The following is a 288,358-nucleotide window of genomic DNA, read 5'->3' as shown; positions in this document are numbered from 1 at the left end:
TGAGGAAGGAAATGTCTTCAGCTGGCACTAACAGTATTGGAAGATGATCATGCATTGCCTTATTGCAACCACCATTTAAAAATATGCTGTTAAAGACTTTAGCAAGGTGCAAGAAAATTTTTAAGGCAATTACTAAAGACAAACCTTTAGGCTGTTCTCTTTAGTTACTTCCAACCTGTGTGTGTAATTCATTGGTATATAAATTTAGCAGCATTGAATTGTAGGATACAGGGTGCAGGTGGTAATGAAAAAAATGGTAGTTTGGTTGCTTCACCTTCAACTATATAGGAGAAGAAACAATAAGGCATATCAAGACATCCCTTCACGTGATGAACAGAAAAATATCAAACATCAACTAAAGATTAAAAGTAATTGTCATATCTACTTACTTTTTGTGCTTTGATATAGACTGAGAAGAAGGCAGTTTAATCCATTTGTTATACTCTATATGACATGCATGTCTCAGAAGTTTGTTGTTTTGAAGCTGATTTTGGAAAAATAAAGAAAAAAAAGGCAAAGAGATTTCATCTACAGATAATATGCTAAAAGTGGTTATCAGAGAAGCCTAGAAAAAAGATATTAGTAAGTATGGGGCAATAGAGTTTAAAGCAATAAGAACAGAGGTCAACATAATAATGAAGTTTGGCCAGACAGGCGGACAGAAGTCTTTTTGCTATGTGACATTAATATGTATCATTCCTGCCTCCTGCAGAATTTTCTATACACTCTGATTTTTTTGTTGTGAGGATCTGGTGTAATATCATTTTGTTCTTAATCTTTTTTGACATGTCTATAAACTGTCCTTCCTTACTAGTGCTCTATTTTTAATTGTGTTTTATTTATTAAACAAACAAACAAAAATCATTAGTATATAGCAGGTCAAGCCTTGCATAAAATCTCTGTTAGAGTAATATATTAGACTACGGAATCTCTGACACAAAAAGAAGACCCTAGTTTGCTATTATAAAAATGTGGCCAGCTACAATTCACAGTCACAGCAAAAGAAAAACCGATGCTGAAAATTGGCACATTGAGATATTCTCACTGTTCGAGTCCAATTATCTCCTTGGTAACAAGTTCTTTCATTCATTACATGTTGTATTGTCAGTATAAACCATGTAATAGTGCTGTATCTGGGTCTGTTCTGTTTCTGCAAGTATAGAATATAGAAGCATAAATATGTAACCTGCTAACCAGTTTCTTATGCTTGCTGTAAAATTAAAATATCCCTGTTATCCCCTATTAAAAAAATCCAGATCTGTCATGCGACAGTGCTTTTCAGTTCTAATGTGTAACTTTCCTTTTAGATACAAGTCACCAGAAGTTAATGAGCTATAAGTTATTTACTGACTGGTGAAAGAAAAAGCTCTACCTCTCCATGTTTTAAAATCTACCTCTCCCAAACAGATTGCAATTTCACCATGCCTATTACCTCGTTCAACTGAACATCTTTTATATATTTAATGCTTTTGAAAAAGTTAAGTGGACTTTACCCGAAGTACAGATGAAATACGCTGAGGTGATTTACATGACACCTGAGACTTGACTTACATGGTTGCAGCTCTGTGTGCTGAAGGTTTTTTTTAATGTTGTTGATTTTTGTGGGATTTTTGTGTCTGATTCCAGCTGAACTGTAATTAAGATAATGGTTGCTGGGGGCTGAGAGTGGAAGAGGCAATTCATTCAATAATTATCAGGTCTAGTGTCAAGGAAACTGCTACGTGTGAAAAAGAACCAGGCACAGCTAGGCTATTACAGCCTTGTGTGTGCTGCTGTCTGTTTCAGGCCAAGATCCAAAAGCATTTCATGGTATAAAACAGTATCCAGAGATTTCAGCTGGGGTAGGAGCCTGTTTCTCTTTATTGCACAAGCACATAGGAAGAGATTTTCTGCCACCAAAGACTTTGCAGTCTTGCTAAAGCAACAGAGAGAAAAAGGATGGCATGGAAAGATGAAGGCAACTGGGACTGGAAAATGGCTTGCATATGGCTTTGTTATGGCATCTCTTGTGAGTCATGGAAGCAGTGAAAGAGAATATCAGAATATTCACCTCTCAACTGGTTCCTTCTGGACATTCAGCGGGTATGAAATAGTGTTTCTTGGGCCAAGGAATAATATCATACAGTGCCAGTACGGTTAGAAACCAAGAAAGACATCGTATAAGAGTGATGGCCACAGCTCCCTTGTGTAGGAGAGAATTATCATTTGTAGCAGGAGCTATGTGCCATTTAGGTTAGAGCCTGCCAGCCTACTTACATCCTGCTGCTAAGTTATTGGTATTAACTTGGCATGTTCTGTCAGTCATTACTCTGAATGTCAATCCTAAGCTTTACTTGGTAGTAGCAAAAGTGTGAGCATCAGGATGGACAGCACTTCTGTGCATGAAGTAAAGAAGAAGTCTGCCCTGCTCTGATAAAAGCCAGTCTCCATTAGACTGGTATCTGCTGCTGCTGCTAATGGCACTCCATGCAGAGCTGGGTGACTTGAAGGAAACAGTCTAATGTAGCCATATAGTTATCACAAAGTTATACATTTTTATATTGGTTAGAGAGGTAGTAAGTTGGGAAATGAGCCAAGGATGAGATACTAATATTATTAGGATTCACCTGATGGCCCAAGGACCAAATGTCTGAATATCCCAGAAAAAGCAGTGTCCCGCAAGGTCAGGTGAAAAGTCAAACCCAGTGCATATGTGGTTCAAAAATGCTGATGGGATCTAACCATATCAGCACAGTTACATGTGTGTGAACTCATGTACATGTGATGACTTCTTACAAAGCAGATTTCAGCAGGACTGCTATCATCTGTATTGCACCATACAGGTGATGCTTGCTTGAGCCCCACTGCATACAGTGCAGCTGACCCACGTCTAGATTTACACTGGCAAGTGAAGCTGTGTAATTTATAAGCACTCAACAACGTTCCTAGCCTGAAAGCTCTTCAGCTACATGCTAGATGTATATGTTGGCTGACAAATGCACACTCTGCAGTGTGTTAATGGTTACTTAGGAACAGTTGCACTTTTCTTAGCCAACTTCAGCTGGCATGTTGCCTGAACAAAGAGATCTTCCCAACTGCAGGGAGTGCCATGGTTATATGGGACAGTGGTCTCATGACGAAGAGACATAATTTTTGTATTGGACTCTCCAGAGGAAACTGCCACAATCAGCAATCTGATCTTGGACTCTGCCATTTTGGGTATTTCTCTTTTATTACTGACAAATGGGAAAAAATACACTAGCAGTGGCTGCATTCCTGCTAATCCTTTCCAAGTTTTACATCAGTGGGATTTGATATAGTTTTTTCATAATGACATGAAGAGAGAAGAGTTTCTCACTTACACATATTGGGAAAGTGTTTTCTCTTATCACAGAGCAAAAAGCTTCAGCCTAAGGAATAGATTTAAAAAGATCTGGGAAAAATCTTTTACAACTGGACATTGAAGCAATTTCTCATTTAAAAAAAAAAGGAAAAGGATTATTTCTGTAACACATTGATTTATTCTTACAGGTCCTGATTCCTGAAGTTCTCTGTTTCAGGATTACACATGCTGTCACATGGAGGAGAAGCATTAAATCAGTATTTATGAAATTGGCTTGAGTGATCATTCAAATACCCTTCCCCATATAACATTAAACATTCAGAGGATGCCAGAAGATGACCACACTCTACCCACTGGAGTCACAGATAAGAAACTGCTGATTCTGAAAAGAGAATGTTTTCATTCCCCAAGGCAATGATAATGCCACCTAAAATACCACTATATTTCTGAGCTTTGAGCTAGCTGCTGTCCTCTGTAACTGCAGGTGTATTTTAGGATTACTAGTATTGAATTTAGAAAGAACTTGAGGGTTTTAATACAAATATTAATGTCAAAAGAGAATTACAGATACACATATTACAGGGTGCTTTCACAAGATTCTGATACTGGAAGCTAAACAGAAATTAAAGTACTTCCAAAAGGAATTTGAATAGGGAATAGGGATTTTCCCAGCCCTATCACAAGTTTATGAAATCTGTTTGATGTGTGTTTTTGAGGAGGACAGAAGCCCTATGTCTAAGTTTTTAAATCATTTAGAGACCCAAGTAGTGCACTATTAACTTTCTACATTGACTTTCTTAATTGGTATTGGATCTCAGAGGCTTTTAACCATGGGTGAACCCTGTCTCCCACCATTAAACCACAGCAAAATTCTGATTCATAAAATACTGCATATCCACAGAAGGATTTAATACTAGGGCTGTAAAATCTAGGCAGATGGAAATTTATATTAGCTCAATGCTATTTATACAGGTATCTTTTTCATCATCCTAGATAAACACTGATGGTTCCTGGCATTAGTGGAGTTGGTCATGATGGGATTGAGGTTATGCTCTGAGGCTGACAAGAATGGTGGTTTCCGCTCTTTCTACTTTAGCTGCTTCATTCCATGTGGTATCGTCTCCCTAAATTGGCACTTTTCCTGTACATTACTGCCATTGCTCTGGACTTCCTTTAGTTTCATCAGCACTGGAGCTGCAGGATAGGTCTTAGCAGCTGACAATGTTTTAATTACAGCAGTGCTTGATCAAAGCAGACCTAGACTTTATAAACCTGCCTTTATTACTCACTCATTTCTTTCCTATGCAGGTCTTCTTTCTGTTGGTAAGTCCTGATGGTGAATGACAAGATTTACCCCAGTATAGGATCCATGACTGCAGGCTTTTTTTTTCCTTTGGAGCCTCTTCCTATGTATTATGCATGCTTGTGTGTTTATTTATTTAGAAATGTAGAAAACTTGTTTGATTGACCTTAGTTCCAAAGTGACCATAGCATGTATCTTTTGCAAGGTAGAGGTATCATGAAAGTATCATAAAAGACAGAGACTGCCTGGGGGCACCTGTAGTGAGATGGACATGATCGTAAAAGAACAGAGACCCATAGGAAATCTGTCTTCATGAGTTCTGCTGCTCATGTAATAACAAACAACAACAACAACAACAATAATATAATTATTGTTATTGAATTTCATCTCCTACAGCCTGGAAATCCAGTGCTTTTTAAGTTATAGCCTTTGGTAGGACAAATGTGTTTGAAAAAAATATGGAGAGACATTACATCTCCTGAAGCTGGGGACATTACTTACAGCAGTTCTTCTTCCCAGCTCATTATCTGTATGGCTCATTGTCCCAGTGCTGTGTCTCCCATAGAGAGTTAAAAAAGTGATAAACAAATAGATCTCAATTTAGCAGCAGATTCTTCTGGGAGAATATTTGTAAAGCTGTAATTTTTCCATCTTCCAGATTTCCTGGTGATTTTGTATCTGAATGTTTTTCAGATATGAAAGTCTTTTCATATCATCTTGACAGGAAGCAGTGCATACCACACTACTGTAAAGTACCTAGAGTTTAAAATGAGAGATGAACAACCTGGCTTAGCAGGGGATGCAGGAAGAATTGGTTCAGCCCTCAAGCCAAATCTCAAACCAATCCCAAACTAATTTGTGTCTGGCTGAATGTTGTCTTTGAATGTTATTTGTTCCAGGGCTCCCTGAAGGAAGAAGATATCAGTGAATTTTGAGCTGCCTCTAATATAGGGAAGCCCGATAACTCATGAGATTTGAAAAGAGCATCTGGTGAAAGCCCAGCAAGGGAGTGAAAAGGATGCATAAAGGACAGAAATAGGACCCAAATTTCTCAGAAGTTGTTTAACCTGTCTGCTAAAATGTCTCTCTGGCTGTTTCTCTGAGTCATGCCATGATAATAACTATACTCTGCACTATTACAAGAGTGGTTGGTGAGAGAAGAGAAAAAGTAAAGTAGTTCCCTTTGCTCTAAGGCACCCTTAGTGATAATACATACGAGTCTTCACATTCAGTTCTAGCTATCTTCAATAAAAGGATTGTTTATTTGCCACAGGGTAGAAGAACAAAGGTAAACCAAAGAAGAAATAATCAGAAAATAAAAGTTAAGCAGACTGTAAGCACAATAGACCAGATTACTTGAGGGATACATTTGACCCAGCTAAATATATTATCACAAAAAAAAAAACAACATTCAAGCTGAGCATGAAAGCTGACATCTTAAAACTCGTTTAGTGTTTAAAGTTAGGCACCTAAATCTAGATTGTTAGTGCTTAAAAAAAAAGAAGAAAAAAGAGAAGAAAAAATAATCTTTCCTAAGGTAGTCACATATCTGCAGTTCTTACAAATGTGAGAGGTACCTGAGGGGAACAGTGTTTTGCACCTTTACAATTCAACAGCTCCAGTTGAGACAACCCAGAACAGAGCTGTGGTGAAACCTCAGGGCATAGTGTCCCTTTGACATCCCTCTTCCCTGCCTTCCTGACCCTGGAGATGCAATGAAAATTCAGTAAAAGACACAAGCAGCCTTGTATCTGGATTAGAGCTTTGCTATAGGAAATGGGTATTTATAAACACTTACCTCCTGTTCTCACTGTGTTTGTTCTTAATTTGTAATATTTTTGCCTTTACAGTGTACATTTTCTCATCTCCTTTAGCTCCTGCCATCCTGCTTGCCTAAACATCCTATCTTCTCTGTGGGAATATGGGAATGGGCCACATCCAAGCAAAGATTGTGAAATATAAGCTGTCCCCTCCTTTACACGTATTGTATATACTTCCTTTTCATTTCTGGAGAAGTAGCTTCTAACTCAAGACCTCCTGTGTAAAGGATTCTATTGCCATAGTTCAGATCTTTCTAGTTGATTTTAGTGGGAAATTAGGGAGGTAACTAAGAGTTAGGAATACTTTCATAGACCTAGAGACCACATCTCTCCCAGTCAATCATGTCCAAGTTGGCTTTGTTATAACAAAAAAAAACATTTCTACTGTGAAATTGCCTTAGCAGATACTATGGAAGCCTCATGATCTGACCTGTGTGTTTCAAACACTGTAAAGCCCATTTTCCTCTCATTATTTCACATTCAGTTTTGGCTTACTCTGTATTGTTTACAACATTAACGATTTGCATTTAATCAAGTAATTCCAGCCCAGTTCCATTGTATAAATTGGTCCTCCAGGTGTTCACATAAAATCCTATTAAGTGTGTTTTCTCTCAGCGCATCTTGGGATACAATATCCCATTACTATGAAAATGGAAATAACTGTATTTCCAGGCAGGTGAAGTCTTGCATAGCGTAACTGCCATGCTACTAAATTTTAACACTCACATTTTCTTATACAATATAATTAATATCAGAAATGCAGGAGAGTGACTGTCACACATGGCGTGTGCTGTGGTTTTTTTTAGGCATTAGCAAAAATCAATCTAGCTGCATGAGCTGTGTGAGCAGGAACTCCCTCCCCCACCTCTTCCATATGTTCTGAATTAGCTGCTGCATTCACATGAGCAAAATGGAGCTGGAAATAGAAACTGGATCCCAGATCCTCCTTTGGTATAAAGTAATACAGTTACACTGAAGCTAAAGGGTATGAGTTGATGTAAACAAGTGAGGGTCCAGCACTTAAAATTTCACTTATTTCATTGTCTGAGCCACTAAAAAAAGATCATCCATGCTTTGCAGAATACAGGCTCACTCTTTTAAAAGACAGAAATGAGCATGTTCTCTTTGGAAGTGCTGTGCTATATATCTTCTGAAAAAGTCTTGGTAGAAACTTTAAGAAACCTTAGGTCATTAATTTTTAAGATCTTTATATGCTTTTACAATATAATTAAGCGTGCTCAGGCTAGAATATTAACTACAGAAAATAAGGAATCTCAGCTGTCTTTGTCAAAGTGTGCTTGAGTTAAGGACACCATGCTTAAGCAACAGTGAAACCCTGAGAGAACTCTGAAGACCACGAAGAGCCAGAAGGGGTTTACCAAAGGCAAACTGTGCTTGACTAGCTTTCTGTGGTGGAATGCTGGACTCTGTGGCTAAGTGGAAAGCAGTGGATGTTTGCCTCAAATTTAGCAAAGCTTTTGATATATTCTTGCAGAGTATCCACATAGCTTCACTGAGGGCATACGGATTGGATCTGTAGTAGTGATTAATGACTGGAAGTTTAACTGGCAGCAGTCTGGTATTCTTGGGAGGCTGATCCTGTTCATCTTTGCAAACAACAGCCTGGGTGATGGCCTGGCATGAATGAGTCCTCTACAAGGCTGTGGATGGCACCAGTCCTGGGGATGCCACTGGCATGCTGGAGAGCAGGGCTGCCAGGAAGGGACCTAAAAAAGCTGGATGAAAGGGCAGAGAGGAATCTCATGAACTTCAGCAAAAGCAAAGGTAAATTCCTGTACCATGTATAAGCACCAGCTGGTATTGACTGGGAAATCAGCAGTTCTTTGGGAAGCAAATTTGCAGTCCTGGTAGTCAGTTAAATGAACCAGCAGTGTGTCCTTGTGGAGAAGGAAGCTAACCACATCCAGGGCTGTGTTAACAAAAATATATCCAGCAGATTAAACAAAGTGATCTTCCCCTCTGCTCAGTACTCTGAGGCCACCTCTGGATTGCTGTGTCTGGTTTAGGGGCACCTAAAATTAATTGTTAGCAAACTGGAAAGAGTCTTGAGGGGGGCTGCTAAGAAACTGAGGAAACTGGAGGATGTGACATACATGGAAAGCTTTTTGTGTGTGTGTGTAATTGCGGTCTTCCATTACCTGAGGAAGGGTTACAGGGAGCACAGAGCTCTTATCCAGTGTGCACAAAAAGAAGATAAGGGACACCAGTGACAAGTTGCAGAAAGGGAAATTCTCACTGAAAAATTCTCAACACAAAGGTTTACATGCACTGAAGGCATATTAGCAAGGTCCATCCATCACTGATGGTGTACATCAGTTCTGATGATGAAAGCTATTTTGGGGGAAAAAGTGTAAAGGTAAAGAAGAAAAACCAGACAGACAGAAAGAAGACATAGAGGAAACTGTTCACTGACCAGCTGGGAAGGGAAGTGAGGAGCATCCTCCCTGCACATTCTCTCCTACACAGCAGTGTTCTCCCATAGTAATTTTCCCACAGTAATTCTATACTTTCCACCAGCTTTTTCTCAAATCCTTGTTGGTCATTCCCACTGAGGAACATTAGGGATTCCTGGAGCACACTTTGATGATCAGCAGATGTTGTCCACTGCTTGTTAGTTGAATTTTGTGCATGCATATTGTTCACCCCCTAATATAACCCAAATGCTACAGCTGAAGACAAAAAGGTAGAAGGCGTGATTGTCACACTATCAAAAAGTTGCTTCCCATGAGAATACCTCACAACAGCACTACTGGTGTTTGCAGGTTCATGAGAGGAGCAACATCAAGAAATAACATTAGAGCAACAAAGGAAAGATACCATGGCAAAGACTCTAGAAAACACTGCCGTGGCAGTGTTGATGAAAGGTTGCAAAGATGGTTGTGAAAAGGCACTATACAACATCACAGGCAGATGGTCCTTGCAAGCCAACAGGCTAAAGCATCTGAGACCATGCAGTGAGGCTTAGGGGAAGAATCCTTCACTGGGAGAGTGGTTTGGCACAGTAACAAGAACCCAGAGATCCTGTGAAATCTCCCTTCTTGGAGGCACCCAGTGCTTGACCTGATAAGGCCCTGAGCAACCCAACCAACATAGAAAGTAGCCTTGCTCTGAGTTCAGGGTTGGACTGTGTCATGCCCAGAGCACTTGTCCACCTTAAATTTCCCTATGATTCTCTGTAAATAGTGTTGTGTATTATCAACACTGTAAATATATTTCAACAGTACTGTAAATGTATTTCAGATGTGGTGACTGAAGCCTTAACATGTGGTCTAAAAATTCCCATAAGGAGAGAAAACAGAGCTCATGCTTACACTGACCATATTTTGATCTGCATAGGAAAGTTATTTTTAAAAGATCATTTTAATTGACTTTTTTTTTTTGACTTCATATTTTTTACTCTCTTTGGATTGTGACTTATGAAAAATTTAAAAGATGATTGAAGCATAAGTACCAAACACACTGAAGCTTTTGCAGCTATATTTGACTCAATAGTGACTTCAAGGAAAGCTATGATAATGAAGCGTTCTTAATGTCATGAAATCTCCTTAATAATACTATTCATAAAAATAAAAGTGTTTGCTGCTTGAGCTAAATGCCTCCCCAAAATTAAAAAATCATCTGCACATATCAGTTCTTCTATTTTCTTCTCCTGGCTTTCCAATAGATATTCTTGGAGAGATCGTCTTTGCTTAGGTTTATAAAAAGGAACAGGAACAGAACAATAAATTTATGTATAATATGCATCTTCAGGGAGTTATATAAATGAAATCTGGATTCCTTCTATTTACTATAAATCAAAGTTCAGACAAATGAGGCCCTGTCCATATTCTGGGAGAATTCAGTGGATCTGTGTTAGGATCAAATTTAAAACCAGCTTCCAGCAGAGTGACCAGCCACTGTGCAACCTATCCGGCTACATTACAAAACAGTTTCATCAGAGTTACAGTTCCTAACTAGCATTTGAGAACTGCAGGGATTCTTTTTATATGCCCTAGAAGGGAAAGTGAAGGGATAATGTGACTGATGTAATTCCTGTATGGGTGAGTGGACTAAAATAGTTGAGTGAGCTGGGAAGCTGGGATGGTGTTACAGCTCTAGTCTATACCAGATGCTGAAGAAATTCCTACACAGCGCTAGATGCAGCTGTTGAGAAAACTAAATGCATATTTTGCCTACTTAGAGCAAAATGTTCATCTTGGCAGTGCAGCCTGAAAGAAAATGTGTCTTTTCTTTATTTTCTTTAGCTGATTAACTCCATGGACAATCGAATAATTGATGAGTACAGACCACCCCATAAATTATCAGAATTGTATTGTTTTCTGATGGAGGGAATTATTATGTACAATTATTTATTTACAGGATACAGGGTGTCAGTAGTGGTCCCTACAAATAAATGCAAGGAAGACAAAGTAAACCATGGGAAATCAGGATTATACTTTTTCCACATTTAGAAGTTAGCCAAAGGGATTTATTCTGACGGAAATCCAGCTGTGTACCTTTGCCTGGAAGCATGGAGAAGGGAATCTTTTAAAGTACTAGTGGAGGTGTGTAGGCTGATCCTTAGGCCCAGGTATACAAGGGGTAGAACTATCTACTTCTGAGGTACCTGAGAAGTCCTTGTCCAAAACAAGAACCTGTGAATACCTAATCCTAGCTTCAGAGATGGGAAGAGGGTAGTAAAGATATCTACACTATTTTTCCTTGCCATTGTGTCTCCTGGTCTGCTGTAAATTAAACTACAATGAATGGGACTATTTCATTGGGTAGCAGTTCACAAAATGCAACCTTTAGCGCACTCACAATATTCCTGGACCCACTGGAATCATGCCATGGAGTCTGTTGCTTCATACCACTTGGGAAGAACACAGAAGTTCCTGGACATTAGGGTCCTCCTGCTCTGAGAGCCAGTTTCTAGCAGCCAATTGAGTGAAGGTCTATAGCTGCAAAATAAGGACATTGTAGAAGTTGGACTATTCACGTTGAATTAATCCTGTAGGTAAATATGAAATGCTATGAATGATATGCTTGAGTTTCATGCAAACTGAAAACATAATGTAAAAAAAAAGTAATAATCGGGAACAGAACCATGCAGCATTTTATCTTTGCACACTGCTTTCTTGATTATTCCCGTGTTCCTTTGCTGCTTACATTCAGAAGCAGTAAGACCGCATAGCGAACTGTGGAAAGCTAGATCACTGCTCACCACAGGAGGTATGTGTAGCTCAGGTGCTGGCAGTGGAAAGCATGACAGTACTGCTTACATCGTTCTGGTGTGTTTAGAGGGACGCTCTGCAGCCACCCTCAAGGTCAGACTGAACAGCAAGTCTGCAAGTGAAGTCTCCCATACAAGAGGTTTCCTTTCACAAAATTCAGACAGCCTGAGCATGCTGGCTGTCCCAGTGAGCTGCCCCATGGTTTATCTCCCAGGCCACCTCACCAGGCATGCAGAAACAGCCCAGCACTAACAGTCAAGTTTTCCCCTGCTTGCTTCTTCATTGTGGAGATCAAGAGGTGACAAGCTAATGTATTCTATTGTTAATTTGCCTTTGTAAGATATTGCTCCCTGAGCCTTGAGATAGAAGGGTATATCTTCTGTTGATCCAACCCTCTAGAGGCATTTTAGCAGCTAATCTGCTTGAATCAAATAATTCCTGCTGCATATGATTAATTTTGGGCCAATTTAATTTTTATTAGTCATGGGTTTCAGTTATCTGCAGTTGCATGACTATAATTGCCCTTGAGCACATGGAATTTCTTTGATTTGATTTGAAAATACATTGGGGTAGCCCCACCTCTGCTCACCTATTTGTGCTCTGCTAACCTTATCCTGCCTAGATTTGCACCTTCTTAAATCTAGGCTGGTAAAATAAAACCTTTAAAGATTAAATTGGTGAGTCAATTTGCCTTCTAATTGTGGGATTTCTCAAGTGAATTTAGTGCTTTAGAATTTGGTGCCTATGGCACCCGTGAAAGGATTAGTTTATGAGGGCCAGCTCTTAGAAACAGCCCAACAATAGTGCCTTATCCTCAGGATCACTTATCAGTCAATGGGAGTTTGTTCTCAGGAGGGCCAGAGCCAATGGGTAAACTCCTGTTTACACTAGCTGAGGAACTCTGTCTCGATGTTTGGATAAATTATCACTTTGTATCCTGTTGGAGATAGAGTAGTATGGGGAGTTTAGAGGAGTCTTCAGCTTTTGCTCACATGGCCTTGCTTCGGCTCGCTCCTGCCAGTGCAACAGAATACATTTATTTTCATGGGGAGATACATTGCTTCATCTTGTGCTTCCCCTTTCCCACCCGTAAATCTCCTCCAGTTGCACCAATGAAGCTAAGGTATTCCTGAGAAGTGCAAGGGTCTTATGGAGCATGGACAGCCTGGGACTTCGCACTGAGGAGGGCAAGAATGGTTCTGATGAGTGCCAGCAGGGATAATGATTTTTCTGCAGTGGACAGTGAAGAGAAAGCACCATCTCATTTCAGCAATGGTGCTGGTTTTGCCCAGTGCCGCCAGGACTGGTTTGGAATCAATAATCTGGAAAGGTTCCCAGTACTATTACACCACTCCCAGGTACCCAGCTGGCTTTTTAGGGCCAGGATTCCTGTGTGTCACTGCGAACATTAGGTCCTAGATAGCAGTGCTTGATTGGCATGACTTGAGGAACTGCTTCTTCTTTAACAAGTATAGTGTAAGAACAAATGAAGGGAAAACCACACTATCTCTTCTAATAACATTCTCTCTTTGCTAAAATCCCATAGAGATGTAGCAGACATCGGTGGTGTTAATATTATGTGACTTAGCTGATGCTAAGAAGCATTTGGGAAAACTTTGACTGACTGGCTCAGGCAGTTGCTAATAAGGATATCTCTGTTACACGGATATGGCAGAGTAAAGAGGTTTATTTCTCAGTATGCTATTGCCCCATCTGACAAATGAGAAGAATATTCAAGCAAATGGGAAACATGAGGGGTTGTAAACCTCTGGCCTGCCTCGGCCCCAATGACATGAGGCAGCTAATTGTAAAATCATAGAATCATGGCATCATGCAATCACAGAATGTTAGACTGGTTAGGTTTGAAAGGGACCTTAAGATCGTCTAGTTCAAACCTTCTGACGTGGGCAGGGATGCCTTCTTCTAGACCAGATTGCTCAAAGCCCCATCCAGCCTGGCCTTATGGTGTCCTCCTCATTACCTAAGCATGGTGTAGAGAGACGGTGATGCTGTAAACTGCAGCGTGGGTGTGAATGGAGGTGAATACCCAGGAGCAACCGCCAAGAGAGAATACAGCCAAGTGCTGCTTTCCTAGGCAGAGCTCAATTAGAGACGGCTTGAGGCACCCAGGTGGGCTCTCTGTGCAAAACACTCTCCCGAGATGAAAGCATGAAAGAATTGCTCATTTTAGAGACACTGAAAGTTTCAGGATATAGCTCTGCCTGCTTCTGAGGAAGCGACTCTTCACCCTTGTTACCCTTGAGACTTCTGGCCCACATACCCTTATTCCATTAGCCACTTACTTCTCTGTGGCTTCTCTGGGAGGAAATAGTTCTGCTTTTCTCAAAGCACAGGAAAAGGGATTTATTTATTTGTTTAGATGTTTTTCTTTGCTGTGCTTTTTTCTTCTGACAATGGAGGTGGTTGGAATGTGTGAATAGAGATAATGTGGACAGATTGATCTGCACTAGATGAATCTCCTGACAGCTTCTGTGAGAAACCTATTTGAAATATCTTTATTGTTTTACAAGAGAACTTCAGCCACAAGATTTTACCAAGAATACAGTGACTTCTTATGTTATGGACCTCAATAAACTTTGGATTCCAAAATACATGCAGCCACTATGAAATCACATGAATGAATTTTTCAGATTTATTCCCAGACTTGGAATGCATTTGCAAGTGTACAATTCTTAATAGTGTTCACTTAATAGAACTAAATTCTTATATTGTCATTGTAGGAAGTAATGTGGTACAAGGTTTAGTCCCATTGAAATTAATGAAGCTCTTTGTGGACTACTTATTATGGTCAAAATTGTTTTCACCCTGGTGTAATGCTGAATAGAAGTAATTGTTCAGAACATACGTTTTTCATTGTACACCTTTCCATGTACACTTTTCATGTATAACTCTCTCAAAAAGAGAGTTTTGCAAAAGCTGTGTTTTGAAAAGCAGTGGCAGATACTGTCTTTAGGGATCTACGTTTTTCCATCCAAAGAAAAAAAGAATACCCACAACAAAAGCCCATCTGCAAACTCAAGAGTTAAAATATTTCTGCATTTCTGATCATGCCCTTTGTGGTATCTTTCAGAAGGAGGGCAAGCATAACTGGAAACCCATAAGTACAGTTTATATGCATTTTAAATGGTCTGATATAACATTCAGTTTAATTGGAAAGAGTCCTGAATGCAAAGCAGAGCCTTCCCACACTGTAGAAATCCATATGTTAAAATGCATTATTTTTTTTTTATTTTTTTAGAATTTCACAGTGCTATAGCCAAGAGTTGCTAGAACAAGGTCCCTCTGCTATCCTGTTTTGAAAATAAACACATTGACAAATCTGTTCTTTGTGCCACAGCCACCAGTTCCTTGGTATATTTGCAAATGCAGAAACATAAAGCTGAATAATCTGCTTCTCCCAAGACTGCACATTAGGCAATTAAGGGGGTATGTTTGCAGGCAGGCACACTGGGCATTAGGCACACAACTATTAACAATAATAAGAATTGGGCATTTAATTCCCTTCATAGAGATGAAAATGTATCTCCACTGTTAAATGCAAGCCAGCATAGTATTACGTGATAAACATCAATAGAAAAGGAGTTTTAAATTTAGAATGCCATTCCTCTACCACAGAATTGGCAATAGAGACTGTTTCCCAGTAATAGAACCAGTCTACCTCTGCTGAGACAGGAGCAAAGTTATCTGAGGAAGTAGCAACAATGTCATTTATTTTAATGAGGCTTGTTCTCCAACAAATGCTGTTTCCGCACTCTCGGGAAGGTTCCAGTAATGCTATAAAAAATGAAAAAGTGCCCTATCAAATGCTTGAGCATGTCTGTGTTTATATAAGCCCAGATCACGGCAAAAAACAGGGCCCTGCATTCAGGCAGTAGCAGAGTTATCTAACCAGGTATGTCAGGGCTTACTATAATGTCTACCCGTGCTGGATATTCAGCATTTTAGTCCAGCTGATTAGCTGATTCTCACATATCCTTAAGTGATTCATCTGTTTGTTGAACACTAAAAACTCCAGATTCAAACATCTCCAGATGGATATTATAAAAAAATGTTGCTTTTAGGACATGAGGGTTTCATTATCCTTGGCCCTTTCCAGAGAATCAGGCTATATACCCTTCTGGCTTGCCAGTCCCAGACCTGACTGGAGGGGAAAAAAACCCCAACAAACTGGCTTTGCTGTGGGGTTTGCCAATGTGAGCCCAGGGAGAAAACCGAGCTGAAACTCGCACACAAGCTGCATTCAGTTTAAGCTTGTATTTCATCAGTCTAGCAAACCCAAAGAGAAACTTAATTTCTAAAACATGAACATTATTGAATTGCAGAATCTATATTTAGGTCAATCTCTTTATGCCAAAGTTATTAGACTTTATTAGGAAAAAATATATTACTGACTAAAAACGTATTAACACTACTTGTGTTAAATGGAATAACTATATTTTAATGCACTTGTACTTAATTCTGAAGACCCAGTGTCTACTTCTGACATTTTGAAAAATTCAAGAAGCTTGTATCTGGATGTTTTACAAGTATGTTCTTTAACAGGTAATCACTCAATCTGGGTTAGATAGATATTTCTATTAGGGGAATGCTCTTGACCATTTTTTTCCCCTGCTTGTGCTGCTTCTTTCTTCATGCTAGTGCAAGTGTTATGGTGAAGGACAGCTTGTTCAAGAAACTGATCTGGGAAAAATACCATGCAGAAAAAGATGAGGGAAGTTTAGAGAGTGTAAACATTTGGAAGCAGAAGAAAAATTATGCAATGGCATGGAACCAGTATAAGCATGTGGTGAAAATTTAATGTTCTTTTAGCAGGCATGTTTTTTTGAGCATGCTAGTTGGAGTTTCATTTACAGCAGTGAGTTATCATGCCTTGTCAGATACAAACTGTGGGTTGATTATAGATTAACTAGTGACATTTTTAACTTTCCTGAAGCAATTTTGAAGTGTAAGTTAGAGCAAAAGCTCAGACAATGTTTCTTCCATGAAGTGGTAACTGATGAAAAAGGATTTGATGAGTAAAAGAAGTGGTAGACCTTTCCTTGAAGATTAAATCCTATTCATAAAGAAACTTCATGCTACGTAGTTGGGGTTGTCGTGCTTTATGATTCAGAAAGAGTGGGCAATGCTTGTTGCAGTGTGAAAGGGAGCCTGAGCTCAGCAATAAAACCTTTTCTTTCAGTACACCAGCAACAACTCATTCCTGATGCCTCTAAGGAAGAAGCAACTTAAACTGGAAATAAAATCATAAAGGCACAGACTTTTCATGCAAAGCATAGCAAATTACACCTGTTAACAGTTGCATTTAATTTAGCAGTCAGTTTACTGTAGTCCAGAGTAAGTTCTCTTTTAGAAGAAGCCGTCTAAGATAAAGCATCATTGAAGAATTCTATGGTAAAGATGGCTATCAGTCATATTTTCAGTTTGTCACTTCTCTCCTCTGAGCTTCAAGAGAAGGTGATAAAATATCTTGCTGGCAAAAATGCTATGTTATGTGTGCTTTTTAATTTTTAAACTCTATTTTATAAATGAAAGCCTTGCTAAATATTAAGTCCTGATTTCACATGCTGACATGTGATGAAGCCTTAATATTTAGTTGTGGTATAGGTTTGTAGAAAGTCAAGCTGTGGTTTTCTAAGTCTAGTCTTAATATATATTCTATGGACAAAAAGGAGAAAAAACTTACAATAATAAAATTTTTTATTAAAACCATATCTTTATTTGACAATCTCAGTGTGTAAAATTCTCTGAGATAGAGTATCACCCAAGGTCAAGCCAAGGTTATCAGTGTAGTATTGGCAATTTATGCTGTGTCACCCTTTCCTGCACTTAGATAAACCCAGCGAGTATGCAATACGTGATTTTAAATATGTAGAATAAAATACCAATCGTGTTGTAGTTAGTGGAAGGTTTCTCCGAGAAAATACTGTGGCAGTAAAGATGCTACAGGGGATAAGGAAACCCACTTAATTGTTTAGACACCTAAGAGTCGATGGCTTAATGCAGAAGATATTCCTATTTCCCGTAGTAGCATAAGAGAGCTTTTTTCTATCAGAGGCAGTAAAACCAAGGTGAGGTATCTGTACAGGGGATACTGTAAAACATGAATCCTGCTGAAATTAGGTGTCCATACCTCACTTCTGGCAATGCATCTACTGCTATGACACTACAAGGAGGAATTAAGGAGCCCAGGCTGTTGTCCTGAGTGGTCACCTATCCTTGGCACTAAGAAACTGGTTGGTGTAAGCTAATGCAACAAAACAAAGGGAATTATCCTTCAAAAATAAAGAACTGATCAGATTCTTCAAATGCTCTTAGTCTAAAAATTAATGCCTTACCCAATCCTACAAATAGTCATGCCTAATTTTGTAATTCTTCTAAATTAGACTAGCCACATGCTTACTGCTAAGCTCAAATCTGTCTGCAGGATCTAACATATGTTAAATCATGTGTCTGATTCCCTGAAACCTATTCTGTAACTCAAAAATGAACCAAAAAGCTGTCCTGTATTTTCTACTTATCTACCAACAATAGAAAACAAATCATGACTGTGTTGCTGAAATTTTTGTGACCCAGGAACATTTTGCAGGAGATGTGTTTGTACAAAAAAAAACACCAAACCCAAAAAGAAGGGCAAATCTGTGTTTTAAGTGAGTATTTCACTCTTCTGGAAAAAGCAAAAGCCATAATGGAAATCACTTTTCTCACCACAGAAATACAGTCACCTCTGAATAACTATTTTTGGAAGTTCCTTGTTATAGCTGTAATTGACAGACTGTGAAGAGTCGCTTCTTTTGAACATGTTGAACCTTAGTAATTCCTTTTTTGATTTTGTGAAAATACAAAATGAAGTATGATTATTTAAGTGTGTACTCCATTTGGAAGGGAAGTGGTTTACGGCATATTGAAGCTAAGAAATAAAATTCAGGTCACATTTGTGAAGGGCTGTCCTGATTTCTTTACAGACAACTGATTTCAGCATGTAATATTAGGCACTCAGTTAATTTGCAGCTTGAATTTTTACTCATGGCTCCTTGACTTAAGCAGTTTTGTTTCTCCTGGATGCAGTCCCACGACACTTGGTTTAGTGAGTGGGGAAAGCTCTGTTGTGATGCTGATGCAGAACCCAAGTGAAATGCCTTGTAAACTGCCTAGCGTAGGCAGGCTTACCAGCCACTTCTTGTCTTTTTTAAGAGTTGCTGTCTGCATCAAGCTAAACCAGCTGGTAACTCAGAAAAACCTCAGACCTTGATTAATTCCAAAGTCAGCCATTGTGCAGCCCTTGAGTCAGTGAGTGTTAACTTCCCACACTGCCCTTTAATTGACCTCAACATTGGAATTCTGGAGCAAACACTGATAAGGGGTGAATGACAGTTCAGCTGCATGCAAGCTCTGAGCTGGGTGACTGAATCGCCTGGCCCTTGTGTTTCACCTTCTCTACTTGGGTGATGCTGTGGGCTGTGACCTTCATGCTGAAGGTGCTGATCTAAAAGCACTGAGACTGTATCTTTCAGTGCCTGGGTTTGCTTCCAGATGTCAGTGCTTTTGACACTTCCAATTGACAGGTCCAATGGGAAAAGAAGTAAAAAAAATAAAATTAATAACACCGCCCTCCCGCTTTTTTAGAGTAGAACAAAGTTCCACCAAGTGTACTCCACTGCAGAATCATGTGCTGCCAGTACTAACCCTCCCGTAATAAGTTGTTAGCTATCATCTCCCTGTTTGGATAGTTACTTCTCACCTTCTTAATCAAATTGTCATAAATAGGTCAGGAATTCTTGCTACTGGTTTTATTCAACAACACCTCTTTATCTCTTACTTGTCCTAAGTCCTATCCAATTTTCTCCTACTTTTCAATGTGCTCTGTCCTCATGACAATCACTTCTGTTTGATTACTGATACAAGGCCCTGATTGCAATTCTTCACTGATGAGAGAGCTCCAGTACTCAGGGGATTAGAGTTGTATTCCAAATTCTGCCAAAAACATCCTGATCTCAGTGCATTACGGAGACACATCCTGATACTTTTAGTCACACAGAATATTCATTTACTCTACGAAGAAAGAGTAAACAGGAATGGGGAGCATTAGTCCCCAAATGATTTTCTGTATTCTTGTACATCCTTGTCTCTAAATTGGAGAGACATCAATTTGATGGATGGACCACTTAGTGGATAAAGAACTGGCTGGATGGCCACACACAAAGAGTTGTGGTCAATGGCTCAATGTCCAGCTGGAGTGTTGTCCCTCGGGGATCGGTGTTGTGACCGGTCTTCTTCAACGTCTTTGTCGGTGACATGGACAGTGGGATTGAGTGCGCCCTCAGCAAGTTCGCCGATGACACCAAGCTGTGTGGTTCGGTTGATACGCTGGAGGGAAGGAATGCCATCCAGAGGGACCTTGACACACTTGTGAGGTGGGCTGATGCCAACCTCATGAAGTTTAACCATGCCAAGTGCAAGGTCCTACACCTGGCTCGGAGCAATCCCAAGCACAGCTACAGGTTGGGCAGAGAAGAGATTCAGAGCAGCCCTGCGGAGAAGGACTTGGGGGTGTTGGTTGATGAGAAAATGAATATGAGCTGGCTTCAGTGTGAGCTTGCAGCCCAGAAAGCCAAATGTATCCTGGGCTGCATCAAAAGGAGCGTGACCAGCAGGTTGAAGGAGGTGATCCTGCCCCTCTACTCTGCTCTCGTGAGACCTCATCTGGAGCATTGTGTGCAGTTCTGGTGTCCTCAACATAAAAAGGACATGGAACTGTTGGAACAAGTCCAGAGAAGGGCCACGAGGATGATCAGGGGACTGGAGCACCTCCCGTATGAAGACAGGCTGAGAAAGTTGGGGCTGTTCAGCCTGGAGAAGAGAAGGCTGTGTGGAGACCTCAGAGCAGCCTTCCGGTATCTGATGGGGGCCTATAGGGATGCTGGAGAGGGACTCTTCATTAGAGACTGTAGTGATAGGACAAGGGGTAATGGGTTGAAACTTAAACAGGGGAAGTTTAGATTGAAAATAAGGAGGACGTTCTTTACTGTAAGTGTGGTGAGGCACTGGAATAGGTTGCCCAAGGAAGCTGTGAATCCTCCATCCCCTGTGGTGCTCAAGGCCAGGTTGGACAGAGCTTTGGGTGGTATGGTTTAGTGTGAGATGTCCCTGCCCATGGCAAGGGGGCTGGAATTAGGTGACCTTAAGGTCCTTTCCAACCCTAACTATTCTATGATTCTATGATTACCTGGGAGAATTCATAGGTTATAGCTTGCAATCATTTTTCACTTGATTTTACCTGATACAATAATGCTTCTCTTGTGGGGGCCTGGAGGTGTATCTCTGTTAATGATGGTGAGATGGTCCATAACAAGCTTTCTGAGAACATGAATTTCAATCTGACATCAACCTGTAAGTGCGAATAGACTATTAGCAATTTTAGTTCATTAACAATGATCCACATGGGTTTGGTTTCCTTATTTCATCACGGCTTGGTTTTCACAGATTGTGTGTATTACAATAACATTTGTCTTACCCTTAGTAAAACCAGTGGCTTATAATTATAGGATTATACAGAATAGTTGTGGCATTCCCAGCTCTCCATTGGAATTCAGCTATCTTCCCTCACTGACTAAAAGGAGATGAGTTTTCTACTGGTTAATGTATAAGCCTGAGAACTGGGGAGTCCAGGCTTTTATTCCCAGCCGTATCAATGCTTTACTTAGGGATTTCTCAGCACCTTAATTTTAATAGAATAATGGTGTTAGTTACTGTTTGATAGGAGTCCTATGAATACCTCTTGATTGTTTGCTACTTCACTGAAAGATGAGGTTGCTTCACACTTACTGAGGGCAAATTAATCATTCAACTAATTCAGCAAGCAGTGGTTAGAGACATTGTGCTTGCACAGAAAGTTGCAATTTGTGTCTTGGTGTTTAGCATTGTGCATAAATTATCACTGTTGTCCCAGCCCTACTGGGTGCTCCTAGGCACTGGGTACTCCCAGGCTGCTGTGGCAATCTGAATACCTTGAGTCTGTGGGGCAGCACCTGATCATCTTTGAGCCTTTCTCAATTAAATTCCCAAGCTGTTTAAAGTCTTCCCATTGTTTTTATCTCCCCCTCCCCTTGCATGCATAAATACGCAAACATACACACTTGAACACCCCTAAGGTTGTCAACTTCTTTGTCCTCTTTGTTCAGACTGGCACACCTCCCAAAAAAAAAAACAAAACCAAACCAAGCAAAAAAAAACAAAAAAACAAAAATCCACCAGCAAAGGAAAAAAAACAAACCCAAACCCCAAATTGCAACAACTCAGGAATGAGGAAAGTTTTTTTTATAAACTGTCCCCTTCACAGATAAATTTTCTAAGGGATTAGAAATGAAAGGGCACATTTGCTTTTATTTGGGAGTGATATGATAAATCTAATTATTTGTTTTTTTTTTCAAACACCCTCTATGTATATTATTATGACGAGAGTAGGTGTCCAAAGTTTCCTTCTCTATAGTGAGACTCCTTAGGTATTTAATCATATTAAGATGACTAAGGAGAAAAGACAGCTCCCAAAAGTGTTTGGAAAATGCTTTTAGATTTCAGGAGCCTTTAGTCCTATATATATGAATATACATACATCATGTGCATTCATACATATATATACACACACATGATGTATGTATATTTATATATACACACATATATATACCGATACATATATATACACATTTATGTGTGCATGCATATAACTGCATCCTTTGCACCTCTCCGCCCGTACACCACAAAGGCACTGCAGTGTCCCTTTCACATGCTATTTTATCTCACAAAACATTCACATCTCCAAATGACCAGTTTTAACAAACATGACCTAGACTTCTCACAAGGTACAATGGAATGAGTATCAGAGACTGATTAATTAATTAGGCTACTAACAGGTTATACCTGCACTGCTCCACTGTGCATATTCACAGCACCAGCCATTGTTTCTGCTGTTCCATCTTTGTTGTTTTATTTTTTGCTTTCTGTCCTGCAGCAGCAACAGCGGCTCTGGTTGCAACAGCCAATAAACATGGCTGGAAGGGTGAGATGTAAAATAACAAAACCTGCAGTCTGGATAGCTTTGTGGATAATATGCTGCAACTACCAGCCATTTCCTGCCCATGGTTGTGTCAGCTGAGCATCCACAGTCCGTTTTGTCACTGGTGTTATTTTTTTTCAGTGTCTATGAAATCAGGAATTGGGCACAGCATGCTTGGCATTCGGCCAGTATCCTGTTGTGTTAGTAGAATGGAAAGAAAATAAAAAGTACACTGACCCAATTTCTTTGACTAAATATGATTGGGCCATAACAGCAAAAGCTATGAACGTGTTTATTCTTTGTATCTTTTTTCTGATGAAGTGGCTTAGGTCAAATGGAGATGGACTTTAGGCAGTGAAGCCTTCTCGTCAGGCACTTTATTAGCTTCAAACATCTCTTTACATCGAGGCCTCAAAGATTTAAAAGTAAGCTTCATTTTTTTTTCTTTCTGCTTTGTTTTGGTTTTTATTTTTTACCTAATTTCCTTTCACTGAAAGTTTCTGTCCACTTTGTTGTACCTGTTTCAATTAGAGATATTTGTTTGGTTGTTTTGTTTTAAGTTAGTCAGTGCAGTTTTATGTGATAATTACCCACATTTAGGATCTGGGGAGACTGTGCCCCTTGCTCTCTGGTGTGAACAGAAATGCATCTGGCTGCATCTGGAAGTGAGGAGAAATATAATAGCCCAATGTTAGTTTTTCAAATGCAAAGTGGAAAATGCACTTAAAACCTGATAATCATTGAAATCGAAGAGCTTGTGCCTACTTTTGGCTCCCCCACACCTGTACCATTCATCCTGCCATCCCAGGCAATGCACTGTTCCAGTGAGAAGTGTGCCAAGGGGCCAGATGCTTTATTCTTGAATCTGCATCCCAAGAAGGACAAAAAAACCCCTGTGATCTCTGTCTCACTTTCCTTATTCATAAAATGGGGACAATGAAGACAATGATCTGCCTCCCTCCTTGCAGAACACCTGGATATGTCTGAATGCAAAGTGGTGGGACACAATAGGAGCCAAGCAGAACTATTCTTGAGTGCCATATGGCCAGCCAGGTTGCCAGCATTCAGAGTTAAGGAAACCAGAGTAAATTATAACTCCTCCCTCAAAAAAAACCGAAAAAAAAAAAAAGACAAAGTAAGGGTTAATTAAGCACTAACAAACTAAACTCATTTCAGAAATGCCTGGCCAAATGAATGCTCCCTTGCAGCTCCCCACCTGTTAGTACTGCCATAATAATAATAGTACCTGCAGTATGGTGCACAGATCCTCCTCCAATGAGTACTTGCTTTTGTTGTCATCTTAAGACCTACAATATAAGGTCCTTATCTTATTGCCCTCTTGCTTTTCAGCTTTCCTTTCCAGCGACCCACCTAGAATGCAAAAAATCTGTAGAAAGAATTATGTGTTAGGAGGGAATGAGAGAAAAATGTAGCTGTTTCTGAATTTGTACTTGACTTGGGCCTGAGCTTTTGTCTAATTCAAAGATCATTCAAGTTGAATCCTTAGCTTGTTTTTGGCAGCATCTGCCCTCAGCATTGAAACCCTTTGTCATAGGGAGCACAGGGGCTAAGAACTGAAGAGGAGGTATCAAACTCCTGAGTGAGGGCTAGAAGGACATTCTGATTAAACTCATGGATGCGCCTGTCCAGAAGAGTTTTCCTTTCCCATATGACTGTGAGTGAGTGTAGGCAAAGGCACTTTAAGGTATTGTGTTTGACTTGCCAGAGAGGCGAGGAAGAGCAGTCTCTCCAAGACAATGGCTTGGGGGTTTCTGCGGGCAGATAGCCCAGGCTAAGCTGTGTGTTGGTATTACTCTAAGGTGCTTGAAAAGACAAAAGCAGGAATCACAGGATCCCAGCATTTTACAGTCTGGATCCTAGCAGTCCTTCAGAGCAAGGGTCCTCCATGCAGCAGTTTCACAGGCAACATTTGTTTTATAGAACATTCCTGTTAGCAGGGCCTGGGTGAGCAGAGCTAACAATACAGTGGTACAAGCAAGGTCTGGGCACTGGTTTCAGGCAAACATAGTTCTTTCTTTGATACATTTTTACTTTAAATGAGACATTTCATTGTATGTGAACCCCCAGCTGAAGTCATTTCATTGTAAGCACTTAGAGAAATACAACTAGGCGAAGGAAAGCAGATGGCTGAAACATGTTGAAAAAAAAAATCAATAGTCCCACTTCTGATGCATCAATATTTGGGTGTGGACACATTCAGAATTGATATTTAAATGTCAGCTGGGCCCAATTTGCAGCATTTCAAAGCTGCCTTTGTGTTTTGAATTCAGCAGGGCTGAAGGTCAGAAGTTTTACTAAGTGTTTGACTCCAGTGATACACTTTACAGCATTCATTTTTATTTGAAAAGATCTTTTATCTTGTTCCACTGGTAGTAGCCAAGGTGGAAGAACACAACTCAGATATAGGTTCAAAGCTTGGTCAAAGGACTACAGTTGCTTATATTATCTTGGCTTTAAACCTCCTGAAAAAATAGATAGCTACAAGTCTGATTTTTTCCAGTGCAGAATTATGTTATATCAATAAGTACTTTTTTGTCCAAATCTGTAAAGATACTGTGGCCAATAAAACTCTTCACTGAGTTGGTTGTTTTTGATGTGTATGTCTTTTGTAGTAGAAAGAAGACTGTGGGACTATTTAATAGAAAGTGTTGATGGCACAGAAAAGGAGAACATAAAAGACATGAATTTCCTTTTAATGCTATATATTTAAATTGCCAGAACTTCAGTTAGTACAATGTGTCAGTCTTTTTCAAAACTACCAGAAGTGTGCATTTAAAGCATCTAAAGACTTTGTCATGCACCTTAAAATGCAGTAAAAACAAGAGCGTTATGAAATTTAAAAAAACTAAAAAATAAAAAAAAAATCAGTCTTTCAACACCAATAGAATTAGTTTGGGTTTAAAATTAATTTAAAGATTTTGTTTCCTTACTTTGACATGGTTACTGAACAGTGGTTTGGACATGTAGAAATAATAATCCAGTTGTTCATTTCACAAACCTGAGTAAAGTACTCCCTTTATGTATAGTAAAGACTTCTGGAAGTAGTAATTGTAGTTTAATGACATTATAAATAGGATTTTGCTAGATAAATGCAAAGAGACAGTTTTAAATCCATTTACTTTATCTGAAGTAGATGTCAGTCAGAGTACTGACTGTGTGGGAGAATTTTGCCAAGCACTAGTGGTGGCGTTTGCTACGTGCTTTTCAAAGGAGCAAAAAACTGCATGAACAAGACTAGTCAGAATGGGCAAGTGAGGCTTTAGACTTGCCTGTTAATAGGCTACAGTTCCCTTAAAATTCATAGGACTGGAAGGTGTGCAGAGTTTTTGAAGACTGTGGCATTTATTTTCATTTCAGCTATGCTACTTATTATGAGTGACAGATATGCGGCAAAATCGAGTACTGAAATTTTACTTCTGAAGTTCTGAAGTGTGAAGATAGAAAAACACTCGCCACGTTTCAAAAAGTCTACAAAGGAAAATCCTAAATAGTTAATGGAGACACTAGAAGGAAACAGTATAGCCGAGCTATTAAAAAAGAAAAAAATCCACCTATATTTATAGCTGTAAAACAAGAAATCTTCAGAACTTTCTGAGAATAGAGGACAAGAATTATCTCAAAATCCCAGACAGAAAAATTAATTTGAAAGTGTGCTTTTTTTTTTTGAAGAAGAAAATCTTGAATATGGTCATGTTGAGCAGGAGAGTCTGCCTGTAAGGAAGGGGCTAGGAGGCACATCTTAGGAAAACATTCCCAGCTTGCATACACAGCCAGGATGGGTTGTCTGGAGGATCAGAATAGGATACAGTTAGCAAATCATCTAGGCATGAAGGTCAGCTTGTCCAGAAGTCATATCAACAAGACTGTGGTTAGGAATCAAGTGGGAGGCAGTTTAAAAAAACAAAGCAAACCAACAGCAGCTTCAAACCTCCTTGTAACAGAAACATTAAAAAAAATGACAGAATGTGAAAACCATTGTAAGGTTTGGTAGCTTGATATTGGACTAAAAGTAAAAAGTTGGAAATTCAGCATTCTCAAATATCTGTTTTAATCAAAGATGCAGGGGTAGAAAAATACCAAAAGATACTGTCTCTGAAAGGAAGCTGGTCTTTAATGCTACTGCGAATCCTTCAGTGAGGAACATGTACTTCATTTAGGAGCCTCCAGGAGTTTAAGGAAATTATGTGCCATGTTTTCCTTGTCTGTTTTATTATAACTTAGAAAACACAAATTATTTTTTTTTCTCTTCACTTATTCTGGGTAAAATGGAAGAATAATTCTGTAGAGCCCTGAATAACCAAAAGAAAACAGGACAAACTTTATGGCCACGAGCCCTGCTCATAGTGGACCTTAGAGGCACATTATATCTTTAATATTAAAGAAAACTTCATTCACAAATACAATTTTTACTTTCTTGGAGTGACATTTTACTTGCAGAGCTTATTAGGTTTGTAGGTTGGCTTGTTTGTTTGTTTGCATTAGAGCAGACTGCTAAGCATATTGACTTAAAACAAAAGTCACCTTGGTATCAATTGCACTAGTCCCACAAACAGTGCTTGGATTTGCAGCTCTTGCCAGTGCTGTGTTCTGCTAGTTCTGAAGGTGTTTAAAGGTTAAAGTTGAACCTATCCATAACACCACTAATCATGGACCTGCTTCTTGATCTTAGCTTTTTGAAACATAACATTCTCTGTGGTTTCTGTTCCAGTGTTTAAAAACCAATCTCATTGCCTATCCACATATTGCTGTTAGATTTTGTGATTGACAATCCATAGCTTTGAGTTTATGACTGTAGAGGCTTCCCATAGAATGGGAGTCTCAGTAATGCTGCTTACTCCACATGTGTATTCTGTAAAGGGGAGACTTCCTCCTTTGTTTAAAGAATCCTCCCCAAGATTCTTTAAATGAAAAAAATCTACCTTTTCAGCTAGCTTAACTTTGTCTAGACAGTAAATGCAGCCACATTTTATGTACCTGGTTTAGCCACCCCACCTGACTAAGCTAGTGTGAACATGATTCACAAAGGTTTTCTCTTTATCCTGTATTAGTCTTTCTAACTTCTCTGGCTGCTTATCTATGCTTGTACCTGGGAAACAAGGGAAAGTCTAAGCAGCTATCCCACGCCACAGGTTGCATGCCAATCACCTCAGCAGGGATATACTAGTGGTAAAATGAGACTTTGGAGAGTCTAATGAGTAACATGCAGTGCAGGTGATGCATTTTTCTTCATTTTCCATTTCAGAAGTTCTTACTGTTTCTTCATGTTTTATCTTCTGGCTGTAGCTTTTACAACAACAAAGTGTTTTTACAGCTCAGGATAGGTGTTTTTCTGCCTTCTTATTAATTTAAAGAAATAAATATCTTGATGAGAATGACCTTCATTATACCAAATCATTGCTCCCTGTGGACTCCATTACCTCAGTGAAAGCCATAGACAAAGTTCACTCAATAATTAGAGGGACTGGAGTTGTTCTGGTCTGGGAACCTGACACCCCTGCTGTGCTGAATGGCAGTGTACAGATGAGGGATTCGGGAACTAAGAGAGCAAACTAAATTAAGGCTGCCTAAGGTCTGCCTTGTGAATTAACTTGCAAATAAGGTGGAGGCACAACAAAAAATGAGTGATCCTTTTCCTAAGTAGTAGTAAATCATTCTCAGTTAGGATGTGTTCAGACAATTAGACGTGAGCTCTTGTGTGTGATTCAAACCTACAGTAACATGAGATAAAGACTCTATGTAATAAAAAAAAATGTTTTGTGTCCGCTGACAGGTCTAGTACTTATCCAACAAACTTGTTTTTCTGTGCAACCATCTATTTAGAAAAGAGATTATACGTTAGAAATTAATGTAATATAAAATATGTGTAAATGTATATATTTGCATACACACATGCACATAAATATGGATGTGTGCACATATCTGAACTAATCAGTGCATAGCAAGAGTTCTTAATACAAGGAGAATATCTTTCACTGTTAAATTCACAGACAAAATTCATGTGTTCAACAGCATTGCACTTCTACATTACCAACCACAGTGGGACCTACAGAAAGCTTGTCATATAGCACCCAGACATAAACCAGGTTAGGGGCCAGGGCAGCTCTCATGATAGAGAGTGGCACATCTACAGAGTTTGTCTGAGCACCTCTCAGAAAGACTGGATTAATCCTGGGTTTCCTAAGAAACTTAAAGCCATATATAGATACAACTGAGAACTGAGGCCAGATATGAATGAATATGCCTAAAATTAGACTTTGGTGGACTTTGCAATGCCAACATGCTAGTGGGTAACAGCCCACCTCTAGGTGTGATGTGCAGTGAGTGGTAGTGGTGGCTTTTGTGGCTTCTGTGGTCTTCCACACATGGTAGTTCTCTGGAAAAACTCTGCTTACCTTTTGGCTTTCTGCATCTGCTTATGGCATCTGGCCCACTTGCAATCCCAAAACAAGGAAGAGTTACTGCATGTGGAAGTGCTCTTGCTGTACACCAATCCATATCAGCTGTACAGGGCACTTCCAAAATGTGATTGAGGCCATTTCATCTCTAAAATGTGTTTTTGAGCATCCCACTTTCTCAAGAGTATATTAACAACCAAACCCTTGGTTAGGTGGCCCTGGGGAGGGGGATAGAACAATAAGGCTGCCTTTCATCTCTTCTTTTGAAGCAGTGCTGCTCTGCAGAAGGGAATGTCAGACTATTCCACCAACCTTCCTAGATTGTCCTTTTGAATCAGATTTCTGAGTGAGAGGAATCAACCATCAGAGGCACTCTTAGATGCCCAAGCAATGGATACCTGCATCCCCGGGCTCTCTGAAGAGCCCAGCCTTCCTTTGTCTGAGGGAGTGTGGGACCTGGGCAGGCAGGAGGGGTTAGTCGTGTGATTGCATCCACCTATTTTGGCTTTGCAAGGGGTTAGAGCGGAGTGCAGCAGCATCGGAGGGGGGTGTTACTGTGAAGGCATACAGGACAGAATGACAAAATCCACTTTCTAATGACAGTGTCATCTTAGCAATCCTCACCTTTTCATGATTTTTCTTCTACAACAGCCCTTCTTTTCTCTTTTATTTATGCTGGTTTATTTTTCAAGTTGGAGCAAATCCTGTATCCAGGTTGCAAGACACAGCAGTGCCAGGAGAAGTGAGGGTGTGGTGAGGAAAAATTAGCAGTAGGAAAAGGAAGGAGGTGGAGACTCCCAAAACCATGCTAAACCCCACTGCTGCTGAGTGAGCAGCTATTGCCAGAGGGTGCCATTAGCTGTTGCCATCATAACAGCAAATGTCTTCCTGATTCTCCACCTAGCTCTTTCTATATTTCCTTTTTCCTTCTGATGCTACGCCTTGGCTTTTCTTCCCTTCTCTTTTTTGCCAGCCTCTTTTTGGATCCTCTGCTCACAGATGTGTTTTATGCTACAGTCACCAGGGACACAGGATTATTTCTCCATTCTGTGTCTCCTTGGTTTGTTATATCAGCTGAAGGAGTCCTCTTCTGCCTTTGTTTCTTCCTGGCAGAGGTTACTCCTTTGTTTTGGTCTGTTTGGATTTGGTCTCTGACACACTCAATGCATTTGGGTGTTTAAGGGTCTCACCTGTTGGTTCTGTCTGATCTCCAAGCTGCCACAAGCCTCAACCTCCTCCCTTTTGTGTGACTGTGGGTGAGGCGAGATAAGCAGGATGTACAACGTGTTAAGAGGAAATTTATACCATATTTGACAGCATTACTCTGTTAATGGCTGCCAAGAATATGACTGGCATCATTTTCTTGGGTCTTTCTCTGAACTCAGATGTAAATTTGATACGTGTTCAGGCAAGCACATTTTTCAGAAGATTTTAAAAGAGGAATTTATTCCACATATAGCTGTATTACATGTATTTACTTTGCTGAATTGAACTCCAGCCATCTTTACGATTTCTCTTTGTTTAAGGTGAGTAATCATGATGTCACCTTTAATAGTGCAGTTATTTATGGGAATTGGAAATTAAAAGTCCCAAATGTGACCATTAAAGAAATTTAATCCCATGTTCCATGTTCATGTTAGGAAATGAAAGACAAACCTGTATAATTGTGGGTGAAAATAAGCCACCTGTGTTATAATCTGTGGTTGGTAATAGGAACACTAGAGGGTTTTTTTCTTTTTTAGTTCTAACACATGGTCCTGAGGTCCTACTGCAATTTCCCATTTTGAACTGAACATCTCTTCCCTGACTTGCTTTTATAAAGAACATCTCTACATTGTGCCTTCTAGATGCTAAATTTTCAAAATGCTGCCTTACAGGAATATAACAGCACAACTGCAGCTAATTCCTAAATATAGCGTGTGCTTGTAAATGCTTTTAACTTTTAAGGAGGAAACTTGAGAAGAAAGCAAAGGCATCTAGGTAGGTTGATAGGAATTACATATCTCTCTTTGCTTTTGTAAATTCCTTAGTCTAACATACCGTGGCATCAAATATACACACATTCTGTATTTGCAGTTTTCCATACGTGATATGTGGTTTGTTTAGGCAACTTTCTATATACTTGATGGAAGACAGAATATTTGCTTGGTTTAAGTACGTGTACAATATATTAGTGTCCATCACTGCTCATTTAACTGAAGAAGGTATAAACGACCTTACCCATGTATGTTCTCCAGACAACATGAAAGAATAAAAATAAAAAAATTACTTTGAAAACAGAGAATGAAACCCACAAAAATATCAAATTTGGATTTAAAAAAAAAGTATTAGAAGTTTTTTTCTTTGCAGAGCATGTGTGGCAATAAAAAAAGAGAGCAAAAAAGCAGTGGCAAGGGGAAATGGTGCCCTGAGCCCCTTTGCTACCATGTGTCCAGGTAAAAGACTGCTTTATTTTCTGGGATGAGGTCAGCTCCATTATTTGCTTTCTCTAAGTCAGAGATCAGCTGTTAGAAGTATCAGTGTGCTTGACAGAGTCAAAGGAACACAAAGCACCAGGGTGACAAGTGGCATAGTGTCTCCTGGACTGAGTTAACACATCACACAGGGCTTCATGACAGCATATAAAAAGGAAATGCAAGAGCTGCAGAGAAAAGGGGGCTTTTCACAGGACTAAAAGTCCAGTGCTTCTGAGGTTTTGTTAAAAATCATAAAATTATGAAGAAAAAGATACAGTAGCAGATAGCACTGAAAGTTCAAGGATTACTTAACTCCAAAGCTATCTCATTAAAAAACAAGATGAGACAGTGTGTAACATCCAGGGCTGGCAAAGGAAGGGTGGGGAAGCAGGGGAGGGAAGACAGATGAATGTGGATGACATCTTGCAGCCTGAGAAGAAACAAAAAACTATTGGTGCTTCCCAGTCAGTCACCAAGACAACAGCAGATTGGATTTGGAGCTGCCTGTAATAATTTATGAGTACTTTGTCTTGGTTGGCTTATTGTGTTGCTTTGCCTGCTTATATTGGATTCATTAGCTTGGCAAGAGCTTCAGCCAGAAAGACAAGGTAGAAGGAGGAGAAAGGGAGAATTAAAGGAAATTTGGATCTACAAAAGGGTGATATAAAAATGCTGGTGAACTTGAAAAAGGTTGTAAGTCTTGTTGTTTTGAACATCCTTTGTGTTTTGATTTCTTCCCAGTGGTAAGAGAGAGAGATGCACACAAAGAGCAGTGACAATGGAATCCCCTTGTTGCTATAAAAGAACCTTCTGGTCCCTGTTTCCGCTGCTGATCTCAAGCTCCCCAAAAGAAAGGTCAAAAGTATGCCTTGGACCTGACAGCCAGTTTGAAGGAGAATCATGGTGTTTGCACTCCTGGAGGGCAGGGAGGCAGGCCCAGAGCTTGGAGAGGTGGGAAGCATTAGAGAAGCTGAAGCGATGGTCCTGCCCAAGCTGTGTCACAGTAGCGTGGTATCTTTAGTAAACATAGAAACAACAGCAATAACAGGGAAGTTGAAAAAGCTGCCTGAAAACATCACTTAAAAAAGTAACCTAGCAGGTGCATATCAGATATGGAGAACTGTCAGGCAACATGCTGCACTTTGCACTTCAGTTGGTTGGAGGATGGAGGGATGAAGACTGGCTGTGAGGGAGGGTGCCCTTTCACAGCAGGCAAAACAACTGAGTGACAAAAATCCCGTTAGTCCATTCCTGCTGGGTTATCCAGACCTGTTAGAGGCAAAGATGGTAAAATGCTCGCCATATGTTCTAATTTCTCTTGGGAACAATGTGTGGCAAAAACTATCCTACAGCATGCAAATCAAGTGCAGTGTTACGGGTACTGGCTGTCCTGCACACTTTTGTTTCTGGGACACCTCAGAGGTATATTAAAACCTCCAAGCAATAATAGTAAGAGGGCATTAATGATGGCAGAGAAAACTCTTTTGTACCTCTGAGATGAATGCCAGAATTTAACTCCTGGGCACCCAAAAAGTGTGGAGGATCTGTCTGTTCTGCTACACCTATAAACCTACCTAGCTTCATCACCAAAATAACCACACTTTCACACAACTGTTTAAAAAACCCTGATTCCCTTCATTACATGCCTAAGTTTTATGGCTTCAGTAAAATGACAAATGTGAGGAAGGAGCAGTTTGGTATGTGCCATTTGCACATTGCACTGATTTTATTACCTGTAACATTTTAAGCTGACGAGGTAGAAAACGCCCTGTCCCTATCTATACAAAGGACCAGTTCAACATAGAGGTGTCTGAACAGTGGAAATTAGTGCACATTCCACACAAATGTATTTGTGGAAATAATTTTGCATTGTATCCTAACCATTTGAGTTGAATCATCCATTTATATGACTATTTTTCTTGACTTGTAGCTTTCCCTTTCAAAGACATTATGGCAGACCTGTCTTTTGCCCTGAGGTTGGGGCCAGCTTAGAATACTACTTTAGGATTACAATAAATAGACTTACAAAAAACATAAACAAGAAAAAAAAATGCAAATCTGAGCCATTCATAATTTTTCTTTCCCTTCTTTTTGCTCTCTACAGCTATTTCAGCAGCCCTTTGTGAACCCCAAATGTTCTTTGCTCTTCTGTGACAAGATCTTCGTGAATTGTTTATTAGCTTGGAAAACTGTTTCTGTCTCTCAGGACAGGCATCAGTAGAAGATATCTGGGACAAGTACTCTGTGAAGAAAGTACCTTTATGCCTTAGGAACTGATGAATGGTTCCAAATGATCCAGTGCTGTGAGCCATGCTGAACTGAAGACCGGCAAATGTTACCTCCCATCTCTTCTAGTGACTTTAGTGTTGTCTTCATTATCATCTTCTGTTCTCCCTTGCCAATTCACTCAGCAGTTTGCCTCCTGTGCTACATACCAGCTGACAGATGTATCCTTTTCATTTCACATACTCCTAAAGCCTTGGGCACTGCTTTCTGCAGATATTTATACAGATCTGGGACCCAGTTGCTGGAAAAGTATTTGTACTGAATATTTGTTACATGTTCTACAAGATCCCACACATTCTTACTTTGCATAGAATAAAACAACAACAACAAAAAATTGCTAATGCTTTGTATGTATTTTGTATGAAACTTAAACAGTATGCCTTGCTGTATTCTGACAGTCTTTCAAAGGTTTTCTTCATAACGTTATGACTTACATGAGAAACAATTTTCATATATACCACAGTCCCTTCAAAACTTATCTACCACCAAGTTTCTTCATTTCCTGTAAGCAGAAAGAGTGGGAGAATGTCATCCTCCTGCACATCACACGACACCTTTGTCCTCATCTCAAACACTGGAAGAGGAAGGACTATCTGCAGCAAAACACACTGCCGAGTCTGTTTCCCCAGAGAAGTCAGTAAGAGCAATCAGTCATGTGCTAGTCCTGCTGGTGCAATTTCTTCTTCTTATTGTTATTGGTATGGGACAAAGTACGGAACTGGTATAAAGATCACCTATTTTTATTATTTTTATTTAATTTATTTTTATTTTTATATTCTCTCTTTTCCTATTATGTATTTCATTTTTAGCATACCTATATTGGCTACCTGTAAACAGCTCCTGGCTCTGCTGCAAGAAGGTGGCAGAATCTAAAGGCTCTTTTGCTGAGTGTATTGCTGCTGTTCTCTCATTTAGATAAAAAAGGAATAAACACAGAATATTTGAAAAATGCCATAGCAGAACCCTTAAGGTAAAACAGCTGGCCTTTGCTTCAGTTTCTAGTGCAGCATTTTAATAAACATTAGTCATGGTGATTATGGAACATTTATCAAGGATACATCATTTCCAGCATTTTCCTGGTTTTGACTCCATATTAGCATAATAACTTGCATTATTAGTATAATTTGAGATGTTTAAAGGATATGGCTGGAGAATAAGGAGCTCAGGCTGGAAAGCATCTGATTGCCAGTTGCTTGTCTTGCTTGCCAGGGCCAATTAACGTATTCCTTCCATTTCTGCCTTTGTTTAACTTATCAAAATACAAATGTGCTGCAGACTTTCAGAATCACTTAGGTTCCTTGTTCAGGCTTTAGGGGCACATAGCAACACGAAGCACATTCATGCAGATTAAGTGCTCTTTGGAGTATTAGAAACCACTTAATCTGTATAAATATGCTTCAGGTTGCTCAGTTTTTACACCACCTTGAGAAGGAACTGCAGTGGTTCAGGAAAACGTGTGATGCATTATTTAAAAGAAGATATATAATCCATGATGAGTTTATCTTCCAAGTGACTATTGTCAGAATCATAGTTTATTTTTTTGTATTTTGTACTTCACTGTAGTGTTTTAATGCAAGTTACAAGGGAAATTTCCTATTATATACTCTATTACTTTCAAAATTCTGGTTTTATCACTGTTGATTTAAAAGATAAGCATGAGAGATATATAAGTACTGAGCAATTTTACTTTACAAATTTGTGCAGCAGGAAGGATTTACACTTTTAAACAGAAAAAGGTAAACGGTATTTACTTTCTCACCTAGCTAAATATGTTAGCCCATTCATAAAACCCCATACTTCTTTAGTTTCCATTGAGTCTAATTTTAATTTGCAGTATTGAAAAGAATGAGGTATGAGACAGGACTAAGAACATCATATTGGGATGTTACCTATTTTGCTTTCGGGGTTTACAGTATCATTTAGTCTAATAACTCTTTGTAGTATAGTCTAATTATTGCCAAAACTAGAAAGCATGGTTGAATTGTGCAGCTTTCCCAGAGGATGTCTTACATATCCTGAGGTAAATTTAAGACATATATTTAATATATGTGCAAATGCAACAGTGCCATATTCTGAAATCCCTTGTTATTCAGATGCTTGCAGCAGCTGTTTGTAAGCAGACAGTGACATGGACAAGACAGCATTCATCATAAGATGCTAGCCCCAAAGAGGTAACTAAGACTTTTGGAAACCGTATGCCCTCTGAAGAACAGAATTCAGTATACTGAATTCTAATTTTAGTGACAACTTCTGAGTTTTAATATCAATAAATCCCTATTATGGGAGAAAACCTACACTCTGCAGTCCATCTGGGAAGATTATTTAGTAAACATCAATCTCCCCTACTTGTATTTCTAGGGCTATTGGCCCCCTGAGTTGAAGTGCAGCACCCATTCCAGGTGTGGTCAGCGTGAGCTGCTAGAGGCAAACACCGTGTCCCCTGCCCTTCACCAGTGACGTCCTCCATTTGCTAAAGATGCAACCTCCTTGAGGTTTTCCTGCGTGGACTGTAATGGCCACAGTGGTTTAAATTCAGGCCCTGAAAGAGGGCTTCCCCTGACACTGTGATAATAATCTTACCACAGTTTTAACAGCTGCTGGCAGAGCGGCCATGTTTCCTGTCCTGGTACATGTGATGGAGATGGTGGGAGCAGGGGAATACTTATTTACATATTAGGGCAGGCTGAAGACTCCTTTGAGAGACATTAAATAACACAAATGGGATTTGAAGAGGGCAGAATGAGGACCATTTGCTGGGTGAGTTGAATTTTAGCCTTCTTTTGTTCCTTTCACATGAAATAACAGAGAATGTGACCTTAGTTGTGAAGGGAACAGTTGTGTATATGCTCTGGGTCATTTAATTGTCCCTGTAATAAAGTTCTTTGCTTCACAGAGATTTGCAGACTTAAATTTTTTTCTTGTAAGAATACCAAATGTTCTCTTTTGAAAAAATAAATTAAAAAAGAAACAAAAAAAACAATGAAGTTTTGGAAATTGTGATCCTTTGCTGTGATAAGCAGTGTCCAGCTGCAGTGAAATGGTGAATAAGGCTTCTCAAATAAATTCAAAATAGATTTTTAAAAAAGGTGAGGTAATTAAGGTAGCTTTTCTAACTTTTAACCAACTTAAGGCACAGGTCATATTGTTTGTGAATTGCACAAAAAGTGTAATATTTTTTCCACTATAGGCTCAGATTTAGTTCCCTGGGTTATATCCAGTGCAAACACTGAAATGTTAGAGGATCTGTATTGCACAGGGGTCCTTTGCCAGAAGCTCACTGCAGGAATGTGCTTTAATGTTTTTTTTTGCATTGGATTTTACTTTAGTGTTGGTTTTATCATTCTTGATCTCTGCAAATGTGCTTTATTGTCTGGATCATTTAATTTTGTTAGGCAAACGTGCTTCATTTTTTAATGGTAAAATGTTAGCATACTCTTCAATAATAACTGTTTTTCCTTTCAGAGCAACTGATGCATAAAGTCTAATCTTTTGTAGTTGAAGGAAGATGTTCTTTAAGAATTGATTTAGGGTCTGCCTTTGTCTCACTAATTTTTAATTACATGCGGTCAGAACTGATTAATCTGAATTAGTATGCAAAGCTCCTCTTTAGAACTAAATAAAATCAGATTAACAAGTAAAGGATACTTACAAGGATGTGTTATAAGGTTGGTTAAAAGTGAAATCCTTCTTATTCTTAAACATACAGACATTTCTCTCTGAACAGTTTATGCTTTCTAATTGGCTACACAATTTTGCTGTGTTACAAAGCTTTAATTCCTTTTGAATTTTGAGGGAAGCGTCTAGGCATCATAATAATATTATGCAATAAAATACCTTTGTAGGAGTTTAAAACTGAGCTTAACAACATCAGTTCAGCCAATGCCTTTATGAGCACAAGTGTGTTTAAAGAGGTGGCACTATGTTGCATTTTCAGAAGTCACTTTACTTGTGAACAGTGGCTAATGGAACCTGATACGAATTAAAAGCAGCTGTAATGAGGGTGAAGGCCCCCCTTCCCTCCAAGCTCTCCTTTCCTGGATGCTTGCTTATTTTGTATTGGCTTTGGTGCTTGTTGGAGCACAACACATGACCTCAGCTAACTAAAATGGCAAAAAATTACCTGGCAAAAGAGTGAATGTGATTTTTTTTTTGCTGGTAGAGCGAACAGTTTATCTAGGGGTCAGACAAGCACTGAAGTTAGTGAGATGGAGGGGAGAAGGTAAATGTGTAGTGAAGGGACAGGAAGGGGAGTGAAAGGAAGAAAAGGAAAGAGTAGGCAAAATCTCTGACTTTCAGACACTGTGGACCCCTTGTCAGTTCTGTCATAGTGTGGGACTGTGCCCTAAGGAGGCCAAAGTCAAGTCTGCAACTCAACAATGTACTTGAGCGCCTTCTTTATCTCACAGGAGCAGCCTTGCTGGATTTAAGTATGTGCTTTTAGCAGAGGTAGATTTGAAAATCAGCTATGGGCATCCAACTGAAATGGCTCCTGACTCTGCTCCTGCCTTGGTGAAGCATGCAGTTGTCATGCAGTTTAGTTAATAGGACCAAACATGTTCTTCTCTGGGCAGAGGCCCCAGGTATGCAGAAACCTCCTTAGATACAACTGTGTTTTAAAAAATGATTGAAGCCTATTGTAGTACTATGCAATTATTTGTATTTATTTATATTTCACAGTACTATAAGTCTGCATCTCATCTCTACGTCTCATCTCTGTTTCTAAAACAAAACGTGGCATGTTACACTATTAGCATTCTGTTGGAAAAAAGCATTAAAAACCTTCTCAAATACAATGGAAAAAGCTTCTCTAGCAGGGCATAAGTTATTTTAATTTGAAGTTATAAATACTCCTCTAGTAGAGGACAATAAAGGCTTTATACTTGAACAACTCATGCCCTATTTGTACTACATTTTGCCATGATGTATTTCTGTACTGTGTACAATAAAACACAAATGATTCAAATTCATCAAGAAGGGATTAATTGGCATATAATAGGGGCTCTGGCTACTATACTGGCAAGCTGCCAAATGAAAGAAAAAATAAGTTTGTGGGGAACGGAATGTAAAAATACATGTGAGTGCAAAAAGCCAGCAAGTATAGGAATAAGTCTATGTGGAAGCTAAGTCCAACTATGTGACTTGGCTTATATCAAAGAACAGTAGTGACATCATGGGACTCCCAACATGGAATTATTTCCATGGGTTATTCATATATTTCATTTTATTTAGGCTTAAACTGAATTGCTTGATTAGAAAAGTGAAGATCTGATATGGCTTTTTGGAAAGACAGAACCCAGATGAGCAGAAACCACCATGCTGGCATGCTGGTCATATCTCTTCAAGCTGAAAAGCTTAACACTGCAAATCCTTGGCTCTCTGATTAGACACTTTTCATAGCTGGGGCCTAAGTCAGAAAAATTCATTAGTCTTGTCTTCTGGTTTTTTTTTTTTTAATTTTGCTGTTTCTTATGGCTATATTCCCCATTCATTTCTTGTACTGCTGTAGATTTTCAACAATGATCACATTATTGGTCAAACCCAGACTCTCTTTCCCATCCCCTGTCAGAAAAAGAACAAACAGAAAGGCTATACAGCTTCTTAAAAATCTGCTGTTGCACTTATGAACTTTAGCTGTCAGGCACTTAGATGCGATACTTTTCAGGAGGGAATACAAATCCATCCATTTCAGTGCTATTCCGCTTGCCCTTCATTCTGGATAAATAAAAAGATTAATTCCCGCACATTCCTGAAGCTCTGCTTGGCTGTAAATTAGATCAAGTTAGGAGTTTTGCTCGTTACAGCTCTTCTTCCCTGCTGGCAGAGAGACTCTTGTATTTGTCACTTGTCTTCTGCCTGTCCTCCTGTCCTTACAATTGAATTGTAAACCACACATGACCATCATTCAAACAAAAAATAAACTATAGGAGCCTTTTAATGTGTTTCTTATTGTAAAACACGTATAAATAAATGCACATTATTGCCAGACAAACCCTTATAATGTTGTTAATAAAGTTTTAGATGCATAGAAAATTAAGCAACTGAAAATATGGTGAAGCACAAATTTTAAATGGCTGCTTACCTCAATAGAACAGCATTTCAGCATTTCAGTGTGCTAGAGTGTCACTTCAGTTTTGCAGGTCCTCCCCTTCAAGAAGAATTACTGTCTCTCCTCATGCAGGCGTATTCTGCAACAACAGTTCCCATTACGTTTTTAATACATATGTATATACATTTCAGATGCATAAAAAGCTATACATAGTATGAATCATCTGTTTCATAAACTTGACTATGCTGTTGTCAGAACTTACGAAAATAATGTGACAGGCAGATCTTAGCAGAGTGTCTATCCACCAGCTACTGTGAAGACAATCATCAACCACTTGCAGTCTTCATCACCTTGGCTGAAAACCTGTCCCTAGAAGCCAGAGGGAATACAGACATGAAGGAAGCAAAAAGTTTGACAAATCTGATTTTTCAACAACCAGGACTATGTGTTTCATAGCAGAGGTGTTTGAAAACAACTTGTCAGTCCCACCTTCATATTTATACTGAACAAGCTCCCGGCTGAGGAATTTTGCTGATTATAGCAGCACCAGTGAGACTGACCGATATGATACCATCTAGAAGCTTTGCTGCTTTATAAACCTTGCAACCTTTCTAATAGCTTCACAAAAGTTTGTGCAGTCTCTTGAAGTATGGTATTGTTTTATACATAGGCACACACACAGGAAATGTCTTGACTGCTTGCTGTTTTAGACAGACATAGACAAGCCTCACTGGAAGGATTCTTCAGTAACTGAATATGTTCATATTGTACTCAGTGAAGCCAGGTTGATATTGCTGAAGTTTTTGTTGTTGTAAAGCTAAACGACAAAGCCAAGTGGCAAATTATGTCAGCAAGTTACAGTCTTTTTTTCACCAGAAAAAATCCTACCTTAATCCCCTTCCAGGGGATTGTCCTTATGCATGTTTTTTTAAGAAAGGTGCTAAAATACCAGGACTGGTCTACACAAACTGGCCAAAACACATGACAAATTGGCTTTCAAAACTAAGCAATTAGTCTTGTGAATAAGGAACCAAGGAAACTATCTTAGCACTTTTCTATCCCCCCTGTAAAAGCGCTAAAATGATTTGAATGGTCACTGGACACAGGGATTTTGGTTATCACTAGATCAGTCAGATCACGTTCATTTTATCATCCACAAAAAGTGTAGGAACAGTAATAAAATAATCCCCATAGCACCTTTGGGAATTCATACAAAGCCTTATTTAAAATTACAGAAGAGAGAAAATAATGTTGAGTTCAGCTTTCAGAAAGTAAGACTTGTCTCTACTCTGAAATTATGTGTAGTTTTATGTGATTTTTTGTGATAAGGTTTATGATCACGTGCTTGCTAATAAGTCCTTCTATATTTGCACAGCTGATCAGAATTTCACCCAAGAAATTTGGATTTAGGTGAAATTAGCATGTTTTTATACTGAAATGCATTTAGGAATAAGAGCAAGAAACTGTACTTATCTTGCTATTTTTCTTGAACTAGCAAGTTCATTAAAGACATTTAAAAACAGTTTAATACATGCTTGACCTTAAGCCCTTATTTGGGCTTGACTTTAATGATGTGCAAGTTCTTATTTTATTTAGAGCACAGGTTGAAGCCTTTTCAAAGGTGGAGATAAATTTCCATAATGCAGACTTGTCTGAAATTCAGATAAGACACAGATAGGTGAAATGTGTTACATCATGTTGATATATAGTACATGGCTTTTTCTTCAAAATTGTCACCTGTCAACCCCTACATCATGGTTACTATATTCAGAGAGATGGGAAAGTTCAGAAAGGAATCATTTTCTTTTCCTAAGTTTCAAGAACCCCAATTCTGCCTAAATATGAGGCATAAAATTTGTCTAAAAGAGACAATTCATTTAATTAAGATACAGCTGTAATAAACATTTTGCTAGTATAGAGGCATTTGTGAAAGTGAAAAATGCATTTTTAATATAACACTTGTAAAGGCAGACAAGGAAGGTATAAGGGGCAAACTTCTGGTGAGATATACTCAGCCGTGTTTCTGTTTCATTAGTTCAGCACTGGAAGTCCCCTTGCTCTATTGAAAAACAGCTTGAACAAAACACTAATGAATATACATAGATGCAACAAATCCCGTACTGGCAGAGGAACAAATTTTATGACCTAATAGGTCTTTTCTCTCTCTAAAGGCTATAATTCTCTGAAAAATGAATCCCTTTCCATGGAAATATAGGTATCTACTGTACAAAACAATATTATTTTGCAGAGTGATGTGAGTTGATTATACCGTGTACAGCTCACCTACACTTTGATAAAGGATAAAGGTAGAAAATAAGCAGATAACCAAGCTTTTAACGATAAAGGCCCAGGAGCATAAATGATTTTTTTTTTTTAACTGCATTAAACAATTACCGCATTTCTAGGCAACCCAGCCTGTTGCCTGAATAGTTTTGTGTTTTCCATAATCCCACTAAAGTCTTACGCAGCCTTGCTGAATTTAATTTCTTCAGTTTCCTATTTGTATCCCTGTACTTTCTCAAATTAACCATTGTTCTAGTGATGTTGAGTTATACAGATCCTTTTGATTAAAGTCCTACCAAACACAAGGAACCTTCAATATAGCTGAAGTTTCCACAGGGATCAAACCAGCCTCATCTGCTTCTTTATGCAGAATTACAGAAACCATGTGACATGGCACACATTCCTCATCGCTTCAGCAATCTAAAACATTGTTTAAACAAGAAGGTACATTGGCACTGCATACAATTCCCAGAAGTACAAAGAAGAAAATTTCAGAGGGGTATGACTCAACAAAGAGCCTTAAAAAAAAAAGATCTACTTTCATTTCCTGTTGGAATCAGTAACAAAATAAATTCCCCCCCCCCCTTTTTTTTTTCTGACCAACATCAAATTAGCTCTTTCCAATGTGAGCCAAACTCAGCTGCTGTTCATTTGGTACTGCTTTCCTTTGTGCTTTAGGCTAGGCTATGCAATTAATTTTTACTAAGGTCTGTTGAGTAATTTTACTGAAGCCCACTAATTTTTACCAAAGCCCTCTGGATAATTTTATTCAGGTCTGCTCAGCAGGAAGCTGTTCTGACTCCAGCTCTGATGGTCTAGCCAAATGCTGGATACTGCACTCATATCTGGGAACAGTAGCAGCGCGCTGCAAGGGCTTCTGAAGAGATCAGGGCATGTTACAGATACAGTGGCAAGAACATGTCTGCAGCTCGGGTGAAATTTGCTCAGAACTGCTTTTATTCTTAATTCATCCACTGCATCTTGTTTGAACTGATGCAGTGTGCATTTTATACACCTGATATTTTTTTATCCCATTTTAGTATAATTCCATGAAGTTTACAGAATTGTTTTTATTTATAGTATTGCAAAGGAGGGAAGAAACAGGTACTTTACTCAGGAGTTTTTAACTTAGAGCTCACAATCTGCTATTTGTGACAGTTTAGCTGACAATGTTTTTTTGGATGCAATGATTATATTATTTGTGAATACATTTTGTCTTCCTTTTCCATAACAGGTTAAACTGCAGATATTTGACTTAATGAGGTCTTTCCTAACCTAGTAAGCACAGTTTGCTGATTCGCATGTATGAAACAAAAGATAAACACAGAAACTAAAAGATTTTTTTCCCCTTTCCTTTCCATGTAAATAATGTTTTAATAAAATTGTTGAGAAGTTGCATAGATCTGTGGAGAATAAAGGCAACTGAGTCATCCCCTTTATAGTCATGTATCTAAAAGCCATTCTGAAATCCATGGGAGCTGGAGGTACTACAGAGACAAACGATCAATCCTTTCTTAAGTATGAAAACCTCAGAAAAGATTTCAGTTGTCCAGAACATCTACTTTTGCCTCAAAGCATTGCTTGACATATTGATGTGTGTATTTTCTATATGTTCCCTTAAACTGACTGAGGAATCAGATGATGCAGGCTTTGCTGCAGAAAGCACACACTCCTTTTTGAATGTCAGGACAAATTGTTTCCAAAAATCCACTACATTACTTAGGAGCTATTATACCCCTAGTGCAGTAGATACCAGAAAGCTGTCTGCAGGAATGTTTTTCTCTTGTTCCTTGATGCTGCAATCACTTCCTGAATGTCCTTCACCTGTAAATAAGGAGTACAGAGGAGGTAAGGACTTCTGTCATTTGCATACCAGCTGAATCCACAAAGCCATTTAAACACTCCCATTGATTTTTATGGGATGCTGGTTCCTAAATGCTTTTGTGGATCTAGCAGGTCATGTTTTCTTTATTGAGATGAAGGCAATTATATGGCCAAATTCTTTCAAAATCCAAGAATAGCGTTGTCACTCTAACTTATGCTTTTTGATCAGTACTTGAAAACTTGTCAGTGTGCTTTACTGCTGTGCTCAGAATCATAATTACATGCTTTATAAAGTGTAATCAATAATAGCACACTAAGGTAGAGAACAATCTAGATCTCTTAATTTGTCTGCTTTCCATATTAATGCATTTTTCAGTATGTTTGGAAACATTTAGCAATTAAATGCCACCATGACTCAGAGAAGAAAGTGGGAACTGCCTGGGTCAGGTGTTCCAGTTCCTCTTGTGCTTCCTTAGAAATATAAAGCAACCTCAAATGGTGTTTAACTGACCCATCAGACTAGTTTTACATCTCTGTTCTATAGCTGGGGCAGTGCAGAGCAGCCAGAGCATGCTGGTGACTTTGGCTCATTAATTTTTACTAGACACTGGTCCTGAAGGTTGTTTAATACCTCTGCTACAGCTTTCTCCGCCTCTTCAGAGGCATGATTAATGCAGTTGGCAGCACTGTGCCTAGAGTGCCAGTCTTCTGACTAACGCTTCTCATAACCACACTAAAACACAGAAATGGATATAGCTATGCAACAAGTTAAAAAAATGTGTCCTTTCACCCTGTTATTTACTTGCTGCACTTCACGACCAGTTCGGTTTCACAAGTAAAATGCTCCATTCTTGGAAGACACAGGGAAATCAGACCCTGTGGGCAATAGTGGAGGAGCAAATCTGCTCTGTTTTGCACAGTAGTCCCCTGGGGGCAGTAACCACACCTATGAATCACTGAGGTAAGCTGCTATATTAGCTTCACCTTTACTATATAAGAGCAGTGCGTGGAAGAAATTGCATGGAGATCCTTAGCTGCTGTTACAAAGCTTTTTTAAGTATCTTGCAATGTCAAGAGTCAATTTGGCCCTAGTATACCTTTAACTTCAAACTTATGATCAATGGGCCAACCCTAACATAAAAATGAGGAACGTGGAATGCTATTGATCCAGAAAAGTACTATGTTTAATGACATATTACCTAAAATATATTGTCTACTGGTTTCAAAGTTAACACAAAAATATAACATGCAGGTGGTTCAGTCTGTGAAATAAGGTTTATGTCTGGAGGTGTCCTGGTTGTTGCTGGAACACAATCAAACTCTCTTCTACCCATAAATATCAGACTTTAGAATGATTCAGGGCAGGGCCAACTATAAAAAAAGCTCTTTGCTATTAACAAACTCAGTGCAATATCCAAATAAGATTAGGGAACTCTACGAGTTGGTTGTGAATACATAATTATACGATTTAAAAATTCTATGATTTTATGATTTCAGTAGAGGCAATATATGTTCTAATATTAAGAAGGCACCATGGGACTGAAGAACCTATCCTACTCAAATATCAAATCAGATTTCGAATATGTTAGACTCAGGATAAACTGAAGTCAGTTGGTACCTTTTATCGCCAATCTCCATTACTGAGATATAAACCAAAGTCATACACTTGGCACTCCAGGGCAAATCTCTAGCTATTAAAACAAAAATAGACCCCCCCAAAAAATAAACCCAAAACCAAACAACCCCCACAACAAACCAAAACATTTTTGCCAGCATTGGGCAGTCATGGGATTTCATAGGATGTAGGATCTCAGCCCCTCCACCATGCCTAGCCATTTCGAAACCATGCAAATATGTGATTACTCAAATCCTCCCTTATGACTAAAACTTCACATTTACTTTTCAGAATGGATCTTTTGTGTTCTTTCCCTCTTATTTTCTCTTACTAATTGAAAATTATCAGAAGTGCCCACCAGCCTACGGAAGGGATGAGACAAAACTCTTAACACTTCAATGTCCAACCACCTCAGAGGCAGCAGTAGCCCTCACTAGCCTCACCTGCCTCCCAGAGAGCCCATGGTAGACACCCACTCCCATCAATAGAACGTTTCGTGTCAGGCCCCTTTGTCCCAAGCTTACCCCTTCCTGTGGCAACTAATGGGGGAGAGATGCTATGCCCAGAGGCAGCTTCTTTGAATAACGCCCATTTAAACTGGTATTTTCATTCTTCTGGTCTTCACTCATTGTACTTTTTCTGCATGTCCTGCTCTCCCTTAAAGCTAAAAATGTAAGGTCCTACAACAGTTGACTTTCCCTATGCATTCATTAAGAGGGTGCGAAGAAGGTGAGCCTTTAGAGTTTCCCTTTATGGATGCTATTCAAAGAAAGAATAGGGGAAAATCGATGGGTACAGAAACTAACATAAAATTAAATCTTGTGAAACACACAATCCTACATGTATTCATGCTTATTTAACCTGTTAAATGGGGCATTAGCGGGCCATAACTTTTCCCAAATGTCTGCATATACCAGCCCTCACAGTGCTACCTCCTTAACACTTCTAGAAAAAGTAAGACAGCAAAGAGATTTAAAGTTCATTTGTAACTGGGTTCTGTGAGTAGCAGTGGCTGCCTGTTTATCAATGTGCCTTTCAGTCTTGGTAGTACAAAAGTGGATGTTTTCCTCTTACCATTTACCCCCTGTTAACAGAGCAGTGTACAATTGTCAGCTCCTATGGACTATTTCAACTGCTACAGGCTGAAAATTGGAGTCAAACAGAAAAAGGAAAACAACTGTTGACAACTGTGAAAGGGCACAAATCTCCCTGTTCACTTTGGAGACCCTGCACCTTGTTAGCTTTTTGTGGTGAGGTGGTCACAAGCCATAAGGAAAAACTGAGGCAGACATTTGGAAGAACACTTAAAAAAAACCCCATGGGCAAGCTATCAGCACAGAAAGTACCTTACTAAGCAATTACATTTTGGAGGGACTCTCCATGCATCCCAGGCAGCTTTGCTTGGTGTTTGTACAAACTTGCATCGGCTTCTTGAGCCGTAGTCTCATTTCTCTCTCTCGATGTTTGCATCTCTGCTGTCCTCACATACCCCAGCTTATAAGCTTTGTCTAGTTTTCTTAGGAAAAAGTGAAATAAAAAAAAATCAAAGGAAGAGAAGAACTTCTATCAGTACATAAAATGCTTCAGGCAGACTTTCATCTGGAAAAATATTAAGGAATGAAAGGGAATGTATAAATGAACTTCTATGAACAACAATAAAATGTAGTGATGAGAAAGTACATGCAAAATAGAGCTGAGCCATCAGCAGAAAGCCCACAGGTTGTTCCTGCAGCACACAAACGTCCAGCCTGACATTTGAATGCCCAAAACATTCTGTATCATTCGCTTCCTCAGCGCTCTGTGGGCAGTGTTCTTCAACAGTTATCCTAATAAATGGTTTGAGGAAACCACCCTCATATTTTCCACTGATATGCAAAATGTTTCCTTGGAGAAAATAAATGAAACAAGCATGAATAAGTTTAGGATCTTAAATCATGACATTCCTTACAAATGAAAATCTGGGACAAGAGTCAGCTAGATGCAATATCTCCTGAGCAAAACAAAACCTAAACCATCCAAACACACAAACCCCCCAAAATAAAAGAAAAAATAAAGCAAAAATCCCCAAACAAAACCTAACAAAAACCATCAAAACAAAAGTTGTGATGTAGATAAGAGCTGTGCTAACAACAATAGCAACAATTGTTGCTATAATAATAATAATAATAATAATAATAATACAATATTGTAGAACTGGCTCCATAAAGGACCCATCAACATCATAGCTGAATATCTTTTCAGTGCCGATTGATTAGCTGCTTCTCAAAATATCCTTCCAGGTTGGTGTTGCTGATTCTGTTCCATAAAGGAAGCTTAAGGTTATAAGGGAGCATAAGAAGGTCAATTCCCCTTTGTGCTGCTTATCTGCATCAACAGTCTTTGAAAGTATAAGTAGAAAAAAGAAGCAGAAAAAGCAGACTGTAACTAAAACCTCTAAACCCTATCAAAGGCGAGAAACAGATCAGGAGTCAACAGTGTCTAGGGTAAAAAGAGAACTTTACTGTGATTACTTTCTTCATGGAGATAAAAAGGACCAAACCGGGGCACTTAAATGTCTTCATTGCTCTGGGCAAATAACTGGCTCTGTAGTTGTGCCAGGTTGCAAGGTAAAGCCAGACTTCAGTCCTCCTGGCTTTGACTTCCCAACTGTGGCAAAGCGGCAAGCAGGCTTGTTTATCTGGTTTGAACTTGATAGCCTACACATGTAGTCACTGTAACTGACGGCTATCTTCAGTTATAGCCGACATATTCCTTCCCTCCCTCCTGCTGTGGCCCTTGTTTCGTGGTAGGATTTTGACAAAGCAGCCCTAGCTTGGCAGTAGCTGCTGCAAGAACCCATCCTGTGCGTGGAACCCACATTCTGTGCCAATGAAAGGGCTGTCCTCACACAACAGTAAAGTTTCCTCCTGTGTCATCAGCTGCAGTTTGCTAACCCTTGCCCTCCTGTGTTGGGGTGCTGGGAGCCTTTCTGGTGGGGTATGGGAGGCTTGTGGAGTTTGATCTCTGATTCCTTAGGAACCAAGTATCTACTACAGAGCAGTCAGTGTGGAGGGCTGGATTCAATGATGCCAGTGTACTCCTCCATGCTATCCTTGAAGAAACGTGGAAAATCATATCCTTTACATTTCAAGACTCAGTCTTACTCCTATCAAGGTTAATGGCAAAGCTGCAATTCATTTAGGTGGAAACAAGATCAGGTCCCGGGTGGCTGGAATTAGAGCTTGGAGCAGTAAAAGACATTGAAAATTAAGAAGGTGGTTGTGGTTACATGGATATTTTTCCATTGTCATGCTGGCTAAAACAAACCTGCAGGCACTTGTTCTTGCTCTCTTTGTTACACTGACCCCAGAGTTTTTACATAAAGTACTTTTCTGGGTGAAAAACAGTTTTGGTGTGGGTTAATGTTCAAATGCATGAGATCCCTTCATTCTGTATTCCCACATATGCTTTGCAGACACAATAGGAAGGCTGAAAGGGACAAGGAGCCAGTGAGGCTGGGAGTTGCTTAAACTACACTTAACACCATCTCACTTTCTTCCTACTGCTTTTCCTGTTCCCATTTCCAAGCATCAAGTGTAAGAAGCAAATGATATTTATCTATTCTTGTCATTCTGGCTGTCATATTCTGTCTTTCAGAGGTGGTGGCTGACTGGTAGTGCTGAGGGCAAGTTAAGGTAGATGATGTGTTAAAACTCTTAGCCCAGCTGGAAGTCACAAAGTTGGCTAACACCATCGCGAGTATTCAAGTTTTGTGTGAGTTAGATACTAGTGTGAATTACTGTCACTTAACAACCCACAAGCTTATCACTTGAAGTACAATAGCTGCGAACATGCGTGTCCTCAGGCAAATATAAAATGAGCTGGCTTGCTTAAGTGTCTCTTACAGAAAGCTTAACCAGGGCAAATTGCCTCAAATTTCCCGGGGCAGATCACTGTGCTGATGTATGGTGACCTGCAACTATACATGTGCCCTTAGTCCAATAGGAAGCACATGAATATTTTAAAGGATCTACTCCTAAGTATTAAGACATTACTCTGTACGTCATCAAACCACTATAGTATGATATTCCCTTCTGGGAAATGATATGCTGTAATTTACCCTGCCTTACAATTTATTTGCCTTCCAGGTTTGTTTTTTTTTTCCCTTTTGCCCAAAAACATTATTTCTAAACCTTCTTTTAAAAGTGTCATTAATTTTATGGCTCCATTGCCAGCTGCCGCTGCTTCTGTTGGTCCCTCCTTCCAGCTCCTCTGACTCAGCATTTCATGAAACCACACTTGGCAGGAAACACTTGTGGAGGGACCAACTGTAATTTAGACAAAAAGACCATTAGCTGCACTCAGCAGCAATGGCAAAACTACTTTTGTACTACTCTGTTAAAGCAGACCGAAGCCAGGAAGAAATACATTATTTATGTTTACTAAGTTTTGCATAGACAGCTTTTCAAAATTTACCCTGCTTCTTTTGCAGTATTTTGGTCAAACAGATTACAGGCTCTGATGAGAGATCCTGCTCTGTGGCAGTAAGCAGTTAAAGTTTAACAGCACCCAAACCACAAACCCACAGATGTTTCTGTGGGCACTTCAAAGGAATGTGGCATTTTCTAAACTGGGAAGACCACAGCATGTGACAACCAACATCAGCATGGTCTTTGATTCTGGTTCCTGCTCCCTGGAGACTAGATTCCCTCCAGAACTGCCTGTTTTCCTCATTAAGATAGAATTAACGTTTTCTCCATGGCCAACCAGCCACATACTCTGTATCTTCTCTTTCGGATGTCAAAGAGAGGAGAAGAGCAGAGGTAGTTATGGGTGATATATTTACTTCTTGCCGAGGGGGGATATTTCTATTAAAAGAGCAGAACTCTTTCCTGATACAGTCAAGGTCTCTTGGAGCTGTCAAGGTAGATACTCTTTTAAAATATATGGCTTCTGACAAAACAAAAAGAAGATTTCTGTGTGAACAGACTGGTCAAAAAGACTATTCAGCCTTTATTTTAGGCAGACTGTACAGTATTAGGGACAGGTCAAGGATAATGAGCTGTGATTGTAAGTCATGTATGAGAGAAAGATGTAGGGATGTGTCATTTCAATCAAGGGACAGCAGGTAGGAAGGGTATTTGTCTTCTGCCTTGTCAAGGAGAAATCTGTTTCCTCCTGCAGCATCCTCACCACCCTGCAGCAGATATTGGTTTGAACTGGCAGGTGCTGCTCTTGTTTCTGGACCTCTTGAGAAGGGGAAGAGCCCACTGTAGCTTTTGATCTGCTGCAAAGCCTGGCTGCAAAACAGCAGTCTGGGCATTGCAATGCAGTGAAATAAAAGCCATCAGCAATTAAACAGAATACTTTTGACAGTGATTGAAGATGACTTTATTTCTTGCTGCCTTTGTTTAAAGAATGTCCTTTCCATATACTCATAATGTACATGACAAATGACTACAGAGCTGTGGGGGAAATACATAGTGTTTTCTGTCTCCAGCCCAAGGTTGATCACCATATGATTAAAGCATCGTTGTTTAAGGTTATTCCCAACAAGGACCTGCTAAATTCTTTGTTATTGATGTTTATTTAGGCAATTATGTCAAAGTATGTTAAGTATGCAAAGAGAGAAACTTTTTAACAGTATCTGAATTCATGCATTTATGCATATATAAACATATCTATATATAAGCATTAAGTGTCTGACAAAGAAACAAGTATGGAAATTACCATGAGCAAATGCAAATGAAAATACTTTTTCTTTTTTATGAACAACACATTCACTCTCATTGGAAAATTTTAACCTATTTGCTAAATAAATTCTGGGAAAGGTTCAGGGTATTTTTTTTCATATATATATATATATATATATATATGAGAATATATATATATATTCCGGGGAACAAATATATATATATATATTCCTGGGAAGAAAGCACAAGCAAATGTGATCTGGCAGCACAAATAATAAAACCTCTAAATCTACAAAGCCCCGTAATGCAACAAGTTAGAACACCTCAATCTCAGGGGAAAATAAATGTTCACCGGTTGAAGTCTGCTTCCAGGACTGTTCTCCGTCCACAGCTCCTATGGATTTTATAATCGATTAATTTGAATAGGAATTTATAAGGAATTATCAAATCTGACAATCTGAGAATTCAGCTTTTTAGAACAACTCTTCAGGGCTGCTAACCTCTTTGTGATATATGCTTTCTCATCAAGTAAAACCCCAGTTATTTTAAAACAGAGCAGAACTAAAAGCACCATGGACAATCAACAGATCTGATTACAAATTTAATGGCCTGATTCACCCCTGCTCTGTTTCAATTTTGGAGCAGTATGAATCCAGTGCTTTTTATCTCCTCACCCCTGACACAATCTGGACTAGCACAGCAAGGAACAACTTTCTGGGAGCTTAAGCTTGTTCTGCTTTATTCATTCTAATATTTTTTTAGAGCAGCTGTCTTTTAGATTTGTGATCTTTTCTGAAAGTATAACTATAGTGATCATAAGGGCTTGGTGCATTTATTAACCCTACTTGATTAAATCCTCCTTTGACTCAATTTTGAAAGAATTAGTTCAAGAACACAGGTTTAGATCTCCTCCACCATGTATTTGGCAGCTGTAGAATGAGCTTTCTAAGCATTTTGTTCCTGCTTTGGATTCAAACAAGAAATAAAAAAATACATAGTGCAGACCACTAAAACTGCAGTTAAAACCTCATTGAAATTTCTTATTCCAGATCCTCAGCTTTAAAATGGATCATCTAAAGGTTCCCAGCTTCCCTTGCAGTCCAGGAATAATTGTATGACCCTGGCTTGACAGTTAAGTGATATTTTGAGGAAAGCAAAAGTCATTATGTGTTATCTATGAACAATATTTACCTGACCAAAAATCCTGTGATAAAAGGAGGTTGTATTTTAGCCATAGCATCAGATATTTCAGAAAAGAGATGAAACTTATGAGATCTCCCATGCAAAGACATCTAAGAGCTGAACATTTGGCTCAGAACAAACTCAACCTGAACTGAACCTATAAGCTGGGTAAATTACAATTTCATTGCATCTGTTTAGCTATTAGCAATGATGTCTTTTTTTTTCCAAATGTGACCAAACCTCTCATTTCCTTTTTTTGTTCCTTTTTTTTTTTTTTTTTAAGGTTTTATTTTCCACAGAAATCATTAAGTTAATCCTTGGTAATCCAAGACAAAAATAGAGGCCTTTTGTTCACATGCAAAAGTTCAAGCCCTTCTGCGTGTGTTTAGAAAAATAAGATAGAACTTCACTGTTAAAACTCTTAATTTTCTATCCAAATTCAAATAAACATTATATAATGTATAGCTCCTAAATGGTCACAGCACATAAATGGACTGCCTCTGGAAAGTCTGCATGGCTTGAGTGCAGCGTAATCTGACAGCTGTAACATGAATAGATTCAAAGGGAAGGGAAAAATTTCTTATGACATTTCAAAGCTTATTGTAGCACAGTACCTTCACCTATAATTGCCAGCCGAGATGTTACCACAGGACTGTGTATTGTTATTTAAAAGGCTTATAAGGGTTTTTCTTTCCTAAAAATAATGATGAAATTGAACTCTGTTGTTTGAAAACTTTTAAAAATATAGTCCTTCTCCCATTCAGCAGCATTGCCTGCTTTAGGGAGGTGAAGAGGATGTGCATGATTAGATGATGTCAGATGATATCCTAAATGACACTGTGTAGAGATTAAGACCTGGATTTTTCTACGTGTGTATTTTTGTGCTATATAAGGGTGCTAAAATGACAGAGGTGGAAGCTGAAGTCCCCTTTTTACCCAGTGGAGAGAAGACAGGGTCATTCAGTCTTTGCTTCATTCAGACCATTCTTCATCTGTCTCCTTCACCTGCCATTCAGTTTTCAATCTGCCAAAGTTTGCAGTAAGGATTTCTCTGGGCACTTCACAAATTAGATTAAAGGTGGAAGGCCACTGATATCTTTTACCTAGGACATCCACTACCAGTAGCATTTTTTTACTTTAATCCATGGTCTAGTAATCTAGAGGCAGAGACTAATTTTCTGTTTATCAACGAAATATTTAATTTCTTTGTTTATTTGCTTTCTGGCTGAAAATATAACATGTAAAGCCTTAAAGACAGGTTTCGATGTGAAAGTGTACTTGAGAAGAGGGAAGAAAGAGAGTGGAAACAATTTCCAGAAGTGAGGAAGCTGATTTACACTTAAACAGACTCTTTTCTTCAGAAAGGAAGTTTACCTGGGGTAAACTGCTGGGTGAGAATGTCCTTTGAAAGGATGTTAATTGTACCTTGGTTCAAAGAACTCATTGAAATTCCTGTAATGCAATTATGTTAAGTTAGAGGAAGTTAAAGGATTGTGTATTGGCAAAAATGCAGTTAGAATCCCAGTTGAAGTCATGTGTCAGAAGTGCTATTGATGATAACATTGACACTTGCTTCTGATGACTTCAAAGTCTGTTCCCTCTGTATGAGCATAAATTCACTAAGCTCAGCTAGCAAAAGGACAAACCAAGGCAGAGACAGCAGTCCAGACCTTCAAGAAGTGTAAATGTAGCTATGCCACTTAGCAGCGCATCAAAACCGAGCTCACCACCTTTTAAAAAAGAGGATACAATGACTGCGCTCTACCAAATGAAGCCCAACATCTGTAGACCCACAGCTATTAGTCTTAGACAGAAAGGGATATCTCTGACTCTCTGCTTTCTCCATCCTAGTAGAAAGAATGGAATTGCTCTGTGTGAGTTTCTGAGGGAAGATTGAGTGTAAAGGCTTCCACCTTGGTTTCTGAAGGCACTAAGTTTCTGAGTGTTTCTGATGTCTTCTGGGCAGGAGTTCCACCCTTGCAGTGGCTTATGTTCAGACAGAGTAATGCCAGGTTTTTTGTCTGTCCCACAAAGTGCTTCAGGAATAATGAACAAAGTCTGAACTAACTAATGTACCTAGAACTTAACCTTTAGAAATAAAACTCATTACTCTGTGTATCACCCAGGGTTCTGTAAGTGGCTCTTTAATTTAAAAAATATTTGTGTATTTTGAGTCTGTTTTGATATTTTCTCTTGTTTTAAACATAAATCAGGTATTTTATCTAATTGCTGCTCTGTTCTGCCCAGTCCTGTCAAGTGACAAGGTAGAGCCTAAGTATATCCTAAGATCACACCCTCTGGATTTGTTTGTATATGTGGAATAAGAGCAACTTATCAGAAGTCCAAAGAACGAGAATATGAAGGCACTATAGAACTTTGTAGGGAATTACAGATTTTAAAAATGAGGTGGTAAAGGTCTAGATTTTTCTGCCTAAAGCACTTCTAATTATTTAGTTCAAAGTTCTGCCCAGTCACAAAGCTTCTGCCTTTGGGTTCTGGTCCCTTGCTTCCCCTCTCTGAACAGCAACTGAAACATGCAATGCTTGCTACCTCAGTCAGAAGCATATTTCCTTTTTTTTTTTTTTTTTTGTTTTTGAGGGAATAGTAAATGTGCAAAGCAGTCTGGGTCTTCCCCAGTTTGGAGTTCTCATGCAGACAAGGCTCGCACAAAGATCTAGGAGCTACAGAGCTCTTCCAGTTTCCTTAGCAGAAATGCAGCCAACCCAAGCCCTCAAATATTATGGGAGCCAGGTCCTCCCTCTCCAGTTTCAGTCTTTTACTGTTAATCTCCTCAGTATTGAATTTTGTCTGCAGCATAATTTAAGATTAATAGCAGCTGTCTTCACATCAGAAAACAACAGTGGATTGCAGTGTTTAGAAATTTACAAGGGAAAATGCCCACCCTGCTCTCCAGAGGTGCTTTTGATAGGTTGTTAAAATGTATTCTCAGTCAAAAATCATATATGTGTGGTGAAGAGGAGAAAAAAAATACACCCCAAATGCTGTATAGTGTAAGTGAAAAATATAGAGTCATAGAATCCAGATGACAAAAATAGATTAATTTTTCATGTAGTGCACTGCGGTTAATCCTTGTGCTCACAGTCTACTTTATTTAGAATCACCGCAGAATTCCTCCTCTGATTTTTCTCCCTGAAATTAGCCTGTAGTGCTATGCTTCAGACTTCACAGGAGCCTAAAGGTATTTGATTTAATTTATATCTATGAGCTTTGTTCTTTGTTCATGTATTTTAATCACTGTTAGTTTTCTCTCCCTTTGACTATCCTAAGATTTTCGTTCTGATACATCATCAGTTATTATTATCTAAACTGTTTTCCACTGAATTCAGGTTCCCTAAAATTTCAAGTACAGCAATTTCACTTGAGAATGAGTATCATTAAATGAAACTGCAGGATTAAACTACCTTAGAAACAGAATGTGCAGTTATAATTTTTATATAATGTTTAGAATGGCAATTCCAATCATCATGCTAACACTTGAGTATTTTCTGAGGATCTTCAATTCATAATTATTAGATATAATTATTATTTTAAAGATTATGTAGATTTCCTAAAATAGTGAAATATAATAATGTGTTAAATTGTTTGGTTTCTTTTTTGGGGGGGTAAACATTATAAATGCACTGTTTCATAATGTGTTCAAAGTAGAACCAAAATAATTCACAGGAGTATGTAAAAATATTTGGATATTGAATCTTTAAAATGAACATGATCGATGCCTATTGCAAGAAAAAAAAATATAGCATATTCCACAAGTTGAAGCTGACATGCATTTGTGTTTACTTACATAGTTATCACTTTTCTGCATGCAAGTGCATTAATATTTTTAGATATTGTATCGTTTGACAGTTTGGTCCCAACAGTAGACAGGCAACAATGCCTTCAGGTGGGTCTCTGCCAGCTAAAAATACTGTCCTAGATAAGTACATAGAGCCTCCACATTAGTATTAGTGACACCCAGAAATAGATTGATGTATTGAAATAATTGAACTCCAGAGTTCTGTAGCTTGCCTGTTATTAAGCTGGATCCTAGCTTGCATATACATAATAGTATAAAGTTGAACAGAGTACATATCTGAAGGGTTAAGTTCTACTTCCATTAGAGAACCATAGTCTGTAACACCACTGCAGCTTCTAGAAATTTAGAAGCATAGGATACAGGTGAAAAAGGAGTCTCTGGGTCATGGAACCATGTTCTCACATCATGGTACTTTTCATGGACAATAAGATCTCATTATAAACTAAGTTCCAGCTTAAAATTATCATTTGCTTGGTGCTTACACTACAAGTAGGCTGCTTCAGACTGTGACTCCTCCAAAATTTGAAAAGTTGTCATTTAAAATTTAATCTATCATCAGTGAGTCACAGCTTTGTCTTAAACTCTGTGCTGGAACGTCTAGCATTGCAATGGAAGTTGGTTCACCTCTTCCCAAAGAAACATATCACAGGCTCTCCAAGCAGATGGTTGAAAACCTTTTCAGTCTTGATAAAACAGAGCAAACACAAAACCTTCTGGTTGCTGCCAGATAATCTCTCTAATCCAGCTGTTGGATCTCACTCTGTATGCAATGAATCTGATCTATAATGGCAAATAAAAGCCTTGTCAACATTGATGTGATTGATGAATTCATTTAAAAAAAAACAAAAGGATGTTTAAGTCTGTTGCATACCAGACTCTAAAAATGAGACAGCATTCCAGATGCCCTACTATTTCAGAGTTCAAAGACTTTAGATGATGTGACTGCCTTGCAGAAACAAGATTGCTAAAAAGAAAGGCTAAGATTTTGAGTACTTTTCTCTGTATTTTACTCCATACATCACATTTGCAAGTTATGCTCAGGAAAGGCACAAAATTGTAGGGCCACATTTTAGTCACATTGGGTTACTTCTTGCAGGCATTTTCATCTCCCTCTGCCTCTATTTAAACTATTACTCCTGAGAAAGGTGAACCTGTATTTGCTGTGCCAATATTACTGCTGTCAAGATTTTTTACTCTGCATCCAGAGAGTAATGTCCTGTAAGCAAAAGATGCACTTGAGAGTACTTCAGCCCTGGCAGTCAAAGGTTTCACCAACATTCCTTTACTGAGGACAAAAAAATTCAGCAGTAGGTGATTTGCAGGGTTTGTGAAAAAACTTTTTATTATGAATCTAGGGTGTGAGAACTTTTGCTTTTAAACCACTGTGCCAGGGAGTTGGAGTAAAAGATATTATAAAAGCATCATTTAATTATCTGGATTCTTTGAATTTCTCTGCTGATGTTTATAATGGAATAATCTGGTGCTCACAAAATGTGCTAAAGCCTTTTGCAGAAAGCAGTAGAAAGACATTTTATGTACCTTTTTACTTTTTACTTTTGCTTGATGCTAGGAAACAATTATTTTAAGTGGATTACTTCTGAATAATAACTTAATTTGATAATAAACCAAATACTACTTTCCCTTTAATTGATGAATCAAGCAAGATAATTGGATTTATTACTTCTGAATCTATGAGTAACCCTGTTTCCAAATCACATATGTGTTTCCTCCTCTGCTTTTATGTTCATCAGGAGATGATACTTATTTATTCTTTCTCTTTCTGGCAGAAATTTACTTTTTTTGAGTCAGGACAGCAAATCTTATGTACTGCTTCTGAGCTCAAAATAGAGCTAATTTATACTTCTGCAATATGCATCCTTGTTGAAGAAAAGTGAGCTTCAGTCATTTGGAGTAGCTAAACATACTAATTAATTAAAAAAGATCTTGCTTTAATATCTGTAATATGCACTGTAACAGTGGAATAGCTATAACAACGTTATGATGCTGTTTTGTACTACTTCACAGCAGGGACCTGGAAGCTGAGAGGCCCCTGGAGCATATATCCCAGCCTGGTACATAAGAGGTGCCTTTGATGGGCATATACCGCTGATCTGGGGAGTGGCCGTGCCAAGCATTATTGATGCTTCTCCTCCCTCTCCTTTTTAGCTTGATACCACAAATCCAGCACGCTGAAGATTATAGACGATTTAAGATTTAATAAAATCACTGAAGATTTTTCTTCTAAGTAAATCAGTATAGTATAATTTTTTAGCAAATAATTATTGTTATTCTTGTAGTAGCAATTTATACTCCTAAAGCATCTTTCACCTGGAGCTCTCATTTCAGTTTTCAAACATTAGGTAAACTTCTTAGACTCTGCACTTAAATACTTATTTGTTTTACAGGGGTGGTCTGCACCTACAACAGTCTACCAATATAGCTATACCACCACACTCCTGAAGAGCAGCTTCTATTAGAAAAACAGTTCCTTTTTTATGTACAGAGTGAAAACTGTTCCTTGAGGAACTATGTCTGAATATTCTGGCTTAAAGTGAGATTTGTTTTCATACCTCTCTTCAGCTCAGTAATGCTAGGAAAAATCTTAAAAGTAGATCAAACCATGAACTTAAAGTGCTAAAGAAGCTCATTTAAAGTTGGATTATTTTGTCACGCAAAGGGCAAGTGACCCTTGTGCTCAAAATACATTATTGATGGGATTCATTGATCAGTGTATGCCCTTGGTTCCATTGATAAAGATGCAAATCTATTGCACTCCCTTTACTTTACCATCTTTACTCTCTGCATCTGTGTTTTCTGCTTGCCTGATAAGGTTTTGCTCAGAAATAGACTTCCAGAGCAGGAAGAACATGTCTGTAGAGCTTGAATTGAATATCCAGCTTCTGCCATTTGGAACTGTAAAAAAAATTGCATCTGCTGAAAATCACAGTCCTGCTAGCTATCATGGTTTTACCATGGAACTGATAATATTTAGACATTTTTCGTGGTCTGCCAATGTCAGCTAGTGGATTATAATAATTCACTTGGAGTTTCCAGTATTTCCAGGCTACCAGCCCCATTGTGGTTTAAAGTTGAAACATTTCAATCCAACTTTTCCATTTGCACTTTTGTAATTTCTTTCAGACAAGAACAGAATGTGGTGTTTGAACTGAAATTACATTCTGGGGTAGAATAGAAGAGGGGAGAAAGAAAGACATTATTTGCTAAGAAAGGGCTTTGTGGTACTGTGGGAAATTTTGCTCCTGCTGAGTCTGCTCAGAGTACCAGATCCCACATCCACATTTCCCTCCATGTTTTCCTCTGTGCCTCCTTCCACACAGTGACAGAAAAAGCCAGATCTGTTTGACTAATATAATATACTCTTCTCTCAGTCTCTTCTGTCTCTTCCCACTGATCCCAGGAGGGAGGGACTATTACTGGCCATTTCAGGACTTCGTAGGTCTTTCTCACATCACTTCCAACGCATTCCTCACCTCCATTCACCCAGGAAGAATCTACTGTGTTTGATTTCTGTCTCAGGTCACTCGTCTCACAGCTATGTGCCAGGTCAGTGCCAGTGAGTTGTCTTGCATGGCAGAGCTTTGTTGTACAGGCTGGTGGGTCAAGTTTCACACGTTCAAAAGGAGTCAGTGTAAAGACAAAGAGAAACAGCATACCTTTCAGTGCCAGTAATGAATAAACTATTGCATCAACTACACAGCATGAATATCTGTATCCAGCTGTGTTTATATATTATTTTCATTAATTATAGGTGCTTCTAACACTCAGCACAAACTTTTTTTTCTTTTTCTGATAGGTTGCCTTCTTATTAATCTATTGTTCTTCCAAATAATAATATTTCCCCCTTCTCTCCCCCCACCCATTAACTTCCCAGTGAAACATCACTTTAAAAAAAATCTCATAATGCATCCCTGCAAACTAGTGTTCTTGGAATCATTACTTATGAAAGAAGGTATCTTCTCCTTTTGTCCACCATGAATTAAAATAAAATTGCTTACAATCCATCCTTTAAAGCCCAGTGGTCAAATTTATTCCTGGCATCACAGCACAGCAAAGAGCATAATTGCACCATGGATAAACTTAACTTAGTCGCATGAGTTTAGCTGTGATTTGAAAGCTTCTTGATGTATGTGTTATATCTATCATTTTTTCTTTTGTTTTGTTTTTTTAATATAAAGTCTGTTTGGGGGCTGTATTAGTAACATGAACTTTGCAAACACTGACTGCAGCAGAACCCTAGTGAAGCTAATGGCATTTTAGCCTCTGTCAAAGATTACGCCTAGTGTATAACCAGCAAAAAATTGTTATTTTTCAGAGAGCTATGCATTTTGAGGGATCGGAAGTACTTTTGCATTTATTGACTACAGGGAAGCTGTTTGAATTCAGACAAATGCATTTCATACAATTCATTTCAGGGCTGATTCATTTTATCTGTGTGTCTCCTGTGCCAAGTGGGAACATTAGGCCTCTTTAAAAAATGATGGAGGATAATAAATGCTTCAGGCATTTGTTTTGCTAAAATGAAGTAATGGCAGAGTAGCATATGGTGAAATATATTTTTAATTACTTTTCAACAATGTTAAATGTTTTTTCCTTATTTTCATATTTAATGTTCTTGATCAAGCTTGCTAAATAGGCAGCTCTTATGGAACACACCACTTTGTGCAATAACACATGACTAATTTTATGAGCAATATTATATATCCATGTGTATCAGCAACATATTAGCTGCAGAACTTTGTTTATGATGCTTTGTGCCATCCAAGGAAGCTGGGGTTGTGGGGGACTGTTTTGTTCTTGTTTTATTTTTACCTCTGAGCCCACAGCTTTGAACATCCTTGGTTTCATTTTCTTATATTTCTGTTTGTGTATGTAAAGCAGGAAATATGCTGCTCTTCTGGTAGACTAAACAAAAAGAAATCCACCTGAGACTGAGAGGAAACACTAGTCTCCCATTTAACAGCTTCAATCCTAAATCACCCTTCCATCTCCTGCCTTCATTTCCCTCCCTCTAGCATAGACTCCATGCTAAAGCACAGTGAACAAAAACAAAGGACACCCGTTCCCAGCCCTACTAAAGACAGAAAAGCAGCTAGTGCCTAAAGGCTAAAGCTGAGCTGGGCTGCACATATACCTGCGAAAGGGAAATATGAGCCTGTTGCACAATGACAGCAAATAACAACTGAAAAGTAACTTACAAGGAGGATGGTGGGGAAAATCAAGGTGCAATTATCACCACACATCTGCACCTATATATATCATCTTGATGGGATTTACACAAGTGTTCCTTCAGTACCGATTATTCAAAAAACAAGTAAAAAAAAAAAAAAAAAAGGTAATCTGCTGTCAACACTTACAGCAGGTGACCACACTCTCCCCTCACTTGTTACAGAGCTTGCACAAATTCTTTTTCTGCAGGCGTCACAATCATCACCAGTGTGAACAGAGGGATGCTTCTTGTAACATGCCCTGGAGATCAACAGGTCCAGGCTATTTCAGTAAGTCTTTTCCAGAGCTGAGAGCTCCTCACAGAGACTGCTCTGCAACCGTTGCCTTCTTTTTCAGCTTGAGTGGCTTTTCTTCTTGCAGTGTGGCAGAAAGGAGATGGGATAGCTCTCTTGCATGTCCAGCACTTCCTTTCTCACTGCTAGCGATTCAGAGGATTAAAGCAGCAGCATAGGAAGCAACAGATGGGGATTTCATTCATTCCCTGTGCTTTGAAAACAGGCTCTAAGAAATATATCCATTGTTATTACTGTGACCTCCAGCACAATGAATGCAGATTTCAGTTTGAGATGGGAGGGGGATGTCTCTGGATCCAGCACAGCGGAGAGAAACACTGGTGTTATTTTATGCACATTATTCAAGAAAAAGCCAGTTTCTAGCAAAGGTCAGTGCATCTAAGAAGTACAAGATACTCCTGTTTTTCTCCATCTCTTCTGCTTCTCGCAGGGAGCCTGTGCAGAGGAGGAGAAAACAGAGAGAGTAGCAGTGAGCATGAGAGGGAGCTTGAGTATGGCTCCTCTGATGAGATGCTGGACTCTCAGACCTGCCCCTGGCACTGGGAAAAAGCCTCAAAAAACAGACAAACAAACAAACAAGCAAATAGAAAAGAGGAGCAAGGAGTTGCTTGCGGGAAAAGGAAAGACATGGCAATCAGTGGCCTGGCTCCCATGCTGACTGAAGCTGTGGAGGGAGAACTGGCTCATTCTGAGACTAATTGTATGATTTTTGAGACACACTTTTGTGTCAGAAGAGCTAACTGTAGCTTTAACTCCTCTGATCCATGATCCAGGTTGCTTTTCAGAGGGCTTCCAGGGCGAGCATGGTGCTTCAGTCTCAGGGCAAGGGATGAAGGAAACAGCCTCCAGAAACAGCATCATTCTTGTTTTGACAGATATCAAAGAAAGATTAGTCCCAGGGAAGAGGCTTTTGTTTCTGGCATTCATAACCTGGGAATACTGTGAAGCTTCCAGAACCCAGACGTGATAGAGGACATTAGTTTTTCTAGAGTCTTTGATTTTAATCTCTCCATGTGAAGAATTGGGTCAATTGTTCATGGCCAGAGACAGCAGTTCCCCTTGCACTGTAGCTTTGTGTACTGGAGGTAACACTTTCTATAAATCAAGACAGGCTGTAAAAAGTGACAAAAACTGTGAAGTTCAGCTTGCCAGGAAACTGTTATCATGTATGTGCATTTTTCTTTTTTTTTAAGAAAAAAAACCCAGAACATTTAATATCCACATTCTATTTTGTCAATCTTTCAAAACCCCTGACAGAGATGTGAACGTTGCTCAAGAGCTATTGCATGTTGTGATTATAATTTGTTCTTTTTGAAGAGTGTGATGTCTAAGTTGTTTTTGATGATTACATTTCCTTGGTCTATATTTATTTGAAAGGCAATTTTCAAACCTGAGAATTGTTTCCAAACAGTATGCATAAATGATTAGTACTGCTTTCAGTTGTGCAGTTTGATCCTTATTCCCTTTAGATGTTAGTCTAGATGTAAAGACAGTGCCCTACCTGGTGCAGAAAGATCTTAACTCCTGCAGAAGCTGAAAGAGTTGAAATGGTTTAAAGATAGAAACAGACACTTCCTGTAGAATCAGTCAGAGCTCTGGGTTATAAAATCCACTGTCTACTTCACATGTGCTAAGGACGTGGTGTTTACTAGCAGCATGCTGTGTAAGCTACTAGTAAATGCCATGGCTTCAAACACACATTTCCTGTTTCGAACTTCATTCTATTGACTACATGCAACTTAGTCCTATTTTGCAGCTGCTATGCCACAAACACTGAATTATCTTCTTATTTTCCATATCCAAAAGAAATTCAGTCTATATAATTGTTCAATGCCACTCTAAAGAATTACATATGCTCGCCAGAATGAATACTTATTCCAGACATTTGCCTTTGAAAAGAAGGTTCTTCATCATAGATTTGTAGAATCATTTAGGTTGGGAAAGACCTGTAAGATCATGGAGTGCAACCATTAACTCAGCACTGCCAAGTCCACCACTAAACCATGTCCCTAACTGCCACACCTACAAGTCTTTTAAATACCTCCAGGATTGGTGACTCAACCACTTTCCTGGGCAGCCTGTTTCAGTGTTTGACAGCCCTTTCAGTGAAGAAATTTTTCCTGATACCCAATCTAAGCCTCCCCTGGTGCAACTTGAGTCTGTTTCCTCTTCTTCTATCATTTGTTACTTGGGAGAAGAGACTGACACCCATGTTGTTAAAACCTCCTTTCAGATATTTTGGAATCAGGGTTCACATGCTCTGATGCCAGGCTGGTACTTCCTCAGGAGCCTTCAGGACTGCACTGGTGAACACATTCATGAACATCTCCATCTGAAATATTCCTATCACTAGTGTAAATTTGGAGTCACAGGAAATGCCATAACTCATGGCAGTAAGGAAAATATTTTGTGAGTGCTGCAATTTCTTTTCCAGCTAAGTAACATGGTACGTTTAAGTTTGGATGAAAGAGGCATATATATTTTCTTCCTTTTTTTTTGTTTGTTTGTTTGTTTTTGGTTTTTGTTATGTTTAATACTCCATTATTAATGTCCTTCACCATTTGAAAACCAGGAAGGAAGAACCTTTCTTGAGAAAAGAGCTTTGGGCTTCCTACTTCAAATAATAAGTAACCACCTGACAAAATGTTAAAACTAAAGAATCCTTGTGTTTCAATAGCACATATTATGTACTGGAGTCTGAATAGCCCTCATACATTCTTGTGCATTTTAGACTTGTATTTATTTAGAAAAAACCTAGGGAACAGTCATTGTGCGAATTAGCCCATTCCAAAACAGGTGTATATAAGTAGAGGGACTAACTTTAAGGGTGCAACTATAAGATGCAAGTAAGATGAACACACACTAATTTTGTCTTTGTCTTCACTAGCAGCAGCCTAGTCTGATAGCTTTTATTGTCTTAGCTGTTTTTTTCTACTAGAGTCTTCCCTTCTACAGCATCTGTTCCTGCACCCCTTCTTTCTCCTCCTATATCTGATCTGCCACCTGTTTCCAAATTAGACAGATGTTCTTCTGAAATGCAGTAAAGGAGCTGGAATTTGTCACCTCCATTTAGTAACACTGTCTTGGAGATCATCTGATGTCTCCATCCTTATGTGGGCCAACTTGTGGCTGCAAAGCTGGAGGGAGGAAGCACATCTGCAATTTTACCACAGGAAGAAGAGAACAAATGTCTCAGAGAAGTACTGAGGGCTAATGCAGCACCATTATGCACAGAGATGGGGGATGGCACCGGTGGAATCATGCATGCAGTACCAGGTGGCGCTAAAGTATCTGTCTGGGGTTACTGTGGGAGTGGAGGGAGATGTTGATGTGACCTCTTTAGTACCCTGTTAAATCCATTCCTAGTCCTTCAGCCTTCTCCTTCCTTTGAAGAAACTAAAAATGTCTTTCAGAGGTCAACTGTTTATCTATTTAAAAATATTTGTAAATTTTGTCCTCAATTTGTACTTGCATCAGAAGAAGGCTGAAAGAAGCTATGAGCCAGATCTGTGAGACAGACCAGATAGAGTCTGTATAACATGTATCCCCTTAAAAATAGTCACTGTCTCCTAACAGCAGTAACAGAATATGAGTTGTCATCTTGATGTTTTTGCAATGTCAGTTTGTCTCTAACTAAGCTACCATTTAAGGCCAGTTTGTACATGGGCTAGGAGGGTTAAGAAAACAACCGATGCTAGCTGCTTTCATCCATCATTTTCCAGTGGATGATTTTCTATTTAATTCCTGCTAATGTTTATCGGCAATTTTTCCATGGATCTTTTTACCTTTTTTTTTGTAATTTTTATTTTTTTAATCTTGCTTTATTCTGACAGATTTGCTTTCTAAACAGACTGTTTAATTTCATGGGCCATGCTGGAAGAATGCCTGCAACTGCCCAGGTGAGGACTCGCTCTGAGTCACAATGCTTTTACTGTCAGCTAAAAAGCAACAAACGCACACCCCCAGAACTATGAATTTTAACGCCTCTTTTGGCAGTGCATGCAAGGCAGTATCATTTTTGAAAGCATAGTAGTATTTCTAAAATCCAATTAAAGACCTTACTTACAAGATATTTTATTTTCTGTTCCAAATAATGTGCAGTCTACAGTATAAATTTGTCATCCAGAAGAAAGCCTGAAATTAAGGGAAACTTTATAGGATCCTGGAATCTATTATGCATCTTTTTATTTGTTGAAGGCTTGCTGTAGAATCTGCTTGTTTCTAAGGCATGAAAATTGCTTGTTATCCCGGATAATGAAAGAGAATGTCGTCATCTATAATTGTTAGTTTAGGATACTTACTGTACCCTTCTATAATAAATGGGTTTGCATAAAAAAAGGTTCAGTAAAGAAAGCAGCTTTTAAAGATTTCCTTAAAAACAAGAAGTGGTTTGTTTGCAAGTGAAAAATATGTGATTTTGCTTGCAAAATGTATTGGAACAAGTTTCTTAATTGACAGATTGTAACTTGAACGTGAATACTATGAATGCAAACCATGAATATTACAGTCTTTTCTTCAATCATCATAGAAGTGTGCTTCTATATATACCAAAGTATATAAAGATACCCACCTGTCAATGTATGTCTGTGTATGTAGGTGTGTTGTATATGCACTTATTGATTGCTTTTTTTAACACAGAGTTTTGCCATATCTAGACATTTTTTTTTTCCAAGTATATTTCTTGTTTTATTTCCCTGATTGATTTCTTGCAAGATAATCTTTACAGGGTAAGAAGGTTTGCATTAACACCTTCTGCCTGAATATGACAGCTCTGTAAACAACAGCTGTATGGGGTCAGTCATGAGATCTAGAAATCAAAACTATATGGGCCATAGTCACAGCTCATGAGACAAACACTGTGTGCTGGAAATTGACTGCCAGCCAGCCTATATTTGATAAGTTGCACTGGACTGTATGTCACACTTTCTACAGCTGTCTTAGTTGAAACACGCACAAAAGTGCCCATACAATAAAAAAGGAAAAAACAAAAAAGAAAAAACCCAAAGAGATATCTACTCCAACTCTAGGAGCAGGATATTAAAATAAGGCAACTAGAAGGGCATTCTCAGAAGAACAAACGTTTGTGCCTAAAAGGTTAGAAAACCAGTTTAGACCTAACCCCCTGTGAACATCAGATATTCAGAGCTGTTAGCTCTTTCTGCAGTTGCAGAAGTGAGCTTTAAAGCTGTGACTGCAGTGAGCCACTAACAATTTATGCCTGCATGGGAAAAAAAAAAGCCTCAGTACTGAACTGCGAACCCAAAAAACTACAAGATGAAGAAAATGAGAACTTTTCTAATAAGGAAAAAAAATAATAAAAGAGAGTGTTAGAATTAGGATCAGCAATCAGTGGAAGAGTTCTTATAAAACTCTCCTCCTGCTATCACTCTTGGATTTTTCATCCAAGCCAAGATAGCCTTCATCCATCTCATTGACATATCCTGCCAGGCTCAGGGTAACTCAGCGTTTTTTTGGATATCATTGCAGGGATGTCAGACTTGAGGAGGCAAGCTGCAAAATGGTTGCAGTTCATTTCTAAGCACACACACGTGCAACTCCCCACAGTTAGCAGGTATAATGTGTCCCTGTGAGCAGGCAGGCACAGTTGGGTGCCAGCATTTGACTTCTGTTAGTGCCTAATTAAAATTATGCTAATTCTAACAATAAAATTATGACTTTGAAAAACAAAACAAAGAAATTGTTTACCACAATGCTATTTTATTTATCTAGTGATTCTCTACACCTTCTGACAGACAGTTATGGGAAACATCTGTAGCAAAACTGTCCATGACAGTTCTTCAAATGTTTTTGTGGGGCTTTCAATTTAAAACCTTGAAAAAACCACCGGTGCTTTTCTAGGTTATCCATATCGCATTTCCTGCACCACCGCCCCCCCCCCCCCCAAGGTTCCAGCCTACTGACAGTGAAAATCCCCAGATCCTCAACCACACTGTAGCTTGATATTCTGAAAATACCTCGGCATGCAATGCTGAGCTTTCCAAACCATTTTAGCCATTCTTTCCATACTTTATGGAGATCCTAGTTAATTGCTCTCATGGTGTGCAGGAATGATGCTACTTTGTGAAGAGCTAGAAAGAAGCTCCCCTGGTATAAGAGTTGACAAGAATCTCTTCTTCTACTTCAGAACTTTTGGGTCTCCATCTAATTAGGTTTTACATTGCCAGGAAGTAAGCACCATGCTGTGCTTGCTTGCTTGCATCAAGTCATACACACTCCAGCACAACTCCAGTGCTTTATTACATACAGATATAAATATTTTTTTTCCTCTGAGGTGGTGAGGCCTGGTATGCGAATAAGAGGAATGATTTGATCCCATAATTCACCAGTCTTAGAGAAAAGCAGGAAAAAATCACATTCCAGCATTTAAATTCTCATAAGTTGAAAAGCTTGGATACCTTTTATTTATAGTGCTTCTACTGTTTTATCAGGGAATCAGACAGGAGGGATCTTCATTGTAGTATGCAATGGCTATGAAATTGATCTTCAGGGGAAGGTAATCTTGACAGAATTTGCAACAACAGAATGTACATTCTCTTTCTGAAGCCATTTGATGTTATGAAAACTGTATGCTGTACCTGTGATGCTACAAAAGGCCATGATTTCAGGATAGTCCCAGCTCAGCAGCTGTGTCGTCCACACGAGTGACAGGTGATCTGTAAAACAACTGAAAATGGTGGAATAAAGCCCTTCACCCTTTTCCATGTATTTGACAGTTTTGTATCACTACCTGCTTACAGCTGCTGTCTGCTCTTTTGCTGAATGTGTGCGTACAATAAGGCCCTTTAACTTTTTTTCCCCCAGATGATAACAAAGTGCTGGAATAGAGGATGGTCAAGAAATACAACTCTTTGTAGTTTGTACACACACAAAATTCACACCCACCCACACAAAGTGCAAGCCTAATGTGTCTATATTTAAATCTGAGCCTGAATTCTTGGATCCAAAAGCCGTCACTGTGCTTGTCAGCTCCCCTCCATGGCCTCCAGCACGGTATGGTCAGTGCTTTTCACAGGTGGCACTCATTTGGCACGAGACCTTCATGAGCACTGCTGTGGTTCCATGGCTGCAGGGAGTACCTGGAAGTCTCCAGTTTGTTTGAGAGCTGGAAAATAGCTGATCATCTGGCTCTGTTTCTCTTGGAGGCTGAGTTCCTCCTTCTGCCTGGATGCTGACATCTCAGAAATACCCACAAACCTGGTCTTTAGGCTTCACAGAAGTTGTGAATCCCACCTCACATCAGTTGTACATCTAGACAAGTATCACCATGCTCTGAGACAGAGGAGGATTTATGATGATTTGGGATGCTCTGCTACAGTTTATGTCATTTAGCTGCCTTCAGCCAAGTACAGAAAGGAAGGGGAAGTTGACTGAGTCCTAATGCTGTGACCTGGAGGAATTATTTCAGCAAAGAAGCACGAAAGTTTGGTTAAATTATCATTTATGAGACTGACAAGGAAATGGTCCCAATAGCATCAGCTCTCCCAGCCTACTTGATCTGAACTGTTGGGGTCCGGGTCAGTAGGTCATCATTGACTAGGAAAGAGGATAATTTCTACCTTAATGAGGCAAAGATGGCTTATTTCCGTCTAGCAGATGGCAGTGGATATGAGTCATACATCTGTTTGGGATGTTTTTTTTCTGAACAAAGTAATTTAACCAGCAGTTTCTAGAAGCTCCATGCTCTTTCCTGTGGTTCCAAAGTTTGCATATACTTAATGGACTCTGACCATGTACTGCTATATCACACTTAGGAGGAAGAAAAGGAAGCATATAGTGATAAAACATTTTCTTCTACATTTAGAAGGACCACACTGTTTCAAATCACAAAAGCACAAATGTGACACCTGCTTGAAGTCCTAATGATGCCTATTTTCTCTTCATCTCTTTTTCTGGCAATACTCCAAATTGTGAAGGGAAAGGAAGCAGAGGACGCTCAGACTTCTATATTCATGGAGCAAATATGACTTTTAACAAGTTATTCTGAGACTGCTGGACTTGTTGCTAATGGGTTTATATCTTCTAGTTATTCATGAGCTCTGATTGGGATCTTGCAGTGATCCTGCCATGTGGAATTTTTGGTGTGCGCTAAAGTGAACTTTCATGATGCAAGTGGTCCCTCAGAGGATACAAAACATTACTCTATGCTGCCTGTGAGAAACTTGCAGAAAATTATCTTTGAGGTTTCTACCTTTCTTCACAGTTGAGGTGAGCCATGGAATTCAAATGTGTGTATACATGTACACAGTGGAACCACCCAAGCCTTGCTTCCAGAGGGAATCAGGCTATGATGACTGTAGATGCTGCAAGGAATTTCAGTTCAGAGATATTGCAAGCTGACAGATTCAGAAGCAGGGTCTGCCTCCAATTTGATTTTAGTAGTTGATATTTTTTTTTAAGAGCTGCTTTCTGAAGGAAGTTATGGATTTTTAAGAGAAAAATCTTGTTGAAAGAATTGTTTGTTTTGTTTTCTGGTTTTTTTTTTTTTTTCTTTTTTTTTTTCTCCAAAATATCAGCCTCTCAACATCACCAAACATGGTTTTCCTGGGAATGCAGGATTAGTCTGGGATATGGCATTAGCTATATCTTCCCTAAGCAAATTTGATCACTATCAAGGATGGTGAAACACCTGCTGGTTTTCAGCCTCTGTCATAAGAGGACTGAGTTTTCCTTGAGCTTAGTCAGGTTAAGCTAAAAATCAGGGACAAAACAGTAACCTTTGCCATACTTGAGATTATTTTGAAACAGGTCTAATTGAGGAACGAAGATGAATCACAATTTTATGTAGGTCCTTGAGAAGGTAATGTCAAGATACTTGTATCCAGATTTCCAAGGAAATGCAAGTTACATGGATACAGCGTGTATTAGTGTTCCCCCCAGTAACCTTCCAATCTGCTGGTAATTTCAACCAGAGATGATGGTAAAATAAAAATCTGAAGGATAATAGAGTAAATAGCAGCAATTATTCCATTTCCCACTGGTAAGTATATGCTTATGGGTAAAACTTCCCCTCCACTTTCCTTTCCAGTCAGACTGGCATGGTTGATGACTGAAGTGCTTTTAAACAGCACCTCACCTCCCATTTTCCTTATGTTCCTGGTGCTCTGGACTGTGCTAGACCACTTGTCACAGGCAGTGAGTTTAAGCACTTGACTATATAGCAATTTCACACTAGTTGGAATTAATGTTGAAGATGCAACCAACAAAAAAAAAGATCTTTTTAAAAATGCATTTGATGCTTTCTGCCTTTGAAAGATGTCAAAGATGACCAGCAGATTTACAGCCAGATCACTTGTAGAGAAAACGCTATGGAGGAAGGGAAATGTATTGTTGTGTATGTACATGTATAATGTATATGGATTCACCTGTTTTCTGGACAGATGTCGATACACAATGAAACATGGTCTAGAGGCAGTTCTATTAACTTGATCCTATACCAAGGCAAGATGCAATCTCAGTTTTTTAAAGGCACATATATATACATAACCTATGTATCATAGATTTGTCTAAGCTCCCTGGCTAGACATTTGCCAGACACTAGAATATGTGTGGCTTAAGCTCTGAAGTCTGAACAAATCTGTACAGTCCTAGTATTAGCTTTAGTACTTGAGATTTGCCCTTGCTTCAGATTACCCTTTACCAAGTTTTATTTAGCATGAGCGTGCTGAGCTGCAATTCATTTCTCAGGTGCATGTGGTGCTGTAAACAAATTATCTTTATTCTCTGCTAAATAGAGCAAGAAAATCTTAAAACCTACCTAAAATAACATCTTCTCTTTATATTCCCAGTGTGAGTTTCTTTTCATTCTGTGACAATATAAGCTGCTTCTGCAGCTCATGAGTTAACTCTTGCTTGGCTTATCCCCAGGTAAGTCAACAATTCTCATTTCAAATACATCCATCTCTTCTTTCTTCACTTCCTTTACTATCTCTCCGCTTTTTTCCTGGCTCCAAACTCTCTGTCTTCAGAGAGGTGAGCCTCTTAAACTTCAGTTTCTCGCTGTCCCAAGTGTTTTCATCTCAGCAGATAACCGTTAAGATTTAATTACTAACTGCTGCCTCAGTTCTGGAAAGGCTGTAATGCAGACCTTGGTCAGCAGTACATGTGCATAGGGATATCCCAAAATACACCTGACTTCTTAGTAACAGCTTCATAATATCAGCCAGAGCTAATAGTTTGTGCACAGGGTTTCCTCTGCTTAAAATGTAAAACACCACTTCCTTAATGCCCTACCATGCAGCTATACAAACACAGAGATTTTCTTCTTCCTCTAGCTCATTTGCTCTGCACTCAAGCACCAATTTAGAATGACTGATCTGGTTTTAATCCAGATGGCTTGATGTAGTGGTTTTTCTCCCTCTCACTTACTCCCTCCCTCCTCTCCTTACCCTGCAATTTGTTTGCATTGTTGATTCTGTTTTACAGCCTTTGGGTAGGATAGGTATTTTGCTCTCTCCTTTACTGGATGCCTGACATTCGTGCTGCGGTTGTCTGACGAGTTTTTCAAGTCACTTCCAGAGACATGGTGTTTAAAGGCAGCTCTGCTGGGAATAGCATTAGAGAGGCACTGATCTTCTCATGATGTGACATCACTCCTACAGGTAGCAGGTATTTTTCTGGCAGCTTGTCTTAAGCTGAAAGTGCAATAGCCTAACTGATAAGAGGTAAAGATGTCTGCTAGACATTAGTGGAGCTCTGTGAAGAAACAGCAGCACTGTTTCACTCCAGCTCTGCCCAGTATTGTAATCATGATATTGGTAACCTACCAGACACTTCTGAGAATTAAGAAAAAAAAAATACAGCAAAACTCATACTCTCACAGTGTGTGTGTGAAGATAATGAATATTATTATCTTCTCTTTAAAGACTGAGAGGCTGTGCATAAATGATTCACCTAGGGCCCCAAAGGAGCCCGTGTTTGACTAGGGAGCTGAACTTTAATTGTACCTGACTTCAATCCTATGTTCTGACTGTACCTCCCTCATTACCTGCCTGTCCATTTTCATTAGTGCTCATATCCATCAGCCTCATTAATAAATCTGAGAGGGTGTTTTGTCATGGCTACTAAATAAGAAACTTAATCAAGACTGATACTTCAAATATTTACTAGTATTTACTGAACACCCATTGCCTAACATGGCTGTCATTTACAGTGAATGCCAGCTATGTTATGACATTAACCATGGCACAGTTAATATCAGCCATTAACCTCAGGTTATGGTCACAGAATCACAATTGACTGAGCTACAGCTTTTTAAGAGACTACTGCCTACAGCTGAAGATTACTATCCCCGTAGGGGACAAGTCCTCTAACAGTTTCAGTCAGTCTGAGTCAGCATTGTCCATTGTTCCACCTTTATTGTCAATTCATGGAATCATAGAATGGTTTGGGTTCCAAATGGGAAGGACCTTACGATCATCTAGTTCCACCCCCCCTGCCATGGGCAGGGACATCTCACACTAGACCATGTCACCCAAGGCTCTGTTCAACCTGGCCTTGAACACTGCAAGGGATGAAGCATTTACCACTTCTTTGGGCAACCTGTTCTGGTGCCTCACCACCCTTACAGTAAAGAACTTCTTCCTTATATCTAACCTGAACTTCCCTTGTTTTAGTTTGAACCCTTTACCTACCCCTTGTGCTATTGCTACAGCCCTGAAAGATATTTCCATTCCTTTTCTTTTGCTGGCACCAGCACCAGTAAATCCTTGAGGATTAAATAATTCAGAGAGATAAAATAACCCCAAACATTTTTATTTCTTTTAAAATGGCTGTGTTGACTCCCTGAACTGGCTTGCTCTCCATTCAGTGAAGAAATGGTACTAGCACATCAAGAAATGGTACTAGCACATCAGAGGGTGCAGGGTTATTGTTTGCTCTTGTTTATACTGCATTAAATAACCTCAGTTAAGAGGCTGGTGGTTGCCTACAAGGGCTAGGAAGGTTCCAGCTCATTGCAATGCAAAATAGATTAATTTGAGCACCACTGAAACAAGCTAGTAGACAGATGATCAGCGTCTGTCTCAAATGAAGAGTATTAACTTCCTATAACTACCTAACTTGATGATTTGAAATTGTTCTACCCCGTCTACAGACTTGTATTAGACTCGGGAACAGTGGATGGGAAGGTTATGACTCCACTTACTGCTTCCTGTTAAAGTTATTGCCTGTGTTCATTGAGCTGAATTTCAAAACAGAAATATATGATAAATTAAATTACTGCCCTTGGTTATGAATACCTTGGGAGTGGACCTACTACCTACTCTGCCACCTTTGTATTGTAGACAAACTTTTGCAGGAGCGGTGGGGGAAAGAGGCTGGGGAAATAAATTCCTTGGCTTACTTTGGAAGGAATCATGTACCAGAGTACTTGCCAATGGTTTAACAGCTGCTGTTGGTGGAGAAGGCCTCAGTTAAGAGGGATGTATCCATGAAAGATTATTTCAGCAGCTCTGAAATCTTGAAAATACAGAAAGAAAAATGAATGTTTTATTTGCTGTGTAATATGATTTCAAGTTTGACCGGAATACTTTATGAGTTTTAATCAAGTTTAGTTAAAGAGTTTTGGCAGAAAAAAAAAAAAAAGGAGAAAATAGTGTTTACCTTTAATTTAAAAAAGTTTGCTCTCTCTCCCTTCAGAAGTATTTTTAAATTCATCATTCTTTTCTTATGTATTATTGCCCTAACTTGCTACCTAGGGGCATTACAGGGTTAGTTTTGAAGCTTTAGCTGCAGTTGTTCTGTTTTAAATAAGTAAATATTAATTTGAATGGAAGTTCCTTAACTATAAGGTAATAAACTCAATCTATTTTCCTAGGGCTCATTTTTGTGACTAAGGACTGAGCTGGATTAGGGACCAAAGAACTTTCTAGCTTGCACAGGATCTTTCACACAGCCTCAAATGTAGGTTCCCACCATTGCTTACGGGATTGAAGAAGTGACAGCTGACCTTAAGAGCTCATTCTGCTCATCTTGTCCCTTATACAAAAATCAAGGGGTAGCTAGTCCCGAGCTGAGGCTGTTCATGAAGTTGAACAATGAATTCTACCAAACCAAGCCCTAACTGAAAAAACCTCAACCCTATCAAAACCAATGATTTCTTGGAGTTGCCTTAGTACCTAGAAGAGGGTCCATATAAAGTTAAGTAAGTGCCATAGTTTGATTAAAGGAGAGAGAGAACAACATGGACAAAAACAGGCCTTCAGAAGGCATAACTTAGATCTGTTGAAAATGTTGTCAAACTGGATGACAGGGAACAGCAGGGCCATCTGTGCCACAAGGTGTAAAGAGCAGGGAGTAGGGGCGACAGCATGGTTGACATGGCTATGCTCTCATTCATAGAGGGTGCAGCCCCATGGAACCCCAGCAAGGAGAGCAGAGCAGATCCAGTGATAGTACCACATTCAGCCACAGCCCAGATCATCATGTGGGTCCATAGGGGTGTGGGAGGTAAAGGGGCAATCTTGAAATCAAGTCAAGGTCCGGATCAACGAGGTGCATGGTCAGCACAGACAGTGACAGGTGACTCAGGCAAAAGCTTGAGTGTAAATGCAACTCTGGAGCAAAAGAGGAGGGATGGGGACCAGCAAGGCTTCTCCCAGCTAGTTCATCCTGAACAGCCCTTTCACAGTGTCCTGGTCACAGGATCCAAGGTGGCTGTGCCATGCCTGTGCTGGCTCTGAGGGCAGGCAACCAGCCAGTAGGTGAGGGGAGCTTGCAAAGCCTCATGGTGCCCTCAGGGCCAAGCACTGGATGCCAGAAAATGGGCTATAAACTTATGGTGTAACTACATGTTTATGTTGTTCAACTGAGCTCCCTTCTTCCCCTGACCATTGCTGTTCACTTCAACCTCTCCATTCAACTCCTGCTGCCTCCAGCCATGATCTCAACTAAGTCCCTGAAGTCTTGCAGGTTAAAAAAACCAAACCAAACCAAACCAAACCAAACCAACAATAAAGAATCTCCCCAAACCTTTTAAATCTCCTCAAGCATCTACACCTACAACAGAAATAATGGGTGGGATGACTGTTGGGTTCATGGGAACTTCTTAAGTTGCCTTCACTACCAAAGAAAACATACAATCAAGTCAAGCCTTCAGGCACAAGAGAGGTCCATTGTGGATTTTAGTCTCTAACTATGGATAGTTTTCTTCCTGTTGCACTCACTACATCAGTGTATAATTTGACAAAACATAACATGTTCTCCATCAACAGTATTGCCAAAGACCTTCATCTGCTTAGAAGAAAACTATGCTAAAGAAAAGAGAAAATAAAATAAAACATAGGTGGTAATTTGCAAGAGATCCCTTCCTTCCTCTGCCTCCAGTGGTGTTTTCAAGCTCATGAAATGTATTACAGAGCTTCAGGTCACTTCGCTTAAGTCACTTTCCATAATATTGTGCACTGTTAATGTCGAAGACTAATAATAACATAAACTAATAATTCACAGAAGGATGTATTTTAGAAGGTACATGGAAAAAAAGGTGCTTTCCTAGGATTGTGCTCAGGAAAAGATTAATTTGCTGTATAAATCTATTACGTAACTTAAATGCACTGCACTATCACCCCTAAGAGCAAAACCAGTAACAACAACTTTTACTGCTTGAAGTTTTCTCTGGCATTGCACAGCAATTACCTGACCTATCTCTAATGTCACTGTGTACTGTGCTTGTATTTCAAGCTGTTTAAGACCTTAATTGTTAAATGTATATGGCCGCATAGTCTTTTTTAGTGGGAACTACCAGAAAAATAAAATAAAAGTGTTTTTATGGCTTCAGTATCTCTAAAACTAACAAAATACCTTGGAATTATGCTGTTTTAATCCCAACTATCTGCCAGTGGTTAGAGAGAAAGCTCTAGTTTTAACTGTGACTTTTAGTCCTGAAAATTCTTCCTCCTCTTATCAAGGCTGCAGAATATACACAGCAGTATATATGCTTGACATTATCTGTAGGAGGATAAAAGCCCACACAGCAGATACTCTGTGCTGGACAAGTCTGAAGCTTTTGGGAACTGTTTCTGTCCTTTCAAAGTATTACTGCATGCACATCACGGACTGTGGTACTTTCTGGCCCAATTTAACCACTGAAATGTAGAAGGTAATCTTTCAGACTATTACATGGCATGAGTTTTGGGTCTGGCACCCTTCAGTTTTGAACATCAGTGCTCCAAGACAGCATCACTTACAAAAGCAGAACCCAAATATAAAGAAAGAAACAGAGCTGATTATCACAAATTCAAAATTTACCAATGTGCAGAAATGAAAAAAAGACAAAAAACCCCCAAGAATGGCATTGCTATATATTAAGCTGAATGTTGTTCAAGATTTTGCTAGTGAAACAGAGAATCTAGTGTTTTCTAAGACCCCTATAACAGGGAAAGTATTGTTAAATAGTTTCATGAGATAACATTAAGGTGTCTTATGTTTTGTCATTATTTCCTCATCTTCTGCAATAAACAGAAATCTGTAGTTACAGAGAATAAGAGACATTAATTGAAGAAAAAATAAAGCCATATTAGCTAACAAGTGCTGAATAATATATGTTGAAACCCAGTGTAGAAATATGTACTGTATTTTAATGTGCATAAAGCTTTTAACTTGTGAAGTGGCATTTAAAAGGACATATTAATAAACAAGGTTGCTGTCATGGAATGAGTATAATCACAGTCTTTAACATTTTTCATGTAGCCAGCTGAGCTGTGGCTAGCATTCAGATGCCTGTGTGAGGGATGACTTACGAACGCAGATATTTCTTCCAGGCAATAAGCTGCACTCAGGTTCTTTTTAAGTTTCTTTGTTAAAGGAAGTATGGAGGTTGTCCTCAACTTACTGGCACAGTAGTTAATTAGCTAACATCCATTCAAAATGCTCAAGTTGTCAATACAATGTTTAATTTGGATGAAAACACCCTAAAGAAGGTTTATGTTCTCTGAAGCTTTCCCGTGATGTCAGTCTAATAAAAGCTTTTCTCTTTTGATTGACCATCAGAATGGCAACAAAACTATGACAGTGGGTAAGAACAGTTAACTATATGAACTCACTGAATGATTAGGAAATACACATATTATTAACATTGGTACACAGGAGACATTTAGTATCTGTAGGTGTGAAGCTAAAAACTAAAAGTAGCTTTTAGCATTTCAGACGTTTGGAATAATGGCATCTGAGTTTAATAGTAACATCTATTTATGCTGCCAGTCATACTTTTCAGGGTGGGACAACTCTTACATTGTGGAAAAAGCTGACTGTGGGTGTTAAAAACAGGGACATGCCTTGTAATTAGATGTATTCAGGTATATGTCTTGCTGTGAGTAGGCTAACTTTTCTCATGAAAAAAAATACAGCCATTATACATATATTGGGGGTGATATAAAATAAATGTTTAAGAACAGGGCTGTGGATTACTTCACTGCAAATTGCATATGATCAAGGTGTTTCAACAGCTGAATTTGTCACAGACATCACTTTTCCTCCAACATTATCTTTTCATGTACCATTTCTTATCAGGTTAATTTCTGATGGTTTTGTCAGGAAAAGCATTTTCCTTTAGGAAACATCTCCCAGCAGTGGTCAGCACTATAAATCAGAGCTGGAAAATACAGACAATTTACATAAAACTAGAGCTGTAGTGTAATAGATACTTTGTATGAATTATATCAAGGTTGGGATTGTAACAGACACTAAAAATGTATAAATACGTTGTTGGTAGAGCTCCATTCTAAGCAGAGAAAGGGAAGACAAAATTAATTTATTTTTTTCAAAATATTCAGATTTTTTTTCTACTTGATAAACTGTGACTTTAAAATTAATGGAAATTCATCTTCTAAAAATCTTTTAATTTTAGGATTATAAATGCTGTCACAAACGTTAAGACAAATTAAAAAACTGAGGGTGTTTTGATTCAGAAAAGAGATCTTAATCAGAACTATGTAAAAGCTTAATCAACAAAATGACAAATAAGATATTAAAAATATTACACAATTACATATTATTCTGATTACACCTTGATATATTATTCCCACTGTGCATTGTAATTGCCATATTACAAAATGATGTGAAAACAATTAAGAAGTTACATAGATTAAAATTAAAATGTTCAAAGCCCATATTAATATTTCCCCAAAAGATTATGGATTTGTTTTGTCAATGAGGCATTCTGACATTTTCTTTTTTCTTATCAGCATTATTTTTTGCGGTACATTACAATGGCAAATCCCTTACCCAGGATATGTCCACTGATGCAACACATATGTCTGGGAAAGACAGCAAAGGAGAAATTCAATTCACTGTTCATCCTGTCCCCTGAATTTCAGCTGATGATCTGCAGAACTCGCTAGCAGGCACACACTGGAAGAGATTTAACCTATGACATCACTGCTATTTCAGACCTCAGCCTTTCCCACAAAAGTTGAACAAGTAAATTTATGTCAATTTTACTGTCAAAAAGAAGACTTGTATTTTTTTTAATATATGCTGAGAGGAGCATACTATTAAATTTACATATGACTATTAATAGCTGAGTTCTCAATATAGCAAGGATAACTTGAATACAGCTCATGGAATTACAGCTGGCACAATTTTTTCCCATATGCAGTATAATGTTTGAACTGGGCTAGGTTTGCTCACGTACACACACACTATATATATATATACTCACTATATATGTATTTCACGTGTATACTGTATATATATATATAACTATCTCCAAATTATAGCAGTATATTTGCATTCCAGTAGTATTACTTGAACAATAAAGTATTATTCAAGGTAAAGAAGAGTATCATATGGCCTATATTGAAATATATAGCTAATTGTAGGCTGCATGTGTCCCTCCTTTTCCCACTGAACTTCACATCTACAGTGTGACAAAAACACACATATAGGCACTTATTGCAGTTGTGCCATAAATCAGGGACATGATTTACTGCATCTGTTGGGAAGGAACTGGTTCCAGTTTTATGTCTGAATAAATGAAGGATCCTGGTGCAATCAATGAATACCACTTTTATATTAAGAAATGCCCTTTGTTATAGCTGTGCTTTAGGAGAGTTTTAGGAATGGATCAGAGTTCAGACCCAAGCCTTGTCACCTCAGAGTACTGAACACTGAACAGATATTTATGGCCAGTGCAGAGTACCTGTCACTGGTGTCTGGTGTGGCTGGCACATAGCACTAAGTCATTTATATCAGCACTTGCTGGTTACAGAGAAATTTGGTTGCTATATGTTGATACTGAAATTCACACATTTCCAGCTGTGTGCTTTGAGTAAACCTTTTCTTTTTTTTTTTTTCTTCCTCCTTTTCTGACTTCCCTTGGTGGATTCCCATCTCCTGCACAGGGAGCTATCACTGCCTTGGAGGCATGGCTAGGAGAAGAAAAATGAATAAAAGGAAGCTTTCTGTGTTGATTTCAGCTCTTTGCATCAGTGGTGGATGACTCAAGAAAAGGCTGTTGCAAACTATGACAGCAGCTGAGGGAGTTGTAAATATTTTCACTCCAATCCCTGCTGCAATTCCCACCATTCCCAATTTCAGCTGCAAAGAGCTGATTGGTCTTAATAAAGAAAGAAAATTGAAGTATGCTTAAGGAGGTTAGCAAATCTTAGTTGAAGAAAAACTACAAAAGACAGAAATGTGTAGAGGTATCATCAAAAAGTGATGCTGTCTTTCATGGTTGCACACAAACTTCTTTTTGATGAAGTAAAACCAGTTGGTTCCGTTGTCTGTAAAATAGTCAAACTCTCAGATTCAGTGTAAAAAAAAATGGAAATATCCTGTATGTCATAGAAGCAACTACACCAGTTCTAATTTGAAGCTAACTACATATAGGCATTTTCATATAATGTACATGCCAGCTGCGGTTGGCAGTCGTAGTGACTCACGTACTGGGCCCCACGGGAAGGCCATTGCATAGCTTTGTTAGGGGAGAAAACACAGGCCATATCTACGTGTGTGACAATTCCCAGCTGGCTCCTCTGCTTGTGACAGAAATAATTAGCATAAAGAGATTTTTAGCTCTTTAATGCCTCCAACAGTATATTGCAATAAGAATACTTTTCCAGGAAATCACACAGTTTGTTATAACATTTTTATGGTTTATATGTGATTTATTACTACTTATTATTTATTATGCCTTTTCTATTGTGAAAATATATTTGCACTGAAATTCTCTTTAGTGAAGGGTTGCCTCAAAGTGGAAAATGAAGCAACTATGAAGTGACTGTTTCCAGCACAGAATATATCCATTATGTAGTCAAACTACATCTATTGCATTTCAATGTATAGCTCTGTGATTTGGCTTTCATCCTAACCAGTTTCTAACTATGGAATTGACATGTTCACAGGGCTGTCTGCCAGCTGTGATGTACAATAAGGTAAGGGTCTGTTTAGTTAAAAGTTTTCACCTGAAATCTTTGTGTGTGCAATGAATGTACTTGACAAATCAGACTTCTCTATGTGAGTGGAGTAAACAGGTATAGTTAAATGGTTGCAAATGACTGATGGAGACATGGTCAGGCAGGTGCAAAATGATGGGCTCAGAATGTAACCCCATATACATAGCTCATGTAATTGTGTATGAACACTTTTCTTCATAGGAAGGATGATAAGTATGCCTTACTGAACCTTCAGCTGTGTGACAGACCTGGTTTATCACCTCCACCACAGAATGCTTCATGATATCTTCACTTGTGCAGCCACCTTTTCTGGTGCTGGAGAAGTACAGTGTGTTATTCTCTACATGTTCTTTGACTGGTAGTAATGAAACTATATTTTGTGCTATCTATTCATAACAAACACTTAAAGGTAAAATCATTTATATATTGGCGCCACTTGGCAACCAGAAGTTCAAGACAGGTATCTCTGCTTAAATTAAGAGAAAATAAATTCCTGCTGAAAAAGTTAAGAGTTCAACCATGGAAAGGCCAAGAAAACAGAGAAATCTGCTCTTTAACTGTCCTTGCCCATTATGCAACAGGCATTAAAAGGTAGAGATTTCTTTCTCTGAAAATTCTGACAATTAAAAAGGACAATGTCAAGGCATTTAATATATAAGGACAAGTTCACTAATGTTCTCTGGTCGCTTTTTGCTGCTCTGGTAATGCAAAACAGCCTTAAACCCAGGCAGATTTATAGCTGCTTTGTCTGCTAGAGCAATAGAAAAGCGGCCAGGGTGTCCCAGTGAAAATGGCCCATATGCTGCGTCCTAGATTCTCAACAATAGGAACCTAAATCTACATTTAGGTGATTAAATAATTGGCCTGCTTTTCTGAAGTGCCAAGCTTACTTATGAACCATTGAGCCATTAGAGAAGAAATTTGAGTTTCTTCTTTTCTGATGTTTGAGACTCCACCTGCAGCGGCTGTGATGTCAGGCTGCACCTGGGGAGTGAACCACACAGAGTGAATGTTTTGAAGATGGGTTCATAGATGGCAGAACACATCTGCATCTGGCGTGTGATGTGAAGAGCAAGGAATGTCCTGTAGTGTTTGGCAAAGAGCTGGATGAGGTGCACCCCTACATCCAGGGGTGTGTGGAGAGTTGCTGATTAGGTGACACTGCACTCAAGACGTGATAGTCTTGATTCAGTGCTCAGCAGCATGGAAAATCAGAATGTGTCTGTGTGAGCCTAAAATGGTTTTACAAGAGTAATTAATCCTAATGGAAAATGCACACATTGTTAACAGCAAATTGTCACTCCTTGAAAGTTGGACAAGAAAATGCAACACTTCATCAACATGCCTTTGCTTCTACTATGTGTGTTTTCCTGCTATGCTCCTCATTGTGTTGATCCTGACAAAGATTTCTCTTGATTCTAGAGAAAGCATACAAGTTATATCTTACTTAACAGAGAAAGGGAAGAAAGTTGTAAATGCAGAGAAAAACAAAGATAGATTTGATTTTGGACCTCTTACAAATCTGAAAGCCAAAATTTGGACAGGGGATGCAGAAAAGATAAAAACAAAGTAAAAAACCCAGTAAAAACACATGGCAGTGGACATGGCAGCAGTGTTCCTTTAAAATGATTATTTTTAAAATCTTTACTTTGGGAGACGCACTGTGTCTTAAACTTTCGGGACAAACCAGAAAGTTGGAGGTAGAGCTGATTCTGAAACGGATTTCTTACAGCCAAGTCAGAAAAGTTTGTTGCAATATAAACTACTTACACTATTGAACTTTTCCTCCTACACATTAGGACCAGATTTTTAAGTTGTTCAGATGGGTACAGAGCAACAGACTTCAGCTGAGTGCAATTTATTTATGTCACCTGAAGAAATTATTTTCCGTGCTATTTCTTTTTTCAGTTTGTATCAGTGGCAATGAACCGATGATCCAAGCATTCCAGAATTTGAGAAGTGTGGCCTATACATGGAGCTTAATTTTGTAGTCATTATTCTGTCAGAAGACAGACAGCGTTAATTTAAATACCTTGATTTTCTATGGATTAGTGAGGGAAGGTGAAATGTTTTTGCTTTTTTTTCCATTTAAAAATTATTTCAAATTTTCAACATCATAGAATAGTTTTTAACTGAAAGAGGAATGTGTCCTCTTGATTTGCCAAAATGCACAGTAAGGAGGAAAACATAAGCACAAAACATTATATCTGCAAATTCTAAATTTTAAATATTTTCATTAGCTATGATTGTTCATATAAATTAAATGTTTAATCTCACTATGAAATCTGACAGACTGTAACTTAAAAACTAAGTTTATCACACTATAGCCTATCACCGAAGCAAAATCTAGTATGTTTGTTGTAATTCAGGAGGTTAGGGGCCATGGTGAGCGTTGAAACAAATACATTACAAAATTGAAATTATTTTCCACTGAAAATTTCCTGAAGCAATTTTTATGCTTAGCTGAGAAATCGCTAAAGGGAATGAGAAGAAACTTCAACTTGTAAGTGGAGAAGAATACAGTCAATCTGAACTTGAACAGATCCTTAAAAATAAAACCCAAACCATAAAAACCCTAAACTGAAATGCTCACTCCAAACAAACCCCTCACCCAGCCTCTACATGTGCTTTGAAATGCAGTGCTCATCAGCAACTAAATCTCAAATGGTTCCCTTTAAAATGTCTGGTCTGTGAAGCATGGATCTGTTTTTATCAGATTTTATCAGATTCTGTTAGAGCCAAGAATCCCCTTAGTACCTTTGCTTCGAAGATGAAGCATTATCAGAGCGACGGGCAGGAAAGGCAAACGTGCTGCTGTTACACATGCACTCAGTCCCCCTACAAAGCATCCTCTGGGGAATTTTTCTATATGGTTCCTAACCTTAAGCCAGCCTTTCCAGAGACTTTAATCTATAGCAGAATGGGGTATCATAATACGTGTGTTCACCCTCAGGAGACATGGCAAAGGTTGCTAGGTGTTATTGACCTGCAGTGTAATAATGTCCCTCAAGACTAACCCTTAAAGCATTCTGTTCTAAGTAAGACTAGCTGGATCTTTTCTATGTCTCTGGGAATAGTATAACTTTTCATAAAGCTATGTATAAAAAATACTGTAAAAGGGCAAGAGGAAATTGTCACCTTCTCTGAAACAGGCCTGCAAGGCTTACACAAATCTCTCCTCTTTGTGAAGTGGGTTGGCCAGACTGCTATTGCCAATATCAGTACAATTTTGACAATGCTAGGAAGGAGCAATCTGACTATTTAAGGTCTTCAGCCTCTTGTTTGAATAAACAGAATGAGGATTAACATACAGCTTTACTGGATCCATAGTTGGTGTACATTGGCTAGCTTCTTTATATTTGATGGACCTGAAAAGATTTACATTAGTTTAGAATCTGGCCTCTAGTTTAGATTACAGGAACAATTTCCTGTCTTACCTTTTTTTTTTTTTTTTTAAAGAAAAGAATGTTGATTATTTTGCAAAATTATGGAAATAAAAAATTTCCATGAGGTGCAGCAGATTACTGGACTTACCCTGTTTTATACAGAGGTATATTTTTCAGGCCAGAGATGACTAGTAAGTGGTCTAGTGGCCTTCATCTCGGTTTAAAAACAGATAAACAGGGTTTTAGCTTTTAAATGAGACAAGGCTTGGAGCAGAGTTTTTCAAGAACATCAAAACCATTCAGAATCGTAGATGGAACTCACAGAAAATTTCCATTTTGAATAGCATGGTCTTGTAGTTTTACAGGAATGAATTGTGGTATATGTGACAGAGGAGGGTATCCAAGGCCAGCTGGATGGCTTTCACCTTGGCAAACTGACTCGATTCACCCCCTCCTTCAGCAGTTTCTGCAACTTGTTGTCCAGGACTCCATACAGCTGCCTTCCATCTCCGATGCTTTCCCACAATATGGCAGGACCCATCAGTAAACAAGGCATATTTCTTTCCACTTTCTGAGAGTTTATTATATGATGGGGCCTCTTCAGCATGCATCACTTCCTCTTCTGGTGACATTCCAAAATCTTTGCCCTCTGGCCAGTCCATGATAACTTCTGGAATTCCTGGATGACTGGGATTTCCTATTCGAGTTCGTTGTGTAATTAGTGCAGCCCATTTACTCCATGTAGCATCAGTTGCATGATGTGTAGAGGAGACCCTGCCTTTGAACATCCAGCCCAGCACGGGCAACCAGGGTGCCAGGAGGAGCTGTGCTTCAGTGCCAATCACTCCCAAAGCAGCATAAACACCTTCATAGGCTGCCAGTATCTCTTTCTCAGTTGGGGTATAACTGGCCTCAGATCCTCTGTATCCCTGACTCCAACATCCAAGGGGTCAACCCTGAGTCTCTCTTGGAGCTTTCTGCCAGAGGCTCCAGGTGGGACCGTTCTCCCCAGCTGCAGTGTACAGTACATTTTCTACCTCTGGCCCAGTCCGGACTGGTCCAAGGGCTACTGCGTGAACTATCTTGCGTTAAATTTACTCAAAGGCTTGTTGTTGCTCAGGGCTCCATTTAAAATCATTTTTCGTAAACCCCCCGCATGAGGGGGTTTACAATCAAACTGTAATTTGGGATGTGCATTCTCCAGAACCCCACAGCACCCAAGAAAGCTTGTGTTTCTTTCTTATTAGTTGGTGGAGACATTGCTGTTATCTTGTTGATCACACCTGTGGGGATCTGTCTACATCCATCTTGCCATTTTATTCCCAAAAATTGAATCTCCTGTGCAGGTCCCTTGACCTTACTCCGTTTTATGGCAAAACCGGCTTTCAGCAGGATTTGGATTATTTTCCTCCCTTTCTCAAAGACTTCTTCCACTGTATCATCACCCCACACAATAATGTCATCAATGTATTGCAGGTGTTCTGGAGCTTGCCCCTGTTCAGTGCAGTCTGGATCAGTCCGTGGCAAATGGTAGGGTTGTGTTTCCACCCCTGGGGCAGTCGGTTCCAAGTGAACTGGACACCCCTCCAAGTAAAAGCAAACTGTGGCCTGCACTCTGCTGCCAAAGGAATTGAGAAAAATGCATTGGCAATATCAATCGTGGCATACCACTTGGCTGCCTTTGACTCCAGCTCATACTGAAGTTCTAGCATGTCCGGTACGGCAGCACTCAATGGTGGTGTGACTTCATTCAGGCCACGATAGTCTTCTGTTAGTCTCCACTCTCCGTTAGACTTTCGCAGTGGCCATATGGGGCTATTAAAGGGTGAGCAGGTCCTGCTGACCACTCCCTGACTCTCCAGTCTACAGATCAGCTGATGGATGGGAATCAGTGAGTCTTGGTTGGTGCGATATTGCCACCGGTGCACCTGAGAGACCAGGCAAGGTGGACTATGCTCAATTTCCTCAGTCTCCAAAGCAACAACACCAAAAGCCCATCGGTACCCTTTTGGGTCTTTGAAGTACCCTCTCTTAAGGTAGTCTACGCTGAAGACGCATGGAGCCTCTGGACCAGTTAAAACGGTGTACTTTTGCTACTTCCACCCAGTCAGGCTGATTTCAGCCTCCAGCACAGTCAGCTCTTGGGATCCTCCTGTCACTCCAGAAATATAGATGGGTTCCACCCCTTGACAACTTGATTGCATCAGGGTACACTGTGCACCGGTATCTACTAGAACCTTATACTTCTGTGGGACTGATGTGCCAGGGCATCTGATCCACACACTCCAGTAAATCCAATGGTCCCCTACCTCCACCTGGCTGGAGGCAGGGCCCCTCTAATAGTGATCACAATATTGGTCGCTTACATCTTGTAGACAGGGATTAGTCGTCTTTATCACGGGAACTGGAGTAAAATCAGCTCTTCCGCTCCATCTGGGAACCTGCTCACCAGAGACTGAAGCTGCAGATTTCACACGATGATCAGTCTTGGCCCTTGTTCCCCTCTTCAATTTACTCACCTGTTCCTCCAGAGCTGAGGTAGGTTTTCCATCCCACTTCCTCATGTTTTCTCCATGATCCCACAAGTAAAACCATAAGGTGGCCCATGGTATGTACCTCTTATATCTTCTCTCTTGAGCAGTAGGATGCCTTTTGTTAATAGCTGAGGTGTGTGTTGGTACATGTGGGGAGCTGGATAGATCGGATAGATCGTCTCTCAGTTGTTTGAACTCCTGGGACAGTTTTTCCATAGCTGAAATGATGAAAGGAGCTTTGTGGCACCACGTTGGGCATCACAAAGAACCATCATGGTTTAAGCCCAGCCTGTTACTCAGAACCACACAGCTGCTCGCTTACTCCCCCCCCTTCCTCCCTCAACTCCTGGAGGGACGGGGAGGAGAATTGAAAGAATGTAACTCCCACGGGTCGAGATAAGAACAGTCCAGTAACTAAGGTATAACACAAAACCACTGCTGCTGCCACCAATGATAATAACGATAAGGGAAATAACAAGGGAAGAGAATACAACAGCTCACCACCAGCCAACCAATACCCAGCCCAACCCAAACACTTATCTAACCATTCTGGGTAACTGCCCCCAGTTTATATACTGGGCATGATGTCCTGTGGTATGGAATACCTCTTTGGTCAGTTTGGGTCAGGTGTCCTGTCTCTGCTTCCTTCCAAACTCCCCTCCTCCCTGGCAGAGCATGAGACTCAGAAAGTCCTTGGTCAGAGTAAACATTACTCAGCAACAACTAAAAACATTGGTGTTATCAGCGCTGTTCCCAGGCTGAAAGTCAAAAAACACAACACTGCACCAGCTACTAAGAAGGAGAAAAATGACTGCTACTGCTGAACCCAAGACAGAGGGCTACTGTGAAGGGTAAGTTTCTTCCTACAATGTCAGTTGATTTTATTTATTTATAAAACAGAAACAGGATGCCCCTTCATACTCTTGTGTCTTTCAGTGACAGTGACATTTGCAAAAACATGTGCTGGAGTTACTTCTCAGATCAGCTGCTTTATCAGTTAGTGCACCAATTCACAATGTTAATCACAAAATCAAAATCCTTTAGGTATTTTATACCTGGAATATTTTGCAAAAAATGCTTTAGGTGCTCCTGACATAAACAGAAATTTTACATTTATCTACACCAGCTTAAGAAAGACCAGTCTAATATTTGTTTTCCCATGAAAACATTTAAAAAAACTCTGGGGAATAATGATCCCCAGAAAACCAAAATCAGATTCAAAGAAGAGAATAATATTCATAGTAAGACCAGGAGTGACTGTCAATCTCTTTTCCAAATTTGATCAGAAATATTTGATCTTGCAGAGAATTCAAAGTTAACCCTAACTATACAGAATAAGAAGAGAAGGCTATTTCATAGTGTACACTTGAGTACAGTTCTGTCTCATTAAAACTTCACCTTATGCTCTAGCACATTTTAGCTATCAGAAATGTCAGGAAAGAAATCTGTGCCTTGAACTGCGATATATGTGAAAGATCTTGGTAATTTCCATCAGGTTCCTCATAGACAAATGTCCATATCATGAAAGTGCTACCTATTAGAAAATCCAAGGAATTAAAAATGAATGGGAGCAGATTCCCTTAAAATTTCCCCTCTGAAGAAGGTCTGTAGCAAAGAGCTCCTGTAATGATATTTCCTGTAAGACCTGGGGGAGGGCAGCACTGTGTACATAGTGAATGCTCCATGGCACACAGTACTTGAAAATAATACTTTATGAATCAGAGTTTCACACTCAGGCATCACTTTAGCAACCTGAATTTTTCTCCTTTTCAATTTATTTCTAAATATTTAGCATTATTATTTTTTTTTTTAGCCCATGCATTATTTAAGTAAATAGTGTAAAGGAATTTCTTACGGTCGTTAAACTGTTCAAATCTGTATTGCTAACATACTTCTTCTTCTACTGGTCTGATTCTGTAAATTCTAGTAATAAAAAATACTTCTTCACTCAAAGCTAAATCTCTTTCTTACTAAATTATTTAGATTGGTTGATATTTTTGAGGAGGAAAAGACCCCAACCTTTTAATAACTGCAAACCTGGAGCACTAATAATACACCTTTTCTATTTTAGACTATCAATCAGCTTCTAGGTGAAGTCTTTTAATTTGGCAACATGAGAAAGGTAGATTTATTATGATATCATGAGATCTGGTCACAATTCCTCTTAACCTGAGACTCCCTGGTCTGATTCTCAAGTTTTGACATGAAAGATAGCAAAAGAACTCAACAAACAAATCTATCATTACTAACAAAGGCAAATAAGAAAGATATTGAGACTAACAAGTGCCATAAAAGTTTGCATTGGAAATCAGGTACCACTGACTACCACTAAACAGGTAATTTTCAGCAGGCTAGCAGCTAGCTTACTTACCTAAGTGAATACAGATTATAAAACCAGAAAGCCTTGTTATATTATTGTTTTTGCTGGTGATGCAATCATGTTGAATATCTTTCTCCCCCAAAATAGTTAACGTTATTAGGGAAAGAACCATTTCTTTTTATTACCAAAACCCAGCTACCAAAACTAATGCTTCAATAACGCTAAAAACTTTCCTTATATTCTGTACATATTGAAGTTTCTGTCATTGCAAGGGGAGTGACTTCATCAGCTGAGTGAGAGATGGCCCAATATTCTTTTGTGAATAAACTTTCTTATTACGGTAAATCAAATTCCAGTTCAGTTCAGAAATCAGCTCATTAGCTGCAAAGTTGTGGAAGAGAAGAATTTGCAACAGGAACTGACAGCTGCCTTTTAAGATAGAAATTGGGGAACACTCCTGAGTGTAATTGGTAAGGAAGCATCAGTTTGCAGTCTCAGTTCAGTGGCAGAGCAAGACTTGTAGAGTGTTTTTCTCATCTTTTGGTGACAGGAAACATAGCTTAGCCACTGTACACACTCACTAAAAAACTCACATTTAGTTTGCCATCAGTATTGCTGCTGTTTAACTTCTATTTTAACTTTAAGAATGATGCTGGGATGCCCTCCAGTCCATCTTCTATCCCAATGTAGTGGCACTCTGCAAAGCTAAAAGCATGGCCTCTGCCTTCCAATCCAAATTATTCTATGATTCTACGATTCTCTAGTTAAGTCTGCTGGTCAGGAGGTGACTGCTAAAGTACCAAGATATTCCCCTGACTCATATTTTTTCCTGCAGGCAAGTGAATTATTTCCAAAAGATTTCCAGATCTTAGCATACTAAAAAATATCTGGCTTTGCAGGTCATGATGTGACAGCACATCATGCCCAGTATATAAACTGGGGGCAGTTACCCGGAAGGGTTAGATCACTGCTCGGTCGGGCTGGGTATTGGTTGGCTGGTGGTGAGTGGTTGTATTCTCTTCCCTTGTTATTTCCCTTATCATTATCATTATTGATAGCAGCAGCAGTGGTTTGTGTTGTACCTTAGTTACTGGACTGTTCTTATCTCAACCTGTGGGAGTTACATTCTTTCGATTCTCCTCTGCATCCCTCCGGGAGCTTGGGGAGGAAGGGGTGGTGGGGAGTGAGCGAGCAGGCTACGTGGCTAACTGGGCTTAAACCATGACAACTCCTCATATCCCACCCCACAAACTCATGCTCAGGAAAAGTGTTAGGAGGTGAGGAATACAAGTGTGAATCCCCTTGTGTTATGGACAGTCCTGGCTCACAGGCATTAATGTGAATGAAAACTAGTAGCCTACCACTTCAGATTTGTATGTTTGACTGGTTGATTCATTTGCGAGATGAGTCTGTGAGCTTTTGAATCATACTTTTAAGGCACTTGATTCTCTCAAAATATAGAGGGACCACAGCCCATAGCTCTGGATTTTGTATGATACTTATAGGGACAGGTTCTTTAAAACAGACATTGTGCTGTCTCATGTAGATTGATATCAAAGATTTTTGTCTGGCCCTTGGGGAATCAAAAGCTTAGGCAACTTTGAATTCAGTTGTCAATCATAGTCAGTAGGAAGCACATTTAGGTCTGGAACAAATACCACTGTGGCACTTTGGTGCTAAACTTGCACATGAGTTCTGCTTCTACCATTACCAAAGCAAAAGGTAGTACACTATCTGTTACAGACTTTTCCCAAAAAAGCTCAGAAGTTGGAGGAGTACTTTTTCCCTTCTCACAGCTGCATCTGTTTCAGTGTAAAATTCTCAAGTGAGACATGCACTTGTGGGAGATGCATTCTGCAGGATGACATCTCTTTTTCAGTTTACCATAATGTGAATATACACAGCAAATACATTCCCTTTCTGTAGCATATCATTTCTACAGTTTGACTTCTTGCCCATTTCATCATATGCCTGCTATGAACAGATGGGAAAAATGTGTGCTTTCCAGATACGGGTGTGGTGATGCCTTTGACCTATGATTTCCAGGGACCATAGTTTGAGAAACCCTGGAATTTTTGTATGCAGTTCCTGTGGTGTCCCTAGAAAGAGCTTCTCTTTAATTTTTGATGGTGCAATTTCCAAATACTCTTTCAGTGACAGACATTTGGCATTGGATCTATTTTTAGATAAAGAATACGGGCCCAGAGTGTTTGTACTGGAGTTTGTTCCATGTCCACCCAAAGAAATTTAACCCATTTTTTTCCCACTAAAATTTTGTGATGCGAAACAGAGTCTCTGCATCTCATCACAAGTATAAATTGTAGATTATCTAGTCTCTCTTTCTTGGTAAAAGGTAATACAAAAAATGCAGTATTCTTGTGACAATCATAGCATATATTTTTAAAAACATGGTGCTAAGATGCATTAGTGCAAAATCATTATTAGAGCAGAAACATGTATTTTTAAAGAGCCAGTATAACAGTAATTACTGACGTAATTCATTACTGTAATAAAATAATCTATTTATCACAATAAATTTTCTCAGAATTAAAAATAAAATGTTATTTTAACTACAGTCTGTCTGAGGGAGTAGAATCAAGCATTCCGCTTTATATAAGACATTGGAACAGACAAATCAGGCAATTTTATATTAGATAATGAAGGGCTTTTTGAAAGCCAGCCACATTTGGAAGAAAGAAAAGAAAATGCAATTCCCAGCAAAGCTTAGACTACAGCTTCCTCTTTAGGGAAAAAAAAAAAAAAAGAAATCTATGCCAGAAAGAAATGTTGGGGTTTTTTATTCTTTCTTTTCGGCTTAGAAAAACCAAATGGAGGTCCCAGATTCTAAGGATGAAGTTGTAAAAAGCCCCTTAGACTGACCTCCAGGATTTTGGAAGAAAGCCCAGTGTGTAATGAGGGAGTATGAGAAAGACAGAAGAAGCAAATTATTTTTTCTTTTTTGGTTCATTTACAGTGCCTTTAGAGACTTTATGTGGGTACACTGGGTAAACAACACAATGGAATTATACCGTTAGTCTCTCTCTTGCCTCATGTTTAAATTTTGCAACAAATATGTGATTAGTGGCTTCTTTATACTGAAAAGTGCCTGATCGCCTCATCCCCCTGGTAAAAGAGAACATTACTTAAAGGGAAGTAAGTTAGAAAACAGAACAACAGCACACAAAAATTTGGCAGGAAAATCACTGTGAGAGATTGAAGCATCCTCTCTAATATAAGCAAGCAATCCTGAGAACTGGAAGCAAAGGGTTTCAGATAGCTTGGGAATTTGGCTGCCTTTGTGGCAGATACAGTAAACAGCTTCAGAAATGGTTGTGTATTTCTGCTAATCACTTAGGCCATAAGATAACAGCTAAATTGACATTTTGTGTGCAAGAAGTGAAACTGCTTACTCGTTCCCTATTTTCTGTCATTTTTGCAGAACAGTGACTGTCAGCAGTGCACTGTGAGTGTAATACGTTACATGACATTGGCAAAAAGACAACCCTGAGACTTATGTGCCCCCAAATGCAAGTCCTGTCTGAAATTCTTTCATGTGTTAAAATGATAAATGTTACTATATTTTCTGTTTATCATCTAGTAAGAATGCAAAGAGTACAAAAATAACCCCCTGATAGTTGAACATTATTTGGACCTTCTTTTTTTGTCAGAAATAGGCCCAATGCTTGCTCTTTAGCTTGCTTTCTTATCACACTTCAATATGTAGTTCCATTATTGTTGTTAGTGGTAATTTCATGACTTGCATTGTTATTAGAACTGATTTAAAACATTTCTCTCTCCTCTTCATCCACAGGTGTACATTTCTGTTTGCACCCAGAGATTGTTGCACTCCAACTTTGCTGAAAAAATTATTAGTGAGACCATAATGTAATTTTAATTGAAGATATAACCGTTGTTAAAAATAGGTCTCTTTTGGGGGATATAGAAGTACTGTTATAACTAAAGATGTAAAGAACCATTAATCTTGAGGTCAGATGCAAATTTGCTCTTCTTCAGGTAATGTAAAAACTTACCTAGATATGATATAATATTGTTCCAGACCTTGGTTGTAGACATTAGGATAAAGACTTCTGTCTTCCCATGACCCCTTCTTTTTTCTTTATTAAGAAATGCAACTGGACTAAAATCATCTATTCATGGCTTAAAGGTAATATCACTCATAATCTGTAATGTTTTCTTCTGATATTATGCTTTTTCTAAAGCTACAATTTATTTTAATACACTGAATCTATCATATGTATCACTTTGCTCCAGAAAAAGAAGCAAAATGATGAAAATGACCTGCCCAACCTGTATTTAACATTTCTGCCTGCACATAAATAGATGTTTACAGTTATTACCTTGATTAATTTTACAGGCAAATGTGTGATATTAACACTGAAGAGAGACTGCATATAATTTTCAGCCACCCTTTCTACCTGTCTCAATGGTGAACATCTGTAGGCTCTTTAGAAGAAATATGTCTAAAATATGAACGGGTTTTTGTAAAATCCTGACAGTCCACTCTCCCTAGTGAAGTTATGAAGATTTTGCCGAAGGGTTGGGGAAAGTTTCTTGAAATCTTGCTGAATGCTTCCATCAATGACACAGAAACTGTCAAATCACATAAGGAGTAAATATGGAAAGTATATTCAATTCAAGCATTTTGGAAAGTAGTGAAAGAAAATACCTAGAGACATGAGAAATAAGCTATATGGTGGTAAAGGAGAGTAGAGGTGAATGCTTCCATAGGAACCAAGAAAAAGGGAATTTGTCTATGTTCAGAATCACTTGAATGATATTTAGATAGGGGTCAGCAACTATCTTGGTACAATTCTTCCTTTTCCTTGTGCTCTTGAAAGCTCTTTAGATGTTTGGAAAGTAAAAAAAGGTTTAGAAGGTGAACAGGACTCAATACTATGGTAACTGAAAAGTTAATGCTGCCTAATTTACATGAGGTCTTCTATGATATTGAGCAACTTTGAATGCTAATAAACACATGTATGAGGAGCAGATGAGTACTACTGGGCTACATGTGTCTTCTTTGGATAGTAGAATCTGTGTGATATGAAACTTAACACTTGTTCTTCCTGTAGAAAGTTGAGAAGTCAAGTAAATCTCACCAAATCAAAATGGGCCAGAGGAAAGAGTACAATTTTTACATCACTAGATGTACCAACTAAAAGCTTTTTTTTTCCCTACAAGGGAATACTCTGACATATGTTCAGGCAGAAAAATGTAATTTCTTTAGAGAACAGAACCAAAATGCTTCCAAAGCCCAGATATTACAGGAGAAGGAAGTATGTGATATGACTCACACTGAAAAAGATCTGGAGTTGAAAGCAGGCAAATAGCTAGGTAGGAGTTAGCAATGCATTGCAGTGGCAATAAAAAGCAATGTGATCTTGTATAGTAAACCAGTGGAACAACCATTCTGCAGAGCAGCATTGTCATTGTACCTCTGCAGCAGGATTGCACCTGGACTATTGCCTTCAGTTTTGCCACGTACAGCGCTGTACCAACAAAGGTTACAGTGTTAGAATGTTAGAAAGAAGTTAAAGATGAGGAACAATTAAAATGTCCCTACTGTTTTACATAGAAAAACAGCAAATATGGAAACAAATATATATGAAAACAAAAAATATAATTATGAAACAGGGTGAGAAAATTATCAAAACTTAGAATGACATTATGGTTAAATAAATATAGGCTGCATATAAAAACAGTGCATTTTTTAATGGAGATATTTTCCCCATGGGAATGTCGTCATTTTCAGAGCAAGGTTGGGGAAAACACTGGAGAGAGGATGTCAGAGAGCAATCATATGCTAGTAGCTGCTAGAATGCATTTAGCATGTCTTTCTAATTAGCATTGTTATTATTCTAAGAATCATATTAAGTTAAAAATAAGAGTGAGTGGAATAGCAAATTGCAGAAAAGAGGGAAAGGTGTAGTATTAGCTCTTCACCAGTTCTTAAGTGATTGCAAGGGTTTTTATAACTAAGAATAAAAGGAAAACTACGGAATACAAGTTGTGAGGTAAAAGTAAGTAGGAAGTAGGCCTGAATGCCCAGAGTTCTGCCATGAAATCACAGGAACTTTATCAGGTGACACTGAATGGGTCATCTCTCTAACAGAATGCATTTTCCAGAAGTCTGGACTTACTTTCCCTGAAGCTTGAATATCTGTAGACCCCAGAGACAAGGCTTCTAGTAATGTTGCTTTCTTAAAGCCACACATCAAAGAAAAATTTTGCCTTAACATTAAGAATTAGTGAGAAAAAATACATGAGACAGCCAGACTGTCCAGCTTGGAGTCCCTCCAGCCAAGTGGTGGCATGAACATAGCTTGGCAGAAACCAGCCGAGGGCCTGGATTAATCAGGGGAGTTTGTTACCTTTTTCGCTTCCATATAAACCAGCAGCTGCTAGCTTTGCTTAAATGGGTTTCAAACTGATTCTTGATAAACTCAGATATAGTCTCAAGGCCCTTATTCTTTCACCATCATGGAGATTATTATTGTTCTCGCAAACCATACTAGGATCTTGAAAATGACACACTACACAGTGTGTTGGAAAGTCAGTCATGTAAAAAGTCAAGAAATAAGCTAGTAAAGAAAATTCACGATATTCTTACTGGCTTTGCCAATTGGTTTAAATGAGAATGATAAAGTTGCGTTTCCTTCACTGGCACTGTAGTTCTTTCTTTGGTTTTCTATAAGCCTGTTGTGGAAGACAGAATTTAAATGTCATGGATCATTGCCAGCAGAAAAAAGAAATTTTTCTTGGGTAGGGGCAGTGAATGTCAAAAGCTTGTTTGAGCCTTGGATTCATTTCGCAGACACGCAACTCAATTCAAGGAGATTTGGTAGGACGAGATAAACAAGCGTTGACAAAACATAGAAAAGAAGCAGACTTTCACATACTTATGGAAGGTAGGTAAGCTGCTCTGAAAGGGAGCACTTTAGAGGCTGATCTCATGCCAGGCTTAAAGCTGCAGATTGCTATGTAGCTTGTCTGTGTTTCATTCCTTTCCTTGGGTTAGACATGGTTTCTCACCCTTCCCAAATGAAAGGTAGAAGGGCAGAAAAAGGAGGGAATGGTGTCTTTTTCTCCAGTTTTGATGGCATCAGAAAGAGATGATCCAAGGGTAGCACCATTACTGATTTATGTGAAATCCATATCTATACCCAAATCAAGACAGTCCGAAAACACATATAAAGTCCTTGGTTTTAATGCTGCGCATTAAGTGGGAAATTCAGCTTTCAAATATATTTTAGAGTACAGTTCTCTTTTATTTTTCTGCCAAGACATGCATAAAAAGTTCTGTGCTTCTAGGCTAAAAAAGAGTGCTGTACTAAAAAAGACTGAATGATGCAGCTCTCTGAGCTAATTTGCACCCTGATTTTGGTAAATAGATTTTAATGGGATAATTTACATTATTAAAACTAATCACACCATTAAAGTATTTGAAATAGGGTCCTATGCATTACTGAATCATCTTTTCTTGAACAGAAAACAAGATTAGAGCTTTGCAAAGAGTTACCGGTTCTGATTGGGTGTATTTGATCCAATCAAGAACTTTCTAATTTTGAAATTTGCTTGAGGTTAGGTTATCTTATTGGATATGTCACCTTTCACAGATTTTTCTGCATATTTAATACCTATGGAGGATGCACACAGGTACTAGTGCAGACTACTTGCTAACTTTAATTTTGAAATAACTTTTCCCATGCAGATTAAGACAGGTTTTGGCCACTGTGACTGCAGAATAATTCAATTCACCTCAGTAGTACTAGTCTTGCAAGCTCATACTAATGTGAGTGACAGTGGAATTTGTTTTCCCAAGTGGGATAACAGCAGGGGAAGTTTGCTTCATCTGTATCAGTCTTCTGGTTTGGTCTAGGCCAATATGACACCAGTAATGCATAGGTTGAATGAAGGGCATCCTGTCAGGGAATAGAAAAAAGGATTAAAGTAACTTTTAATAAATATATCCTGTGCACAGTTTTTCACTGTATAGATTTCTGTATTCTTAGTTAAGATCAAATATTTAAAAAACTAAGGGCAATATCTACCAGTAGACTAATATGAATAACTCTACTTTACTTACATTGTGAAGCACCCATGCCAAGTAAACATGGAAACTGAGGGACTGAATGATGAGATAGTTTCTTATATATGTTCAAAGTCTTTTGTGTACACAGATGTCCATTTGCATGTGCCTCTTGCCTTAGAAAATATGTTGTGTGTCTGTGAGAATCTATATCCAACTCAACTTCTTCAAAATGAAAATCTTCATGTGTTGCTTCTGTATTTCCCAAAGGATCAACTATTAGTGTTTCTTTAATTCTCTTCACAGTAGCAACGTAATTCAATCCAAGCACCAATCCTTACTAATGGTGCTCACTACATGTAATTGTGTATTAAAACTGTTTTAACCTCTGCTTAGGAAATAATAATATCCTGACCCCAATTTCTAAGTTTTTCCATATGTTTTTGGCACAAGGAAAATAGAGAGAGGAGGACAAATACTACAAGCCTTAATCTTCTCTCTGTGAACAGGCCCCAGGGACTTTATGATGTCTGATGAAAACAGTACAAAAATGCTGATTATACTACCTGTATGTGCAATAAACAACTCCATGCTGACATAGGCTAGAGAAGGAAGGTGAAACAACTTCAGTCATCATGTTAATAAAACCCCTAAATTAAAAGTCTGTAAGTTCTCATTTAAAGCTTTCTTAAGAAAATGAGTAGAAATGTAACAGAGTGAACAAATATCATGATTCTTCTAGCAGTAGGCTGGACCAAAGGTAATGCAACATTACATGCGGTCCACAACTGCTGCTCACTGAATCCTCGGATACCCAGTAACTACCCTGTGTTTGGATCCCAGAGCCACCCATGCCCTTCAGGGAGTTTTGAACCAGACATTTGTGGCATAAGGATAAAAAATAACCAGGATGAAATCCAAAAACCAAAATGTCATCAGGAAAAAGAATAAACACTACCACATTCACAGGCCATGATTCTTCACATTATTTTCCTTATTCATTGGCCAGCAATGGCAACTTCAAAAGAATATATTTCCATTTGCTTTGACAACAAACATATTCAATCTATAGCTACTGAAGGTGGTTATTTCAAAATCAATTTATTAGCAACATCAGCACAAATACTTATTATTTTTAAATGTGAAGCAATATCTTTGTCACTAATTTTAGAACTCATTTTAATTTGAACTTGACATTAATATAAACATGACAATGCCACTTTGCCAATATGTATTGTCATCATGTATTTTTACTTTCTCATGGGAACTGTCAAAATGTCATTCATAATGACAATACTAATATAAACCTATGAATAACAATAAGGATTTATAATAATATTAACATACATAACATAATCTGTATTGAATCTGTCAACACTAATAACTTAGATCTTCTTGTCCCTGTAGTATACATTCTCTTGTGTCTATAAATGTCTTCATTAATATACATTTATGATTACTGTTAAGCTTATGCGTAGCCTATTTTATTATGCAAATAAGGGTTATAACATACACACAAAGATAGTGACTCTCCATACATCACTTTTATCTTTAATAAGTCCTATGAAAAGTAAGTAGGTTAAAAAATCAGCCCCATTAATTAAAATTGTTTAGCATTCTTGAACTAAAAATGTGCGAAGTAGAGGATGCCTATGGAGGTATTAATTGCCTGGCTCTATTTATCTATATAAAATCTCTCACAAAAAGCTATGCCAAAAAAGCATTTTTTCTGAACTGATGAAAAAAAAAATAGAAAAAAAGATTTAGAGCTTGGAATGAAAGTTTTATCTCTACATACATCCAGGTACAATTGGGAACAATAAGACAGTCACAAAGGTGGTTCTACATGATGCATAGTTGTTGGAGGGCATATGGTACATTTCACTCTTAACTGAGACTTCTGTCCTTTTAGTGCTTTATGTTAGAATCTTAACAAGATTTGTTAGTCCATCTTGTTTTCTTTAAAGTACAGTTGCTGAAAAAAGCCAAAGAGGAAAACTAGTGTCACAGCCATCTGTGAAAAGCTCCAGTGCAATAAATGTGTTGAGCTGTGATGAGATCTACACCTGTAATGATGAAGGTCTCTGGGGAAATTTTCATACGCTGTTGATCTTCTACTGAACTGGACCATCAAACACATCTCTAACACTACATGGAAATAAAGCCTTTTTTTTCCTACTTCCATTTGCTGTGTTTAGGAACAAAACCTCATCTGAACAAACTAGTAAATAAACTGTCTCAAGATGAGGATGTCAGTGACATCTTTTAGCCCCAAAGAGTTTCTAAATTTTCCTTCTCTTCTTGTGAGAGTACAATTAGATTAAATAGTCCCTATTGTGGAGGTTCAGATAAAAACTATCTTGAAGTGAAGGCTTTGATTCAAAAAGCTACTTCAGAATAACTATAGGCAACTCATACATCTGCACTGAAACTTCAACTTGGGTGCTTTCCTGAATGGTGATGTAAGCTAGTAGCTAAAATCTGTGCAGGTCAGTAATACAGTTACACCTAATGCAGAATTCCTGAGGCTCAATACCACACTCCTTTCTCTAGCTTGTGTCATCACTCATTAGCAGATATATCTTGTCATGTATGATTAAAAACATTTTAATTAAAAGTACTGGGTCAAAAGGTTAACTATATTATTTATGCTATTTGATTATGAGTGCCTTCAGAGAAAAGTTAGGATGGATTCCTGTTTACACCAGAAGACATGTTCCCTTTTAGCTCAGAAAGATGAGTTTTACTAAAGGGAAAGAGGAAAGACAGGCTGAGAGAACACTGCTTTTTCTCAGAAACTTCTTCAAGCAAGTAAGCTTGTTTTGGTATGGGCAGGGGGAACCCCACTCTGGTCTGACAGCTATTGTTGCATATAGGGTATCAGGACAAGTCATGGAGAATGCTGATTCTGGAAGGGGCTTCCCAGCTCTGCACTGCTGCACTTCAGGCCTCTGGGCAACACAACCTGTTTCTCCCCTTTGGTGGCAGCTGTCACAGCCAAGTTCAACAGCCAAGGGACACAGCCGGATTCTGGTGGGAGTAAAGTTGGGAGTGGGACCATTTCCCACTCCTCCCAATCTGTCTGCTGTTTAAATGGCAGTTTATGTGTGGCTTTCCTGCCAGGGTGAAATATGGACAACTGTGATTCAGTTGTAGAAAATGCTGTATACATATAGTACTATGGATGCTGCTGTCACAGATGTGAATACTGCAGTACCAGGTACTGTTTCAGCAGTTATACAAAAAAGCCCAAACCTGCTAGAAGTAAAAGTAATCAACATGTTCAAAAGTCTTCCCAAGAAATGACACTCACTAGTGACTTTGGGTTTGGTCTTTTGGGGTCCACATAACATACTAATGGGACCATCAGTGTTTCACTTGTCTTAGGATACAGTCTACCACATACCTTTAGATAAAGTTGTGCTAGATTTCATCTCATCTTTTATATGTCAGTTCCTTGTTCTGTTGGTTCTGTGTACAGATCTCTGGAGTGCAGAATCAACATGAAATTGGCTAGAGAGATGATTTCAGTTATTGTTTCAGCTGGGTTGAGTTGCGTATTTGCTGTCACTCAAGATCTTGAAATCTGAATCTATCAGGTGAACTCTGGAAGCAATGGAATCCCATGTACAGAGTGTTTTTTTGTCCTGATTTTTATTTTATTTTAAAAGTGTATGAGTGAAACAGTAAAAGGAAGAGCAGATAGTGAAGGAAAGCACAGTGAAGTGGCAAAGTTGGATGGAAATAAGTTTTTTAAGCCTATAGGTGTAAGGGAGAGGTATTTCACCTATCTTTTTCTGAACTACAGTTTTTGTCATTAGCATATTGGCTGTACTCACTAGGGTCCTGTGCTGTCTTCAGGAATCTGTATGCTGGATCTGTTACTAAAGTGGGAGTTGGGGTTAACAGCTAAAGAAAACAATCTTTGCTTATCTTCTAGGAAAGATAACTCAAGCAAATCTGTCTGAAAATTTATTGACCTAAACTGTTTGTTTTCAAATACTCAAAGAGAAAAATCCAAGATTCCCCTCCTACAAACTTTGTTAACGCAATTTTCAAGAGTCTTGCTTTAAATCCTCAAAAAAAGACTGAAAATTTTGACATAAGCCCTTAATGCATGTTCTGTCATATAGAACAAGGATAGTGAAAAAAAACGTTAGGCACAAAGTAGAATACAGAATAATAGATTAAACTCTTCATTTGTAGCGTTTCATAGGTATGCAAGTCTTGTTTTTACAGTATTCATTGTGTGGTTGAATTTCTGTAGTTTATTTTTGTTTAATATGCAAATTCTCCTATTATATAGTAAAAGTCATGAATCCCATTAAGAAAATTAAATTTATTTTATAAATCTTATTGATAGATTTCTTCATAGCATAATGAAAATCTGCTATATCACTATTATATAGAAATATGGTACAAATCTTTGATTAGGTGTTTTTAAGCTCTCTTTACTATTTTTCACTTGTTCAAAGTGCCATTTTTACATCACCTGTTATACCACTGCAAATTTTATGTATGTAGGCATTTTCAGAACATTTGGAAGTAACTAATCAATGCTTGATTATTCTTGCTTTTAAATGAAGGGTGAAATCTCAGAACTTTCCCATTTTCCTTATAGATTACTCTAAAGCTTGCTGATAAGCAGTTTAATTGATTTTAATGGTCTGTAACTCTAAGACTTTATCAGAGGGGCTTAAAGTCATGCACAAGCTGTAAATTGCAGCTTACGTAAGAAGTCACTGACTGTTGCAAAGGGATGACTTTATCAAATTGAGATCAACATATGAGCTGATGAAACCAATTTAAGATATTTGGAAATATTTCCTTCTATCTTTGGACACAGTTTCGTGAGTTTTTCCTAAGTTAGTTAAATTTTTGCTTTGGGTCTTCTTTATGTTACAGCCATTTATATAGAGCAGGACAAAGTTGGTGGAGAGCAATCATTCTCTTCTCAGGAAAACCACCTGATTCTGTTAATATATCAGCTGTAAAATATTCATGTTAACCTTTACGTTGTCCCCTGCTGGCTTCAGCATCATCATTAACCAAAGTGTGACTCACTTCCCTGAGGATAAATTGTTCCATTTAAGAGGCCAACTCAAGAACATGACCTGCACAAGCATGGAAGAGGGCTGTGCAGTTTTGCCTTTGCCTCTTAAGAAGAGGTATTGGAGTAGGTGATGCAAGTAAGGGAAGCATAATAACAAGGGTTACAACTCCATTAGGCTATACAGCCCAGTTAATTGCTCTTACTCCCATATACCCCATGGAATACCCATATGAATAAGTGATATACAGAGGTACTGAAAAGATATGAGAAAACTGCAGTCATCTGAGCTGTCTACCTACTTGGTACAGGAAAGAGACTGTGGGTGTGCATATAAATTAAACAATTAGCTGGTCTTCTGCACTATTTTTGCTATTTTTGATCTTCTCCATGAAATGTCTTTTCATGGCCTGTCTCTTTTGAGGAAGAACCTCATGATTTGATGAAATTTAGAACTGTCCTGGCCATGCTGGATTCAGAGCAGTTTCAGTCTCAGCAGTTTATCAGCTCACACTGAAAACAATAAATATAAGACCTAGAAATTTTTTTTTTTTTAAGTGAAACTAATGTGCAGAAACAGGTACATTCATCAGCTAGGCCTTAGCAAACCGTTGTATACTCTGGGCAGCAGAAAAAGTAATAGCCTCCAATAGTTAAGTCTATATAATGCCACAAACTGTGCAACTGATATAATTTAAGACCAATTTCAATAAAAGTGCCACTGTTTCCAGGGCTTATGTGAACTTAGGGACATAGGCTTTAGTGAATCTTGACTTCCATAGTTCCTTTAAATTATAGACTTAAACTAAAAGAGCAACATATTAATAAATACTACTCTACTGCAACTCAAAAATTGCACCAAAATGATGTTAGAACTTTGACTTGAATAAAGAAAAAGGGGAGGTTTAAGGGAATAAATACTCAGGGTGACATTACAGCGTAATTGTCAGCAACCTGAATTGCAATCAACTACAGGCAAAGGCAGAGTTTGTCTTAATGGCTTTAATGAGTTTGGAGGCTTCCCTTCTGGAGGCAGTTCAGCTTCTCAAAAAAAAACTTTTTCTTTGGTCCTTCTGGGTGCCCATACTCCAAGCCACTGTAATATTCAAAGAATGAAAACCATCAATTTGATGTGTTGAGGAAGCGTCATTATCCTCAGCTTTCATATGGAAAATTGAATTCAAGACAGAAGTAAAAGGAATTGACCAGTTTCACCTAGAAAATCTGTGGCACAGTAGGGAATACAATGCAAGGCTTTTAAACGTAAGGTTAATTTCCTAACATCTGATCCATATAACCTCCATAATTAGTCTCCTTCCCCACGTCCCAGCTGAGTGTGCCTGAATATAATTCTAAGATAGTGTGTTGATCCTTGATTTTCCTGATTTTCCATTGGCTTCCTACCATTACTTAATTTTAATTCTCTTTTCTTTTATATAAGGTTTTCCTTTTTCTTGGGAGACAACACTTAGAATGTAAAGAAATAGATCAGCTTATTGTTGGGATAGTCAGTTGTAGTGCTCCCAGAATTGTCAATTGAGATGTGACGTAAAATTGAGACGTGACAAAACCTAATAGGTAAGAAGACACAATAGAAATGAATTTCACCTTTGCTTTTCAAGTATGTAATAGTTAAATCTTAATCTTCAATTAGGAAAAAAAGAGAAGTGAAATGAAGAGAAGAGCAGAGAAAATAGAGAAAAGAAGAGAAAAAAGATAAAGAAGAGAAGGAAGAGAAAAAGAAGAGAAGAGAAGAGAAGAGAAGAGAAGAGAAGAGAAGAGAAGAGAAGAGAAGAGAAGAGAAGAGAAGAGAAGAGAAGAGAAGAGAAGAGAAGAGAAGAGAAGAGAAGAGAAGAGAAGAGAAGAGAAGAGAAGAGAAGAGAAGAGAAGAGAAGAGAAGAGAAGAGAAGAGAAGAGAAGAGAAGAGAAGAGAAGAGAAGAGAAGAGAAGAGAAGAGAAGAGAAGAGAAGAGAAGAGAAGAGAAGAAGAAGAGAAGAGAAGAGAAGAGAAGAGAAGAGAAGAGAAGAGAAGAGAAGAGAAGAGAAGAGAAGAGAAGAGAAGAGAAGAGAAGAGAAGAGAAGAGAAAAGAGAGAAGGGAAGGGAAGGGAAGAGAAGAGAAGAGAAGAGAAGAGAAGAGAAGAGAAGAGAAGAGAAGAGAAGAGAAGAGAAGAGAAGAGAAGAGAAGAGAAGAGAAGAGAAGAGAAGAGAAGAGAAGAGAAGAGAAGAGAAGAGAAATGTGTTCATCCATCCTATTCTTCAGATGTACTGAATGAGAAGATCTTGTCATGCATTAATGTTGAAAGGCATTTGATTGCCAGTTCTATCATCATTAGCTGACCACATTCTTTCTTTCATTGCTTAAGAGACTAGTCTGGGATGACCTCATTTAGATGGAAGAAAAAAATATTCTTTCTCAGGTAGGATGAGGACAAATCTAGACATCTTCAGCAGCTCAATACACAAGCCCCAGTTACGTCAAAGCAAAGTCTTAGTGAGATCGGTAGGGACAGAATTGCAGAAGAAATTTATCTAAGTGTCTTGAAAGGTTAATGTTCTTGCTGACTAAGACCTACAAAATGATATTTTTTTACAAGCAGGTTTGCAGAGTAGCCTCCTTTGAACCCATATGACCAAAAGTCATGCAAGAAGTACGTTACCCTGTTTTCTGTTGATCATCCTTCTGACTTTAAATATTAAAAATTCTAGCAATTATAAGATATCCAAATGTGAAGAAATTTCTGCAGCTAACTGAGGCTGACTTCCAAAGCTGTAGCTTTTTGATCTCCTAAAGATCTGAGAGCATTTTGTAGTTTACACTTACACAGAGGTGTTTCAAAAGAGGTGTGATCATCTCATGCTCATAAAAAAGCATAATGAGTTATTTTTATTTTTTAAAACATACAAAACATTTATTTATGTGTTTTTTTTTTCCCAGAAAACCCCAAAGGTTTAAGAGACAAAAGATTCAAAGAACATTAACTTTGAAAGAACACAAACACACATGCAAATTTTATATTCATGTTTTTTCTTTTTTATATAAAAAGTGTAAGCATTCCACTAAACTGAAGAAATCTAGCTTAATGCCTTTTCTGAATGATATGTCATCTTTAGCGGAGTGAAATAAAAATAGAGCTCAAGGATCATGAACTTATTCTTAACAGAAAGGGTGCAGTTCAAGAAGAAATACTGAAAATTCTTAAGATCTCTATTTTCCATGCGATAACAAGGATAATATTTTCTGTGTGATAATAGTGATATTATTTTCTGAAGTATTTTAGAACAATCCATGTATGTTTTAATCAAGTAGAGATCATAATTGAGAGGAAAAAATGAGATGAAACCATTCTATAAGTTGAAAGTTTTTATTTCTGAATAATTTCTAGTTTGCATAAATAATCTAGATCACTTGAACTCATCAACAAAGGTTAGGATACCCACATTTAGAAGTAATTGAACTTTGCTGAGCCATCAATTGTCTCTGTAATATCTGATATGGGAAGAAGATGCATTCTGTCCACACTTATTTTTTTCTCCATAAGTGAAGGAATCAAACATTTTTTAAAAATGTAAAGAATTTACAAGACTGTGCAGCGTTGGCATTAGTTTCTTATTGTTTTTCCAAAAGAATGTTGAGAATGTTTGGTACACTTGAACTGAATACTGTGATTTATTTTAGAGGCAGTGTGGCTCAATTTGGTGTTTAGCTTTCTTTTTGTCTTCCCTGTACATATATCGACTAAGAGCAGAAGTTGCTGGGCACTGCTTAAAATTGTTTGGTATTTCTTACAGGTATACTGTGTGGGTTCCTTTGAGATATTCAATACAAATCTTTCTTGGAGCATGTGTGGCCCCAAAATGAAAAAAACAAAACCTCCGAACTCTCCCCTCCTAACTTCAACAACTATTTTCAAAGAAGCTCTCCAGGTCCCTTATCTCATTAGTACACCTGACGGCTCTGCCCAGCAGCTTTCCCATCTCTCTCCAGAGCCCTGGCAGTGTCCAAAATGACTGCTATAAGCAGTGTGCTTGGCTATTGTTTCAAGTGAAATTTGGAGAGAATGTAACGTTCTTTGTTTGAGTATCATATTTTTCTTCACTACAAGCTATTTTCTGCTTGAATATATGTTTGATGAAATTGGAGAGCCTTATGGTTTCCTGAATTACTAAGGTCGTTTTACTTACATAAAACTATTAAACAACATATAGTAATAAAAGTATATACATATATAAACCACATATGAATTTATAAAATTTAGAAATTTCCAATCTCAAGATTGTCTGAAGAAATATGAGCTTCTTTCTGCATTAATTGTCCACTTTGTATACATGTTATGCTTGTTTTTTCCACGTCTTGCTACTAGCATATTATTTTTTCTTTTCTTTTTTTTTTTTGTAGGGTGTTGGTTTGTTCACTGGAAAAGGTGGATAGTTTCTGTTTAGTTATTTAATATTTTCAGTATTCACTCCATGTCCTATTAACCCCACTACGTGTAATTCTGTCCTGGTGGCAGAACAGCTTTCTTGGTTTACTTGCCTGCATTCTCCATCTACTTTTGGTGATTTGAACTCACCAAGGCCCTAGTGTCATCAGCTTAGCCAGATTTCTTTCCTATGAAAAGCAGTGTATAAGGAAATAAGGGGGAAAAAAGCTGAAGAGTAAAGATGGTGCAGTTCTGGATCTTGTTCCATCATGCCACTGGTGTGTGAAGGTGACACATATACCCAGGTGATCCCAGGTGCAGAATTCATGTGCAGCCACAGAATCATGTGATGTTTTAAAAAAATCCTATCAGCCTTCCATCTGGCTTTCTTAGGCAGCCAAGTACTGCAAAAATATTGTCCTACTATGTGTAATGAATTTGACTTCAAAATACCCATTATGTAATGTAAGAAGATAGTTGCCTTTTGTATATGAGTAAGAAGTGTACAAAGAAGCTGCAGCTTAAACTTTCAAAAGTTGGAACACAAAACCATTGATTTTTTTCAAAGCCGTTAGCATGCTTAAAGCATCTTCTATATATGTTTCCCACAGCATTACTTACAGATGTAGTTATTCGGGATCTCTATAAAACAGAACCTAGATTCTCAAAATGGTTATCCAGAAAATAAGAAATTAGGATACAGCCATTTGTGAAAAGCATAATATAAGTAAGTGACTGACGTGGTTTAAACCCAGAAACCACACAGCCATTCGCTCACTCCCCCACCTCTTCCTCCCCAAGATCCCGGAGGGATGGGGAGAAAAATTGAAAGAATGTATCTCCCACAGATTGAGATAAAACCAGCCCAGTAACTAAGGTATAACACAAAACCGTTACTGCTACCACCAGTAATAATAATGGTAAGGGAAATAGCAAGGGAAGAGAATACAACTGCTCACCAGCCACCAACCTTTATCCAGTTCGATCCCAGCAGTGATCTAACCCTTCCGGGTAACTGCCCCCAGTTTATATACTGGGCATGACGTGCTGTGGTATGGAATACCTCTTTGGTCAGTTTGGGTCAGGTGTCCTGTCTCTGCTTCCTCCTGGCTTCCCCTCCTCCCTGGCAGAGCATGAGACTCAAAAAGTCCTTCTTCAGACTAAACATTACTAAGCAGCAACTGAAAATGTTGGTGTTATCAGCGTTGTTCCCAGGCTGAAAGTCAAAAACACAGCACTGCACCAGCTACTAAGAAGGAGAAAAATGACTGCTCTGTCTGGCTGAACCCAGGACAGAGACTTATCTAACACAGGAGTTGACAGACAAAATCAGAGTTGGGATTCAGTTCTTCGGGCAGAATTCAGCTGCCTTAAGCAAGTGTCGTGGTTTAAACCCAGTCAGGCAACTTGACTGGGTGGTTTAAACCCCGTCAGGCAACACAGCACTGCACCAGCTACCACGAAGGAAAAACATGACTGCTACTGCTGAACCCAGGACAGCAAGCATGCATTCATGCATCCCGCATTTTTGCTCGTGGTTTTTCTGTTTTCGTTTTTTTAAGTACAATATAAAAACTTTTGCTACAAATGTTACTGGGGACCTACAGTTATGAACTGCACCACCTTGCTTCTCCTGTAGAATGCTGTTTTCTGCACCTTGTAAGAGTTTGAACCTTCAGATCATGTTTTACCTCTTCCTGCTAAGTTAAAAACAATCCTACCATCAGAAATATTCTAATTACATTTACATTAATGGTACTTAGCATGTCAAAAGAAGAACTAAAAATCATTTTCAAGTGAGAGGGACCAGTTTGACTCCACTTTAGCTGGAAAAATGGAATATATTGATCTACCTTCATCTGTAACATCCTGTACATTTACAGTTCTCTGTTTCAAGATGGAAAACCAATGCAAATGCTGAAGGCTGTATTCACAAAGAATATGTGAAGTGTGCCTATGCTTCATAGAGATTATGATTATAATATCCAGACTAGAGAAGATTGAATTTGATCCGGAAGGTTGCATTTCTGTTTTTTTCTAAAACTAGTGTCTGGCTCAATAGGTACTGTTTACAGTCAGGGATGTGCATTAGCAGGATGGCATTATGTTCAGTATTTAGGTTGTGTCTTTGTACCATGCTGAACCAAAATATGCGGATGTAGAAATCATTAACTTGATGAATATATATCTGGCCCTTGTACTATGTAGATGAATAACAAGGTGTTTAAATGTCCTTTTTTGTTTCATTGGCATTCACATCTCCATTCAGCCCTTCAAAATTTAGGGGTACCTTAAATTCTTTTAGAAATTTTTCTTTAGTGCTTCTTTTGGGTATACTCATAATGATCCAAATCCAATGACAATCAAGCAGCTCAGTTCCAACTTCCTAGCTATCTCCTGGAATGAAGAAAAGAATGCTTTATACTCTCTCCCACAACATCTGATGTAGTATATGTTCTCTGAGGAGAAAGAAGACAGCCAGCAAGGGGAGGGAAAGCAAACTGAAGAGAATGATCTGAGCCAGAACTTCCACCTGCCCAAGGAATCCTCTAGCCAACAGTGAAGCTCTCCAAGGCACTGTCGTATTCATAAGTGCAGCATGTGCTGGAATTCATTAGAACTGCTTAATTTTTGTTCAGTTTCCTAGTTAAATGCAATATACTGCACTCAGTATATCAGTACAGCTGGGAGGAAGGTTACCTGACCAATTTTTACTGAATATTTTGAGACAGGCTGAAACCTCATGTGAATATAGGGTAGTAGGCTGCTTTTTATCACCAGAGAAGAGGAAGGCCTGTCTCTCTAAGTAAGTAGCGTGGCCCTGGATAGCAGTTAAACAGTTGGCACTGAGGACCTAGCAGCCATGCTGCTTGCATTGCAGGGAATTGCTTTGTATAAACTCTAGTCTAGTTCTGTGGGTTGAATGTCCTTTGGTGTATGGAACTCCGTGCATTTATGGAGAACTTTTGTTTTTATCCCAAAGAAAGTTTGTTCAAGTGCTACAACTCAGTAACTTTATGCATTCATGCCCTGAATTAGAAAAAAAGAAAAGGAGATACTCTCTTCAAATCGTGGAAGGCAAGATGGGGTTACAAAGAAGAAACCCAAGAGTAACAGACTTGTTAGTGGAAGTACCTCCTTGAAGATCCTGAGAGGTACAGGGAAGCACCATGCAGCAGGGAGCAGAAGCAGAGCTCAAACTCCAAGGATATGGAGAGAAAGACCCCTTTACAGAAGCACAGAAAGGTCTGCATAGAGCTTACCTGATGCAAGAAGCTACTCAGAGTTGCTGTAATGGAAAGAACTGTTGAAAAGATATCAGCTATGCTGGGATCTAATGAACATCTGGTAGATCTGTCTTCGTGCCTTTCATTTAAATCTCTCTTTCCCATCAGATATAAATTTCAGCTATTGGCAAACCTAGCTTTTTCTAGTCTATTGCTTTTTTCTTAGAATAAAAATTAATTTTGTAAATGGGAAATCTGATGTGCCTTTTTATGTTTTCAACAAATGCTAAAAGGCCTATGGGTTAAGGTTTCTGGATATGTCAGGTTAAAGAAGTAGCTTGAGATGTGTTCATTCTGTTGTAATTTTGTTTAGTTTACCCTGCTTCTTGTCCCTCTGACTGCAGTAAAAGAACTAGCACGAATAAGATGGATTTTGTGGAATATTTCTCTATGTCAGTTTTCACACATTATTTCATCCACAGGTTTTCCATGAGAGAAAATGATGTTCAGTCTGGCCCTCAATTTTTATCCCATCCCCACTGGAGCAAAACTTGTTGGCAACAAATATTATCTTGTTTGAATTAAGGAGACTGAAAAGTGACGTCAGATTTATTTCTACACTTTAAACAAACACTTTAATCTGCTGTGCTCCTTTTTTGTTTCAGCAGTGATTACATTCAGTTTATCATTCCAGACATTTCTTCCTGCAAACTCCCTCACCAGGTTTTGGAAACACTTTTTTCTTATGGGGGAAGTATTTCACGCGCTCTCACCCTTTGTCTGAAAAGCAGTCATGTGGGAACAGATTGCTATTCACTGAAAGGATGTTTTCACTCAGAATTAATATAGCTTTATTTAATTTATGACATCACATAACATGATAAATTATGAATTTAAAATATCATTATTTGGTGTGTGAATACTTGTCATCCATTTTGATAGCAAATTAATCCTGAGGCATTTGGAAAAAAACCCATCCAGCAGCACACAGGAACATAGTAACAGAAGTAGTTACCTAGTAGCAGAAGATCAGACATGTCCAAAACATTTGCAAATTGGCAGTCCTACACACTGAACTACTCTGCTTTGTCTGTCTGGATTTTGTGATTTATTAGATTGTAATATATAATATATGGTATTCAAAGCTAAATAGAATGAATTGTTTGACACTCAAACAATAGCTCTTTTGTAAAAAGCAGAATTTAAATACGGAGCATTTAACATCAGTTCTAGCAAGGAAGGAGGCATGGATGCATCTATCAGTACTTTATCAAGCTCATTTACAAAGGGCTAATTTACATACCTGCTCCAGAATGCAATTTAAAATATTTTTTTAAATTATTTCTTATAATTTCCTATTGTGAATTCGTTTGCTTTCCAAATGCAGCCAGATGGGAAAAAATGTCCTACTTAGGTGTATGTCTACAAATAGCTTCTAGATTCTGGAAAAAGCACAAAAATACTTCTTTTTTCCTGTTATTTTAGTATTTCAAAGTCTGATTTCATTAGAAATGACAAAATGATGAGCTAGAAAGAATAATACAAAGTTAAGTAAACTTCTTTGTATCCTAGACTGTCTAAATTTGTTTGGCTGAAGTTTCAGTCACGGATTTGTGCTGTTTCTTGTTTAATCTGAACTGATTCACCCATTTCAGTGAATCCAAGAATAGATTATCTGTCATTTTATGATTCTTGACTGCCTGTAATCTGAGGAAATGAAAAAGGAATGAAATTACTTTTACATTTGCTGTGGGACGCTGCTTGGCTGAAATCTTTTCTCTGGTACTAAGCTTTTAAACAAAGGATGCTGAGAACAGCTTCCAGCTTATTCAGCATTACACATAAAGTGAATGAACAGCACCTCTAGGTTGAGTTTCTAGCTGCGCTGCTTGGCTCAAATATTTTGCACTGCATCTGATTTTGTCTTTTTATTTATTATAGCTATTATGTTTTTTGTTAAACCTAGGCTAGCTTTTCAGCTATAGGGAAAACAAATGAAAGTAGGGGGCAAAGATCCAGCACTGCACAGGCATCATAAATTCCAGTAATATAAACCAGATAAATACAGCTTAGAAAAACATGGTGAAACTTTATTGGTGAATTTTCCTTTAATATGTTTTGCAGAACTTTAATAGCATCCAGTTTTGGTTGCTGTTCATTTCAGGCAGGAAAGGTGAAATGTGATTAGAGCTACAGCTAATTTGGGTGGTCTATGTATGGCTACAAGTCAGTGTTTGCCTACCTAATTTGCAATTAGAACAGCTATTTGTGGTGGGTGAACTGTACATTAGAAAGAAAGAAAGGCATCTGCAAAGAATGAAAAAGCAATAGTAAAGAGGTTTCTGCCGGGGGGGGGGGGGGAAGGAAATAATAGAGGAAAAGGCAAGCTGGAGGAGATTCTGAGGGTAACTTGCTGGTGCCCAAGGCTGAACACTGAAGTAAAATGCATTCACTGTAAACATAGTTTGTTTCTTGCTTATTCAGGTGCACATCATGTGAATTGCACCAATGTCTATGACAGGGCAAGGTGTTTCATGCACTGAAATTTAAAGAGCAAGCTGGTTTTAGAGCTGAGTGGAGAGGATGGGATGGGAGAAAGTAAATAAGAGAGAAGTTAAGCCCTGGGAATTTTGCTGAGGTGGTATGTATGTAAATGAACATGTAGAAGATCTTTGGGTGATAATGAGAGTTTGGCCCAGAAAAGGCTTTAACACCTCTCTCTAAGAAACACATTTAACAAAGTATTTGAGCACATACTATTTTGGAGTCACATGTGGAAGATACTGGGGCAATTTCTGTAGTTGAAGAAATGCATATATTTAGGTAGTTTGCACTGAATCAATGTATGCCATTCCAAGTGCCATTTGTAAAATCTGAACTCTAAGGAGCTGTGCTTTGAATGCGCTAAAAGCTCAGATAAAATAAAGATTACTGATTATTCTTTTGATAGAGATTAGAGCCATATAAATATAGCCTTTTAGTGCAGAAGAAAAGAGAGAATGATCAATATTGCAGTTACTCCAATGACAGTTCAGTGAAACTTTGAAAAATATTTGTTAGATATGTATTGCTTTTGTCTTAACTGGATTACCAGAAGCAGCACATAATATGCCATTAATTTATTCTGTTTAATGATTGTTTTAGCTAAAGGTTTGTAAACTGATCCTGGCTGCTTAACAAACAGTAGGTTACCTTGCAAATAGGTAGCAGAAATAATGTTTTCTTAAGACTCCAAGTAAACCAAAGGAAGCAAGTTGTTAGATTTGGTGGTGTTTTTTTTTTAATTAAATGTCAGGTATTTTAAACTGTTTTAAATTTTCTATTTTGTAAAGCCATTTTTTTTTTTTTTAATTTTGTTGTTAAATTTATGAGGTATAAAAAATGTATAATTCCCAAAGCAATGACTGCTAAATGTGCCTTTTTCTTTTTCTTTATTTTTTTTCTTTAGATGTTTTAGCAGAAGTTTTTGCATTCATACAAGCAGGCAGCTCTGGTCCTGTCTATGTGAAACAGCAAGACATAATCTTTTATCAAGAAACAGCTAATAACATAAATATACATTTCAAATATGCAACCCTAAAATTAAAAGAAATGGTAACACTAACATACTGTAAAGCAAGACAAAGCATCATTTTAATGGCATCTTAATTTTTTCTCTGTTCTAGCAGTCTTTCTCTGTGCAGCATATCTGCTGGAAAAAAAATATGGTTTTTTAGGTACAACAGTGGAGTACTCCTGATTTGACCTCTGATGACCAAGAAATTAAAACCAAGATCCACAGGCCTGCCTGAAGAAGGTAGAAAGCAATTCATGACGGAAAACAATCTATACCCTTGATTATGGATGCACTTGGTTCTTCTAAATGTATAAGATGGAAGTCCACCAGAACACAGGGAAACCAACAAAACACACAGTATTCTAAGCCTTCGTTACTTTTGCCTTTAGAATTGTTGCTGTTATAACACTCAGAGGTAAATAGGGCCCTAAGAGTCTGACTAGTTTGCTAGAAATTATGCCACAAAAGTCACTGGGATTCTCTTGGGCTTTTTTTCCAGTGTTATAACTATGGTGGATAGAAGACCTGATTCCTGTCTAGAAAACTTGCCTTAGTCCCTTTACAACAATATTTAGTTTTCCATATACTGCTTTCCCAGTTATTAACTGGAGGGAAGGGGACATCCTCTGAACCAGACCCACACTTGAGCTTTCAGTCAGCTTGCTAGAGATGCTGATTAGTAAGATAACTATTCAATATAATTTTAATTATTTTAAACATTGTTATGCTTGTTCAAAATCACTGTTCCATTAATGCTTATGCTCACCATACCTTAAGGCCTGCTGCTGGACTCAAGGCATCGCCATCAGAAAGACATAAAATGGCAGCCCAGCCTGCCTCAGGTTTTGTATTGTTTTTATACGTTTAACTATAAAAACCTGTTTTCCACTATTTGACCTGCAAAGTAGAACCCCAAGTCCTTGTATTTTTCCTCCTTCACCATTATTCAAACAGGTAGATACAGTTGTTATTTGAAAACCTTTATTACTGAAAAAGAAAGGAGAATAACATTGCCTGCTTTCCAAGTACCATGTGGACCTGCAGTACTGGCAGTGAGAAGAATCTTGTTTCAACTTGCAAAATGAGCACAATTGGTAAAGAAGTCACTGAGGGAGAATAAACGTGAAACGCTAAGATATCATTTTTATAGCATCACTTTTCTTATTATAACAGCCACTCTTAGAAAAAGTAACCTTAGCAATAATTTTACTTATTGTTTACATCTTTTACATCTACTTTGAGTAAAGCTGAGACATGGGAATGCACTAAATAGTGCCAACAACATTACTGAACAAGCTGAAAACCCCTGTATTGATATTCAGCTGCACAGGACAAATGCAAGGAATAACACAGAGCTTATACTCCTCATGTGTGCATGTATTCTTTATTTTTTTCATTAACTTGGACCACTTTACATTTTAACATATAGTTGGCTTCATACATTAAAAGTACTACAGATGGAAAATGTTAAAAAAAGGCATTAAACCAGCTTGAATTATTGTAAAAATAGGTTTGGAAAGTTGACTTTGATATCTGTTGCAGCCTAGGGACCCGAGGGCATGCAGTAATAAAGCACAGTGCTGGCATAGTGTAAAAATCAGAGCAACTTTGCCCCTGGCCTCTTTCTGGTGTGGAAGTTTTAGTGGCTAAATTACAACAGTACAGTAAGGTCTCTACCAAAGGGAAATGCAAAACCAGACTGCAGAATACTTTGAAATAGCTGCAAGTTTTCATTAAGAAGCAAATATTTTACATGAAACAAGAACTTATAACAGCTTTCTGAAAGAATGGTCTTCCTGTTATTTGCTTTCATTACTCTTTCTTGTTTCTTCTGCCCCCAAACTCTACTACTATACACCAGATCAACTAATCTTTATAATCTTATAAAATTGCTAATAGTTATAGTCCTTAAAAGCTGAGGCCTAAAATGGGTATTATTCATGAAAACAATGCATTATATGCTATTGGCCATTCTTTGAATGATGAGAGCTGTTTCGAATGATACCTACGGCTCCCTTCCAGCCTAAATTATCCTATGAATTTATGAAAAATGTGTAGTTAAAGTAATGATGTTTAAAGGACTAAAAAGGGTATCTTGACCTTGGTCTACATCTAGGCAGGGAGCCTAGAAGTCCCAGAGGTGGTGGCCATAGACCAGTATTACAGCCTTGTCCCCATGGCCAGGAGTCTGAAGCCTGGAAAACTTCAGTGTTTTCCAGTGTCTGAACCTGGGAGCTGGGAAGTTCTACAGTGTGGGACGTCATGCATTGTCTCATCATATTTGCAACCATTTGATTAGAGTTGGGCCCCTTGGAGGTGTAAACTTAAACCTATGAAAATGTTATCAGATACCCCTTAATATGTGCTCCTCTGTCTTCACTGAGCTTAAAGACATGATAATGGCAGCACAAATCAGAATGGAAATGGGGACCTCCCCAATTTTTTTCTAACTCAGGAAACACTCAGAATGTAGTTATGAAACTGAATCTGTACAAAAGCATTTTTGGTTTTGTTTTCTAAAATGGCTGAAGTGCTAGCAAAAGAATTAGAAACAAACTAATATTGAAATATGGAATAGAAACGAGTATTGCTCATTGCTTCTGAGTTGTCATATTCAATTCTGTTTAGTTTACCTTGGTTGAAGAACTGTAAACTAAACCTAATGGTCAAAGTATCTGTCAAAATTAAAGTTAGAAATTAAAAAGATGGTCTCACATTTAGATGACACCATGTTGGTGAACACAGAGGTGTGGAAGATAGAAAGCAGAGATATAAAGGAAAGACCAGCTCTTCATGAGCATTCACTAATTTCTAATTATTTAAGTTTTAGAAAAAAAAAATGGAAGGGAATGACACTTTTAGTTTTCAATGAAATGGCTTTAACTTTTAGTAAAAATGAGTATGTTCTATTTTTTGTTAAAAAACACGGAGGATTTTCAACTGAAGGAAGTGTATTTTTCATGTTTTGGAAAATAAAATTTCCCTGTGAAGAGAAATCTTTCTTTTTTCCTACAAAAATCTTTCAATAAGGAGGTTTTAATCAGCTTCAATTTATAAGCCTCAACCACTTAACTTTCAATACTTTGTGGCCCCTGTGACATTCATTACATTAACTAGTGTGAACCAATTGTACTTCCTAATGTGATGCATTGTACTGAGCATCTCTTATCAACAAGAGATACACATATATACCTAAGGATGTATCATTAATAATTCTCATTTTATGTGGGCTTAACACACATTTTCTGATGCAGCGCCTTTCAAAAAGTTTGCTGAAAAGGAATGAGAAAGGAATCTCAGTTCATCATAAAGCCTTGGTAATGATCCTGATGACAACAGAAAGAGGTCAGAATTTCTGCAATCAGTAAAACAAGACATGAAATGTAGGAAGCCTGCAAATTTAGTGTGGACATCTTGAAAGACCACAGGAACAACATAGTTGTTTTAGGTAAATAAACAGACATCCCTGAGCACCCTGCCTCCAGGCACCATCCTGAGGGATGTAGATCTTCCAGTGGTCTCATGTCTTCTAGACCCATGTGGTTACTTTTTATACTCTAAGACACCTCAAACTGAAGCAAGTTAGAAGAACTTTGGGAGAAAGAAAGTTAACCCAAGATTGGATGCAAACACTCTTTGGATCTGGGGAACAGTGTAGTCAGACTTCTGTGACTGGGGAATACAAAAGAAAGCTTCAGCAAGTTCTGCTGACAGTGGTACAAGTCTCTGTTAGTTCTGTTCTTTACTTCCAATAAATCAACTCCCCAGTTAAATATTTTTTCTTTTCTAAGCCTAGTAGTATCAGTCTTTGACTCCTCTCTTGAATAATCAAAAAATTGTTCAGGTAGTACATGCAAAAAATTGTTCTCCAAGCATTTCCTACTGATTCCCTCTGTACTTACACTACCTGATCACCCCTACTTAATTTATCATACTTTTTCACGCTTATTAATCACCATTTTGTTAAGTGTTTTATGATTGATATATCAAAGAAAAATAATTCTCTAATTGGTATATCATACACTGTATAATTTTTACTCCATTTTGACACAGAATTCTATTTTGGAAACCATGTATTCATCTTATGAATGCTGAGTTACCATTAGTTACTGGTTCTTTGATTAAAAAATGAGAAAACAATCCAAATGTAATGAGGTAATTCTGCTGCAAAGTAAATGATTTTCCAGATTTTTTTCTTTTAATTTTCTGATGTTATGTAATTTAGAATCCAGATATCCAAAATTTTTACGTTTTTTTATTTAATGATCAGAACCAGGAGAGGAACTCAACACACACACACACACACAAATCTGAATTGGCTCACATTTTTTCAGGAACATTCACAAAACTGATATTGCAGAAGTTCACAAAAATAATAAGTGTTGAGGGAATTAACTCTAAAACTGGTTATTTGTGAACAAAATAAAGAACTTCTTGCATGGTCATTCAACCAAAGATAATACTGGCTGGCTCATCTGGACAGTCACAATGAGACAACATAAAATTATAGCCAAATTTCATCTAATGTATAATAGGAAGCTTCAAAAATGTCCAGCTAATTAACTCAAATAACAAATGCTGCTCATTAATAAAATCATGTCTTTTTATGTATTTCATGACTATCAAAAGAAATTAATTCCTTTGTGACGCATTTTTTCTTTTCAGGGGTAAATGCTTGGCTTAGACTTAGACTTTTAAAAATTGTGGGGACTTTGGGTTTAAATGGGTGTCCTGGTTTTGGCTGGGAGAGAGTTAATTCTCTTCCTAGCAAATGGTATAGCGTTGCATTTTAGATTTAGTATGAGAATAATGTTTATAACATATTGATATTTTAGTTGTTGCTAATCAGTATTTACACTATTAGCAAGTGTAAACTTGTCAAGGACTCTTCACCTTCTCATCCTAACCCACCAGTGAGTAGACTGGGGGGTTCACAAGAAACTGGGAGGGGACACAGGCAGGACAGCTGACTCCCACTGATCACAGGGATATTCCATACCACATGGCATTTTTCTCAATATACAAACTAGGGTGAAAGCTGGCCAGGGACCCCTGCTGGAGAATTGCCTGGGCATCTGTTAGCAGGTAGTGAGCATTTGCATTGTGCATCACTTGTATATTCTAATTATTTTCTCATTATAAATTTTACTTCCTTTTCTGTCCTATTAAACTGTCTTTACCTCAACCCACAAATTTTACATCTTTCTTTTTTCCTGATTCTCTCCCCATCTCTCAGGAGTGAGTAAGCAGCTGTGTGGTGTTTAGCTACTTTACCTCTCTTCCAAAGTTAGATGGCGACAGTCCTGGCCCTGTACAAACTTACCACCACCACCACAGGTCATGTGCACCTGACTTCATGTGGATCTTTGGGTAACTGTTTCTTGTCCAGGTCATCATAAATCACCTCCAGCACAGCTAATTACTTCAGGTAATGGATACCTTTCTCCATGGTGGCCCACTTGCCTGGGTGGTATAAAACATCGCCCTTGAAGGGATACCTTTCCTTCATACCTGACAGGAGTCACCCCCAGAAGCTGTGGACTTGTGCACCTTTTCCAATCATTTTGTCAATGCCTCTTTCCCTAGAAAGTGATCCCAGCTGTTTGGCCTTCTTATCTTCTAATTCCAGGTTATTGTTCTCATTACTCTGCTCTCATGAGATCCCACTTGGAGTACTCTGCAATTCTGGTGTCCTCAACATAAAAAGGACATGGAGATGTTGGAGCAAGTTCAGAGGAGCATGATAAAAGGACTGGAGCACCTCCCGTATGAAGACAGGCTGAGGAAGTTGGGGCTGTTGAGCCTGGAGAAGAGAAGGCTGCGTGCAGACCTCATAGCAGCCTTCCAGTATCTGAAGGGGGCCTATAGGAATGCTGGAGAGGGACTCTTCGTCAGGGACTGTAGTGATAGGACAAGGGGGAATGGCTTCAAACTAAAACAGGGGAAGTTCAGGTTAGATATAATGAAGAAGTTATTTACTGTAAGGGTGGTGAGGCACTAGAAGAGGTTGCCAAAAGAAGTGGTAAATGCTCCATCCCTGGCAGTGTTAAAGACCAGGCTGGACAGAGCCTTGGGCCTCATGGTCTAGTGTGAGGCATCCCTGCACATGGCAGGGGGGCTGGAACTGGATGATCTTAAGGTTCTTTCCAACCCAAACCATTCTATGAAGTGTCATGAGCCCATCATAAATAATTCACCCTTATGTTTGCCTCTATACAAATGACCACAGCATGGGGAACAAACAAGAGGAATTAGAGATACGTGCACATCTACGGGAATATGATATAATAGGCATCACAGAAACATGGTGGGATGGCTCCTATGACTGGAGTGTTGGAATGGAAGGTTACAGGCTCTTTAGAAAAGACAGGCCTGGCAGGCGGGGAGGGGGAGTTGCCCTTTGTTAGGGATAGGCTGGAGAGTATGGAACTCTGTCTGGGGACAGGTGAGCAGTCCACAGAGAATTTGTGGGTCAGGGTTAAAGGGAATATAGCTATGGGAGACATTACTGTGGGGATCTGTTACAGACTGCCTGATCAAGGAGAACCTGCAGATGAAGCACTCCACAGACAGATAGGAAAAGACTCACACTCACAGGCCCTTGTCCTCATGGGTGACTTCAACCACCCTGACATCTGTTGGAAGGACGGTACAGCCCGGCACAAGCAATCCAGGAGGTTCCTCTATTGTGTGGAAGACAACTTCCTTGTGCAAGTAATAGAGGAGCCGACAAGGAGAGGTGCCATGCTTGACCTCGTGCTCACCAACAGGGAAGGGCTCGTTGGAAATGTGATGCTTCAGGGCAGCCTTGGTTGCAGCGATCACGAGATGGTTGAATTTGAGATCCTCAGGACAGTGAGAAGAGTGTGCAGCAAGCACACTGCCCTGGACTTCAAAAGAGCAGACTTTGGCCTCTTCAGGAACCTGCTTAGGAAGGTTCCACGGGATACAGCCCTAGAGGGCAGCGGGGCCCAAGACTGTTGGTTGATATTCAAGGATCACCTGCTACAAGCTCAGGAGTGTTGCAACCCAACCAGAAGGAAGTGCAGCAGGAGGGCCAGGAGACCTCCTTGGATGGATAAGGAGCTCCTGAGGAAAATTCAGTTGAAAAAAGAGGCTTATAATAAGTGGAAGCAAGGACAGGTGGCATGGGAAAAGTACAGGAATGTTGTCCGGGAAGCTAGGGACCAGGTTAGAAAAGCCAAGGCCCAGTTAGAATTAAACTTAGCTAGAGGTATTAAAGATAGCAGGAAGGGATTCTACAAGTCCATAGCAAATAAAAAACAGACTAGGGAGAATGTAGGCCCTCTCAGGAAGCTCTCGGGAGAACTGGCTACACAGGATTTGGAGAAGGCTGAGGTTCTGAATGACTTCTTTGCCTCGGTCTTCACTGGCAAAGGCTCTGTACAAAGCACCCAAGTCTTGGAAGGCAGATGCAGGGACTGTGAGAATGAAGACCTTGCGCCCACTGTAGGAGAAGAAATGATTCAAGACCATCTTAAAAATCTGAACATGCACAAGTCCGTGGGGCCTGATGAGATCCATCCACGGGTCCTGAAGGAGCTGGCAAATGAAGTTGCGAAGCCACGGGCTATCATATTTGAGAAATCATGGCAGTCAGGTGAAGTTCCCGAGGACTGGAAAAAGGGAAATATAACCCCCATTTTCAAGAAGGGGAAAATGGATGACCCAGGGAATTACAGACCAGTCAGTGTCACCTCTGTGCCTGGCAAAATCTTGGAGCAGATTCTCCTGGAAGGCATGCTAAGGCACATGAAAATCAACAAGGTGCTTGGTGACAGCCAGCATGGCTTCACTAAGGGGAAATCCTGCCTGACCATTTTGGTGGCCTTCTATGATGGGGCTACATGGGTAGAAGAGTTGATGTCATCTACCTGGACTTGTGTAAAGCGTTCGACACTGTCCCACATGACATCCTTCTCTCTAAATTGGAGAGACATCAATTTGGTGGATGGACCACTCGGTGGATAAAGAACTGGCTGGATGGCCGCACACAAACAGCTGTGGTCAATGGCTCAGTGTCCAGCTGGAGACCAGTAACGAGTGGTGTCCCTCAGGGATCGGTGTTGGGACCGGTCTTGTTCAACACCTTTGTCACTGACATGGACAGTGGGATTGAGTACGCCCTCAGCAAGTTTGCCGATGACACCAAGCTGTGTGGTTCGGTTGATACGCTGGAGGGAAGGAATGCCATCCAGAGGGACCTCGACATGCTTGTGGGGTGGGCTGATGCCAACCTCATGAAGTTTGACCATGCCAAGTGCAAGGTCCTACACCTGGGTCGGAGCAATCCCAGGCACAGCTACAGGTTGGGCAGAGAAGAGATTCAGAGCAGCCCTGCGGAGAAGGACTTGGAGGTGTTGGTTGATGAGAAAACGAACATGAGCCCGCAGCGTGAGCTTGCAGCCCAGAACATCAACCATATCCTGGGCTGCATCAGAAGGAGCGTGACCAGCAGGCCGAAGGAGGTGATCCTGTCCCTGTACTCTGCTCTCGTGAGACCTCACCTGGAGTATTGTGTGCAGTTCTGGTGTCCTCAACATAAAAAGGACATGGAACTGTTGGAACAAGTCCAGAGAAGGGCCACGAGGATGATCAGGGGACTGGAGCACCTCCCGTATGAAGACAGGCTGAGAAAGTTGGGGCTGTTCAGCCTGGAGAAGAGAAGGCTGCGTGGAGACCTCATAGCAGCCTTCCAGTATCTGAAGGGGGACTATAGGGATGCTGGAGAGGGACTCTTCATTAGAGACTGTACTGATAGGACAAGGGGCAACGGGTTAAAACTTAAACAGGGGAAGTTTAGATTGGATATAAGGAGGAAATTCTATCCTGTTAGGGTGGTGAGGCACTGGAATGGGTTGCCCAGGGAGGTTGTGAATGCTCCATCCCTGGCAGTGTTCAAGGCCAGGTTGGACGAGGCCTTGGGTGATATGATTTAGCGTAAGGTGTCCCTGCCCATGGCAGGTGGGTTGGCAGTAGATGATCTTAAGGTCCTTTCCAACCCTAATTATTCTATGATTCTATGATTCTATGTTGGCAGTCCAGATCTACCTCAGCCTTTTCAGTGTTAGCATCCTGGTCCACCTCCTGGCTGTTTTGTTATTTTCCAGTGGCCTAGGTTAAACCTCAACAATAGGTGACTGTTTAATCACTTATGCAATGTCATCTCTTCCAGCTAATCCACCTGAGACAATGGAAGAAGTTAAAATGCCTCATACCCTGTCAGTTAGCAGTTACTGTCCTCCTGCTGGAAAGTAGCGCCTCTCTCGCACAGCTGGCGAAGGGACCATTCATCCGCACCTCCCTTTTTCTAGTTTAGCTAACAGATGTATGTTGAAGGCTGCTATTGTTTTATCTCAACTGAGATTTGTGATGTTTTTTTCTTTCTCTGTCCCCTGGAGGAGTCACAAGCTGACAGCTCCAGATGCAGCTAGAAAAGGTGGAGAATCTGGCCCAATAATGGTCTGTACTGGAGCCATGATAGCGTTTCCAAGACCGTGACTAGGAAGAGGTCAAATGCTTAAAGAAACCCTCAGTTCATGCTTTTGGTAATACTGTCCTGGCAACCTTATTTCTCAATTCTAAGTTTTCATTTAGGACATATTTTCCTTCTGCACACACATATTTATCACATATTTTTTCCTGTAATAATGTAAGCATTTTTTCAGAATACTTGTCCATATGTTCTTTTAAAAATGTTTTTATTGCTCTTGTTAAATCCAAGGTATTTTTCTTGGCTAGAATTTTAATTAGTGCTGTGACATAAACCTTCCTAGTGCTTGCTGTTTGTTTACTTTCCAAGGAGCCTCTATTACTGTTAAAAAAACTAAAATCTCTAATTTGTTTATGTCTTGCACAGTTTCCTATCTTATAAAAATGAGGCACTTACTTAATTACTATCACATTGGTTTAAGCCTAATTATACCCACCTTGACTCATAATGCTCTTTTTCCTTTTGTTTCATGCCCTGTTCCACGCTCTCAAGTCATAGCCAGTTTTTCAGAAGGCAAAATAGGGGCTGATGAGAACGTGCAATTTTCTTCTAGAGGACTAATATTTCTCCAGACCATATTCATTCTAGGGTAACACCACAAAAGTAAATGAAATTGCAGTAGATCCACATCTGGCCCCAGAAGTCAATCAAACTACTTTTGCTTTATGGGTTTGCTTCTGCTTTTATTCCTTGTAGAACTCTTAAGTTTGCTGACTGCACTTAATAAACTGTTTTCAGCTACCCCTGTTGTACTTACGGTTTAATGTGTTCCTGATGGTTTAATAACTAAATGGTGTAAGGAAGGAAGGAAAGAGGGAAGGAAGCAAAGAGGGAGGGAGGAAGGGAAGGAGGGAGGGAGGGAAGAAGGGAGGGAAGGAAGGAAGGAAGCAAAAGGAATAATTCTTCTTTTTCTGTGATGAACATTATACTGGAGATGCTTGCTGTGCTTTGTGGGATGAGTGCGCGAAGAGTGTGAGCATGTCTTCTTCTTATGTTCTTAGGCGCTGCTTGACCAGAACAGCAAAAGGAAGAGGAAAAGGCAGTGAATGGCTGTGGGAAAGGATGAGGTTGTGGATGATGAGATCATGCAACTGCACAGCAGTGCCCCAGATCCTCAGAACTGACTTAACTCAGTTAAATTAGGCAATCACTAGGCAAAGAAAAGCTGAAGGGTTCATTTCTTTAAAAAGTGCCCCACACATCAAGCCCAATGAAAACACACCATAAGTAGTCCCGGCTTCTACATTTTACAACAACAAAATTGAATTCAGGGCTCATAAAAATAAACTCCCCATATTACTGAGGAAAAGAGTGATGGATGGGAAGAGATTTCAACAAAAATGCTTCCATTGCAAACATTATTTTAACTTCTTTTCCCAGAGTGAGCCAATTAAATTTGTAAAGAAGTAACCTGTTATCCTCTTATTTACACAACTGATCTATGCCATTCTATCAGTCCCCATCCCTGCATTTGGCCCACTAAAATACCTTACAAAATTTATATAATCCATCCCTCTTTGTTCTTTTAATTCAGCTGCAGAAGTCATTTACGTATGATAATAGGGCCAATTCTTTAGCATAAACACTAGATGAGAGTATAACCGTGATAACCACCCTGGAGGCAAGTAACAGGCCCATTTTCAGGCATCTTCAAACACTTGTTCAAAATTGCCTACAGACCTTGTGCAAAGCTGATCTTCGAAGTATGGAGCTTGTCTGAGGATGAAAGTGGGCACTGTTATACATAATTGATGAGAAGGTCAAAATTATTTAAATATTTGTTTTTAATGGAAAAAATATTACTTGATTTTTTATTCACTGTAAAGAAACCTTTTGACTGTGTGCTTAAAGTGACACTTTCGCCAACATTCACACAAGACTAGGACCAGATATGAGTGACAGTTTAAAATTCTAGGCATCATTGATTTTTGTCACATCATTCTTTATTGCAAATAAAATAATGCAACAACTGAACTTTTTGAGGTGCTGCCGGCATTTTATCTCCTAAATATTGGTTTTTATCTGTATGCTGTCTCTTCAGCAACATGAGCTTCTCTCTTTGCAGTTGAGAGAATTCCTGGGAACTTCAAACTACACAGCCTTGCTTTTTTCACTTAAAACTGAAACCTACAAACATCAGAAGATAGGAGTGCCATCTCTTCAACTACGTAAGTTTTCGTGTCTTTGAATTCAGTGTCACTGGGAGGAGAAGAGTTTTAAATAGACAAACTTTTTATGGGAAAAGTGGTGGTGATTGTGTTTAATAAGACCACTGTAATGTTGCAGCGCATCCCACTGATAAGTCCGGGGTGGAAATGTACTGCTGATGACTTATGCTGAACAAAGAAATTGGAAGGGAATGTTCTTGTGGGAGCTGCAGACCTGCTGTTTTTGTTAACCTGAACTGTGCAGATGCATTTGCCTGCAGATGACAGTGAAATTGGCATGCATTATTAAGAATGACGTGGAATTGGGAAAAAACTTACATTTGTGGTTTTCCTGTTATTCTTTAAAATGAAGGGTCTAGATAAAGCATTCAGACACCAGTGTAGCCATGTAGCAGTGAGAGGGAACAGTGGGATACTGGTAGTGTCATCACAAGCTTGTAACTTTGGCTCTGCTTGTGTTATTTAACACTCAAATAAGTGTTAGTGTGATACCAACCAAGCAAAGCAAACAAAGAGAATAAAAGCAACTTGTGCTGGGACTGTGGCTGCTGTCAAAATGGAGAAGCAGATCTTGACTTTGAAGTATCTGATGGGCTGTGCCACATCACATCAGGCAGTAACACAATTAGATGTGTCAGTCTGATAAACTGTTGGGTTGCAGTATGGTCATTCAAAAGTTAAAAGGAATAAGGAAAGGAAGAAGGTAACAAATGCTGTTTTTTCATCTCCTTGAATCAAGCTCCGACCTTGTAGTTGGGCAGTTATTCTTCAAGCAAACATGTTGAAGTAACATGAACACAGAGTAGCCAGTATAAAAAGTTTGAACAAATCTAATGGCTCCCTGTGCATCTTTCCACAGTGGAAATTAGGCAAATAGCAACTCAGTGATGTTGGCATCTTTCCGTGGTGGAAAGATGTGCATCTTTCCATGGTGGAAATTAGGCAAATAGCAACTCAGCAATGCAGTTATTAAAAACTATTTAATTCCTGAGTGAACTGGCCTGTGGAATATTCAAAGAGCCTTTTTGAAGGTCACGCACAATCCGTCAGAATAAGGGCTGTCCCTATCGCTTCTGATTCATTCCCTGGTGGATATGATGAAAAGCTGGCATGTATGCCATTTCCCCCCTCCATTCTAGCAAAGTGCAACTTTTACTAGTATGTTTACATCCTTTGAATAAACTTGGACCACTGAGTATGTAAATCATACCAGTATTTAAATTGAATGGTTAGGTTCAGCAAACAGCACCAAAATAACATGGATACCTAAAACCCCTTGTGAACTGCTGTAGATAGGGACCTGCAGTTTTTTGAACACTTTTGCTTTACTTTAAACAAATCATATCCCATTTCCAAATACCTATCACAAGAGATGTTTCTGGAAGACTGCCTTTTACTTTCAAAGATCTCTCAAGGTGCTCAGTCTTTAAATGTAGCCTTCTATTACCTTTATACAAAGAGCAGGTCTCAAGCATTTTGCTTCTCTTCAAAGTAGCACTGTTTTAAATAATGAACAGTTGCCAGGAGCAATGGCACAGGCTTATTTGTTGTTGTGTATTTGTCTGTCAGATCATTATTTCTGCTCTTTGGCCATAGCTAGCCCAGCAGGTACAAATAAATCCTCAGGGCTTAAAACCTTCCTACAAGAAGTTATTTTCTCTGGTCACCTGTCAACAGCACCTCTTTTTTTTTCCCCTTATTTTTGTTCTGAGGTACACTGGTATTTTTTATAAAAACAGACCAAGCTATTGACATCTAGTGACTTTATTTCAGTTTCTCTTTGATTATAATTTCTGCGAATAGAACTTGATGCTCTAGAGATAATAGAATTGAAAAATAGTAGCAAAAAAACTTTGCTCAATATTCTTAAGAACAAAGAGAAGAAAGACTAACACAGCAGTAAAATGTCTACTTTTCTTAATTTTTCATCTTTCTAAATACCATAGCAGGAGAAAAAGAAAGGGTGTATGCATCAGTGCCGAGCAATAATAAAAACATGTCATACGTAAAGACTATGCCTAAGAATGGCACTTCTACATATCCTGAACCTGATCTGCAGCTGGCACAAATAAGAATAGTTCAATTGAAATCAACATATCATTTGCATTCCTGGCAGAAATAGCACATTCCATGAATCTGTGGTAGATTCTGTATACTTCAATAAAGACTTCTTATTATACAACTTTTAATGCTACCATGTTTATATTTTGTGTGGGTATTAAAATATTGAAACTATGGGAACAAATTCTGCAGATCTGATCTAAGAATGAGTCTCTACCACTCTCATGGGAATTAATTCCTTGTATCCAGGATTCTCACTGGGCTGGATAGCAGAGTTATGAGGCTTAACACATGTTTTAGCATGTAGTAGAAAGAGAGACCAAGAGGTCATCTGTCCCTATTAACAAACTTCTTGTTTACCTGATGACAGTTGTTTGGTGGGATAGTTTATTAAAAAGGAAATTTCTCATAAAAATACTCCTTCTATGTCTTTCATCAGCAAAGCTAATGAGAACAGAAGGGAGAAAGTAGTTCAAATGAATAAATAGCTTATAGCATATTGAGAATAGGAGACTTTATGTCACTATGCTGTTTTGAGGTAATTTCCACATCCTCTGTTCAGAGCCCTAGTAAGGACACTGTTATGCTAGTTCATAGTTTCTCTGCACTTCTTAAGAATTATTTTTATTTTGGAGGAAATGAGACTTCAAAATATTATTTAGATTTTGGTTTCCTGAAGCACATTTACTACTGCTTCAGAGAAACAAAGCTGCATAGGATCTTTCCGTCAGCAACTGATGCACTGCTGCAGAACACACTCACAAATCATCTGTTTCTGAAGCCAGTAAATTTGGTTTTCATTAGGATTCAGTGGCTGCTGTGTGAGATTATGGAAAGATGGCATTTGATTTTCTCCTATAATCTGTGAGGCTCGCAAGTGTATTTTCTTTAAAGTTAACCTTTCAATGTTGTTTCAAAACTCTGCAGAGTTCAAAATTCAGGGAGCTTGTCACACAAAGTGTGACATAAACTGAATTTAGTTCTGGAAGTTATTGATCAGTTTTCAAATACTTCATCTCAATGCACTTAGAATGATTTTCTTGGTAATTAGATCCCATGAGATGACTTTTCCCTAAAAATTTGCTGGTAAGTGACACAGCAAATTCATTAATTCGAATATCCTAAACCCACCAAGTGATTACATATCTTAATTGGCACATTAAAAACCTTTGGAATAGCTAAAATAGTAATATTAATTAATGAATAATATGGTTTATTCTTGGCAGACTGTGACACTTATTTATGTGATTAGATTTTATTTAATAAGAAAAAATCTTGACTTCTTAAACTAGGACAGTTAGAAATACATTAAAAATAAAGGTCAATTTTCAACAGAAATAAGGAAAGCTGGAATTAGTCAGGTGACATAACTAGTTCAATATTATTGATGATTACTCAGACACCTGCCTGGCAGTTTTGGAAATGTGTAAAGATACAAAACTTTCATGAGTGTATTCATAATCAATATTAATCTTAAAAATTCTTCTAGAAGTATCATATGCTGTAAATTGCACCCCTCTAGTATTTATTTCTGGCTTTAATATTTTAGTTGTCCAGGTGAAAGAAGAAATGTTATCATACGACCACGTCGCTGACTGTAACAACTACTAAATGATAAAAAAGAATGCATCTTAAAGAGATATTATGTTGAATACTGTTTATCTCAGAAGCGTATTTGTTGAGATCAGCATGAACTATAACAATTCATGACTAAACAAAGCACAAATTTACAGAGATTAATTTGAAATTTCCTGATCTAGATTATTGCAACAGTTCTTTAAGAAGAAAAGAAATTACAGATGGTTTACACTTCGGACAAAAACCAGAAACAACAGTGGGACTAAACCTTTAGTTCTTTTAATACTGCAGCAACTGAGAAATATTTTCTGGAAGTACATGTATCTCAATAGGTAAATTATCCTCTTATAAACCTTCTAGTGACTTTACACAGCATGTCAGGAAAGACTTGGTGTTTCCTTTTCTGTCTGGGTCACATGAAAGTTCTGCACATTAAGATGTCAATTCAAGCAAAACCCTTCCAGATCTCACCCAAGTGTCACCTTCATGTCTGCCTGTTTTGAAACTTCAGATTTTGAAACTTTCAGGGAAATAAAAATGGCTCAGAGCTTGAGAAGAAAAGAACTAATGAATGAACAAAAGAAAGAAAGAGGAGAATCCTGTCTCTGCTTATACTTCAGGAGAACTGGGAGGTGATTTCTAGAATTTTTAAAGTTTCAGGAAAAAATTTTAGGCCATAAGAACCTCACATTTCTTTAAAAATAACAAAAAAATATTGTATTTTCATGGGCCCTGAAAAATTACAATCAAAATAAATTGCAAGATCACTAAGTTAACAACCAGAAACTAGGTGCTCTTTAATTGCAACAAACCAATCTACTTCTTTTCATCTATTGAGGACTGTCATATCAAGAACATCCATGTTCTGTTGGAAGTCATAGACAATTACTTGATATGGGTAGCACAAAAGCAGGAACAATTTCCAAAGGGTAGAATATTTAATGTTCTTCCTTTTAGATTCATCTAGTTAATCACTGAATACAACACATTCCAACACATACATACATAAGCAAGAGATAGTGTATTTTTATCTAGACCCAGTCAAATACTATTTCTTCTATTAGAGCTGGATATCATATTAGCAAAGGTCTGTGTATGAATATTGGCAGATGAATATCAGCAGACAAATATCAGTAAATGGTAGCTGTGCTTAAAAATGACCTAGATGACTAGTCCAGACCTTATCAGTTAAAAACTGAATCTATAACTCATTTTTCTATCCTATGTAGAATTAAGGCAATATTCAAAAGCAAATTCACAGTCCCTTTCTGTGCTCTGTTCTCTCTACATGATTATGCAAAGTTTGTATCTGATGATTAAAATTAGAAGCTGCAAAATTACCTATTTCTATGTTAGACCTCAATGAATGAATGACTAAATAAATTAATGAACTGACATCAGAAAATCAAAAAAAAAAAGAAAAAAAAGAAGCTAAACAGGACTGGAGTGAAGAAAAAGAATCTGCAAAATTATTGTCTTAAATGGGTATAAAATTAAAGTTTATCCCAAGAAATAATAGCCCAGCTGCCATTCTCTGCCTCAAAGTGATTATTCAGTTTCCTACAGCTACTGCTCAAAATGCTGAGTGTAAGGGTTTCTTTTCAAGTTGAAGGTGTACTATGATAACAAATAATATGGTACAAATTGTGCTAAAAAACCTAAATGTCTTTGTTCTTTGAGTCAGATTTGCAACTGATTTTTACCAGGCACTAATCTTTCCTCATTTATTAATCTTCCAGATGAATATTGCTGTTGACCAGACATGCATCACACCATCTGCCATATTTTTTTATTTCATCAGATAAAGCCCGCTGCCGCAGTACACGTAGGGTATTTTCTCTTCAACTGTAGATAGTCAGGGTATTTTCTCATGTATTTTTCAAAGCTGCTGAAACTTTCCACCCCAACAATAACAGAGTAGTTAGGCATTGGGGAAGCAGTCATGTCTAATAGGCTTTTTTGTGAAATTGTTTGGCTTTTTTTTTTTCCCAGCTATGCAGTTTCTATGAAAATATTCAGCTCCCAAGAGAGTCAGCCATCTTGCCAAATTATGTAGACCAGGTCTCCTGCAGACAGTGTTTGGTTCTCTAATGAGAAGTCATTTACAACTGTAGATTTTTGAATCTACATAATTCTGCTGTTCTTATCACAAAAGCTGGTAGAAAAGCCTTAGGACCCTAAGATCCAGCCTAAGAAATTGTTTCAAGCCTGCCCTTTTGCATGATTGTTTCTGAAAGCTTTAACCCTTAGATTTTCCTGACATTTGAACTGGGAGGGTGACAATGACTGAATGTGGACTGATGTCAGCCTCCATTAAATGGTTACCTGGGAAGACAAGTGTCCCTGCGAAAATGAGATGACAGTTGAGCTTTCCTCCAGAGTGCTAGAATTATTACTCCATTCAGAGTCACTGAGTGTGCGATGTGTAGGTACTGAAAGAATTCACTGTAGCGTGGTACATAGTACACGGAGCTGCAAATAGGGTCATTATTCTGTTCAGAGCCCCAGTGCCCAGAGTAATTAACTTCACATGCCATGGCTGAATGCTGAGACTGAGTTCAAGTGAAGTGGTGAGGAGCCCAGCCCTGAAGGGCATGGTTGCTTGAGTTCTTTATTGCAAACACAATGAAAAAAGTAATAGTTTTTGCTACACAATGTTGCAGTGCTTCTGCTTAGGAAATGAATTTTTATGTGTTTTGTGTCTCATGAATTCTGCATATTTTATTCCCTACAGTTTAGTGTAAAAAGCACTTTTTATATTGCTAAGTAACATGACTAATTGCACAAACAAAACAAACCAGCTCGGTACATTACTAGGTTGAAACGTCAGGAGCCATCAGGAATTCCCCAGGAAACAGTGCCTATGTCATTTTGAATATTCTTTACACAGCATTATCTCAAGTCAAACATAGAATGTTTTAGCCAATTTGTGTTTTAAGATTAATAACAGCAAAAGCTATTTTGGTCTAACTTTATTTTTTTAACTATCCCACAAAAACGATCTTCAGCACTGCAGGTATAAGATTTTAATGTATTAATTGTGCATATCAGTGTAAATAAAGTACGAAGTGAACAATAAATATCGAGGACTCATTCCCTTCTTTAAAAAAAAACCAGAAATCCTCCTCTCAATACTAAGCCATCAAGAATGTCTTCATTTGAATAAATTGCAGCAGTCTAGTCTGGATAATGCAATGCTTTCCTATCACTCTGTAATTGTGATACTGATTTCAATACTTAGATTTATATTACGTTTTCTGAATGGGGTAGGGAATAAATAACTTAGACACCAGCCACAAGAAAGGCAGCAGCCACCAGTGGGCATTTCTTGAAAGTGTGCTTTATTTCCTGTCTTTGCTTACTCATTCTGCTGTCTATTTAAACCAGGTCGTTTCCATGTTCCCTTTCAATTTGTGCACTGATAATGGAATCTGTGGGTGGATTTTGAGTTTGAGCTGGCTGCTGCCTGCATTCAAGCTTCAGGAAGAGACAATTTAGAAATTGAAATGATTAACATCCAGATTTTGTTAAACTTTCCCTGGCATCCTTCCCTGTCTAGGGGCTCCACTGACATACAGAAGGAGAGTATGTGGGGAACTAGGTAAGAAACGAGGGAAGTTATAGAGACCTCTTTAACAAGCTGTTTGTTGTAAGCAATTTTGTTGTGCTGCATTTCTCCCAGAAGTTTCAGTGAATTGATGTAGACAATCAGCATGTAAGTAGGCATACCTGTTATTTTGTCTCCTGGGGAAGTTTTGTACCGAAAGAAATAGATGTGGCTCACAGCAGAAGCCGTCTACAATGAGTGGTGAATGCGTGAGGGTTTGTCTTGCAGATTATCTTTATTACAAGCTTCAACCCTCTGGTTAGATGTCCTGATGAGTGTGATAATTAGGTAACATCTTCCAGTTTGAAAAGAAGCTGCCTAATGAATATTTTTACTATTAGAAAACTGTAATCTTTGTATTCTCATATTTGCAAAATATACTTAATGAAAAATGAGTAAATATTTTAAACAAATTATAAAAAAGGCCTTCAAGAGGCAGTCGTGTCCAGCCTTTGTTCAAAGATAGAATAAATTGTATTTGTACTTTTTTTTCTTTTTCTGAACGCCCTTCATTCCTGTGGAGAACTACTTCACATACTGTGAGTTATGATTAAAAAGCTGTGGTGAATTACTGAATAGCCTGTGTGTGTTGAGGAATTTAATTTGTAACCTACTGAAAAGAAACCTGCATCTATAAGACAGGTTGAAGGACAGAACTCATTGTCCCCACTCAACCAGTAGAACCTCTTAAAAACTCTCAAAATCTGAAATTTCAAGACAAATGTCTTTCTTTGAGGTTTTCAGGGAAGGAGGTTCAGTCACTACTCTCTGTAGCAGTAGTAACGTGACCTACAGAGTTCTGGGTCTTTGCCCAGGGCTCAGTGAGCTGTTTAAAGTGGATGGCAGCTGCAAAATCTAAACAAAGTTCACTGACTTCTAGGATTGATCCCCACATGGACGTGGCTGTTAATGTTTTCCAGAAAAAAAAATCTGTAGCCTTTTTCTCAAAAATTCTTATAAAATCCTGGAGTCATGATCTGTGATTCAAGCCACTCACTGAAACTCTCCAGTCTTCTGCTGTAAACTGTACAAATGTATTTGCAGAGCTGCAGTCTGGACACACTTGCTAACCTGTACCTTTCATCTGCCTGTCATTAGAAAAAATGCTTCTTTGCTCCGCAAATAGGATCAAACCTTGACAAATTTTTCTGTAAGCAGTAGAAACAATAGGTATCGCTAGTCTGCTAGGCAAAACATATGCAATAACAGAACCTCATGTGTATATCATGTAAATAACCAGGCAAATTATTGGACTAAGGTCAGAATACCACTACAAACACTGTTCTGCAAACTGAAAAATGATACAGTGCTGATCATGGAAAATGGGAAAAGATCAGGAAAACCCCTTGCAGTTTGATGAGTCTGAAGAGACAAGGAGAGAAGACAGACAAGAAACAAGTTAGTACTGCAGGACAAAACTATGAGGAGCCTTATGGGTGAATACAAAAATTTGAACTTGAGTTTGTTGATCAAGCAAAATGAGTTAAAAAATTATTTTCACCATTATTTGTTAAAAATTATGCCTTTTGAAGACATTGGAGGAGAGCAATTAAAATATCCAAGGAGAAATCTTCATCAGTACCTTCATTCAAACACTACTGACTTTCTCTTCCATTTACACATTTACTGCTTGCTAGACACTTTGTATAATTTACAAGGCACAAGTCAGTACTCCCTAGAACACGAGAGAAATATGTACTCCCAAAAATCAGTTGCCAAGCCCAAGTTATTTCCCCTGAATGAATGAGCTCACTAAAGATATGAAGAGTGATTTGAAATTCTCCAGCAGGCAAGTATGTGAGGTTATGCCAAACTGCTGCTTCCCTGCCAGCCTGGTTTTTGTCTTCAGGGTAAGTAGCAGCCTCATTGAGCAGTAATACAGATAGCACAGTACTACCTAAAATGTTAGATACTTATTAGATTAGTGACAATGGGAGAAGGATTCTATCAAATCATGACTGTGTTCATTAAATGACCTCTAAAATTATGGATAGCTGAGAGAAAAGATTTTCAGCATACAAAGAGATGTCTCCCTGTATATTAATTTAAAGAAGGGAGAGCAGACACTGCATGTGGTGTCAGATTTGTAAATCTCAAAGGGCAATGTACGATTTCATTATCTTAGACGCATTCTCACTGGATGATAAAAAAGTTACCAACAGTACAGTTTTCAACAGCTGAACTATGCCTAATGACACAGATATAGTACCGTGTATCTTTTTATAATTTACAATGGAGTGCTGAGAAAGCTTTGGCCCAGTTGGGACATTCTCCCTTATTCAAGTGGTTCTATTTAAGTCAATGAAATGACTTGTGCTAAGGCTTCTTTGACTTTTCATGGGAAAGGGCCTCTTGAATTCAGCTGATTGGCACATCTGAATTTCAGTGATAATGGTCTGGTTATTTATTAGGAGGCTTTTTGGAAGAGGAATACACTTATGAACATCAATATGTTTTTTCTGGGCATTCTATACCAGAAGTACGGCACTATTTTATGTTAGAACTGAAAGATTGAAGAGAATAATTTATTATTTGCTTTATGTAGTGTGCATCAAGGCATAACAAAATCTCACTGGATTAAATTCTGTAAATTTCCTAATCTGAAGTTTATTTGAGACTGTTACCAACACTAATTGTATTCTTTTCCCCAAAATTCATAGTTTTTTAAAAAAAGTTAATTTTATATTTGCTCAGGTCTTTTTTACCAACTGGGAATAATAGTATATGCAATAGAGGTGCCAAGATTTATATAGAAAAAAACCAGAAGAATTCATAAATTTAACAACTACATTAGGAAAGCACGATAATAGCTCTTAACAGACAACAGTTGTACATTTATGCTAATCAGCCAATTTTCTACTACTTTCCTTAATGGAGAAAGGTGTTTTTAGTACACAGAATTCAGCAGCATGAATGACATTGAACATTAGGATACTAACTCATGTCAGCTTTTCCTCTGAAATTTGGACTGTGTGCCTGTACACAAGTACATCCATAATATACAAAGCAAGTAACTGATCATGCTGCTAAGTTAAAGCAGGACACTATTTTAAGGGCAGTTTCGAGAAGCATTTGTCATAACGTTGTTTTTTTTTTTTTTTAGCATTCTGGTGCTTTCTCTGGTGGAATTCTCATTAGTCTGTTTATGCCACAAAGAGGGCTCTGAAATTTAGTGACTAAGTTCTTCTGGGAAGTGTGGTTGCACAGCATAAAAAGGGGCATCTGCACTTTGACAGTGTCCCACAGCTGTCTCACACCAGTGTGGTGTCCTGGTAAGGCTGGTATAAACAGAAAAATGAGCACATTAGAACCTGGTGATTGCAGAGATGAGTCACAGGTGATTTGAAAAAGCCCTGGTTCGGAGCTGAGGTCAAACGAAGTGAGAGTATTGTCAGCTTTTTGAAGCTCTGCTGGTTTGTCTTTATGAGAATTGGCTTTCTAAACTTTATCCCATGCTCAGCTGTGACTGCAGCTTCAGGTTGACTAGGTGCAATATGGGAAAAGACACAGGCAGGACCTGTGTGTTATCTCAGCTATTTTACTGCCTTTAGGCTGACGATATGGTAGCTCTGAAAGAGCAAGGGTAATATAAGGTGAATGTTTCTCACAACCTGTTGCTTGTGCTGGAAACAATTAAATGTCATAGGTGCTGCTGCAGGGCATGGATACTCTGAAGTCATCTGATCCTTAGTATAAAGTAAAAGGCCCATCATTTATAGGTATCGTAGGTGTGGCTTATGTTTTCTTCTTGCTCCTGCTTGCATCAAGATACAACTATAATAATGAGGGACTACCACTTAAAGTTAACCATACCAGAGAGGTCAGTAATCAGACAGAGGAACAGAAGGAGCAGACTTACTGAGCAAGTGCAGCTCTTTCCTCCTAAGCAAAGTTCAAGACAAACTGAGGGAACTTAACTAATCTTGTATTTACAAATATCATTATGCTTCTGAAGAAAAATGCATGTGATTTTCATAAGAAAATATGTCTAGTAAATATACACATACCAAGATAATTTGCAGTAGAAAATACTGGTAAAATTTTTACAGTATGTCTGCTACCTTCTACGTTGTGAATGTCTTCTAGATTTCCTACCTAGCCATAAGCAGATAAAACATACTCATTATTTTAACATGACTTGCTTTCAGCTATGCTTAACATGTGCTTTTCAGTGTTGGGAAAAGAAAACCCAAATCCAACAGCCCTTTCTCCATTTTCTGGACTCCCTGCACTGATGTCCCACATACTTAGTGAGTAAAGACTTGCTCCTGAATCCAGATGTTTGTCATTTATCACACCAAGAGCTGGGACTTGTGAGAATCGAAGTACTTTCTGCTTTCACAAAAAGTAGTTCTTTCACACCAGTCAATAGGCTGACATCATAAGTGCTATACTTTTAGAAGATATTTTACTAGTCCAACAGCATTATGCAATTTTGCACTTAGTTTACTAATCTTTATTAGTTTAATAGACCACTGCATAGAGCGTGCCTGTTGTGACAGTTGGAAACCTATGTTTTGCTCAAGTACCTGTGCTAAAATTTTAATGCAAGCTGAAAAAATAATGGTTACAGTCTGGCTTTTTAGTGGCATGCGGTAATTGTTGCCGTTTAGTGTACAATGCAGTTTTACTGAAATAAGAATGTTGGATGGAAAAGAAAATCAAGCATTTCAGGGTTGTTTTTTTTTTCCTCCCTGTATAGATTGTAAGCTTTTAGGAGATAGTGGACATAATTGCATAAGTGTTACTTCCATTAAAGAAAAGCTGATAAGGCTAATACTTTTGAAACTGTGTAACAGGAGTTTGTAATATCTAAAAATAGTGGTGCCTTGTAAAGACTTGATTCTTAGACTACATGTGTTAGTGAGAAATCTATTCTGAACAAATAGTTTCATATGCTCTGGAGAATAGGTGAAAAACTGAACTTTGTTTTGGGCCAGATGACAACTTGCAAGATACTGTACAAGATATTCTGGGAATCTGCCAGAGAAGGAACGAGAAGGAACAAAAAGGTCTAAAGACTAAAGATGTAAAGCAATAGTCAGCATTTATATGACTATTCAGTAAACAAGTACTTTATCTTCTTGCAGTTACAGCTGTAATGATATAAGGGAAATGATATCATTATAGTGATATTGGAAGGACTGGTTAAACACTGAGCAATTTGGAAGAAACTACATTCTTCCTGTTTGGCAGCATTTGATATTTCTCCCATCTAACTAACATAAATTTATTGTAGACTTAGATACAACAATTTTTTCCTGAGCACAGCCAAAATTCGTACTGCATTAAAATAGACAGGACTCTTCTCAATACAAAGTTTCAAATGTTCTGCCTTTTAAGCAGGTGGTTTGGATTTTGATGTACATGTATGTATAACTCATTCCTCCATTCAGATATTCACTTATCTGTCTCAGGACTGTGTTTGCTCCAAATATAAATGTGTATTCATATAATTTGTGTAAATAATGTGCAGATAACACTTGAGATCAAGGCTAGCACTTGAGATTGATGCTGTATGTCACCATAACTCTGATCAACTAGGCACCTCTTGTCTAGAGGTGGAAGAGATCTGCTTAATTCCCATTATGTAAGTTCTGCAATTGTTTTCATCACCAAATATTTGAATTCTATCCAGAAGTGCATTGAGCTGGGTGACTACTTCATGCTATAGATAAAATTTGTTTCCTTAACTTTCTTCCCAAGAACAGGTTGCAACCAATTGCAATTTTGTTTTGGTAAGTTTTTAATTAGAGAAGGTTCTTTTCTCATATACATTCACATGCACCTCCTTCAATAGTACAGGTGTAGTTTATTCTTCATTTTTTCATGTAAGAATATTAAAAAGAGTTGAAGAATGTATCTTGCACAAGCAGAGGCAGATCTGCATAAAATGATTATGGATGACAAGCAATTTGGATACCACATCAAAACAACAGCCATTTGAAAATGCAAGTTAGCCAGAAGTTGTGGGATAGTAATAGACTTTGTAATTACTGCCATAGGCTTTAATCCTATGTATTAGGCTCATCTACTGCACCTATGTTTTCTCAAGTCCTAGTTGTTTCTTGATTGAGGTAGAGGGTAAATACTCATATGCTGTTTATTTAGGAGTTGCTATTCTCATTATTATGTGTTAATCAGCTATACACAACACTTCTGGTTTGAAAATATGCTGCTTACAAGAAATATGTAAGCTATTTTCTGCAGCTAAATATGGGCTGATATAATCCTTTGAAAAGAGGCATGTGGCACCAATGTGGCAGGGTTGGCACAAGATAGGGCACTATCAAAAAGACTTTTTCTTTCTGGCAAGCTACTTACACAAACTCACTACATTTTATGTTAGGCATGGGAATCTGAGCAGCCCCTGAGCAGGCAACTTGCCATTATTACGAATGAATAAGAAGTAAGGAAACAAACTGTGGATGTCTATCAACTATTTCTGTAAATATCATAGAAATTTTCAGGGTCATTAAACTGACTGACCATTGTGATTATGTCTAACATTCAAAGGTATTTAAGCATAAGTGACAATAAGTATTTGTGGCACCATGATTTTCTTCCTACAGATTTGGAAGGTTTGTGTAATTAATTACACTATACACTTTGTCCAACTAGTTGGCTAATGTTATTTTTGAAAACTCATAAGGTAAGAACAATGAGCTGGGTATGCTAGGAATGTCAGTTATCAAAGAACATTGTAATAGTATTACAGCAAAAGCCAGAAGGCTCATAAAAAAGAAATGTATTCATGTCTATACATTTGAGGGACTTAAAAAAAATTAAGTTCTCTGATGTTTGAAAAGGAATGCCATTTTTCTTTATGAATGATGTGGTCCAAAGTAATTAACTTGGCTAGCCCACTTGCAACCTTAAAATGCTGTGAGGACTCTCAAAGACCCAAATGTCTGTTAGCACAGGTGATCTTGAAGGCAAATTGTGTGAGTGGTTTTTGCTTTCAGAGAGTGTCATGCTGCCTTGAGAAGATTCTGAGAAAAGGACTGACTCATCATTTGCTGTACATCTAAGTAAATATTTCGGCACCTGGTAGGTGAGTTTTCCATAAGTACACATTGCCTAGCAATGTTTTCCACAATATGCACCCAGGCAAGATTATTTTTGTCTGGTATTTCTTTCTTTCCTCCCTTTTGCCGTAGAACTGAAAAAAAAACCACAACAAAAACACCACAAAAAAAAAAAACTGAAAGAAAAAGCCATTTGATTTAAAGCCATCTCACAACAAATTGCAGGGCCATTAGACCAATCCCTGAAGAATCTCTTCGAACATGCAGTGTCTGGGGGAACACAAAACCAGGAATAGGTTCCATAGTGGGAACCAGCTCCATAGCACAGAGGAGCTGTGATGAAGCTGTGAACTTTCAGGAAAACCTAGTCAGGAAGCGAGTAAAACCCAGTCTTTCCTCAACAGCACAAGCTTTCACAATAATGAAACTTTTTCTTGTCCTGAGACCAGCTTTTCAGAGGACAACAACCCATATTCCGATTCCTGACCTTTGCGTCAAGATTCTTTGTGGCCCAGGTCTGAAGGGCAGAGAAGCTCTGCAATCATTTCAAAATGGGGATAGCTCTCTTCCTCAGGCACACAGGAAACAGCTATTTCACTGGCAGTGAAGGCCAGCCAGTGAAACAAAAAGAGGAGCTAAAACATTCATCAGGAGATGGACAGTGCCATTCTACAGTAAATAAGGGCTGTCATGGTTCCGCACTTTCTATAAGACATAGCTGCAGTTCATAATAAAATTGGCTTCAGGAAGAGATACAAGCTCCTGAAGACCACAGAGACAGTTAGGACGTGACTCAGAATGTGCTAAATCTTGGAAAATGCAAAATATACAGACCTTGTTTACATGGATATGACTTGCTTTCCACAATAACTGTAATCTGCTAATTTATTGTATCTAACAATATTCTTTAATTCAGCTAGGAAAAGATGGGTGTTGTGGTTTTGGTGGTAAAATTTCAGTCATCACTTGTGACCAGAGGCTGTCAGTAAATGCACCACAGATAGGTTGCAACTATTAGTGGTCAGGATCTGTTGTACTACTTAAATATACAGGTTAAGCTGAAGAAAATAGAGGAAGTGGTATAATATGAGAATGTGTAAGAGGAGAAGGAAATTGCTGTCAGGCTCAAAGTTAGTCTAGAAAAAATTAGATGTTAGCCTAAGTTCTATTATTATCATTGTTAAATGGGGAAATTTTTATAATGCTTGTTACAGAAATCAGTAGTTTTCATTAACATCGAAGTTTTGGAAAATCATGCAAAACCATGTTTTGACTTTCATTTACATGTATTTTTTCCCCCAGAAAATACTAATGGAAATTGTCCTGACCAAGAGGGTACTGTAATAAATGAATATGTAATAAATAAGTTCCTTACATTTACTTTTCCTATGTATTTTGTACAGTTGTACACTAAATTATTTCAGATGGGTAAATATAAAATGAGATTTAAATTGTATATATAAAAAAGCTAGTGGAGAAGAAAACCGTGTCATACAAAATCTTTCTGATAAGAAGCCTATTATAATTAAAGCTGTAGATAAAAGGTCTTTGAATTTTGTAACAGGTTTTGAAAATGAAAGACATACGTTTTATCAACAATTAAATACTTAAGGTTGTAATCAGAAATAAAATATATACCTTACTTTCAAATATAATAATATTGGGCATGCTATACCTGTTCAAACCAGTCCATAGTACAAATTGGACAGTATCAAGTGTTTAGAGACAAGATTAAGAACTTGCAGTGGTCAATAACCTTCTTACAGGGAAAGTTTCTTATTTGATCCTAACCACTCAGGTGATGATTAGTGCTTAGAAGCCTGAGGATTAATAACACCAAGGCTAGACTTAGTTAACGCCAATGACAGTTATCTGGAAGTGCAGCTGTTCATTGTCCTATTATTAATGCTCAGTCCTGCACAAGATCGCTCTAAGATTTTGACCTCAGTGCCACCCTTGTGGCAAAGACTTCTACAAGTGAATTTTGTGCGCATAGAGGATTTCCTGTCAACATTTTTAAAAAATGCTCTCTCTCCAATTTCACTGGATGCTTCATTGCTGGTTTAGCAGACCACTTTATGAAAAAGAACTACTGGAAGTGTTTCCCTCTATACTGAGGCTTGTATTAGTATATTTATCATTGTCTTTCTTTCATTTTCTTTCTGACTAAGGTTTTTCAGTGAACCTATGTGGACATTTTTCTGAGTTGCTAATATTCTTGTTCTCTGTATTCAGAAACTGAGTAGTTACAGTTCCACTTACAGGAAGAACTAAACGCTGTAAACTACAGGAATAAGAGACATTGGTATACATTTGATGTTAAAATAATTCATACATTATGTACATTTAACATGATTATATAAATTTTATATATATTTATGTATTAAATATTTTTGTCTTTTTTGTCCATAACTTTGCCATTTTGATTTCCATTAGTTAGCATTTAACATTAATTTGGGGTACATTCTTCTCATGTTTCTTATGATGAGAAAGATTTTGAGCTATCCTGCCAAGGCAATTCCTCTTTCCTTCCCTGACATATTGCAATTAATTTGATGTGTATTAAATTTTATGAGCTGAAGAGACAAGTCAATTCAACCCAGAGTGACTAAAATGTTTAGATGTCAGGTTTAACAGGAAATCTGTTTCAAAGCATGGATTTGCAACCAGGCTAGTATTGGCTTTATATCTTTGGTTTGAAAAGAAGGTGTCTGTGAGCTCTAATTGGAAGCTTATGACACAGATATATAAAGAACATGAAACAGAGAAGGAAATTTGTTCAATTTTGACCAAGCATACAGATATTGGACTGGCACTTTTCCTATGCTGTTCCTTTAAAAAACAAACAAATACCACCCCCTGACCACCCTAACAAAGAAATCAATAAATTCATTAGAAAACAGTGAACTGTATTAAGGTTAGGTAGAAGTTCAGTTGGTTTATATGAGGAATTGTCAATACTTGCTTATCAGAAAAATAAAATTGCATGCGATTTATTGACTGTATCAATTATATTCACAGAAACCATTTGTTATCCAATCCTGTAACTTAGAGTTTTGATTTCCAGTGATGGTTCCTGAAGGCACAAAGAGAAACAACTGGCAACAACTGCCTGAAAATCATTGAATCATTGTCATTGGTTGCTGATTATCTATTTCACAGTTGCATTCTTAAGTCTTCTATTGTAGAGGTACTGTTAAAAGTGTCTTCTTCAATCAATATTTGTTGGCAGGAAAATCTCCATTGGTATGAGATAGTATTTGATAGTCTCAGCATCATGTGTAGAATGATGAATTTCTAAGTAAAAATGTGAAATTTAGGAGGAGAGATATCAATTTACCTGAAGGTTGCTGAACACCTTAGAATTAAATGTAATTCTGACAATGTTTACAAGGAGGAGATTAAGCTGACAATATTTTTTTTTGCAGAAGATATTTTGCTTTATATCGACTAAAAGGTTATTTCAACTGACCTGGAACTGCTTTGTTCCATTTTTTGGCTGTTTTACCAACCTGCTCTGTTTCTCTCTACCTCCCTTCTGCATTTCTGTATCCTGGCTTTAGACACTTTTCAGTCATTTCTGGGCTAGGAAGCAGCAATTTGCCTTATCATGTCTATGCCTGACTCCCTCTTGGTATTAACTTCCTACTTATACAAATTCCTGGGAGGTCAAATGCTAAACAAGTGTTAAAAAGTTAAATGATTTGTGGGATTCAGCTACTTGTCCATAGCTGAAGCCACTGACTGTGGAAGTACACCTACACTATTTCACATGATGAATGAAGTTTATTTCCCTCACGTCTCAGCTCTTTTGTTTTGCTTTTGTTTGCAAAGCTATTGATGCTTCCATTTTGTTGACTCAACTAACCTCAATGAGTTAGAAAACATTCTCTTGCTAATCTCAACTGTGATTATAGTGCTGTTGCTTGATTATAGCATAACCAATATGCTAAATCTTTTTACTCTATTTTACTCTATTATTTTAGGATTTTCTCTTGGTAAAATGTTTGCTCTGATACTTTGCCTTCTTTCCTCCTCCATTCACTGTCAAACGTTTTGTGAAAGAAGTAAAAAGTCTGAAGGAAGGGTTTTGTCTTTCTTTGCCTACCAAGACCCTGAATAGCATTGCTATTGTCATACTAATAGATGACAAGCCCCAACTATTATGAATATACTAACAAAAAAGGACAAAAGAATTCACCACTGTAAACAGATCATCCTTGATGCATTTCCATCAGTTTAGTCTTGCACTTGAACCTGTAAACTTAGGTATAGCACTGAGAAAAACTTCAGGAGAAATTAGTGCAGGGGACAGGAAAAATGAACTACGACAGCTTGACATTCATACTTATAATATAATTTGAAAATAAAGAAAAATAAGATACACTGTTCTTTCAGGTTTTCACTAACATGTTCAGCTCATTAATATCTTTGTGGTGTGGAGACAGCTCTGAGCTGGTTACTGTATTTTGTCAGTTAAGCAAACCAGCAGCTGTAAACAAATTAGGAAAATTCAATGCTGCTTATCTGAATTCAAACTAAGAAATTAAATTGAATGCTGGCAATTTTAAATTTGGTCATGCTGTAGATAAACAAGGATAAGTAAATATGTACAACATTTGCAAATATCTGCAATATTTTAAAACATTTTCTTTTTTAAAACCAAATATTTGCTCTATTTAATAGTTATCTGTTTATTTTTGTAGGTGAAATAATTGCTCAACTCTCTGTCTTTATTAAACACTGGGTTTAGGAAAGATGAGTTTATGCAAACAGAAACTAAGCTTTGCCTGAACCACATTGAATTGTTTAAAAAGTAATCATGCCTTTTCATAATCTTGTGGTTTGTATTTTAGTTGTTAGTACCTAACCAGACACATCTGTATGGTTTAGAAAAAGTAGAAAAAGTGTATTCCATAAACTAGTGAAATATTCTGGCACAAGCCTTTATTCCTATTTTTATTTGGTATTTCACAAGAATCATATACCCCTTCCTACATCCCCCTTCCCTCCCCCCTTTTCCCCCCAGCCTCGCTCTCTCCAAAGAGCTATTGGGAATCTGTGGATTATTGACTAGATCTTACACAATAGAGATGTCACATTTTGAAGCTATCTGGAGAAATAACATGTACTTTGAAAGGTCACATTCAACTAAAAATAAAAATACACTTTATCTTAGTATTTTCAGATCTTTAACAGTATGTTCTGAGGTTCCACATCAGGCAGAAGTAAGTATATCTTTCTTTTTCTTCACATGCACCTCTACGATAAGTACTGATTCATTTATGTGGGAAATACATCTACCTTCCTAAGGCCAGCCAGGCAGCTGAAAGTGCTTCTCAGAGAGGTGTGTTCACTTGAATAATACAGCAAAATACTGAAATAGAAACAGCATCTCTCAGGACAAATACTGCTTATGAAAAACAGATACATTAGGCCATCAAGTCAGATTCATATACTTGCAGTTTCCTGGAACTACCAAGACATGTCAAGCTGTTTGTTAGTCTTGTTTTGAAGACCATGTGTTGACTCTAATAATTCATTTTAACAGGAAGTGTCATTGCTGAGGGCTGGGTTTTGCACTCTTTTCTCCAGCAAAATTCCCCAACAGTTTTTTACTAATCAAAGTTAACAGGATATTATACAATAGCATATATTCACCTACTTTATCTTGTTCTCACTCTTCATGCTCAACACAAATTAATTTAGATGTAGTGGGAAAGGAGGGAGTGCTGAAAAAGAGAGGGCCTTAGCAGTGACGGTACAATATATTTTGTTAATGGATAAGAATTGCCTTCTGTTTTGATAGCTTTGTATCATAAGTTAATGGAGTATACCTTTTGTTTCCATTCTACACAAGATAAAAAAGATGGAAAATGCATAGAGACTGTACCTGTGATATAAGGGAGACCATTCTTTTCTTTCCATGGTTTTCCATTCCTTCAAATTTTGTGAATACTGAAATAAATGCTTTAAAAATATTATGTTTGCCAAGCCTCAGTATCCATTACAAAAAAGGCACTTTGACAAAGTGCTTTTATTATTGATTGACTCTGTAGATGTTGTCCAGAAGATGATGGATACAAATCTGTTTCCTGGTCTGATTACCAATATAGCTTTTACTGAGACTCCTTGTTTAACACAACATAGGTGTTCGACTTGTAAGTGGAAGTTTCATCATCTGTTTAATCTGAGAAACTTCAAAGAGTTCTGAAGGTGGGGGAAAAAAATAGAAACAGACAAAATAAAAAGGTGCATTGCACCTTTCTTGCCCTACACAAGACAATAATGACCCAACTGGGAAAAAACCTTCAAACATGATGAATTGAGGAACATGCATTCTGCCAGCCTTTGAGGGATCATGGCAATCTTGTACTTTCAACTCTAATTACAGCTGAAAGCAATGAGCAGTCATCTGATATTCACACCTGGTAGAAAATTTCCTTATCTAACTATGAGTAAGACTAGTAATTCAAAGTTGTTACTTCAAGGTGCTTCATTTTTGCCCTCAAATTATGGCCATGAGGTACGCTTGGAAAGAACAGGATGGTTTCTGTATCCATTTAAGCTATCAAGGGAGTGCAGCAGTAACACTAGAAACAAGATGCCTTTGTTTACCACCATCTAGAGTCCAGGTATCTTTGGACTAAAATATATTTTTAAAATATTAAGATACAATTAGTAGACAGAATTTATATATGTAATAGGAAAGGCATGCCTTTTGTATGTTTTATGTCTCCAGGGAGTAGAAACATATGGAATGCTATATATGTTTATTGTGGAAACATTTTCTTCTTTGATATTCATAGTATGTTATACAAAAACAAAGAATTACTTCAGATGAGAAAATCACTTTGTGACATGGCTATGTGAATTTCTGTACTAATATGGCTTTCTGTGAGAAAGTATCTCTTTGGCTCTCTGGGGGAAAAAAAAATAATTAAAACAGCCTGATTATATGGCTAATAATACATTATGCATATATGTAACCCAGGGTGGTTGGACACACAATGCATTGATTTATATGCTGTTTAAAAGCACCTTATTATTCTGTTCCATTATTTATAAGCTGGACTGTGTGTTTGTTTATGCTGCTACATAGCCAGAGAGAACTGAGGAGCCGCTGCTTACGTTCGTGTCTTAGCCTACACTTTAGAACTGCTTGAAATGAGTATCTGGTCAGAAAGCAGGCTTTGCACGCACTGGTAGATACCATGTACTTCAGCCTAAAATGAGAGCCCTCAGGCAACTTCAGAAGACAGAACAACTACTTCCCTCTGGGAAGTTTTATTTGTTCTTTGTGTGACGGGTCAAGTGAAAGAATGTTTGACAGGGACTGTTTTAACTGTTTTACAATAGATTCCTGTTAAACTATGGTGATGAGTCACCATATCTATTTACAGCAAAATGATAAATAGAGGTACTTTTCAACGCAGAATCTCTCTCAACAAAGAGTGCTGAATTTGAAAGAGAAGGAAGTCCTCATTTAGAATGATATCAGAAGAGATTATAAGATGAACTAATGCAAATTCCTAAACCATGAATTTGCTTCAGTGGTTTGTTGAATAAGACAAGATTTAAGCATATAAGTTGCATCATTGTTTTGGTTCACACACTTCTGTTTATGCTAAGTATAAGCAGGGAGTCCCACAGAAGCCTAATTCTGGAAAATACAGAATTAATGAGTACTTCTGGTAGTAGCCCTGGGGGCTAGCAATGTGATTTTGATCTTGCCTTTGATTTGCTAAATTTTTAAATGTAGTTTTCATCCTGGTTCATGCTAGTGTCAGTGCATGTGAGAACTAAATTAGCATTTGATCATCCAACGTTGCTTCCACCAGATGGAACTGGTGATGTTCAGCCTGTCCTGGGGATATAGCTGTCACAGAAACTGTAAAGAGCCATCAATTGGTGATGGCTTTTGGTTATTGCTGATGTAGATCAGATTTGATCTGTGAATTGAAGTCTTATATTTTGTGTCATTAATTTGTAATAAGTTGCTGTTTGGTTTCATTTTTTTTTTTTAAAAAAAAAACCCACCTTATATTAAACTAAGTTGTTCAATTTATGTAAAATTTTCTATGCATGTATTACCCTTTGGTAAAAAGCTGGAGTACTAGAGTGAATTAATCACAGATCCAGTACCATAGCTTTAGGAAAGTCAGCAGCTCACCATATCTTTCCATTAGAATGAGAGAATAGTTCAGATTTAACATACTGTCTTTCTCAAGGGTAGATGTTATAGCACAGGGGACTGAGATGCCAGAAAAAAATAGCTGAAGACTGCATTAGTGTCTTAGCATGTGTTTCTCAAATGTTTTTTGTTAACAAGCAATGGCTTGTGATCTGTTGTGAAGCCACTGATAGATTATCTATCCCTCCCCCGCCCCCCTAATGAGTAAAAGCTCTTGAATTTATATTACAAGACAGTTTCCTTAAAATTCCGCACCAGCAGATTATCTCTGAAGTCAACTTTCCTTAGTGTTTTTCTGATTTTATGTGTCTGGGGAGAATTCTCTCTTTATCAAAGGTCTTTTACCCCTGAGCCAAAATGTTGATGGCTGATGAAAGTGTTACAGAGCCTTGTTACATTCGGCAGCTTAAAAGCCAATGAAAACTATTTTGTCTTGTTGCACTCTTTTTTCTCCTTTCCTCCAGAGGTCTTTTCTATTGGCAGGGTAAGATTAAATGCTTCTTTAATCTGAATCAGAAGACTTTTCACACAAGGTTTAATATTTTCTTTTTAAGTAGCCTGTTATCAATTGAAGGAAGGCTGAAGACTAGAGAGGCTTCATTTGTCTTACCAATGACAAGAACTGAGTAAAAAATAGCAATTTCAATGTACTGTTGATGAGTGTTGCAGCTTCCTGTGATTAAATGCTGCATCACATGTGAATAGCAGTAGCGGGCACTATTCTTTGAAAACTATGGCCATATACAGTACTTTAATAGAATTGTAAACACATGGGTGATAAATACAAGGTGAGATTTATTAGAATTAAGATTTCAAGTGAAAGAACAGCCAGACTAGAAAGAAGGGGACCCTTACATCTTCTTTGAGAAGAAACCAATAATTATTGGACTTTGGTTACTTCATGGTTGTGGGAGATCCAGGATCATCAGGTTTAAGCAGAAAGTTTTTTAGTGGTTTGCTGAGCAGCAGTTTGGGAAAATACCTCATTGTACTTACCTCCCTCTTTCATTCAAAACAATTCATAGTGAGGGAGGACATTGCAAGTCAAGGATTACTTCCTTTCTTTTTCACTGCATAGCAAGAGCCTGGAGCCTGGAGCATCTTAGGAGCTGCTATGGTGACTACACATCACTGTCAGCTTTCTAACTTCTACAATTTGAACCAATTTCCCACACTTCCTTACCTTCAATCCTACCTTACGAAGACAAATGTATTTCTGTGACCTGCTTTGACAAACAGATAACTGTTCTCTGTTTTTTATCACGTGTCTTGCTGTTCTTACCAAAGCTGAACTCTGAATATTCTGGCAAAGCAACTGAAGACTGATAAGCTGGTACAACAAACTAATGTTGTCACAAAATTAAACTATAGTGGTGAGGTGTATGTGGAAGAAACTGTTTCTATTACTTGATAGGATGCAGATTTTTCCTATGCAGGCTGTATTAACAGTGTTTTCTTCTTGAAAAATACCTGTTCTTTGTCTCCATTACTTATATCCTGACAGATATAACCACAGATCTTATTGTTTTCCCAAAGCAATTAGGCATGTTTCAGTTACAGTCAAGAAGCTTTTATTCTACCAAGTGTCTTAAAAAAAAAAAGTAAAAAAAAAAATTACTTTTTTAAAACTTAAATGGAGATGTCCTGAAATGAATTAACAGCTTCTTATTTTTCCCTAATATGTAGGCACTCTCTGTCACTGCACAAGTTTCTTCTTTCTACTTTTCATTAACATCCTACCTCTCTCAAATAAGGTGCAAATTAGTCCTCCTTACCTAATTTAGTCTTGTCTGTGTTCATGTCAATACACCTTTTTATTTTGTGTAATTTTATAATAAAATGTGTCATTTATATTCTATCGATGTTCCACTCAAAATTAAACTATGCATCTTTTAGCCTTTAGTGATTTCAAACTTAGCTGTCAAGTGACCATACTAATCAATAATATGAGAGTCAGATTCATTGTCTACCTCTTGCTGTAGTATGGCCCAAAGCAAAATAACCCAGGTGAAATGTACTCATCAATTTGGAGCCATATTTAAATAATGTCAGGGATCTTACTCACTTGTACAGGGGCCTTTTAAGTCATTCTGTGTTCATTAATGTAGCTTTTGTGTGCTAATTTTAGGCACTAGTCACGTGGTTGAGATTAGAGGAATTTCATTTTCCGCTCCTATGGCAGTGTGTACTGTTTTCCCAAGCACTTCCTACTGTAGTTACTATCAGTAGAAGTGAACCAATTTCAACAAGAAAGATAGAGCATTAATGTGCAATTGATGGTGGCCTGAGTGTTTGCTGTGTGCTGCTTACAAACTGCTGATGCTTTTAATGTGCATTGTCTACTTCTGTTAAAATCAGTTAGGCACAGTATAGTGGTGAGAATGCCAGAGGTCATCAGTGCTAGGTCAAGCCTGAGTGTTTTGTTTCCTTAATTGCAACAGAGGTAATTTTGGCAACAGCTCTGTAGCAGATAGGGCATGACAGGCCTGTGTTTACTGTGGCCTCCTGACTGCAGATTTTCCAGGTCTCCAAAAGCTTGGGTCTTGCGGATAACATTATTTTCCTTTTTGAGCAAATCTGCTCATGATGCTTGGGTTTGCAGGCTTATTCTTATTGTGTTTTGTTTCAGGACAATATAAACCAACTTTTAGTTAACTAAATGCTTAGTTATTTAAATTATATACGTTGGTTTATGTGCAAGTGCCTGCATTACTGAAAAAACATGATCAAGCAAGCTAATGCCTATTATTCCTACTTTTGGTGATATAAAAAGTTTATAGAACTGAAGCGTTGAAATAATTTAATCTGAAATGAAATGGGATTGTGACAGGAAGGCAAGTTACTTTTATGAACCTCACTTATTCAGGTGCTCTAGCTGTAAATGATCTATGTCATATTTCACCAGTGAAGAACCTTCATGTACAAAAGCGTACTAAATGTAGTTGCATAAACGAAAGAAAACACACCCATGAGTTGTCTTCTCTCACTGATTTTAATTACTTACATATAGCGACGTAAAGATCAGCAAATGAGGGTCCCACATGAGTTTGTGCAAATCCAAATGTCTATGCATTCTTTGAACAATTTCTTAAGCTTATTTTGGTTGTCTCTGGAGGATAATCCTATTCTTTAGTTAATAAGTCACTGAAAGCTAATTCAGTCAATTCAGTTAATGTTAGGAATAGACTTAATTTTATTTAACAGATTCCCAAATACAGGTAACGAAGGTTTAAATAACCCTGAATATTTCTTAGAAAAATATTGAAAGCTGCAAGAATTTTTTTTCTTGTTGGTAAAGACAAAATCTTGCCATGAGTCTGCCCTTCTGCAGAGCTAAACTATAACTAAAAAGCCAGTTTATAGTAAGCTTCCCATAACACTTAAAAGCAAGCTAAATGAGAAGAAAAACAAACCAAACCCTGCCCTTCAATCATATCACAAGGGTGTATGGCATTGCTGTGTTTTGTGGGATTTATGCTTGCACCAGTTCTCTTCAGATGTGGAAAAAAGGGTGAGTAAGATTGCATGATGGCTTTGGATGTGACCCTGCAGCTGTGTTTCAGCTGTTGGAAGACACTGCATTGCTATTCCACACAAGCAGCTGGGGAATATCAACTGAGAAAGAGCTCAAAATGCCTGTCCCATCAACCTTGTGTGGATGTTATATTGGGAAATATCTTGAAGATACTGGATTTTGACATGAAAAGCAATAAAAGGTTTGCTACATTTGTTATATTACAGTGCCCTAAAAACCCAGGTGTCCAGAAGACCAGAGTATGACATGAGAACAGTAGTGACCCAATTTCATCCATTTTTTCCATGGAGACAATGGAAAGGATAAGAAATGGACTCTGAATAAGCTAGAAATAACAAAATGACACATGCAGATTCAAAACGGTACAGTGAACTATATGTGGATACATTTCAGACAAAGATAGGGTCAGAAGCTTCAATTTCATTATTAAATTTATACATTAACACTTGACAAAATGGACAGTTTAGTAATGCAGTGTGTGGTATAGCTTATATTTCCTTTTAGGGCATGTAAGGACACAGATATCTTCTCTGTTTTCCAGCAACATTGATGTTTGGTAATATAACAGACAATTCCTGATTTGTATATAAGAAGAAGGGAGGAAAAAAAAGTGAATTAAATTATTAACTTTTTTTAAAACTCAAAAAGGCTAAGTAGAAATTCAGGCCTGCTCTTATTTTACCTGATCTGATTAGCCTATTTATAATAATAATGACTTATTATGTGACTTCTTTGAAGTTCTTTGAGGGATGTCTGATCCTAAAAACAATGTCAAGTTCTGTGTACTTAAGCCTGCCTGCTGTGGGCTTTTGTACGCATTATAACCAGTTCCCTGGAGCTATTCAATGCTCTGGAGCCCCCACACTTCCCCTCATGAGTGTCTTTCAGTCTGTGACAACTCCCTTATGGTGTAGCTTCCTTCCTGAGGAACAGCACTCTTGGGAAGAATAAGGTTTGACTTCCAAAACTGGTAGGAGGTTTAGAAGAAAAACAATGTCATCTTCAAGAAGACCTATGTTGGCTTGGCGCTTGGGCTTCCTAGCAGAGTTGATCCAAGAGGCATAAGACTGTAGGTGCTTAAGGACAAGTTTGAGTGGGGCTTGATGAGTCTTGCATTATATTTGGGCTAAGCAAGAAATGAAGAAGGAACTGTTTTTTGGTTGTTGTTGCCTCCCCACTGTTTTCAACCAATGCAAGTAAGTATTTGTTTCTATTAGAGCAGCTGAGACCTCGGAAATGGTCACTCTCCTTTTTCATTTTTTTCTGCCAGCAGTGAAATCTAGCACTCGGGAACAAGGTGAGTTCCCTGTGGAAAGCCAACAAGCAGAAGATCATACAACCCATGTGGAATAGTGCTGTTTTACTGTCACACCATAAATACAGAAGTCCTTCTGTACATATCATGGACACTTTCCAACCGTAGTGCACCACTGCCTTCCCACTCCACTCACCCTCTGTCTATCTTCTGGCTACCACAGACATGCAAGGAACAGGCATCCAGAAATCGTGCTGAACAGGTACCTGATTGGGATGATTTCTGGACCCTGAGATAACCAAACACAACTTCCTAAACTTGGTACCTATTTCTTTTCATTGCAAAGATTATACAGATATACCGCTCAGAAATAATTTTCCAAACACAAACACAGTTTGGGCCAAATCTGAAATTTCTACTGCACATTTTGGTAACACAGTATGGTGAAGTTTGTAGCCTAAAAAAGGGTTGTTTTTTGTTTCAAGTAGGACAGATGCAAAGAGTCAGGATTGTGGACAACTACTGCGTGTTTTTAAAGGGTTTTGACATTAAAATAAAATCCTTTATCTAAACCTATTACAAGACACAGACTATTTTAAGACTAGGTAGTGCCATTTAAGACCTTGTAGAAGGTCTTGTTAGTTAAAAAAATAAAATAAAAAAATAAAAACTTCTTAGCTAGAAAGTCTGGAAGAAATGTCCTTAAAAGATTGAGAAAGTTTTTATTCCCTACTTGACTAGACCGGAACTTTCATGTATGTATAAATCTACCTATAAGTGTTTTGAGAATAAAGTAGTAAAAATATTGTACATCTGGAATGAAAGTTATATTAACAAAGACACAGTCCTGCCAAACTATTTGTGTGAAGTCCTGGCAAGCATAAGATGTGTTAGGAATTCAAGATAAAGGCTCAGATTTCAACAGAACACCAATTACTGTGTATGAGATATGAAGCTCTTCTATTGTTTCCCCATGAAATATTTTTGAGCAAGTTTAGTACACATGAAAGGTATGAGAATGACAGCTAGGGAGAATGAAGGTTTCTGTTTATCTGTATAACAGACAATAAAGCAGTCAACTGAGGAGTAAGTTTCCTCAGCACAGTTCTGAAAGGAAACTTCTGCAAGTGGGAGCACAGTAATGTTTTCTGACCTTTACTAAAATTCTGAAGAAGCCATGCAGGCACTGTGAGTCCAAATAATCACATTCACTAAACATATCCTGCATGCAAACCTAGTTACATGTATTCATGGTTGCTCTGAATAAATTTAAATAAAAGACACTGTGAGCCCCCATAATATCTGTTAATATTCACAGATAACTAAAATGGATGTTATCCTCCTTTTTTATATACTCCAGTTTTCTTGCTCAATCAGCCTTTGAACTCTCTGTTTGCATTGCTACAGAGATATCCATTACTGTCAAACCAGTTGTTTTTTTCTAGATGTTTGCAAACGCAGCCATCTCCATGCCAGCTCTAAGAGCACTGCAGCTGAAATACAACCACTGGACTATAACGATACAACAAAGCAACCGGAACTGGGTAATAGTTGTATTGCCACTAAAAGTCCATGTCATGACTCAAGTTTTTTTGCCTGTTTGGTAACACAATGGCAGGAAGCCAGTTCATTAAGCTGATTTTTTGCTGTTTTGTTTGGGGTTGGGGTTTTTTGTTGTCGCTATTTTTGTTGGTTTTTTTCCTTTCTTTACCCCTTCTGGGTTGTTTTTCTTCTTCTTTTTTTTTTTTTCCCTGTTTTTTTTGGGTTTTTTTTTTTGGTTTGTTTCATTTTGGTTTCTTTTTTTGTTTATTTGATTTAGTTTGGTTTGGTTTCTATTTTCTTCTTTTTTCTGAATGACATCAGCAGCAGAAACAAAAGAGACCAGATCACTCTCTGGTCTCAGTTCCATAGCGCTTATGCACACGTCTAACTGGGCAGATGAATAGTCAGGTATTTATATGTAGGTACTGTCTTAGTGCAATCCAGCCTTTTAGATGCAATATAACTTTATTTATACTTTATACTTAATTCAAAGTTTTAATAGAGAGTTCCAGCAGCCAGAATGCAAGCTGCTTTTCCCCTTTTGCCCAGAAACCCTAGGCTAAATTATAAGACATGAATGCCACTCTTAGTGTGATTTTGCAAACAAGACTAAGCAAAAATGAATGGCTGTCACTGGAATGCCTCTATGTTTTCAGTAAAATATGCTACAGGGCATGTCGACATTTGCCAATTAACAATTAATCACCCTGAAACACGCCAGTCTGGACAGAGAGTAGAAGGATGGCAGCACTCCCATAGTACAGCTATTGGAGAAACCTTTAATTATCCAAACCTCTCCGAAACATGGCAATGTGCAAGGGAGGGCTTATCCTACTCCACTTTCAAATGGGTCCTTTTAGATGACTTGCATTTTCCTCCACAACTTTCCTGAAAGACACCCCAGTCACCCTTTCATCATCCTGTTTTGTGATCAAGAGCCTTGTGTTTCATTATATAGGATTCAGGCATCTCTGGACAGTATTGCTATAAATCTTGATGGATGACAGAACACTAAATGATTTGCTGTAAATTTTAAGTTGCTGTATTCTGGGACTGCTGAAGAAACTTTTTAAGCATGTAAAATGAGATGGCAAATGCTAAGCAAAATGATAGTACTAATTGAAATCAGAGATCTGATGAAATAAAAGACATACTTGGTTTTGTTACTGAATTCTAGTTTCCCAGACCAAAGAAGGGAAGTGAAATATAGATGGATAGAAATATTTATATTTTGCCAGCATGACAGTGTGTTGTCTTGCATCATACCGGATTAGTTACAGTAAATTATTTTCCTTCCTTTCTGATGTTTAGACTTTGTGATTTGGGGGGTCTTGTGCAGTCTTACGTTTCTCTTTCCTTTCTTCCTTTCTTTAAGGATAACAAACGCTATTTTCATTTTAGAAGAAATAATTATAAATAAGCCTCAAACATGGATCTTTATTATAGACATATAAAATTAGGCTGATATTCAAGCATTCTTAATATTTAGAGCTCATACCAATTTTTGGTTCCCGTAACTTCTCAAACTTAAGCTCTGATTATGCTTTAGTGTGATTTTTGACAAGGATTTTTTGGTGTGCAGCATGTGATTTAGATGCACAAGTTTCAAGACCAAGATGATAAGTGTATGGCAGTCTACAGAAGATATCTTTGTCTTTAAGCACCTAAGTAGTCAATCTGGCTTCCAGACCCATGCCTAAGTTTAAGGCTGCACTTAAGTGGAATAAATATGGACTTCTACATTAGAACAGGGCATGAGAGTCCATCTTGCAAGAGTAAATGTAACTGCATCAATCACAAACTTCACATGTCATTTGCTTCAAAATGACATGTTCTATGAAATGCTGATGGCACTTCTTGCCTTGGGGCCTTTGTTTCTGTTTTCCCACTCACCTGGTAAGTTCTTCTGATTGGGGCCCACCTCTGTCAAACCCATTATTTGGAAATGTCATTTGAGCAATGACATAAGAGGGAGGTGAGAAACTGACATACAAAGCTGCACATACAGCTAGGCTCTATTGCTCACAAATGATTTTGATAAGAACCTCTCTGATAAGAGCCACAGAACTTCTCTCTTTTGAATAGAGTAAGATCAGTTCATGTGAACGGGATAAGATCCTAATACCAGACTTGTGATAATATATTTTATTGTATCCTTTATTCTATACAAAGATTTGGGTCTGATTCACAACAATTTATAGCTCTTTTAAGCCAGTATGACTGTGTGGATTTCAGTGCCTTGGTCTCATTTCAGATTTGAGTACTGATCACTAACCTGTTACACCAGTTTTATGCTAATGAATTGGACCCTAATCCTGAAATGATTTCTGCCATCTTTTCATTCTACTGTACATCACCTGGCAGATGCATATGTAGCTGCTATGCAATTTATGCTTTGCAGGTGTCAGTAACTCCATGTCAGAAAACAGAAAGATGCTTGGATGTATTTAGTAATTACTGTGTTACTAACAGGGTAATTGCACACTTATTTCTGTCTACAAATTACATGGTAGTCACACTCAGAATTACCATTAAAGACATCTTCAGTAGTTGCCAGTGAATAATTGCTTTTTAATTACAGTATAATTACATGCTTATTACTGTCTGGTAGAATAAAACTGCTTGATTCTGTATATTTTGTGACATTGTCACAGCAGCCAGAAGTCCATGTGTGTCATTCACATCAACACTGTCTGTGGCAACTCACCAAAATTTTTAGAAGTGTTTTAATCTGAGAAGAGAGAATGGCTATCTCTAAGGAGGTGGTATCACTCTCTCAGAAGTTTATCCTGTTAATAAAGTCCCTCTCAGTTAAGTTTAAAGGTGCCATGGTTTTCAAATGTCATTGAGACCTCTCTCTTAAGCTGACAGGAACAGCATCCATGGATGGACCAAGGATTTGCACAGGGGCATCTACCAAAAATATTCCAGCCCAAAACTCCAAATAACTGCATGATACTTTCTCACTGAGAGAGGTGAACTCTCATCCAATGGTTGACTCTAAGCTGTCCTACCATAGCCTGTTTGGCTATGAATTTGAGAGACAAGGTAGTACAAAGCACCACCTGCCATGAGTTCCAGGGTTTCAGAAGCTTAACATGTTTCTCAGGACTGACAAATTGTAAAACTCCAGGATCTAAAAGTATAGAAAGAGCAGTATTTTATTTACCTAATTATGGATAATTCTTAAAAAAGTATCATTAATCTTTACTATTCTTTGTTTATACAGAGTAGAGAACAGCAGGATATTCAAAAGATATATTATCTAGTTTTGGGGAGGTCCACCCAATAAACCCCAGGGAATCCAGCAGAATCAGGATACACATCACGCTAGTAGAAAAGCCTACTCCAGATCTCATGGAGAAACAAGCTTTTTCACTGGCTTGAGATCAAATTCTGCTAGATTTCCAGAACTTTCTCAGCAAGGGGTGTTTTTCTCACTGAGCCTGGCCTTGAGGGGCTACAGGCTTTTAGCTACAGGATCACCTTGCCAAGAGCCACAAACTTGCTGAGATACTGTTAATCACAATTAAGAAATTTACTGTAAGATTTTAGAGTCTGGTTTATTGCAAATACAATGGGCAAATTAATTGAGGTCCAATTAATCATCAAGATTTGGATAGACTAAATTCCGCAGTGTTAATCACAGTTTAAACAAATGGGTACAATTTTCAACCATTTAAAGCACCCTGTGCCATTCAATATGCTTTACAAATGAATGAAATTCTTCCTGTGATTCTGCACAGAAAACCAAAACAAACTGAACAAAATCAGGCACTGAAGAAACTCAATCCCTGTTTTGACTTCTGAGTTGTAAAAAACCTTTCTGTTTGCTAGTTTGTCATCCTGCCTAGTGGCATTTTCTGGCAGTGCTTATTCACATACCTTGCCACTTTCAATAATGCACTGATTTGCAGATGTGGTTTAACCCCAGGTGGCAGCTAAGCCCCATGCGGCTGCTCACTCGCTACTGCCTGGTGGGACGGTGGAGAGAATCAGAAGGGTAAAAGTGAGAAAACTTCTGGATTGAAATGCAGACAGTTTAATAGGCAAAACAAAAGCTGCACACACAAACAAAGAAAACCAAGGAATTCATTCACCACTTCCCATGGTCAGGCAGGTTTTCAGCCATCTCCAGGAAAGAAGGGCTCCATCACACCTAATGTTTACTTGGGAAGACAAAGGCAATCACTCCAAATGTCCCCATCTTCCTTCTTCTTCCCCCAGCTTTACATGCTGATCATGATGCCATATGATATGGAATATCCCTGTGGTCAGTGGGGGTCGGGTGTCCTGTCTGTGTCCCCTCCAAACTTCTTGGGCACCTCCAGCCCACTCACTGGACCAGAAAAGGTCTTGACTCTATGTAAGTACTGCTCAGCAACAACAAAACCATCCCTGTATTATTAACACTGTTCCCAGCACAAATCCAAATATAGCCCCTAACAGCTACTGTGAAGAAAACTCTATTGCAGGCAAAACCAGCACGGCAGATAGAGGGGAAAATATTTTTTTATCTCAAGTTTCAACCTGAATCTGATCTTTCATACAGGAAGAAAATGAATATGATTAAATGTAATAGAGATACAAAGGTTTCAGCTAATCAAGGATATTGAAAGAAGAGAAATACTTTCAGTTAACATTCAACTATGTTTTCATGAAGTCCTTCTCATTGTCTACTCTGCTTACATTTTTTCCCTCAAGGATAGCTCAGATGAAGTTGAAATTCAAAGAGCAGTCAATAGTCACTGTGACCAGATTCACTATTTTCTTTTTCACATACTCCTTTGATTTCAGTTCATTCAAATCTAACTTGAAGGGCTGGCAGAATAAGAGTAGGCTAAAATAATGAATTACTTTGTTCTTAACTAATAATACATTTTGTTTGAGGTCAGAGTTTTAAAAATGATTTAGCATGTGTGACATATTGGCAGTCTTTATTTTCAGAGACTTCCTTTTTAATCTAAAATATTGCAGTTTATTTTTGAAACTGAACTGCTAGGGTGGAGAGCAAACTGCAGACCACTCAGTGGTATTGCAAATAATTCAAAGGGAAATGCAGCGTTTGAAAGCAGCATCTTTTGCTAAAGGGCTTTTTACTAGTAGACAAAAGCATGAGACAGAACTACTGTCTCAGCGTAGCACAGTAAAGGCTAGAGAATGTGTGTACTGGGATTTAGAAATAGCAGACTTTCTACTGAAACATTATAATGGGATTTGAGTGTTTAAATAAACAAGGAACTGCTGGACTCTTGGTATTCTCAGTAGCCAACATCAAATGGGTAAAAAAATGCTTTCTTCATGGTCTTTTGGGATGCCTAGCATGATTTCACTGAAGTATCTTTATGTTTTCTGTATACTGGATGTTTTCATTACTGAACACTTCTTGTGTTTCTAGTGTTGGAAGCTGGTTTTTGATCTTTCTTTTATGATCCATATAGTACCTAAACCAAGACAGATCTGTATCATGGTTTATAAAAGCTTGGAAGGATTAACTGGAAGTTCTGAATCTACTGGCAGAGAGAGAAGCAGAGTCACAGGGGCTTCCTGTTTCAGAGTTAGATCTCCAGTTAGAGGGTACATGCTGAAACACACACGGTCCTTACAATAAACTTTTTCACCTTCAAAGCTTTTTGCTGAAGCAGCAATCTTCTGTCAAGAGCATCGAAGCAGAGGAGTGTTATATAGTGTGGAGAGAAGCAGCAGCTGATCTGGAAAAAGGAAGATTTCAACTTGATGCATTCATCCTAAAAAAATCAAGTAAAACTTTCATCCTACATGCTCTTGATTCATGCATGCTCCATTACTGGAATAACTGGACCTTGAGTAGTTCCACTAATCAACTAGAAACATAAAATCAAATATAGGAGGAAAACAAAAGGATGAAAAAATCTGGTGAGCTGGGGAAATGCTTTCTTCATGGGGCTATGAGGCAGGAAATCTGTGTTTGCAGCTTACCTCTGTCTTACATTTATGCCATTTGAACAGTTGCTTAAGCTTTCTGTACTTCAGTACTTGAGGACAACACTGGGATAGCAGCTCTTTGTTTCCCTTTTCCAGCCTATCTGTTTAGCCTGTCAGATGTCTGACACATGGGCTCATCACTCAGTGTCTATTTACAACATTCCAGTTTTGATGGGGTTGTCTGGCTGGCACATAATTGATGCCAATAACACAAATCAGAAGTGTTTTACATGGACCTTTTCTGTGTGGCCAGGATTTACAGCAAGTGATTATACATGGCAAGCACAGTGTGCTACCCTCTTATTGCCTCTCCACGCAACCTTTGAGGCCAGTTTCTGCTCTTTTGATTAACTGTCTTAGCATATGGTTAGGAGCCTCCTTTAACTCTACTTTTGATTTGATCTCTTTATGCCTCTGAAGATAACTACTGGTTCAAGGTTTCCTGAAGGTTTTATGCATATAGACCTGGCATTTTACAGGTATGCATCTTTACCCAAGCACAGTATTGCAAGCTTTCCTTTTCCTTGTAAAAGAAACAAAAAGGAGAATAGCTTATAGTTAGGCTAGTGTCATGTATAGAGCAGATTTGGGCTTTGATATTACCATTAATAGAGAGTATTATTTACTTAGTGTCTGTGTGCTGTGTCTGTACATGTTCTGGTCAGAAAGGTGGAAAGGATTTTTCTGAAGAAACTTAGTGTGAATGGAGTTCTCTGCAAAATACAGATGCATGCTGCTTATGCCTGTTTTATGTGTCAGATTCTGTATGGGGAGATCTTGAAAATGCAGCTGGAGACAAAGAACAGCATGGAAAAGAGAAGGGTACAAGTAAAGCTACAAAGGCACAAGAGACTGAAGAAGTGTATGAGGAACAGCTAGTTTGGTAGTCTGTATTGTGTGAGTGGGCAGTAATGGGAGGTGAGAAAATAGTGAAGGAAAACTGGAGGTGAGGATCAGTGGTTTTATTTTTAATTGGATGGCGAATTCAGGAGAAAGGTGCCAGCAAGTGTCACGCAGGCAGCCATTTACTTTCAGCATGTTCTTCTCACCCTGTTCAAAAGCTACCCATCTTGACCAAATGTTCAGAATTTCTTTTACGGGTGTGTCACAAAGACACACAGATCATTTGTCTATAAATTTAAGCTTGTCTATGATATTTTATTGTAACTGCGGATTTGGACACCATAGAGGAAAAAGACACGTTGAAGTTGGTGAGGCCCTGGAAGAAGCTGCCAGAAGAAGCTGCCCAAAGAAGTGGTGAATGCTCCATTGCTGGCAGTGTTCAGGGCCAGGTTGGACAGAGCCTTGGGTGACATGGTCTAATGTGAGGTGTCCCTGCCCATAGCAGGGGAGTTGGAACTAGATGATCTTAAGGTCCTTTCTAATCCTAATCATTCTGTGAATGCACACACTGTACAAAAACTCATCACAAAAACCTAAAGGCTGCCTAACAAAGACTGTTACATCTTATTCACAAAGAAAGAATAATTTCAGGCTGACAGCATAATTTAAATTTTATTTTAGCATGTGTCTAAAATATGTTGTGACTAACCATATGAAAAGTTAACATTTATTGTTGAATGGGTGGACTTAGGTAGGCAGAAGAAAGAATATATTCTCAACTAGCAAATAATTTTTATATTAGCCAAAGCAAAAGCTTCACAGCAAATGTATGTAAATCACTAACTTTCAGGGCACCGAGGGAAATGTACTTCATGATATAACTTAAATACTAATGAAATCAAGTGAAAATGATAGTCATTAGTCAGCTGTGCCTTGATAAGTTTCCCTGTGGACTGATATAAATTCACCATTAGAAATGGATTCTCTCACAGTCCACAGTGAGCATTTAATCCTTCTGTAAAGCAGATTTAAATTTGATGTTTAATATGTGGGTTTTTCATATCAGGTCTCTTATGTTTCTATATTTGCAGCTTGTGTTTAATCTTTCTTAAGTCACTCTAAGTTTTTTATCTGCATTCTCTCGGTTTTATGTGTATATTATTGGCCTATGTGAATCATACAGACACAGGTATTAATGATAATCAGTAGAAGCGAACTAATTAGCACACAGCTCAAAATAATGATGTTTCTTACAATCCAAATGACCTACTTTAGTTTCAGTTCATAAAAGGAATGTGTTACCCAATAGAAATTTAGGAACAGCATTTTGAATAATATTCAAGGAAAAGACATCTATAAATGTTACTCATCTCTTTCCTTAGATGAAAATAACTTTAAACACTTTGTAAGCATCTGATTCTGACAGATTATTTGAAAATAAGTCAGAAGAGGCTCACAAGTGTGCACACACACACACATTCACACATGCAACTTCTGAAACCTTAGCTGAGGTAATTTGAGAGGAGTGAGAAGTGAGACTTTTGCCGGCATTCCTCTGAGTCAAATCCTGCTGTGTGACATCAGGAGCATATGCTACTCACTCAAGTTTTGTGCTAATGCTAGCTCCTCATTTCCTTACACTTCTGCCAGGTCTACACAGGAAATACCATTGAAGCATCAGCGCCTTGACTTGAAATCTTTACTCAGAGAAAACTCACACTGAAATGAATGGGAACTATAAGAGAATGGAACATTCATAGAACTTCTTTGCAATATTGTGCTATGTCCAGGACTTCTTGGTTTACTACTATATGTACATAATATTTAGTATTAGATAACTGCCAGACTGTAGAAGAAACAAAGCACAGTAGCGGCGTCCCACGTGCACTGTGTCCTTTCATAGCTGGAAGGGGAATCTCTAGGAGTAATAAGAGTTACTGTGGGCTGTGTGTTAGGTAACATTATAGATTATAAATCATAATGCTGCATAAAACCAAACCAGTGAATGAGCTCAATCATGGAGTACTGGTCATTTGTGTGCTTAATAGTATGCTCCCTTTCTAAGTTTTGGGTCGGACCAGCTAGCTCTCTGATAAAACAACCAGGCATGTTTCAGGGCATAGCTGTATCTTCCCAGAAGGCAGTATGAACAATAGAGCCCAAGATTTGGTTGTCTCCGAACATCCAGAGTAAATTTCAGTCTCTGAAATGAGCTTTCATACCTTCATTTTATCCTTAAGCATGCAAAAGCTCAGCCTTCCATTCTACCAGAATGGTCTTTTTCTTTATTTAATTAACACAGATTTACATTAAATGACTTCTTTCTAGTCAGTCTTTCTACCACACCTCCCCCTCCTTCAATATCGCACTCCCCCCCTTCCCAAATTTTTAAAACTCATAAAAACTCCTTGTGGTACTGGATTTGAAGCAAACCAGATATATGACTATACCAATTATGCTGATTATGCTGGACAGGAATTATTTATCCTGTCCAGCAGGATGCTTTTTATCCATTTTCCATATCATAACAAGACAAAATAGTGAACATCACCCTCATACACAGTTCATGAAATCATTACATTTGAACCCTACCAGCATGGCAAAAACAGGCACTTTTTGTGTAAATCTATTGATTTAGACATTTTGGACTGAATTTTGAAGAAGTTTGTCCTTTAACCTAGGAGACTTTGTTTGCAAAGGTGTAAACTTTCAACCCGTTGCTATTACTATTAAAAATAGTAGCTCAGAGCAGTAAAAATTTGCATGTAAAAACCCATTGGAAAACACTAAAGAGAAAGAGAATATAATTTAGATCAGCCAGAGCTTTCAACACTGTCCTAATTTACACAAGACTGGAAAAGAAGCTGCAGGCTTGCCATGCAACTCCACCTTCTTGTCCTGACATGTGTCGTTGTTATCATGCTGTGCAGTCTGTCATCTCACTTCCCCAGGGCTCCACCTCCTTGGTGTTTGTTTCCCACTCGAATATTTCACAGTGGTCTGGCCTCTGCCTTGAGGAGCACAGTTAGGTGGGAAAGTGTGGGGTAAGAAGAGCACTGAGTGCTTCCAAAAACCATGATGAATGTGCCACTTATGTTCAGTTTACAATTAAACAATGTTGAGGCTAAGTATGCCGTTTTATGACATATTTTGTTTTCACAGTTGCTGAGCAGGGAGTGAAGTGAAATTATTAACCTACCCTCTAAATCCAAAACAAATCTAAAAAAGCAAACCTAAACTTTTATGTGTGTGTGTGTGTAACTGCCCTCCCTAACGAATCTAGAGCTGCTGTCTAATAATTTATGCTGGCCTGATGTTAGTTTGTTTTCTGGATGAGTGTGTTGGTCTAATTCCAGAAGCATCTGCCTGCAAAAATGCACAAAATGAGAAGAGTGTATTAAGCTTAGCCACTGCTTAGCAAATACGTGAGGGAAGAATCTTTAGGTCAGATTCTGGTTCAGTGTTGCAAATGTATTGGACTTAAAGGACTAGTTTGACTTCTAAGACTTGAAGCCCTGAAGCAAAGTGTAAGAAGTAATGACAACTATGCAATAAGGAGTGCTAATGACAGCTCCTTCCTCAGAAGAGACTATCAGGATTTTGGAGAGGCCAGTCCTTGCTGTATGTGAAGAACTTAGTTCAGGGAACCTGAATCTGGCAGATGAAAAAGGTTTTTGTAGAAAATGAGTATGTAAGCTATTGTAGAATCATAGAATAGGTAGGGTTGGAAAGGACCTTAAGATCATCAAGTTCCAGCCCTCCTGCCATGGGCAGGGACACCTCACACTAAACCATGCCACCCGAGGCTTCGCCCAACCTGGCCTTGAACACTGCCAGGGGTGGAGCATTCACAACTTCCTTGGGCAGCCCATTCCAGTGCCTTTCCACCCTTACAGTAAAGTGCTTACTCCTTCTATCCAACCTAAACTTCCTCTGTTTAAGTTTTAACCCGTTAGCCCTTCTCCTATCACTACAGTCCCTAATAAAGAGTCCCTCCCCAGCATCCTTATAGGCCCCCTTCCGATACTGGTAGGCTTCTATGAGGTCTCCACACAGCCTATTGATCTTTTAAAACAAAATAAGGCAGTGGAAAAGTAGTGACTTTGTTGCTACTGATGACATAAACACATTTTATTTTAAGAGGGTTTCCATATGAAAACAATTCATATTCTTGAACTCATTTCAACCTATAGATAAATACAGCTCTTGATATTTTGGTTCAGGGCTCTTAAAGTGTGATCATTTTAGAGATTATAGTACAATAACTTTGGTGTTATATGTATATTTATCAATAGTATCAATCATAATATACTATGTTTTAAAAAATAAGACTTCAGGTTTGATGCAATAACTTGTCTTCGTGTATTTCAAGAAAAATAGCGGTATCTAAGATGTTAGACCTCAGTCTCTGTTACTTTTGACAGCATTTCCCTCTTACAGAGCTGTAGTGCCCAGCATGATTCCTGAGTGGAACGTTAGTCTTTCCATCCTCACATACCTCACATGAACTGGAGTAGCAGCAGCAGGGGGTAATATGAAGCTACAGGAACCTCATGGGCATCTGGACACAAGTGCTGAAGCTAAGGCTTGCTGAGGAGATACTTATGGCCTCTAGAAGATCTCTTCCAATAAATTTGAGTTGACAAGGTACAAGGTCAATGTCTTTAGCCTTTTTCACAGAGAGAACAGGTTCTCCTCATGCCTGGGCTCAATAAAAAGGTGGAAAAAACCTGATTTCTAAAATTCTTAGGAATCATCTGCAGAATGCTCTCTCTCCTTGCTCTCCTTCATTCCTTCAGGCCCTGTACACAATCTGAAATCAGAATTTACTGTCATTCTGTTGATGATTCAGGAGGCAGTGACCTTTTTTTCCCAGAAAAATAATGAGTCATCAGCAAAAAGCACAGTAAAAGGTGGTCTTTGAGTGACCCTTTTTCCATATCTAGCTATTTATCTAAGGACTGTGAAATGCATCATGAGCATTAATGACTATAAATTAGCTGGCAGAAGGTGTGTTGATACTTCTAATCCAGAACAGATTCCTGTTGCCTTCAGTGGGATCAACTCTGCTTTAGCCCTACAACCTTTTGGTGTGTTTATTTAGCTGATGAAGACACACTTATTTTAGCAATATTTAGCATCATGCTGAAAGTCCTGCAAAAGCACTGTGGCAAATCCAGTAATGAATGCAGAAATTTTAAGTCCCACACCTGTGTTTCAAATACGTTTTCTCGGTATGCTCAGTGGATGTTACTCAGACGACTCATAAGAAGCAGATGTTTTTGTTGGAACTGCCACTTTTCTGGCAATGTCATCATTTCGATGCAATGGTTATTTGAATAGCACAAATGAGCGGGAGCTGTATGACCTCCCTGTGCTTTTGTTACATTTGTTTGAGAGTTTCCTTTCCGAATTTTAGCTTGAAATTGTATTTTAAAGGCAGCTTGTGCACCATTCATAGTAGCACAGCAGCTATTAATTCTGACTGCCCTGCTTCTCTTTTTCTCTTCCCTTTAACTAGTTTTTCACTAGCTTTCATCAGTGCAGATGAGGCCTGGAAAAGATTTGTAAGGCTCACTCATTAGACATATTTTACTTAAATGGTGGTGCAGCTTGTCATGGTGCCAAGCCAAGCAATGCATACAGGTGAACAGCACAGCCAGCAGAGATGAGAGATGGTAGCTGGGGTTTGCTCACTGTTCTGCCTGTCCTCACAGTGCCACATGCTTCGGTGATTAACCTGCATTACTCACAGAAGGCTAGACACACAGGGAAGGCTCTATGGTAGGTAGGATTCAAACATATAAATCCTAAAGCTTTAACCTGAATTATGCACAGCTAACCTTAAAACATAAACCATTTACTTAGGCATACAGCTCAGGATCACACTGTTTGCTATGCTTTGAGGGTCAAAAGTTTTCTTTTTCCTTGCGCACTGACATAGTTTGATACAATAATGAAATGGTGTGTGTTGCTGGTTATGTGTGTCTGTACATATACCTTTATACATGCGTCTGTATACATATTCTGTAGTATATGTGTGTGTGTCTGTGTAAGGACAATATATGAACTTACACATGAAGTGTGTGTGTATGCAATTTATGCAAAGTTCATCAGATTTCTCTGAAGCTCTGTGAAATACATGTCTTTTTATCTTCACTAAGCTGAAGGATAAAAAAAAGAGAAGACCAGTATGATACCTTTTTTTCTCCAGCACGTTTCTGATGGAATAACACAATGTGAATGCTGCTACCAGTTGACAAAAAATTCTTACACATCTGGTTTGGCCATCTGACAGTCAATAATGTATATCTGTTCACTCTTCCTTTAACCTGCTTCATCTCTTTGCTTCCCTGTTGTTCCAGTACGTGCAACTTTTTTGATGCACTAGAAAAAGGAACTGTCTAATGACCTTACCAGTATTAACGAAATACAAATGTTTAATAGAAAAAAGAATAGCTGTATAAGATATTTTAAAGGTATTGGAAGAATAAATGTGTCCCTCACTAGGTATTTGTCCCTTCTGCAGCTCTCTAAGATATTTTTATTTTTCTTTCCTACTTTGTTTTTTTAAAGTTCATAACTTTAGACCTCATTTGCATCACAAAGACTCCAATAGTATTAAGGAAAGGTATAGCATAGCTTTATTCCTAGATCAAGTAAACTTAAAATTTGTTTAATTACATTTCTTTTTACATTAGATATGTTTAAAAATTCTATTCAAACTATAATGTCATCATTAAGGCTCTTTCAGCATGGCAGAACTGACAAGAGTTAGTTGCAGTATATAATTAGGACATATAAAAATCTTCACTATAAACAGAATTTTAATACCTACGACATCATCAGAGAAGAGATTTTATTTTATGGATTGCTTTCATCCTATTTTGAACATCTACCATGAGCTGTTGTCTTTGCTAACGTGTAATGAAACAATGACAAGATCAAGTCTACTGGCACCCAAATCGTTTCATATCAAGAGCTGTTGTGGGCTTTTTTCCCCAGCAGCACAAGTTCTTCAGTGCTAAGGCAATGCTGCAGTAGTTCTGTTATGATACATAAGATTAAATAGTTTAGACAATATTTGACTTTTATTTAGCTACGCTCTCTAATTTACTTTCCATTACTGATTTATTTCTTTCCAACAGATGTGAAGATAATAATAAAGCTAAATTTTGTTTTGAATAGATAGGTAACAGAAGGGTATTCTTCATCTTTCTGTCCATATGGATTTAGCTATCATTAATTTCCATTTGCAATCCTGATTGGAAAAGGCACACACAGAAATCTCATCCTTATATTTGCTCAGTATTCTTACTATAGTTCAGAGGTGTCGAATACTATCAGCTACTAAATTAGGAAGGACATTTTCACTGAAATTGATTTCTTGAGTCTTTGGAATCCTTGAAATCACTAGAAGTCCTTGTTACTTTTCAGGTACCTTATTAATCTTTATAGGGTTGCATTGACACTGTTTGCTGCAGCTTTCCTGCTATGCTTTCTCAGATGTGAACAGACCGCAAAGGAGCAGGGATCCACTTCTAATTCAGAAGACTCCACATCAGGTCTCTAAACTGAACAGAAAAATCATATTGAAAGCAATCATGATCATGAAGTGTAAATGAGACATAAGGTGCTGAATTATTTCCTGATAGTGTCTGTGCCAATCTCACTGGTGACTTACCTTTGTTTGTCTCTAAGTGTGTTTTAAAATCTAATAAAGAAGTTCAGAGCTAGGTGAGTGATTCTTATCAAAACTCAACATCTACAAAAAATTAAAAGTGGAAAAATAAAGAAGGAAAAAAAAAGGAAGAAAAGGTAAAGAAGAAAAGCTTGGAACAAGGAGTAGGGAGACTGGTAGAGGGAGGGAAGGAGGTGGACTGCAATTGTAAGACCCCATTTGCAGGGAAACAAAGAGCAATCAATGTAATAGCTGCATAAAGCAGTCAAAAAAGGACAAAGACTGCAGTCTGACATCTTTTATTCCTGAGCCCAGGTGGAGCTATAATTGGCAGTCCCAGTTTGGAGATGAATACAGTGTTAAAGAGCCCTCCCCTTGGAAAAGCAGACAAAGAAGTGTCTTGGGTTTTTAGAAGAATGGTCAAAGAATGCCTCTAGTTTTTTGGGGGCTGGGCTGGGGAGCGGGGATGACAAAAAAAAAGTCAAAGTGGTCATGGGGGGATAAAATCTTGGCGTGTTATGAAATGCGTGGCTATAATCTGTGAATTCCACAGCTGCTTGAACTCCCTTTACCTTCCTGCTCACAGCTCTTACAGAGCTGCAAAAACAGTCACTTAAAGAGTGCACGACATCCTCACAAAGTGTTGCTGGCTACATCTGGTAATTCGGGTGGCAAATACTGACCTCTCTGTTCACAGTTAACAAGGATGACAGAAAATCTGGGCAGGATCAGTCATGATCACTGACATTTAGATTTAACTAAGGCAGAATGGCTGCTCTCTTGCTACACAAGAAAGAAAAGGCATTTTGACACTGATTATCTTCAGCTTCTTCTCAGAATTCCAGATATAAGGCCCCTTCCACAAAGAAGTACACACAGCCTTTGTGTTGAAAATATTAAAAGTAATAAATATAGGCAGACAAGTAAAAAGTATTTATGTCCTTTTCAATATAATTTATTAATACTTTGCATCTCTGTTGTTTCCTGGTTTCAACTTTGCAATTTTATTTATTTATTTTTATTAAGTTCAGGAGGTACCTCTAAGGTACAGACCCCAAAGTACACAGATTTGGTAATAAAGAGAGCTTTATTCCTTTTCTGAAAAACAGCAACAAACCTCCAGGAAAATATCTGAAAACGTATGAAAGACAACAGCTAGGGAATAATAAACTAGTTACTTAGGAAATAACTGCAGTAAAATTAATCAGACACCTACACTTCAAATTAACCAGCAAAAAAATGCTCGTTTTCTTTTCAGACACTGTATGCAAGTGTGCTTAACTATCATTTACTCAATGGGGGACATGGATAAAAAAGGCATATAATATGAATGTATTGGTTTACTTCTTTCCTCTGGCCAAGAATAAATCAGGAATAAAGACTTAGTTCTCTGAGATAGTTAGTTTCTAGTCATTGACCTTCTGTTTCACGTTTTAATTTGAATCTTGGGTGGAATTTTTTAAAACCTCTGGAAAATTCAGCTAGTATTTCTCAATCTTCCAATAGAAAGCTTGTATGTTTATGACCTTAGAAGGCCTTTTGAAAGTGTTACTTTACACGTGCAGATGTGTGTGTTTGTGTCTGTGTGTGTACATGTACAGCACACCTTAAAACATTATATAATGATCATATTGGGTCTCCTCCAGTATTCTCTTGCCAGTAGTGGCCATCAGCAAATGTTTAGAGTAAGTGCAGTCTGAATGTGATGCTTCCATCTAATATTTTCCTCAGATAATGCATTTTCAGCTGAGAGAATTTACTGGGCTAGATGTGGTTCCTGTGTGCTTAATAGTACTTGCTGTGTTTATCATTCAAGTATTTGTCCAGTGTATTGCTGAACACATGTAAACTGTTAAAAAGTACAAAGCTCCTTCCAAAGGAACTAGCATGCTTTTGGAATTAAACCCATCAGTTAAATCTTGCTAGGATTTAGGTTGCAAAGTCATGCAAAGTTGTTCTTAAGAAGCTGGTCACTGGTTTCCATATAGTTAGAAAACAGACCTTCCATCAAGTCCTAGTGTCACAGCCAGTTGTCAGGGGAAAGACTGTGATCACACAGTTAATATTAAGCATCTGTCTACCATTCTCTTCCAATGACACCAACAAGCACCGGATATCCAGCATCCACATAGCAATCTATTTTATCCTTCAACACAGAGTCACATCACATGTATTGCTTACTGGGAAGACTTCTTGTCCCAATTAATTTTCAAAAAACACTTGAAAATTGTTAGAAACTGTTAATGTAGAATCATGCAAGTTGGCTGAGTCAAAAACATGCCAGGAGTGTTTCTAGAAGCTTAATATTATAGAAGAATGAGTTCCAGTGTTCAGGAGCAGGTATAGGTACCTTTAATTTATAACCATCGCTGCAATCTTAGAAAAGCTGTAACTGGTCCGGTACTGTGCTGTACTTCTGACTGTGTTGTGACCTTATTTTATATAGCAGAATAGGTGTAGGCTAAGTCATTCCCCAGCTAGCTTCCATGCATGTGGACTCTTCACAGATCAGTCTACAAAAGTAACATCTGGGAACAGCTGTTTTCTCTGCCTGAGCCTCTCCTGAGTGCAGCAGTAGTTGTGGTGTCAGAATGCCTTCATTCTGCTCCCCTTTCTGTTTTCGATCAACTCATATATATTTATCCAGGTGTAAAAGAATAGGATGTTAAACATAAGTGTCAAATCAAATGCATAAAACACGTGTCAATCTTCTAAATGACATTGCTTGCAAAAACAAGAACAGGGAAAGAAGAGTAGGAGCTGATACAAATGGGGATGTTGGTAAGCAGCTTAAACATTGCACGGGCATAGACCACAGCCCTTGTTTTCACCTCAGATATGCACAGCTTGATTTGAAGGATCAGCCCAATGAATTCAGTCAGACAAATCTGTTTTAAATTCCAGGGCATTTTACAACAGCTTAGTTGATTTTTTCTCTGACTCACTTTGCTACTGGGCCTTCGATGATTGCTAGGCCTGAATGTCAGCCTGCACTTGTTTGCTGAATGTCATCCATCAGTTATAAAATGGCATCTCTCAATGGGATCAGTGTAACAAGGTTGATGAAACATACACCATAAACAACAATTATAATGAAAATTAAGGAGAGTTTTGTAGTGAGTATATACATGGATAGTGATTTAAGACTGTCACTGTCACTCATTTTCAATTTCACCTAGCTCTCTAGGCTACTTTTTGTAACCCATTTATCCAGACTTTTCTCCAGCCTCTTCCAACCCTACAAGTATGAAATAGGATAAAGATGTTGAAGTATACCAATATGTATTAGCTGTATACGTGTAATGAACTGAGATGTATAGGAAAACCACCTACATGCACTCATGATTAGATGCATTCTGATACACATGCAAAGCCTTGTGATTGCTGATAGTCTTTCTCACTAACTTTTAACTTTTTTGTATAATGCATATACATGTGTTTTCTAAGTGTATGTAAAATTACCGTATTTTTATTCATGGAATTTATCTGCATGTAAGCATAAAATATTTTGTCCCAAAAGACCTTAAAAATCAACAGCTAAAGTGGTTTGCTAAAGACAGGACAAATATAAAGCCCAGGTAGGAAGCTGGGACATTTGTTTTCTGATAAATTTTATGGATTTTATTTTCACTCATCCAGTCCCGTGCTATTTATCACTTGTGTTTACCTGCTGTACTTGCCACACAGACTGCAACTGCCTGAGGCAGGGACTGATTTCTTTCTTATATGTCCGCATACTACACAGTATAATCGATCCTTGATTAGGTGCCTAGACAGTAGAGTAGTGTAAATAAATAATAACTCCCCAGTGCATGGCCTTTTGTGACTGAATTAAAGACAGAATGGGATGGCGAAATAGCTACATTGTAAACTGAAGTCAATAAGGACAGCAGACAATCCTTGTTGTCCCTGAATACATCATAAAAGTAACATGCAAGGGATTGACAGTGAAACTATTTTGTTCCAGAAGAGCAAATAGCTGGCAATGACTTACATTCATTATATATATGTATTATATATATTATATATAATATATATTATATATAATAAATATATATAAAATTATATATATTATATATATTTTATATATTTTATATATATTTTATATATATTTTATATATATATAATTTTTTTTTCTTTATATAGTTGGGATGACCTTCCATACTTGTCAGACGGGACCCAGATGGATTTGCTGCCACTGTCCTAGAGAATGGCAGGGCTGAGTGGTCTTCATAATCTACTAATCCTCGTGCAGTATACCAGTATAAAAAAAGGCTGTTAATTAATACAAACAGTAAAACCAATGCATGAATTAGACACATGTCCACTCGGAAAATATGAATTTCCCAAAGACTGGAAAAAAGGGAATATAACCCCCATTTTCAAGAAGGGGAAAATGGATGACCCAGGGAACAACAGACCAGTCAGTCTCACCTCTGTGCCTGGCAAAATCTTGGAGCAGATTCTCCTGGAAGGCATGCTAAGGCACATGAAAAACAACAAGGTGGTTGGTGACAGCCAGCATGGCTTCACGAAGGGGAAGTCCTGCCTGACCGATTTGGTGGCCTTCTGTGATGGGACTACGGAACTGATGGACAGGGCTAGAGCAGTTGATGTCATCTACCTGGACTTGTGCAAAGCATTCAACACTGTCCCACATGACATCCTTGTCTCTAAATTGGAGAGACCTCAGTTTGATAGGTGGACCAGTCGGTGGACAAAGAACTGGCTGGAGGCCGCACACAAAGAGTTGTCAACTGTTGATCAACAGTTGTTGATCGGTGTTGGGACCAGTTTTGTTCAACATCTTTGTCAGTGACATGAACAGTGGGATTGAGTGCGCCCTCAGCAAGTTTGCTGATGACGCCAAGCTGTGTGGTTTGGTTGATATGCTGGAGGGAAGGAATGCCATCCAGAGGGACCTCGACACGCTTGTGAGGTGGGCTGATGCCAACATCATGAAGTTTAACCATGCCAAGTGCAAGGTCCTACACCTGGGTTGGAGCAATCCCAGGCACAGCTACAGGTTGGGCAGAGAAGAGATTCAGAGCAGCCCTGTGGAGAACGACTTGGGGGTGTTGGTTGATGAGAAAATGAACATGAGCTGGCGGCTTGCGCTCGCAGCCCAGAAAGCCAACCGTATCCTGGGCTGCACCAAAAGGAGCGTGACCAGCAGGTCGAAGGAGGTGATCCTGCCCCTCTACTCTGCTCTCGTGAGACCTCACCTGGAGTATTGTGTGCAGTTCTGGTGTCCTCAACATAAAAAGGACATGGAACTGTTGGAACAAGTCCAGAGGAGGGCCACAAGGATGATCGTTGGACTGGAGCACCTCCCATATGAAGACAGGCTGAGAAGGTTGGGGTTGCTCAGCCTGGAGAAGAGAAGGCTGTGTGGAAACCTCATAGCAGCCTTCCAGTATCTGAAGGGGGCCTATAAGGATGCTGGGGAGGGTTTCTTCATTAGGGACTGTAGTGATAGGACAAAGGGTAATGGGTTAAAACTTAAACAGGGGAAGCTTAGGTTGCATATACGGAGGAAGTTCTTTACTGTGAGGGTGGTGAGGCACTGGAATGGCTTTCCCAGGGAAGTTGTGAATGCTCTATCCTTGCCAGTGTTCAAGGCCAGGTTGGACAGAGCCTTGGGTGATATGGTTTAGTGTGAGGTGTTTCCGCCCATGACAGGGGGGTGGAATTAGTTGACCTTAAGGTCCTTTCCAACCCTAACTATTCTATAATTCTATATTTGGAATAACATACTTATAGAAGTGTGTTCCTCTTAAAAGAGAACAGTTGCAAGGCATTTGTGGTCTTGTCTACTAGTATTCTTTTTTAGAAAAGGCTGTATTCTTTCAATTTTATGGCAAAAGAATATGGAACTACTTTGTAGTTGGCAGCTTGAAAGGAAGGCCAGTGGACAGCAGCCTAAGTGTGTGGCTGGGCCCTGTACTCTTCCTTGATGGCCAGCTTATCCAGCAGCAAGAAGTCAAAAAGAGGATGAATAAAAGCTGTGAAAATCTGAGTTCAGTCATCACATAGTTTCTATAGCCCCCGTTTGCAGGTGTGCAATATCTGGCCTTGACTGCTATAGAGAGAGATGTAGGTTCTCAGGTACTCAGGAGTCAGCAGAAATGGGTGATTTAAAGGAATGCATTGGTCCTTAAACAACAACTGAAAGTGGATTTTAGGGCCTAATGAGTTTCCTGTGGTTTGTGTGATGAAGCTGACTGGACACACTAATCTGCTGTAGACAAAGCTGTTGTCTCAGAGATCAGCTTATGAAGGTGTATTGCACTGACCTGTTCTGTAGGTCACAGTGGCACTGGTAACTAGGATGAGCTTCCCACCTAAAAGAATTTGTTGGAGCAATTCTGTTGATCATAAAATTAAGAAAACACTGCAAGGCAGGAAGACCTCTTAGGAATAGAGGGTGATCAAGAATATCATTATATACTAAAATAAATTATGCTGCAAACCCTACTTCTCAAATTCATGACTACCAAGGTCTTTACAAAATGTCTCTAGTTAACTAGCTTTATTTCTGTTTTATCTTCATCTTGACTCATCCAGTCTGATCTGATCCAAATCTCTATTTCAGGAGACAAAAATTTCTTGGAAAAGGAATTCAGAACTGCCCTCACGACACCATCTTCCTGATGACTTGGCTAAGCTTTTAATTGTGTATTGAAAATGAGGGGTACCATAGAGCCTTGTGGTCATTGTGGGGCTGAACAACTGCCTGATTTCACTCGTGGGAAATTCCTGGAAGCAAGAAGCTGTGCCAGCCTCTGAGTAATTCCATCCAAGACCAACACTGTCTGGCAATGTAAAACTTGCCTAGTTTGGAGTTTTATGGTGACCTATGATCACTTTCACTGAAAGGCTTTGTTAACACTTTTTGTCTGATCAGACATTTGCTTGGTAGAGTTTCCATATGACAGAAAGAGATTTGGGTCATTCTGACCAATCCATATTTTTTAAATCTGAGAAGTTCACGTTAGAAATCAAAATTATAAAAAAAAAAAAAAAAAGCAAACAAGTCTGAAAAAGTCTTGAGATGTTTGCATATAATACACATGTTTACATGCTGATATCAAGGATTGAGTAATTTTCCCAGTTTTCACATTTTTAAACTTGCATTTAATTTTAGGGCAGAAATTTGGCAAGTCTCCCATGGCCATCTGGGACCACTTTAATAATATGTGTGACTTGCCTGTTTTACCCTGTGACAGCTCTCAATTTGCTCAGCAAGAGACTTAGCAGTGTATGTGGTGTATCATATGTGGCTGTTCAGGGTGAAAAAACTAAAAGCAAGGCAGCAGGGGAAGCGGGGAGGCCTGCAAATAAGCACTCTAGGATAAATTGTTTTTTTCTGGATTACATTGTTGCTTCTGCGGTTTGAAGTTTTGCTCACCTCACAAAGTAGTTTATGATTCCATAGGATTCACAAAGGCAGTCGGTGCTCAGAAGCACTGATTTTTCCTGTGATGTATTCCTAGGTAAAGAGAGCCGTATGCTGTTTAAGTGCACTGTATTCAGTTGATGTTTGTGTGTATATACGTGTAAGTATATATATGTGTGTATTTATTACACATTTAAATTGGATTTTCCTCTCTCCTTATTTCAGTTTCTTTATTCACAGTATCTCAGTCTTGGTTGAATTACTGATCCATTTTTATAGTTTAGGTAACATTTTGAAAAGTGCCATTGTATGTAAGAAAATAAATGGCATTCAGGCTCTGAGGGCAATTTAGGAGTTTTTGAAAATGGGGTCAAACTTTCCTTGTTATAAAACATAAAAATTTTTACTTTCTGTTCTTATAACAATTTATTATTAGTATCACGGTAACATAGAGGAGGCTTAGTCATAGGAACAGAACTCTATTGTGCTACGCTTTTAAATAAACATATGTTAAATACACAGCCTCTGACTCAGAGGATTTAGGAATAAGTCTTTTTTTCCTCTCTGTCCCTCTGTTTTCTTTCTATTATTTGCTTTTAAGGAGAATGCAAGCAATGTTAAAATTTAAATCTACAATGTTTAAGTGGTTTGGAAGGAAAGAAAACTGTTTCACCTATTCATGATCTTTAGAAAGAGAAAAGACCAGTTGCAAAGCTGAACCCTAAGAGGACCAAAATGACAAAAATATGAATAAACAAACACTTGATTGAATGAGAAAAAAACGCTCTTGTTAACAGAAAATAAATGTTGACATTAAGAACAGAACATTTATTAAAAAATAAATCATTAACAAATAATTAATATAATAACTTTTCCAATATAAATTAATAACTTTTGGATATTTCAAAAGACCATATTTTTTGATGTAGTTTTTACTATGTTTTCTGTGTATTGACTGTGATCATGTGTGAAATTAAAGTGATTCGTGAATCTGCAGGAAAGTATGGCTGATTCCAAATCAGTGCTGCTAGCTTCCTTATTCTCTTGGTTTGCTTTCAGTGAAAGAAAACATTTCAGGGAAATATCAATGCTTTTTCCTGTGGGAACAGAAAGAGAAAGAGTATTACCACGTGAACACTCTGGTATTCAATAGTCAAATTCATATCTTCAAATGAAGTTCTACAGGTACTTGCAAATAGAAGAAGAGAAGGACCAAGGAAGACCTTACAACAGTCTTCCAATACCTAAAGGGGGCCTACAAGAAATTTGGAGAAGGTCTTCTTTCAAGGGCATGTAGTGACAAGACAAAGAAATGGTTTTAAGCTAAAAAAGGGGAGATTTAGATTAAACATTAGGAAAAAACTCTTCACTATGAGGGTGGTAAGACACTGGAACAGGTTGCCCAGAGAAGCTGTGGCTGCCCCATCCCTGGCAGTGCTCAAGGCCAGGGTGCATGGGGCTTTGAGCAACCTGGTCTAGTGGAAGGTGTCCCACCCAGCCCATGGCAGAGGGATTAGAATGAGATGATCTTTAAGGTCCCTTTCAAGCCTAACCACTCTGTGATTCTATGATTCTATGAAGTATCATACCTGTCGGCTTCACTTAGCCTCTAGAAGCACTTAAAAGACTCTTGCTGTTTAAATGGATGTGAGGAAAAAAATCTTTACAATGAGGATAGTAAAATACTGGAACAGGTTGCCCAGAGAGGTCGTGGATGCATCACCCCTGTAGACACTCAAGGCCAGGCTGGATGTGGTTCTGGTCAATCTGATCTAGTTTAAGATGTCCTGGCTCACTGCAGGAGTGTTGGACTAGATGACCTTTGAAGGTCCCTTCCAATCCTAACTATTCTATGATTCTATAATAAAAAATATAATATAAAAAAAACTGTGGTCAACATGTTTTGTTTACATATATATGCACTTTTCTCCCTTTTCCTGCCTGCCTAAAAGCCAGCAAAATTCTGGTCAGTTGTGGCAAAATGTTTCTTGGACACTGCAAGAAATTAATGGTATTTTCTTCCCTACTCTGCTCTTCGAATAGTGCAAAAATATTAGTGATGTCAGAATGTCTAAGTGAAATCCTGAGGAGATGGATACGCATCTAAGCTCCGACATTTCTTCCAGGCTAACTGGTGTGCTGTGGTCTGCTCAGGACTCCTTCCTCCATATTTCTGGAATTCTTTATCACAGAAATAACTGTCTTTGAAGGTTGGTGTTTCCCCTTATTCTCTCACAAAGTGGAGTTGAAAAATGTCTGGGACATTATATCTGAGCACAAAAGCTCCTGAAGATTTTGGAGATCAAAATATTAAATGCATTCCTCCACAGTATTAAAACCACACAGGATTGTGCAGAACCTAATTTCATTCCATTAAGCATATGAGATATCATAGAATCGTAGAATAGTTAGAGTTGGAAAGGACCTTAAGATCATCTAGTTCCAACCCCCCTGCCATGGGCAGGGACACCTCACCACTAAACCATGCCACCCAAGACTTTGTCAACCTGGCCTTGAACACTGCCAGGGATAGAATATTCACAGCCTCCCTGGGCAACCCATTCCAGTGCCTCACCACCCTAACAGGAAAGAATTTCTTCCTTATATCCAATCTAAACTTCCCCTGTTTCAGTCTGAACCCGTTACCCTTTGTCCTATCTCAACAGTCCCTAATGAAGAGTCCCTCCCCAGCATCCTTATAGCCCCCCTTCAGATACTGGAAGGCTGCTATGAGGTCTCCACACAGCCTTCTCTTCTGCAGGCTGAACAGCCCCAACTTCCTCAGCCTGTCTTCATATGGGAGGTGCTCCAGTCCAACGATCATCCTTGTGGCCCTCCTCTGGACTTGTTCCAACAGTACCATGTCCTTTTTATGTTGAGGACACCAGAACTGCACACAATACTCCAGGTGAGGTCTCACAAGAGCAGAGTAGAGGGGCAGGATCACCTCCTTCGACCTGCTGGTCACGCTCCTTTTGGTGCAGCCCAGGATACGGTTGGCTTTCTGGGCTGCGAGCGCAAGCTGCCAGCTCATGTTCATTTTCTCATCAACCAACACCCCCAAGTCGTTCTCCACAGGGCTGCTCTGAATCTCTTCTTTGTCCAACCTGTAGCTGTGCCTGGTTCATTATTTAGCTTTAATGTCTGTGGGTAAATAATAAGTGAAATTTTTATACTGCATTTGCAAGTTTCCCAAACTGATTAAAATATTTGTACAGAAATTAAACAACTGTGATTGATAGAATTGTTTAGGAAAAAAGAAAATTAATATATCCTAAGTAGTGTTTCTTTGGTTGGTTGATTGGTGGTTTGTTTTTGGTTATTAGCGTTGGTTTTGCTAAAGGGAAGTGTGTATGGTTCTAGAGCATTTTGGCAGCTTTATAAATACAAACAAGAGAATAAAAATGCATTCATAAATTTAGTACATTTCTGCCTTCATTTCTTTCTTTCCCCGTTTGTTTCATCTCCCATCTTTTTTTTTCCTTCCTGCATATTATTGAAATACTCTGTATACTTGCACCATATTTAGATTTTCAGCTGCTAAATGCTGTGACTTCAGCATTTACTAAGAGCTTTTTAAATGGCCCCCATCTTCTTAAGCTTTGAGGGTCTTTTGTTATACGACTAAGACATAAACATTGCACAGAACGACCCATGCGCAGAGAAACCTGCTAATCAATAGAAAACATTACTATCAATGATTAATAAAAGTGTCCTGAAAATCAATGCACAATAGGGATTCAAACCAGTGATTTCACTGGTGTTTCAATATCTGCTTTAGAGTCAAGTTCTATTGTCAGCTCCATCTTAACATTAATTTCATTTAGCAGGAATCAATTTAGTGTTCTAAGTTCTTAATAAGAAACTTGTTTCTGAAAAAAGCATTGTATCTGCATTCAAAGGTTCCACCAACCTGGCCATTTTACACACACTCATGCACAAAGGGCAGTTTATTGCATTTGAGCTCTGCTCCTTGTAGTAGGTAACAGGTGGAACATAAGGGAACCATTTATAGCTATTAAATCTATAGCCCTGGTCTTGATAAGACTTACAGCAATTATTGTGCTCATTAAACGTGTCTACTTATACCATTGCAGTGATGGAGTTCTGGTTCCTCATGTCCAATTTCACTGCAGCAATATCTCCTTCCTGCAACAACAGGAAGGTTATAAAGAACTGGAAACAAGGAACTGGTATGGGCCCTTAACTCAACTCAGTAGAGTGAGTTACTGGTTCGCCAGTGGTATCGCACTGGAATTTTCCAAAAGCCTACTTCTTCTTTTACCTCAGCAGACTTTAAATCACGAAGTTTTAAAAAAGAAGTTTCTTTTGTGAAAATCTCACATTTACTTTTAAGTTCTGTTCTGACATTTTAAATGGAATTTGTGAAATTGCTTCCTTTGTTTCTTTTCTTCAATTTTCTGTTCGTTCAGACGGAAAAAATGTTGTTACTGCAGCAAAAACAAAACAAAGGTTGTTTGGGGAGATGGAGGGACCTTGGCTTTGCAAATGAAGAAAAAGAAATTGAGATTTTCCTGTGTTCTTGAAAGTAGTTCTTTGTCAGAAAATCCATTTCTCCTCCTGATCTATTTCTCTTTGTAGAAGAATTCTTTGCCTGACCTTGCAGCCAGTTTCTGACCTCTTTGCCTCATCTTAATATATGTGTGTACATGTATATTCAATGCTCAAAGCTAACATACCGGTACTTCTATTTTCTCATCTTTGCGATAGATGAATAGACTGCATGCTAAGGATTTTCTTCTCCCTGCCATGACCACTGTGAATATGTATACACATACACAGAATTCCGTTTGAGTCCCTTGTCGCTAAAAAGGTTTAAACAAGAAATAAACCCATAAAAATACTATTAATTTGGAAAGTTGACATAAGAAGCTGGGATATCCAGCTGTTTTTTGTAATCTTTCATTTCCTATTAACTCAGGTGCAATGTGTTGGTTAGTCAAACTTATAAATATTTCCAAAATATAGATATGCAAGTTATTTTCTGCCTTGGTTTTGCTATGATTTTTATATTCTTGCCACAAGCACCTGCTAGTAGCACCAGTCGTAAGTATAAATGAATGCAAAAAGCTGACAAGCTTTGTAAGAAAGTAACTATTGCACCTGGATTTTTGCTTAGCTAATTCAATTACTTCCTAAAATCATTCCTCATGACTGGTCAGAATTCTAACAGGAGCAACAAATGCCAGTTAAGTCTCATTTAATCTCATCCTAATCTGATGGTAGATGTGGTGGCTTGTTTCAGCATGACCTTTATATGTTTCTTTGTTTTTAAACAATTAATTTTGTTTACTTAATTAAAAAACATTATAAAAGCTCTGGAACACAAAAGTTAACCTTCTTGTTTTGAAGCTATGTTATTATAGAAGTAGATTTTCCACAGACAAGCAACAAAGAAGTCCTGAAATACATTCTGAAAAACATGGTTTATTCTGCATAAAAGAGAGCTAGAGGGATATCAGTGGTAAAACTTACACTGACTCTGTGTAGAGCTGAAGCAGTTCAATGCTGAGTTTCTTTGAAGATACCATTTTATTTTCTAGGTGTCCTTCCAGAGAACTTTTTAATGAAAGAGAAAGAGAAGAAAGAGAGATTAAAAACTTAGACCACAGGGAAATATATATGTAAACTGGTGAAAGGCTACTAAGCTTTCTACTTTCATTCTTATGTTGTATTAATAGTTTTCAAATCTGAATGAGTTAACTAGTCATGAGTTTAAATAGGATTATCCAACCATGATCTCACATATTAGAAAAGCAAAATCAAGGCAAAAAACTGCAAGATGCCAAAAAAGTTTGTGCAAGAGTTGGAAAAAGAAGATAGATCTACCTGAACTTTAGTGCTCTAGTGCATGAGCATAATTTCCTCAGTCTTAAAAAACATATTCTTTTTTTTTTCCAGGAAAAAAAACCCTGGAATTTCACATACTGATATTCTAGTCATATTACAAGTAATTTTTTTCTTATCTGAATATTTTACCTGTTGGTTTGTTTGGTTTTTTTTTCTACATTTCTACCTATAGGATTGGTCATTGTAGTTGTTATTTCAATATTGATCTTGATTTCCTTGACATAATTTGAAACTGTAATTGTTGTTATCATTAATTTTTTTTTTTCAAAATCTGTTAATGGCTAAGAGGAGTAGTAGTATAACAAATTATTTAAAAAAACTATCTTTAAGTTTGCCTGGAAAAATTTTCACTATCTTCCCTTGCAAATTTTTCTCAAGAAATAAACACTTAGAAGTAACAAAAACTATTAAAATGCACTGAATATGTCAGTTATCCAATATGTTTTGTTATACAAATGCATTTTACTTTTTTCCACAAAGCCTATTACTGCTCACTGATCACAGTAGATCTAGTCATCTCTTCGTACTTCTAAAATCTACATGCACAATAGCTTATTTCCAGAAATATGAAATACTCTTTAATCAAGGAAAATAAAAATAAAAAAAATAATTTTGTTTGGTGACAAGGGTATCTGAAGGAGTAGTGTATCAAATTAAGTCCTCAATGAAACCAGAACTTGCATTTGTTTCCTAAAGAATTTTTAGGACAAAAACTGTCCAAGAGAAATCAAAACAAGCAAACTAGCTGCTACCCTTTGAGCCTTGGTGTCAAACCTCTTAATTAATTACCATTCTCTTTCAGGGCCGCTTCATGCTCTGAGAGTGTTCCACTTTTTTTTTGCCCCTGTCTTGATTCCCCCACTTCCAACACTTTGGTATTAGACGAGATGTGGGAAATAAACTCTTTGTGGAGTGAGGAGTAGTGTGCTTTTCTTTATGCCGCATTTGCTAAGTTTCACAGGTGTTTTGAGCATTTAATTCCTTTTTTGGGCCACTTGAATGAATAATGCTTGTAGTGCAACTGGGCAGCTTCTATAGCCATGCAAATTTGCCTGGAGATGAAAGGCCATAGCAATTTTCAGACTCAATGGAAAATCTTATTTGTTTTCTAGTGAATTTTGAAATTAACCTTCTTAGTGGCTTTAATTTATAAGATAAAACAGGTCTCTTTTTATCTTAAAGCAATGGAATCCAGACTTCACAGGAACCTCTAAACTGAGACAATAAAAGTACAGTATCTTTAATATTGCTATATGAATTTGGAAAATGCCCAGGACCTGTGTGCCTATACTTAGTTTTGGTTTAGTGCTGTGGCAATGTGGAAGGCCAATACAATCAAATCTAAAAGGCACTAAATGTATGTCCCTACTGGGACTTGACCACAGAAAGCATTTTCATTCAATCTCCACCTCAAAGATATTTAGCCTTAACATTAAGTACTCTCCATATCACCAGGGGATTCAGATATGCATTCACTACCTTCTAACTCTTCCATAATTTCTATTTGTGGGCCAGAAAGTAAGGAGAGTTTTGAAAGAACAGATTGTTGTTATATTCTTCTAAGATGTGGAGTTGTTATCTTCCACTACAGGACTTGCATATAACTCTCAGCTGGCAACACTTCCTCCTTACAGAGGAGCTGTGTCAGGACTGGATGTGACACTCGACAAACAGCTTTAGGGTCAGAGGTGTAAAACTGCCTGTTTCACTTTCTATAGGTTGACCTTGGAGCCACCAGACAGCCCTGTAGGCTACCAAAATTAGGGAGAGTTGAGGGCTGAAAGTGATGTTAATGTTTCACCTTTGGATTTACTGGTAAATACGGCAGTAAGCTAACTAATAAGCTATCATTTATGCACTGGTTTTCCTGTTCATCCACACATCCACTAATCAAAAGTTTGATTACTCTGCAGTAAGGAATTCTTTAGAAGTGAAGTTCTTGCCCTTTATCTTCTAGATTCTTCTGGCTAGTATAATATGTAAGAAGGATAAATAATGTTTCAGGTGAATTAGTTTGATACTGTTATGGAAAATAAACAAACCCCAAAGCTTATTATTTTGCTTACGTTTATCCCTTCCTCATTTTTCTCATTATGGAGATATTTCTCCTATTGAAAATTGTTAACAATATATTTCACCTAAATCACCTTTTTCTGCAAATTTTTTAAATGCTATTCCATTTACTTTTGTAAAATTGGAAAATTACAATAGAAATTGTTCCATGTTTTTATAAAGATATCATTGCAATAAAGAGAATATAAACATAATGCCCAACTTCCAACAGAAGAAAGCACAGTTATAATCCATCATTTACCTGGTTAATTTTGCTACCTATTAAAAATATATGTTCCTATTAGTAGTTCATCTTGGTAACCTCATTTAGTTTACATAGCAAGAAAGAACAGCAGCTTCTGACTGTAAATTGTTGATCTCAAATGACAGCCCTGGAAGGGACCTCAGAAATCCTCTGGTCCAACCCTTCAGGCTCAAGCAGGGACAGCTAGAGCAAGCTGCCCAGGACTTTGTCCAGAGGGCTTTTTAATAGCTCCAGGGACAGAGACTGTATAATATCTTTGGGCAATGTGTTCCAGTGCTTAGTTAAAAGAAAAAAAAAAAAACAAAAGAAAAAAGCCCAACATAAAAAAACCTCACAAGGTAAAGTGATATTTTGAAAGAGACCATTAATGTGGAGAGTAAATACACATGTGAGAGTCTTAGGATGTTCTGCATCTTCAGTTCAAGAGAAGTTGATGCAGTTTATAGATTCTCAAAACCTCAGAAATGCTTTTCTTTACCTGGCAGAACCAAGTCCTTTGTATTTGACGCCCTTGTTTGTGCCCAATTCAAGGGCTCAAGAGCACAGGTACTCCAATTTTTGCACTGAGGGCATGAAGGTATCTTATTCTGATTGTGCACAATTGGAAGCCAGGATGCATCTAATTTAAATATATAGCTTTTAGCGTCAGGGTGAGTGTTTAACATATTAAAAGTTCATCACCTCCATGATCTTTTCTGCACTGGTGGCACAACAATTATTTTTGGAGAAACAGCATGAGATGTCATAAACACAGGGTTATGACTTCCCTCAGCTGAAGGAAAAGCTGATTTGTGAGACAGTAAGCTATTCAAACACTAGCATCTTTAATAGTAACATGGGGAATAAAGAATGTTGTTATCTAAGGAAATTGCTTTTTATATGAATGTGTTTGGGTTGTGGAGCTTTTTAATGCACTCAGCATGAAAGGCTTCCTTAAAGTAAATTGAAGGAATTTCTTTAAGTTTCTTTTTAGTTCTCTTTTATTTTTTTAAGGAATTTTTCAGGTTTTGCCTCTTCAAGGAAATTTTAGACAAAAAGGGAAGGTAACTGGTTATACCCAACCCCCATACTCATCATGTGTTTGGAGTAATGTAATACTGACATTATTCACTAATCCTAAGCATAATAATACAGTTTTAGTCTGAAAACTAAAGATCAAATTTCAGGCTTTCTCGTCAGGCAGGGCTGGGAGTAATGGCTAAGAATTTCTTTTGAACAAGGACTAAAACAAGGTGAACTATTCATGGCAAATACTTTATTTAGTTAATTTAATTAAGTTTTTTTTTTTATACCTGATTTTTTTTTTGCAGGATGAGATTTTTTGCCTGTTAATTGATGTGTTTCACTTTGTGTGGAATAAATGAATGTATTTCACATTAAGGCATCTTATCTTGTTATTCCAAAACTGTTCCCTTCAGCTACTTAATATTTGGTTTTGTTAGTGAGCACATGAAGGCACCAAGAAGCATTAGGCACAGTATGCACAGGCAGATGAGTGGAAGGGAATTTTAGCTGCTCCATTGACTGATGAGGTGCATGCTCTCATGCCTGCCTGCACACCTCAGGGCTCACATCAGGGCTGTGCATACACTACTACACAGAGGGGCATGATGGACATCATGAGTGTTAAATTAGGGAAGAGGAGCAACACAGCTGAATAATTACAATCTTAAATAGGGATAAGCATTTCCACCTTGTTATTTTCTCTATTTACAAGTACTATTTTTCCTATCTGTCTTTTCACTTGGTTCTGAGAAAATTGGCTGATTACTTGGACACCGTTTGGGGAAGATAAAACTCAAAGACAGATTTACTCAAATCTGTAAGGGAGAAGAGTTTACTGGGAGAAAAAAGGCTAACATGGCTGAAGTAACAGGAAAGCTTGCATTTATGTTGACAAAGAAACAAGCAGAGCTGGCATATAGATGGAGATGAGAAGGCAGTGCATTTGCTTTTGAAGAGAACAGTGTTCATAAGCAAGGAAAACCTGGAGTTGTGGAGATCTGTGAAAGCTGAATGTGCTAGGAAAAAAAAAAATAGGTACAAATTAAAGTATCAGAGTTAGTTATAGTAGTTATAGACTGTGGAATAACATATCAAAACCAGATAGTATCTTTCTTCAGTCATTTCGGAGTAGAATGTAACAAAAATACCAGAAATATTTATGCATATATGTAATATATACATAACAATATAAGTAGTATTACAAGTTTATATTCTTTATTAAAAATGAAAATTAAAATATAACATAAAACATTCTTTGTTATATATTCTTAATACAAACATATTTCTTTTGTTTCTCATGAAATTCAATAACAGAGCTTGTTTAGATTCAGTGGCCAAAATGGAAAGCTAGAAGTCTCCCCACCTCATTGAAAGCTATTCATCAGTGTCCAAAAAGTGTCAGTATTCATGATTTTGGATCTGAGAAGTGCTGGGAAAGCATGATATATCAGGCTGTTTTGATCAGTGGTTATACTGCGTCCAGTTAAAAACTACAGCAGTTATTTTTCCAGCTGCAGGAAGGAACTTACCACGACGCAGCTGCTATTATAAGATTTTCATCTGAATTGTTGTTGCTCTCATTTTAGCATGCAGCCTTTGGGTAACATTTGGATAATCAATCTTTTGGCTGCTTATCCAAACCAGCCCCAGTGTGTTGAGATTTGTCCTTCACCACTGATGGGAATTTATTAGTCACATCGGTTAGAGTACTTTTAATTATTGTCATTATTCAGTACTAACCTCATGTCTGACAAGAGAAAGGATACCACTGCATATTGAACCCCTTACCCAAAAGCAGGAAAGTTATTGAGTAAAATCTATTTTAAGAAGAGGAAAGAGCAGATGAAAGCCAGTATTCAATGACCTTCATAATAAATATATATATAGTAGTAACAGATTAATAACTATTAAGATAAAAACATATGTGAGCCCTGAATTCTCATAGTACTTTCCTGCTTGTGAATTCCACTTAAATGTGCATCTTTATCAAACTTTAAGAAAGAAAACAGGCTTTTTAAAAGTCCTGCTTCCATTACTTCTGAAGTTTCACTTGAAGCACTTGATTACAAAACATTTACTAAGGACAACCTTTCTCCATGGGAGCACAATGAAAGAACTGACCAAACCAATTTCACTCTAATGTGAGAATGCAGTGGTAATACCTGTCTGCTGAACCTGATCTGTCTCACCTTGTACCCTGCTGTGTTAGGGATAGGGAAAGAATGCGTTTGAGCACGTCTAATGGTTTTGAATGGTGTAGGATTGAAACCTATTCTAGTAATGGAGCTTTATAAAAGGCTCCATGGTCTTTGAACCTGGCTCTTTTCCAAAGCAGAGGGGTACTGTTGTAGCTTGCTTGTCATTTCTGCACACTAAATAAAAATGAAATCAGACTCCAAATTAACTCCTTCCCAGATCACCTTTGAAAATCACCGAAGCATACTAGCAGGGGGCAGTAATGGAGGAAATTAGGAAGCCAAAGGGTTTATTCCAAATATACTGCAGGGCACCCACAAGGAGTAGAAGGGAGAAGCTGAGCTAGCATGTGACATAACAGAACAGTCAGCAGGAGAGTGTTCAAATAGTTAATGTTATAGGTGAATAACTCAGTTTAGGCTTCTATGTGATGAATTTCCCTTCTGTTTGAGAACTGTTAGCAAACAGATTGCCAGAGGTTGGTATTGCTGCACACAACACGCACAAATTTGTGCAGCTGAAAAACAATGGTAATCCAGCCTAAGAATGTGCATTGAAAAGGGTATAATTTTTTTGCCACCTCATTTCTACTTCAGAGAGTTTTTGAACAGCTAAAAAGGCAAGCCATCCAAGGCATGGCACACTGTAATGGTGTTTTTCACTCTACTAAGCACTGAAGTTCCAGTCCTGCCAGCACTAAATCCAGTGGAATGAACCGTGCCCTGAAGATGATCTTGCAGGATACAAACCTTCACCGTCCCACCATGCAAAACAAGAGAAGTTTAGTACCTCTTCTGAGCCCATGGCTCCCTCTCCTGAGCCCATGGCTCCCTCTCCTGCTTTACAGACACCTCCTTGGACTTCAGGAATTTTTATTTGCAGGTACTTTCTAATTGCAAAGCAGGGCTGAAGTGTTTTAGAGTCTTTTTAGACTGTAAAGTAAACCAAACAGATTAAGGTAAGGGTCTAGGAAGCAGAAAGCTGTCAACAGTCCTGTGCCTATGCCCAGTCAGAACTGAATGCTAAAACCTTGATCGCTTCAGATCACATGTAGCATGGGCTATAATCAGTCATCTCCAGACTATCCCAGACACTTTAGAAAATAAGCTTTTTTTCATGCTGCTCTTTTTATCTTATTCTCATAAACTGCCATGCTTGTACAGACAGCTACTGCATTTAGGCATCCTATTAATTGAAAATGTCAACTTCTTGTAACAAAACTGGGCCTTTTCAACCAAAATGAAAAAATACTGGTTTGGGGTTTGAAAAGCTAACCATCTAATTTATATCTTCAGTAATGATATTTTTTATAATATTGCCATCAGTTTCTTAATGTTAAAAACACAAATAGCTACGTTACACATTTCATTTTGGGTCAAACCAAGAGAGAATTTATTTTGGTTTATTCCACCCCTAACTAAAGAGAAAGAATATTTAGAAAATTCCAGTATAACTATAAACATATTCTGTATGGTGCAAAAGAAATTGCAGACTGAATGTCCCCTCATATGACAAAACACAGAATTTTATGCCTGCTAGCACTAAGTTGGCCCTTTATTACAGATGGAGCTTAAAGTTATAATACCATATCAACTTCCTTCCTTTTGTCCTGTCTGCATTAATTGCAGAGCCCTTCTGAAGAAATTAGTGTGGTGTCAATTACTATGAAAAATCTGTGAAACTCTGATTCATACCTGTGATTCAGGGCACATACTTATGTTCAATTACTTTGAGAACAAAATTCAAGGGGAGATTGACATTTCATTCCCCTTTTCTTTTAGATGCAAGTATATTAGTACATTATCCACTTCTCATCTGACTTATAAAATCATATTTCAAATCATAATATTGTTCTCTTTGTGACAGAGATGGGGCTATTTTCAACAGGACGCTGTGAAAAGAATACATGAGCAAACCCTTAACTCCACTAAGCTTGCCTGCTGTTATGGCAGTTCTGACCTTTCTAAACAGAGTCACTAATTTGCATGAAAATTAACAGGGGTCTGGGCATGATCCCCATTCCAGAAGTCATTCATGAAATATTGCTGCACCACTGACTTATGAGACTCCAAGCCATTTTCTAAGTCATTGAAGAAAACACCATTACAGAAGGAGACTGAGGGTGGGACAAAGGAGTAGTAAATAAGGTTGGGAGACCAGCAGAGGGATAGCAAATTTCTGTCCAGTCCACATTTTTTTGTTGTGAGTTATTTCATTAATCCTATTTTGTTTGTAAAGAACTATTAACTTCTGTTACTTCTTGATTTTAATGATCAAGGATCACGGGCATGGGGTTTGAAGGTAGATTTGAATGCTGTGAAGGAGCACAGTAGAGGCTGTCACGTTTGTCCTCTCCATTTTTGTTTCAACTGTAGCTGTTAGAAACAGTCAAATCATTGAAAAAACACACAAGCACAAAGGAAATGCAGGGCAGGAATTAAGGTCAATGATTATCTGCTGCTTCTACAGTCATTTTCACCTTTTTGAAATGAGCCCAAAGTGGTGCTAAACCTCTAAGAAAGCCAAACAGTATCCATTCACATCCACTCTGTGCTCACACAAGTCTTTGCACAAGGTGGAAGGTTCCGGAGGATCAGGACCCTAATCTCTTTATCCTAGTCAATTCATGACATGCCTTGGACAAATTGCCAAGCTACAGCCCACTCCTGCTGAGCCCACAGAGGGCTAAGCCATGCTGTGAATGGAACATATGGCCCTTCTGACAGCACTTAGGTTGTAATCAAGTCTCAGCATGACAGAAGGATATCTCTTAGATCCATTATATATAGACTTCGGCTCAACCGTTCCTGTTTGTTGCTCTGTCTTTTATAAGCTAAGAAGGATTTTCAGTTCGATAAGCAGGATGCACATCCATCCGTTATGGTCTGAAATGTGCTACGTGTTTGTATTCATGGCGAGGCTCTGCAAGTGTGGCAGAACAAGTGGTTAAGCCTCAGCTTTCTGTGAACACACCATTACTCGTAAGGGGCAGACACTGCCAGCTCTTCTTGATGCTGAAGAGTCCCCAGCTCACACGGGAAAGATAGCATTGCTTCTAATCATATGAAGGTCACAGAGCTGCATACAAGACAAGGCTTCAAAGATGACAAAGCCAAGTGAAAATTCTTAGGTCAGAGGTAAAGTCATGCTTTTCCTGGCTGTTGGGAGAGGAGATGTTGAGTTCAGCTTTATGCACTGCTAAGCTGATCTGATGGCTGCCTACTGTTGAAGGCTTCGGAAAGCTTGTAGAGTACTTTTAAAGTCAACTAGCCATGAGGAAGGACAAAAGTCTCTTCCACACTGACTCACATCCTGGCAGATGTACATTAAAATTACCTACTTTCTCTCTTCCTGAAGGCTCTTAAGGTTCTAGCCAAAACTCATGGGTAGTTTTGGTGATGTTTTTGACAACAACCTGAAGAAGTGGGAAGGAGGTCCCAGATTTTTCCTCAGACCAGAGACAACTATAATGAATGTGCTAGGGTATTTGAAGGGATGTAACAAAATATACTTTCAAGGCAGCTTGGTGTCCAGTCCAGATTGCCTGTAGTTTACTCCACAGGATGGCTCACTTTTGTACTGCTATTTGTTGTGGGCTGTAGTCAAAACTGTAATGTAGCCCATAAAGAGTGTTTCTGTTTCAGTTCTTCTATGCAAGCCTGCGCTGGAAATACAGTTCTCCAAAGTACTCCTGAGACTTCCAAAGGACAAAAGAAATTATGTACTATCCAAACACAAGAACAATTGTAATGATAACATGAAAGCAGATAAGGCCGTCAATTTAGTACAATAAACTATCCACTCTGGGATATTTTCATTTGGTGATCTATCTTTACAAAGCAATCCAAATGAGGAAGGAAAATGTTTGTAATAAAATTATCAGAAAAGAATAAAAAATACAGGGAAGAAATAAAACAATTGTGGAAATTAGGGGATAAAATAAACAATAAAGATGAAGAAGGACAGTCCACAGTGATGCCAGATGTCAGACAAATGTAAATGCAGTCATACCTGTGTAGCGCTCTCTGCTTACAGGCTGAAGTCAGACAGGACAAATTAGGCAGTGATAAGCACTTTTAGAAAAATACACATGTGTCTGAAAAAATAGTTTGGAATTAGGAGCTCAGAGGGAATTTCTGTTTCTGTAAGTCTCTGCATCTACTTTAGTAAGACCCATTTATTATACCAACCCTAACTAGGGCCTCACGACAGAGATGGTTCAATTCAGAAGGCTTTCTTGAGTAAAACCAAGTGCTCTGCAACACAAACGTTAGATGTGTTATGTTGTATTTGCCCAAGGATGCCTAGACTTGAACTAGCAAGAATATGTGCTGTAAGAAGCTAAGGAAAGATCCCAAGAGGCCCAGGAAGATCACAAGAAACTGTCCCACAGCTTCTGTGACTACAGGACATAACGCAAAATGGATACGATGCTTGCTTGCTGGTGACTGACACAACTGATGCACATTTTGGCCACGTCAGATAGTTAATAAAATGCATCACTAATGCTTCTGGGCTCAGGCCCATTCCTCTCCTCACCTTCTGAATATGACCTTATGGAAAAGGTCAATGTGCAGAGCAGGGGAGGAAACACAACTCTCATACAACCTATTTATCTATCCTAGCTTTCTAGGAAACTCTAATGAAGATTGGCCTAGCACTCCAGGAAAAAGAGCAAGTGGATAAAGCCACACTATCCAGCAAAATGGGAACAGCGACACTAATGTGTTTTTTATGTAGTGATTACAAATGACAGAGCTGACCTTTCATGAACTGCAGTTATGGGCAGGTCTGCAGAGCCTAAAATTGGACTGGACAGCATATCTGCTCAAGCTAATAGTGCTGTTGGTACTTGTCAGTGGCCATGTCATTCCTGCTCTTGTAAACTCTGAACATAAACTTTGGTTTGAGGAAACTTAGTGACCATTGGAGAGAAATTTTATAAAGCTTCACCAGTATAAGATGAGTGCTGGTGAATTTTGTTCTGTTGAGAACTTTTGGGGCAACCCTGTCTGGATGAAAGTGCTGTGGTGTGAAATCATCTATAGAGCTATGTAGCAGAGGACTAACTTTGTCAAAGAGAGACCTTAGTCTTTGTAGAAAGATCAGAACCTGGAAGAAGTGTTTAAAAAAAGAGAGTTGTTTCTATATTTGACAATTTAGATTTTATCTGTTTCAGTGATGTTGAGGAGGTGGGAACTGATGTGATGTCAAAAGGTTGAAGGAAAAACACATCCTACATAGTATGTGAATAAAAAGCTATTTCTACCAAAAGGGGGAAAAAAAACCAAACCCCAAGGGAAAAAAGAAAGAAAAAAGAACAATCTTTTAAAAGAAAATGCCTGGAAGGAAATAATTTACAGAACTTTGAAACTATTTTCTGTTAGGCAGGAACTTTCCACTTTTGAATTAGTCCCATTTTTCATTACAAGGCAGTACCTTTCCCCTACAGTGCTCTAATACCCGTTTCTCCAGGAGAAAGCTGTGGGAAATGATGTCGAAGGCTTTACTACAGTCTAGGTAGACAAAATCCATGGCTTTTCCCTCATCCACTAAATGAATCTCCTTATCATAGAAGGAGATCAGGTTAGTCAAGCAGGACCTGCCTTTCATAAACCCATGCTAACTGGGCTTGACCGCCTTGTTGTCCTGTATGTGCTGCACAGTGGCAGTGAAGATGATCTTCTCCATAATCTTTTCTGAGGTACTGAGGTTAGACTGAAAGGCTTGTATTTCTCCAGATCCTCCTTCCAGACCTTCTTGTAGATGGGCTTCACATTTGCTAACATCCACTCACGTGGGACCTCCCCTGTTAGCCAGGACTGCTAAGAAATGCTCGGAAGTGGCTTGGTGAGAACTTTCCTAGCTCTTTCAGTACCCTTTGGTAGGTCCCATCTGGCCCAGTTGCTGACCATTTCCCCTTGGATTATGGGGACTTCATTGTTCTCCCCATTCCTGTCTTTCAGCTCAGGGGGCTGATTACTTGGAGAAGAGCTGGCCTTACCATTAAACATCCTTGTAGTTTTCCTGAGTTATCTGCCCCTTCTTCCATAGGTCATAAACTCCACTTTTTTTTTGCCTGAGTTCCAGCCAAAGCTCTCTGTTCACTCAGGCTGGTCTTCAGCTTGTCTTTTAGCATATGGGGACACTCATTCCTGCACCTTTAAGGTTTCCTTCTTGAAGAATCTCCAGCCTTCCTGGACTCCTTTGTCATTCAGGACTGCCTTCCAGGGGACTCTGTCTACCAGGCTGCTAAACAGGGCCATGTCTGCTCTCTGGAAGTCCAAGGTAGCAGTTCTGATCCCCCTCTTTATGTCTCTGAGAATTGAGAACTCCATCATTTTGTAATGGCTATGGCCAAGACAACCTCCAACCATCATGTCACCCACAAGCCCTTCTCTTTTCAAAAAAACAGGTCCAGCAGGGTGCTTTCCGTAGTTGGCTCCCTCACAAGCTGTGTCAGGAAGTTGTTTTCCACACACTCCAGGAACCCTCCAGACTGTTTGCTCTCCATTCTATTATATTCCAGCAGACATCCGGCAAATTGAAATCCTTCACCGGAAGAAGAGTTAGTGACTGTGAGATTCCTCCCATTTCTTATAGAATATTTTGTCTGCCTCTTCATCCTGGTTGGGTGGCCTGTAACAGTCTCCCACTAATATCTGCCTTGTTGGCCTTTCCCCTGATTCTTACCCATAGACACTCAACCCTTTAGTTATCATCATTAAGCTCTAGACAATCAAAACACTCCCTAACATGCAGGGTGACCCTGCCATCTCTGCTTTCCTTGCCTATCTTTTCTGAACAGTTTATAGATACCCGTCACAGCACTCCAGTTGTGCAAGTCATCTCACCATTTTTCCGTGATAACAATGTCATAGTTTTCCTACTGCACAGTGTCTTCCAGCTCTTCTGGGGTTTTGCCCATGCTGTGTGTAGCACTGTAGATCATATGATGAATTATACATTTTGTTAGTAAAACAAATAAAAACCAAACTCAAGATATTTATATTCCATAGTTAAAAATATGGCTTGGCTTAATTTTCTCAACATTGCCTGTCAGTATTGTGTAAAGTCTCTTCCCCAGGTTGGCATCACTACACTACCAGAACTGTTATGCAATGTAGCTATGCCAATGTAAATTTGTTTTTGCTGGCTTTGCTTATAATGTTTGGAAAGCCAGTAGGAACAAAACAAACAAGAAAGCAAAAACTAGCTGTTGGTGGATGCCATAATTTTGCTAGAGCTAGATGAATGTAGATAAGCTTTTGAAAGAAATCTCACAAAAAAAGCATATGAATGTGTTTTCATTCTGGAACAGAAAGCAGTACTCTCATCCATTCTAATTCTGCAAAAGTATAATGCTTCAAGAGAAGAGACCATGAGTTCCATAAAATTCTTTTCCTTGTGTGGCTGAGCAAATTTAGGCCTAAAAATGTTTCCAATAAGAAAGTATCTGGAAATTATATGGAATACTTTTATATAATATGTAATTTAAAAGCTCTGTTTTCACAAAACCATAAGTCCTAATAAATGTTTCCCTGGGAAGACAAAAATCTTCATTCACTTGCTACATTTTGCAGAACTTCTTCATTAATTTCTCTACACCATGATGTGTATTCCTTTCTCTACACCATGCTGTGTATTCCTTTCCCCACACCTGTATATGAGGTAAGATTTCTATCTGTGATCTTCCCTCTTAGCCATTCCACCCAAAATTCAATTTGTATCCTTTTTGAAAAGACATATATGCCATACAGACCAAGAGAAACATGGCATAGAGTTAAGCTGCTTGCAATAAATAAAAGTGTTTAACTTTCTGTGCCTGTTGTCTGTATCTCTATTAAATTATTAAAGACTAAATTTTAGTCCTAAATTAGTAAAATATTCCCTTGTGTATGTTTTCCCCTTCTAGATAAAAGTTCCACCAATTTGTCATTGCAAATCTGGCACTCAGCTAATTGTTCATGGTTTCAGTAGGGTGAGATCATCAAAATTAAGCCACTTTTATTGGAATGTTTCCAATATATTTCTACAGAAAAAGAAGTAACTTGTACGTTGCATTAAGTAGGAGGTTTATTTTTGTTTTTTTTGTTGTTTTTTTTCTCTCATTGTCAATTCAGTGGCTAATTTTACATGCAGAGGTGTTGTTTCTCTGAAATGTAATTCATCTTCTGTATGGTGGCACAATTAAAATAAATGTGACAGGAATTGTTACTTTTTTTGCTGCATAAAAGATGGTTTTAGTGTACACTTTATGGACTGATGTGCTAATTTGCATTAGTTTGGGTGAAAGAAGATAATTTGGCATGTGGTCCCTGTAGTTAAGAGTCAAGTTATTCTAAGAGAAGACAAAGGTTGTTCCATATTTTTATATAAATCTGGTAATCTAGCACCATTATGGTGTTAGGCTGGCTGAATGCAGAATGTAATTATGAGATATTTGCATAGGAAAGTCTACATTTTGAATAATTGCTCTAACCCTGTAAAAATCATATTTGAATTAGCACTGGGTAAGAAATACTTTGCTTGTTCATGAATATTTTCAAGATGAGCAGAAATTGCTCACAATGAAATATGATAAAAACCAATTACTTAAGAACTGTCCACAAAATGGAAATTTTGAGTTGTCAAGGAATGTGTGATTGTGTGGTTCAATGACATAATTTTATTTTGACAATTTCAACCTGTTTCAATTTTACTGTTTTATCCCACAGTTATGCTTTGAACTGAAAAATATTTTGACCTGAAGTTTTGAACTAGGTTTTGAAGAAGAAATGAACATGTTGTATTTTAATATGTATTTTTTTCATCAGAAATATTCTTTGATTTGAATCGATACTATTCTGTAGCTTTTCAGGTAGAAAATAATTCCATTAAAATCCCCAATTCCTTCTATTATCCCCTATTTCTTCTACCATAAGGGAGCCATAGGCAGTCACTAGGAACAAGGGCCTTGCCTTCCTAATTTATAAATGTACTGACATTTTCTTTTAAGTTAAAATCAGCTATGAGGAAGTCTTGCTTTTCCTCCTGAGATGATCCTTGTTGCGCCATCTGTAGCTGCAGTTAAAAACATGCATCAAATGGAGGTAGAATTCCTTCACTGCTTGGGTGCATTACCCTTTCTACATCATCTAAAAGTTGTCATTCTGCACTGTCTGACAGCACCATCTGGTTCAGAATATAATATCTCAGATATAGCTATTTCTAGAGCTAGATATGTTGCTGCTGTTTAGAATGTGAATGTTTTTTGCCTTTGTGGTGTATCTTCTGAAACTGAAATGCTGATGCTACATCTTCAAATGGTCCAAAAAGCCAGAAGTAATGAATGATTCACATCAGAAATAGAGAGAAGCAAACAAACAAAAGTCAGTGGGCATCTCCTCATTTGCTGGGAAAGGAGGGGATACACAGTATGTGCTGCTGTCATTTTCAGAGTTTTGAATAACCTTTTCCAGCTGTGGAGAACAATCAGAGAACTCTCTGCTAGCAGTGGCAGATCATTTAGAGGATCACTGGTTCCGTAACACCCTTAATGTGTTGACCAGGAATGAGCTATAACACACAAAGATCTCTCTCTGCAGGTGCAGTCTTCTGGAAATCATAATCACTAGATGTAAGGCCAGTGGTTTGGGTACAGTTGCACAGTATGTTTCAGACTGGACCTATCTTACTTAATTTCTTTAACTAGGAAAATAATTTAATACTCATAATAGTGTTTATCCCATTAGCAGGTGGGGAAACTTTACTCTGGGAGATGAATGGAGAAATTCAGTGGAAGACTCAAACTGCCTTGCATCACTTTCTGAAAAAAAGCACCCATAAATCTGATTTTGTGTGATTGCAGAAATAAGCTTTTGACTGCTTTGTCTCATTACAGTTATGGAAAGAAATTGGAGTTTGTTCCTAGCCTGGCAAACTAAGCCTTCTACCTGTAAAATATTAAACCCTATACATGTCAGGTGTGTTCAGAAAAGAATGAGCCTGAGAACAGAGAGAAACAGAGGTTGCATCATTAGGTGCAGGAACCAGAAAAAGTATCATATGGAAATGGTAATAATTTGGTTTGCTTTAACTTTTTTTGCTTATTAAGAAACATGGAACACCAAAGCTCTGAAAGGTCATGGTGGGACAGGGAAAAAAATGCAGAGTACACATACAGCTGAGTGAAATGTAGCATGTGTACTGACTAATATGGACATTGATTTTGAAGAAATACTCATAGACAGGGAGTCATGCTCAATTCAAAGACATCAATTTTAATCGTACTGGAAATAGGAAAAGATGCTCGCCAGAACTATACAGACAAATATAGCGTTATCTGGATTTATGTGAGTAAATATTGGTTCTGCTGGCACAGTGGATGATCAGCAGTGATGGGTTTTCCACAGCATTGTTGTATCCTAATGGCTTCATGGAAGATAACATACTTGGGAATTGTCACTTGCTACCATGAGCTGCAGGAGGCCTAACCCACTGTTGATGTGCTGGGGGACTCAAATTGACCCTGGCACCTCCATGCATTACAGAGCATCACACACAGTTCTCTCTCTCAGGTTTTATTTAAATGATTTGAGGCAATCAAAACCTGACTTGTCTGGGCTCCATGTTACACCTTTGAGTTAATTTTTTCAGGTTGACTGAACATGTTTTAGTATGCAGTGTGTGAGAAGAAAAATAAGAATCAAACAGTTAAAACAGAAGTAGTTAAAATACCTGAATAATTGTCGTTTCTGAGAAAAATGAAACAAAAATGATGCAAAATTGAATTGTATGCAATGGACAATGAAGGTCCTGGAATGTGACTTTTCATAACAGAAGTCTTAACAAGGATGTGCCCTTACATTATTATCTTGAAGGTACTCCAGAACAACGGCAGTCATCTACAAAGATATGAGTCTCCATAGCATAATATCACAGATTTAGCCATTAAGTGCCATTGGGAGTGATGCTGCTGCTCTTAGGAAAAGTGCCACTACTGCCCATAGATAAAACAGTAAAAATCTCTATTTATCTTCTACATGGTGTCATTTAGCAATCAGTTTCTTTTCTACTTCAAAATCTGGAATAAATGAGGCTCAGCTAATGGATAAAAGATAGGGACTGGCTGTTCTGAAGCTTTTGGTGAGAGGCAGGGAAGAGGCAGCTTTCAGTTTCATGGGAATCGCACTGCTCCAGAGGGCATGGTTAGTCCTAGTTTCTGTCAGAAAATGGAGGGCATTTGTACTGCATATACTTCACCACTATGTGTCAGTTCATGTTTGAAGCTCTATGGTCTGGCTGAGAATTCATTTACTACAGTTCCACATGCATTTTGTTTACTGAAACAATAAAAACATGACAAACTCCTGCCATTGTAAAATTTTCACTGACACAACAAATGCAGAAATATTCCTTTAATATACCAGCATGCAATGATTTGTAACGAAATGTGAGCACAGAAAGGATGACTGACCAGTGGCGGAGTGAATTCTAGCAGTGTGATTCATTTCAGACATTAAATCCTTATAGCTTTCCTGCATCCTCAAATCAAAACCCCATGCTTTCCACATTGCTCACTAGACACCGAGAATAACACAATCATTTTGGAAGTTCAGTCTCGCCTGCAGGCAAGAACTTGTCCTGTCATAGTAGAAACAAAAGTAGCACAGCAGGACCTTCACTATTAGAAACAGCAGCAGGAATTGTCCTCTTGAAACAATAGATCTCTTATGTGTGAGCTTAAATGTAGATGTTTCATTTCATGAATGTCATTCTCAGCTGATTCTGTATCAACCTAGATAAATAATGAGCATAATCATTCCAGGCAATTAATAAGAAATATCATTCCAGAGAAAATATTCACAATTTGGAAATATTTTACGCATTTACTATGAATAACAGGGATCAAGGAAATGAAACTGCAATGATTTTTCACAAATTAACCTTTTGATTACTTAAGTAACACCTCTAACAAGTATATCATCTGAGGGGATGCCTCACGTGATGATAGAAGAGATACTGCTGATCAGACAATTGTCTGGGACTCTTCAGCTGTGTTGCCCTCCCCTGTGTCTCCCCCACAAAGCTATTACTTGCAAAGATAAATATGCCAGTCCAATAAAATACTATAATGGGTCAGAATGTGAATGAACATAAAATCTTATAAAATGTCTCAACACAGTGATAACTTTTTTTAAAAGACACGTTTCCTTAATGACAGAACTGTATCTGTCAGCAACAAAACCAATTTGTCAATAAATTGTATTTACGCTAGTAGCATCTGGCTACCAGTGACTGGATGCTTTATAAATATAGAGATAGATATATTAGCTAGATTAAATAGATAGATGTAGGATGTTTGGGCTGAATAGACATGAACCCTTACTTAAGGGATTTATCCTATAAATTCTGTGTACCAGATTACTTTGTACTGATGGCTTATAGCTACCCAGGCTCTAAATCAAAGAACTATTGGCTTACATGAAGGATGAGGCATGAATCATATTGAATTATAAAGAAACACATGACATCCTGTTGCCTTTTTTTTAATTTGCTACATGAAAAACCCTTCATTCACTGAATTTGAGTCTGTAATAGATTGCAAAATGGCAGATAGAGGCATAAAAATCTTTGGTCTTTGGCACTGAATAGGCTTTAAGGCCTTTCTGATGAACCACGAGCACCTGCAGGTTATGTATGTCCTGCCTCAATGGGATTCTGTTATAGAATCACAGAATCATAGAGTAGCTAGGGTTGGAAAGGACCTTAAGATCATCAAGTTCCAACCCCCCTGCCATGGGCAGCGACACCTACCACTAAACCATGCCACCCAAGCCCTCGTCCAACCTGGTCTTGAACACTGCCAGGGATGGAGCATTCACAAACTCCCTGGGCAACCCATTCCAGTGCCTCACCACCCTAACAGGAAAGAATTTCTTCCTTATATCCAATCTAAACTTCCCCTGTTTAAGTTTGAACCTGTTACCCCTTGTCCTATCACTACAGTCCCTAATGAAGAGTCCCTCCCCAGCATCCTTATAGGCCCCCTTCAGATACCGGAAGGCTGCTCTGAGGTCTCCACGCAGCCTTCTCTTCTCCAGGCTGAACAGCCCCAACTTTCTCAGCCTATCCTCATACAGGAGGTGCTCCAGTCCTCTGATCATCCTCGCGGACCTTCTCTGGACTTGTTCCAACAGTTCCATGTCCTTTTTATGCTGAGGACACCAGAATTGCACACAATACTCCAGGTGAGGTCTCAGAAGAGCAGAGTAGAGGGGCAGGATCACCTCCTTCGACCTGCTGCTCACGCTCCTTTTGATGCAGCCCAGGATATGGTTGGCTTTCTGGGCTGCGAGCGCACACTGAAGCCGGCTCATGTTCATTTTCTCATCAACCAACACCCCCAAGTCCTTCTCCGCAGGGCTGCTCTGAGTCTCTTCTCTGCCCAACCTGTAGATGTGCCTGGGATTGCTCTGAGCCAGGTGTAGGACCTTGCACTTGGCATGGTTAAACTTCATGAGGTTGGCATCAGCCCACCTCACAAGCGTGTCAAGGTCCCTCTGGATGGCATTCTGTTGCACACATTTGCAATACTATACTTACGTATAGTAACCCTATTGTAGATTAAATGCAGCAACCACTCAGCAGGCAGTGAGATGAGCTGATGTAAGCTCTGATGTACAGGAAAAAAAGAATATTAGAGTAGCCAGATCAGAAGTCACAGTATTATGTAAAGCAGTAACCTACCTGCAATGTGAAGCAATTACTTCCATCATTTTTAAAGCTATAGTCTTCTAAACACCAAGATGAATAGGGAAAAGAAGAACAGTTGTGGAGCAGCACCAACAAAGGCCAAGCATGGGATCTTTGCAAGAAATGCTGTGGAATATTTGTTTGATGTTGTAGAGCATTTGATGTTCGTTCCTCCTTCATTCTTCCTGTGGTAAGCGTAAGTTTTGTAGGTTTTGGCCCTCTGCAGTTTGTGTATCGGGTTTTGTGAATCTTTGGTGATCTGGACGTGTGTGAAGGTGAGGACAGGCTTGCCTGTGGGGACACGGGGTGGCCTGTGCTGCTCTCAGGTTATGCCTTCTAGCACTGTGCTCCTGTGTTCAGTCTCTAGACCTTGACCAACCTGCCAGCTTGTCCCATACCCCACTGCTTTTTTCACTGTCATGCAGAGTTTTGCCCTGAACTTGTATAACCTAATCACCTCAGGTGTTTTGCTGCTAATTGTGTTTTGTGTTTGCCCAGGTAGAAACAATGCTCAAGGAAGTATCTCATCTGTGGAACCCAGTGATTCCCCAATCAAGTGCTTTTGCAATCTTCAAATAAGCTTTTGCCTTACAGTAAAATAATTCTCAGTCATTGAGAATAATTCTCAGGCATCACATAAAATAATAGGATCACAGAATCATAGGCAATAGAGACATAACTAGCTGGAACAGCTAGGACAAAATGTGTGAAGGAAATATATTTTAGTATGTTATTTAGGGTCTCCAAGACTTCCCCATAAAATTATTAGATTTTTAGTTTAATCTTTGCAAGCAAGTTGATCTCTTTCCTTGAAATACATTTTATTCACTTTTTTCTCCATTATTCTCAGATGAAAAAGATACTGATTATTTCATAAATGATTCATTGCTTACATTAAATTATTAAATATTTTTGATTTTGTCCTTATCATATCCTTATATCAAAACTGAATATATGGGGTCCTAATTTTCAAAATAAGCTTTTAGTTTGTGAATTTGTGTTATTTGCATTGATATATTGTGGACATTCAAAACTTTCTTTAGTAAATCTTCTTAAAAAACATTACAAAGGTTTGCTAATTAATCACTATAACAATCTTGCACCCACATAATTAGCAACATGTAATTAATAGAATGTGCTTTCATCACTCTTCATTACTGAAGGCTTGATATGAAACATAGCAGTCATACAAAGGGATATGGTAGCATTACTATACAGCTCAGAAGAAAAAAGTTGTGTTTTGTTGAAACTGTGCTGGTAACCTGGGTGATAGAACTAGGCACAAAAACTGCATTTGGCAAGGATACAGGGGCTGACTTCACCATTCAGTCAAATATCACTGTGTAGTCTTACATCTTGTCCAAAAGACAATAAACTAGCTTCTGTTCTCTTTAATCCACATGCTAACTTGGAGCGATGTTACCTAGATGTTGTAATGATGCTGATAAAGGTAGTTTTCACATGCTTCAAGAACACAGTTATTCTTTCAGTTATGACCTTAGGTGGTCGTGGTAAATGGACTGAAAGTAATCTCCAAGACTCAGTGAGCTTAAAAAATGTAACTGAAAAATACTGTTAAAATTGGAGGTAGGTGATATGAATGCCAGATATTCATTGGTGTAAATTTCAGCCAATTCACTAAGACTGGTGGGATTTCTTTTGCTTTTATTTCTCTTTGATCTCCCCTTTTAATACATGCATAATCAGGATGTATGATCCAAATACTGTTACTCTGGAAGATTAGTAATAGCAAAAGGTAGAGTAGCAGATTATATATACATAGGTTAGAAGTTTGTCTCTCCTAGAGGAAAACATTTTCATCAGTTCTCTTACATTTTTCTTGTATTTCTCATCAACTTTAAAAGCATGAAGAATGTGTCACATAATACATTATAATTTTTTTGTTCAGTTATCAAGATCTTGATATGCTACTTACTGGTATTTATTTTTTTTTAAGATAGCATTAAAATTTACAGCTGTTTTAAAAGTAACATAAAATCCACTGAAAGGACAGATTTACAGAATTTTAAAACAAATTTCAAATGCTCAGCTGCCATCATACCATCCGTTTCAATGAGTATAAATAACTTCCCTTTAATATAAGAAGAATTGGGAAGGGAAAAGAAATAGATATTTGCGTTGCAAGAAAACTCCAGGTGTCCCTACAGTTATCTGGGACATTTTCCAGTTGACAATATGGAAATACTGTCACTCAGGCAAGAAAGCTTGTTGCTATGGGGACACAATAGCAGCATCATTTGACAACTTTGGCATTTGTTAGTGTTGGCAGAGAGAAACTCTGAAAGAGGGGCTGTTGGTTAACTTCAGGTGTGTGTGCACTAGGGGTGGATGGATGGTTAGGAAGGAAAAAAACAGAGAAATTCTTTCAATTTTCCAGTCTCTCCTTCAGTTATGGCTGCTCCCCCCCCCCCTTCTCTTTTTACAGTATGCCTGCTTAGAAGCTTAACATCTTTGAAAGAAGAAGACTGTATTCAGACATTAATTAGATATACATCCATCCTGAGATGTATATATACAAAACTGCAAAAAACTGTGCAAGAGCTGGCAAAGAGATAAAACTGAATTAAAATTTTTATGATTTTGGCTATTTCCTCTGAGGAGTCACATCATAAACCAAGAGATTACAGTTCCTCTGCAGTTCAGATGTGACGGTAGTTAGAATATTATAGTAAATACAGCTCTGAAAGTAGGAAATCAGAGATTAACTTGGGAGAATTTAAAAACATGTAACAGTAATTATCAAAACTGGAGACTGGTTTATAAAGATGAGAGAACTAACACTGTGTAAGTTGGTTGAATATAAGAGGTATGTCACTAGTCAGCTAATATTACAAGATTCTGCAGTTAAGTAACTGTTTAGTCAAATAATAGTATTCTTGGAAGAAATTGGGGTGGAACTCAGGAAGATAAAATCCAAAGTAGATATAAAAGAAAGAATCCTACTTATGAGTCTATTACTACAGAGTACTCACAGTTTCTGAGGAAAAGCATTCTTCACTTGCAATGTCCCAGGTGACATTGGACAATGCATGGGAAAATGTGCATCACAGAATCACAGAACTGTAGATTCACAGAATGGTTGAGGTTGGAAGGGACTACTGGAAGTCACCCTGTCCAACTTCCCTGCTCAAGCAGGGTCATCTTGAGCACATTGCTCAGGATTGTGTCCAGGCAGCTCTTGAATACCTCCAGGGAAGGAGACTTCGCAACCTCTCTGAGCAGCCTATTCCAGTGCTCTTTCATGCATTAGAGAGAAATTGTGTAGTGTGTGGCAGATGAGAAATATATGTATCTATTTCTAATACTGGGAGGAGACGAATAAAATCTGCTGACTGCGTTGAAGTGCTTTTCTAGGTGAAATAAATAAAGGCCACAAGGATTGAAAAGTTATTCTGTAGTAGTGAATAAAGAATTGGAAATGTGCTGTATTTGAGTTTATGTACTTACAACCACAAAAACCTCCAGGTTCCAATGGTGTGGGAGGATGCAGGGTGAGAAACTGTTGCAACTCAGTCATAAATGAGGAATAGTAAATTTTCTTAAACTGCAGTGTGGTCTGAACATATTAATGGGTGTGGTATCATATTACTGAGGGTATTTGGGAAGGTTTTCTGTTCTGTAGTATTTTTTCAGGGGAATACTATCTTTTCTATCTCCACCAGAAGAAAAAAACAAAGCAATGAATGTTTTCTATGCTGTGATGGCACAATATAACTATTAGATGTGATCACAGTTTTTAATCTTTGTTCCTATAGGCAAATTGCCTCTGTTTCCCTTCTGTTCTTTTATGATCATGCCACCCAGGCAGTTTCCTTTCCCTCTGCAAATCAAAATCAATTAAAAATATCCCCACAGGATTTGATTTTCAGAGAACCTACATATCCACACCTCTAATTGAAGTCGATAGCTGCAGGCATGTGGCATCCCTGAAACTCAGGCTCTGTAGAGCTAAGTAACAAAAAACATACACATTTTGTAGGTAATATATCATGGGAGAAATCTCTAAATAGGCCCTGAAATAACGAAGCTGCATGTTTTACGCTATAGTCCAACTTGCAATCACTTGGCCATCTCACCACAGGGGAAAAAGGGATATTGAGAGCTATTGAACATTGCCAATTTTTGCTGTGGATCAGCTTGAAGTTATTTAGCACAGATGTTTCTGTAATTGTGACACACTGGGAAAATCCACATGCTCAATAGCCCTCAAACTTGCACTTCCATCTGTGCAGTGTGATGGGCTACAGTTACTGCACACGGCTGCAGTATAAAACATACAAGAATAATGTCTGGCTGAAGATGTGCTGAAAGATTTTTCTTAGCACCATCTGCACTTTTTATCTACCTGTCTCCCTGTAGTTCTGCATTTAGATGTAGTACAATTATAAGGCAGGAAAATGTATGCTTAGTGAAAATAAGAGTGTGTAAAGAACTGTACAAAATTTAACAGTGTGGTAAGAAAGCTCTCATGATATCATATGGCTGATGGGAATTTAACAGTATGCTGTTAGATCCAGCAGTATTTTCTGTTTATATTCCTAGGTCAGTTTTGAGCCATATTAGTAGCAACTGAAAGATAGAATTCTTCTGATTATATTAGAAAAAGTGCATGACTTATTCCACAGTGGTAAAAACATGGGTTCTGGAAAATCTCTCCTCATCCTAATACCTTCTTAGCCTTTGATCACATCCCATAAAGTACAGAGAAAACCCTCCACTTTTTCTGATTAAACAAACATTTTGAAATCAAAACAGTGTGTACCAATCCACAAAACAAGAGAGGAAGACTTTTACACCTTTGAAATTCAAATAGGCTTGAGTGTTAATTACGCATAACTTATTTGTTCAGTTCAGGCTCAGGCTACAAAGAAGAAAAGAAAGTAATCTTTCAGAATTTAGGCATATGCAACTCGGTGCAGAAAGAGAAGTTTTTGTTGGTTCTAATCAGGCAGGGTGAAACCTCTGCAATCATATAAATTTTTTCTTATGTTGCTGCTGCTGTGAGTCCCATTATCTACTCCTATCAAGAGAGAAAGTGAAAGTATTACCCCAGCCTTTGACTTTATAGCCCTGGTAGCAGAATGGGCTTGTCATTTAACTTTCTCTCTACAGTGAGCTGCTGCTTCTGTTCTGCAACCCTTCCTAATGTCAACCTAGTCATCCAGCACTACTGTACATCTGGTAATGTAACATTTTCTTTCTCTCAAAAAGACAGAAAAGACCTTGTGCCATAACAGGTAATATTAAGGCACTACCTTCCCTGACTACAAGACTAACTTTCTACCTATAGGGCATCATGGGAATCTAATGCACAGATATCCTGAGGATTCTCCTGCAATGGGAGAGTGAATTTTGTATGCTAGATCCAAAACCTCTGCAAAATCTATGAGGACAAAGAATGTTGTTTACATATCCTTTTCCTTATGATATTTTCAAGACTAAATTAATGATGTCAGACCTTCCTTTTCCGTTTTCTGTTCCCCTTTCTGCTTTCCCTCCCATTACTTTCTTTCTTTCATTCTTTGCCTTTTTGGAATGACTATGGTGAGCCCCTACCAGTATATGTCAAAATGTAAGATCTGCACTGGATTGTGAACTGTTTCTCTGCTGACTCATCTGCCACAGCTAATCAAGACTTTTTGGTCTACATACTGTCACATTTTTAACCTTTTAGCAGTAAAGAAATGTTCTTTGCTCAAAAGCTTTTAAATTATAGCACATGGTGGGTCGCTGACAAGAATTTTTGTTTTTCTAAAATGGAAACTCTTTTCCTGTTATTGCTACCTGGTCTCCTATTCTATTTACCAAGTTACAAGTTTTCTGGTGTCTATTATTTTATTTATTTTTTTTTTTAAGATGGGGAAACTGGTTGCTATTTAGGCAGTCTCACACCTTTTCAGGTTGACTTCAACTGCACCTGTTAGTGGCACACAAGCCCAGGTTATTCTTTCCTTGTTCCACCACTACACAGGAAGAGGAACACAGGTCCTAAGTCTGCATGCTTCAGGAATGAAGTTGTGGGCAGGAAAAACTACCTGGGTTTTGCTGGGTGCAACACATTCAGTTAAGTATAGCCCCTCGGTTGCCCTGGCAAGGAGACAAAAGACCACAGCTTCCATGATTTTCTAGATTTTATGCTCTGCCTGTTACCTGTTCTAAGTTCTCTGTGTTGTCCTCTTTTGTCTGAAGGTGTTAGCAACTACTGTCCACCACACCAGGTTCCACAGAGGACTCACATGACTTGGACTCACTAATTTCCATCACCATTTTGGTGTCTAGCGGTAAAAACAGTCAGCAAGGGAAGAATCAGTGCAGTTTGATGAAGGGTGCAGTCTCTGTATGTTGTTTCTAAAACAGAGCTCAAGCATTGTGTCACTGCTTCTCTTCTCAGCAGGTTTGTTGTTTTTTTTTCATCCAGTCGGTACCATTTTCCAGATGTAACAAGATGAGTACCTTTCACTTTGGCTATCAGAGACTCAGATAGAAGTAAAAATTACTGTATTTAGGACCAACATTGAGTAAGCTGCTCATTTTGCAGTGATGCTTACCCATGCATTTTCAAGTACAAACTTTGACCCTTCATCATCAATTAACTGTTTCCATTTTGGAGTTCACAAGAGTAAATCATACAATACAGAGCTGATTGAAAGATATTATAGAGATATATGTGTTAAGAAACATAACTCATAATCACAATGTTTTCTAGGTCTGACTGTTTTTTCTGATTTTGTGCTTACCAAAAAATTAATTAGAACATTTAGAAGATGGTAATTAGAACATTTAAATTTCTATGAGGTCCAATACATTCCTTTTACAGAAGTTATATTTGTATAGAAGCTATATCTTTAATAGCTTTTTGTTTTGATTGTAAAATGAAAAAAAGATCTGAAGACATTTTCACAATGACGTGGAAGTCCACATGATTTGCAGATAAATAGGAATATCAGGAAATCCTGTTCTTGGCAGAGGTTTGTCATAGTGGGATGCTGATGAAAATGGTGAAATTGGCACACAATGAATTTGAAAGTTCAATAAACTCACAATAAGGATTGGGTGTTTGTTTCTTGAAATATTTCTGGAGTGGAAGTAGGTTACAGATGGTACAGTACAAGCAGATTTTAAAATGTTCTTATCCAGTGAGTTACATAAACTGTGTGCTACTACTTCATATTGTAGCTTTCTGGTTCAGCTGCATTCTTTTCTTTCCATAAGTTTCCACAGTAAGAGCTCTGCAAAGGTAGAGATACCTCTATTTTTTACCTTGAAGGTATTATATATTTCTGTCTGGTGTCTCTGCTCCATAGTACTATAGTCCAATTTATTTTAGTAACTAGGAATCCTGAAATCCTGGGACCAGAAAAGAACTTAAAGAAATCATCTCACCCCTTTTGTTTGTCTAACTGTTATTTAAAGCAAATGCCATCCTTTAGTCTTCTCTACTCTGGATCAAACAACCCACTTCCTTTAGTCTTTCCCTGTAGGCAGTACTTTAAGCCTCTGATCTTTCTTTTTCTTTCTTCCGTCTCCCCACCCTGCCCCGCCTTAGACTTTCTGCATTGATCTGAGTTAGTTTAAGCCTACTGCCCAGGACTAGACACAATAGTCCATCTAAGGCCATAGTGTTGAATAAAACACTGAACAAAATAGAGAGATTAGTACACATTTCCTTCCAGTCATACTCTTTCCTGCTGTACATATCCTGAGGCATCTGCCTTTTTTCACAACAGCATAACTCTGTTGACTCATGTTCCCTTTGTGACCCCTTACAATCCCTCATTTATTTTTTTATAGAATTGTTTATAGGCAGTTATTTGTCATCCTGTATTTATGTGGTTAATTAATCCTAAGCTTGGCACCTTGCATTTACCATCATTGAATATTGTCATATTTTCTGTCTATATCTCTGATTTATTAAGATTGTCTTGAATTCTGTCTTTGTCCTCTATTCGTTTGGTTTCCCCCCTCCCAGCAAATGGTATCTGTAAACTTAATAAGCCTGCTCTCTATTCCTTTCAGGTTATTAATGAAAATATTGAATAGTACTAAACCCAGAAGAGGTAGACCATTAGAATTTATCCTGCTATGCATGTATTTGCGAAGAAAAAGAAGCTGAGGTTACAATTCCATTGTCATAACATTCATATATAAAAGTTGGCTAAGGACTGACAATATGATTTTATTATAGCAGTTAAAGACTTTGTGGTAATCTGAATTCAAAACAAGGACAATAAATATTTCTCCAAAAAGGAACATGCATTTGTGTAGTGAAAAGATTAGTTTTCTAATTTCCTCTCTGCCTACATATGCTTTCTTATAGTTACCACAGATTTCACTTGCGACCTCAAAAACCTACCATCAAAAATGATGTCAAAAGCTATACAATTTTGTGAAACATTTTGACATCCATCAACTGTTATTTAAAAAGCAAGTTTATTTTAAAAGGTGCCATGCAGTTTTAATACCTGTAGTTGAACTACTGATAAGCAAAATTTTAGACTAGTTGCCAAAAAGTGCAATGTTACCTGAGAAAATTAGATAAAATTGGAAGAAGGAAAAGTGGATTGATTTCAGGGAAATCTTTCTGACAATAAAACCAATGGGTCTGAGCTCTTAAGGGAAGACATGGAAACTTCTTTATGTTGCTGCACATGGCAGGAGGATTAGGGTAGATGATCTTCAAAGGTCCCTTCCAACCCAGACCATTCTGTAATTCTACAATTCTATGAAATTCAGTTCTCAGAATTTTTCACATAAGTGGACAAGTATCCCACAGGGGCCAGCTCCGCCCTGACAAGCAAATGATCCCATGTGAGGTCACCCAGAGAATTAATGCAGATATTTCACATGTCTATAGCTGCTAATGCCAAGGAGCACATGACCTCCATTAGGCATTGCAAAGGAGAAAAGAGAGTCAATTCTCCTGAGCTCACTCTAGTTTTGCACTTGAAACTGTCCATAAGGCCTAGTACACTGAGGTTTTTTTTTATTCCTTCTACTGTTTTCCCAATGTTGTGAATTCAAAGCAATGGTGCTTTTTTGTTTCTCTCTGATAACCTAGTTCTTATTATAATATACTTATTATAAACCTTCTCAGGGAGAGGAAAGTCTTCACTATTCAAGTTTAAAATAAAACCATTCCTCTTTGTGAAAAAAAGAAAAAGAGAAAGAATAGTGAATACTGGATCAGTGACTGTAGCTTGAAGAATCTACTTTGAACATGTGAAGGAATAGAAAACAATATTTCATAAATGTCTTTTACAGATTGTTTTCAATTTTTCCCTTTATTTACTTCATGAAGCCAACTGCCTTACTCTCCCTACTCTTTATACGCTATTTTATACGAATAGTAACAAAGTACAAGAGAGAGATCAAACCGCATGTGGCAGATGGTAAAGGCACACTTAATGTGCTGTTGGGGAAAGTTTTATAGAAATGAGGACTATTCAGAAGCACTCAGTGAAAAATAGTACATTACACATAGGAGGACAAATTTTTTTCCAAAATGAGGAAGTGTGAATTTAGCCTAGCTCCAGATTAATCATGGTCCCAGAGTCAGTAATATGTGCTAGCACTTGTACTTATTTCTAAAAGGAGGTCTTGCAGGGTTTGGGATCTGCAGCTAGAGACTGGGAAGAAGGTGGTGAACTAGGAGAAATATATTACACTGACCCATTTCTCAGGCTTTTCTCTCCCTAGCTGAAGAAAAACTGTCAGTCAGATATATTTATCAGTTTTAGCACACGTCATCCTCAAACCTCAGGACTTGCCTTTAAGCAGGGAGACTGAGATCCCTGCCAGTGGGAGGCAGCTATTTTGAGTCAGGTCTAACCTGATCTGGGAACCCACACAGAGGCAGTTTTCTCAAGTGGATGGATGTTTACTCCTGGACTCTACATATGGTCAGTAAGAAGAAATCCCTTCCTTTTCTGTATTGCTTTTGTGCCTAACCAGTGTGTGACTGCATGTTTTTGGGATACTGTGGTTTTGCATAAGGACATATCTCTGATTTTGACTTTGGTAGGTAAATTTCTTTTGGGTGAAGGAGAAAATGAGAATATAAGTAGTGAAGCTAGGGGAAGTTTTTATCAGGAGGAACTAATATATGGGGTTTTCTGTTCATATTTGGTTTGCTTGACATATGCAGCAATTTCCACTAAAATTGTGCTTGGATTAATTCACAACAATTTTATTTAATGTATATTTTTTTTAAGTTATAAGAGAAGTTCAGATAAATTGAATGTGAATTTGTTCTTCTTGACCTTTCCCTGTTCACATGATAAACTTGTCAGAAAAGAAACTGTATTTTACTAAGTGTACACAGTATGATGGAGTGGGTTTCTGATCACAGGTTGGACCCTAGACGTTACTGTAATGCAAATAATAAAAAAAGGTTTTGCCAACAGAAAGTGTACATATATTTATATGCTAGGACTTCTCTCCTGTTTTTTATTCTTTCCTTTGGAAGTTTAGAGTGGTTTTTGCTAGTCACTGAAGTACTAAATATTTAGCACCAATTCATATGAAAGTTGCTTTGATCTTTCTGTAAATAAACAGGCTCTCTTTCTCCCATAAGACTCTTTCTTGAAAATGATTTCTTTCATCAAGTAGTTTGTCATTTCTCTGTGAACATCAATACTGTTTCCTTCAGAACTTCAGACAAATATTTCCTGCACGTTTACAGGAAACGTATTAAACACTATAAATGGCAACCTGCCTTGCACCTGATTCAACAGCTAGAGGCTTGGGCAACTGAGTGACACAGCCCTCTCCTAACATTGTCACAGATAAGTGTCATATATGCAATGCCTCTGCTATAATAACATTAACAATCACACACATGCATGTGTTTGTATATATATATATATACACACACAAATACGTATTTCTATATCTATTTATATACATATACAGACATAAGAACTCTTTCCATTATACAGCTTGAATGTTTAAATACTGATGACACAAAACCTGTCATTGTATTTCGCATTTAGTTACCAATAATGTTGTTAGAAAAACCCAAAGCACAATGACAACAACCAAGACTGCCATTCAAATGAAGATCCTTTATGGGCTAGAGGATAAGCAAAGAGGAATGTAATAAATTGGGAGGAGATGGAAGATTGAAAGAGGAGAGGGAGGATAGAAAGCTCATCAAGCTGGAATTTCAGCAGACTATTTGTTCTTCCTCCAAAACAGACTGTGATCTCTGAGGCCTCATATGAAAGAAAAAAAACAAAACAATTCTACCCTCTCCGCCTAAAAAAAAAAAATCCGACTCCAAATATCTCTGGAACTCGGTTTTCTTCCCACCTCATAGATGAATGCTTAGTACACTTTTGGAAGAATTTTACTCTTGGAATCCACTCGTACTTCTGTCAGCTCTTTTTACACAAATTTGTCAATGATACAATTCCACTGTAAAGTGCTCCTTATTTACTTTATTATCTATGTAATCATGTGATCAGAATCTGGTCTTCAGTGTCTAAAATGTGATGTATTGGGAAGAAAGGCATGGTTGAGTCAATTCTTTGAAGACATAGTTTCAAAATGTGAGCATTTTCTGCAGAACTAATTTGTTGAGACTCTGAGAAAGAAGAAATGGTTCAAGCAAGTGATTCTTTTCCCTAGCCAGCTTCCTGGCAGTAATTTGTATGATTGTTCTCTTCACTTTGTCATCAACTCTGCAAATTTTGACTTACCAGGATGTCATTTTGTAAGTTTTCTGTAGACCTCCTGCTTTCTTATAGAACAAACCAGTCATGTGTGAAGCCAATTTTCAAAGCTTTACTGGCTTTAAGCATCACTTTTTGCACTTAGAAAGCTCTGAAATAATTTTAATTGAATCAGACTCATGAATTATAATGTCTGTTGAAACACTGCAACATAATTGTCTCTCTTTGTGATATTTGCATTCTAACTCGGTCATCCTTCCCAGTGTCCTGCTTTGGAGCTCCATTTTGCCAATGTTATTCATGATGCAATTGTAAGCTTTGCAGTCAATGAAGGCCCTGCTATATAAATCTAATTTTGTTAAGTGATACGAATATTGAACAGCTAAGCTTTATTATCTTTGAATGAAGGCACTCTTTATTCTTCTTGTCTTAAAACTCAGTTAATATTTCAAATAAATACAAGTCTTCCAAATAGGTTCAAAATTGGACTTTAGTTAATCTTCAACCAAAGAGATTAGAGAAACTCAAGAAACTCAAGCCTGTTTGACTCTGCAGTATATTTGAATCTATAAAGACTTTTAGTGCTTTCTAGCTTTTCTTCACAAAGCTTTTCATTTGTCACTGTCCAAAAGGAAAAGTTGTCTCATTCCTAAATGAACAGACACACACAGAGAATATGAATCATTTTACAGAATTTACATGCTTAACCAACATGACTTAAATATCTATATATATATGACTTCTCTTTTTTTGTTCCTAGACTGCCTAGATAATGATTGTATGTCATGGCTACCATTAATTCTGAGTTTTATCTTGCTGTTCAAGTGCTGTATATGACTTGGTTGATGAATGACTAATGGATCCCCAGAGCCTCAACAAATGGAGTCAACTCCCAATAGACTGGAGTGCTACGGAGACAGGACCAATATTCACTGCTAGACCTCAGTGCAGGAGTAAGACTTACATAAAGTTGAACACATTCAGGAAAGGGATGTGACAGAGTTCTAGTTGAGCTATTCCCAGGCAAAATACTAAAAAAACAGTATAGAGCCTTACCATTTTTTGGCTGTTTCTGCCTTCAAAACAGACATTTATATTCATTGTTATTTGGATAACCATTAAGTTGAGTGAGATAAGAGTGAGGTGTAGGCAGGACTGCTGAAGGAGTACACTGAAGACATGACAGCCGAACAGTAAGTGAAACACTTCAGTATGTAAATACACTGTTGAAAATCAAAAAAATTGGTACTGTGTGTTATAAAGTCTTCTTTCCTAGAGCCAGTTTGAAATTCTAAGCATTGTCTCACTGAAACACTTGGAAATATAGGCCATGGTGTAACTTAGCAGTCTTGTGAATCATAAACTCAGGAGTTTTATCAGGAGCAGGGTGGAACTCTGGAAGACCTTTTGGATTGATGCAGGAAAATAATCCCAACCTTTCTTCAACAGTGTAATTTAGGAGCTTAATACCCTTTTGGAGATAAAAAAATAAAAATTGCCTCACTTTCTAGAGTTGTGAAAGTGTTTTAATGACACAACATACCTTGTCAGTTCACAATACCTTATTTTAGAAAAAATCTTGTTGTGAGGTTAGCAGACTAGTATATTTGACATTAAGTTGAATGTTTGGAGTTGTTTCACCTTCCCTGTGATGAACGCTTTTTAAAAGCTATGTTCTCTCTTTGCTCATGTTGAAGTCTGTGACTAAAAATGCTTGTCGCTGATAGTATTAACATTAAACCAAAGACATTGTCATTGTTGAGATTCTGGCCACTTAAATTTCAGGGAGAGTTGTGCAAATATTGTGACTACGTTACATTCTCATTTATCAAATGCACATTGTTTATATATTTATTTAACAAAAATATGAAACTACTGTAATGATTCCTTTTTTTGTTGTTTTATTTTTTTTTTCTTATTTGTACTCTTTTCTTCTTTTCTCATGCAGAATTCTCTGACCTGCTTCTGCTGACCTGTGAGTATAAAAACAATTTCAACCTGGTCAGTAAAATACATTGAAGATTTACTTTTCAAGAAGAGACAGGGTTTGGGTTGGTTGACTGTTAGTCTTTAACTGAAAGACTAGTCTATTTTATTTTTTTTAATTCTTCTTCACAAAACCATCTTTGTTAGGCAGTAAATCTCCAGTTAACTTGGTTTCTGAGGCCACTTAACCTGCAGCAATTATGCTGATGGGTCACGGCTATCCCCGGGATAACTCTGTTAAGAGCAGTTGAATCACACAGCCGTTGAATTAAACTGTGGTGGATTAATTTATGGCAGATGAAATAATTCCTCTGTATACATCTGAAAAGATGCATCTCTCTCAACACACTGGATTCAGGAGGTCCAAACCAACAACAGTTTCAAAAATACATTGTGGGAGGGGGAATAAAATCCCACTTTTCAGTCTCCTACAGCCTTGCTGCACCCTCCCTCTCCTAGTGCCTTCTCAGTGCCCTCCCTCCTTCTTTCCTGCTGCTTTCAGTGTGGAGAAATAACTGGGCCAAGACAGCAGGTCACTGACAATGCAGTGTGCACCTCACCATGTGATGCTGTGAGCCATACAGGATTATATGTTTAAGTTTCTCAAACCCTATTTTGTAAGTCTTAATAAAAATCTGCTCTCAATGAGACAGTGGAAAGAGGAAACCAGTAAAAATGTGCGGATTTCAAAGATGAAGATGCTTTTCAGCTAACATATGTAAAGCACATATTAATGATATTTCCAAGAGGAGCTTTTATGGAAGGACTATCAAAGAAAGTGTTCCTTTGTTCCGTCTTTTTAAAGAGAAACAAAAGACCCTCCAAAGTCCAGCCACTCATGGCTGAGGATCCTCCCATATTAAAACAGAAAGATCAAATCTTTCACATGCCATTTGGTATCAGTCACATCACATTATATAACACTACTGCCTTGTCACAACATAATGAGCTGGGGAGGAATGACAAAAGGCGTTTTTCACAGCTATGTTTGAAGAAGCCACAACACTTCAAACAGGCAACTTAAATACATTTTCTTGTTCAAGGACCTGCTCTAAACGCAGATTGAAAATGCACTTGTTTCCCAAGTCCATCACTGGAAATACACGTTCTTCAAACATACTTGCACTGTATACATGAACATGACAAGACATATGTAACTTCTTTACATAGGAAAAAATGAGTGTAGATACGTGTATGTATATGCCTATGTATGTATATGTATATCATTCTGTTTATATAACAAGCAGGATGGCATGCGCAACATATACAGTTAAATACGCTTGATATCTATGGATTCTCTTCTGTAATCACTTTAAGTTTGGTGATCCCTAGTGCAGCAATCACAAATATTCAAGTTTCAGTAAATTAGGTAGGGTTTATTGCCATCATAATGGAGTGAGAATGTATGTGTTGATGGACATTTTCTCCATGCTGCAGTTATTATGCTAATGGTGATGATTTATTTTTCTTGTCCATCAGCAGCCCCCTTCTGCCTGATTTATGCTAAACCGTTTTGCCTTCCCCTTTCCCTCACCTGCCCTCCCTATCTGTCCATTGCTCTCCTCTCAGCTGTAACTCTGGCTGCCTTCCAGCAGGCTTAAAGGCTTGAGTTATGGCCTTTGTGTTAAACCCAGGCAATGAATATCACAGAAATCAGGTAAGAACATTAATGACATTGGTTGACTTGAATCTCCATCAAGAGTCCAACACTTGAACTCAGTCATGTCTGGAGCCTATGCACTATGGAGTGCCTGTTCTTTAGCAGCTGCATGGTCTTGTCACCTTTGACTTATCTTCCCAGCAGTGTTGTGTCCTTTGCCATGCTGAACTGCCATACCTGGAAATGTCACCTCCTTAGGCAGAACAATTATGGGTATAACGTATCAGTGCCAAGAATGAATGATTCAGTAATTCACTGATGCTTGAAAATGTCAGTTCTAGAAATACTCATGCTTTCTTAAAGTTTGAATGTGGCTCAGGCATGTTACTCCAGAAAAGGACTCAAAAAGGTGAAAGAAACCGCTTAGCTTGTTAGATGCACTTACAAGAAGTGCTTGTTTCCCTGCTGAAACTCCTTTGCCTCAGACCCAGAGAGTCTGAGAGGCTTAGGAACCCAATTGTGCTAATTAGCAACATCATCTAAAGATTCTGCAGGATGTAGGTTACATTTGCTAGACTATGTTAATGTTAACTATGATCTTATGACTGTGCAGGATGGCCTCAATACTAAATTATTCATTGGCATTTGACTTTATGGAATGAAATCAACACCCACTATTAGTCTGCAATACAGTGGGATTTCAGCCTTCTTTGGAATACCTTCAGATTTTTATGAGTGTGAGTGAAAACATGAGCTCATATTTTAATAGTAAATGGAAAATGTTGAGATTCTTAGATGTGACACCTCAGGAAAATAAATGAGCTATTAACCTTACCAGACAAAAGTATATTAATTTCACACACCTCTGTCAAGAACTACATGAAAACTTTCAGTTTGGTAGTTATTATAAAATATTTTATTGATTTTTATATACACTTGAGGTTGCAGATAAAGAAAGGCAAAGAAAGAAAGAGACATCAATTACAATTGTCTCAGAGGAATACTAAACTCCATTTTCCCCCATGAAAGCGGGGTTGGGACAACTACTGTTTAAGTGGATTCAGGATTATTGATTGTTACTAAAAATGAAAGGGTATTACTTCCAATTCTAGACCTAAAAGATATGTTTCATTTTGGGGTGGGGATAAACTAGAGAAATATTGAAATTTTTCTGTCCTTGACTTCAGTAGCTATCTTGGTTTTAAAAATACACAAACCGCAAGGATACTTGAAGCAGGGTCTGTGCTTCTGGGCTTGAAGAATTAAAATGAGCTAAGTTTGAGTTGTTAGAGTTTTTTCATCAGAAGGGTCACTTGACTGCACACAGGTTGTTTACAAGACTGAAGCTCATTGTTACTGAAGTAAATGTTTCCAATAACATTAGACAAAATCTGTTCATTTATTTCATATTTCATCTAGTTTAAACTCAGTGCTGATTTTCTTTCCTTGAAATATATTTGAGATTCTTCTGCATTAAGAAAGTAAATTTTAAAGGGACGATATTTTCTATGGTCCATTTTTAAACCTTCAGTATGACTGGTAAAAATGAAAATGTAGCAGTAAGTAATGTTTCCGTATTTTCTCTTCAACTAGAGGGGAGGGAGGGGAAAGAAAAGTCAATACTTGGCTGGAATCATGAGCAGCTTGTTGGCTGAGTAAATCAGCCAGGAGCCCTGCAGCTGGTCAGCTTCACCTCACCGATAAATGTCAGAACTCACTGCTGTCAATATGAATTACCAGAAAAGGTTTCTTAGAAACTATGGATGAAGGACCTGTTTTCCTTTGAATCATGAATTATATGGGCCAAAATAATACTGAAACAAGATTAGAATAGATTGCTCTGATTGACCAGGTAATTATTTAAATGTATTCTGGAGATATGACAAACCTTGGAAAATAATGCAGGCCAGGTCACAGAATGCAGGAAACTTGTGACTTTAGCAGAGGTTTAAGAGGTTAAGATGCATTAAATCACAAAGCAAGTTTGCTTTAGTTTTCAATGCTGAGAAGGGTATCTGAGGAAACATGAGCTTTCCGTATAAAATGAAAGAAGGTAAATAATGCTTGAAGTTATTCCAGAAAGATTTCTTCCCAAGTTACTCACAAGGTGTTTTGTGTAGCTTCAGCAGACTTCCTCAGGGGAGGGGGCAGAGGCAGCTTCCCTGCACTGCTGAGCTCTCATGACCCCCACTCTAGGAGCAGGAGGTAGCCAGAGAGTGCAGGGCTTTTGTATTGGTCCTTTAGAGTGAAAGGAGGACTCTGAAAACATACAATGAACCTAAATTAGTTTCAGTCACAGAAAATAAAGAGCACCCACCAATCTGTGAGCCAGCTGGGCAGTAAGCACTTTTAACATTTGTTACCAGAAATAACAGTGAGTGGGTAGCTGCCTCAAAACAGGAAAGTGTAGATTTTAATCACTGCTTCTACACCTTGTCTTCACATGATGCATGTTATGCTGCACCCAGTTGTTGCCATTGGATCTGACAGGATGTTGACATAGCAACATGTAATCTGGGACAAAAAAAATAAAATGGTAACAAGTGAACAAATGCTTTTTTTATGTATCTGCAAAACATATGTATCTGCAAAAAAAAATGTCTGTTTTCTACCAGCATTACTATGCTGGTCAGAAAATGGAATCCCCTTTCACAGGGAATCTGGACACTGAAAGTAAAGAAGAGATTATGATCACAGAAAAAGAAAACACAAAACCACCAAACCATCACAAAATTCCTTCTTGTAAAGAGAAAACCTTTCTAAAAACTGAAATTGAATGTTTATTTTAATTGAAATATTTAATTAGCAGCAATGAATTATTTTCATTTCAACAATATCAGTTATTTTTATTCAGCGAGGCAGAAAATGGAACTGAACATAGTAAAAATGTATCAAAAATGATGTTGTGTCCTTTTTATTCTGAACAGAACCTGAAAAAACTCCTAACTAGCCAAAATGTTCACTCACTTCGGGTGTTTTACTTTTAGTACAGTTTAAGAAATAACACTGTATTATTAAGGATGCAAAAAAAAAAAAAATACTCAGAAGCATAATTTCTAAAAAAAGGATGCTCAAATGCTTCAATGCAAAAATGTGAAAAACGAAACATCACAAGATCATCATAATTTTTCTGAAAAGAATTTTTGGTAGCATCCACATGACTATAAAACATTTCGATTTTGAGTTCCTTAAATGATACCAAATGGTCCTGCCAAGTCTTCCAAGTAACTTTTTATTTCCTTATGTAAAAAATGGCAATGCACTTAACAATTAATCCAGTACACCTACTTAATCCAGATATTTCCCTATCATCATCATCGTGGCTTGACTTCGTGTATGAAGATTTGGGAAGGGCTTTACCCACGCTTACTACAAGCATGCTGATGACTAAAAAGGCTGATGTGGGATAGGCAAATCCGGCTGCAAAAAGCACAGCAAAAGGTCTCCTTGGGTGGTATAGGTGGGGCGCGATTCTTTCTACGTTGTCTTTTCTCCTTGAGATTAGTTCTGTGTGTGTTCTCAAAGGAGACAACGGAGTTATGTATGATGTGTCTCCAAGTCTCCCGATTGGAGGCCAAGGTGGACCACTGATGGTAGTCAATATGGCCAAGGCTGAGGTATTGTTTCAGGGAGTCCTTATATCTCTTCTTTGGGCACTTCTCTTGCGGCAACCGGCGGCGAGTTCACCATAAAACACAGTTTTAGGAAGGCGGTGATCCTTCATCCTAGAGACGTGCCCTTCCCAGCGCAGCTGCAATTTCAGCAATAAGGCCTCGATACTGGTAAACCCTGCCTGTTCAAGGACAGTGACACTTGACACAGTCAGTCCAATGGATGCTTAGAATTGTACGGAGGCAGAGCTGATGAAAGCATTCGAGGAGTCGTAGGTGATGGCGGTAGATTCAGACCCATATAAAAGAGTAGACAGTACAATGGCTCTATAGACACTAATATTTGTACTTTTCTTCAGGTGTTTATTGCACCAGTTTTCCAAAGGCTCTATATGCCTTTGCTATTCTGTTGTCTATCTCTTTGTCGATTGTGGCATCCGAGGAAAGAATGCTTCCCAAATAGCTGATCTGCTGAACGGACGTCCTGGGTTCAGCAGTAGCAGTCATGTTTCTCCTTCTTGGTAGCTGGTGCAGTGCAGTGTTTTGACTTTCGGCCTGGGAACAGAACTGATAGCGATGTTTTGGTTTGGCCAAGGACTTTGTGAGCCTCATGCTCTGCCAGGGAGGAGGGGAGGCCAGGAGGAAGCAGAGACAGGACACCTGACCCAAACTGACCAAAGAGGTATTCCATACCACAGCACGTCATGCCCACGAGGTAACTGGGAGTTAGCCGTAAGGGCTGGGAGACTGCAGGGTTGGAGGAGGTATCGGTCAGAGCTTGGTCGGGCTGGGGGGGTGAGTTATCGGTCGGCTGGTGGTGAGATGATGTATTCTCTTCCCTTGTTATTTCCTTTATCATTATTATCATTGGTGGTAGCAGTAGTGATTTGTGTTATACCTTAGTTACTAAACTGTTCTTATCTCAACCCGTGGGAGTTGCATTCTTTTTGATTCTCCTCTCCGTCCCTCCGAGAGCAGGGGGAGGGCAAGAAAGGGGGGGAAAGTGAGTGAACGAGTTACCTGACTGGGTTTAAACCACGACAATGGACTTAAGCTCTGACTCGCCAATGGTAACATGGGGATGATGATAATCTTCCTGTGGTGCAGATTGGTAGAGAACTACTGTGTTCTTCAAGCTGACTTCCAGCCCAAAAAGCTCAGCCACCTCCACAAAGCAAGATGTTAAACGCTGCAGAGATGCTTCTGTGTGGGCAACAAGGGCAGCATTGTCAGCAAAAAGCAGTTCACAGAGAAGATGATTAAGGGTCTTAGTGTGGGCCTTCAGTTGCCTTAGATTGAATAGGCTCCCATCAGTACGATATCGAATATAAATGCCGTTTTGTGCGTTGAGGTCTACCGTAGCCCTTTGGAGCATCCTGTTGAAGAAGACTGAATAAAGTTGGTGCGAGAATGCAACCTTGTTTCGCACCATTGGTTATTGGGAAAGGCTCAGAGAGTGTATCGCCATATCTGACTTGGCCTTGCTGATCCTCATGTAACAGAATAATCATTTTGAGGAACTTGAGGAGACAACCTAATCGTTCCAAGATCAGCCACAGGCCTTTTCTACTCACAGTGTCAAAAGCTTTGGTGAGGTCAATGAAAGTTACATAGAGCCCTTTATTCTGTTCTCTACACTTTTCTTGCAGTTGTCTGACAACAAATATCATGTCTGTGATATTTCTATTAGCTCTGAAACCACACTGGCTTTCAGGTAGAAGTTCTTCTGTGATAGAACTTATTTGTTCAATAGTATTCTTGCAAGAATTTCTCCAGCAATGGAGAGCAGAGTTATACCTCGGTAGCTTGAGCAGTCTGAGTTTATGCCTTTTTACTTGTGCAGAGTGATGATGATTGCATCACGAAAATCTGATGGTAATTTACCTTGTTCCCAACAGCGCACAACTAGCTCGTGAAATTCAGCATGAAGTGCTTGGCCTCCATGCTTCCATATTTCAGGTGGGATTCTGTCGACCCCAGCTGCCTTGCCAGTTTTTACCTGCTGCATAGCCTTAAGAGTTTCTCCCATGGTAGGGGCTATATCCAATTCATTTTTCACTGGATGATGTAAAATGTGCTGGATTCCTTTGCCCTGGACTACACGGTTAGCACTGAAGAGTGTTTGAAAATATACAGACCAATGTTTCAAGATGGAGATTTTATCTGTAAGAAGCATTTGGCCATCTGCACTAAGTAAGGGGCTTTGAACCTGAAATGTGGGTCCATACACTGCTTTCAGAGCCTCATAGAATCCTCTGTGGTTACCCAAATCTGCACATAATTGATTCTTTTCTGCTGGGTTGAGCACCACTTGTTCTGGATGTCTCAAAGTTTCTGTTGGAGTTTACTACACACAAGACGAAAGGCTGCTTTTCTTACATGGCAAATTGGCTGAGTGAGGTGTGCTTGATGGGCAGATCTCTTCTTTGTCACTAATTCCTGGACCTCCTGATTGTTAACTTCAAACCAGTTTTTGTTTTTCTTTAAGGAGAACCCAAAGGATTCTACAGAGGACTGCAGGATGCTATTTTTAATATGTTGCCAAAGCGCTTCAGGAGAAGAATCTGTAAGATGGTCTTCAAGCCTAGTTTGAAGGATAGCCTGAAGGCTGTCCCTCACTGCAGCTATTTGAAGATTATTAACATTGAGCATCCTCCTTGGAATGTCACCCCTCTTAGGTTTGGGCTTGAAGCGGAAGTTAAATTTGCAATGCACAAGGTGGTGGTCTGTTTGACATTCTGCACTAGGCATCATTTGGGTGTGACAGACATCACGAACATTTCTCTGGCGCACTAAGACATAATCCATAAATTGCCAATGTTTAGATTGAGGATGTATCCAGGTGGTCTTCTGGCTGATTTTCTGCTGGAAAATAGTGTTGGTGATGGTTAGCTGCTGCTCTGCACAAAACTCTAGCAAGAGGCAACTGTTATCATTGCAGCTACCAACACCGTGCTTGCCTAGTACTCCTTTCCAGGTTTCAAAATTCTTACCTACTCGGGCGTTGAAGTCATCAAGGATTATGATCTTATCATCTATAGGAACCTTTTGAGTGAGGCGACGCAGGTCAGAGTAGAATTTGTCTTTTCCTGCAGGGTCAGCTTGTAGAGTTGGAGCATATATGCTGAAAGAACAACATGTTGCTTATTGTGTAGTGGAAGACGTAAGAAGATAATAGGATATGATCGGAATGACCTACCGGCAAATTTTCAAGTTTAGAGAATATGGAGTTTTTAATCATGAAGCCAACTCCAGAAAGATGACTTTCAGTTTTGGATTTGCCTGACCAGTAGAGTGCATAGCCAGCACCATGTTCTTTAAGGCTACCTTCCTCAAGAAGGGGAACTCCACTGAGAGCAGCAATATTGATGTTGAGTCGTGAGAGTTAGTGGGCAATTAGGGCAGAATGGTGCTCAGGATGCCCATTGTTTGCTGTATCAAGCATGGTTCTGATGCTCCAACATGCAAGTGTCAATCGGGACACACCTTTGGAGGCAGGTGTATGCCTTTGTCTCTTTGTCTTTAATCAACCGCAACAGAAGATGCTTGTTGGCAGTGGCTAGCCAGGCAGGTGGAGGGAGAGATGAGCTTTGGTTAGGCCACCTTTTCTAGGCCTCTCTCCATATGGAACAAGTAGTGCTCTCCTTGAAAAAAGGTTGCTTGGTCATTCAGGATGTTGCTGAACAAGACAGTCATCTCCTGGGTCAGTCTCGAGTGACCAATGTCCTGAATCGCCTGCATGCAGGGTTGGGTCTGCGACTTCCAGTGCACCTTATCATCTGCCGTTTTGTCCCTCACCTGTAGCTACAGGGTTTTGTAAGTATGGGTAAACCCTTTTGGGGCTGTGCAGTGGATCTTTTAGGTGAGGCACAGCGTACGCAGAACTGGCCCCACCCTTTACACCTGAGGTTTATCTGCCAGGGCCTAGTGAGCTTGGACAGTGACAGCAAAGTCCTCAGGTTATAGGTTTGGTTAGAGTATCCTTCTCTTAGATGTATGGCCTTAAAAGGCTAAACAAGCTCCATCTGCCTGGGTTTGAAGTTAGAGTTGTCCTTCTCCTAGGATGGTTGCCTGAAGGCTAGTGAGCCCATCCTGCCCATGGACACAGTTTGTCTGACCCTTCAGTTGAAACCTGTCTGGCATGGGAGACCCTACCGGAGGCATATGCCATCACCAGCAAAGCTCCCAACCTCACAAGGGCACGCAAGCTCTTTCCCCACGACAATGGTGTGTCCATGAAAGAGAATAATTCCCTATAATATTCCCGATAGAATTCCCTATAATATTCAAATTAAAACTCAAAGCAGAAAAAAATAGTTCTACTTCCTTACAATAAAGCCTTTTGACTTTACTCAAATGATTGAGGAAATAAAACAGTTTTAAAGTTTCTTTCCAATTAAATCAAGCACCAAAATAGGCATTATTTTGGTTACAGTAAAATTGCATTTCTCAGTGGAAATAAATCTTCCAGCATTGCACAGAAGAAGGTAACAAAGCAAAAGATACAAAACCAAAGAATAATGAGGCAATTTACTTGACAGTGTATCAGGTTCTGGTACACTTAGGCCGTTTCATTAATTAACTGTTAAAACTACCTGGATACCACTTTTTTGCCTCAGAGATCACATGAAAATAAGCAAAATAAATTTGTAAACTAGATGGTAACATAGCTTCTGTTTAGAGTCCTGTGATTTCCCTCTACCTGCATTATTGCTACCAGTTCATTGCCCTTCTCTGCAATTTCTGGGAATCTGGCAGTGCAGTCAAAGCCATAGCAATAACTGGTTGTCATGGGTTCAGCAGTAGCAGTCATTTTTTCTCTTTCTTAGTAGCTGGCGCAGTGCTGTGTTGTTGACTTCTGGCTTGGGAACAGCACTGATAACACCGATGTTTTGAGTTACTGCTCAAATGTTTGGTCTGGCCAAGGGCTTTGTGAGTCTCATCCTCTGCCAGGGAGGAGGGGAAGCCGGGAGGAAGCAGAGACAGGACACCTGACCCAAACTAGCCAAAGAGGTATTCCATACCACAGCACCATACCACAAATTCGAGCATCTCATGATCGCTGCATCCAAGGCTGCCCTGGAGCATCACATTTCCAACAAGCCCTTCCCTGTTGGTGAGCACGAGGTCAAGCATGGCACCTCTCCTTGTCAGCTCCTCTATTACTTGCAGAAGGAAGTTGTCTTCCACACAATCGAGAAACCTCTTGGATTGCTTGTGCCGGGCCATACCGTCCTTCCAACAGATATCAGGGTGGTTGAAGTCACCCATGAGAACAAGTGCCTACGAGCATGAGGCTTTTCCTATCTGTCTATGGAGTGCTTCATCCACAGGCTCTCCTTGATCAGGCGGTCTGTAACAGATGCCCTCAGTAATGTCTCCCATAGCTATATTCCCTTTAACCCTGACCCACAAACTCTCTGTGGACTGCTCACCTGTCCCCAGATAGAGTTCCATACTCTCCAGCCTATCCCTAACATAAAGGGCAACTCCCCCTCCCTGCCTGCCAGGCCTGTCCTTTCTAAAGAGCCTGTAACCTTCCATTCCAACACTCCAGTCATAGGAGCCATCCCACCATGTTTCTGTGATGCCTATTATATCATACCCCCGTAGACGTGCACACATCTCTAATTCCTCTTGTTTGTTCCCCATGCTATGGGCATTTGTATAGAGGCACCTGAGCCGAGCTCCAAAAGAAGCCGGCTTATTGGCTGGAGCGGCCAATCTCTACATTGCTCCAAGCATTTATTATAGGTTCTGGCAACTGACTGGGTGTGTTGGAATGGAATGATGCCCCCCTCCCCCAACACATCTAGTTTAAAGCCTCCTTGATGAGTCTGGCAAGCCTCCTACCAAAACTGCTCTTTCCCTTCTTTATCATCAGAGCAGCTCCACCAGCCCCCACTAGACCTGGCCTACAAGCTTGGGTCCCATCTTCAAGACACCCAAACCCCTGACTATGACACCACCCTTTTAACCAGTTATTAACCTGGCTAATCCTCCTAGCTTTTTTTTAGGTCCTCCCCTGTACCCTGGAGAATTGATGAAAAGACCACCTGAGCTCCAGAGCCCCTAACCACCTCCCCCAGGGCTCTGTAGCCCTTCTTTATGTTCCCCAGGCTACTACTATGTCCCTAGCACCCACTTGTATCACCAGGAGTGGGTAATAATCCGTGGGATTTACTAGAGCAGGCAGCCTTTCTGCCACATCCCTGATCCATGCCCCCGGTAGGCAACACACCTCCCTTGAGACAGGGTCAGGCCGACAGACAAGTGCTTCTGTTCCTTTCAGTGTAGAGTCCCCTAGTACTACGACCTGCTGCTTTTTCCTAGCAGCACCAGTAGAGATCTTCTTCAGCAGTGCATCAGCTGGCTGTTTCTGGCTCGAGTGCGCTTCCTCATTAGCCCCCTGCAGGACAGCAAAGCGGTTCTGCGTGGGGACAGGGGATTTAGGGGGAAGACCCTTGCTTTTGCTTGTCCTTTTCCTTCTTTTTTTGTTGGTTTTTTTTTTTTGTCACTAATTCCCAGCTTCCCAAGTTAACGGCCTCCTTCTTTCTTTCATGAGGCAGAGGTGAAGCTCGAGGCCCCTGCACAGTTTGGGCCGGGAGCAAGCATTCCTGCTTCCTCTCAGCTTCCCTGACATCTCGCAGCCTATTAACAGCATCCCGCAGCTCAGCCCCTGCTGCAGGAGCACCTCCACCAGGGAGCACCGAGTGCAGCCCTGCCCATTGTGCACCCTCCCCTCACCAGACCAGTGCAGGCACCCTCTACACCCCGAGCTCTGCACTGCAGCCTCCCCTCTCATCGGCTCTGTCTGGGTGCGTACGCTGGCCACCGCCGGGGCAGCCAGAGCAGAGCTCCCAGACCGGGCCCTGCTCCTACGCCGACTGCTCACCATCCCTCTCGCCTGCTCGCGCAAACTGCCTCGCCGCGCTCCTGCTCGCTCGCTCGCTCTCCCTGGGGCAGGTTTTTACCCACCCAGGGCTGGTGCCGCTGCTTCAGGCTCCGCCCCGTGTGAGTCAGCTGCTCGCTCTCAGCTGAGCTGCCGGCTCCTGGGCCGGTCCTGTCGAGGACTTGAGGCTCCCTCGGTGGGAGGCTCTTGTCGCTCTGAGTTGAGGCTCCTGGACGCTGATCTCCCCCCCGCTCCGGTGTTGAAGGCGTCCTCTTTCGAGCTACTCACCTCAGCAATTGACGTGGTTTAGTGTTCAGGGGAGGACATGATTTGTGAGGACAGGCATTACTGATGTTCAGTTCTATACTTCTATATGTTTTAAAGTAAGGTACATTCATTTAGTTTTATAATAATGGAAGTTAAGGATCTTATCTATGTTTTTTATGTTCAACTCTAGGGAAAAGTATTCTTAAAAAAATCCTTTCCTTATATACCTCTTTAATAAAAGCACAGAATTGCAATTAGCTCCTTCAGAAAAATCTCATTACTAAAGACAATTGTACTGAAAAAAACCCTTTAGAAGAATACACTTCCCCCAAAATGAATATGTTTGAAATATTTTATCAAAACACATCTTGACTCTTAATAGGAGTGTATGAATGATAATAACCAATTTGATAGATCTTATCTGTGTTTCTGTTTGTAAATTGCTTGTGGCTGTTGAATTCCTGAATGTATTAGTTTTCCAAAATATTTTATATGTCTTCAGGACTTAATGTTTTCAAAGAAATCACACTGAATATCTGGTGGATAGTTAACATGAACTGTGTAGACCACAATGTGTGGATTGTACAATGTTGGCTATAAATAAGTAGTACAGTTTCATATACAATCACAATATGTTTTGGTCAACTTTCATATTTAAAAATTAAATTGCAATTTTTTTCCAAACTCTTTCTATTTCTCTATTAATTACTTGAAATTAAAAATGATGCTTATAAACTACCTGTTTAAAAAATAAAAAATAAAACCAAAAACATTTTAACTCTCTACATGTGCTAATACAGAACAAAAAGTAAAGAGAAAGAAAAGGGAAAAAATATAGAACTCTTTTATGAGTCTCATAACCTTGAAAATAAATGATGGAAATACCACTTTTTGGCTCAGTGGAAATAACTGTGCAAACACTGTAAGGCTTTGTCTCACTTTTGATAGTGGGATTATAAAATGGCTATCACCAAGGCAGAATTCAGATCTAATATGGTAGCATTGAAATAGGTATGCAAGTAGAGACAAGAGGGAGACTCTTCCCTCTGTCTGGGTCTGGGTATTGTTATTAGGAGCTGTGGAGAATGCAGAAATGCAGCAGAGACAGATAGGAGCCAAGCAGTAAATTGACCCACTCATCTCCCTGCTGGAACTCTCCCAAAGAGCTTTTATTTTATATGATAAACACCTCCATTGCTCACTTGAAGGTCAAATGACTGACGATGTCTCATCGCTTTCCAGACCCTCAGTACTTAAGAATTTCCAAGTTATATTCTCTTTTCCTTTTCCTTTCACATCATCAGCTTTTCTTTTCTAGCAGAAGCAGCCATCAGAAAACTATGGCTACAAATAACAGTCTATAAAAGTCCACAGATAGTCCATTCTTACAAATTTCAATCTAACACTGCAGACAATAAATCAATGGTTTACTCTTATGTAGCATCATTTATCAGCAATGCCAAAGTTCCATGGCAACATTAACCTCTTGTAAAGAGGAATCTGAACCCCTAGGGACACTTTTGGGAGACTGGAAGGACAACATTCATTGAATTGACTTTACATGAAATAAAAAGCAAACTTAGATTCTTACCTCCTCTGTTTCCTCTTCCAGGTTGACATGTGCTGCCTGAAGAAAAGAAAAGAGAACAAGCATCATGTATCTTCAGAGAAAAAGATGTTTCTTTACATATTTCTTTACAGGACACCTAAGTAGCATGCAGAACTACTATAGCTTTTGAGAGTGCTTGTGAAGTGGAAATGGATATGTATATGTGAATTGCCAGGATAATGCCTGAATCAGAAGTAAAACTGGAAGTCACAAACTCTAACCTTTGGACAGTAGTTATTTCCCATTTCCCAATTATCCTATCCGATCATGTATTGTGTTTAATATAAAGGAGGAGTAGGTTATGATAAAAAGGAAGTATTGCTTTATACCAGCTGTTCTAAGGACATGGATAAGACCACTGAGGGTACTCTCAGGACAGAGCTAATGTCTCTTTCAGGGACTACTGTAATAGCAGAGACCACCAGCTACAGCCTGGAGAGGAAGAGAGACTGGTTTACTGAAGGCCACCCAAGAATCAAAGCACTCATTCAAGGATCCAGCAGTGGGACTGCACTGCCTTCCATGTTACATTACCACTATGTTCACCAAAACATACAAATGTTCTAAGTGCTAAAGACAGAAATTTATGAGAAGTACAAATACATTAGCACAGTAAGAGTTCCCTAGACTCATTAATACTAAATATCAAACATCAGTGCTTCATGCATGTGCAAAATGAGAAGATGCTTAACTGTCTCCTGTTAGTTACCTCTGAAATTTTCAAATGAATAACCATTTCTTTAATGTACTAGTCCTGAAGGTAAGAAAATCTCAGTATTACAAAAAATACCCCATAATCATGCCTCATAATTTTTACTTACAGGTTATAATATTATTTTTTTTAGAGAATATTAACTTGACACTGAAAGAAAAGTAAGATTGAATCATGAGTCAAAACGCATAGTCTTTACAGCTATCTGTGGTGCACACAGTAAGTGGGCCATTAACATCAAGCCAAATTGACAAGGCTTCTATTTTTTTCCATATGAAGATACAGAAGTTGGTGATGACTCCAAAGTAACGCAGAAGGGGAAAGAATGATGAATAATTATTTGAATGTTTTTCTGTGTTAATATTTTCAGTAGCAGTTCCTTCACAAACAATGTGTCCCTAAAGAGGTCATTGATACAGAGCACTTCCATCTTGTCAATGGAAATATCTGTATACTTAACACACAGCACTGGAAGTGTGTTTGACTGCTTCAGTACAGCTTTGCCTCCCTCTCCGCCTCCCACCAACACTGCAATAGGTTAACTGAAGCTGTGATCTATTAATCTTATTTAGTCTTTTACCTGCCTGCTTGCTATTTTGAGTTACAGGGTTAAACATATCATCTGGGTATGCTTGCTGTATTCAGTTTTAGAAGAGTGATCTGAATGCTTCTTAATTGTTCTTTCAGCAATACTGCCAGTGATAAGAAGCGCATTTGGCCTTCTAGTCAAGTTAGAAATTGGAGAATGATCAACTTACACAAAGGTATTTTGTGTCTCTGCTAATATGAAAGAACTCATTAGAATGCTGATAATGCTTTTTGATATTCCAGAAAATAGATCATGTCTGTCTCAGAAAATAAATCTGAGGTGTTGTTTTTTTTTTCTTGTTCTGGTTTGGTTTGGTTTGTTTTTTTTTAATTAACATGTTTGCAGAAAAGCCTGGCAGATATGACGGGAGATTTCTGCTGAGAGATACGTGATAGAAATTCTACCAGCGGAGAAAGGCTCTATTTCACATGACAAAATGTACTTCTTCCAGTGGATTGCAGGAGTCCTGGGCTCAGAAGCAATTGCAGGAAAAAACAATAGCAGCAAAAAGCAATATACACATACTGTTGAGTGAATGAATAGATGGAGAGATCTATACCTGCCCTTGTATCAATCCTGTCTTTGATTGATCTGCATCTCAAAGTTGCCACTTCATTAATTTCACAATTAAGGATTTAACTTGTTCTTTGAATGTGCATTTAAGTTTCTCGCTGATGTTGCTGTAGATGTTCCTCTGGTTTCCACATGTGAATGAATTCTCTTGCCCTTGATTCAGGTAAGGAGTCTAAGGGATCAGAGAAACTCCTTCTGCCAGTAGTAATTGGCCTTAGGGAAGTTAAAAGTGAACATACTTTCTGGTAGCATTCTGTTTGTGTTTATACCATTATGCCAACAAGACTTTTTTGTTGTCATAGCTCTTTTCCTCCTTTTTCAAATTTTCTTTTTTCCAGATGGCACATCAACACTTTAGCTCTTAAGCAATCATTCTTTTCCTCTCTTGACTGATATTTCCAGGGTAATTTATGCAAAAACCTCACCGTGGACTTACTGTATGAAGGTGTAAAATTGTCCCAGTGATGATTTCTTTGTGTTTGTATTCCTGAAAAAATAGCTGCTTTGGGAGAGAGACACCCTGCCTGTAAATGCTCTTGATTGAAATTATATGGACATTTTTCCATAAACTTGGTGTTAGGCTCCTTTCCTTTGTCCATCTTGGCATAAATCCTTTTCTATTACTTTATTTTTCAAGAAAAAGAAAGTATTGGATTTCACCCCTGCTTCTCCTCCCATCCATCAGTCTCAAATCCTACACTATACTTGGACTGTTGTTTATATCCCCTGCTCCTTGAGTCTAAATTACTTTCAGCATTATTTTTTTCTTTCACAAAGGAGATAGAATTCCTCCTGTCCTATTGAAATATCAGTCTTTGGAGTCTGGAAATTTCCTGTTTCTGTTAATAGAACTGGGAAATAAAGTTATACTTTGAGCTCAATGTAATCCATCTGCAGTTGATTTTTCTAAGTAACAGTACCCTAGTAGCTCAGATAGCATGCTAACAAAGGACAGAAGAAGACCTAAGAAAACACTTGTTTATAAACATGCACATACACACCAAACTATCACAGTAATAGAGGAAGAAGGAAAAAAGAGAATTTTGGAGATGCTTTGGCTCCCCCTTGTAGTTTACACAGTTCTCAGTATCATAAACTTTCCTGCAGAACCACATTGCAATGTCTTGGAACAAGGAAGACATAAACTAAGTTACAGCCTGAAACAAATGTCTCTCAGAATAATTAGTTCAGAAAATATGTGTAAATAATTGCTTTTTTAGTTCCCTAGCAAATAAAAAATACTAAGGTGTTTCTTCTTGACATCTCCAAAATGTTTAAAAAATTATTCATAAAGCAGTTAAATATAAATTGTTTTGAGGCATGTAAAGCTTTTATTTTTAATTTTGGGTAAAATGGTTATATCTGACTGGTTAATGCGAAACAATTTTTTATTTTAAATATTAAAAATCTGTCTCTTTGATGTCCATTTTTTGATTTCCACACTTTACTAGATCTGAATTGATGTTTTCAGTCTGTAATTTTGCCACTTGTTCATTCTTCAGACAAACAAGCAACAGTTTTACGTCAATATCAGATACAGCGAGGAGTAGCAGTAAGTATAATAATATAACGTGTATATTCATATAATAATGAATATATAGAGGGAATCATAGAATACCAGGATGATTTGGGTTGGAAAGAACCTTAAGATCACCTAGTTCCAAACCCCTGTCATTGGCAGGGACACCTCACATTAGACCATGTGGCCCAAGGCTCTGTCCAACATGGCCTTGAACACTGCCAGGGATGCAGCATTCACCTTTTCTTTGGGCAACCTGTTCCAGTGCCTCACCACCCTCACAGTAAAGAACTTCTTCCTTATATACAACCTGAACCTCTCCTGTTTAAGTCTGAACCCATTACCCCTTGACCTAACATCTAGGCCAGCATAGGATTTTGTTGTTCGTGAAACCTTATCTTCTGTGGTTCAACGCTTTGACATCAGTGAAGTCCAAGGGGTAGGACCTTGAATTTGCTCTTCATGAGTTCCTTATTTGCCCATTCCTCCAGCCTGTCTAGGTCCCTCTGAAAGGTAACTCTGTTCTTGAGCATGTTGACTGCATTCCCAATCTGGTGTCTTCTGCAAACTTGGTGAGAGTGCACTCCACCTCCTTCCTCATGTTGTTGGTAGAGATAATGAGCAGGAGAGGTCCCAGTATAGACCACTCCGGTACTCCACTTGTAATCAGCATGCAGATACAGTACCAACCTAAACCACTTTCTACTTGGCCTGACAATTCACCAATCTGGTTGCTCACTTATTTCATAATGTTGTGACTTAGATACTGTGCCTAAAGATGTCCTAAACCCAAAGTAGCCAATATCCACTGCCTGTCATTAGTTCACAGATCTAGTAATTTTGTCGTAGAAGACAGTCATCAGGTTAGTCAGGCATGGTTTATCCTATTCAATCCATAAATAGCCATTCCAAATCGCCTCTACTTCATATCCCAGAAATGGTGTCCAAGAGGATTTGCTAGATGATTTCTCCAGGACCTGAGGTGAAACTGGCTGGCTAAAAGTTCCTTTAATTATTTTTTCAGACTTTTGTGAATATGGGTACAACATTTGCTTTTTTTTGGTCACTAGGACATTCTCTGATCTCCGTAGTCCTTCAAAAATGATTGAAAGCAGCTTCATAATGTTATTGACGAGACTTTTCAGCACCTTCAGAGTGTCTCATAGGAATTTCTCAAGGGACACATGGCTTAGTTCTCTTCCACTGCTAGAAGCTCTTCCACTCCTTTCCCTGGAATAAAGGCCTAGGAAACTTCATTTGTAAAACCCAAGGAAGAGTGGGCATTGAGTACCTTAGCCTTATCTGTATCTGCTGGTACTAAATTACCTGCCCCATTCATCACCAGGTCTATCATGAACAAAACTTCTTAACCATCAATTCCATTTGATGAAGGAATGTGTTATTGCCCACAGTCAAATAACAAAAAGCAACAAGAATAACAGCCTCAGGTACTCCTTCTCTATTTCTTTTTTTTTTTTTTTTTTTTAATCATCAAGACAAGACGTGAAACATTTCTTTAACTGCTAATGATAGGAAAAGTTTTCTCAAATGCTCCTCCAGTGTGCCTCATTCAAGGCATTTAGAAATCTTTTTAGTAGCTAAGAAAGTTGACCCTTTGGGCTTTTAGGTATTGGATCACCCGGCTAATTATTTCAGTCACAATTTCTGCGATGACTAAGCTGAACTGCCTTCACTAACTATTCTTGCATATGCTACTGAAAAAGTGGATAAGAGAAATTCCAAAATTATATTAATGTAATATACTAAACAAAGAGATGAAGGAATGTTCACAAAGTCCACCATAATTAATTTTTAAAACTGAAAAATAAGTGAGAGTAACTGCAGATGTTCTTAATGTAATTGCAACATATGAGCCCTTTCTGACTTTAGAAGGACTTCATACATTTCAGGGACTATTCTAACACTCTTTCTGAAAGGGAGAAAATTACTATTGGTATCTGTCAAACAACCTTTACTTTTGGCACCAAACTGAACATTTGCAGTCATAAGATCTTTTCATTTTTTTTTTAATATAAAAATTGAAATGGCAGCTGTTTTAATCACAAAGACTACACTATATAGTGGTTTTTTTTTCCTGATTCCTGTGGCTGAAGCTTAATGGGGTGCCAAGAGACTTCTTATTTTGCATTTAAAGAATGTACAGCTTTCTGGTCTCCAGAGTTAGGTAAAGAGTTTCTGAAAACAAACGAAACAGTTTACAGAGGGGAAGGTGGAAAAGGATGGATGAGCCACTCAACTTTATTTAACCTAATGATTTTTAGGTCAATGATAGAACTTCTTATGTATGCGCTGACTCATGAATTTTAAAAGCTTGAAGTTTGCAATACTGACACTGACATAAGTGTCTATCACTGGCTTTTCTGAGATTGATGGAGAGGGAGTTACCATTTTAAGTCTCCTACAATTTCAGTTTGGCATTCCTTGTGCCTCCAGATTTCTTATTGCAAACACCTACACCTTTTTTTTTAAGTGTATCTTCTATTCATCTAATCATACTTTTATAATTTACACACAGTAGCTTTTGAAAGGTCTTAAAGATACTCTGCAGTAGTAGAGTTTGTAGTCTCCATTTTTTAAGGTTTTGAAGCACCGTGTAACATACGCATGAAAAATATGACTACAAAACATGTTTATACTTATTGTTTCAAATGCTTAATACTTTCCATCATTCAGTATAACCTATTACCGTTACCATGAAGTTACATTTTCTACTATGAGGAAAGGTAACCAGCATTTTGGTAGAAGAAATATTCCATATTGAAAGTTTGCTGGATGTGAAATTTACAAAAAGATTCTGTTACAGTGAATATAAAAGTAATTAGTAACGTGTATTAATACAGAAGACTAGCACATAAAAAGGTTAAGAATCCTGCTAAAAAAACAGGGCCCACTTAATACATTACCCATTTTTCTAACATTACCCATTTTTCTAGCATATTCAGCAGCAAATCCTCTATCAAGGACATAGATATTGTATATATAGTAAACCTCCTTCTGACATGTCTTCTGACTGGGTTCTAGACTTGAACAGCTTAAGGAGTTTTCAGAATTTTAAAAATGTGAAAATCATTCTCCTAAGAAAACGTTCCTTTTTCTTCACTATTTCATCTTCATTGTGAGCCTTTTTATGACTGCAGGGAGCACTGAGAAATCCCAGAGGAGAGCCAAACCATCCTATTGCCCTTCCAATTATGTCTTTACAAAACTGTATTCTGCTGCCTTATTTTTTTTCACGCACTGGTTATGAAGCTACAGTGCTTATTTTGTAAGGACTGCTTTGGGGATTGCATTTAAATATTGCTTTTAGAGAATGTTCCTCATTTTCTTCTTGTTTCTGATAGTGCTTTTGATTTGCCTGATCATGTCTTGAATATTAAGGGGATACACTATTAGTCATGAGAGACAGGCACTGCAGTAAATTTGCTGGATGCTATTTGATTTGGAATCTACAGTGTGATGATCTTGTTAAGCACATGGGTAGTCATAGGCAACACTTTAAATAAGATTATAAGCTAAACTCTTCTTGATAGTAAGAGAAAAATAGAAACATTGTACTTGCTTGTTCTCACAGCCTTGGGCTTTGTATTAGATTAATTCTTAACACAAGTTGGGCAAGTTCAGAAGTTTAACTTCCAAGTAAGCTCTTAAATGATATCTGGTGTAGGTAGGTAGGTTTTCAGGCCTCAGGCTAAATTGTAATGCAGTCTGACAGAAGACCAGGACAGCACCCTTTCTCTTAGGTCCTCCATGCTATGCTACAGCCAGTGAATGCCTGCATCAGTATAGTATATATACATGTAAGAGTGTGACAGTGCTCCATGCCATAAAAAGGAATTGCAGATGAAGCTGCTCTGAGGCACCTGTAGTTGACAGCAGTGGCTGATCAAGACCCTGGGGAACTTGGAAAGTAGGAGTTACAAAAGTTGCACTTGATTACCTTTGTATCCACTTTTATCGTCCTCATTCTTAGAAAAAAAGTGTGACTGCAGATGTAATATTCAAAAGAAATCAGGACTACAAAATAGAATTTTTAATATGTCAGTGTATGTACAAGATTTTTTTTTTAATATGCACGTAGTGTTCAAAAAGTTTGCATGTTTTATGGACATAATTTTGAACAGCACTAATATTTCTTTTTTCATTTTCTCATTTTTATTGTAATGATGAATTTTACAGTAAGGCCAAAAAGCAAACCAAAAGAAAACAAAAGCTAGATGAAGTGCTGTTATACATGGAGTTTCATATCTGGCCAGATGAGATTAATAGACCTGCCTGTGGCTCCAGTATTAGTCTCCCTATCTAACCAGAAATAAAACACTGTATGCCTCAACTTATACTTTATTGTTTTTAATTTGTTGCCTATCTTTGGAAAGGACAGAGAATCAATGTCATTCTATCAGGCTCTACCTTTTGTTTTATGACTGTGAACCCTGGCTAGTCTAGTCTTTGATGAAATACTTCATGTTAAATAGTCAACGCATGAGAACATGTCTTCTGGGTCTAAAGAACAAATGACACACAGAAAAAATAAAGACAATAAGTAGATCTTAAACTAATACTAAGACAGAAATGCTGTTATGCTAGAACTTTGAACAGTGATTAAAGTATAAATGTTAATGTAACTAATCTCTTTTGAATAAATTCACAATTAGCAGTTGGCTACTGAACTCTAGGAAATGGATGTCTTCAAATCTCAGGGCTTTCTGCTGGTTTTGACTGTAGATTCATAGTGAAGGCCGGAAAACACAGTCATACAGAAACACAGATACACAAATGTGCATAAAGCAAACATCTATACAGTGCTAAAGCTATCATGGTTTCAAGCATGAGAACCAACATTGGTTCCAAGCTAACAAGGTGACAATTGCCGCCAAATCTCTGCTTTGTGGCTAGGATTGGGCTGGAAGAGAAAAGTGGCTTCTGTGCATATAATGAGGTGGAGAACAGTTAAAGCAAAGGACTCGGCAGGAATGAACAGAAATATGGATAGGACCTTAAAGGGGCTTGTGGAAGTGGATTTTTTAAAATTCCTTGTAAGCTATAGCAATGTCAAAGGGAAGAACAATTAAATGGAGGCTTGCACTGAGTGCCAAAGAAGTAATTTCTAAGGGTTTGTTTTTGTTTTTTTTTTCCACTGAGCATAAGAGAAAGATTTAAATGATATAACCCTTAGGCTCATGAGCTTGGCAAACTTTATTAATTTTTTTGTGAAGACAGTCTTATTTTGCCAAATAGATTTCACTAAGTTTTCACTGCTGTTTCTAAAACACTCTAGGCAACAAGAAACCACAAATTAAACCAAAATAATAAAGATATAAACCATAAATTAAATCAAAACAATAGTGGTAGAAATCACAAAATTCAAATTGAAGGCTCTTTGATGGAAGAATTCTAATACAGATAAGTAATGGAGTTTCTGTTTTCCTGTTTGCATCATTAATTCGTAATAAAACATGAATTAGGAACAGTTTTCTAAAAGTGTCTTCCCCTCTGTTTTACAATATGAGACTTATTAGGGAATGTAATCTGTCAAATGCTTTCCTTTTAAAGATCTGCTGCTTCTGGCTTGCATTTGAAGTAAGAGTAATTTGGGAAGAGCTGCTGTGAAGTCTAGATGCATTCTGTTATTTTTGCGTACAATGATTTTTCTCCTCCCCTGCTGTCCTATGCCATTTAACAAAGCAGTTTACTGCCTTTTAGATTTTCAAAATAACAGTGTGATGAGAACAAACAAGCTGAATGTACCAGAAGAGACCACTAGTGAAGGAGCAAAGGTCAGTGATACCAGAAACAAGATTGCATTGCCCTGACAACCAAAATAAAGGTTTTTAGTTGTTCTGCTGTTGACACATAGGCAGTAGACCGGAGAATGAAACTCCATTTGTATTATTCAATAGGAAAGACACAAACCCAATGTCTGAGACTCCTAAACTGAGGAGGTCAGCAGGTGCCTATCAGGACATTTTTTCCTATTGCCCAGTCAAACTGCACTATGAGTATTTTGATAATTCAGTAAAAGCGGCATTCACAGTGTTAAAGGTGAAACTACCAACATCATCATTATTTTCCTTTTTCTGCCTTCCTTGTTATATTATTACATCATTAACCCTCTCTCCAACACTTTTGAAAGAAAACTGGAGTAAGTCACATCAAGCATTGCATGGTGCATGGTGCGTCTGTGCAGAATTCAGCATTCTCTGCTTCTGTGTGACTTTTTATCACAAGATTCCTATTGTAAGCATCCATTCTGACCCTCCAAAAGTAATCAGAAAGATTTGTCCATTCCCATTAGATCTGCATGGAGAGAAATAACAGCAGCAGAGGTCAATTACTGGGGGAAAGAGTAGTGGAATCAGAAAGTGCTGGTTTCATTAGTGTCTTCTTGTAAAAAGAGAAAGGCTACTATATACAATTGTTAATACAGAAATAGACATAGAATGATGCCATACATCAAATGGCATTTCTTACGTCTATGTAGGAACAATACTACTAATAAAATAAACCTGAATAAACCTCTTTTATGGATTATTCAGATTAAAAATTCTGATTCACTGAATCTTAAAAAAGAAGACAGAGTAAAAGGGTTTTTTTTTTGAGAAAAGGAGATTGATAATGATGACTTGCTTGTCTCCAGAAGGCAGCAGAGCAATGACTAGATATGGAAAGTGTTTCATCTGGAACAGATCTTTTTCAGAAAAGCAAAGAGTTTTAATTGTACTATAGAGTCTATCTAGGAAAGAACAGGGAGGTATAAGAGACTGTGTCCGCACTAAAAAACAACTTACTTACAGATAAAACAATTATCAAAGAGATTTAAAGAGTTTTGATTTTATTTTATTTTTTTAATATATTTTTCTATTCAGGATATTTTTTCCCTTTATATTGATTACTTTTCTGCTTAATTTAAATTGTGCTATTTGGCTATTAGCACCAGTGTGATGTACCTTCATGTGCTGCATTGCCACCAGTGGAGCTCTTTGCTCCTACCTCCAGCTTTTCACCTGCACAGTGCTATTAGTGCTTGAAAGGCACATTGATTTGCACCCATCTAGACAACATGAAATTCATCTTGGTCTCTGCTCTGGGTAGCTCATAAAGAGTTAAATTTTCTGAAGAAAAACATTGAGAATGTTAAACCAGCTTCTTATAGAAATTATTCACAAAAAATGAGACCTATTATAAAATATAAGGATTAATTTATTAATCAGAGCTTTCTGAACTCTCACATTAAGCAGCTTTGTAATGCTAATTCCCTTATAAATGAATAATAGACTTATTCTCCCATTATTGCCCATCATTTTAAAAGGCCCATTTAGAAAATGAAGATGTCCTTTTCGCTTGAAAATTATGATGTGCTTTATGGCAAAAGTTTTTTTTAAATTGTATATTTGCTCCCTTTACATTTCTGTTCCCTCGCCCCCCCCCCCCCCCCCCCCCGCCAATCTTGAACTTGTCAATCAATGTTCAAATCAAACACAGCCAGAATCATTTGTCATAGAGATGCACAGTGTGTGGAAAGAATGTACAATGGAGACAATGGGCTTTGAGAACAGAGACCTAAATCTTTGTTAGAAGTGATAAGTTTTACCACAAATGCTCCATGTGGTCTTGGAGATTTTATCTGCTTTTGCCCGTGTGTGTGCGCACTGTCAGTCGAGTATTAGCCACAGGTCCACATCTACCAGAAGGCAGCAGTCAGGTCTTGTACACTGAGTTCTGGGTGCCTTCTGGGGGAAAGTCCAGGCTAGACTGGTGCCTTGATATGTATTTTCTCCTGTGTGGTATGGAGGGATTGGAGAGAAGTGAGGGAACAGGGTAAACAGGGTTGAACATACTGCAAATACCTGGCAAAGCAGACACACTGACATTGCTGCATCATAAACACACAAGAAGTTTTCCTGTTCTGATAAAGTGCACCCTTCGTTGAAGAACATGAGTTCCCTAAGTCCCATATCATGGACAATAAGACTTTTGAAGGAAAAACCTTGGCAATTGCCATTAACTACCCAGAGGATCCTAGCCCATTCACCTTTACCTTGCGTTCTTATGGACATAATACGGTATTAGGCCAAAATGGCCTGAAGTCCTAAAGGGTCTCTGGCATTATCTGTAGCAAGGGCTGAAAGGATTTGTGTGCAACTTAAGTTGAGGGTGGGTTCAGGCTGCCTGTAATGCAGTACCAGTAAATGCATCTTCTCTAGAACTTGCAACTCAGGAAAGTGGTGGTTTATGAGAAACTTAACACTAGGTGGCAACGTGCACTCTCAGCCCAGAAAGCCAACCATATCCTGGGCTGCATCAAAAGAAGTGTGACCAGCAGGTCAAAGGAGGTGATTCTGCCCCTCTGCTCTTGTGAGACCTCACTTGGACTATTGTGTGCAGTTCTGGTGTCCTCAACATCAGAAGGATCTAGAGCTGCTGAAGCAAGTCCAGAGGAAGGCCACAAGGATGACAAAGGGGCTGGAGCACCTCCCAGATGAAGACAGACTGAGAAAGTTGGGGGTGTGTGGAGACCTCATAGCAGCCTTCCAGTATCCGAAGGAGGCCTGCAAGAATGCCTCAGGGACTAGTGATACAGCAAGAGGTAGTGGGTTCAAACTTAAACAGGGGAGATTTAGGTTAGACATAAGGAACAAATATACTGTGAGGAAGGTAAGGCTGGAACAGGTTGCCCAAGGAAGTTGTGAATGTTCCATCCCTGGCAGTGTTCAAAACCAGGCTGGATGGGGCTTTGAGCAACCTTGTCTACCTGCCTTCCCATGGCAGGGCAATTGGAAGAACTAGGTGGTCTTAAGGTCCTTTCCAACCATAACCATTTATGATTCTATGAAATAAATCTCCAGTATTTATGATGACGGATGTTCTTGTTTGTAAGAATCAAATATAACTGCCCATCTATTAACAGTTTTGCGAGATAAAGGAGAAGAAAGTACAAAGGAACATGAAGAACATGAAAATGGTGGTTATACTTTTGGTGAATATGTAAACAGGGGATTAGAAGCTGCGTATTGGGTGAGTTCAGAAGGACAGTACAGAGAAATATTATTTTCAAAATTCCTACACATTCACCACCACCATGTGCCCCTAAAGACATAGATAATATGTAAGTGATCAACCACAGAGCTGATGCTCTGCTTTAAATTACTGAGGACTTTAGAGGGAACAAGAGAGGTGCTACAGCAGAGAGGCAAGCATGCACAAGATGAGAGAATTCCAGAGAATTTAAGGGAAGAACCAGAGATTAAGGGACTCTGGAAAACATGTAGGTTCTTGGGTAAACAATATAGCAGGTAAGCCTCATGTTCAGGAAACTACAAAAGTGCTATATTATGAAGATAAACTTTCCATTACTTTTCTTGGTAAGCTTTAGTTTGCACCTACAATTTTCAGGAGAGATTTATACCAAAGCCTTTCAGTTTGGGTTTGTTTGTTTTTTTTTTTATTTCCTTTCTCAGCTTTCAGAACAGATTTTTAATGATGTTAGATTTTGGCTCTTTTTTTTCTTTTTTTACTGGTTAGTAATTACTTTCTCTTTCTTCTCCTTCAAGCATTTAACACAAATATATTTAAGGATTCTTCAGTTAGTCAAAAAGAAAGTCCATTGTTGCAAGCAATTTTTGATTTCAGACTACTATATGGACATTTCACATCTCTGTTTTCCCATTTCACTGTGTGGTATTTCTACCTGCAGGACACAGGGAACTGCCAGCATTTCAGTCTGACCTCTTTCTGTCTTATACAGCAAGAAGATTGTTTAGGCTGGCAAAGCAAGAGGAAAAAACAAAACCATGACGCATTTCTGGGTCTATTTAGGAGGTCAGGGATTTAATACATATTTAGTAAGCAGTTAAAAAGACATTTTATAACAAGCAGATCTGTAAGTACTGACTGATAAAAAATCCCTTCTACATGAAGCCAAAAAAAAATATATTTTCTAAAATTGCTGGTGTTATTACAAATATTAGAGAAGGCTGACCTGTGTTTTTCTCTATGCTTTTCTTCACAGTTCATCTCTGTTGGATTTCTCTTTTCATGATGAAATCATAGTCTTTTGCCAGTGACAAGCTAGTGCAATTATCATGTTATGAAAACTGACTGTAGAATAAAGTGAAATGGACAAAGAGGAAAAAATGCTCTGGGTATTTGACTGCTGCTGACAATTAACTGTTAGTACTCATTTTTATTAGGAAAAAAATAAAATGGTGTTGTCAAAGACAACCCAGTCTATGAAAGCTGTTCTTTACATAAATGTGCTCATTTCAGCTTCTCCTGAGGTTGTAAATCAGAAATACTATTATGTTTTATTTACTGCCTGCTGAGCAACATAAAATAAAGATGAATTCTTCCTCCATTCCATCTTTTTGTCACACTGCATATTTTGTTTATAAACAAAGAATACCACACAATCTTTTTGTAAAAAGGATTCATTCCAAGCGGCATACTAAAGCACAGTGCAGGAGCTTTGTAGAAATTTGAAGATACTGAAATAAAGTCTGCTTGAATATCTTGAAAAGGGAGAGGAAATATAAATGATCTTGTTAATTTGTTATTTATAGTATTCCTTAGAATAGAATCATATTTTATAATAAGGGAGAGGAGGTATTTCCTGTTGATCATAAGCCTTTTCAGTATCTGATGGAGAATTTTGGGAAATAAGATTTCTTGTTACAAAAATTCTTATGAACCCCATTTGTAACAATTGTAAATATCCTCCAAGTAACTTGCTTATTTAAGATGTGTATTTATGCATTACACTGAATTTGTCATTTGCCTTTCATCTGTTCCTCTACCTCCCTAAGAACCAATCAGGTATTCAGAGCAGACATAATAATCCAGACTCGCATACCATCAAAATACTTAGTCACCTCAGTTCATATTTCCACCCTGGGTATAGATGCACAGCAAGGAAGGGAGGACCTTTAGGTGGATCTCAACATGACAGTTGAAGAGGAATGGAAACTGGATGATCAGTGAATTTATTTTCAATATTGAGCTGCTCTATTTCTTTTTTTTTAATTGTTTAGATATTTGCTCATGGGGATTGTAATAAATTAGATACCCCAGTGTTAATTTTAGCTAAATCACAAGAGAAAAAATGTAAATTATCATAAAATAGGTAATTATGTCTCATGCAATCCCTTGTTATGCCTTTCCGATTGAATAGGCTCATGGAAGAAACGGCCACAGCAGATGATATAATAAAAAATAATAATACTCTGCACATATATTGTACTTCGCATCTTCAAAGTGTTATACAAATTAGCTAATTTCTGCAACATTCTTTCTTATTCCACTTTTTTTGATAAAGCACATACTGATGAAAGGCAATGTCAACACATAGGTTATTGTCACTAGGCGTGTGGTCTCTATTGGTTTTAACTAAGTAAGATGTAGTAGAAAATTATACAAAGATGTAGTGAAAATTCATAAGACTGACAATTTTGTGGGTTCTTTTTGGTTTTTCTTCAATTTAGATAATAAAAAAATCCAAGGAAACGGGAAGTAGTTATTCATGAAGTTTATGGAACGGAGCATGCAGACTTAACGTCTGTATTCAGAACAGAAATCATTGGCTTTCTAATATATATTTTTTAAATTTAATTCTTTTTGTCTACATCTTTTCTCGAAAACTTGCTAGTTCTAACTAGGGCCTGAATTCTGATGATAAGCAGGATTTTGTTTTTCTTTTCCTTTGGGAACACTCAATTAGTTTGAGTTTCCCTCTGTGACCCCTTCTGCTGTTCCTTTATAGTGATTGAAAGAAAAAAAAAATCACTGTAGTGACCACAACAGTTGTATCACGAGTAACATGGACAACATAGAGTTGTTCTCATATAAAACTCTTGTTTTTTCAGAGTTTTAGGCTCAACTGAAATGTTCAAATGTACATGAAACTACACAGCAACATTACATGAGTACAAGAACAGCAGCAAATTTAAGGCTCAAATTCATCATCAGGTTCTGTCTGCTTTGCATTGTTATAGCAATACAAAACAAGTGTTAAGCTGGCTTTGTAACCAGCTAGTTCAAACAATTTTATTCATAGAGTCTAAGACCAGATAGGCTTGTTGCGACCAAGTTTGTCCTGCACCACACAGATCTCATCAAGTGATTCCTTCATCAAACCCACTAAAGTTGCTGCACATTTGCTAGAGTAGCACATGCAAGTCAAAATGACCCAGACAATTCCGTAATGTACTATGAATAGTAGTTTAACTCCTTCCATTCAGCTTGTATTTGCCCTGTATGAAGCTTTTCAGTGCTAGCAACTGCAGCATCTAGCATCTGACTTTCAGGTTCTGTTCCTGTTTAAAACTAGAAATTGTTTTGTGTGCTCGTATCAAGCAAATATCTCTTTTTTAACCTTCTGTAATATAATGGAAGTTTATGCTTCTAACACTGTGCAAAAGGCATTAGTATCACTAACACTATTTTATTGATGAGGAAATGGTGGCATCAAAGGATTTAGTCTTTACTGAAAGACTTAGTCACAGGCTAGCTGTGCCACACTCCGAGGTAGCTAAATGCATGAAAATGCTGCTCCTGAAGCTTCTACAGCCATATAGGATTGTGTCATCTATTTCCAGTGTGTTTCAGAGTGCAGCCTTGTTACCAAGATCACAAGCCCATGCTAACAGACAGGTCTCAGGAGCTCTGGGACAGAAGCTGTTTTCCACCCTGCAGTGATTTACATAGATGTAGTTGTACTTTCCAGTGGAAAGGGATGGAGACTTTACCAATTTATCTCCTGTTTCATTTTTAATCCCTGTAGGCCACATTTGTTTGTCAAAATCAAAGCTTTGAGGTACAGTCTGAGTTTGTATCAGTCAAAACCCCCTCTCCCCAGCACTTGGAATAGAAGTGGGTTACACTATTTAATTTTTTGACTATTTTGTATATGCTTATACTAATATTTTTATGAGGAATGCCAGTGTCTAATTAATGAAGTTGTGATGAAGAAACAAGCAATAAAATACCAGATTTCCAGATGACATTTTATTATACTATTGAATGTACTGGAACTGCAGATAGTAATGTAAGAAGAAAAGCCATTGAAAACCGAAGCATCAGAACGCACCAGAAACATTTTCTTTAAGATTATTCCAGTTTACTAAATTATGTACAAATCTTGTGAGTGCTCAGTAATCTTCCCTGTTTGTAATTTATATTGTGTTTGCCTTCTCTTTACACTTTGGGCCACTAAATTTGCTATAAAATCTTCAGTGAGGGTCTAACATCTGTTTTGAACTTGTCACATTTTAACCAGTTGGTGTGCAGACAACACAGTGAAGTGATTACCTCTAGGCTTGCTTAAAAAAGTACGTATTTCTAGGTAGGGAATTTTGGCTTGCATGTTGAAGTTGGTTGTATAGGAGGTATGTAGTTAAGCAAAGACTATTATATAATTTCCATTTTTGTACTACATCTATTTAGCCTTTCATGGTTTATACCTTTTGAAAATGTCCACCATTGAAATATATGCCTGCTAATGACTGTTTCATTATTAAGCTAGCTATATAGACAGTAGCTACTTTAAGGATCTAAGTTGGGAATCCTGTTATCTTTCTGAGATTTTATTTCTTCTCAATAGAAGCTTCATGAAAGTCCTGACAAAAAATCTCATTGATGCCAGTGGGACTGGAGTCAAGGGGTCAGCTCTGGCAGTAAAAACTTACTTACTGAATTATTTTACTAATGCCTCTAAAATGCACCACACTGCAGTCCTCCTTCCCATGAATGCCTGACACATTTGAAAGTCATAGAACAGATTTTCCAGTCATGAAAATTCATTTGTAAAACACTGCAAACTTGAAATTGGGCATCTCCAAAAAGAATATATGTCTGAACTGTCTTAAGTGAATCACTTGGTTCAGAGAGAATTAATATATATATTTGATATATGTATAAATTATTCATACAAAGGGGATAAAACAGGCATCCAAAAGTAATTTTGCTATAAAAATATAAGCAGCAAGGAAGCAAGATGCATGTACAGCAAGCTCTGTCCTGCTTAACCACATTCCTATTTAAAAAGATGCAGGTGTTCAATCCATAAGAACAGAAAACATGAAATTTTTGAGAATGTGCTCTAAACCTTCCATGAATTTAATGCAGTGTACATGTGCACATCTGTTATACATTAAAGTATTTTTACTATCAACTTTAAGGAATGTAAGAAGATAAAAGGCCTATAACTAAAAATGGACAAATGGGCTTACATGAAAAAAGACATGAAGGCCTGCTTTCTGTGAATGTGGCAATCAGTTCTGGAGCCTAGTGAAAAAGTAGAGTAATCTTAGGAAGGTGAATGCAGGGGTTAGCTTCTGTTGACTGTACTAACTTCACAGAGCTGCAGCTGAAGTGACTCGACTATCACATTGGAGATCTTGTAGACAGGTTTAGAATCAGCAGGCAGGCAGGACCTGATGATTCCTTCCTGGAAATCCATTAATCACATCATTTTTTCTAGAATTGCTTCCACTTTCCCCTAGTGTTCACTGGTTTTAGTTTTTGAGGCTTAATATTCTTTTCACTATTATTTGAAAAGACACACTGAAGACAAAAGAATATCAAAGAAAAGACAGGGACTGTTCCTTCTGAGGAACACAGTATACTCCCACATATGCATGGCCAATGCCAGAAATGATACTTTGACTTAAAAGTTAAACTATTATTAATTAACATAAAATGACAACATTTTTTTTTCCATGAATTTGAGCTTCACTAAAGGCACATGATAGCTGATAGATTTCTTTTTCTTAAATTTAACAGTTTTTGAATCAGATCCAGACAGTTAAAAGGAAATTTCACTAGTTTTTCATATGCTGTTCTCTCTGGACCTCCTACAGCCTGTCTCAATAAGAAAAAAAGTTAATTTTTATTTCATGTCAAGAATTACTGCCACTCAGGTAGCAGTATTTATTGGTCATTTTCTTTAACCCACGCAAATGCATTAATTCTAAATAAACATTCCCCAAACCACCTAGTAGATACAGAGGAAAACAGTCAAGGATTTCCAGGTGGTTTAACAAATGAAGATAGCATAACAAAAATTTTTTTTTACCTATACTCTAAGCATACGCACCTGATGTCTGCAAGGTATAGTAACAGAATATTCCTTGTAGCTATCAAGAAGAAAGCTCTTTTCTGACCCCAGGTTTTTTACATATTCGTATTCGGTGGATTGACTGTTTTGATAGGCTAAGGTGACTGATGATAGCTGAGTCTCAAGGTGGAAGTGAATCTGATTGTCTGTGAATTGGTAGAGAAATGAACACTCAAAGCAATTGTCAGTTATATTATTGGTATTGCTTAGATGAAAATCAAATAAAACTTTGAAGCAGCTAATAATTTTAAGAATGACCATTGAATGACAATATCAACAAAACTGAATTGATGATGAGACCAAAATACAGTACAATTAAAAAAGGGAGGGGGTGAGGGAAAGCTGGATATTCTTTCTCATCAGTATCATTTTGATTGTTTAGTTCTGAAAAGAGATGAAATTAAATGATCTTTGGCAATGGAAAAAAATATTGCAGTCATCAGCTACAGGCTGAGGTCACACAAAATAAAATGGACCTGCTTCCCTAAGGAGGTCCATTCCTTTAGGATGACTGTTAAATCCATACTGTATTTCATAAGGTGGTGAGTGACAAATTGTAGTTTGTTATAAGGCTGACAACATGTGTGAAGCAACCCTGATTTAGATACCTAAGCCTCAAAGATGAGATATGAGTTATACCCTGGTTTTCAGTGGGTATCATCACGTGTAAGCCAGTGAAGAGTCCTCTGGGCTGGTATTGATTCAGAATGACATACCCATACAGTATGCTGCAGATTCATGTAGGATTACTGATGTAGCTTTAATACACTGGTCTGAAAACTGCAATGATTTAGGAGCAATTAAACCTCAGCTGTAGAAACAGTATGGATATGTGTGTTAGGTAACCACATGCTCTTCCGTTTATTTTACTACTGAATTTGAACCAACATCAGCCATTTAGATAGAGATCTGGTCTCAATGTTTTTGATAGATTAGTCCATAGAGAGGCAAATAATCAGTGATTCATAAGCCCGTCAAGTTCTTTAATATTTTTGGAAGGCCAACTGTAAAATTATAATGGGATACTCAATCCTGAAATGTTAGTTAAAGAATTTTACGGTGTTGGGAAAAGCACTGAATGCAATAACAAATGTTTAAAATAAAAGCTGTTTTAATTGGTTTACCAAGATGCTCTGAAAATGCAAACAAGGCAATACACCCTTCAAGTGCTTCTACCCAGCCACACTCACTCTATACTTTGTAAGATAATGAAATTCATGCTAAATAATTTGCGGTATCCCAGAGGCAGAGCTTGGGTTTAAGAGGAGAAAGAACTATTGTAGCTAATGCTGAAAGCCTGTGTTGTTTTAAGGTTAATCCATTTGTTAGAGCAGAAGTTTTACTTATGAAAATTGCTAGAACCATTGACACATCTGCTAAATAGGGAACAATGTTTACTAGCAGAATGTGGAATTTAATGTCAATAACTGCAGTGAATTATTGTGCACTAGAATATCTTCCAAGTCTTGTATCTTTCATCACACACCTTTTTGTGCTCAGTAATCCCTAAACTTACATAATACAGAGAAAATGGCATTCAAAGTGATCTTTATGAATGTTTTTTGTGTTTCATAGCTTGAAGATAAGAGCTTCTGTCTGCTGTGGAAAGTCTCTGTCAACAGAATCTGCTTGATCAAAGCTTCCTTTGTCAGTTATTAGTAGAAGGAGTGAAAATCCACTAAATTGCGATTCTCTGTTATCTGTAGCATTTTCAGCTTGCAGCTTTTGCAATTTTCATGCTTCCCAAATAGTAACAATAGTTTAACATTTCAAATATGTTTTTGGCATGCAGCTAGGAGAATATCTGGGGAAGTATTTGTTTCTTTTCTTTGGAAAATAATTGAGGTGGGTTTTTTTTTTCCTCCTGCAACATATTTCTGCTGCTGCTTATTCTGTTCTCCATCTTTTCTGGACTTTTATAGCATGCTGATATCAGCCATTAGGCAGCAAAGCTGAATGAGTCCTTTCTCAGCCTTTCTGGTAAACTAAAAAAAGGGAGATATAGGTTAGATATAAAGAAGTTCTTTACTGTGAGAGTGGTGAGTCACTGGAACAGCCTGCCCACAGAAGTTGTGAATGCTCCATCCCTGGCAGTGTTCAAGGCCATGTTGGATGGGACTTTGAGCAACAAGGTCTAGTGGGAGGTGTCCCTGCCCATGGCAGAGGGGTTGGAACTAGATGATCTTAAAAGTCCTTTGCAATCTTAACCAATCTATGCATTCTATGATTCTGTAAGTCACTGTCACGTGTAGGGCACTAGCCGAAGCAAGGTAGGAAAAACTGAAGCTAAATCACTCCTTCATTGTAAAGACAACTGGTTCCTGTAGTCAAAATTGAAAGACACAAAGATAGTAAGATATGAGATAATGTTGGACTCTTATTTGCCCACCTGCTCCTATGAAAGGTCACTTTTGAGTATCCTCTCTCTTATCTCCTGTTATTCCTTCTTCACTGTAAAAATCCTAATGTGTCATATTTCCCCCTTACTGTTTCCAGTATTTTTAAAAAATTGAATCACTTGAGTGATTGACCTTTTCCCCACTATGCCTCATTAAGTAATTGAGTTAAACTGATTCAAAATAAACTGACATATTTTATTTTACAATGATTGGTTTGAAATAACATATGCCTTTTTTTCCATTGCCTCATCACAAGCTTTTTCTCTCTAATGTTCCCAGAGTTCTATTGTTTTTAGTAAGGCAAGCAGTGTTCAGATATATCTGCAATAATAGTGTGTTATAGAGCTGTTGTGATTCTATAGGATGTTTAGAACTGTTTTTAAAATCCTAATTACTTTCACATCACTAAAGACTAAATATCCAACCATTTCTTTTTTTTTTTTCAGTTGTCTAGGAAGATTTTGGGGTGGGGGGAATGGAGTTAAAAACACTCTGAAAAATATACATAAGCACAAAAACGTTCATAGAAAAAAATAGATTTTGTGAGTCTTCTCAAAAGATATATATCAGATTATTAAAAACAAAAAACACTTTGTTTTTAGGGGATAATTAAAAACGTATGGTGAAAATGAGACAAAAAAACACTGGTTTTTTTTCCATTGAAAGCCTGAAGAAGATAGTGACCAAAGTAAAAGAAAAAAAGAATTCTTGAAGTCATATCTTAAAAAAAAATATTTCAACACAAAGTATTCAATCAGGTCTTTCTGCAATATCTTTCTTTGCGTTTATGATTCACCAATTAACACTTTAAACAATTGTGAGCTTTAAAATGGAGTTATAAGACCAAATGCCTGAAAATGTGAGGCTACCTCACTGTAAAAAGATTCCAGATGAATCTCTGAAGTTCATACCTTATTGAAATATCAGTTATATTAGCCCTGACATGAAATTGCACTAGATGGTACTCTTCAGGAAATAAATAACAAGCCTAAAGCCTGTGTAACTATGACACTTCCTTTTCTGATAGCTGCTGGCAGCAGCAGGTTACTTTACTAATAGGAAAAGTGTATTTCTAAAATGCCAGTGATTGCAATCAGATTTCTTTGAATATATTTGCTTAATATAGCAATTAAAAAAAAAAAAGGAAGAAAATTTTCTTTTTTGGTCTGAACTTATTCCAGTGTCATTAGAAAAACACCAGTGCTTGGTTGGTTAGGTTTCTCAAGAAGATTAATGTTCCAGTACTTTTTCCCAGAGAGTAGATCTAGATTTGTACATTGTAATGTAGTTAATGATCCGTTCCTAGTCTTGCTATTGTTGGAAGATTGTTATTTATAATGTTTTATAAGCACACCATGCATTTTAAAGAGTATTACCAAGGGGGACAATGCTACTGATGCTAATGCTTTAACATTTTAATAACAAAGCTATTCTGGTCTCTAGGGCTACAGTAATACTACCTTGTGCAAAATAATAAAAAAATATATAATTACTGTTTATCTTGCGATTTCGCTTTCACATATTTTATTTTCCTCACAGTTTTGGAAGACTAAATATATTTTGGACTAAAAGCTTTTAAAATAGAATAAACTTATTTTATGCATGCAAGAGTGTTTGTACCTATATAATTTAGGTTGAAATGAAGAGTCATCTGGGATTATTATCTCCTGAATTAAATAAGTATCCATCACTATTAATTTCACAAGAATATTTTTTCCATGAACTGGCATAAAGAAGTACAAAATTTATTCTAGAATGCTTATGTCAAATTCAAAGGTTTGGAAAATATAGCTTGAATTAAAGGCTTTTGAGGACTTTTATACTAGTTATTCTATCATTACAATCATGAATGATTTCAATTTGTATTTGTTCCACAGAGAAAGCTTCTTTAAATTCATAAAGACAATCATGCAAATAAAGAATGAGGGCATGGATAAATATGTATTTTTATACTCGTATGGCTTTTATTCTTATGTATGTAACACTTGTAGTCTGGGAGATGCAGTGTAATTATAAGAATTGTTTATCCACCAGAGAAGATCAAGAAATCAGAATGTCTATTCTCCACAGTACAGGAGGACTGTAGATTAGGAAACTAAAACAAAGAAACTTCAATCGTGTAAATATCACTGATCTGTGAACAAGTACCAGGGACAAACCAAAGATTTACTTGTCCTGAAACATGCCCAGCAAACACAAAGTCATCATTGTCCTAGCCCTTTTGAGGGCCTGTCTTTACCTTTTACAGCTGCCTCATGACCGCTGCTATTACTGATGCTACATTCTGTCCATATTGTTTGCTTCATTTGAATAGAGCAAACCGCAAACAGCAGTTACCTTAAGGACTTAATAAGTAATGTGATGCAAACAGGAGAAATATGCAATATGAAAGCAATGGTGGCATGACAAACTCCTGTTGAGTCAAAACCAGAGAGATAAATTGCCCTTAGGACAAGAACACACACTTGCAAAATGGCAGACTTAGTTGTGAGATGTAAAAGAAAAAGATAAATAAACCCAGTGTTCAGTAAATAAATGCAAAATACAGTGAAATCTGGTGGAGGGAAAGGACCTGATTAGGCCTCTGAATTAATAGGGTGAAATAGAGAATATGAATTCTGTTAACAAATAATTCATAGGACATGTTTGGGAGCTTCGTATGTTCACAGGGATTTAGAAACATTAAGTGAGTCACGGAACTATGTTGCAAAGGCTGTCTGTAACTGTAGAAATATAGGGCTAGAAGAAACTGCTGGAGGTCATCTAGACCATGTTTCTTTAGGGGACAGAACAGTCATACCCAGATCACCCCTTTAATATTTGCATCATTTTCTTGATTATATATAACGGTGAAGGAGATTCCACAGTCACCCTGGGTAGCTGTTCATAACTTTCATTGTTGTCACAATCAGAATGATTTTTGTAATAGCAGCTTCATTCTGAATTGTCTTAATGAAGACAATTTATTTTCCTTAACCACTTAAATGGACAATATTTGTCTTATGGCTGCAAAACCGGCTGAACAGAAATAATGAACATGGAGGCTGGATTTAGTTAAAAGACTAAAAGTTGTGCCATAGTGGTCTTCAAAGTTCTCCTAAGGACTTCTCTTTAGTTTTGAGCATGATCTGATACAATAAAAGATATTAACTCGTTAATAACAATTCAAAAAAAATAATAGTTATTCTATTACATGTAAAGTAGCCTTGAATTGATGTGTGCAATATACAAGGAATTCACTGTTGTCCTTCACAAAGCAGAATCTTCTATCTTTGGATGGAGCAAAAGATAGTTTTCTTCTTAGGTTTGTCCTTTACTAACCAATAAAGACAAGATTCTGTCCCATATAGTTGCAGAACACCCAGATGAGGAATTCTTGTCTTCCACCATAAGGTCATTCTGCTTCACACATGCAAGGCATACAGCTTTGTAATGTTCTTCTGTGCATATTATATCAAACATAGTGATCTCATAGTAATTAGGAAAAAGTTTGTACTTTGGTCTTTGGTTCACTTCATTAATCTCTTTCTTGTCTACACCTATATGGATATAGCAGAGACTAAGAATTATTTTGCCATTCCTTATTTTATAGATAGGATATTCAATGTATGGGTTTTATTTTTCTTTATACTCTTGCCTTGAAAAATGCAATCCCTCTGTTATGACTTATGAACATTCATCCAACTCAGCCTATGCAATCCAAACAGGGAGAAGATTTCTCTGACAATAAATCCATGAACAAAATCAAAACCAGACAGACAAAATGAAGCTTGTTCAGCTTGAATCTTTAAATGCTGAAAAGTGTCTTTTACTCCATACAGCACATAGCTACCAAAAAAGATTTAATCAGAAAGAATAAAAAGTGTTCACTTCAATGTTTTCTGTCTGTTGAAATTGTTGGTAGGAGAAATGGTCGTACTATATGAAAAATAGCATTTACTTAGAAAGTCTCATGTCAGGAAAAAGAAGAAAAATTTTGACAATATTCTCTCTGAACAAAATAGGCTTTTTTCAATATACTTCTTTTCCCTTGCATCTGAACACTGCAGAGCTTTATCTGATACACTAGATAGATAATTTTTTTCATAAACATGCGTTTATATTTGCATGCAAACCATACCCGCACACTGAAGCCATTACACATTTGTTCTTTATTAAAAAAGAAATAATTTAATTTTGTCAGCCTTACATGCAAAGTCACTAAACTGTACTCATTCATGGGTACATTTTTGCTATCATCTGCATGTTCTCAATTAGACCCCTAAAGGACTTGTTGTATGCATTGGAAGATAATAGGATTACTTGCATAAGGATTACTTATGGTGAAATTGTGCCCTTTGTTTTATTAATATTAAGAGTTAAGTATTTTAAAATGTATGAATTGTCTTTTTCACTCATAAAATAGTAGAATCACAGAATTATAGAATATTTTGGGTTGCAAGGGACCTTCAAAGGTCATCTAGTCCACCCCCCTTGCAATAAGCAGGGGCATCTTGAGCTAGATCAGGTTGCCCAAAACCACATCCAGCCTGGCCTGGAATGTCCTCAGGGATGGTGCATCCACCACCTCTCTGGGCAACCTCTTCCAGTATTTCACCACCTTCATTGTAAAGAATTTCTTCCTTGTGTCCAGCCTGAATTTCCCCTCTTTCAGTTTAAAACCATTACCCCTTGTCCTATTGCAACAGGGCTTGCAAAAATGTCTCTCCCCATCTTTCTTATAGGCCCCCTTTAAGAACTGAAAGGCTGCAATAAGGTCTCCCTGGAGCCTTCTGTTCTCCAGGCTGAATAACCCCAGCTCTCTCAGCCTTTTTTCATAAGAAGAGGTGTTCCATCCCTCATAATTTTCATGTTCCTTCTCTGGACCCTGTCTAACAGGTCCATATCTTTCTTGTATTGAGGACTCCAGAGCTTGATGCAATACTCCAAGTTGAGTCTCACCAGGGCAGAGTACAGATTCAGAATCACCTCCCTTGACCTGCTGGTCAATGCTCCTTTGGATGCAGCCCAAGATACTGTTGGGTCATGTATATACAGAGTACATATAAAGTACTTTAAAGTACAAAACTTTCATCAAAATTCCCTGTTTAGTATAAAACCAAAACATTTCTCAGATGAACTGTTGCTGAACTGAAGTTTAAAGAAAGAAGTAGAAACTTTCTTTTTTTTTTTCCTCAGAATCTCTCTGCTCCTTGTCAGACCCTATAGCATGAGCTCAGTTTTCAGCACCATCAATTTGGAATGGTCTGTACCTGATGACAGCTACAGAAGTAATCCAGGAAACTGACTGGACAAGGATGGATTTCTTCTACTTGCCTGTGGTCGGCTATCCATCCACATGTATTTATACCCCAGGAATCCAGCTCTTCTACCACTCCTTACCTTTTGAGAATGCACAAATTGATTGGATATTTTCTGTTCAACAACCCCAAAAATATCTAATTAATGGCTGTTCCAGTTTCTAGATACCTTAGTAGAGAATTAAAAATTGAAGTTCTGCAGAAGCAAGCTAATAATTCTCAATGCCAGAGAAATAGGAAATATTGTAACATCAGTTCTAGTTCTCCCCAAATCAATATCACCTTCTGACCCTTTGTCTGAAGTCACTGTAAAACAAGACTGCCCATCAATCAGAAGCTATTGCAGAATAATCAGGTAATATGTGCCTGAGGAAATTTACAGTTCTTAGAACTTGGAGGAGCTGGGCAACAGCAGAGCGTCATCCACATCATTCCTTCCAGAGATTCAAAGATTCAGTGTTTTCATCCAGAATGGAGATCTCTGAGGTTTACTGGTCTACATTCACGCTCCAGAATGCATGTGTGTCATAAGTGCCTTGTCCCAGTCAGTAGGTCTCTGAAACTTCAAAGGCAAGACTTCTGGAACTGTGTCTTATACTTGTATGTAAACTGCCTGGGTCAAGATGCTAACCTCAGCCTGGGTTTCTTGGCATTATTACACTAACATCCCTGATGTTAATAAGGTTCTGTGATTCGTCTGGGGCCAGAGGACACCTCTTTTTTTACTTTTCTCCCATTTGTTCTGAACATGAGATTGTCCCCAGTAGCAGGTGTAATATATTGCCAAGTAAGCGTTAAGCAAACAATAATGCAATAATGATGCTCTTTCTGTGACTCCAGCACATAAAATGGCTGATATAATAAGTAAATTCTGGGCAGCTAATTGATTGGAGAAAGCATTACTAGGCAGAACATACAGCACATTTTGAGGCTGCAGAGCACTGCTTGCAACCTCATACAACTGAACCTGTCTTCATTTCTCAGCTATTACTCTTTAAGTTAATGCCTTATAGATAGGTAGAAGAGTAATTAATCTGTTTCCCAGTTTCCCTCTCCCAGAGATGCTCAGGAGTTAAAAGCATAGTTTGTGCCTGCTACTATGAAATAAAATGCCATTTGATGCTGCTACCTTTAAACTGGTAGCCCTAGGACTTTGCTAGCTGTCCTTAAAATCCTTCCACGCTGACATATCCAAATAGAGGCAGCTTAATACTCCAAATCAATATACAAGGGGAAAAAAAGTCAGCTGGTGTTTGACAACAAGATAATACTAGTTTGTATGACTTCTTTCAGCCTGCACAATTATTATGAAGACCAGGGATTATTTAACACACTTAAGAGTTGTTAATTTTCATAGCAGTAGCTTGCAGACAGCCTAAATTAAAACAGACTGCTGCTGTGCTGTTGCTTTAGATAATCTCTCAGTTAGGTGCTCTGAATTTCCAGACAAGTTCATTAAACATAAACAGAGCTGCAGAATTTACGCGTGCAAAATATTGCCAAACAAATGTCAGAGTTTGCTGTGCTGTGCCATGCCAACACTGCATTCTCTTATTTGCATATCATTTATTGTTATCTGGAATTATGCTAATTGAGGTTATACAAAGTATGTGGCCACATGCTATCTGAGTTTAAAATAACGTTATGACATTTTATCTTGAAATGTGGAATAATTTATAAAGAGGCTGTCACTTTCACGTATTTTCAATTGAATGCAAAAATGACTTATGATGAAAAACCCGTGCAGGACTGTTAAAGCCGTGCATATCAGTGACTGACCCAGAACCTAACCCAGAGTTCTAAACAGCATTAGTCACCAATTTGTTTGCAAATTATTACCTGTTCTTTTCCTGATCAGCTCACAGTCATGAAGTAAAATAAGCTGAAAAGTCAAGTGAGGTTGCATGCCAATAACATGTTAATAATTTTGGGAAATGTTTATACTGCTTTTGATTAGAACATAGGAAGTCTGGCTTGCTGTAAAGTGTGCTTAATACAGTGTTAACTGAGCAGTAAGATGAAGTATATGAAAAAGGTGGTTAGATTTCCAGGTGGAATGTTGGTGGTATTTGCAAAGAGTATCTGATGCAAGGTTAAAAAGACATGATAAGGAGAAGAAGGAAGATGACTAAGAGGAGGGTTATTTTTGACATAATTATGAGGTTCACAAATTCCACTGGTGGTGACAGTGGGGTAGGAAGATTACTTGAAAATGATTGAAATGACTGAATGCTAGCAACTGTCATGAAGTGAATATTTACTCCAACATTATTTTTCTGAGTTTTGTCTGAAAAGCTTATTGTTTTTATTTGCCATTAATAATCAATCATTCATCTAAATACACCTTTTCATGTACACAGGAAAAGTAGCAGAGGAAGATTGATTAGCCTGATGCCACCAGCTTGAAAAGCACATGAACAAATATAACATTGAAAGAACAACAGGAAATATTTGCTAAGGACAAGAATTGATCTAAGACATGAGCAAATGTTTTCAAAATGCATGTAATAAATGTAGAACTGGGACTTGTCAAAACTGGAGTATGGCAGAAGAGGACAGGTTGGGAAAAATGATAGTTTGGATTCACTTTCCACAAGCTTTGAAAATGAACTTATATGTTTTTGGAGTAAAACATTTATGTCAAACCTCATATTTATAGATCACATTCACATTTTCCACTAATCTGAAACAAAAATAATTTCTTTGTATATATGCACACATCTACATCTGCATATACATATGCACATGTGTATGCACATGTGTATGTGTACGCATATACACACTGAATTGTCATTTTGGAAAAACAAATTGAACATTTGGATTTCTGCAGAGATCTGAGGGAGTTGTTATCAAACTTGAATTCTGGAACCTTGATCTTGACCCACACAAAATTTCTTCAGCCATGCTTTAAGCTCAGACAGAATTGTTTAAAGTGTAACAAATTACTCAAGAGGCAGCTCAAAAGCCCACAGATGTAGACCATTAAGAGCTTTTTCCCTGAGAAAGGTGATGTAAATAACTGATCTTTCATGTTGGAAGGCAAAGTGAAAATCTGAAAAGAAACTGGTTTGAACAAACCAAAATGAAGATGTTCCAGGTTTTTATTTAATTTATTTTTATTCTCCTCCAACCCAGCCAACTCAAATTATTGGAATAATGAAATTATTATTTTATGAGAAGCCACTATTGTGATATGAAAAACTGCTGGATAAATTATGCAAGTTGTTCCTCTGAGTAATCTGTGAGTAATTATTTCCATATGGAATCAATTTATTTACCCTCAGATATACAAACTCCTTTTTTATGACTCCACCACTATTACATTTTTATCCATGGCACTCATTTTGAATGAATGTTATGTTATTCAAAGCAGCTAAAATTGTAAAAAGACCTAATTTTGAAATTGGGATTTGGATATGCCTTTGAATATATCTGTAAGGATGAGGAAACAGCATCAGTGGTCATAAAAAAGTACAGCACGCAAGGCAGTGCATCCATAAAATCTCAATCAGATCAATTCTTGGGTGCCATATTGTTTGGTTAACCTTGAATGAATCCATTTACTTAATGATTGGAGTGCTTTTTGATTATAGGGAAAAATTGTGAGCTCTATTGTGGAAAAATCGATTGAATTCAGATCGAGGAGTCTGCCTCTGCACAAGCAGAACAAGGTCCTCTGGGACAAATTATACATTTGTTTCTATTTATTTTCAAATATTGCTTTCTCTTTGAGGTCTGGGAAGAAATTTAAATCAGAACTGTGCTCTAAATGAATGGCAGACTCGGCTGAGGAAAAGCCAGTGGTGAAATACTGCGCTCAGGGCAGAGAGAAACTCTGAAACACTGTAGTGTGATCTGAAGTCATCAAGGAACTGACAGTCATTTTCAGTGCACTTTTCTGTAATTTTTGTAACAATACTCAAAACTTTGCTGACCTTTGTAAATCTAGGAAAAAGCTTGAGAAGGGTAGAATTTAAGAACTAGATTTGGTATTTTTTTTTTTTCTCAGTTTTAACTAAAGAATATGTATTTATCAGAAGAAAGAATCATATTGTGCACAGCATCCTTGTCTCTAAACTAGAGAGAAATAAATTTGATGGATGGACCACCTGTGGATAAAGAAATGGTTGGATGGCCACACGCAAAGAGTTGAGGTCAACTGCTGAATGTCCAACAGGAGACCAGTAACGAGTGGTGTCACTCAGGGTTTAGTATTGGAACTGATCAGGTTCAATATCTTTCTTGACGACATGGACAGTGGGATTGAGTGTGCCCCAGCAGATCTGGAGATGACACCAAGCTGTGTTGCTCTGTTGATATGCTGGAGGGAAGGAATACCATCCAGAAGGACCTTGACATGCTTGTGAGGTGGGCCAAGGCCAACTTCATGAAGTTCAACAATGCCAAGTGCAAGGACCTACACCTGGGCTGAAGCAATCCCAGGCACAGCTGCAGGTTGGGCAGAGAAGAGATTCAGAGCAGCCCTGCAGAGAAAGACTTGGGGGTTTTGGTCAATGAGAAACTGAACATGAGCTCGCATTGCATGCTCACAGTCCAGAAAGCCAACTGTATCCTGGGCTTCATCAAAAGGAGCGTGACCAACAGGTCAAAGGAGGTGATTCTGCCCCTCTACTCTGCTCTCATGAGACCCCATTTGGAGTCCTGTGTGCAATTCTGGTGCCCTCACCATAAGACAGACACGGAGCTGTTGGAGGAAGTCCAGAGCATGGCCGTGAGGATGATAAGGGGGCTGGAGCACCCTTAGTCTGAAGACAGGCTGAGAAAGTTAGGGCTCTTCAGCCTTCAGAGAAGGCTGCATGGAGACCACATAGCAGCTTTCTAATATCTGAAGGAGGCCTACAAAGATGCTGGGAAGGGACTCTTCATCAGGGACTGTAATGACAGGACAAGCAGGAATGGGTTTAAAACTTAAACAGGGGAATATCAGGTTAGATATAAGGAAAAAGTTCTTTATTGTGAGGGTGCTGAGGCACTGGAACAGGTTGCCCAAAGAAGTGGTAAATGCTCCATCTCTGGAAGTGTTCAAGTCCAGGCTGGACAGAGCCTTGGGCCACTTGGTCTAATGTGAGGAGTCCCTGATCATGGCAAGGGGCTTGGAACTAGATGATATTAAGGTCTTTTCCAATCCTAACCATTCCATGATTCTATGACTCTATATGTAATATGTTTTAATAAATCCCTGTCAAAACAAGGTTTTAAAAGATGGAGGTCTTCATCTGTAAGAGGTGTCTTTCAACTCCTACCTGGAAATGAAAGCTTTAGTTGTACATCATACTGAGAACAGATTTTTTTGTTTGTAGTTTAGGGGCTTCTAAATTTCTACTCCACACAGATTTCTCTTTTAGTTTCTAGGCCTTGGAAGAAAGTCTCAGATTTTTGTTCTTGACATATAGCAGATATTGCCTTGAGTTCTGGGAGCATCAAGGCATTTAGGAATGAATGTGGATACTCCCAGTGACGCTGGGCTTATAGGTATTTCATTAAATTTGTTCAAAAATTTGTTTAAAAAACTTTTAATTGCCCTCAAATTAAAGTTTTGCTGCAAGTTCCTTTTCTGGGCAAGTTAAAGTACTTTATTTATTTTCCAGCTTGGAATTTAAAATGCCTGTCACAATTTGGAAGCTTAGGACAGCTATTATATTTATTACCTCAACTTCCAGATTGTGTATTTACCAAGTTAACTGATTGTTTCTGTCTCTTTCTTCTTTTTCTAATAACATGATTTTTCTTAAAAAAAACAGAATGTGTTTTGTGGATTCCTCCAGAAAACCATTTTGGGAGATTTTTACTAAGCAAAGTCAAGAAACCTAATCTTTTGAACTCTGAAAGAGGACATGCAAATTTGGGTAATTAAAAATGAGATGTACTTTTAGAAATAGTTTCTTTCCTTGGAGGCTGAAGACATTTTTCCTGGTACCTCTAGAACTTTGTTGCTGTAGGGAATCAACAGGACTGATCTGACATGCTTTCACTGACTTAGCCACATGCTTTCACTGACATGGAGACTGCAAATTATACTGCTGAGCATTTCCTCTTCTTAAAACATAGTTCTTTAGGGTCTTAATGATCTTCAGCATGCTCTTCTCTTTCTTTACAAGCAAATGAAACCAAGATTGCATTTAGGAGGAAGAAGTTAGTGTATTTTGGCCCTGTGCAGATAATCCTTCCTACCTCATGTCTCTAATTCTTCCAAATCAATGTTTGAGGCTTTTTTCTCGAGGGTTTGGCAGAAGTTACAGCAAAGCAGCTGGCTCAGAATCATTCTGGATAAAACAAATGATATGATCCTGGCTAGAGGAGATCTGGCATATCTGCCTCTGTCTGACATTTGATACTAGTGTGGATATCCAGAGCTTCATTCAGTCCTTGCTATTGTTGGATGATCAGCTTTCAGCAGAAGCCAGGATTAACTTCCCGTATTTGCATGTGGTGAGGAGATTATAATCTTATTTCTGAAAGCCACTTTGTCACTCTAAGACTTTGCCAGCTGCAGGGTGTCCTTCTACAAACTGTTCCCTATGTTCATTTGGAAACAGCATGTCATGCAAATGATGAACCTTTCATCAGTGCTGGAGACAGGTAATGAGGAGGTTCTACTGGTGAAATACAACAGCTGTTCAGAGTTTGCAAGTTCTCTTTGTAGCATGTTAAATATATTGAGACCTCTTTCCTTGAGAAATAAACAGTTTGTTGCTTAATACAGTCATTCTCAACCTCTACTAATGCAAACCGATTTGCAATACTTTTTTTAAAAACTGAAAAATATTTATTGAAAGAATTTAGTCTCAACTTTTTGTACCTATATTACTTTCCTTCTTTTTTTCTTGCTTACTTGCAAAACATGCAGAAGTGGAAAGCTCCTTTTCCTTGTGATTTCAGAATTTTCTAATGTTTTAGGGACTATGAAGGATACAACTTGAGTAACATCAACCAGGCAGTAGGCATTCCCTTATAGGAGCAATGAAAGTTGTACAAACCGTTGTTAAAATAGCATGGATATCTAAATTTGAGGGTTTTTTTTTATATACAAAAGCCAACTGAAATAGGTTGGTTTTTTTCTTTGCTGAATTATTAGTTTTGAAACTCATCTTCCTTTCCTCCTCTGAAGCAGTGTGGATGTGTTTGCCTTCAGGGCATGCTTCAAGGATCACCATTTAAAGCCGAGTACTGGGAGCGAAGAATTTTCTTGAGGAGTAAATTTTGTGGTAGGATTATAATTTCTCCCATGTCCCTTCAGAAAAACAGGATTTCACTGCTTCTTGCTTTATGCAATACAGGTTGACAAGTTTGAGTTGTGCTTAACTGGCAGAGTCATCCATGCTTAAACTTTTTTTTATCAGCCTGTTACAAATATACAGGTACAGCTATAACAAAATAATGCAAATAAATACTTTCTCTATATTTCACTTAAATAGCAGGAAATGACACTGCAGAATTAGCAGTAAAATAACACAGAGAGCCCACATTCTTTCATTATGATATGTCATCAGGAATGCTTCTAGAAATGCTTGTTGTTCTTCAACAGAACAGATTTGCATACTTTTAATTGCAGATGGCATCTGTTGCTTTTAACGTACATGGCCAAAACATGTTTCTTCAACTTGCACATAAATAGATGATGATTTTTCATCACCTCTCTATATGTAACATAACTGAGATAAAATAAGTGTAAGTGCAGTGAGAAGATATTTTTGACTCACTTCTTAAGACATCTGGTAGAGGAGAGAATGAAGTTAGGTTTAGTGCATTTTTGAGGACCATTTTTTTAAACTTGATGATGCTGTCTGATTGGACAAATCAGTTTGTCCTGGGTTCAGCAGTAGCAGTCATTTTTCTCCTTCTTAGTAGCTGCTGCAGTGATGTATTTTTGACTTTCAGCCTGGGAACAGTGCTGATAACACCAATGTTTTTAGTTGTTGCTCAGTAACATTTAGTCTAACCAAGGACTTTCTGAGTCTCTTTCTCTTCCAGGAAGGAGGGGAAGCTGGGAGGAAGCAGAGACAAGGCACCTGACCCAAACTAGCCAAAGAGGTATTCCAAACCACAGCACGTCATGCCCACCATATAAACTGGGGCCAGTTAACCGGAAGGGCTAGGTCACTGCTCGGGTCTGGCTGGGTATTGGTTGGTGGATGGTGAGCGGTTGTATTCTCTTCCTTTGTTATTTCCCTTATTATTAGTGGTAGCAGTAGTGGTTTTGTGTTATACCTTACTTACTGTACTGTTCTTTTCTTGACCTGTGGGAGTTACATACTTTTGATTCTCCTTCCCATCCCTCCGGGAGCAGGAGGAGGAAGTGTGGGGGAGTGAACAAGTGGCTGTGTGGCTCTGGTTTGCCAGCTGGGCTTAAACCGCAACACAGTTTCAAGGTCTGTGTTCCCTATTCTCCTAGTCTAATTCACATTGATATATAGAGATGAAATATTGCATGGTAGGATATCAGCCAAGTTGCTGCTGTATAACATGCTTATTGTGGGACTCATTTAAGATTGTCTCTTCATCATCCTAAGGATCCTTGACCACTGTGTAATTCCTCCTTTGTGCCACTCCCTACTAATTGCTATAGTTGTTGATGGCATTTGGATATAAGAAAAATAATAATGTAGAAAACCTCATTATCCCACTTAAAAAAAAAGAAAAAACTGTGTCAGCATTTCCTAAGAGCTTCAGACGTCACACCCGCACGAGTTATGTGCATATTTCTCCTTCTGGAAAGCATTCAAATGGTGAGAAGATTGTCTCCTCTTCACAATGAACTCTTCATGATGAATCATTTCTTAGATAAATGTAGGATAACTTTATCTTAGTTTATGGAATTCCTGAAAAGACCCTGTGACCTCCTCCACCATGGCCATGATCTGCATTTCTTAAGTAGATTTATTTTGCAATATCCTTTTATTCCAGTGGTTTACAGTGCGCATATGGGTGAGAATTCTATTGTGTGGTGGTAATTGTTCACCTAAGCTATGTGATTTTGCTTCTATTTTTTTGTTCATTGTGGTGCATGTAAACAAAGCTGGAATGCTTCTTTCATGTGTAAATGTGAAATAGTTTGCCTGAACATTAGTATGGAAGATTGAATTTTGACTTCTTGGACTAGCAGAAGAAAATAAACAGCAAGGCATAAATGTGGCGAAAGCTAATTTGCCTAAAAGTTCGTATAAATGTAAATGACAGAATTCCTCTTTTATTCAAAGAGATCTATGAAGTTTAAAAAAAAAAAAAGAAAAAAATGTTGCTGTAGTTAAAAGAATTAAAAATAAAGCCAGTGCATCCTTAATCACCAAATTCACATTTATTTCTGTATTTACTTCTAGTCCACTTCTATTGCACTTTTTTATTAAAAATACACACCTGAACCTCAATTTTTTTCTGAATAAATGAAAATCTGTATGTCTAAAAGACTTCACTGAGCTATCCCAGGTTCAAAAGGCTGACTCACTCAGAAGAAACTTCTGGACTGGACCTTCTATTGCAGCTGTAGCCTGAGGTCCCATACTTCATTGTCAGAAGAGGTCATGTAAACATGTAGAGCTACTAGTAGAAATGTATCTCTTTTCTTCATCAGAACAAATGCATGGGGTTTTTCAGCCTTCTCTTCTCCAGGCTGAACAGCCCCAACTTTCTCAGCTTGTCCTCACACTGGAGGTGCTCCAGCCCCCGATCATCCCCATGGCCGCGCCCTGGACTTCCTCCAACAACTCCATGTCTGCCTTATGTTGAGGACAGCAGAACTGCACACAGTTCACAAGAGCAGAGCAGAAGGACAGGATCATCTCCTTTGACCTGCTGGTCACGCTTCTTTTGATACATCCCAGGATATGGTTGGCTTTCTGGACTGTGAGCATGCAATGCGAGCTCATGTTCAGTTTCTCATTGACCAAAACCCCCAAGTCTTTCTCCGCAGGGCTGCTCTGAATCTCTTCTCTGCCCAACCTGCAGCTGTGCCTGGGATTGCTTCAGCCCAGGTGTAGGTCCTTGCACTTGGCATTGTTGAACTTCATGAAGTTGGCCTTGGCCCACCTCACAAGCATGTCAAGGTCCTTCTGGATGGTATTCCTTCCCTCCAGCATATCAACAGAGCAACACAGCTTGGTGTCATCTCCAGATCTGCTGGGGCACACTCAATCCCACTGTCCATGTCGTCAAGAAAGATATTGAACCTGATCAGTTCCAATACTAAACCCTGAGTGACACCACTCGTTACTGGTCTCCAGTTGGACATTGAGCAATTGACTACAACACTTTGTGCGGCCATCCAGCCATTTCTTTATTCACTGAGTGGTCCACCTCTCAAATTAATGTCTCTCCAATTTAGAGAGAAGGATGTAAGGGATAGTGTTGAAAAGCTTTACACAAGTCCAGGTAGATGATGTCAACTGCTTTGCCCTTGTCCATCAGTTCCACAGCCCCATCATAGAAGGCCACCAAATTGGTCAGGCATGTTTTGCCCTTGGTGAGGCCACGTTGGCTCTCATCAATGACCTCATTTTTTTTTCATGTGCCCCAGCATGGTTTCCAGGAGAATCTGCTCCATGATCCTGACAGGCACAGAGGTGAGATTGACTGGTCTATAGTTTCCCACGTCTTCCATTATCCCCATCTTGAATATAGGGGTTCTATTTCCCTTTTTCCAGTTGTTGGGAAATTCACCTGACTGCCATGATTTTTCAAATATGGACAGTGACTTAGCAACTTCATTCGCCAGCGCGTTCAGGACCTGTGGATGGATTTCATCAGGTCCCATGGACTTGTGCACATTCAGGTTCCTAATGTGATCTCAGACCTGATTCTCCTCTACAGTGGGCCTAAGGTCTTCATTCTCACAGTCGCCCAAAACTTGAGTGGCGTGGCTAGAGTATTTGCTGGTGAAGACTGAGGCAAAGAAGTCATTGAGAACCTCAGCCTTCTCCAAATCAAGGATAGCCAATATTCCTGTTTCCTTCCAGAGAGGACCCACATTATCCGTAGTCTGTCTTTTGTTTGCAACATACTTATAGAACCCTTTCCTGCTACCCTTGATATCCCTGTCCAGACTCAATTCTAACTTTGCCTTTGCTTTCGTGACTTGGTCCCTACCTTCCCAGACAATGTCCCTGTATTCTTCCCAAACCACCTGTCCACATTTCCACCTTCTATAGGTTTCCTTTTTCCTTCTGAGTTTTCTCAGCAGCTCCTTATCCATCCTTGGAGGCTTCTTGGCCTTCTTAGCAAATTCCCTTCTAGTTGGGATGCAACACTCCTGAGCTTGGAGCAGGTGATCCTTGAATATCAACCAACAGTCTTGGGCCCCCCTGCCCTCTAGGGCTATATCCCATGGAATCTTACTAAGCAGGTTCCTGAAGAGTTCAAAGTCTGCTCTCTTGAAGTCCAGGGCAGTGAGCTTGCTACACGCTCTTCTCACAGTCCTGAGGATCATGAACTCCACATCTCAGGATCGCTGCAGCCAAAGCTGCCTTGGAGCATCACATTCCCCACCAGCCCCTCTGTCTTGGTGAGTATGAGGTCAAGCATGGCACCTGTCCTTGTCAGCTCCTCTATTACTTGTAAGAGGAAGTTGTCTTCCACACAATCAAAGAACCTCCTGGATTGCTTCTGCCGGGCCGTACTGTCTCTCCAATAGGTATCAGGGTGGTTGAAGTCCCCCATGAGGACAAGGGCCTGCGAGGGTAAGGTAAATGTATGCAAAAATATGCAAAAATATGGAACCTCACAATGTCATTCATTCATAATTACTTTTTGGCACATAATAGCTGGCTTGGAAGAAGACATACAAGCAAATACAAGTTCATTCAAGCGTAGAAAGACAGTTTTTCCAAGTGAAAACCAGCATCATCTCTGTACTGATCCTTATGCCATTTCCAGCTTTATTATACTTTCAAGGACATTTTGTCCTCACTTGTATAGCAATGTGCTTTGCACTCAACACAGTTATCAATACACATATGTTTATGAGAAACTTGCATTAAAAGTAGACCTCCTTTACCTGCAACCAATATTTCATTCCTTTTATTGAGTACCCTGGTTCAACTTTATTTATAATATTTAGGCCTAATATTATAGTTTTTGAAAGCAGAACAAGAAGAAAAGGGAGAAGATGGGGGAGAGAAATGAAAAAGAAAGCATGCAAGAGAAGAGCTTGCTTTGCTCTCATTATTGCTATCCTTTAAAAAAATATGCAGAGCCCTCTGTCAGTGCATAGACCCTTTCTTCTTTGTTCTTTTTAACGATATTTTTGGAGATGTTACATCTAAGTTCTTTATGCACATCCTTCACTGACTGTGAATGAGAAGGTATATGAGGATCCATTCATTTACATCACAATTCTGATGTCAGCCTTTCCTGTTACCAGAGAAACACAGTCCATGACCATGCTTTTGTATTAAAAAGGAAATATATGATACTACCAATGATGACAGCTCGCATGATTTAATCCTTGATTTTTGCTATAAAATCTGACCTTTACTTGATCTTACTGTTTTACTGGCAGATTTGATTTTTAAGACTGCTGATAGCTTGGCTTCATTTACTTCCTCAGTCTGCTGTAATATGAATTTACAAGGATTGGAGTTTCCCAAATGCATCAGTTCTCTGAGTTTTTTGCCTGCTAAACAGAATGCTGTATTTTTGAGTAACCAGAAAAACAGTGTACCTAATGCCTCTAATGCTTATCATAAGTTGTCTTTCATATCTGAAATATAATCTTCCTAGAATAGTTTCTTTATGTGCCAATGTTCTTTTGTCTGCCTGGTTAGCAGTTTCTACATGTCAGACAAAGCACCCACTGATCAAGTCTATTCTTAGCTTTCAGGGATGGTTATAGGTCATAGCCATTTGATATCCTTTTCTGCTGTTTTTTATTTAAGTTCTCTTCATGCTGAGAAATCTGTTAAGTGAGTTGTATGTGCTGTTATACCTGCATTCCAACTTTTAGAGTTCAGGGAGCCTGGAATTTGTCAGTAAAGATCTGAACCCATATATCACCCAGTGTTTGAAGGTTAGCAACAATAAAAGAAAAAAGGTCTACAAACTTGTTCACATTCCCTTAGCTTTCAGTGATAAGGAAACCATTTTCAAAGCAGCAATTAGGTCAAAGTATAAAAATGCATATTTCTTCATAAAATATCTCTTTGTAAAATACAGCCAGCATAGCTTTGCATTTATACTCAGCATATAGTGATTAATGCCTAAAACCTTTGATTTGTCTCTAAATTTGTTCTCTCCTTTTTTTTTTTTTTCACTCTAGACATATCCTGTATGTGTTAGTCTCTTTGTGGGTTTTTTGTTTGTTTGTTTGTTTTGTTTTGTTTTTTTTTACCTTTATCTCCCATTTTACTTAAGGCACTTTTCATTACCTGATGAAAAGTGCAGTGCTTTTAAGGGTACCATTTTTGGCTAAACAGAAATATTTTGTATAGAAGATTCTGTTGCTGTAGTTCAGGTATCAGAATACCAATAGTGATAAAACAGAATGTTCTTATTACTTTTAGCTCCCAAATGATTTGCAAACATGAACTTTTCAGAGATGGTAAAAGTGACAGAGGGATGGTAAGCCAAGTGTCCAAGGCTAAAGAGAGGGATTATTGTTGAGCATGATGGAGTTTGTGTCCCTGCACCAGTTTTCTGTTCCTATGTTCAGATGACCCTTTTCTCTATAGTAGCGTCTTAGCTGAGATGAGGAGAGATTTCATAGCCTTCATGCCTTGCCTCCCACCAGTCTAATTCTGCTTTGGCTGCTGTGAAGACAGTACTTCAGTTTGGTTTGGGAAGCTGAATTTTCTAAGATGATTTGTGAAAAATACAAAAGGTACCCCTCAGTCTTAGACCAATCAAAAATTGTTCATATATCTGGAGGCTGAAGAAGTTCAAAAGAAACACACTTTGTAAGAGACTGTCTCTTTTTAAGAATACAATCCCTGTATCTGTCAGCAGGACAGAATTGTACTATGGCAATTTTATCCCTGACCACAGACTTGTCATTGACATTCGAAGAACTGGGTCAAGACATTTCACTCAGATTTTCATCACATGTAAAATAGTTGAACAATGATCATGAACCAAGTTTTTTTAAGTTATAATATCCATAATAGTTAATATATAATATATAATAATAACTATTAAGTTATAATATTATAATATTTTACTGTGTATTTTAGCCAAAAGGAAAATTACATTTATGTGTGGATTTCTCCAGGTGTGCTGACACTATCCTTGTATCAAAGCTCTTCCTTAACCATCATCTAAATTATGGTTTATTAATGGAATTTTGGAGGGTGGGAGGGGAAATCTGTCTCACTTCCACAGACTGAGATTAGCCCTCTCTTCTTGAACAAACAGAAAATGAGAAGACTTTTTAATTTTTTATTTTCTTTTTCAAAAATGAAAGAAAAGAGAAAATTATAAAGCTGATTTATCTGAATGCTGTAGTTTCAGCTTTGGCCACAGGAATGAGCAAGCTGAGCTACACCATAAGAGAACAAACAACAGGAGATAAAAATATGACTACTTGAAAAAAAAAAAAAAGCTAGTTAAGGGATAGAAATAAATGCAGAATACATGATTATGACAAGTGCCAGCATCATCCTGACTGCAAATAAATGAGCTAATTTGCATGGGATTTTTATTTATGAATTCAAGACTGAGACTGAACTATATTAGGAATGCAGCCAGGAATGCTCATGTTCCCTACACTTCCTGTGGGATATGGAACACACCAATGTTTAATTGTGTCTGTATGGAAAAACAAGTGGCAGACAATGCAGATTTTTGTGGAGATTTCTGAAGGCATAATATCTCAAAAAGGCCTCAGCAGGAGTTCACAATCCAGTGACGCTCAGTGAGGGATTCAGTTAACTGAAGGTATGCATTCAGCCATCACAGCTACAGAGGCTTGTCAGACACAGCACCGGACTACAAGAGACTCATGCCCTTCTGGAGAGGTTGCTGGAAGCCAGAGGCATTATCTGAGATATATCAAACATCACTAGATACCTGTATACCTGGGCAATTGGATAACCCTCATAGTTATATGCTTTTGTCAATGCTCGTTTACAGCTGGTACATTCACATGGAAACACCATAGCAAGTCTAAAAGTGACCTGAAGAAGTGTGTTTAAAATATGTGTAACTTTTTCAGCCAGGCAAATTATGCCTCATTTTTTCAGAGCTTCATACTGGCATAAAAACTGTAATAAAAACTAGAGAATTAGTAATTCATAGTAACTTTACAAATAAATGAAAGAATAAGCAAGCATTTTAGGAGTTAAATTAAAAGCACCAAGCTTATAGGAACACTTTTGAATACCTCTAATTGTAAAGTCAGAAGCAAAAGAATGCTGTAAAACCTTCAAAATAAAGCAGTAGAAAATAAAAGCCTATCTTCCTAATCTGATACCTGAAAGTGCTTAGAGCTCGAAGCACAAGCTATGTGCCTTCAGAAGCTAAAGCCTCCTCCTTTTCCAATACTATCTACTACATTTGTTAGTCCTATGAGGTCACAAGACACTAAACTTTAAACTGCAGCAGCCTGCTGCTCATATATGGTTTTGAAATCACACCATCCTGGGAACAGAGCCAGGGCTGCCAGGTGTATATTGCTTCAGGAGAAGCTGAGGGTCTAATTTTGATTTCCTGGGATTTAGGCAGATATCCCTGGAGAAAAAGCTGAATTCATTTGGGGTATTTTTCCTAGGAGTAGGAGAAACACTCTATATGAAACACTGTGGAGAAATTTCTGCCAAGGTAATCTACCAAAGATTTCTTCCTAAATCTGTCAACCTGAGCATACCTTTAAAGTATGCCAGCGTGGTTTGGAAGGCATGTAAAGAATCTAAGGGAGCATATAAGCAGCTAATTTGAAGTGCACAGATGCACTTTCCTCTGGGAATTAGCTCAGCTCCTGAAATTTCATTCCAATAATTACCAAGGCAAATCACAAAGATTTCCATTTACTAATCTGAGCTTCCTGAAATCCTCTAATTAAACCACAGCAAGACGGTTTCAATAGAGCTAGGATTTGCTTTTTGTCATGCTCTTTTCTGTGCTTCCTCCACCACAGTCATACGGTCATATGAACAGCTCTGGTGATAAAGCCCAAAAAAGCTGATTCCAGGACAAAATTATCTGTCCTGAAAAAGTAAAATGCTACCAGTTTTATCCTTCAGTGTTCTGTATCACAAAAATATTGTTTAGTACAAACATGAATTGCCTTTACAGTATGGCAAAAAAATAAGATGGCTCTAAAATTGTATGAGTATATTCACGCAGGACCTGTCAACACTAAAAGTTTAATCAGATTTTTAAGATATTTTTACATACTAAATGTAATTTGTATTAAAATACAAGTGGTCAAAGCTTTTAAACTTTACTTTCTGCCTTCCTCAACTAGAATATTTCCCAGAGCTGGACAATCCATTGCATAGCCAGGTGTCTAAGACAGGCTGCTCTCCACATTCCTTTCAGTGTGACAAAGTACAGAAAACCCTCTTGTCCCTGAGAGCGACTCTCCCCAAACAGCCCTTCTGACCATTGCTAAATACTCCTACTGAAATTAGACACCTGGAAATGCAGCCACACTGGGCAATAGCTGAGATGAATAGGTGAGAGGTAGTACAAAAAGAGTTTTAAACCAGACTTTCTTGCGCACTATAATGTGATTTGCTCAAACTACAGACTAATCCAAATTAGTGACATAGTGTCAAACAGACATTGTGGGTTGTACTGACAGTTTAAGGTTAGCTATTGCTTCCTGTAGGTTTGTATACCAGCTTCAAGTTTCCATTGTTAAAGACAGAGGCCTTTTATGAGTGCACATGATGTTTATGCTTTCCCATAATTAGTCTGCACATCTTCTCACCAGGAAAAATGAAAGTGTAGCAGGATAGGGATGTATGAAACTTATGGATGAGAGAGGGATGACTGCAAAGCTAAGTGGGCATTCTCTTATGCTGTATGGCTGTGTCAAGTGAGATGGAAGGGAAGTATGCTCTATAGCACCCTAAATCCTTCTGGAGAGCCCTTCAGCAAAGCCGAAAGAATAGCGAAGTACTGAACCACATGAAAGCTTCTAGATAAGCAGAGGGTAAAAAAAAGAATAGTTTGGACAAAAACTAATTAGAGCTGTGCAGTAAAACAAACTTCAACACTGAATGAGCATGGTTTCCAGAAATCAAGTTAATATGCAGAGTGCTGAATACTGATCAGAGGTCAGTGTAGAAACAGTGGGGTTTAGTTGGTAGTCCTTGATCCCGAGGTCTCTGGGTTGCTTCTAAATATCTGTGGAACATCTTTATTAGAAATACAGTGGTAATCCAGTTTTTGAGCCCTAGGGCTCAAAAAAACCCCTGTACAAACCAAAAGTGAAAGCCAGTAACATCCAAAGACCAAGACATACTGAGATCCTTACTGTAATAGTTAATGGGGACATAGTAATAGTACACATCTAGAGAGATGAAGGGATTTTAAACCAAGATAAACTTACTTGCCCTTTGTTATAAGACAAGAATAAAGAGGCAGTAGATGAAAATGAAAGGAAATAAATTCAAACTGATAAAAGGGAGTATCTTTTTATATAATACATAATTAATCAGTCAAACCCACTGCCATAAGATTTCAATGAGACAGAGTTCAGAAAGAAAAACAGGCATTTATATGGATAATGAGAACATCTTTAGATAAGATGAGAAAAAAAGAAGGATATAAAGTGTAATGCTTCATGACATAAATCAAACATTAGCTTAATGTAGAAGGCGTTAAGAGGACATGGCATAGGAAAGGTAATGGTAATCCATACAGATATTTTAGAATCCTTTATGAGACTGAACCATTGTCCTGAGCATGAAGGCAGATCCTCTCACGCTTTAGATGTATTTTGTTTGTTAAAACTTCTAGGTTCATAACCTCTGGATCTACAAAGCTGGGTCTGAAGAAATGATAGATGTTAGCAAGTAGAAAATATTTAGGCATAGGGTAAGGAAGAATTTGACAGCAAGAGGAAACAGGGCAAGCCCAGACTTGTTTGACCTCCTTCAGCAGTAGCAAGAGATTGCAAAATGCTGTGGGTTTTAGAATAGCTGAAGTTCAGATACTCCAGCCTGCTGTTTCCGCCTCAGAAGATTCTGCTTCCATCAGCATCAACGGGATTGGAATAAGGCCTCAGGGCAATCATTTAGCATAGATTTACAAACTACAGTTTTATTTAAGCAACTTCTCTGGGGGTATTGACTGGTAAACCTTTGAAAAAGCATCCTGCCCCGTATATTTTCAAAATGTCAGCTTTTCTTATATCACATGGCAGTACTTCCCTGCTTAGGAAATGATTATTTTAGTTCTGACTTGCAAGATGATGAATCACTGGGTGACACACTGTGCTTTTAAGACTGTTGCAGTTGCATATAAAGGATGATTGAGCTGACCTGTAGAAGAGAAAGCCAGGCCAGAACTTTCACTCAAAAATAGATCTGAGGATCAACAATAGTTGGTAGGTTTTCATTATTTCACATATTCCTATTTTGGGATTCCAGCTGTAGCCTAAAATGAGGGATTTTATACTTGTGGATTAAGGTTACATTTCAGCACTTGACTTCTGAGAGGACCAGGCATGCAGTATAAGGAGTCTGTGGACAAAGTTTAAGATCTCAAACATGTGCATGCAACAGCAGGAGGCAAGCAGACAAACAACTAAATGCATCCAGCCAGGAATGATTTGGGGGTGAGAGGGGCAGTTGCTGTTGCAACTGTTAGCTATGTGAAGAAGGACAAATAATGTGCTGGTTGGTGGAAAGGAAGGGAACCTATATCTGGAGGGAAAAGTAGTACTGGCAGAACATCTGGACCACTGGCTAATAGCAGAAACAAGATACATGTGAATGCAGGAAGAAATGAAATTAGGATGTTCTCAGTGTTTGCTGACTCTTTGCTATCTTTAGGCACAAAAGAAGCCGGAAAAAAATAGCAGTGTTTTGAGCTGCTCAGACCCATTTTGCAAACCACAGGCATGGAAAGTGAGCCATCCAAAATTTCAATCTGCTATAATTCAGTCCTCTCAAATTTTGATATATTACTTGATGTATCATAGTGTGCTTATGGTGTGCAGTGTGAGAATGAGATGCCGAGTCTAGGGCACTTGGGTAGGTGAGTTGGAGAAACCTTTTTAAAAACAAGTTGCGTTCAGAATAGGCGTGATAAGACATTTCAATTCATTCTTAAAAACTCACTTTCTCAGGGAAGGAAAATATTAAATACATGTATACACACACATAATACACCCACCCAGTGTCAAGGTTTTAAGCTCCAGTTTATCAAGCTATTAACGAGTTACTTTGGATTTCAAAAGTTTTAGCTGTTTTACTTTTTATTTGAAGTATTTGTATACTTTAATTTAGACATAAAGCTGCTGAGTCAACATTAGCATAGCTCTTTTTTTGCATCAGGTGTTATTACCCATGTTTTGGATCACTGATGTCCTCAGACACCACAACTGTTTGTTCCTTTTTCAAGCGTGAATTGCGGAGCTTTTAGCACATGCATAAGCATCTCTAATCTCAGAATAAGAAGCTGGAAGGGAGATGTGGGTTTTGATCCCCTCACTTTATGTGTAACCATCTTTCTAATACCAGCCTAACTGGGCTGCAAATGTGTCAGTGAGATCACAACAAAAGCAGAACAGTATGCTTCGTGCAGAATGGATGCTCTTTCAGGTGTTATCTCCTTTTATTACTTTTCTCTTTCGGAGCTGTGCCTGCTGCTTCTACTGAGCACATTTTGACCAAATAAAAAACAGGTGAAGCCTTCAAATAGCTTTTTTTCCCACTTGGGGAAATTTGCTCAGTTTTGTGTATATTTAAGTCTGCACAGTATTTTTGTATAATACTATACATTGAATATTAAGTAAATAATAACTAGAATAATAAATAATAACTACAATAAATAATAACTAGAATACCTTGGGACATGGTGAGGCTGGATTTCTTTCATCTTCTGTTGTTGTTTCAAAGAAAAACAGCTCAGTATTTTGTGTTGTGTTGCATTGAAAATCACTCTCACATACAGAATGGATTTAGTATAACTGCCTGTGTATGTATATCTTTGAGTGAATGTATACGTACATAGAAGTTTGCATATGTGCACATGTAGAATTACTGCTGTGAACAACTACCTGTTCAATCAACCCCGTTTCCCTTCTTTTAATCTCTCTGAGCCACCAGTGACATAGCAGGATATGACTAACAAGCTCCGCACACAGACGCCGTATTTTATCTTTAGAGTTATTTATCAAAGAAGTCTGTTGCTTGCAAACTGGTCACTGCAACCACAGAACAGCATTAAGCAGCATATATGATTAAACTGGTTTTGATGGTAGAATATATTTCTCTGATTTTGCTTTATTTTTAAGGGATTTAAGAGCAGCCCTTTTTCTTAAATTCAGTCAAAATGTAATCACTTTCTATTTCTGTCCAAATGTGCATGTATTTTTTAGAGTATTTTTCACTGATAAAGAGCTTCTCAGTTTTTTTTCTGTGCTTATCTTGCAATATGAAGAACCTGTTATTGTTCACTACTGAATAGCAGAGATAATACCTAATTACCAGACTTTCAAGTGGACCTTTGTCTTTTACCCAGTGAGTAGAATAAAGTATACACCACAACTGGCTTTCCACATACCTTTAGCTGCAATTTTTCCACCCAGACACAGGTAGACATGATACTGAGAGAGAGCTGTGAGTAAGGAAGGAAGGAATATACTGAAATAAAAAGCAAACAAACCAAACACTCCCACAAAAAAAAAAAAAAAAAAAAAATCAACCCTTTTCTTTACCTTTCCATTAAGTTACCATTACCTTTCATCCAGCTTTCTAATAATTATGAATGAGTAACATACTGAAATCTGAGACTTCCATTTCAGAAAAAGCAACATTGGCAACACTTTCTGTGTTATCTCTAGGGGGTCAATGACCTTAAAATAAATAAAAATCCATTATCTGTCAGGTGAAATACTGAAGGTTGTAATTTAGCAGGGTCAGACGCAATCCTGCTGGGAAAGAGGGAGAAAGAAAATGCCCTCTGCATTCTTTCATAGCTTCATGTGTTCATGTTAGGTATGACTGGCTAGCATAGGAATTTCTGCTTCCTTCGTGTCCTGGAGAAGGGGAGGGAGAAGGACAAAAAAAAGTCCTATCTGAGAGTCAGCATGTTGCTTCTGAATAAAGGGGTGCCAGGAGACTTCCTTTCCTATAGAAGAATGACTCACTTCAAAGGGTCTCACAAAAGTGTGGTGACACACAGGAAACATGATGTATTGCAGCTTACTTGCCACCTGAGTGCACAGGCTGCCCACAGTGATTATTATTAAGGCTTCTGAAAAGCAAAGCCTGTCATTCCGAGAGCATGGGACATGGTGGTCTCAACAGAGGGCTTGGCACCCTTACTGAAGGTGAGGAATGACTTGGGGCACAGATGGTAATACAGACTTTAACACTTCTGGCTGTTTTCCTAAGTTCTGCTGGCTGGCGACTGAACTTAGTAATCTGTTCGGTATCCTTTGTGAAATTCTGATATTTAGTCCACATCCACCTTTTATATGGGCACAAAAATCATTACACATAGGTGTCCTTGTTGGCATGGCAGGGAAGCTTAAGACATCACAGAACTACAGAATGACTGTGACTGGAAGGGACCTCTGGAGGTACACTGGTCCAACCACTCAGCTCGAGCAGGGCAACCTAGAGCCAGTTGCCCAGGACCATATCGAAACAGCTTTTAAATATCTCCAAGGATGGAGACTCCACAATCTTTCTGGGAAACCTGTTTCAGTGCTCAGTCATCCTTACTGTAAAAAAGTGCTGATGCTAATTTGGAGACTCCTGCATTTCAGCTTGTACCCATTGCCTCTGGTCTTGTCACTGGGCACCACAGAAAAGAGCCTGGCTCTATCCTCTTTGCACGCTCTCTTCAAATCTTTGTAGACATTTGTAAGATCTCCCCCATGCCTTCCTTATGGCTCTTCACTGGACTTTTTCCAGTATGTCCATGTCTCTTGTACCAGGGAGTCCAGAACTGGACCCAGCATTCCAGGTATGGCCTCACCAATGATGAGTAGAGGGGAAGGATCACCTCTCTTGACCTGCTGACACTTCTAATGCAGCTCAGGATCCCAGGATATATGACTGTGAAGATTTATTCTGGCCTTTCACCCACAACACTGGTCTTTTTTGAACAGGGATTGGGGGCAGACCTCCATACTGAAGCCTGGACTGCCATTGCCTTTTATTATACAGTCATTCTGGTGGTAAAACACAGAACTTCAGTCTCTAGGCTTGTCAGCTCGATGTCTGTCCAAATCTATGCTCTTTTTTTCTTCCTTTTCCGTAGAAGGGCAGGACCTCGGTGATGATCATTCACACAAACTCAGTTGATATCCTCACCCTTATTGGGTCTGCATCCAGGAAACAGCAGGAGTGGTGCCAAAAGTAACTCTGGCACAGCAGATAAAACCAGCTACAATTGTCCAAATGGTATTAGAGTCATTTTCGTTCCTGCTATAATACCCCATAGTCTAAATCACTTATATATTTAAACCCTGAAGTTCTTACCATATAAAACAACAGTCCAATGTAGAAAAAAATGAAAAAGAATTTTCTGTATTTCTTTTGTTTTGTTTCAATAGGTATTTAATTAAATAGACTGAATGAGCTGTTTATATATATCTAATTTAGATGCTAAAATCAGAAGAATTATTTTTACTGTAATAATATCTGCTCTGCTAGCACTGGAAAATACTGTCATTTGGTTTCTTTCTGCAATATCTTGGTTTAAGTTTTATCTAATCTTGGTAAAAGCATCTTTTGCATCTACACACGAAGCATGCTGACTCAGCTAAGACGCCACCCAAAAATCACAGTATCACAGTATCACAGTATGCTGGAGATTGGAAGGGACCTCAAAAGATCATCTAGTCCAATCCCCCTGCCAGAGCAGGAACACCTAGATAACGTTACACAGGAATGTGTCCAGGCGGGCTTTGAATGTCTCCAGGGAAGGAGACTCCACAACCTCCCTGGGCAGCCTGTTCCAGTGTTCCGTCACCCTCACTGAGAAGAAGTTCCTTCTCAAGTTTAAGTGGAACCTCTTGTGTTCCAGTTTGCACCCATTACCCCTTGTCCTATCATTGTTTGCCACCGAGTAGAGCCTGGCTCCATCCTCGTGACACTCCCCCTTTATATATTTATAGACGCTTATAAGGTCACCCCTCAGTCTCCTCTTCTCTAAACTATAAAGACCCAGCTCCCTCAGTCTTTCCTCATAAGGGAGATGCTCCACTCCCTTAATCATCTTGGTTGCCCTGCGCTGGACTCTCTCCAGCAGCTCCCTGTCCTTCTTGAACTGAGGGGCCCAGAACTGGACACAATATTCCAGATGGGGTCTCACCAGGGCAGAGTAGAGGGGAAGGAGGACCTCTCTCGACCTACTAACCACCGCCCTTCTAATACATCCCAGGATGCCATTGGCCTTCTTAGCCACAAGGGCACAGTGTTGGCTCATGGTCATCCTGTCGTCCACTAGGACCCCCAGGTCCCTCTCCCCTACACTGCTCTCTAGCAGGTCGTTCCCCAACCTATACTGGAACCTGGGGTTGTTCCTGCCCAGATGCAGGACTCTACACTTTCCCTTGTTATATTTCATCCCGTTATTCCCTGCCCAACTCTCCAGCCTGTCCAGGTCTCGCTGGATGGCAGCACAGCCTTCTGGCGTGTCAGCCACTCCTCCCAGCTTAGTGTCATCAGCAAACTTGCTGATAGTACACTCAATTCCCTCATCTAAATCGTTGATGAATATATTAAATAATACCGGTCCCAGTACTGACCCTTGAGGCACTCCACTAGTTACAGGCCTCCAACTAGACTCAGCCCCATAGACTACAACTCTCTGGCTTCTCTCCTTCAGCCAGTTCGCAGTCCACCTCACTACCTGATCATCCAGTCCACACTTCCTCAATTTAGCCGTGAGGATGCTGTGGGAGACTGTGTCAAAGGCTTTGCTGAAGTCAAGGTAGACCACATCCACCGCTCTGCCATCATCCATCCACCGTGTTATTTCCTCATAAAAGGCTAAGAGATTGGTCAAACATGATTTCCCCCTGGTGAAGCCATGTTGACTGCCCCTCATAACCCTCTTATCCTTGATATGCTTTAAGATGGCACCAAGGACAAGGTGTTCCATCACTTTCCCAGGGATGGAGGTGAGGCTGACCAGTCTATAGTTACCCGGGTCCTCCTTCTTGCCCTTTTTGAAGACCGGAGTGACATTTGCCTTCCTCCAGTCCTCAGGCACCTCTCCCGTTTCCCAGGACTTGGTAAAGATGATGGCGAGTGGTCTAGCAATGACTTCCGCCAGTTCCCTCAGCACCCGCGGGTGCATCCCATCTGGACCCATGGATTTATGGACGTCCAGATTGCTCAACTGATCTCTAACCCATTCCTCATCGACTAAGGCAAGTCGCTCCGTCGACCTGACTTCATCTAAGGTCTCAGGGGTATAGGGCTCTTCAGGACTGCCTGCAGCAGAGTAGACAGAGACAAAGAAGGCATTCAGTAACTCTGCCATCTCTGCATCTTCTGTCACCAGGGCACCCATCCCGTTCATCAGTGGGCCTACATTGCCTCTGGTGTTAGTTTTGTCTGCCATGTACTTGAAAAAGCTCTTTTTGCTGTCCTTGACCCTTCTTGCCAGGTTTAATTCTAAGGAAGCCTTAGTCCTCCTAGCTGCCTTCCTACATCCCCTAGCAGCAGCCTTATATTCCTCCCAAGTGGCCAGCCCCTCCTTCCATGACCTGTAAACTCTCCTCTTCCACTTGAGCATACCCAGCAATTCCCTATTTAGCCACACAGGTCTCTTGGCCCTCTTCCTTGACTTCCTACGTGTCGGGATGCTCCGATCTTGAGCACGGAAAAAGCAGTCCTTGAATGTCAACCAACTATCTTGGGCCCCTTTTCCTTCAAGCAGCCTTGCCCATGGGATTTCCCCTAGCAATTGCTTGAAAAGGCCAAAGTTTGCCCTGCTAAAGTCCAGGGTTGCAATTCTACTTGGTATTCTACTAGTCCTACCACACAAGATCCTGAACTTCACCATCTCGTGGTCGCTGCAACCAAGGCAGCCCTCTACCCTTACTGCTTCAACCAGACCCTCCTTGTTAGTGAGGATGAGATCCAGCAGCGCTCCTCTCCTGGTCGGCTCATCCACCATTTGCAGGAGGAAGTTATCATCCATACACTGGAGGAACCTCCTGGACTGTGGCTGGGCTGATGTTCCCAAACATCAGGGAAGTTAAAATCCCCCATGACGACCACGGCCTGTGACTGTGAGGCCTCTCTCAGCTGCCTGTAGAAGGCCTCGTCAACTTCCTCACCCTGATCCGGGGGTCTGTAACAGACACCTACAACAGTATCGCCCCTGCCAGCCTGCCCCTTAATTCTCACCCACAGACTCTCAACTCGCTCATCATCTGTCCCCAGACAGAACTCGGTGCATTGTAGTTCCTCCCGCACATAAAGAGCAACCCCACCACCCTTCCTGGCTGGCCTGTCTTTCCTAAAAAGGACATAGCCCTCCATGACTATATTCCAGTCATGTGAGCTGTCCCACCAAGTCTCTGTAATTGCCACCAGATCATAGTCTCCTGACTTAACACAGGTTTCCAACTCCTCCTGTTTATTTCCCATGCTGCGCGCATTGGTGTACAGACATTTCAGGGAGCGAGCTGAGCACACCGATTTCACCCTAGGATTATAGGAGGCCTCCCAGTCTTCATTAATTCTGGAGCGCTGCCCCACTGGGGCAAGCCCAGCAACAACCCCATCCCCCTTCGAATCTAGTTTAAAGCTCTCCAAATGAGCCCTGCTAATTCGTGCCCCAGTATCCTTTTGCCTCTGTGAGACAAACCTTTCTCACTTGACATTGTCCAGACTGGTGCCCTATAAAACCAGCCATTATCAAAGAATCCAAAGCCCTGCCTGTAGCACCAGTCTCGTAGCCAATTGTTCATGAACTGAGACTTCTGCAAAGTGCTCAAAGCATGAAATGATTTCCATCTGGTCTGTAGCTCACCTTGACACAGAAAGCCATGAACGATGAATTTTTCTCTCCTAGCATAGCCCCTATTAAACTAAACAGAAGCAAAAACCTTGCTGATTTCCATAAACTGGCTATATTTTTGTGTGAAGCTTAAACTTACCTTCAGTCTCTAATCAAGTGGGTATGGATCAGATTTCATAAAGGGTGCTTGACCAGATGTTTAAAAAAAAGAAAGAAAACCAACCCAAAAACATTGCTTGACCTTATGGGCTGTTCAACACAGATATAGCACAAACTTATCTATCTGAGAAACTCCTGTTTTCCCCAGAAGTGTAATCTCTAGGGTGTGAGAAGACAGAAATTACACCTTTTCTTCAAAGCCTTTTATTCCTTCATAAAGAAAAGTATGGTAGCTTGCTTATGTATTGGAAAACTAAAGCAAACCAAGCCTTAGAATTGGTAAAACTTTAATGCATTAAACATCGTAACCAATGATAAATATGGCATAATAGAGAATATCCATTTACCCACTTCTGCCACAATGTCCTTGAACATCAAGCTTTATTTACTTTCCAGTATCGCTCAAACATTTTCTGTTATATTGCCACCTGCAATCTATCATTCAAAACACTGTAATCAAGATCTACAGATCACGTACCTAACACAAATGCACTAAAACTCAGCACATGCACTTTAAATAATCAATTGGTGTTTAATTAACACACAATTGCTGCCTTAATACTGAATCAAATCCTCTTAAAGTGTGACCATAATTCCCACTAGAGTGGTAATGTCCTGAGAGTGAAAGAAATACCCTGTGATCATTAGAAGAATATTGTAATTTATAGAGTTTTTGCCAAGAGATTAAGTAATTTCAGAATCTATTAGACATGAAAAAAAATGCACTTCAGAACAGAAATAATTGCGGTCCCTCTTTCTTATCCTTTAAAATACATTTTAGTGCTAAATGTTGGTTTTAGCAAACAGATTATCTCAACATTCTTTCCAACTAATGTACATAAAAATTCTGTTTAGTATTTGTTACCAAATGTGACACAGAAAACTGCTTAGAGAAAGTGATACAAACTCTATTTTTGCCAAGTGTGAGGGAGTACCTCTTTTATGAAGACATTCTGAGAGTGCTGGGATTTTTCAGCCTGGAGAAGAGAAAGCTCCAGGGAGACCTTAGAGCAGCTCTTCAGTAAATGGACAAGGGGAATGGCTTTAAACTGAAAGGGGGATGATTTAGATTACATACTCAGAAGAAATCTTTTCCTGTGAGGATGCTTAGACACTGAAACAGGATGCCCATGTCCAGATTCCAGGGTTGTAGATGCCCCATCGCTGGAAGTGTTCAAGACCAGTTTGGATGGGGCTTTGAGCAACCTTGTGACAAGGGGTTTGGAACTAGATGATCTTTAACATCCCTTCCAACACAAAGTGTTGAAGGATTCCATGATAATGTAACAAAAATATTAGCTATAATGACAAAAAATAAAAGTAAAAATATGGGGACTTGAAGGTTCCTTATAAAAATAAATACAAGAAAAAAAACCTTTTCCATTTGACAGAAGTCAAACTCTATCTTATAATTGGTTATTTAATGAATAAAGTAATGAACTATAATACAATCTTTTTAGTTTCTAACCAACTTTTCATGCCTCAGTCACAATGTACAAAGAACAGATTTAAGACCAGAATAATGAGGTTGCTCTGTGCTGAAGAGTTGATCAAACCCAGAATATGAGTCCAGCAGCTCTGTTGACTAAGACAAGTATATATATTCATGTATCTATCCACTTGAATATCTGTATTCATATACATGTATATATGTATATACACACATGTAACCTCTTCCCTTATACTGATAAGAGTTGTTTTGAGATCCACAAATAAAATCCTGTGTGTAAGTGACTATCACCAACACAGATTATTCTCTGGAAGTTTTTATCTGAAGTGCTTCCTCTGTATCCCTATCAGGTCCTTACAAGATTTATTATTTTTTCAATATCCTCTCCTACAGGAGTAACATTTTGTTATGATCACACCATAATCTTTAGAGTCAGATGCTTATTTTCAACTACATTTTACAGTAGAAGGTGTCCAACAGGTAATTAGGATTTCTAGAGTTTTGTAAAAACAAGTTTGGCCAAATAAAGGAGGAAAATCCTAACCATTTTCTGACAGAAGAAAAGATGCAGGAGGAAGCTGGTCATTATCAGACATAGGAGAGCCAACCTGGAAGAGAGGATAAATATTCTAACTGTAGGAAAGCTTCAGCTGGAACTTACTCTTTTTTAAACACCAAAGTTGCCCAAACACACACAAATCTGTTGAAAAATACATAAAATACACTGTGTTCAGTTTTGGGCCCCTCACTACAAGAAAGATATCAAGGTGCTGGAGTGTGTCTAAAAAAGGGCAATGAAGCTGGTCAAATACCTAAAGCATAAGTCTGATGAGAAGCGACTGAGGGAACTGGGATTGTTTAGCCTAAAGAAAAGGAGGCTCAGGGGAGACCTTACTGCTCTCTGCAGCTACCTGAAAGGACGTTGTAGCGAGGTGGGGGTCAGTCTCTTCTCCCAAGTAACAGGGATAGATAGGACAAGAGGAAACAGCCTCAAATTGAAGCAGAGCAGGTTTAGACTGAATATTAGAAAATGTTTTGGAACCAAAAGATATATTGAGCATTGGAACAGACTGCCCAGGGAAGCTGAGTCACCATCCCTGGAGATTTTTAACAGATGTGGTACTTAGGGACATATTTTAGTGGTGGACATGGCAGTGCTAGGTTAATGCTTAGACTCAAAGATCTTTCTCAACTTCAAAAATTATATTATTCCTTTGAAGAACTTCATGCTATATATGAAGCCTAAGCAATTTACAGAACTGATTTTTGTGATTTTTTAAGATAAAATCTCAATGTATCCTTTAACTTTTGAATTATACTTCGATTTGTGTTTTTCTACTGTGGTACCTGAGTGTCTTCCAGCAGTGTGTTAAGCAATGACATCTAGCAGGAACACGTAACTATTTCTTTCATCCTGTCTTGGCCATGAATATTTTGTTTCTTTTGTATGTATGAATGCAGAAATGTAGGTGGAGTTTGTGGTGACTCTTAGAACTACAAATTCTTCCTACAGTCTTGGATAAGCCCATTAAAAAAGCTGTCCTTCCTGGAAATGATAGATCACTGTAGCAGAACTTTTCATTATGCTTTTGAGACCCATTTGGGTTTGGCTTTTTTGACACCCATGTCATTAATTCTGGAATTTGAAGGAATCCTAGAGATTTATCTTTCTGGAGATCTTAAACCAATATTTTCTAGAATGTGCATCTGGATATATTTGATTATATTCAGTGTTGCTTTAGAAGCACCCAGATTTATTTAGTTTTCTGCCAGATAATGTCATCCGGTTAAAAAGCAGCAGTTGCAAGTGTATTGAAAATGCTATTTTTGTTGTCTCTTTTTCACAAACTAGGCCACCTATTTTGTAATTACAATGAACTCAGCCACAGCATGGTCCGTGGATAAGCATTGTGTTATTTTTCTTCAATTTATAAGGTAGAAGTCAAGCAAAATGAAACATTCAGTGTTCAGATAATAAGACCGAAACCACATGAAAGCTTTAACTTCTCTTCTTGTTGAATACCATTAAACTATATAAAACCTCTAGCCTCTAGGAAGTGAAACAACTAATTAAGCTAAAACCAAATTTCTGCGTTAACACAATAGACAAAAAAAACCCCAAACAATATAAATGTGCCATTGCAGAATAGCAAAATTTGCATTTTCGTTATTGTCTGTAAGTAACAGTGATTTTCTGTGGACATGGTTTAAATGATCCAATCTTTTCCTTCAGTAAAAAGTTGTTATCTTTTGTTCAGTTGTCAAAGAATAACTGGTAGGTTTATGGCTAATTATTTTTTTTCGCTGTTTTTTTACCAGGTTTACAATACTGAATAACACAATTTCTGACAAATGTCAGCATCTTAGAGTTTAACTTAGATTTTGGCTCTTTCCCAGTGCATATGGTCTAGTTTAGATGTCACATCAGAAAAAATAGATTTCTGCACAGAGTATCCAGCCATGTACATTATCTTATTCTCTATTGTTAAATGTTGACATTTTCTTATCTGTATATCAGATTACTGTTTAAAACAATGTCTTTGGGAATTATCGGCAAACTTTACTTTTTGTTATAGGCTCATATTATCCATGGGAACCAATTATTGAAAGTGTTATGAACAGATGGTACACTAAAGAAATAAGTAGTATTTAATACTGTGAAATAATGGGCCAGTACACTTTCCCCTATTTGACACCTGAGGAATAAAATTTACTTATTATTAGAGCAGTGAACCTGTATTCAGATGGGCAAATACCGCTTTTCATTAGACTGCCTTTTTTAAAAAAATCTTGCTATAACAGAATATTATTTTCCTGGTTTTGGAGGACAGTTATAGATTCCCACAAGTATATGCAGGTCTTCATGGAGGAGACAAAAAAAAGGCACACTTAGCTGATGGGGAATATAATCACTTTTTAATTCTGACTAATTTATGCATCTAATTTAAATGCATTTTAGAAGACATCATCTACTAGTTTAACATCTCTGAATGGTCCATGAATATTACCTGGAATTCATCTGTCATTCAGACCACCCATACTAGACACTTCATGTGGAATGCATCTCTTTCTTTCATTATATTTTCCTTTAAGGTTCTCATGACTTCACACTGCAGCACTAGGAAACTATAGATTCCTATAATGTTGGATTTCTATTTAATAAATAAAAAATAGTGGATGAGACATTTAAAAGAGCAGCCTGCATCATGTATTTGACTTCATGGTCAGGTACCTTTTGTATTGACTTTCAACCAATAGCTTCAAAAGAGCTCAACAGGAAGGAATGGATTTCCCAAAAGGATTAAAGGAACATTTCTCAGATATCTATTCCATAGATTAAAAAGCAGGTTTAAAAGAGTGTTTAAGTAAGGTTAAGTATTTCCATTTCTGATCAAAATTGAGGAGAAAAATAAATAAAAATATGATGAATAGTTGAAGGAATGACAGTGTCTCTAATCAAATGACATCTTAGGCCAAGTTTTAAGTTGGGAGTGGTATGAATGACCATTTTGTTTTATCCAAATTTATTCAGCCATCCAGAATTGCTAAAAAAGGCATCAGACAAAGTTTCTGTGCTGCACGGATAGCAACGGTTTGGATCAAAGTTAAATCTTAAATACAGAAAGCCTTTTTTAAACTCATGAATCTCTTAAATACATGGTGTTGTTGTTTATTACATAGTTTCATGTCTAATGCAATATAAGTCCTCTCAGAATACATTTGATTGAACATTATTTTAGCATCTGCGTAACCAGGAAATGCTATTTCCTACAGCAGGTTTTAATTTTTCATCTCTCATTGAGTAATACAGTACTTTGAGAAGCCACTGATATTCTTAGATACAAGACCCAGGGTACTGGTTATTAATTATGGCTAAACCTCAACATTCCCAATTTTGAATGAGAATACTATGTCATTAGAAGTTTAACTGAACATCTCATTAAATAATTTAAACTAAATATTTTAGCATCTTGTGAAATATTAACACCTGCAACATCTGTCTGGACTGGCCATATAATTTTCCTGCTCTTTTTTGCTTTTCCTCCACTATTGGGCTACAACTGGGTTAAAAAAAGACCTCTAATTCACCATCTGCCATTCTCCAGCCAATGTGTTGGCAGCTTGCACAGTTCCTGCAAATGGTCTCCCTGAGTTCTACCCAGAAATATGCTTAGCTTCTGGGAACTTCCATGGAGGAGCACAAGTTTTTTAAAGGACCCACTCAACTTGCATTGACTCTGCTCTTCAGAGCACAATAAATCTAATCTCTTGAGTGGCTCAGGGACTTGATTTAGTCCACTGACTTCAGTCCCCTTACACACTCAGGACCTTCAACTGGTATCAAATGTTCTTCTGAGGCAGGCTGAGACGTGTAATTAAGATCAAGTGGGGAAACAAAAGATCATTTTTCACTTAAAAATCTAAGCATGGTTGGTCATGGTACTTCAAAAACATAAAAAAATAAAACAAAAAAAGCGCACTTGTGGCACTGGTACAATCTCAGAACATGTAATCTACTCAGACTTGTGGCTTTGAAAAGAAAAGTTGACAATTTATTTATGAACAAATAATTTTTAATGAAGCAATATTGCATCTTCTGGCAGTGTTAATTTTGCAAAAGTCATTTCCCATTTATTATGTAAGGTTTTTATTGACTTTATGTGATTAACTATTACAAGAAAATTACTGAAAATTTTTCTCTACGACTTCCTACAAAGAAAATGAAGTAGACTTCTACTGAGGCTTACTGCCTTTATCATCCGTATGCATTATATGTGTTAAGATAACTTAAATGACCGATCTCTGTTATTTTTCCCCGTTGTGATACAATGCAAAAATTCTCTTTTTATATATCTTTCAAAATTATGTTCATTTTTATCACAAACATTTTTTATCCGATAGCAGGAAATGTATATTTTATCTGAAGCATTCCTTTGTCCTATATTCGGAAAATCATATTTATATGAATCTGTGACTTTTCCTCTGGATGAGATCCAGGACAAGAAAAATATAATTATGGCAAAGTTGAAGCTTTTAAAGTAAGTAATAGTCTGATTCTGCTGCTGAAAAATATGCAGAGGAAAGCCAGTTTCTCATGGTGGTAATTTCCTTCACAGGACCTTAATGTCCATTGGAACTGAATGCAATGAACAAATAAAATTTCCACCACAGCAGATCTAGTTGAGAAGCATATGCTTCATGACACTTCTCCAAATCAAAATTAAGATCAGAGAGAAGTAGCAATGGAGTCTACTATGAGATGAGTTCTTATCTGAAAAGATGGGCAGTCTAACAGACATGTACAGGGGTTGTGCTGAGAATATAATATTTCTCAGATACAGAACTAACCTTGAAGAAGTTTTATTTCGAAGTATATTAAATTTTTGGTTTGAGTTTCAGGAGACTGGCTTTGAGAAAATTGTTC

This window comes from Pezoporus occidentalis, unplaced genomic scaffold (assembly GCF_034315485.1).
Source record: "Pezoporus occidentalis ecotype Australia unplaced genomic scaffold, CSIRO_AGI_Poc_V1 ctg4, whole genome shotgun sequence".
Taxonomy (NCBI): domain Eukaryota; kingdom Metazoa; phylum Chordata; class Aves; order Psittaciformes; family Psittacidae; genus Pezoporus; species Pezoporus occidentalis.
The sequence above is the reverse complement of the archived record's forward strand: the minus strand, read 5'-3'. Positions refer to the sequence as shown.